Source organism: Phaseolus vulgaris, chromosome 1, assembly GCF_051622355.1.
Source record: "Phaseolus vulgaris cultivar YP4 chromosome 1, ASM5162235v1, whole genome shotgun sequence".
In the NCBI taxonomy this organism is placed as follows: Eukaryota; Viridiplantae; Streptophyta; class Magnoliopsida; order Fabales; family Fabaceae; genus Phaseolus; species Phaseolus vulgaris.
The window spans coordinates 1183915-1406649 of record NC_143498.1 but is presented as its reverse complement, the minus strand read 5'-3'; the positions used below and the strand labels follow the sequence as shown (position 1 = coordinate 1406649).

The 222735-nt window shown below is 37.6% G+C and overlaps 15 protein-coding genes and 1 long non-coding RNA gene across 48 annotated transcripts; 5 read left to right on the top strand and 11 right to left on the bottom strand.

Annotated features, from left to right (window-relative positions):
• Positions 1-5093: 5093 nt before the first annotated feature.
• On the top strand, positions 5094-7743 carry LOC137816287 (uncharacterized). The gene is made up of 2 exons (XR_016523015.1): positions 5094-5519; positions 7201-7743. It is a non-coding gene; the product is annotated as an uncharacterized LOC137816287 (long non-coding RNA).
• Positions 7744-10974: 3231 nt separating this feature from the next.
• On the top strand, positions 10975-15067 carry LOC137816289 (uncharacterized). Its single transcript, XM_068619375.2, has 11 exons — positions 10975-11266; positions 11341-11761; positions 11858-11928; positions 12102-12264; positions 12653-13246; positions 13389-13769; positions 13897-13972; positions 14042-14105; positions 14228-14363; positions 14521-14634; positions 14728-15067. The coding sequence occupies exons 1-11, from the start codon at positions 11010-11012 to the stop codon at positions 14791-14793; spliced, it is 2343 nt and encodes a 780-aa protein (XP_068475476.1). The 5' UTR covers positions 10975-11009; the 3' UTR covers positions 14794-15067.
• Positions 15068-15224: 157 nt separating this feature from the next.
• On the bottom strand, positions 15225-19784 carry LOC137816291 (Pseudouridine synthase family protein). 2 transcript variants are annotated; one of them, XR_016523189.1, is made up of 15 exons: positions 19568-19784; positions 19213-19496; positions 18945-19065; positions 18739-18856; positions 18407-18492; positions 18091-18162; positions 17562-17630; positions 17430-17466; positions 17190-17309; positions 17029-17103; positions 16824-16904; positions 16391-16464; positions 16224-16284; positions 15652-15707; positions 15225-15542 (listed from the first exon to the last, which is right to left on the bottom strand). XR_016523189.1 is itself a non-coding variant. In XM_068619379.1 (15 exons), the coding sequence occupies exons 1-15, from the start codon at positions 19697-19699 to the stop codon at positions 15461-15463; spliced, it is 1512 nt and encodes a 503-aa protein (XP_068475480.1). In that variant the 5' UTR covers positions 19700-19784; the 3' UTR covers positions 15225-15460. The 2 variants fall into 2 exon arrangements, 1 of the variants encoding a protein (XP_068475480.1); XM_068619379.1 differs by having other exon boundaries at positions 17386-17466.
• A 605-nt stretch (positions 19785-20389) lies between these two features.
• Positions 20390-24709, bottom strand: LOC137816290 (L-ascorbate oxidase homolog). The gene is made up of 8 exons (XM_068619376.2): positions 24315-24709; positions 24094-24203; positions 22529-22799; positions 22105-22207; positions 21537-21882; positions 21092-21457; positions 20930-21008; positions 20390-20846 (listed from the first exon to the last, which is right to left on the bottom strand). Exons 1-8 carry the CDS (start codon positions 24444-24446, stop codon positions 20634-20636), a joined length of 1620 nt encoding a protein of 539 aa, XP_068475477.1. The 5' UTR covers positions 24447-24709; the 3' UTR covers positions 20390-20633.
• A 9187-nt stretch (positions 24710-33896) lies between these two features.
• LOC137816286 (Ubiquitin-like superfamily protein) lies at positions 33897-45147 on the bottom strand. 6 transcript variants are annotated; one of them, XM_068619369.2, is made up of 18 exons: positions 44830-45147; positions 43790-43993; positions 43563-43680; positions 43147-43251; positions 42911-43029; positions 42686-42766; positions 41879-42046; positions 41713-41782; positions 41480-41631; positions 40382-40546; positions 40225-40296; positions 39517-39637; positions 39131-39448; positions 38895-39046; positions 38586-38810; positions 35810-36403; positions 34589-34744; positions 33897-34458 (listed from the first exon to the last, which is right to left on the bottom strand). In XM_068619369.2, exons 2-18 carry the CDS (start codon positions 43916-43918, stop codon positions 34387-34389), a joined length of 2817 nt encoding a protein of 938 aa, XP_068475470.1. In that variant the 5' UTR covers positions 43919-43993; positions 44830-45147; the 3' UTR covers positions 33897-34386. The 6 variants fall into 6 exon arrangements, with proteins under 6 accessions (XP_068475470.1, XP_090160331.1, XP_068475473.1 ...); XM_090304205.1 differs by having other exon boundaries at positions 43790-43963; positions 44830-45083; XM_068619372.2 differs by having other exon boundaries at positions 43790-43930; positions 44830-45083.
• Positions 45148-46788: 1641 nt separating this feature from the next.
• LOC137816285 (putative CoA ligase CCL5) lies at positions 46789-49811 on the bottom strand. Its single transcript, XM_068619367.2, has 5 exons — positions 48173-49811; positions 47519-47664; positions 47369-47436; positions 47186-47288; positions 46789-47111 (listed from the first exon to the last, which is right to left on the bottom strand). Exons 1-5 carry the CDS (start codon positions 49383-49385, stop codon positions 46998-47000), a joined length of 1644 nt encoding a protein of 547 aa, XP_068475468.1. The 5' UTR covers positions 49386-49811; the 3' UTR covers positions 46789-46997.
• Positions 49812-52123: 2312 nt separating this feature from the next.
• On the bottom strand, positions 52124-60173 carry LOC137816284 (Tetratricopeptide repeat (TPR)-like superfamily protein). Of its 6 annotated transcripts, none has more exons than XM_068619364.1 (13): positions 59551-60173; positions 59425-59467; positions 59040-59241; positions 58511-58618; positions 58007-58189; positions 57240-57683; positions 56648-56743; positions 56206-56379; positions 55449-55676; positions 54483-54626; positions 54192-54380; positions 53244-53363; positions 52124-52869 (listed from the first exon to the last, which is right to left on the bottom strand). In XM_068619364.1, the coding sequence occupies exons 3-13, from the start codon at positions 59211-59213 to the stop codon at positions 52483-52485; spliced, it is 2247 nt and encodes a 748-aa protein (XP_068475465.1). In that variant the 5' UTR covers positions 59214-59241; positions 59425-59467; positions 59551-60173; the 3' UTR covers positions 52124-52482. The 6 variants fall into 6 exon arrangements, with proteins under 6 accessions (XP_068475465.1, XP_068475464.1, XP_090160445.1 ...); XM_068619363.1 differs by having other exon boundaries at positions 59040-59224; positions 59551-59758; XM_090304319.1 differs by having other exon boundaries at positions 56648-56760; positions 59040-59224; positions 59551-59701.
• A 1577-nt stretch (positions 60174-61750) lies between these two features.
• Positions 61751-68365, bottom strand: LOC137816280 (BTB/POZ domain-containing protein). Of its 6 annotated transcripts, none has more exons than XR_011081787.2 (13): positions 68187-68365; positions 66891-67781; positions 66328-66648; positions 65491-65718; positions 64997-65158; positions 64400-64612; positions 64255-64302; positions 64098-64156; positions 63237-63369; positions 62762-62842; positions 62600-62680; positions 62343-62448; positions 61751-62248 (listed from the first exon to the last, which is right to left on the bottom strand). XR_011081787.2 is itself a non-coding variant. In XM_068619360.2 (13 exons), the coding sequence occupies exons 2-13, from the start codon at positions 67680-67682 to the stop codon at positions 62030-62032; spliced, it is 2406 nt and encodes an 801-aa protein (XP_068475461.2). In that variant the 5' UTR covers positions 67683-67781; positions 68187-68365; the 3' UTR covers positions 61751-62029. The 6 variants fall into 6 exon arrangements, 5 of the variants coding, with proteins under 5 accessions (XP_068475461.2, XP_068475460.2, XP_090160324.1 ...); XM_068619360.2 differs by having other exon boundaries at positions 62343-62411; XM_068619359.2 differs by lacking the exon at positions 68187-68365 and having other exon boundaries at positions 62343-62411; positions 66891-67971.
• Positions 68366-70274: 1909 nt separating this feature from the next.
• Positions 70275-73058, top strand: LOC137816281 (catalase-3). The gene is made up of 7 exons (XM_068619361.1): positions 70275-70574; positions 70647-70743; positions 70820-71874; positions 71960-72049; positions 72216-72283; positions 72374-72467; positions 72778-73058. The coding sequence occupies exons 1-7, from the start codon at positions 70560-70562 to the stop codon at positions 72835-72837; spliced, it is 1479 nt and encodes a 492-aa protein (XP_068475462.1). The 5' UTR covers positions 70275-70559; the 3' UTR covers positions 72838-73058.
• Positions 73059-74285: 1227 nt separating this feature from the next.
• Positions 74286-75503, bottom strand: LOC137816283 (putative serine/threonine-protein kinase PBL21). The gene is made up of 2 exons (XM_068619362.2): positions 74659-75503; positions 74286-74567 (listed from the first exon to the last, which is right to left on the bottom strand). The coding sequence occupies exons 1-2, from the start codon at positions 75439-75441 to the stop codon at positions 74295-74297; spliced, it is 1056 nt and encodes a 351-aa protein (XP_068475463.1). The 5' UTR covers positions 75442-75503; the 3' UTR covers positions 74286-74294.
• Positions 75504-84029: 8526 nt separating this feature from the next.
• LOC137816279 (putative 12-oxophytodienoate reductase 11) lies at positions 84030-88278 on the bottom strand. 2 transcript variants are annotated; one of them, XM_068619358.2, is made up of 7 exons: positions 88169-88278; positions 86453-86526; positions 85989-86109; positions 85772-85912; positions 85501-85631; positions 85052-85228; positions 84030-84726 (listed from the first exon to the last, which is right to left on the bottom strand). In XM_068619358.2, exons 2-7 carry the CDS (start codon positions 86472-86474, stop codon positions 84137-84139), a joined length of 1182 nt encoding a protein of 393 aa, XP_068475459.1. In that variant the 5' UTR covers positions 86475-86526; positions 88169-88278; the 3' UTR covers positions 84030-84136. The 2 variants fall into 2 exon arrangements, with proteins under 2 accessions (XP_068475459.1, XP_090160784.1); XM_090304658.1 differs by lacking the exons at positions 86453-86526; positions 88169-88278 and having other exon boundaries at positions 85052-85247; positions 85989-86142.
• On the top strand, positions 88258-90557 carry LOC137816278 (NAD(P)-binding Rossmann-fold superfamily protein). The gene is made up of 5 exons (XM_068619357.2): positions 88258-88685; positions 88772-89114; positions 89193-89464; positions 89566-89762; positions 89905-90557. The coding sequence occupies exons 1-5, from the start codon at positions 88496-88498 to the stop codon at positions 90337-90339; spliced, it is 1437 nt and encodes a 478-aa protein (XP_068475458.1). The 5' UTR covers positions 88258-88495; the 3' UTR covers positions 90340-90557.
• A 2392-nt stretch (positions 90558-92949) lies between these two features.
• On the bottom strand, positions 92950-105779 carry LOC137816277 (RAD3-like DNA-binding helicase protein). Of its 6 annotated transcripts, none has more exons than XM_090304085.1 (29): positions 105383-105778; positions 105224-105302; positions 104923-104998; positions 104404-104468; positions 104270-104314; positions 104077-104177; positions 103838-103979; positions 103543-103604; positions 103362-103435; positions 103200-103270; positions 102458-102545; positions 102312-102384; positions 102116-102211; positions 101500-101608; positions 100365-100458; positions 100199-100282; positions 99958-100114; positions 99210-99406; positions 98138-98182; positions 97717-97745; positions 97505-97626; positions 97380-97427; positions 96726-96854; positions 96350-96633; positions 94723-95614; positions 94502-94573; positions 94102-94221; positions 93887-94017; positions 92950-93366 (listed from the first exon to the last, which is right to left on the bottom strand). In XM_090304085.1, exons 1-23 carry the CDS (start codon positions 105717-105719, stop codon positions 96847-96849), a joined length of 2202 nt encoding a protein of 733 aa, XP_090160211.1. In that variant the 5' UTR covers positions 105720-105778; the 3' UTR covers positions 92950-93366; positions 93887-94017; positions 94102-94221; positions 94502-94573; positions 94723-95614; positions 96350-96633; positions 96726-96846. The 6 variants fall into 6 exon arrangements, with proteins under 6 accessions (XP_090160211.1, XP_090160165.1, XP_090160151.1 ...); XM_090304039.1 differs by having other exon boundaries at positions 93855-94017; positions 96726-96850; positions 105383-105772; XM_090304025.1 differs by having other exon boundaries at positions 96726-96850; positions 105383-105772.
• A 3711-nt stretch (positions 105780-109490) lies between these two features.
• LOC137816276 (cyclin-dependent kinase B2-2) lies at positions 109491-111503 on the bottom strand. The gene is made up of 8 exons (XM_068619354.1): positions 111065-111503; positions 110817-110958; positions 110664-110725; positions 110445-110556; positions 110253-110346; positions 110106-110175; positions 109872-110010; positions 109491-109791 (listed from the first exon to the last, which is right to left on the bottom strand). Exons 1-8 carry the CDS (start codon positions 111289-111291, stop codon positions 109699-109701), a joined length of 939 nt encoding a protein of 312 aa, XP_068475455.1. The 5' UTR covers positions 111292-111503; the 3' UTR covers positions 109491-109698.
• Positions 111504-115102: 3599 nt separating this feature from the next.
• Positions 115103-121110, top strand: LOC137816275 (Chlorophyll A-B binding family protein). Of its 10 annotated transcripts, none has more exons than XM_090303928.1 (7): positions 115126-115287; positions 115407-115558; positions 116850-116926; positions 117355-117501; positions 117820-117952; positions 118401-118493; positions 120542-121110. In XM_090303928.1, the coding sequence occupies exons 5-7, from the start codon at positions 117848-117850 to the stop codon at positions 120854-120856; spliced, it is 513 nt and encodes a 170-aa protein (XP_090160054.1). In that variant the 5' UTR covers positions 115126-115287; positions 115407-115558; positions 116850-116926; positions 117355-117501; positions 117820-117847; the 3' UTR covers positions 120857-121110. The 10 variants fall into 10 exon arrangements, with proteins under 10 accessions (XP_068475453.1, XP_068475454.1, XP_090159977.1 ...); XM_090303898.1 differs by having other exon boundaries at positions 115130-115287; positions 115382-115558; XM_068619352.1 differs by lacking the exon at positions 116850-116926 and having other exon boundaries at positions 115103-115287; positions 115382-115548.
• Positions 121111-123372: 2262 nt separating this feature from the next.
• LOC137817748 (hydroxyproline-rich glycoprotein family protein) lies at positions 123373-130214 on the bottom strand. 2 transcript variants are annotated; one of them, XM_090303737.1, is made up of 4 exons: positions 129829-130132; positions 128851-128941; positions 124161-125343; positions 123373-123776 (listed from the first exon to the last, which is right to left on the bottom strand). In XM_090303737.1, exons 3-4 carry the CDS (start codon positions 125050-125052, stop codon positions 123577-123579), a joined length of 1092 nt encoding a protein of 363 aa, XP_090159863.1. In that variant the 5' UTR covers positions 125053-125343; positions 128851-128941; positions 129829-130132; the 3' UTR covers positions 123373-123576. The 2 variants fall into 2 exon arrangements, with proteins under 2 accessions (XP_090159863.1, XP_090159847.1); XM_090303721.1 differs by lacking the exon at positions 128851-128941 and having other exon boundaries at positions 129829-130214.
• Positions 130215-222735: the final 92521 nt, after the last annotated feature.

Below are 222735 nucleotides of genomic sequence, written 5' to 3'. Positions count from 1 at the left end.
TATTGTAACTAATTATTTTGGTCTCTAAAAATTAGTTTCTATTTCATGATTTTCTGGTAGTGTAAATAAATAAAGTAGAAAAAACAATTTATTAAATAGTAGAAAAATCAAAGAAAACAATATTTGAATAAGAATATTGAATTTGTTGGGATGTTTATTTTCTCTCTTTGGACCCAAAGATAGTGTTATATTGATAGAGTTTTTGAAAAGGTAAAGGGCAGAAAAATGTAGACAGTGATTTAAGGGTTGGATGGGTAGCCATAAATGAAGGAAGGAAAATGAGTTGGTCTCATAAATGGTAGACATATATAGAAAACCCAGCACTCGTATCCAATTGTTGTCTGTCGTTTTTTCATCTTTGTTGTTGAATTCATAAAAAGGGTGGACCACTATACTATTTTGGTTCTCAGCTTAAGTAAACATATTTGTAAACCTTTTCACCATTTTATACACCTCAATAATGCCTGCATCTGTTTCCAAATTAAAAAACAAACACTTATTTCGATTTATATAAATAAATGTTATTACTTGTTAATATATACGTTAGTTTTTGTTGCTGAAAGATTCCCACTTCACCACCTATTTCTTCTTCCTTCTCTTTCCATGGTATTTGGCCTCTACATTCAACTTCCATATCCATTTAGCTACATCACACTATTCAATAACTTAATATCTTTTATCTCTATTGAATAACTTAATATCTTTAATCTCTGAGTCCCTCTTTATTTTTATCTTTACATAGCATCTCCCTCCCAACCCCATCCCCATAAATTTTCTTTCAATTCTCATTATTTCATGACATACATAATCCAACGCTTTAAAGATTGACATGTAGTACAGTGGTATAGTCGTAAGCACTAACATAAGTAGACATATTCTCCATGTAATGATAATACTTTCCCTCTCCACCTACATAACCTTTTCTTTATTTTATTCACTATTTGGAAGCATAGGATTTGTACAGTATTTAACTAAGCAAAAGTGGATGTGGTTGAAATATTTTTCTTGGTCCAGATGCATTTGTGGGCATGTTTTTCATTTTTAGATTGGGTCCAATGCTTGAGTACATGTATTAATATGACACTAAAATTATGGGTTTCTCTAACAAAGGGGGCTTCATCTCTTGGTTTTTTTTTTTACACTTTACTTGGTCTTGTGAATGTTATGCTCAGGTTTGCAGGTTGGAGTTGTTATAGGGAAGGGAAACTTCGATTATATTGGGAACCACGTGATTTGTAGATGATCGGAAGCAAATGAATTATGAGATTCTTCTTCATTGTTGTTGGCACAAACTTGACACTACAACTGAACAAGAAAATGCAGATGTCTTCATGTTCAAGGAGAAAAAATCACTCATTGTAACTTTAAATCTTTTGTACTTGTTTGCTGCGAAATGATTTAGTTTGCTCTTCTTTAGAGTGTCTTAGTGTCATTGTTGTAATTATGGGCTATTTTTTTCCTCTATTTTCTATGTTTTTTAGGAGCTGGATGTGATCTATTTATTGAAGTTTTGTGTGCTTTGATTGCTTTTATCTTTGGTAAGGGATTGGTGCAAACTGGTCCCATATTATAAGCACTTTATGCTTTTGTAGGGCGATATAGAGTATGATAAGCTACTCTACCTTATATAAGGGTTAAGATACCCCTTACGAATTCTTCTTTATTTATTTTATTTATTGTTTGTCAAGTAAAAAAAAAAAAATCACTATCAGTTGCCATAAACTATTTTTTCTTGAATTTCTTCTCATACGTATACCTAGATATTTGAATGGTATGTTCATTACTTAATAGTTCAACATTAAACAAAAATCTTTTTAAGTCATGCTCCCTTACCCTCACCTATCTTACTTTTATGAAAGTCCACTCTCATTCTCAAGACTAGTTCAAAGCATCTGAATACGGTTTTGATCACCGATATGTTATTGATTTATGACTTACACATAAACATTATATTATTTGCAAAATGCAATGGATCTTAACCTCTCTTCCCACCACTATTTCTTTTAACATTTGTTTCTTAATAACATGTTTGACCATTTCAAACAACCCTTCTACAATTATCAAAAACAAGAATGAGGCCATTGAGTCCTCTTATCTTAGTCCTTTAGTTAGCCTAAATTTTTAGTTGAGCTTAATATTGAAATTGTGGATTCAACGTCGACTATACCCAACTAATCCACTTATGAAAAACTTTAACTTGCTCATCATATAATATATAAACTCCCAATTTGTGGAGTTATATGCCTTATCAAAATTCATTTTGATTTGACTATCATACATCTATCTTTTTTTCATATTACTTTCGCTATGACTTCATTTGCAACTAGCATAATTTCAAATAAAGTATTATTCTTAATGAAAATCAACTAAATGTTAAATACTATTTAAATTTTATTATCCTAAGTAAAATTTCTACAATTTTAAATACATTTAAGTAGTATGATTATGTTCTCACAATATACATTTAACATATAAACACAACAATTAAACTATAACTAATGTGATTTGATTCATTCTTTGACAACTTTAAATTACATATGAACATGTACGAATTTTATTTTCTTTTTTTAGTTATGAAGCAGAGAATGCAATACAATAACCATCCATGCGAATTGAGAAATTATAAAAAAATTATCCACTAAGTGCTTAAATAATTCATTGGGCGAATATTTTTAATTAACTAGGTATGTTTGAATTAAAAGAAGAGTGAAAAAAGAAAGAAAAGAAAAAAGAGTAAAAATTATGATTGTTTAGATTGAAGGAAAAAATAAAGAAAAATAAGTGAAAAATTACAGTTGATTTGGTTGATATAATAAAATAATTTATTTTTATACTACTTTTATAGATTCTCTTATCTACATAAACAAATATATCAAAACTTCAGTAATTTACGTGTTAACTCTGTTTAACGTAAAATATTTTAATAAAATCAGGAACTTTTACATTCCTTTTTTAACTTCAGAAAATAATTGTCTTAATAGTAATATTAACAAAGTAAAATTGACATTTATCAATAGCTAATATTTAGAAAAAAAATTCTAAACAAATATAGTATTTTATAATTACTTATAATTTGAGTAATTTTGTAATCAGTTAAAAATAATTTTAATTTAGAAAAACTCCTTTTACAATTGTAACCAAACACAAAACAGTTTTTACTTTTACGAAATTCACTTATAAATATAAATCACTTTTTTTTATAAAAAAGTTACGGCTAACATTAACAATCACATCCAATATTCATTTCTCTCATTAAATATAAATTACAACGAGTTTACATAACATTAAACCTTAATAAATATAATAAAGGAGAAGTGTTGATATATGGTGGATGGCCAAAAAGTAATCACCTAATTATTTTTAAAAAAATAGGTTTTTAGAATACTTTTATATATTATCTTATTATTCTTTTCCGACTAGGGATAACAAATATATATTTATTTTTTTAATATTATTTAAACTAGTTTTGATTTTGATACAGAATTCTTATACTAATTAGACATTGGTACGTAATATTCGATGTTTTTATTCTTTTATATTACTAACTAAAACACACACATTTCCTTTACGCGAATTTATATTTTTATATTAAAATATATATAATTTTATTATTTTTATGAGAAGTTAATTAAAAATAGAAAAATAATACAATCTAAAGTATATTTTTGTAAAAATAATATTAAAAAACTATGTTTGTTGTTATCTTTTCATTATTATTTTCTTTCATACTATTTTAAATATATTTTAATAAAATAATTTTAAATATAAAATTCATATATTTTTTAAATATATATTTTTCAAGTCCATTCTAATTAATTGAATATAGATGGAATATATATTAGATATATTTTTATATTTTAATGCTCTAAAATGAAGATGAGATTAAGTCAATTTTCTTAATTCATAAGAACTTTTTAGAGCATCGGACTTGTGCTTATAAAATCAATTCTAATAATGTTAAAATAATGTTTGGTGAAAAATAATTACGTTACAAATTTCTAATTACTAATAAAAAGGTCAATATTTTTTAAGTATATGTTGAATCTATATCAGATATACTATAGTTTTTTTTCCCTTTTATTAGTAAGAGATATAAAAAAAGGTTGACCATAAACAGGATCGGGATAGTGTTATACTACCCCACATTGCTATATATAATCTAAAGCTTATTCACTGGAAGAGTAGTATGACAAAATAAGAATATAAAATATGATACATAATGCTATGTTTAGACATTGGGTAAAAGTTACAACGAACTTCAAACAAATTCATCCATTTTTTGAGTTTCAGCTTTTAAAACCTATTAAAAATGATACATTCAGTAATTAGTTGGAATGATAATGTCAAAATTAATAAAAAAAGTTATAAGGTTATTTTCCCTCATCATCAAAATCAAAATCAAAATCTTGAGAAAAACTATATATGAAGACTTATATATATTCTTGTTTTGGGTAGGCCACACAAATCTGGTTAGTTAGAAATGGATTATTTGAATTGTGTATTAGTTTAGATAGATCATTTTAATTTAATTTATATTAGATAATTAAAAGATACTTTTATTTTAGTTTTAAATAAACAAAATAAATATACTGAACTTTTAATAAAAATAATTACACAAAATGAATTTTAAGTCTAACTCAACTTCATAAAACCGGTTGATGAGATTAAAAATTATACCCACTTTTATACAATGAAAAACTCTAATATCTAATTAATGTGAAATCTTCCAAAGATTTAAATAATTGTTTTTTTATTGGAATATACTGAATAAAGTTTGCTACCACATTTTAAAAATAAAATATTATAAAAAAATTAAAAATATAGTCAAGAAATATTATTTTAAAATGAAGTTAAATTTCTAGGAAATTGTAATTGTTTCCTAATTAAATGATTATTGAGTTAAACCTAACCCATGGTGGGAAGTAAGTAGGTGTATGGTATTGGTATGGTGGGCAAGGGCAAAGAAAGAGTAACAATTATGAGAGACAGAAGTGTGTTTTTGTAGGTGAAATGTCATCAGAATCGAGGGTAAGATGGAATAACTATCATCATCTTTCTTCCTTCTAAATATGCCCTTCTGCTCATTCTTTTGCTCCAGCAACTACGTCTTCTCCACACTATAAACTATTATTATTATTATTATAATCACACTATTAAATAATTAATTAAGAAATTGATTAATCTCTCTCTCACATGCTCCATCACTTCTTAAATACCTCTCTCACCCAACTCTCAAACCATCACAATTCACATCTTCTCCTTCTTCTTCTTCTTCATCTTCTTCTTCTGCACAGCTTTCATGGTGTTCTCTTCATGTGGGATTATCAAAGGGTTTCTATCAGAGTTTATTGGCATTCTGTCCACCTCCACTTTCTTCTCTTCTCTTCTCTCTCAAAGAGACACGTCAACCATCCATCCATGGAGGTGGGCATACTGCCAACTCAGTTCTGTTAGCTACTCTTTGTAAATCCTTCATGATATTCATTTCGCACTTTATCATCATTTCTTCACTTCACAAGGTAAAAACATCCACCCTTGTTAATTTTCTCTCCTTTCTATGTTCTTTACATAGATAGATACTAGCTTCATGGATCTGTTATAATCTAACCCTTCTCCTCTCCCGTGTCGTTTCTTTCCTTTCTCCTTTTCATATTTGTGTTTGGGGAGGACCCTAGCTATTGTTTACTTTCATCAGGTTCATGGAAATTGAATCAAATATAAAGGGAGGTAGGTAGGTATATAGTGCTAACACGCCCTAATTTGCTTCTTTGGGTGGGAGATGGAAACCCTAATCTCTTCCTTGTTATATTTGTTCTGCTAATGCTCAAAGTTTTAATTTTTTTGTACAGTGGATGGATCTTAATGACATGTTCTTAGGTTTGGTGCAGAAACTGTTTTACATGTAATTTCAGGGGATATTTGATCTGGCAAGGTCATAATTATATATATTTATATGTTTTGTTGATTTGGTTGTGTTATTTATGAGTAAGTGGATATTAAAGAGATTGTATATAAATCAGTGTCCGTGTGTGGTTGGAGTTCCATGCATCCCTGTCTTGTTGCCATTTTGACTGAGAAAATTCAAGGTGCTTTGGGTTATTCGTGTTGCTTATTTGTAAATAATACACAGCATATGCAGTAAGCAGCATCAGACGAAGCAGATGGGTGTCAGCATTAAAAATGATGCCAAACCCTTCCCTTCCCTAGTGTCTGTCTAATTCAGTGTTCAGTAAGTTTATTTCTTTGTAGGCTCCACGAGCTCTCTGAACGTTAAGTTAGGCTCATGATTGCATATTGACATTAAAACCCTCTTGCTCTTGTTTCAATGCAAAGCTCATTCTTCCATGGCGCGTGACCTCCCTCCAAAGTCAGTAACTCTTGTCTGTTTCCTCTCAAAACAATCTGTATTCTTGTACTACACTACACTATGTATTCTTGTTTAAATTTAGTATCAAAGTTTACTGTAAAACTATGAACAACAAAAGCTCATTAGACTTAATATGGTATTTCATCTCTTTCTCTCTTTCCATGCATACTTGGGTTGGTTTCTGAGAGATTAATTATTGTATTCTGAACAACATCATTGAAACATCAAATGAAATGACAGTAGAATATAAACATAGAGGTGGAGCATGAAGAAGAGGGAAGTTAGTTTGGAGAAGTTATTGATGGTGGATACCCAGGAAAATAATTGCTTCTGATTTGTTTCCATGTAATATATACTGAGCAGCAGGTTGGCATTTTCAGGTAAGGTTCTCTAAGGATTGAAATTACTTGAAGTATTGAAATTACTTGAAGTGTAAGGACACCTCTGTATAAGGGTTGAAACACTCACTAAGGATTGAAACATTCTGAAGTATTGAAACATTCTGAAGTGTATGTATAAGGTTGGAAACATAAGAATTAAGTATGTATAAGGGTGGAAACATAAGAATTAAAACATTCTGTAGTGTATGTATAAGGTTGGAAACATAAGAATTAAGTATGTATAAGGGTGGAAACATAAGAATTAAAACATTCTGAAGTGTATGTATAAGGGTTGAAACATTCCGTAAGGATTGAAACGTGTATGTATAAGGGTTGAAACACTCTGTAAGGATCTGTAAGGATTAAAACGTGTATTAAAACGTGTATGTATAAGGATTCAAACGTGTATGTATATAAAGTTGGAGGATTAAAAATGTGTGTGATTAATTGTAGGTGGTGTAGTGTAGTGGAAAGACGGGACAAGAGGGAGGAGGGAGGGTGGCCCCCCAGAGTTGGGAGGTGTAGAATGCATCTCACATCTCACAGCTAAGGAAAAATGGATCTTGAAAATGGGTTCAACTGTGTACGATTGCACAGTGTGCTAGGAATTTATCTTAATTATGGGACCATTTCATTATTATGGCATGGATGATGGACCTTCCCTTTCCACTCCTCTCACAGCTATACTATAATGAGGGGTAACAGTGGCACAACATAACACCCCAAAGGGTTTTGTTCTTGTTCATTTTTCTTGTGTTATTCTGAAATCTGAACCTAATACCTCTCTACTGGTTTTGAGTTGGTGGACCATGGATTCAGAAAGTTGCCTGCATTACCTTTTTCTTCAGGATTGGCTTTGCATTGCAGCCAATCATGAACCCTAAAGATCACACCATACCTTTACTTAAACAACCTTTTCACACACTTTTATAAGCTATGAAATCAAATCATCATGGCTTTCGCATGCAACTCTATAAACGCGTGCTTTTTCGATCATTATGCCAAAACAACGCTCCTCTTTTGGCTCCTCTTCAACTATAACTCCATGTAATTCTAACTATATTAATTACTCATCCCATTTTTTATAATTAAATAATAATAACAATAAAGTAGTTATAATAAAATAAATTATGATTTGGTATATTTGAAAGGTATATGTCTTATTTATATAATGAGATATTAAATAACTTTTTATTATACATTCACTTAGATGATATCATAGTATGTGAAAAAGGATTTTAAATATTGAATTATCTAACATTTATCAGAAATTGCATTATTATTGTATATTTAGTGATTACATGTAATGTTTTGCCTTAAATAGCGTAATTTTCGTCGAGATTTATTGTCACCCAATTCTTATAAACTTAATCTTTTACAAGAGGTTGTGTATGGGTAAATTTTTTATTATCATTCCTTTCTACAAAATTAAGTATAGTTATGTAAATCTCATAAGTGACTCAGAGATACATTATATCAACATAATTAATAATAAAAATGACTCAAAACTGTTGATTGCCTATAAAGCCGATTCTTTAATTAAACTTGTTTTCAAAGTTTTAAAAATAAAATCGGTTTCAAACTAGTTTAGAATCAAACTGATGAAGTTGTTTTAAAACTAAATTTTTCAACTGAAATATGAATAAAATGGATTTTTTAATAAGCGAATAGAATGGAATTTAAATGAGTTCGTTAACTATTTAAATGACCCAATAAAGTTGAAATAATATATAGATCTAATATCCTTGGTGGGAGCATTTTAAAAAAGGTAATAACAAAATTTTATCTACTAGGATTAAAAAAAGTGCTCTCTAATATCATATTATATATCTATTTCATGTATATGACATATTTTAAAACTAGTTTTTTTTTTCTTTTTTACACAATAAAAAGCAAGACAAAAAATTGTATTAGTTAGAATTGAACTTTTAAGAAATTTTCATCCACCCAAAACCTCTTCTCAGTAAATTAAACTAGATTGCACACAACAAATTATAGAAATATAAGATTACCTTTAAATATATTAATTGATGATTGATATTTTTTCCAAAACAAATAACCAACGCTAATAATAAGGACACTCATAAAAAAAATATAAGAGCACTAATTAAAATTTTCAAATAAAAAAATTAACTAAAATTTCTTTTATTGTGATTTTAAATACATTTCTAATGTGAATTTCAATATAAAAATATATTCTGATTTTAACTAATATAGTTAGAGTACATTTTTTTTGCAGTGTAGTTTATAGTTAAGTCTATTAATGAGTGTCATTACCACTATCTAAAATATTTAATTGTATATATATATATATATATATATTTTAAATAAAATTTAAATTTATTACATTATTAATTATAATGAACTAATTTAACAAATGTTCTTAAGAGAGTAGTGTAAATAGTTACTAAAGGAAGTATTTTGAATTTATTTAGATATTTTTTGGAACATAGAAAGGAGCAGTAATGATAATGCATCGGTGTAAGGCACTATATGATTATCGCGTTTGGCAGTGACAAGAGGAGTAATTGCTTCTGCATTAATGCGTTTGCCAAATCACTTATTGTCTTCATTCAATCATTACTTCTTTTTTCATGCCAACCCTTTCTGGGAACTTACATCATCAGATTCTCACCATCATTAGTATTAAGACTTGTTTGTTTTTCTTAATTAATAACTTTCTTCTCTGCAAATAAGTTTTTATTTTCAAAATCAATTTACTAAATAAATTAACTCAAACCATTTTTTCAGAGAAACACAGCCTTACCTTTTTGAGGTGTGAATAGTAATATTTTATATGGACTTGTTAATGAAACTAAAAAACCTCTTCCAACATGAAGTAAGACTAAGTAATAAAAATATATTTTATTGATAATAAATATTTGATTCCCAATTTTCAATTCTTAATTTATCACTAAACGATTTGAATCAATAAATAATAACATTGTTCTTATATGTTAATCCACATCTCTAATTATCATTCACTTATTTCTCTTTCCAATCTTATAATCCTCATTCTCTTCCACTCTCATTTGGTAATCTATTTCTACTTCATTGTTTCTTTTTGTTTTCATATTTTTTTTATAACTAATAAAAATGGATGCTAAAGTTTTTTTTGTATTTAGAAAAGAATCTCTCCAATTTGTTTAATTCCTTTCAGGGATATGGTAACAATAGGAGCATGTTTTTTATTTTTATAAACAAAAATATATTTTCATTATGTATCAGGATATATAAATAAAATTTATTCAAGGAAACTTGTTTTTTCCAAAAATATATTTGTCCATTTGTATTTCTTTTGAAAATATTGGATGTGAACTTATTAAAAAAGGAGGTGAGAATAAAGACTATCAGTGTTTGTATGCGTTTGTAGTGAACAAAACCAACAGCCCATCCGGCCCAACGTTCAATTTCACCCATTAATTTACAAATCGAAGAAGCAATTTTTTTCTTCTCTATGTATCAATATCAATGTTTCCTTAACTAATGAAATATTTAGATTTTGTTTTGATAAATTTAGAATAAAACTTATAAGATAAGGAAAAAAAAGTATAAAATAAAATTATCTTGTAAGTTAAAATAAATCCAATAAAAAATATGAAATTGAACAATTTTTTTGTTGGATTAAATTTTTAAATTTGATTAAAAATAATCCAATCTTAACTATATCAAACTGAAAAGAAGCACGAAGTTCATATATGAAATTATTACATCACTCGTACTTATATAAATGGATATTTATAAAATTACCATGCTATTTTTGTTTTCTTCCTAATACCATCTCTAATTTCTGTTCAGTTATTTCAAGGATTTGTATGTTTATTAATTCAAAATAAATTTGAAAATCATTATTGGGACTATATTTTATATTTACGTTGGAAAATGTTTTCTATAATAAAGTATAAACATGAAAAAGTATGATGAAGTATATTCTCTGGGAATTAAAAAGCAAATGAGAAGAATAAGTTAACTTTTATTTTAAAAAGTTGACCATAATAGTGAGTTAGGAGAAGAGACATTTGATAATTTAAAATATATTTATTTATGTTATAATATATTGGGAAATTTGAGAATATGGATTATGTCATAGACAAAATGGCGTCATCCATGGAAAGGAACCAATGACCTCTCCACAAATTTTGAAGGAAGGAGTTATTTTATTATTTATTTATTTAAAATAAGAAAAAAAAGAATGGGATAAAATGAGAAGAAGGAGAATATAAGGAGAGTGTGTTGGGTGTAAAAAGTGACATAACGAAACAATGTTGTCATTAAGTCGGCATATTCTAAATCCTTGTACCAGACATTCAAATCTCGCCTCCTTAAATTCCACCACAACAACCTTAATCTTCTTCAAATCGCATTCTCCTTCTCTTCTTCGGTTTTCTTCAATACCTAAGACCAAAACAATGGTTTCCCTTTCCGCTCGGCACCAACCAATCCAATATCCCACTGCTCGCAGAGACCACTCCGTCGTTGACCACTTCCACGGCGTCAACATCACCGATCCTTACCGATGGTATGGAAATGCAGCCAACTTCACCATTGTATTGCATCTTCATTTTCATTTTCGTTTTCATTTGGTTTTGTTAGGCTGGAGAATCCGGAGGCGGAGGAAGTGCAAGAGTTCGTGCAGAAACAGGTGGCGTTGACGGATTCGGTGCTGCAGAGTTGCGAGTGCAGGGGCAAGCTGGCGGATAAGATAACGAAGCTCTTTGATAATCCTCGTTACAACGCTCCCTTCCGGCGAGGGAATAAGTACTTTTACTTCCACAACACGGGTCTTCAGGCGCAGAGCGTGCTTTACTTGCAGGACAGTTTGGAGGCTGAGGCTCAGGTTTTGCTCGATCCCAATGCGTTCAGTGAAGATGGAACTGTCTCCCTCAACACGCTGTCCGTGAGCAAAAATGCCGAGTTCTTGGCGTATGGACTTAGTTCCAGTGGTAGCGACTGGGTCACAATAAAACTCATGCGTATTCAGGACAAGAGTGTTCAGTCTGATACTTTATCTTGGGTTAGTATCCATATCTGATTCGCAGAACAATGTTGAGTTGAATCTCTTGACCGAAAAGAATTCAAATCAAGATCATGCCAATGATTAATGTTTCAGGTCAAGTTTTCCTCCATTAGTTGGACGCATGATAGCAAAGGTTTCTTTTACAGTCGCTATCCAGCTCCAAAGTATGTCATCTCCATTCTCGTGTTCTTTCTGGGATTGAAATTTCAAATTGATATTTGGTGTTATTTATTGTAAATAACTTAATCGTAGACATTCTCAGGGATATCATGATGGGGTTAGTTTCATATCTTCTTGATTCGTAATTTTGAATTGATTACATTGCTTTGCTGAGTAGGAATGGAGAAGTGGCAGATGCTGGGACTGAAACTAATGCGAACCTTCATCATGAACTCTATTATCATTTTTTGGGTACTGATCAATCGGAAGACATTCTGTGTTGGAGAGATCCTGAAAATCCTAAACATATGTTTGGAGGAAGTGTTACCGAGGACGGGAAGGTACTTTTTTTGTCATTGCTTTGAAGCTGAGTAATATTATGTGTACATATAAGATACGAAAATGTGCTCCCTACGTTATGTTCTTATTTACCTCAAGGCTTTTAGTATTATTAATACCAATGATGTTTCTTTGTTTATGCCAAGTCTATCACGTTACCTGGATCCTTTACGCAATGTTCTAATTATTGTAAAAAAAAACGATTGAGCAATCCACTGTCGTGTAATATCTACCCTCGGTAGAATGAACTATGGTTGTTTTTTCTTACATTTTTTTTAGGAGCTAATGTTAAATTTATATGATTTTCCTTTATCAAGGAGCTTTACTGTGATAATGCATGCATACGATATCAAATTTCTTAAAAAACTGTCTCTTTTGTTGATTGCGCAGTATCTTCTTCTGTATATTGAAGAAGGGTGTGATCCAGTTAACAAGCTTTACTACTATGACTTGTCTGAACTTCCAAACGGGCTGGAAAGTTTTCGAAATGAAAATTCCCTCCTTCCATTTGTCAAGCTTGTTGATAAATTCGATGGACAATATCATGCCATTGCAAATGATGACACCTTGTTTACATTTTTAACTAACAAAGATGCTCCAAAATATAAAATAGTTCGAGTAGATTTGAAAGAACCAAATGCTTGGACTGATGTTATCCAAGAGTCTGAAAAAGATGTGCTTGAGTCAGCACGTGCTGTAAATGGTAACAAACTTATTGTGAGCTACTTGAGTGATGTGAAATATGTTCTGCAAGTCAGAGACTTGGAAACAGGTTCCTTGCAACATCAATTACCAATTGACATTGGCACAGTCAGTGAAATTTCTGGGCGGCGTGAAGATTCCGAGGTTTTCATTGGTTTTACAAGCTTTTTGACTCCTGGAATCATATATCAGTGCGACCTGAGAACACAAATTCCTGATATGAAGATATTTCGTGAGATTGTCGTCCCTGGGTTTGACCGCTCTGAGTTTCAAGTCAATCAGGTAAGGGAAAAATGAAAAAGAGAAAGATTCACTGATGCTTAGATGAGTTCTCCTATTTTAAAGTTCACATTATTTGTTTGTCTATTTCAGAACCTGTGTTGTTTATTATGTTCTATTCTTTAATATACCTTACAAATTTCAGGTTTTTGTGCCTAGTAAAGACGGCACCAAGATTCCAATGTTTATTGTTGCCAAAAAGGATATTGTTTTGGATGGTTCACACCCTTGTCTGCTATATGGATATGGCGGCTTTAACATCAGTCTTACACCATATTTCAACATCAGTCGTACTGTACTGGCGAGACATTTAGGTGTTGTTTTCTGCATAGCAAATATTCGTGGTGGTGGAGAATATGGGGAGGATTGGCACAAAGCTGGCTCCCTTGCAAACAAGCAAAACTGTTTTGATGACTTCATTTCAGCAGCTGAATATCTTGTATCTGCTGGTTATACCAAACCAAAGAAGTTATGCATCGAGGGTGGAAGCAATGGTGGACTTCTTGTTGGTGCTTGCATAAATCAAGTATGATTCATTTGCCATTTATTTGGGAGTTGCACCTGGGCTTCTTTGGTGTTTGGTCCTCTGAAATTTTGTTAGTGCACTTTTATTGAGTTAGCTGTATTTCTAACCTCCCCAAATTTGTGAACAGAGACCTGACCTTTTCGGTTGTGCACTGGCTCATGTTGGTGTTATGGACATGCTACGGTTCCACAAATTTACGATAGGTTTGTTTTGTCCTGTTTTCTCGACTATATTGTTGTTTTGTATCATATTGATTTGTTTTTGTTATTCAGGTCATGCTTGGACCACAGATTATGGTTGTTCAGACAAGGAGGAAGAATTTCATTGGCTAATCAAGTGAGTATGATTATATCTATCATGAAATATAACAATATTTTTTATATTTTATAAGTTGAAATATGATATTCCTGTTACTATTTTATTTAGTGTAGTGATGGTTTTCTATTACCTTGTCTTAGGTACTCTCCATTGCATAACGTCCAGAGACCTTGGGAAAAGCATCCCAATCAGTCAATTCAATACCCATCGACAATGCTGTTGACTGCTGATCATGATGATCGTGTTGTGCCATTGCATTCATTAAAGCTATTGGCGGTAAGTCTGTTGGAGAAACTTTCCAACTTTGATTTATTGAATTATTTTTGCTAACTAAAAAATATGTTGCAGACTTGAGTTATCAAATCACTACTTGCATTGTGAAGATTCTGGGTGGTGCTGCCCTCTTTGACTGGTATTTTGATTTTTTTTTCAGACCTTGCAGTATGTCCTCGTTAATAGTCTTGATGAAAGTCCCCAGACGAACCCTATAATTGGTCGCATTGAATGCAAGGCTGGGCATGGTGCAGGGCGTCCAACAAAGAAAATGGTAATAGATTTAGGATCTGGTTCCTTTTTAGCTTCTACTCCCATTGTTGATTGTTGTATTTGGTTTTTAAGTTAAATTAGTTGTTTACTGCAGATAGATGAAGCTGCTGACCGGTACAGTTTCATGGCCAAAATGTTAGATGCGCATTGGATTGAGTAGATAGATAGACTGTAGTGAAACAACTGCATTGGTGGACAACAGGACAAGCCCCTTGAGATTTGAATTTTTGGGGGAGGCCAACAACCCACGTAAGGGATCATAGCCATACAAAAATGTGATTGATGTTTTATATGATCCTGTTTAATTTGAATGGAGCTAGCTTTCTCCCTTGAACACATAGGAACATACCTTCCTCTGTTTGATTGTCAAGACAACTGAATTTTTAAACATTAACATCATTGAAAAACATGTCCATTGAACACGTTTCCATTCACTAGTGGTTCAATTGTATTTCATAATATTATTATTTAAGTGATTCCAGCGAATAAACCAAACATGACCAACACAATCTAATCCTGATATTATGCAACATCTTCGGCCATGTTCCTTTACGGATGTTAGCCACCAGAAAAATTAAATTGCACAACAAGTTATTTAAAATGTTAAGAACTTGTATTCGAAGTAATTTACAGTCTACATAAAATCAATTCTTTAACCTAAACATAAGTTCTTTTCAAAAGATCAATTCTACACAAATTCAAACTAAATAGAACCTAAACCTCAATCATAAAGCTATAATTAGAAGAAAAGTAGCTCTACTTGAAGATGCACATGTGTCTATCTCTCGTCATAGTACTGTCCACTCTAGAGTCTAGCAACAATGATGTTATGTCAGGAAACATTCCATTTTGATGTCTGTGACATCAAGTTGCAAAATTTCAGCCCTGCATCCCAAAATTGATCCAATGCTGCAAAACCATAATAAATAAGGCACTTACCAATATGGTAACGTATTCAAGGCAGTTTCGAAGGAAGTAATACATTTATCACTTCCCATAAATTGAAAGTATGTCGTACCTAGGATGGGTGCGTCCAAGATCCCCATGAACAAATTCCTTGATATAGGTCCCAGCCTGTACAAGTATAAACATATTAGATCTTTCAGACTTTCAAGTAATTACTGATTACAGATTCCATTGTACATAATGAATAAGGGATGTTTAACATAATGTTAACTCGGATGTATCTCTAATTTAATTCAGTCACAAATTTTAAAACGGAAAGCCCATAACGGAGAGAAATACGGATTTTATATGTTTAACAAACGTGCACTAACAATTATTGGGAGTGAAACCTGAGGAGAATAGATCATGGTATGTCCTTCGCTTGTTTTATTGCACTCAAAAGACAGAAATGGTAGTTACATGGCCTATGTAATAAATCCTTTTACTTTCACCCATAAATAGTACTTATATTAGATTTTCTTGACAAATATTATTCATCATATTTTCACCATTAATTGCCAATAAAATGTAAAAAGTCTATGAAGCATGGAGCTGTAAAGTCAGAGGTGCTTAAACATAAAACCGTAACTTAAGTTCTGCTTAAAAAGTAGTTCAGCCACTTAAAAAGAGATAATATAAAATTACCTGAGTACATAGGTGCAAAAGAAAATATTGGGAACTTCCAGCAATTGCCTCTATTTTCATCCTAAGATTTGAGAAACAGTAAGGGATGGTGAAATTTCAGTTACGTGTCTGAATGCAGCATTTATATAGTAAACGTGGGATATAATCATTATATGGGAGAATCCTACCAATGAATAATCTTTTCCCGGTCTAAAGGACTGCGACGATGTAGCACCCTTATTGGGGTCCTCTGCAAAAGTTTCTGCTCAAATAAGAAAAAAAATTGTGATTACCACATTCATAAATTAAAACAAAAAGCATGATTTATAATTGATAGATTGACCTAACAGGGGATGAATGACAGATCAATATTCGCACTACACATGGATTCAATTGACATGGCTATAGAAGTACGAAATGGATAAATCAAAGGCTTAAAATGACAGATATACAATCAGGATGCGTTACAAAAATAGACGGACATGTCTTTGAGCTAGTCAGCCAAAGTCAAATGATGCAGATACTGAAAACAACACAGTTGATGCTTTTGTATGTATAAGTTAAACTTTTTTATACAAAATACATGTTTGATAGGAAGTAATACGCAACATAGAAGCTTACCAAATCCTTGTGTGAAGAAATACATTGAAAATCTTCATCCTTTAGAGGACGAGAAATCCACACTAAAGCAGCATATTGTTTCTACACAGTTTTAAGATTGTAATAGTTAGGATGCATATTTAGATAAAACAGTAGATGAATCAAAGCTACAAGACATCAACAAAGAAATAAAAGTAACTAGTTATTAAGAATAAAAATGAAAGACCTGCTTCTCTGCTTCACCTTCACGCATAAGGTCCCAGCCATCACTACCCACAAGTTTCAGATTTTTCACCCTAACCTACACAAACACATGATAAAATGAATTTAGTAATCATGAAATAAATAAAAGATAGAGATACACCACCAGTTCAGCTACAACATTACCAATTTCTTCTCCATGTTATTTATCTTTTTCTCTACATCTTTTACGAACAGTTCAGATGGGATATGTCGTGCATTTTGCACTTCAACAAGAAAGGGCCTGCCTGGACCCAACATTCGGACCTAGAACAGTTCCGTATCAGACAAGTTCATTCATCAATAAACTTTTTAAAAGGACAAAACTACAAATTTTTAGTACATCGATATCTTCTCTGCCTGCAGCATGAAACTTAAAACTATCACCTTGGCAGGATTGGAGGATGTTTCCACCAATTATTTCCTACAATGATTGTAAACATTGTTGTCACTTTTCACAATCAACATTAAAAGGAAACATAAAAGACAACAACTATTGCCAGGCAAAATAGACAGTACCTCAACCGATGCTTCTCCCATTCTTTCATCATCAATGATCCAGCATGTTTGACTCACATTCCGTGAATACTGCCATGAAAGTAAACACATAAATTTGAATTTGCACAAGAAATATTCACTCTTTGTCTATCATTACTTTGCAAATTACAGTTATATGATTACATCTAGAACAAACAAAGTAAATTATATTCCATTACATAAAGAATCTATTTTTTTGTGAGTTGATCAATTACAATACATAATTTATTTCAACTATATTTGAAAGTGCATAAAGTAAACTAACAGTTTAGATTAAGTATCACATAATTACCTCCACATGTTCAATATGTCTATCATGCCACATGACATATCAGAACATGTAAATTATAAGAGTGGCATTTGGATAAAAAAATGCAACGTTTATGATGTTTTAAAACATTGCTGGAGGAAGAAACATGTATGCTAAAGAACATTGATTCATGTAATGACTTCAGAAAGTTAGTCCAAATGTCCAACTAGAAAGATTGGGGGAGGATAACAAATTCATTACCTTCAGATATCTTCCACCAAAATATAAAGGCGTCCTGTAGCAAAAGAAAGCAAAATGGCAAGGCTCATTTGGCTTAAAAGAAAGGAAAGCCAAGTTAGCAATAGAGTCATATATAATCTCAATAGAGAAATAGACAATGAAGGCAAAGTAAGCAACCTTTTTTCTACTATAAAGCAAAACAAAAAATAATTCTCATTGTGAACCCACCATGAAAATCAACAAGGATTTATGATACACACACATAAATTTAAGAGACTGCATTCTGACAAATCTGCAATATATTTAGTCATAAAAAAGGAGGGTGATCGCAAATTACCTTTTCTAGCAGGAATTCACCGCAGTCAGAGAAATCATTTTCAAGTGAATTGCTAAAAGGTCTTTCTCCATCAATATTGGACTCACCTATAAAATATTAAAATAAAAATCAAATGGTATACCAGTGCAAGAGAAGACCATTTTATTAACATATAAGAATACTCATGAATTCATTGGTTTGTACTTTGTTCTGAATACTGAAACAGTCACACTGAAAAGCACAATACTGTATGCAATCAGAGAAAATAACAGCTCAATTTAATGATCACAGTTTCTTCATAAAAAGACCAATGAAAATACAAGACACAGGATCATTAATAAACTTGGGCATGCCTATTTTTCTTCTCTTGCAAGTCTGGGCACTATCTGACCCTTTCTGATCCCCCTTTGATGCTTTAGGGTGAGTGTAAGTCAAACGAATGCGGAAATCGCCCATACTCGATTTACATTCCTGCAAAAATAAATTTCTGTAAAGAGTCACTAGAAAACAAAATGGACCAAAACATAAACATCTTGACTGATACGAAAAAATGACTGACCAGAAGATTTTCAAGAGGATATATTAGAGAAAACTTTAAGGCATCCTTTGTAGATATGCATCCAGTATGCAAGTTTTCCTGGAACCAAGGTTGGGACCCGAATTTGGTTTTCATATATGAGCTACAAAAATTAAACAAATAGAAGACACTCCTATGAATATTAAACGCATAAGATATACATAAACCTAACAAAATAACGGTAATAAGGAGGAATAGAGAAACACAAATACAAAATAAAAAGAAGTAAAATGTAAAGAAGCTTTGTTACCGAAGAGAGTTATCATTGTGGAGAATGATTGGTGGGATGGAAACTTCAAGGGAGAAGGTATTGAACTGATAGGCGTGTCGTTTAACCGTGTCAGCAATGAGAAGTGGGAGGTTGTGATTTTGAAGGAGCGTTTGGGTGTCGTCTGAATAACACGTGAACTGCAGAATCCCGAAGCAAAGTGTGCAAAGTTGATGTGTGGTGGGGGAGAGAGAAGAGAGGGAAGGAGGAGAAGCATAGACGCGGCCATGGAGGCCGAAGAGGCGAAAGATGCAACGCGCACATACCTGTGATGTGATGTGAAATAGCATTCAGCAGAAGAGAAACAAGAGAATGAAGATGAATTAGAAAAACTGACCCCTTCCGACAACAACTCCTTCACAGCGTCGGAGGGCAAAGCCTGCACCGATTCCGATTCCGATTCCAATTTGTGTTCTTCTTCTTCACCACTCAAACGCTTTACGGTTTCCTCCTGCTTCTGCTCCTCCATTGCTGATAACCTACTCACCTCACTCTACACGCACTGCGCGGGTTTCCCTATTTTTCGATTTTATTTCTTCAGATTTTTAAATTAACTTCCTTTTCTTATTTTGCTTCCTTTTATTTATATTTTGTTCCCAACACATTCTTCCTATCTTTTTATATTTTGTTTTCAAATAAACAGTTAATTAATTTTATTTATATTTATATTCAGATTCAAAAATCTTTTTCGAATGTTCAGTTTATGAAGCGAATTAAACAAGCCTAGTAATCAACAAATTAAAGGTTAAAATTTAAAAGGAATAAACCACCAGATTGATAAAAGCTAAATTATACATTTTTTTTTCTCATTTTAATTCTTATATGTAATTTTTTTGGTCTTTCTGTTTTTTTTTTGCGCTTTTAATCTCCAAATTTTTTAAAAATATATATAATTTTTTTCTAATCCTCAATTATTTATATATATATATATATCTTTTTATTTTTTACATTTAAATTAATTAATTGATTTCTTGATGGAGTGTAATTTCTGCCAGTATGAATATTGCCTTTGTAATCAGTGGCTACTAATGCTAATTTAGTTTGAGAAAATGCTTATTTTCACGATCATGAATATATCAGTCTCTTCCAATGGTATCGATAGGTAATATCTTGGTTTGAACACTTAATATTGAAGTTCTGTGTTTGGAGAGGTAAAATCTAAAGGAACTACCAATGATGAATGAATTACACTTGCCAAGAGCTAAATGCCAACATTCATATGCAATACAAACAGTAAAAATAGAATATTGTTTCTTTTTTTTTTCTGGAAAAGAATTAACATGACCTCGAGCTGGGGTCACTTTTGGCTTAAATCATACCATGAATTACGGAAACTAATAAATACAAAAATCAGAAGCAGAAAAGTAAACTGCTTTTGATATTGATTGAAAGGATTTGGCAGCTCAAAGGGGTCGAGTGTGTCTGCCACTTGCTCTGCCACAAAGCAGAGCATTCTTTGGAACAGGATATTCATCTCTGATTGAGGTTGATGTTGTGTAAACGCGCATATAAAACTGTTGGCCGAGGTATTGGCGTGCCCAAAATTCAGATCTCAAGTTCCACATTCCCACGTTGTCAAGCGGAATATAGATAGCGGTCCATGACTTGGGATATACCTGCATTGCACCAACAACCACATTATCAATCATTTTGATTACCAAATACTGCATTGTTAAGACGGAATGCGTGTCATTCGCACCTGAGTGGTGCACCGCGAAACTGCATCTCGAAGATTGTACTGGTTCTTGCTAGCAGCCGTCCACTGTCCTCCATCCATACTACGCATACACACAATACAAACGTTTCACAAAGTAAGAATTTGACCAAGCACATGAATAATGGATGACGAGCGATGACTCACCCAACCACAAAGAAAGAGTAGCCATCGAGATGGTAGCTCTGAATTACGTCTTCGTCGTTTTGGAAGACAATCTCCACAAATGTTCTGTAGTCGGTTTGCATAACGGATGTGTCAAGGTAAATGCCGCCACCGGTGGGCCTGTCGGAAATGGTTCCAACACGGAAAACACCAGGGATTTTGAAGTAGTCGGCGAGCTTAAGAGGAGTGTCGGGAGCAACGTAAGACACACTGTTGATTCCGTATCTCTGCTTGCCATTTATTATACCTGCTGAACTCGACAGTATGATGGTCCTCGTGGTGTTTATCAGACCGTAGTGGTAGGATCCTTGCGGGTTCGGCCTAGGTCCACTTGCTGTCAGGTTGGTCCTGAAACAACCATTTAAGTTTCATGGTTCAGTTCAGAGCGCATACACAAAAGCAATGAATTTGATAGAAAAAAAGGTACCTGATGGAGCGGGCCTGGTTCAGAGACCAATCAATCTGGATGGTGGGTCCACCGGGGGGTGGGCCTGAGACCGGGCCAGCGGAGTTGGCGTAGCGAAGAATGGCGGTGGAGGTGAGGACTGTGGAGGTAAATCGAGAGGAGACGACGATGTAATAGTCCTGACCAGGTTGATCCGCAGTGACCAGAACAGAGTAAGACTGACCCACATGCACGTCAAGAGATGAGTACGTTGTTTGAACCGTGTGGGTTCCTTCCACTTCTACCAGCTTCAATTTGTGGTTTTGTATGCGGAAATTCAGGGAATTTTCCAACCCCACATTCGATATTCTCAGCCTGTACGTCTTTCCTGCGTGTGCCCCCAACATACAAAATCATTTATTTCCCTCGTTACTCACTCTCACTTAGGTTATGTTATGTACAACTTTGTTTTTCCTTCAACGATGATCTTAATCATGAATAAGACAAAAGTGCTCATGCAATGCAGATATGAGATGAGCAAAGCTAATTGGGTCATCAGCATTTTACTTGGCAAATAATTAAGGAGAAAGAAGAGAAGGTTCATTGATACCTTGTTCCACATTGAAAGATGCTCCGTTAGAGCCACGACCATTGATGAGGATTCCATCAGGGAAAGGCAACTTACTACCTCTATCAAGAATAGCCTGCAAATCCTGTTAAAATAATATAAACAGAAGGGTCACCATTTATCCAATTCCTCGTTCATATCATATTTCAAACAACAACAGAAAAGTTGCATATAATAAGGTAAGGAATTTAACATTTTTTTTTTAATTTAACCAAGATGGTGATTTGTTTAAGAGACAGTTAGTTGCATGTGTGAATAATGCATGGAGAAAATTAGTTGGGGTTTGACTTGAAGGCAGAAAGGCAGCTGCGTGAGAATTGACAGGCATGTGTTGGTTGTGGAATATTATTGGAAGAACGTGGAAGGAAGAGAGAGGAGAGAAAAGTGATGTTTTTTGTGATATTACCGTGTGGTTGAACTTGTACCAATCTCCGATGAGAACAGTGTAATCACCGGCGGGATCGTCGAAAGGGACAGGAATTCTGGGTCTGCTCAGAATCCTGAGACCTCCAAATCCACCGGCAGCTTTGTGGAATGCCAGAGACGGGAAGTAGTAGAAGCTTCCAATTTGATCCTTCACCTGAAGTATGTATGTGAAGTTCCCTCCTGGTGGAATGGGACATGTTGTTCCCCACACCCCGTCTTCGAACGAGTTCCTTCTCTGCTGCACCCCGTTCCTGTGTTTTCCAACATTACTTTATTTTACTACATCAAAGTACATTAAAAAAACATCCAAATAATAATGGGAGACGTTGGAACAGAGATTTCTTTTTTGATGCAGTTGATGTTAAAAAAGTAAAGTTCTCTGTTTTCGGTGGCAGAAAGTGATGATCCATTCCATCACAATCTCCAGCAGAGAACAGCAAAGCATGAATAAAGTAGATGGGCCCACACTATAATTATTGGCTTCTTGGCTAAGCAATTACAGAAAATCAAACTCAGAATCATACACTATTTCGTCTTCTTCATTTCCCCGATTTGGAAAACCAAACGCACTTATATGGAATAATCACTTCATATTTGCCATATAATCACGTATATATTTTGCCCTTTCGGTGCCAACATAAAAAAAAATCCTATTTCTATCCCACCGATCATTTTCTTTTAACTCAAATCAACTTACTCTGAAAATAATGATCCACGGAGTTCTTTTTTTCAATGGATTTAATTTTTATAACTTAATTATTTGACGCCATCTTAGCAATTATACATATCAAATTTAATGCTCCAGTCAAGTACTTGTATAGGTCATGTTTACTTATATTATAAAGAACATACAGTATATGTTAAATTAAATAAATTTAATTTCTAAAACGTTTATATAGACTTGATTTAATTAAATGGAATTTCTAATTGCACAATCTAGATGATTGAAATTGAATATACATCGGAAATCAATTTCACAAGTATTAATTCGTAGACTTAATATATTTAATAAAAAACAAATTTAATAGTTAGATCATTGAGATTTAAGATATATAACAAAAATAAATCTCGTGCGTATCTGAAATCATTCATCTTGGTAACGTTATGTATGATAAACTAGTAAGCTAATCTGAATTAAAAGTAGTTGTGTAGTAGTTAAGTCTATAAATATTTACAAAGTCTTCATATGTAATAAAAAAACTTGAAATATTTTAAATTAAATGAGTTCAATTCAACATGTATTATGAATTTAAAAAAAAATATATACAGGTAAATGTTAGTTGTGACATCATATAAGTATGTGTATGTCTAGTTCATCGAAAAACCAAAATGTAGTGTTAAAGCATGGAAGAGTTAGCTTAATGGAATTTAATATATATATATATATATATATATAGAAAAGGAGAAATGAATAAAAAATAATAATAAATAGAAATAGAGGAGATGTGGATGCATGCACCCGTGAAGAGAGAAGGGTAGAAGTTTTTGAGTTGGTGTGAGAGTGAAGAAACATAAAAATGGGAAGATAATAAGTTTTGAGAGTACCAGGATAGGAGAAAGGGTTGGTCTAAGCTGTTGAAGACATTGATGATGAGGTTGTCGTTTGTAACAGAATGAATGTCTGGACCTGGGAATTGACCGTTGATAAGTATTCCCTGTATGTGTGGGTGATATATATATATATGAATGAGATCCTCAAACACGAACACGAACACACGAACACGAACACGACAGAAGTATATGTATGAAGAGAGAAGAAGAAGAACCTGTTGGCGAACACCAAGTGGATAAATGTCTCCGTATGTAACATTCCAGTTGAAGAACCTGTAGGGATCTTCAGCGACAGCAGCGACGGCGAAGAGAGAAAGACAAAGGAGAGCCGCCACGGTGAGCGACATCTTCGCTCTATGCCTCCTCTGCTGTATGAATGAACACAGAGAGAGATTTGAGAGAGATTGAGGGAGGGAGAGAGAGAGATAAGAAAGTAAAGAGGAGTGGAGAGAGTGGCATACAAAAATTACATTTAAACTCAAGTGAGAGAGAGAAGAAGCGTGGCGTCTCTCAAATCAGTGTAGCCGTAAAGGGTAAAATCAAAAAAAGAGGAAAAGTTGGTAGCACACGCTAATATTATTCTTTCTTTCTTTTCTCTACCACCATCAACACCTACTTGTAAAACTTCACTTTTTTTTTATATGAGACACAAGAGTTTAAAAAATTGAAAAGTGTGAAGAAAAATGAAAAAAGATTGCTGAAAGGCATAAAGTGTGTTCTAAAAATGGTGATAGATAATTAAATTAGTTAAATTGGATAGGTGTCGGTGGCGGGTCCTAGGATGCGCAGAACATTTGAATGATGTGTTGTTCTGTAGTGTACCCCAACCCACATGGGGCTTAGTAATTGCTTTTATTTTCACCTCCAACACACCTTCACGTGACAACTAATTTTATAACCAATGTGATTCCATTCTCCTTCTTCAACTCCTTAACCACTCTCAATTTTTCAATCACCAAAACACAACATGTACTTTTCACATTAGCTACATCTAAAAACATGCATAACTAAAACCTTCTTTCATCAATCAACCTTGTTACACTATTTTGTTTTTTAAATTTCCTTGCCCACAAATAAAATATGCGCACCCTTCAAAGTCAAATACACACACTGTTTCCTCGATTGTTGTGTTCTTCGAATCTTCTTTAGACACCTAATGTGTTGCCAGATGTGCAACTAACTTAAATTACTAGCCACTGCTCACTACACATTTTCCTTCCCCTTTCCACTTCCACACCACTTCCAATTTTGAAGGGTAGTTTGCTGGACTCAAAATAATGGAACAATGTAGTTACAAATATGCTTCTATTATGTTAAGTAAAAGAATGAGCCTAAACAAAACCATGGGAAATTCTGCATGAATTTTAGTGGCTGCTTATTAGCCGTTTAAAACCACTACAAACATATTTTCACCTGTAACAAACAACTTTTTTTTTACCAAAATCGATTAACAATGATTTTATTTTTCTAATTCTCTCTTGTTTTTTTTCCTGTATTCATTTTAAAACACATACACACCATTTTCTTTATCTTATTTTCTTCCATGTGGAAGGTGGCAAAGACAGATATAAAGAAGAAGGATGAGATTGAAAAGGGGAAGAGAGAACATTTTGATTTAAACAAATATCGTTTACTTCTTATCCTTTCTCCGCTACAGTGTGTGTGTCTGTGGGTTGAGATTTGAATGCACATGTCTGGTTTGTGTGAGCCAAGTATATTATGAGAAATTAAGAATAGCTCAATCTGTCTTTTAGTGAGTAGGTCATGTACTGCAAAATAAGGTACTGTACACTGCAGAGAAGGTATCACATGCCAACTATAGCACCACCAAAATTAAAATATTATTTTTCCATAGAATTTTATTTTCACCAAAACAACCCTTTTGTAACCTATTCAAATATTTTAAAATAAATAACACTAGTTGAGAAAAAAATGCAGTTACAAGTGCTAAGTGTCTATGGAGGTGATGGAGAAAGTTCTACATTTTGCTTGTCTTTGCTTTCTTCGGTGTGTGTCATTATCCAGCAATGTTCTCTTCCATTCTCTATGTGATTCTGTGAAGTCGGAACACAGATTGTTGCTAAAACATCATCTTGTGATTTGGGATATTAGTCCTTTTAAATGCCTTTTTGAGACATAAAAGTTAATATATTCTTACTTTTATTTATTTTTCCTATGACGATAGTCCGGTGAAAATATTAGTTACAAAGATTTGCAATAAATTTTTTATTCATCACCATTAAAGCTGAAAGCAAGGTTCGTTTGTGTGTAAAATTGTTTGATTTTTTTCCTAGGTGATTACTCATCCGTTTGACATGAAATTTGTCGCGTTTTGTCCCAAATTCAGTAGAGATTCTTACCTGCAATTTCATGAAAAAACTATTTCGGAAGATTTTTTCAGGAATTTTGTGCAAACCAAGACTATTATTCTCTAACGAACCTTGTGAAATTTTGCCCTGCTTTCTGCAATTTTATTCCGAATCTGTATTGCGTTTAAAAAATTCACACAAGTACTTTCATATGTTGTTTGCACACAGGTAAGGCCGCAGGTCCATAGACAAATCACAAAAAGAAGATATGGGGAGGAAAAGCCAGGACGTTTTGTTTTTGGAAAACCAGTTTCGTTCACTCTCGGTCTGGGACTAACTGCACCTTAGTCCTTGGGTATTTTGGTCTGAAATTTTTACATTGTATCTACTGAATTTTGGCTGAGATTTGAGCCCCAACTTCGTCCCACAAGATATGCAATAAATTTTTTATTCGTCACTCGCAGGACGGAAAGGAAGGTTCGTTTGTGTGTGAAACTGTTTGATTTCTTTCCTAGGTGAATACTCATCCGTTTGACCTGAAATTTGTCGCGTTTTGTCCCAAATTCAGTGGAGATTCTTACCTGGAATTTCGGGAAAAAACTATTTCGGGTGAATTTTTCAGAAATTTTGTAAAAACCAAGGCTATCCTCTACCGAAACTTGTGAAATTTCGTCCTACTTTGTGCAATTTTAATCTGGGTCCGTATTGCGTTGAAAACATTAACACAAGTACTTTCATATGTTGTTTGCACCCAGGTAAGGAGGCAGGTCCATAGACAAATCACAAAAAGAAGATACGGGGAGGAAAAGCCAGGACGTTTTGTTTTCGGAAAACCAGTTTCGTTCACCTTCAGTCTGGGACTTACTGCGCCTTACGCCTTGGGTATTTTGGTCTGAAATTTTTACCGGACATTCGTCATTGTGTCTACTGAGTTTTTGCTGAGATTTGGGCCCCAAATTTGTCCCACAAGATTCGCAACAATTTTTTTATTCATCACTGCTAGGGCTGGAAAGAAGGTTCGTTTGTGTGTGAAACTGTTTGATTTCTTTCCTAGGTGAATACTCATCCGTTTGACCTGAAATTGTCGCGTTTTGTCCCAAATTCAGTGGAGGTTCTAATATGCAATTTAGGGAAAAAACTATTTCGGGTGAATTTTTCAGAAATTTTTTAAAAACCAAGGCTATATCCTCTACCGAAACTTGTGAAATTTCGCCCTACTTTCTGCAATTTTATTCTAGGTCTGTATTGCGTTGAAAAAAATTCACACATGTACTTTCATATGTTGTTTTCAACCAGGTAAGTAGGCAGGTCCATAGACAAATCACAAAAAGAAGATACGGGGAGGAAAAGCCAGGACGTTTTGTTTTCGGAAAACCAGTTTCGTTCACTCTCAGTCTGGGACTTACTGCGCCTTACTCCTTGGGTATTTTGGTCTGAAATTTTTACCGGACATTCGTCATTGTGTCTACTGCGTTTTGGCTGAGATTTGAGCCCCAAATTCGTCCCACAAGATTCGCAATAAATTTTTTATTCATCACTGCCAGGGCTGAAAGGAAGGTTCGTTTGTGTGTGAAACTGTTTGATTTCTTTCCTAGGTGAATACTCATCCGTTTGACCTGAAATTTGTCGCGTTTTGTCCCAAATTCAGTGGAGATTCTTACCTGGAATTTCGGGAAAAAACTATTTCGGGTGAATTTTTCAGAAATTTTGTAAAAACCGAGGCTATCATCTACCGAAACTTGTGAAATTTCGTCATACTTTCTGCAAGTTTATTCTGGGTCCGTATTGCGTTCAAAAATTAACACAAGTACTTTCATATGTTGTTTGCACCCAGGTAAGGAGGCAGGTCCATAGACAAATCACAAAAAGAAGATACGGGGAGGAAAAGCCAGGACGTTTTGTTTTCGGAAAACCAGATTCGTTCACCCTCGGTCTGGGACTTACTGCGCCTTACTCCTTGGGTATTTTGGTCTGAAATTTATACCGGACATTCGTCATTGTGTCTACTAAGTTTTAGCATATATTTGAGCCCCAAATTCGTCCCACAAGTTTCGCAATAAATTTTTTATTGATCAGTGCCAGGGCTGAAAGGAAGGTTCGTTTGTGTGTGAAACTGTTTGATTTCTTTCCTAGCTGAATACTCATCCGTTTGACCTGAAATTTGTCGCGTTTTGTCCCAAATTCAGTGGAGATTCTTACCTGGAATTTCGGGAAAAAACTATTTCGGGTGAATTTTTCAGAAATTTTGTAAAAACCAAGGCTATCCTCTACCGAAACTTTTGAAATTTCGCCCTACTTTCTGCAATTTTAATCTGGGTCCGTATTGCGTTGAAAAACTTAACACAAGGACTTTCATATGTTGTTTGCACCCAGGTAAGGAGGCAGGTCCATAGACAAATCACAAAAAGAAGATACGGGGAGGAAAAGCCAGGACGTTTTGTTTTCAGAAAACCAGTTTCGTTCACCTTCGGTCTGGGACTTACTGCGCCTTACTCCTTGGGTATTTTGGTTTGAAATTTTTACCGGACATTCCTCATTGTGTCTACTCACTTTTAGCTGAGATTTGAGCCCCAAAATCGTCCCACAAGATTCGCAATAAATTTTTTATTCATCACTGCCAGGACTGAAAGGAAGGTTCGTTTGTGTGTGAAACTGTTTGATTTCTTTCCTAGGTGAATACTCAACCGTTTGACCTGAAATTTGTCTCGTTTTGTCCCAAATTCAATGGTGATTCTTACCTGGAATTTCGGGAAAAAACTATTTCAGGTGAATTTTTCAGAAATTTTGTAAAAACCAAGGCTATCCTCTACCGAAACTTGTGAAATTTCGTCCTACTTTCTGCAATTTTATTCTGGGTCCGTATTGCGTTGAAAAAATTCACACAAGTACTTTCATATGTTGTTTGCACCCAGGTAAGGAGGCAGGTCCATAGACAAATCACAAAAAGAAGATACGGGGAGGAAAAGCCAGGACGTTTTGTTTTCGGAAAACCAGTTTCGTTCACCCTCGGTCTGGGACTTACTGCGCCTTACTCTTAGGGTATTTTGGTCTGAAATTTTTACCGGACATTCGTCATTGTGTCTACTGATTTTTGGCTGAGACTTGAGCCCCAAATTCGTCCCACAAGATTCGCAATAAATTTTTTATTGATCAGTGCCAGGGCTGAAAGGAAGGTTCGTTTGTGTGTGAAACTGTTTGATTTCTTTCCTAGCTGAATACTCATCCGTTTGACCTGAAATTTGTCACGTTTTGTCCCAAATTCAATGGTGATTCTTACCTGGAATTTTGGGAAAAAACTATTTCGGGTGAATTTTTCAGAAATTTTGTGAAAACCAAGGCTATCCTCTACCGAAACTTGTGAAATTTCGTCCTACTTTCTGCATTTTTATTCTGGGTCCGTACTGCGTTGAAAAATTCCCACAAGTACTTTTATATGTTGTTTGCACCCAGGTAAGGAGGCAGGTCCATAGACAAATCACAAAAAGAAGATACGGGGAGGAAAAGCCAGGACGTTTTGTTTTCGGAAAACCAGTTTCGTTCACGCTCGGTCTGGGACTTACTGCGCCTTACTCCTTGGGTATTTTGGTCTGAAATTTTTACCGAACATTCGTCATTGTGTCTACTCAATTTTGGCTGAGATTTGAGCCCCAAATTCCTCCCACAAGATTCGCAATAAATTTTTTATTCATCACTGCCAGGGCTGAAAGGAAGGTTCGTTTGTGTGTGAAACTGTTTGACTTCTTTCCTAGGTGAATACTCATCCGTTTGACCTGAAATTTGTCGCGTTTTGTCCCAAATTCAGTGGAGATTCTTACCTGGAATTTCGGGAAAAAACTATTTCGGGTGAATTTTTCAGAAATTTTGTAAAAACCAAGGCTATCCTCTACAGAAACTTGTGAAATTTCGCCCTACTTTCTGCAATTTTATTCTCGGTCCGTATTGCGTTGAAAAAATACAACAAGTACTTTCATATGTTGTTTGCACCTAGGTAAGGAGGCACGTCCAGAGACAAATCACAAAAAGAAGATATGGGGAGGAAAAGCAAGGACGTTTTGTTTTCGAAAAACCAGTTTCGTTCACTCTCGGTCTTGGACTTTCTGCGCCTTACTCCTTGGGTATTTTGGTCTGAAATTTTTACCGGACATTCTTCATTGTGTCTACTGAGTTTTGGCTGAAATTTGAGCTCGAAATTTGTCCCACAAGATTCGCAATAAATTTTTTATCCATCACTGCCAGGGCTGAAAGGAAGGTTTGTTTGTGTGTGAAACTGTTTGATTTCTTTCCTAGCTGAATACTCATCCGTTTGACCTGAAATTTGTCGCGTTTTGTCCCAAATTCAGTGGAGATTCTTACCTGGAATTTCGGGAAAAAACTATTTCGGGTGAATTTTTCAGAAATTTTGTAAAAACCAAGGCTATCCTATCCTCTAAGAAACTTTTGAAATTTTGCCCTACTTTCTGCAATTTTATTATGGGTCCGTATTGCGTTGAAAAAATTCACACAAGTACTTTCATATGTTGTTTGCACCCAGGTAAGGAGGCAGGTCCATAGAGAAATCTCAAAAAGAAGATACGGGGAGGAAAAGCCAGGACGTTATATTTTCGGAAAACCAGTTTCGTTCACCCTCGGTCTGGGACTTACTGCGTCTTAATCCTTGGGTATTTTGGTATGAAATTTTTACCGGACATTCGTCATTGTGTCTACTCAGTTTTGGATGAGATTTGAGCTCCAAATTCGTCCCACAAGATTCGCAATAAATTTTTTATTTATCATTGCGAGGGCTGAAAGGAAGGTTCGTTTGTGTGTGAAACTGTTTGATTTCTTTCCTAGGTGAATACTCATCCGTTTGACCTGAAATTTGTCGCGTTTTGTCCCAAATTCAGTGGAGATTCTTACCTGGAATTTCGGGAAAAAACTATTTCGGGTGAATTTTTCAGAAATTTTGTAAAAACCAGGGCTTATCCTCTACCGAAACTTTTGAAATTTCGCCCTACTTTCTGCAATTTTAATCTGGGTCCGTATTGCGTTGAAAAAATTCACACAAGTACTTTCATATGTTGTTTGCACCCAGGTAAGGAGGCAGGTCCATAGACAAATCACAAAAAGAAGATACGGGTAGGAAAAGCCAGGACGTTTTGTTTTCGGAAAACCAGTTTCGTTCACCTTCGGTCTGGGTCTTACTGCGCCTTACTCCTTGGGTATTTTGGTCTGAAATTTTTACCGGACATTCGTCATTGTGTCTACTCAGTTTTAGCTGAGATTTGAGCCCCAAAATCGTCCCACAAGATTCGCAATAAATTTTTTATTCATCACTGCCAGGGCTGAAAGGAAGGTTCGTTTGTGTGTGAAACTGTTTGATTTCTTTCCTAGGTGAATACTCATCCGTTTGACCTGAAATTTGTCGCGTTTTGTCCCAAATTCAGTGGTGATTCTTACCTGGAATTCCGGGAAAAAACTATTTCAGGTGAATTTTTCTGAAATTTTGTAAAAACCAAGACTATCCTTTACCGAAACTTGTGAAATTTCGTCCTACTTTCTACAATTTTATTCTGGGTCCGTATTGCGTTGAAAAAATTCACACAAGTACTTTCATATGTTGTTTGCACCCAGGTAAGGAGGCAGGTCCATAGACAAATCACAAAAAGAAGATACGGGGAGGAAAAGTCAGGACGTTTTGTTTTCGGAAAACCAGTTTCGTTCACCCTCGGTCTGGGACTTACTGCGCCTTACTCTTAGGGTATTTTGGTCTGAAATTTTTACCGGACATTCGTCATTGTGTCTACTGAGTTTTGGCTGAGACTTGAGCCCCAAATTCGTCCCACAAGATTCGGAATAAATTTTTTATTGATCAGTGCCAGGACTGAAAGGAAGGTTTGTTTGTGTGTGAAACTGTTTGATTTCTTTCCTAGGTGAATACTCATCAGGTTGACCTGAAATTTGTCGCGTTTTGTCCCAAATTCAGTGGAGATTCTTACCTGGAATTTTGGGAAAAAACTATTTCGGGTGGATTTTTCAGAAATTTTGTAAAAACCAAGGCTATCTATCCTCTACCGAAACTTGTGAAATTTCGTCCTACTTTATGCAATTTTATTCTGGATCTGTATTGTGTTGAAGAAATTCACAAGTACTTTCATATGTTGTTTTCATCCAGGTAAGGAGGGACGTCGATAAACAAATCACAAAAAGGAGATATTAGGAAGAAAGTCAGAACGTTTTATTTTCAAAAAAATCGATTTTGTTCAGTCTGTGACTTACTTTATCATTTGAAAATAGAACTTTGGTACCTTTTTGGTATTTTATTTTTGAACATGCCTCCTTAGTTGGATTCAAAGTATGAAAGAACTGTGATTTTTTTTTTATTTTTCAACGTAATATAAACTCTGGAAAAAATTGCAGAAACTATGACCAAATTTCAAAAATCTGAAAATAGAATAAACTTAGATTGGCCAAAATTTCTGAAAAGATTTTCTAAAAGGACTTTTTGTTAAAATTTTGTGAGACTCAACAGAATTTTGTACAATCCATAATATAATTTTAAAATATATTTTAATTTGTACCACTGCTAAAAACACATTAAAACATATTATAATCCAACAACGTTTTTTAATCACCACAAGCAACCATCTTCACTTGAAAAAGAAGATATTATTAAAAATTGCAACACCTAATCATTCTACGAGTCAAAAAGAATGAAAACGACGTCTAATTAACAATAGTGTTTTAGCCTAATCTTTCTATATTTTCTTTTTATATTTATTTTTTTATTATTAAATTTTTTATATGTGATAGATGATTGTTATTACTTGAAGTGTCAGTTTTCCTAAAATGCAAAATGTTAAGTTGGCTAGTGATGTCTAACATAAAAGTTTATATAAAAAATATTAAATAAGTTTGAAAATAAAGCAAGTGGAAGGAGATTAGGAACGAGAGAAAGTTTATCTAATATAATATGCATTCGTAGTTTAAAATTCTTCGTTCATACTCCACAGTGCAAATATTTTTAGTATCGACTCTGAAACAAGTAAATTCGAAGTATGCCATTTGGGGTCAAGGAAATTGCAACACACGAAATACAAGACTGCACTATTATAAAAGTATAAACTTCAATAGAAAATGTAATAGTATGCAAAGATAAACATTTCTTTATTGATTTATCTAACTTATTTCCCTTCACTATTTAACTTGATCAAATAAATGAACAATAAAGGCTACATTTTAGAATGAAGGAAGTTTAGAATGAAGTGAAATGAAAAGTGAGAGAAAAAACTAGTTCAAGATGAATTGACCAAAGAAAAATATATCATATTTGACGCGTAAGGAGAGTAAATGTGTTTAACATTGATATATAATTTTTTTTAAATGATAATAAATAATCTTACATACCAAAACTCACGAGATTAATGAGAAGTACATGGTACAGAGGTGCTGAATTTTTTTCAAAAATAGTCCTCGGTCTTTAAAATATACTTCAATCCTGGGTAAACACAGTAGCAATGCAACCAGATTCAGTCATTTATGGAAGAAGTACAAGACTATTTGATGAAACATCCACTGTCAGAATTAAGCCCAAAAGAGGGTAAGTCAGAGCAGACAATGCGGCAGTGGAAGGCCATTAAACAGGTTCCAACTTCCTCCATCTCCCTAATTTTTTTTTCTCATTCCCATTCATATAAAACAAGCTTTTCGAATTCTTACATTCCAGATTGTTAATGAACAAGAGGCGGGAGAAGAAAATAGTGAGGTCTACGAAAAAATAGTCATCGCCTCAATGCTACATTTGAAACATCCGTCTGGCATGTGGTGTAAGTTAATTTTCACACTTGATCTGGAAGTACGTCAAAATGTTCCAGATCAATTAATGATCAATCAATTATTTAGAACACTACACGCCATAACCCATTTTCTAGAAGTTTCGGGAAGGTCAAGAGTTGTGACAATAGAAGCAATGGAGCAGAAAATGTGTACTAATACACTACAACTAGAATTTGTCCGGCTCAGAATGTCCCTCGAGCAGCTTACTTACATCACATCGCAACATATCTACATATTCCTGCACAACCAAGAAAATATTTTTTTTTACAAGGCTGGGCATCGAGAATTTAGAAGTTGCTTGTATATTAAGGCAGTGCACCAAACAACTTTCAGCTAGCAAGGAACAAATAACATAAAGGACTACTTACCCTGGCAAGACTCTCATTGTGGCATAACTCATCCAGAAGATCATTAGAAGCAATTCCAGAGCCTGATAGCTGGACAGCATTTTCAGCTACTGCACGGAAAATATCTACAGAAGGACTCAAATGTCCAATCCTCTCAGCCAGTGGTTGAAGGTCGAGCTGGAGAACACAAGGAAAATGTCACAATAGGACTACTATTACAGCTTAGAAAACAAATTAGCAATATTGCTAGGCATTGCCAAAAGTGTTTATTCTAAGAAGCAATCTATGCTCACTCACAAAGTTAAGGGGTAGGTGGCACAGCCCATTTAACTACTTAATAATAAAGAAAGTTATTAAAAACATAAAAGGGCTTGATTTACAGGCAACACGGACTAGCCTAAGTTTATCACCCTCTCATATAGATTATTGGGTCATCCCGGCTGGCCCGGCTGCCAGAGTCCTTTTGTTCCATCTTTTCAACAGGAGCAAACACTACAGGTTTAATAAAACAAAGATGATACCTTTTACTCATGGATTGTTAAGGTTCTTTGCCCGGGGGCTGGGGTAGGCTTAGAACCAGTTCATTAGAACATAAAACACCATATCTCACAAATATATAACTAAGTTTTATAAGGAAGGCTATAAACAGCAGTTACAGTGAAATTTTCATGAAATAATAGCTACTTTTTTAAAAGACTGTAGACAAAAATCTCTTTTGCGGATGTTGAAAGGGATGAGTAAGGTACAACATCCCCATAATTCCCTTATTTAGCAGCTTCATTGTTAATAACTACATTTTAAGACACTGCAGCCAAAAGTCTCTTTTGGGGATGTCCGAAGGGATGAGTAAGGTCCAACAGTCCTAGTAGGACCTGGAACTACCATTCATGAAGACAAGCAAGTCCCACTATAAGAAAAAGTAAACTACTAAATAATGCTGAGAGCACAAATCATAAGAGAACAAATTAAAAAATACAGCATCAACTAGTCACAAAGACGGACATGTTGATGATACTCCATGTATTCTCATTTTAAAATTCTCCAAAAGAAGAAACTCGCCTCATAAATGGAGAAAAAAAGTAATATTACACCCTCCACTAAACCAATAATAGTAGAAGAGGACTTCCATCTACTGCCAAAATATGTAAGAAAATTTATGGTTCTAAAAAATTCACAGAAATTACTAAACATTGACTTCCAGTAATACAGCCAGACAAATTCTGTTACCAAATGGATACAAACCTGTGAAGTTTGATTATCAGAATATTCATCTCTGTTAACTGTTCCATCTTGGTAGGATGCACCAGGTTCAGCTTCTTCAACAGAGAACAGTGAAGAAGGATTTGCCCCACCAAGAGCTTGAGATACAATGGGCATCATCTGTTGAAACATCCTTGAAATGTCAATACCGCCACCCTGCCCTCTTTCTGCTCCAGCAAACATATTCCCCACATCCTGACTGCCAACCTGTTGGACAATTTGGTTGACTGTATTCATCAGCTGTGGACTCTGTGTGAACTGCTGCAACATATTCCTCAAACCATCAGGTGAGTCAACTCCGGTTTGCTGCGAAACCCCTTCTAACAAACCATTCAAAGCAGGACTTTGTAAGGCCTGAGACATTAAACCAGCCACATCAATTGAGGGATTACTGGAGGGCAAGGGCCGCTGGGGTGGCCCATTAGCATTTCTTGAATTCAAAGCAGATCCATGACTTGCAAGACTTTGCAATATATGTTGACCATCTGTTCTGGTTTGCTGATTTTGATTGACAGAAGAACTGGATGATCCATCATCAGCAACTTTACTCACAGGAGGTTGAGGTCTGGTTCTTTTCTGTTTTGGCATGCAAATTTCCAACAGTTAAGTCAAGAATGTAGTTATACAATGCAATAATCATCAGGAAGACCAGAGATATATAGAATTCCAAAATCATCACAACCAAGGATCTGTGCTAATGCACAAATGTGTTATTGTGAAAAATACATTGCTAACAATGGATTGAAGTGCTATTTTGGTCGCTGAAAGATTTGGGATCAGTAACAATAGTCATTAAAGGATGAAAATAACCTTTTCATCAAAAGGTTGACCGAATAAGTCTTTTACTAACACCAATATGATCACTGAAATTGTCAAAACTGGCCAACATTTTCATTTCAGGGACTAATGTGACTGTCCTTAAATCTTTCAGGGACTAAACTGGTCTTTTACGAGGTAATAATGTGCCATTTTACGTAATACTCCACAGTTCAAATTCTTTACAATATTTTGCTGCCACCGAATGACTTGTTTTTGAGTTTTCATCCATTGAAATACATGTTCCCGTATTACAATTTATAAGTATACTAATATTCTCATTCCACACCCCTGGAAGTAAATTAGTTAAATATAAATGTTTCCAGAACAACACATGAAAGCCCTACACAAACATTGGAGAAGGAAAGGAATGGGTATACTTTCACTACCATCATGTGGATGGTGCCAGGAAAGGGATGCTTCAACTTTGTTGGAAGAGTAGAATGGCAAACCTGCTCCTATCATGGTAAACTTTTGGTTTGAAAGAATATGCAATTTTTTTCACTGTTTCCTAATTTCAAAAAATTTAGAAGAAACGTGAAACAACTTTGCTATCATTGTTTCCTAATAGAAATCTTTGAAAACAAAACAAAGGAGAACAAGTTGACATTTTTTTTTTTAAAAGAAAACGAAAATAGAAAATAATTTCTCAAACCAATGGCTCCAATAATTTCTACAAAGTTTTATATAACATCCCCAAACATCACATTAATTACATCCTTGCATCTATATCAAAATTAGCTTCTGAAAAGAATGTTCTAAAATTGCTTCATCTTAACAGCCAATTACGAAATCCAATGAAAAAAAATCACTTTTAAGAAGCTATCATGCTACATCAACACCTACTGTTTGCCTCAAAAATGGGATTCATAGCAAAATGTCAGTGACACATTAAAGTGAATATATATATATATATATATATACCTAGAAACGCTTATTCTTCAATTTGCCTCGTGTCCATGTTGGATACACCAATATTCTAGGATACTTCACCTATATGTGTGTGTGAATAAAGTATCCAAACCTATGAAGTACAAGTACTTCTATTTGTTTCACATATCAGATACCAATACTTTTGGATACTTCACAGATACGCATTGGAGAAGTTAAAGCATTTATATCCAATAAAACTACAAGAAACATACATGTGTAACATAGAACCATATAAACATTGTTTCTTCATAGACCAAAGAGGGAAATTGTTCTCTATGAATTATTTTAAGAAAGTAATGAGATAGATAATGTTATTCCTACATGTAAATAATAGAAAGTAATGTATGATGGCAATAATTTATAAATTTTTATTTTGACAATGTCTAAGAAATGTGATTTTAATTGGTATTTGTACAATTGCAGTGATATATATAAATAGTGTTTTATGAAATTTTATACATTTTTAAATATATATCTTGCATGTATCATATCATGTTATTTCAAGAATAACCAGACTCTATTAGATTCGTATCATATCCCACGTGCACCATAGATATATACTAACATTAAATGAGGCATCTTATGAACAAGCAACACAAAACAACCAAAACCTAAATCTAAATTATTTTCAGTTTCTAACTAGTACATAACATAAAAAAATTCTCCAATTGCTTAGACACAATATCCAAAGCCCTATACACCACCTATGCTAATTTTAAAAAGATTTTCAAATAGATTGCTTTGGAGCAATACATACTGGATAATGTGTTCACATTGAAAAAATATAGAGGAATGGTGTATGCTGAAAAATCATTAAGAGAATATAACTTCAAAAGGCAAATATATGACTTTTAAGACAATAAAAAGACTCATTCAGCAGCCTGTCAAATATTATGAAAATACTATTCCAAGTTCTAACATTATAGAAAACAAGTCAATTTGCGTAGCATAGCACAACAATTGGGAAATTCAGGCTTCTTACGCACGAAACCATAACCAATAATCTTACCTTACGCTCTAAGCCACCCACACCCAATCCTAGTGGAGCAGCTTTGGCAGGTTCAGTTACATCTTGTCTGTCACTAACAGCTGGAACATCGATGTCATTTTCTGGTTTTACTATTGCTTCTCCACTAGAACAACTTTGTAAATCTTGTTTTGAAGAAGAAACAAATTTGTCAACCAAAACATCTCTCTCATCATTACTAGAGGTTTGGCCTGCCTCAGTTTGGAGCTGGAGGTGATTGAGAGGTAAATATCAGTCAACAAAAAGCTATGCATGTAGGAGACGAATAATCAGGGATGTGAAAAGTATTACCTTCTGTGCCTCACTTTCAGAAGTACAGCCAACTAAGGAAGCACTGGCAGCCCCAACACCATTCATTTCCGTTGTATCTTGCTGTGCATTTAGTGCAGAAGGTCTTGATTCAGATCCAGAAGACAAGTCCCTGCTGATTGATTCCATTTCCCCTGAAAGGATGCAAATAAGTGTTTTGAAATTAAATGCTAATCTATCAAAAGACTACATATAACGAAACCATAAATGGTAATCACCTGATCGAACTGTGTTATCCCCTTGCATACTACCAACAACATTCCTAAGGCGAGAATCAATTTCAGCTAAAACAGATGACAATGAGGCTGAATCAGGTGGCTGTGAAGTAGAAACACCAAACCCAGTTTGTGAGCTACTACAGACTCCAACACCAGAAGGGTGTGATGGGATAGCTGTGGCTATGACATTTCTAACAGGTAGTACCCGTGATGAACCTGAACCACCAGAACCAGGCTCATTATGCAGTTCACTTCTTGTCCCTTCTCCATTATTTGTCCTAGAACCAATTGCTGAAACAATTGGTGCAAGAGAGGTACCTGATATGAAGAAAAATTAATAAGAGTTGAATATTTCACGGGTTGAAGTACAATTAGTTTTTATTTACCAGCATGTATATGAATGTTTACGTTCCTAGGAGCACTTCCAATACCAATGGTACCCAAAGTAGCAGGAGTTGAGGAGGGAACTGGACCACCAAAGAGGGAGCTTGTCTGAAGTGGAAAAGGCTGAAAATAACAGAAGATAATTAGGACCAAATAGCAAATTTAAACAATCAAAACCCACACAGATAGAAACGTGATCACCAAATAAGAGGTGAGTTTTGGTAATTTGAACTGCTGAGTACACATAATTACCCACCCCTAGTGAACCACAACTGGATTGCACATGGTTTAAATTCAGATAACTGAAATTCCAACATCAACGAGTTACGGAGACACAAAATGCTCTGTAGTTGTGTCTAGCAGTCTGAACCCACATGGTTGTGTTGGTATCTGATTAATCAAACTTGGTAGCTAAAGTAGTGCCTTTTAATTATGTTTGTCAAACTTGGAGGAACCATTTGCTAAGGATGTAATATAAAAAAAACTTTCAATTAAAATCATCCTCATATACAGCCAGAACAGGATCATCACTGATAGGGCTTCTGGTTTTTGGACTAAAATTAAGGCAACTAAAATTAAGTATCAACAAGGTATAGTTTATTAAGGAACAATCAACTTAACCAAAACATCAGCCAGTACTTAAATAATTAAACTTGGCATGAGGCATCACCATAAATGAACTTCAAATATATCAAAAATAGCTGACAAACCTGCGCCATTATAGGATTTGGCCCTGATGAAGAAATGTAAACAGCTGGTCCAGCGTTAACAACCGATTCTGCCTGAAATTTGAAAGTAGTCATTAATGAACGATATTTTCACACAATAAAGTAAACCAAATCACTTTAGAAAATAACCAAAACATACAGAAGATTGTCCCATTCGCAATGTCAACATTGTCCGGCCAAGTTCAAGTAAAAGTGCACCCAAATGCTGCATAGCAAGTCCTATTTGCACTGACTCTGACTGTATTTGACCTCTTATACGAGGATCAGCAGAAGCTCTTTCTCTTTCCAAGCGTCCTGCAATATGCTAGAGTCGCACATTACAAGTAAAACATAATCAGATAAGATAAATGCTGAAGATAGTAAGATTGGTTCACAAACAAATCCTACAATGAAATATGCACTTCATAATAACAACATTTCAGGGTTAACAGAAGTAAGATCTACGTATCATTACATCTTGTTATATGGTTATGGTCAAAGATGGACAGCAATATACCAGTGGAATTGAGGTTTTATAACAAGAGTATGCAATAAATACATGTCTCAAAATATGAGTGCATGATTCGCTAACTGTTGTAAAGAGCAAACCTTCTAAAAGTATGTTCAGACTAAAAGATACCAAGGATATCCTTCTTTGACCAACAATAACCCAAACACAGCTCGACTTGTCTTAAAATTAAATCTCAAATGGATTTGAGTTTGACTAAGTATCCCAGATATATTAACCAGGTTTAAATGACATTGCAGAATGAGATCTGTGTGCACATCCCTGAACTGGTTAACTGACAAGATAGATAAAATTGCATGTCTTGTCACAGTTCACCAATACCAACCCTGCTAAGATTAGTAAATACCCCAACATCAAAGTAAAGGTTTATTTAAATTCAAGAAGTTTATTACACTAGACCCTAGACTAGGAAGAGTCCCCAATTATTTTCAGTCCACATAAATAAATAAAAAATCTCCATCGGCCTCTAAAATGAGCATACTCAACATGCCAGTCATTTTAACAACACTTAATAATCTCTCCAAAGACAAATACATGGTGCATTCATGCTTTCAGGGTATTAATAAAAGAATTATGCCATTTTATTTTACCCAAAATTTAAACTTATGTAGCAAATCTATAACGTACAAGTCTTGCACTTTCAGTAAACATCTAATACTTGCAGATTATAGAAAAGTGTATTTATTATTAGGGGAAAAATAATATTTGTAAATAGGATGTGTTAATTACAGATAGTGCAGCAACAGCTTGACCACCAAGTAACCGTTCTGCATGACGTAAGACAATACTTAATGCTTCTAGATTTGGCAACCCTTGCGAATTAGAAGGCAATTCCACTCGCTGATCTCCAGGGTTAGCTAGTGAAAAATTTGACTGATAACCTGCATAAGCATTAAGCAACTATAAACATTTAATTTCCTTTTAAATTAAAAATAAAGGAGCAGCAATCACAAAATCATCACCATTTTGTGTCAGTGTGTGTTCCATTTGATTCATAAACTCAATCAGAGTGTTCAATGAATCAGGAATTGGCTGAAATGAAGGGGAAAGAAAGAAAGTTAAACATCATGAAGAATGTGTTAAATTTCCACAACAAATTGAGTGCCAAAAGAGAGGTCATGTTCCTACTGCATTGAGAGATGGGAGGGCTATGGATCCAGCTGCTGCAGGAATCTGAACAACATGAGACACAGATTGGAATGTCGGACCATGAAATGTTTGTCCAGATGGCGCCTGGTTTCCTGCTGGGTTTTGATTTCCAGCATGCATTCCTTCAGTTTCATTGCCTGGATGAGCCTGATATAAACACCAACCTAGTTCAAAAGGATATATATTGCATAATGCATGTAGGAAAAACAACATTTACTGACTTCAAAGTGTACCAGTACAAGTCTGTGTTCTGTATCGATTTTATTCACAAATTAAACTGATAATAACAAATAAGAGGGCTTAACAAAGTGAAACAGAATTCCTTCAATGTGTATCAGTACAAGTCTGTGTTAGTATTGCAAGGAAAAGTACATATATATTCATTGAACCAGAAAAAAAAAGATTACAAAATTAAGATAAATAATCATTCACAGGGTACTTTTTTTATCAGGCATTCATGAGGTACTTGAGATTTGACACTGTAAGGACAATAGGTAAATATTTTTATGCTATGAAACACAAGCCACCTGAAATAAATACCACAACATGATATTGCTTCATGATTTAAGTAGATGAAATTGAAAAAGGCAAGCAAAATTAAATATGCAAGGTTGCAAGGAGAACTCAAATATGAAGGAGAAATCAGACAATAAAATGGATGTAAACTAACTCAGTCACTCATGGTTAAGAAAATTAATCATATCAATACAATACCCCAGGAAATCATACAAATGATAGAAAACAAAACAATGCATGATCATGTATTCAAGCGAAAGCAGTACTAACTGAAGAAGTTTGCGCAGCATTAGGACCATTAACTGTACTCTGGCCACCGTTTCCAATAGAATTTAAAACATGCCCAATAACCTGAAAAAAAAAAAAATAAAGCGGTATGTAATGTCTCTCAGGCAATATCAAAGCAAATCATTATTGCCAATACCTACCTGAAAACTGAATAGAATGCATGAACACGAACTACATAAGATAGATGTAAAGAATATGATAACGAACCCGAGTGAGGTCATGAACAATTCCTTCGCCCTGTTCCCCCACGTTAAATGTCCCAAGAACAACACTGTGTGAAATTTGCCCAACACGGTTACGAGGAGGACCTGAGCCCACATCATTTCCTTCCAAACGATGAATTTATCAATAGCATAGTACAATACAACAGATGTCGGATAATGTCTAAAAAGCTGAAAAGAAAAAAAAATAAAAAGGACCGTCCTTGCAGCCTGAAGTTATACCTCGGTTACTACTCGTACCAGTGGGCTCATCAGCACTTGTACCAGAAGCCTGCGGCTGATTTGGTTGTCTTTCAACTAAATGCAATGTATGTCCATTCTCAACATCTTAAATGGTTAAGGATTTGGTTATAAAACAAAGAGATTAATATCACAGTATGATTTCAAAATAAAATACTAACTCATTTCACCATATATGAAAAAATTCTGTGATGGGTCACAGCATTTCCTTCTGCCAAGCAATCCCAATTTCCAAAAGCCAACTAATAAGGATATTGAAAAGAAAAGAAAAAAAAAAAAAAAGACACTGCACATAAATAATGCACTCACTTCATGATGAAACAAATTATTTAAAACAGAGAAAAATCTAGGTCCATTAAGCATGAAGCTGTCAGGAAAAAAAACAATTTGAAGGATACGATACTCAGAAAGAACATGTTCATCCTTCAAGACTTTTCCTCTAAATATCAGTCGTTGCTGACTAACTGGAACACCAATTTCATTTGCAATTTTCTCTTTGAACAACGAAACAGGCATCTGAAACGATTTTGAAGACCAGTTTGAGGGTTATACACTAAGCTATTGATATTTACCTCAATAGGACTCAAAAAACACAAGAATGACAGGATCGGATATTATAGCTTACATTTTTGTTCACTTGAAAACTGTAGATTCGGGAATCCAGAGTCTTGATATTGAGCTGAACAGTTGAATCTGAACACTCTGCTGAAATATTTCCAGTACTGGAGCCTTCATTGGAGCACTGACCCGCCATGTGTCGGTTCAGCTGCAAAGTGTTGAACCAAGGAATTCGACAGAACTAACCCAGACAAAAAAGATACCAAAGTAGCTGCAACTCAACACAATGCAGATGAAGGGCATATTAATCACCCAAAGAGTGAAAGAGATTCATTGACGCATCAGTAGAACCAACAGGACATTGAAGCAAAAACCGCACGAACACACTATGTATGGTCGGCAACGCTAAACCACATCAGTGTGCAAAAGATATGTAATATAAAACCCAGTAAACCTCCATATTCAGTCATTAAATCAAACTATTAATAACAAAGTAGATAACAAGTTATCCTAGAAATTTCAATATAAATGTGATTATACTATGCAGTGCCTCTTTACTCATCAACCATTGGACACATCAATTAGGTTTTCGGGAACTAACAGATGTTGGTGATACATTTATCCAAAGATAAAAACATCTAGCAACAATCAAAATAATGTTGTCTGATGCCCATGCAATGACACGTGACCATGGCTATGTTCACATCCAATCAAAATAAACACAAAGCAACACAGATACAAAATATATTCGGGATTCGCTAAAGCAATTAGGTATATAAAAGATTGGTCAGATTCTGATAGCCCATTTCAGTCGGGAAAAAATCAAATATGAAAAGGAATTGGACAGAGGAATCGGGAAATTCTGGAAAAAAAAATCAAAAAGAAAAAGTAGAATCCATAATTAAATTAGGAATAGCATATAAAAGTGCGATTGAGGATTGCAAAAGATTTTAGCAGATGAAGGTGATACCTAGGTTGAGTAGAGGAAGTTGGCGTGGGTAGAGTAAAGAGGCGAGCAGGAGTGAGAGAGGAAGAAAGATAAGAGATCTGAGTTTGGAAGATTCTAGATAGCTTAGGAGGAAAACAAAAGGAAGAATAAGTGCTCACCGGAGATGGATTGCAGGCTTATGATCTTTCCAGAAGGCAATGATGATGATGATGATGACGACGACGATGATGATGATGACGACGACGATGATGATGATGACGACGACGACGATGATGATGACGACGACGATGATGATACTGCTATGTGCTTCTGCTTCTCAATCTCCTATATAAATATTATTCTGTTATATGCGTATGCACATTACCTCACACTCACACATGCCTTCCTTCCAAACTTTTTCATTTCTCTGCATAGACTTCACGAATACCAACTGGTCGTCTGCAAGTCCTTCTGGACTGGGCTCGCTCCCTCCCAACAAGCCCATTCTGGCCCAATTGCTTGCCTTTCATCTATGCCCAGAGAACTCTTTCTTCCTACACCTCCATACCTTCTTCTGCCACCCCCATACTAAATGTAAAAATACCGTTTTTTCCTTTTTTGTGTCACCTCCATACATAATCCGGAAGCTATTTTTGGATCCGGAATTGTTCTTGAGACTTATAAAATCCAGAACTCTTTTTTGCATTTGAAATAAGCCAATGGAATATGTAATCCAAATATATACCGGATTACATAATTCGGAAGTCAATCTCATATTTAGAAAAGACTTTCGGATTATGTAATTCGGATGCTAATCACAAAAGGCTTCCAGATTACATAATTCAGAAGCTAATTCTGAATCTAGAAAAAGACTTTCGGATTATGTAATCCGAAATATTAAAAAAAGGTATTTTGAGCTTATAAAGAATTAAATAAATAAAAACTATTACAAAATAATATTTTACGTAATTTTAAAATTACATGTTCAATATACATAATATCATTTTAAATCAATACTTAATACTAAACGAATTCGAGTTAATAAAACTATAGTTGAAATAATATCAGTTTAAGAAAGATTGAATGTAATGAAAATATAAAATATAGTTTACCTGTTAAGTAAGCACGTGTGACAACAACGATAAACATGTTGCTACCTCGTTCATTTTACTAAAGCTTAGTTTAGTTGCATATCATCCGTTTAACTTTAGCAATAAGGTAAAATTAGTGATGTGTTATTTAACCAAAATTATCACAAAGAAAGTGCAATAACAATGATGAACATATTACTCGGAATCAAAGTGTGCGTCAGTATTAAGATTAGATAAAGTTAAAGGACAAAGAAAATTAACAAACAATGTTGGATCTTAATTTGATATTGATATTATATATTGATAATTATATATTAAAGATATTAAGTAGATTCTTAAGTTAAAGTATTAAAGTATTTTGACAATTACGAAATTTTTTAATGTGTGGTTGCTAAAAGGTGACTTCATTCTTCATCTTGCAATGACTAAATAAAAAATATCAAAAGATAATCCATCTATCACTAGTGCGAAATAGGAATTTTACAACAATATATTTAGTGTCAACAAAAACCGATGTAATATAGTGGTTTTTAAATTTTAACCTACACATTTTTTACTCTTTCGACGTTGGTTTCTACCCTTCGTCTACTTGGTTTGTCCTTCATTTGCGTAGTTTATTTTCACTCTCGCAAGTCTATTTTCTATGTTCATTCACTCTCGCAGATTGAGTTTGGAGCCATGGTTGAAGGGTTGCCGCTTGTGATCCTTGCTTCGGTGGTTGCTGCCAGCACTGTCACAGTTGGGGTAGCTGCTTGTGCTTAAGTCACTACAAACTTTCGGATTTGAGTTATTATTAAAAAATATATCAATTATTACATGATATTATTAATCATTATATAATTTAATTAGTTACTAAAAAAATTATATATATATATATACACACACTAAACTACATGCTCTTGTTCTTGAGAGATACACTTTTGATTATCTGGCAATATCACTCTCATTTTGTAATTGACCATAATTTTATTCCTAAAATAATCACAGAAATAATATTTTACAACTTTTCTTAAAAAAACTACTAACAATGTCATTATGTAAAGATTGTGGCAGGGCGAAATGTATTAAAATTGTATTAATATTGGCAAAGTTTTGATGACAGAAAATATTATTTCCATTAGCAAGACAATTTGATTCCCTCTAAGAATAATGTATGGAGACTTGGTGCTCTTTAAAAATGACAACAGAGTGTTGAAGAAAGAACAGATACTCCAGCACGAAAAGAGCCATGCATGTGCATGCATGCGTCTATCTCCTCAAAGTTTAGAAGTTGCGAGCTTGATGAGATCCTTGCGAAGAATTTTGCCAGATGGATTTTTGGGTACGGAGGAGATAAACGCAACTTTTCGAATCCGTTTGTAAGGAGCCACCTACAGAATGTTGAATTAATACTATGAGTTGAGCAGTCACAAATCCAATTCAAAGAAACAGTAAAACTACTAACCTGTCCTGCTACAAAATCCATAACTTGGCTTTCTGATAAGCTACTTCCATCCTTCCTCACCACATATGCCATTGGAAACTGCCCAACCTCCTTATCTGGATACCTGATCATTACCAAACTACATTCATTCACTACTCTTTTTACAAATATATGTTCATGGATGGATGAAATTCCAACACTTACGGGATAACAGCTGCATCTGATATAGCAGGATGAGTCAGTAACAAGGCCTCCAGTTCTGCTGGAGGCACCTGCAGCAAACATCAACAACACCTTTTCTCAATAATAATCCTTCCTTTAACTAACTTAGCCACAATTCATAATATAACTTACCTGATATCCCTTGTATTTGATAAGCTCTTTTAATCGATCCACAATGAATATAAATCCATCATTGTCAATGTAACAAACATCCCCTGTTCTTAACCATCCTTTTGAATCAAGTGTTGATGTTGTGGCCTCTTCGTTATTGAAATAACCTGCCATCCCCACCTTTTCAATGTTAATTACATATCTAATCACACAAACAACTAAATGACAAAGATCTACAGCTAAAAAGTCCCAAGTAACTGAAGATTGAACAGTATTGAATAGAAATAATGATCTAAGGCTCAGCTAGTGAACTCTTAATTGATTGTTTATACATCAACCTAAACCAATCATTCACATTGTGTAGGACACTTGAGCCATCTAAATAAGTAGGAATATAATAGAATAGAATAGAGAATAAAACCAAACACATGAAGTTGTTTGATGCACATTCTGACACTGGAACATGTGTATAGTATTTGTAATAGGAGGAGTCTTTGTCCTTATTAGTTTTCAACAACAGCGCACTATTAATTAAAAAAACTTTATAAATAAAAAATTTCACCGAGAAAGAAAAGCAGAGAGTGACGCAGCAAATCCACTTGCATGACTATGAATAATGCTTGAAAAGAAAAAGTAGAAGAAAAAGAAAAGTTGAATACTTGAATGATTCCTCACCTTTCATAATAGTGGGACCCCTGAGCCAGAGCTCACCGGTGCTGTTAACCGGAAGCGAGCGGCCGGAGTCAGGGTCGACGATCATGGCTTGGGTGGCCGGCGACAAGAGGCCCGCAGTGCCGTACCTGCGACTCTCCTCCAAGGAGTCGGTGGAGGCACCAACGCCGGTGGATTCCGTCAAACCATAACCCTGAAGGATGGTGACGTTGGGGTACTTGTCGACAAACCCCTCTATAACCTCCTTACTCAAGGGAGCCCCACCGGAGAGGACCGAATGCAGGGACCGGATATCGTACTTTCCCTTGATGGCGTCTGCGTTGTTGAGCATGGCAACCAGAATGGGTGGAACCAGGGGAAGGTAGGTGGCGCGGAACCTCTGTATGGACGAGAGCATGTCGTGCATCTCGAACTTGGAGAGGACGACGATGGTGGAGCCGGAGGCGAGGAGGCCGGTGGCGAAGGCGACGAGACCGTATATGTGAAACATGGGGACCGTGCAGATGAAGGTTTCGTTGTCTTCGACGTGGAAGCGACCGAGAACGATTTGAACCATGGCTATGAGGTTCCGGTGGGAGGAAAGCACGCCCTTGCTGGGTCCCGTGGTGCCGGAGGAGTAGAGCAGCGTGGCCGTGTCGTCCTGCTCCACGCGCTCCCTCACGCGCTCAGCCCGGGGTTCCTTCTTGGCCATTTCATGGAGCGTGGCTACAATTTTGGGGTGAGGAAGGGGTGGGTGAGCGGTGGTGTCCATGAGAATGATTGGTAGAGAGGGTGCTGCCTTGGTGAGTTTGGGGAGCAAGAGAGGGGTGGTGAAGGCGAGGAGGGGCTTGGAATCGGCGATCTGCTTGGCGATTTCCTGCGTGGTGTTGAGGGGATTGGTGGTGGTGATGACGGCGCCCAGGGACATGATGGCCAGGCACACCACCGGGAAGTCGATGGAGTTGGGAGAGAGGAGCAGGACCACGTTGCCCTTTCGGATCCCCATGTCCCAGAGAGAGCCCGCCACGCCCTCCACCGCTCGCCATAGCTGGCTGTAGCTGAGGTGGCGGCCTGTGGCGGCGTCGATGAAGGCGGTGGTTCCGCGGTGGGCTCGGGAGGAGATGAAGGTGGTGACGTCGAGGGCGTTGTTGGGAGAGAGTGGGAGTGGCTTCCGCTTGCTGTAGAAAACTGAGTTGGAGGGGCAGAAGCCACTCCTTGGGTCTATTTGCTCCTCCATCTCTTTTCCCTCTCCTTCAAAATCACTTTTTTCTTCTTCTTCAAAATCACTTTTTTCTTCTTCTTCTTCAAAATCACTTTTTTCTTCTTCTTCAAAATCACTTTTTTCTTCTTCTTCTTCAAAATCACTTTTTTCTTCTTCTTCTTACTTTTCCAACTCTCAAAATTTATACACCAATAATAGAGCATCCTACTCTTTTCATTTCTTTGTCTGTTTCTTTCCGTCCAACACTTCACAACAAACATCGTATTATTCTTCTTCTTTTTACTACACGTTTTGCTTATGATCGGAGTGTCTTCATTTTTTAATGAAATTGCACCTCATTCGTTCATGCCATCACAAATATCCCACGTGCCATATTCACACTCTTTTTTCCCTTCCCACGTGCCAGGGCTTTCTCTATGTCTATGGCAACTCCATGCATTCAAGGGAGTGAACGTTAGATAAATTAGTTATATAATTATGAGTTTAATAAGATAAAAATAGATATCGATTAATATGAGAAGTTATCTTTTAAAAAATCAATGATAACCAATTTTGATCGGGGTTGGAGAAAACTAAAAAATAGAGATTTTGTTTCTACAATAAAATATTGCTCACCATTAACAATTAAATGAGTGTAGTAAGAATTTTTTTTACAAAGAAACATATTAAGAAGTGATATTAAAGAAATTATTTATATTAAGTTTCTCATGTATCAAGCTAATTGTTTTTTCGGTATTATAATATATGTGAGAATTATCAATGGTAAGATTCACAAAACAAAAAAACTTTAAAATTACTTAAGAGATAAATTCAGTATTATATATTACATATTATTTAAAGCATTACATATAGATTACACTATATACTAAATTTAACATTATATATATAATGAATTATTATACCTTCATTAATAATAATAATAATATTAATTTAAATATTAATAATGTTATTAATATTATTAATGATATTAACATTATTAATAATATCATTATTATTAATTTAATAATAATATCAATAAATATTAATATTTTTATCAATATTATTAATATAATAATTAATATTATCAATATTCTTACTAATATCATTTTTAATATTATAAATATTATTATTTCTACCGACCAGTCCTTATTAATATTTATAACATTATCTACATATATGTATGTATGACCTACAGATCTAATACCTAAATATCTATATTCATAGACAAAATCAGGGAACAATTCCATTTATTTTCTCTAACTTTCAAATTAGCTATGAAAACTAATCATTACTTGACAAAGCAAATATCTTAAACTTTTTGATTGACCATAAGGACGGTGAATGAATTAATCAAAATGCTATGATATAAAAGTGATTAACGTACGATGAAAAGCAGCATAATGGAAACAAATCTATTACATACATCAAGTCACTCTTCTCTCTAAAGAAGATTTGGTGGAATTCCAACTCACTGAACTCTGTTTGCATGTCCATTATTTATCTGATACTATTTCTTCTTATTATGATATGATGATATAGGTCTATTCATCCATGGTAATCATCATCACCGTTGAATTTATTGTTTTCTTAAACCCTCCAAAAAGGTAAGGATAATTGGATCTGACAGATCATTGGAGGTTATTCTGTAAACTCAGACCTTACTGTGCAAGTGTTATAAGCCAGCAAACTGAGGTTGATCCACATGTACTCGTAATACTTTTAATTTTGAAACCTCATGGAACCATTCTTGATGCAAAACAGTATCTAAGCAAGCGGTTATGAAGTTGATGAAAGAAGAGAAGAACAAACATGATATCCAAGCACTAGGGAGTATTGGGAGACATTTTATCTTTTGGTGGGTCGATGATAACAACATAAAGTTACTAAACTTTATTTCCTTCATCTCTGCATTTATCATGATGTTTCTAAAGACAACGATTGCACCCAAATGTCATAATTTCCTCTCTTTAAAATAAAAGCGCACCTCTAAATCTAATCCACTAACAGCCACTCCTATTCCTTTTGACTTTTCCTCACACCAATTGTTTCTTTACTTCAAAATTAAACAGTTTCAAAACAAAATGCCCCATTTGGTTGCTTCTGCAACAATCACAACTTAATATTTTCTGATTATTTAAAGTCGTTATAAAGTAATTATAAGACCTATTTATACAAGTTGTAAAAAAATAGGGTTTGCTGTTACACTTGTTCTTTAAAAAGCTTTTTGAAGTTTCTTAGAAGTCCAGGAACCTACTTCTGTACGAAACTTGTTCAAACCATTAAACCATAATATACTCAGCTGAGAACTAAAACCTCTCCTGAAAGTACTAAAGTAGTCTTAACAGTAATCTTATCCAACATAAACATAATTGTCTCAGATAATACATAGACTTTGTAACATAGATAAATATCACGAGGGTCTCAATTTTAAAAGGCGTGGAAGTTTTTAATTCAGAGCTATCTCCAAATTTTAGTTGCATTATTTTTTTGAGCCGAATATAACATTCAAAGTAAATGCCAATAGTTCTAGAAGATAAATGTTAGCAACGAAAAATATGTACCAGTATAAACATTCAATCCCAAATGCGTGCATTCTTGCATGTTGACTTGTGGAAGGGGTTTAGGAAGTTCGTTAAGTTACTATAAAATCCTAAATCTTCATACTATTTTCATATACCAGACCAGCAAGAGGTGGCAAAGCAATCAGCGAGAAGAGAATTTAAAAGCCATTTCATGTTTAGGTACAATACATGATTCTGAATTATGGTAAAGTATTTCAATGTCAAATCGAATGTTAAACTAATTTTTATTTATCACGAAAAGACCGATAGTTTACTATAACTTATTGTTAAAAAGTATTGAGCACCAAACGTCAACAAGATTCAAATTTGGTGCAACTCAGAAAAGTTAAGTTCCAAAATGATCGGAACTTGTATCCTTATGATTAAAAAATTTAATTCCTGCGCAGAGCCGGAGCAATGACGACGGCCACGGTTGACAACATACATGTATGATACAGCCTCAGCCCGCGTCTCTCCACTACTGAACTGAGAACCTTTTTATGGAGGCTTCCCCAAAGACAGTGGTGTCCCTTTTAAAACTATCTAACCGGGTGTCTTCGTAACACTCGGGCTCACAATCGTTTTCCTTCCAGTCTTCTAGCCCACAGACTTTGATCAGCTGACTCGCAGATTGGGAATCCAGCTATGGCACACCATCTTAAATTCAACAACCCAACAGCAAATTCATCTTCAGAATCTTCAAATAACTTGAGTATCCGTGACTCAGAAGCCAAATCTTCAGACAGGATGAATTCATTCACAATTTTTTTCTTCTCTCCAAGTAGGTTGCCATCTTCAGACATCATACGCAAACTTAAAACCTGCAATGCTTCAATTGCTGTATTGTGGAAACCAGAATCTACATATGCAGAGAACACATAGCCGCATGTTCTTGGATCGGGGGGAACTTTTTCTCTGCGCATGCCCTCCACAATTAACTCAATTACATCAATCCTTCCCTAATTCATGGAAGAAATTAAATGACATTAGGTCACATTCTAAATTTTCCATAAAAAATGGATAAAATACACATCAGACTTTTAATAAGGATAGAATTTTTCTTTTCCTGAGCAAGCTAAGTGTGCAGAAATGAACTTGAGTTATAGTTAGTATTGAAAGGATTGTTTGTAATTGCGAGCTGTGGACACATGAATATTCTTTGATGTAATCAAATCACTCCATATTATCTTTAACTCACCTCCTCTAGTTGAACCATAAATATCATGAGTCAATCATGTAGCATTACAAATCCCTTAACCGAGGATTTTGGAACAGATTTCTTTTCTTTCACCCTTTATCCCCCTTATTGATTTTAATATGAAAGATGAAGTACCTTGTAACATGCTTGTTTAAGAACCGTATTGTACAGCAGTATATCAGGTTGGATGCCATCCAATATGACTTGTTTCAAAAGATTCAGGGCTTCATCAAAGTTCTCATCTTCCAACAAAATCTGAAGCAAACAAACTCCGTATCAAGTTGGGATACACAGTTCTAAAATAAATTTACAGGTTGAATAAGACTGATGTCGTGGCAACTCATGAACAAAAGAGTAAATATATCAGCACATGCACAATGAATGACAGGTGATACAACCATTAGTTTTTCTTTTTACAGTAATACAGCCATTAATTATAACCCAAATTTCATGATGACCAGCAGTCAGATGCATGATGTCAGTAAGTAAATTAGTGTCCTCTCAAGACAAAGTAAAATTAGTTATAGGATCAAATTGAACCAAAGCTTGATGATCTAGAAGAAATCCATGCTTTCCTTAGGTAGTTACTACATATTATTCTTAATCCCAATGCCTTAGCCATTACATATCTGAGAAGTGATTTAGTGTATTTTGTACTTTCAAACTCCATCCAGCCTAAGATGTTCATTGTCTGATGGTATAGTATAAAAAAGACAATGCATCCTGCACTTTGAACATAAAGAATGTAACTTAGGAGAGATCTGCATAAAGGCTCCTGAAGCACCATTTCAACAAAATGTCATCGCTTTATTAAGTAAATGCTACTAATTCTGCATGAATGACGTAAATAACATGCAAATTATGAACTAGTAGAAACATTTAACACCAAATGCACGCCTTTGTCAATTGTCACTTGCAGGTTAACTAAACTTGTTGGTTGAAGGGATTAGGAAGTGCATCAAGACTACTATAAAATCATAAATCTGCGCATTTCACTCTTTTGACATAAAATCAAGTACAATGCAAAATCTTTGACAAAATAATAATATGGGCCAGACTATCAGAGATTAAAATGAAAAGAACCTTAATGATAGCGGTATATGTACATATCACTGGGCAAAACCCTTTCCGTATCATCGTTGAAATCAGCAAACAAGCAGATCTGTAACTTTTTAGGATGGTACAACAGTTAATCATTATATTGTATGTTTCAGAGTCAGGGTCGCAGCCACATAACTTCATCTTCTTGAAAATTGCAATCGCCAAATCACTCTGTATCATGTGGAAAACCTCATATTCCAGCCAGGGATGCATAATAACTCACTTCACAAAGTAGGTGTCGAAATTCAAAGTAATGATGTATGAGTCACTCACTTCTTTGGCTTTGACAAGATAATGTAACACTGTGTTGTAAATATGTGTTCCCAATGAAGGATTTCTATAAATGAAAAGATTCTCTGCCACGTGTAAATACTGGATCATCTCTCTTATCATCCCTTCTTCTCCAAGGGCTCTAACCTGAAAAGACAGAATGAACATGGCCAAGACATAAGCAATGTAAATGAACAAGATACCACTCATATCTTACCCTAATCAAAGTGATCTTTTGCATCTCTTAAACTTTATGGCTTTACTCATAATATCAACATTATAGTTGGATCACTTATAAGAGTACTGTCACCAAAAAAATCATTTCCCTATTAAATGAGGTTGGATTCATGGATTGGGTGACACCATCACTTTTACCAAAAACACTTCTTTTAAAAGTTCATCTGCATATAGGTCTTAATGATTTCACTAAAAGATTCATCCTTTAATTTCCTACACATCTGTTTAAAGGGTAGTGTAATCACAGGAACTCTTTTTATTTCTTTGATACACCATTTAAGGCAAAAATTCTGTTGTTTTTTCCTCGAGGTATTCTAGTAATACTAAGTTCAAATCTTCCATATCTAGTATTCTCGTATTTGCTGGCCATTAATCAGCACTACAAAGCATGTGGCATTTCAGTATTTGCTGCCCTTCTGATCACAAATAACACCTAAAACATTTCTTCATTTCATTCAGACAGCTTGAATCCTGTGATTTTCAACTTTCTTAATTACTAAATAGAACAGGTAAAACGGATTGGCATGGTTATGATACACAGAGGGACTAACAAATCCATATTCTAGTACAAAACCTTTTTAATTTTAACATTAATTGCACCCCAGAACATGTTACTGACCACTGAGTTGAATCCCTCCTCATTTTCTCAATCACATATACAAGTTATTCATAGATTTGAACAGAAGAAAAACCCTCCAGATATGTGAAAAAGGAGATATCAATGAAACTTACTATGTTTTTTATTGAAAGATGACTGTGCTGAATGCCATTTGTGGCCATATATTTTTCTATAGCATTTATTCTTTTAGCAGCATCCACCTGTGACAGTATATTACTGTCTTCATAAGGGGCATTTACAACACCAAATAACGAAAATAGAAGCTCACAAGTCCTGATATTAGGCAAAACTTTTTTCTGCTTCATCTTGGCAAACACTTGCACAGCACGTTCAGGTTGATTCTGCAAATTTATCAGATAAACAAAATGTGCATGTATAAATTCAGTTGCTCATCTTAATTGGTGCTCAACAGCCCATTGATGAAATAAATAACTTCACATCACATTGCCACAAGTCCAAACCAAACAGTAACAAAGCTCATAATGGTAAAAATAAAACACCCATTGTTTGAAGGATCTTGTTTTATTAACTGTGTTAGAAAAAAAATTTGTTCAGGATTATGAAGTTTCCTCATTTCATTTTTATGTACATTTAATAATTACGGTACTATCGTACATCACCTCCTATTTTACAAGCAAATTATTCAAAACTTTAAATAGGATATGAAAGTACATGTATTGGACTGACTCAGTCACATATTTTAGGGTTTTACCGACCCTTCCTCTCACTCAACATATAACACCCGAATTAGCTATTTTTGAAAAGTCTTATTAAAGAATATAGTTAGGACTTTAGGTAAACTAATTACAGTCTTACAGACAATAAAATGGTATATGGGAATTCTGTTTGAAATTTCATATTTGTGCTCACCAATTCATTGCATGATGCTAGTAAAGCATTATAAGGATGTGGATATAGACATTCGGAAATCTGATTCAGAAAAGCCTCAGCTAAATCTAACTGTTGTGTTTTGCTGCATGTGATTGAAAGTGTTGCTAAAGTTGAATCATTTGGCTTCAAATTCTTCTGCTGCATTTTTTTCAACTGCATATTAAACGAAAATAATATAAGGCCAAGAAAAATTTTCAGTAATTAACTTGAGTATCCGCAATCACGAGACCATATAACTGACAAACTAGATCTCGCATCAGATTCCAATTGGACATGATTTGAGGTTCTATTTGACCTAAACTTAAGTGATCAAAATTTCTGGACAGAACTCCCACAGATAGCAGTCTGCTCAAAGAATAAATTAAGAAAAAATATAATAAAAACAAGTGATTCTGGACATAATGATTGTCGCTGAACTCACCACTTCTATGGCATCCCCAAGACTTCCATGGGAAGCAACTGCTTTAATAATGCCATTATATGAATGGCAGGATGGCTGCAAACCGAGATTTTCCATCTGAACAGAGAAGCGCCCTTCAAGATGTTAAAATACATTAATATAAACGTTGTCAATGGATAAAATTCAAAAAATTCCCTTAAACTTTCATAACCCAAGAAATTTATTTATACTAAAAAATTGTGAAAGGAGGATATATAAGGAGATGGTAATATTGATATTCATATGTTATTGAGAATCAACTAACAGAAGCTTTCAATAATTGAAATCTTAGGGGATCTGAAGTCTTAGAATTTAAAATTTAACATTCTCTGACTATGTAGAGAACCTTTCACCTATGAAGCACAAACTGATAAATACAAAACTGCACATGTTTAACAGGTGTCAGGAAGGTTTTAGGGTCCATGTCGGAAACATGAGACATTTCAAAGAGGAGAGGTGTCATTGCTTCATAACCTTTTTCAATTACAAAATCTAGGAGAAAAATATTTTAATCTACATGACCTGTGTTAGATGGAGCATTACGGAACATGTAAAAGCTCAGTGAAATATATACCTGTAAGATAAGCTTCCTTGCAAGTATATAATTCTTTTGGTTTGCACACCCGTGTATTATGTCATTAAAGGACCACCTCAACGCCTTCACAAGTAGTGAGTGTTCTTCTCCATTCAGCCCATCTAATTCAGCACTCATACAAGAGTCCAATTTTTTTATCTCCTTAAAGTCTGATATGGTTAAGCCTAGCCCCTTATTTGAAGGCACAGGGATGTCCATTCTAGTAGAATACAACTTCCCATAAACTGTTTTAGCAATAGAAATGTTTCCCCTGACCGCTAATGACACCATTTGTTGTAGAGTTTTACAAGCAGATTCTAAATCTCCTAACCTTGTAAATGACCAAATGAATCTACGCAGAGCAATGATACTCATGCTATAGTTTTTCACATACTCCTGCCAAACAAGATGGGCTGCTGGCAAGTCTTTCAGCAAAACTGCAAGCTGAGAAACAGGGTAAGTTCAGTGATAGATGTCCTATGAAAAAAAGAGAAAACATTCAAGCACATTAAACCAGAGAAGAACAGGTCCTGGTGCAAACTAGCACGTTTTGTAACTAATACTATCAAATCAAGAAGATTCTCTTTAGTCCAGATCAAGTGGTTCACCTTGAATCACATATCTACATATAAATGCTTTCGGACTCAATAATCTGTCAAATAAAACAACTTTAACAGCTAAACAGACAATACTTTTCTCAAAAAGAGTAAATTTCTTTTCTATTCACAACTATAATAGAATGATGCTAGCACTTTATGTTTGCGCACCTTGAGAAGCTCAGTGTATGTAACTTCACTCTTCCCTACCATCTTCTTTTCCATTAAGTCCAAACATTTGTTTGCTAGAATTAGACTCTGCATTTTCGAGCAGGATCCTAAGAGACTATTGTAAAGTGGGAGAACTGGATAGAGACATTGACTTCCTCCAAGAAAATCCATGATATCAAAGGCCTGAACATAATACAACAGGTAGACATGAGAAAAAAATAAAACTCTCGCAGCTAAGATGAAGCTGATTTACTAATAACTGCCTCATATACATCATTTGACATACAATTTAATGTCATGATAAAGCATCCATATATCATATGGAATTGTATTTTCAGAAAGAAAGAAAAACTTTTTTTTTCTAAAAAAACCCTGAAAATGTAGTGGGTTAATCCAAAATCAATGCCCTTAGCATAACCCCTTTACACAATACGACACCCAAGAAGAAAAGGAGCATGAAGGGAAATTTTACTAAATATATTTCATGAATAAAACTAATATTACCTCCTCCAAGTAACCCCCTTTACAAAGGGCCTGCATCATAAGAGATGAGCATGTATCGTTCATTCTAACACCTTTTAACTCCATGAATCTCCAAATCTCCATTACAAACTGCAAAATATAAAAAAGTGAAGGAATAAATTTGACATTCACAAAAGGTTCTACCATAACTCATGGTCAGAGACTTTCAAGGAAAGTGTGCATCCAACTCACACAGGAGAACACATACATTTGTTATTAGCTAATTTCACATGACAGAGACTTTCAGTAATAGTGCAGGTAGAAGCTAATGATACATTGACGAGAATCGGGATTGGATCAAGTTGTGGAAGTGTTAAGGATATATATAAATACTAGAACTCTAGTTAGAATCATATTTGGTCTCATACATTTATAAAGAAATGCTTAAAGCAAACTTTAACATGTTGATTTTGCAAAAAGATAAAATAAAAAGCGGCAGGGGAATAAAAAAATGAAATTTTAGTATTAGGAATCCAGAAATAAAGAATTGGTTATTTAGGAAATAGCATACCACTGGATCAGGAGAGCGTGCACAAAACTTAAAAATATGAAGAAAATCGTCAGCTGTTAATGACTGGGTTCTGGAACCAAAATCCAAAAGTAAGTCCGAAGCCTTCTTTCTCTGACCCGAGCAGAGTGCCTTAAGAACTTGCAACTGCATAGATGGTTCTGCTGCAAATTCCATAAATTTTGGACCTGCATTTTGTTATATACTACGATACCACGTGTTAGGCGAATGAAATTTATCGAGTGACAAATTATGAAGATATACAAGTGCAACATTTATGAAAAGATACGTAAAAAAAAGTGATTGAGCTGCAATTGAACTGCTATGTGAACAGAAAAGCTATGTATCTTAAATAAATGAAGATAGTGGTGAAATGGAGAATACATACCTGTTGTGGAGGTGCGATTTTGAGAGAAGAGAAATTGAGCACCCTACAATTGAATAAGCGGAAAGAAGCGTTTGGTTAGGTTAGAATTGGAAAGAGAAAAAATAAAAATGGCGGAAAAAGATGTACATGATGTTGATGCCACTTAGATTTACAAAGTGAAATTGAGCGCAGAAAAACCCTTGCTCTGAATCTATGCATATGCATGCTTCGCTTTCGCTTTCACTTGTTAAGCAGCAGAGTGAGGAAATCCCTCTGCTTCATAACTTCCACTGCGTCTGGGTTTCATGCTTTGATCTCCACCAGTAAAGGTAGCTCTGGGCCCGCTCTGGGCCCGCTGCCGGCCCACAGATGTGTTCTCTCGGACTCTTTCTTCCTACCCTCCATACCTTCATGTGCCACCCGATACTAAATATGAAAATACCATTTTATCCTTTTTTTTCACCCCCTTGAATTTGAAATAATAAGTCTATGGATTATGTAATCTGGATAAATTCCGGATTACATAATTCGGAAGTCAAATTCATATTTAGAAAAAACTTCCAGATTACATAATTCGGAAGCTAATCTTATGTATGGAAAAGACTTCCAGATTATGTAATCCGGAAGCTAATCATAAAAGACTTCCGGATTACATAATCTGAAAGCTAATTTTGAATCTAAAAAAAGACTTCTGGATTATGTAATCCGAAATATTGAAAAGGGTATTTTTGGAATAAGAAAAGTTTATGGGCGTGTTGTTCTCTCGTTCTAGTCCGAAAAGCATTTTTTTAAGGATAAAATGATTTTTTCCAATTTATGGGGTGCTAGGAAGAGCTAGGGAGGTGCAAAAACAAATAGTTTGTTACTTGTTATGTCACACTTACACTCATCCATTTCCTTCCTATTGGGCTCGGACCTTTAGACATTTTTTGGGATGTTTCTTCCTGCACCCCATCAAAAACATGAAATAAAGAAAATGATCTTGGGATGGTTTTTACTCTTCCAGAATGTCTATTATGGGAAACAACTTTGAATTATGGAGCATATGGAATGGATTTTTTCGCTTCTGGAAACCCCATTCCCAGAAGACAACTTTCCCTTTTGGAGCATCACATTCCAAAATGCATTTTTTCGCTTATGAATTTCCAATTCCATAAAATTACATCATGAAAAGTAAAATGAAGTGAAGTTACATTGTTGTCAGATGTCGGTTCTAGAAGCGATATGTACCAAATAGTATGATCAATGTAACATTGTCTTTATGTTGTTGTGTCACACAAATGACCATTACCAATAAATTAAATACTTTCAGTGAGACATTGTGTTGATCAGTCCACATTACTATCCACCTTTGATGGAATTCTGGTCAATATTTGTTTGTTTTACTTTTCATATTCTTTATACAGCTAATATAAGTTTAATGGATCGTACCTTATTGAAACCCAAATTGTCGCATTACCCAATCAACTTGATGAAATTCATTGGTGGCAAAATAGATAAGATGAATTACTACCTTAATAATAGGAGAAGCTTCAACAATGATTAAGGGAGCAATGTCGTTTCTACTAGAAAGAGACCACTAAAACCGCAAAAATTGTCATTAGTATAAGATAAAAAATGTTGTTAAGATTGGATGTAAGTTTGATTTCATTAAGAACATGTTTGGACTATTGTTGATCAAAGGTCTTCCTTATTAAACTCATTATACTCAATAAGTGGATGTTGCATTTTTTACCATTTACAAGACCACCTTATATAAACAACATATATATTATAAAACCGTATGTATTAATATTAACATTAATAATCTCGTATAAAAGTCGTGTAAACATATCACAACTTTAGTTTAATATAAAAACAAAAGTTATACCAACATAACACAATCTCATATAAAAGCAAACAAATATCGATTAACATCTACGATATCATTCCATTTTATCGAATTAATAAAAAAAGTCATGTGGATCAAACACGACTTCTCCTTCCATACTAAATCTCCTTCCACACTAAAGTCATGTCAAAGCATGACTTAACTTCCAGAAATCCAAACTTCCAAAAATCCAAACTTGTTTCATGCATGTACAACTTCTTTACCGTAAAGTAAAGTCATATCATGCTGACACAACTTATCCATTTGCATAATCTTTTCAAAATCCACCGATTTCAATTTTCTTATAAAATTGAACCAATTCAATTAAAAAATCACTATTTATCCTTATTTTCGATATCAATAAGAGAGAATACAATTGACTCAGTGCAGTTAACATTAACTCATATATAAGGTAAGTTATCGAAACTTTAAAATAAATATTTCAATTTACATATTTGCGTGATTTATTGCTATCAATTGAATATAAAATTTATCAATTTAATTTACCTTCATTGTTATTGAAAATCGAAGTTTCTTCTCCAGCTATTTTCTTAAAAGACGCGGCGAAGAAGGGCAACTTCTATAACTAATTCTCTTGTAATCAAATTTAAATGATGAAATAAAAAAAAAAAACTACAATTAAATTGTGAAACTTGATTTCTCTTCCATGACTTAAGCAAACCATAATGTACACGAGGAGGTGAATCGTATGTATTTTGGGGAAGTATGGTGTGTTTTGGCATAACCAAAAGCGTTTCAGAGGAAGTAGCCATAGAGCTCCAAGTAACAAATGCAGAAATTCCAGGGATTGGTTGCATCGGTGGTGGGTCCAGTGAGAACTACCCGGAAATACCTGAAGGGAAGCAGAGCGTTGGGGCCAACTATCGGCCAAGAGGCAAACTGACCAGGTTTACATACACTCCGATCGTTTTCATGGACCCACAAATTCGTCCAGCTCTTCCCCTCCTGTGAGCCCTGAATTTTTTACACACCATAACTATTTAATCTTTCCCTTCAACAGATAACAATAATGAGACAGAAACCCTCCACAGAGCAAGAGACTGTTTACCTGAATGTTCCAAAATCTGGGGAAGGCCTTGGAACCGTCCTGCCTTAGAGTATAGTAGTTGCACATAAGCTGCATCCATCGATTTTATTCAGAATGTTCATTACATCTAAGAAGTAACGATCCATTCATATTGATAAATGAGGTTGGAGAGTGGTAGTAAAATCTTCAAGCATCCACTTGCTCAAAGTGCATGACCAAATGCGAGTACTATTATTGAATAGTAGTAAACATACATACATAATCAGTATATTGCATACCTGATGATCTTGGCCAAGATCAACCATCCACCAGGTACAATTCTGCCCATTTTCCAAGCGGGGCCCAGCAAAACATGTTCCCTGCCATAGCCACATGAAGTTAGATGCCATACAACAAAATAAGAGTTCAATAGTCAATTGTAGTTAAAATTTTTAGCATACCTGGTAGGTTCTAGAGACCAAAACCTTGGGATCAGTGTATCTTGAGTGGGGGCTGCTGGCTGTTATGGTAATTTTTCTTTGCTGCCACACAAGGGAAAGGGAATGCATAAACAGTTCATTCGTAAGACCTTAGCATAAAGACTCCTAGAGAAAAGAAGACTTAATTTCTCATTTGGTTCCTCTAACTATACAATCTCTAGGTTTTTATGTCCTTGTACCTAAAAGGTACTCCTTTTGAGTTCCTACACACAAACCTTTTTAACATGTTTTATTATGCACATACGTCTTTTAATCTGCTTTAGTCCCTACAATTTTGGACAAGAGGACTTAAAAGGAACTAAAAAGTGTATTCATTGTAGAGACGAAAATAAGTAGTTTTTAGGAATGAAAACTAAAACATAAAGATTGTATATGATATAATAAGTTATTTAACCAAATAAAAATTGAGGGGGGAAAAGATAAACTAGAATTCTACCTCTGCCAAGAGAGGATTAACCCAAGGGTGTTCACCATAGGACGTGCCAGCAAAGTACAGAACTCCGTGGTCATCCCCATCGCAAATATACTGGAGTTCCTTGTAACTGGACCGTCTATGTTGGAATCGAACACTAAAATGAAATGTAGTGTAAGTTAACTATTGTTAGACGTGTTCTTCTCTAGGAAAAGAAAAATCTGAGAATAATTCATAACGTAAATAGAAAAGTGATTAGTCACAACTAAAAAGTTCAAAAACTTATAAAGCAAGCTAACAACTCCAAATACTCCCAAGTTGTTATCCAAGTAATCCCATTTCGGATAAGAACGCCAATTTAGTTTAGAAATACTTAGAAAGCCCTAAGTGGCCAACAAACTAATAAGTACCTTATAATACCATCCTCATATCATAAACTTATATCATATATTTATTTTCAGTTTTCCATAGTCCACTCTTCTAATATTTCTTTCCCATATCCATTATTGTCCCTACTCCAAACTCACCAGCAAGGGCCCTAGAACGGCTATCTGGAGGAGGAAAACAAGGATAGAAGAAGAGGAAGGATAGAGTATGAAGCTTGAGAGAGAGAGAGAGTGTCATCCAATAGACTGTCATCAAAATTCTTGTATGAATCTTGAATAGAAATCCCCTCTATAATCGAAATGGACCAATAAGTTTGTTTAAAAAAAATGAGAATAACTCAGAATTAATGAATCCAAATTCATACTACAATACTTAATAGAGTAAAGATGATTTTCACAACCAAATAAGCTATTGTTATTTTCTAGAAAGGTTACAATCTAGATGTTAAAAGGTCCCCAATGAAGAAGCTGAGGAAGCAAACTAAGGTGAAGAACTTACTTCTCTTCATTCTCTAGCCCTGCCAGCCCACATTTAACAAAATTGATTGCCTCATTAACCTGTAACAAATAACATAACAGAATAGTTATTCAAACTAAGATTTACACAAATCACATTACACATACAGCCTGAATTGATTCGAAGACAGCAAGCTTACAAGAGTTTGGAAAACAGGGATATGCTGACCAATGTTGCTATTCTGCAACTGCACATTAATTACAACAATATAACATTATAGTTAGAACAAGCAAATACTATTTATTTAAGGTGTTCATAGATGTCTCGATGCAAAGATTACCAACCTTCTCAAGTAAGGAATATTGTAGTAGTGGAAATCGCACAAACGGCAACAAGTCATGGACTAACTGAAGCCTCTCATCAAAAAGGAGTTCAGATTTTGAATTTACTATTAACTGATCCACCACTTCCCACCCAAATAATTCTTTAGAATTCATGCCAAACATTAGAATTGCATTAAGGACTTTCTCTTCAGATGTTACTGTCAGATCTGGATGCTGCAAAATCCAAATATGGATCAAGAAATTATCAGTCAAATGACCTAATATTACAAAATTAGACCCCTGGGATAGACATTTTGCTGATGTATAAATTATATCTAATCTAGTATTCAGGGGATTTGAAGAGAAATTATATCTAAAATTCTCAGATAAAATGGCTTAGGCCTCCTCAAAATTTCATATGCTGGAAGTCAATAAAATCATGTTTTTAACTTCAATGGCATGTATAGATAAGTAGATCTTCAATCCTTTATTCTGTATGCCACGCTACTGACAATAATTTTCTGCTTTAGATTAAGCCAATGTAGATGCATGGCCTCTAGAATATTATGTGTATTCCTTGAATTTAACAAAAAATGAGCAACTTGACAAGAAACACACCTTAATGATATTGATTAAAGTTGTCTCATCTAACAAAACAAAGTCAGTACTCGCACTGATATAATAGTCAAAGTTCATGGAAATTCTCCTCTGCAATGATTCTTTAATAATTCGGCATGATGGGATTGAAGAAACCACTTGGAGGAGTGGACATACAGAGTCCTGCAACAAAGTTCAACGGTTAGGTTCAAAGGCCACGGTATTATTAGTTGCCAAATTTGTCTGCTTCCTCCATTCAATTTGTGTGTAACAGAAAAACTTTGTTGTATGACCTTCACCCAATAGAAGAACTTCATCCCTGCATATTATATGTTGACGAGAAGTATCAATATCTTAGAATTGATTACTATAAAATGTATCTCTTCTTTCGTTTTCACAACTCTGAAACCGCAACTCTCTTCTCCAAACAGTTATTTCAAGTGGCATCCACAGGATAAATGATTCTAACTTCCAAATAAGTACTGATTTCCGTTGAGTGAAGATTACCAAACTACCTCTGAGAGACATTCTAAAAGCATTTTGCAGCATTCTTGTTGAAGAAAAGTCACTCCAAATTGATCAGCTAATAAAAGGAGTTGGAGCAACAAAGCACCAGAATCTATAACATTGTCATGCAATTGCCCATCGTATAAACAGTCAAGCATAGCCCTGAAAGCTTCTGGTGGCACATCCCTTAAAGTAACCTCCGATGACATGCTTTCACTCATTCCATTTGTGAACATCTGATAAAGTAACAGGATCTTTAACTAATAGCTCACATTGACAGTTGCAAAAATACATAACCACTACGTAAAACATAGCATAGATGTTACTTACATAGAGAGAAATTTATGATGCATAAAGATAAGACAAATACTTGTTTAAATTGCATTGCAAAGACACACGTAGAACACACTGGACAATGAATAAATTTACAACAGTATTGAGGTGTACATTAATTAACCTCACAGAATTAAATTTGTAACAGGGCATGTTGAATAACTTGATTCAGTGCTAAAAATTGAAAATCGTTTTATTAACCAGATTGTATTTGTTAGTCATTCCTTCGACCTCAGAAAGTCAAGTTGTTACCAGAAGATATACCTCCACTGTAGAAAAAAAATTAGGAGACTTGGAATTTGGAAACACTCTTTCAAGGTTTCGCTGAGTATATAGTTCTTCACTTACAAACTTAACTCTCTTATAATTAAGTTTAACTAAGTTAATACTTCCTCCATAAAAGTAGAAACTTAATCCCTAGGTAAAATCTTACTTCTGAGAATCTTAAAAAAACACCCCCACCAGAGGGTGCATCTAACATTAAATCTGACAAGATTGTGAAATTGGCTCACCCGAGCAAAGGGGATACTCCATAAGCTCAGAACAATTTTATGTGCTCGTGCAATGAGCCCATAACTCTCAATGTAGATGCTTACATCACTGAACTGGCCTGTTAATTTCAATTGTCTCAGTTGATGAATGCTGATAGGAAGTGAGGGCAAAGTTGAATGAGGTCGGATAGATGGATACGTCAGCTCCACATTCTTGTCCGTGCCCAACAACGTCTTATCTAGCTTGAACCGTTCCATAGTCTCTTCACACTGCTTCACCAGTGGCATCACTTCAAACTGTATACTTAAAGCCCTCAAAGAACCAAGTTGTTCCTGTGGAATCTACATGATACAAAGACACAACTACCTTAAGAATATAAATATGAACAGCAATTTGACGGGTACAACATATCAAATTAAATTAAAATCACCAAGAAAGAAGTGAGATAACCAGTTTGACAGTCAAAAACTTACCATGGTGATAAAAAAATAAATATGAATGTACACAGAAAACTGATGATCTCAATTTCCACGTTTAACATCAACAATAGCAAATACAAAACTAATAAGGTGTGAACCTCTACCTGGGTCCAGCCAACGTAGATGTAGTGAAGCAGTGCATGGAAAAGCGGATACGGTACTGTGGGTATGTTGATGACAAATGAGGAGGAGCATACAGGAAAGTTTCCAGATGCAGCTAAAATTGCCTTGTGAGAAGGAACAGGCTTCTCCTCTTCACCAACTATGAATAACACATCAGACAAGTCCCAACTCTCAAGAAAATTTTTGAGCCCCCATTTGTCATAATCCATGTGTTTGTAATTGTAAGAGTCTGCGGCATCAAGCTCATCCTCCACTTGATAATCACCAAAAACAACATGCTTCGAAAGGGGCATATGAGTATGTGTTAAAGACAAGACATTAACATTTCTATACTTAACATGTTTGTCCCAGCTGCTGAGGCCAATATACTGAACATTACAATTGGGACAAGAATCCAGCCACTGGAAAACAACATCCTGGAAAGGGTATTTGCCATGGCCTATGCTAATCAAGCCATCGTAGATGCTTATCCAGTAACTCTGAAAGGAGGAGGAGCAGCAAAGGCCAACCCCTGCGATGTCGACAACAGCTTTTCCATTGACCTCAATTCTGAGTCGGCGATTCCTGTGACTCCCCAATATGATTGTGTAGTGAGGACTGCTATCTCTTTTATAATGGTAGCCCTGGCTTCCCACATTCTCCCGGAAAACCAGTGTAACATCATTGCAGGCGAATGCTTCAAAGGCTACACAACCCCGACCCGCTTCCCGAAATTTCAAATCCTCTCTCCAGGCGCACTCAAATGGCGGCACGGTGAGAAACTTAGCCGACATGTTTATTCTTCGACACAGCAAAGTAGCAACCAATATGCAAAATTTGGGAATGGATGGGTAATGTAATGTTGGAGTGTGAGAAGGAACGAGAACAGTTAACTACAAAACAAACATCACTGTCTGAATAAAAGATAAATTGCCAGAAACAGGCTACTAGAAGTTTTCAGACTTGACCCCAAACAAATAATAAAGGCATAAGAAACAAGGAAAATAGAAATAGAAGGAGTTGTTGGGTGGATGAATGGATCCCATTCTCAATCCTACGCCACATCCTTATCCAAACAAATACAAACTAAAAGCATGAAATATCTATGCTGACTAAGATCCTCGTAAGGAAAATGAACATAAATGATTTCGTAAACAACACTGATTGTCATGTTGTGCGTATCTTTGCCTGATTGGAAATGAGTAGGACCATCCTCGTCAGCTAATTGCTCGGTCTCAGCCTCACCATTCATATTTCACATCAAAACTTTAATTGTTAGTTTGTTAAAACAAAATTACCTTCCGTACTGCTCAATCGCCATGGATTTTTGTTATGGAGCTATGGCACCGTCGCGCAATCACCCTGCCTCTGGCTGTGGCTCTGTCACTGCGTTGTCGATCATTCCCTCACACCCCCACTTTTGATGCCCTGTCAGATCTCGATCATTTCATCTTTTCCTAAATTAAACTATTAACACATTTTTATTACTATTACTAAATCAAATTTATTAAAATTACACTATTATAAAATATAATTTAAATTTTCTTATAAATTTAAGTTATATTAAACTTTTAATCCATTAACTGTCTTATTGGTATGATATATACTATTAAAAGAAAAGGACACTGCTCATCTAGAAAGTGGTTAGTACACAAAGCTTTTTATATTCTCTTTGTTTATTTGTTTTTTAATTATTTTATATAAGTTCTGCCATTGTATTTTCATTAGTTTGATTATGGATTATGATTTACTTTATTTTTTTAACTCTTCATTTTAACAAGTTTTATTATTCCTATGTTTTAAATAAATACAAAAAATTATTTTCTCGTATTCTAATATTTTGTTTAATGTTATAAGTTGGAAAATTAATAAAATTAATCCAAATTATTTATAAAAAAATAATATATTATAACAGTTATTATGACAGATATTATAGTGGTTAACCAGTGTAATATTTTTATTTGGACACATATTATAAACAAGTATAATATCTCTATTCTGACACATATAATAGTAATGGTTCTATAGAACCAGTGTAATATCTTTATGTAAAAACTTCACTTTTTGTAACATAATTTTTATTTTATTTTACAGCGATTACTATTTAAACCGGTATAATATTTGTATATTTTACCCGATTAAAAAACCAATGTAAAATATGATCTATTTTTTATATCGTTGGTATTTACAGGTGTAATAAGTCTGAAATAATGTAAAATGTGTTTTTTTTACTAGTGTATATTACTTTATTTAGGAATGTGTAATGACAATTATAATAATTAACAAAAAGTTGTCAGTTTAACTAATAGATTAAGTTGAAAATGAAAACTTCGACTTATAATATTTGGTTCATAATAAATTTTGTGTCTGATTATTTTTTATTTCTTTGTTCGTTTATCCTCAACCAATCAATTTTAGTGTCTTTCTCTATTGTCTAATTTGTGTTTGTGTTGGTAGTTAATATTATAATAAACTTATTATTAAGTATTTTTCTTTAATGGAGCATATGATGGATGGAAAATTCAATCATCACAACTTATGTAAGTATGGGAATTCACTAGTACAAGTGAATTGAGATTGTGAAAATTGAATAAATGATTTCAGATTGTGAAAATTAGATATGTGTGTGTATCTAATTTAACAAAGTCTCTGAAATATTAAATGGTGAATTCAAGTTTCACATAATCATGACAAAAATGGATAAAAATGTTGGAAAAAACTCAAAACACAATTGTTCTTATCTACTATGACAAATATTTAAGCAAGAAGGGAGAAACCAAAACAAAATTATAGACAAATTTCAAGAGATTGTATATATCTAAATATATAATTAATTGTCAACATCTAAATCAAAACATTGTAATTGTACAATATAAGTATCGAAAGTATATTCTCTAAACAAATTTACACTAAATAAATATATTTTTTAAACAAATGTTGTTAAATATATATTTTTTCTTTAAATTTTGTAAATAATATGTTAAATAAGAGAAACATCATTCATTATATTTTTTTATAATGAGAAATTATGATTTATTGTTTTTTTCAAGTAATAATAGCAGATGAAATATATTAATTAAAAAAATAAAAAAATGATATATAGTTATCTAAAATATTTATCTGTATCATGATTCTAACTGTGTTAACATGTACTTGATTTTTATTGATTATAATTAATAATTTTAATTATTCCTTCCATAAAACATATAGGTCTTAAATTTCTTATTTACAAGATTATCGTTTATACTTATGATATGTTCAGTGTAATTATTTTCTACAAAAACGAGTTATCATCATGATGATAACAGTGATAATAATAACCATACATATTAATGTTATTATTTTTTATGAATATTATAAATCCTTGTAATGCGGAGACAATAGATAGAAAAGAAAAGTGGGTGAAGTGGAAAGAGGGAAAAGCGGGTGGGCGTATAAAATTGTGCCCATAGACTCGTAAAATGTAATTATTATTTTTATTAACATTTATTTTATGATTTATCCATCTTATGCGGAGACCATTAATTAATGATGATTTAGTACTGGAGCTGGAAACAAGGAAAATAAAATAGAGTCCCAACCAATAAGCCATGGCTAGTGCCACACACACATGCTCCTGGTTTACCACTCTCATCTTCATCTTCATCTGATCCTTTTTCCTCTCGGCAGCCATGGATCCCTACAAGGTTTTCCTTTCTTTCATTTTACATTTTATTCTCATTCAAATCTGAACTTTTTTATTTTCCTATTCCATGCAGAATCGCCCATCAACCGCCTTCAATTCTCCCTTCTGGACCACTAATTCCGGTGCCCCAATCTGGAACAATAACTCGTCTCTCACGGTTGGATCAAGAGGTATATACACTTTTCATCCAATTCAGTTCAGTTGAATTGTGTTGAGTGAATTAATAATCGAAAATTGTTTGCCAAGGTCCAATTCTTCTGGAGGATTATCATCTGGTGGAGAAGCTTGCAAACTTCGACAGGGAAAGGATCCCGGAGCGAGTGGTGCATGCGAGGGGAGCCAGTGCAAAGGGTTTTTTTGAAGTCACACATGACATCTCTCACCTCACCTGTGCTGACTTCCTTCGCGCCCCTGGAGTTCAGACTCCCCTCATCGTCCGCTTCTCCACCGTCATCCACGAGCGTGGCAGCCCTGAAACCTTGAGGGACCCCAGAGGATTTGCCGTCAAATTTTACACCAGAGAGGGTAACTTTGACCTCGTCGGAAACAACTTCCCCGTCTTCTTCGTCCGTGATGGCCTCAAGTTCCCCGACATGGTCCACGCCCTCAAACCCAATCCCAAGTCCCACATCCAGGAGAATTGGAGGATCCTCGATTTCTTCTCCCACCACCCCGAAAGCCTTCACATGTTCTCCTTCTTGTTCGATGACGTGGGTATCCCCCAGGATTACAGGCACATGGATGGTTTTGGTGTCAACACATACACCCTCATCAGCAAAGCTGGCAAGCCTCATTATGTCAAATTCCATTGGAAAGCCACCTGTGGTGAAAAGTGTCTCTTGGACGAGGAGGCCGTGAGGGTTGGAGGATCCAACCACAGTCATGCCACCCAAGACCTTCACGATTCAATTGCTGCTGGAAACTATCCTGAGTGGAAACTTTATATCCAAACATTGGATCCTGAACAAGAAGACAAATTTGACTTTGATCCACTTGATGTAACTAAGATCTGGCCTGAGGATGTTTTGCCCCTCCAGCCCGTTGGCCGCATGGTCTTGAATAAGAACATAGATAACTTCTTTGCCGAGAACGAACAACTTGCATTTTGCCCTGCCATTATTGTACCTGGTGTATACTATTCCGATGATAAATTGCTTCAGACTCGGATATTCTCCTATGCCGATAGTCAGAGACACAGGCTTGGTCCCAATTATCTGCAGATTCCTGCTAATGCACCCAAATGTGCCCATCACAACAATCACCATGAAGGTTTCATGAATTTCATGCACAGAGATGAAGAGGTAAATTATTCCACCGTGATATTTAAACTTATTCTTTTCTTGCTTGCATTTCCCTCCATAACAATTGACCGCTACTGGTTTATAGGTCAATTACTTCCCTTCAAGGTATGATCCTGTTCGGCATGCAGAAAGGATCCCCGTTCCTCCGCGTATCCTAGATGGGAAGCGTGAAAAGGTTAGTTTTTCTTAAGTATAAAGGTTAGGATTTTTGTATTACATAGCTTGTGCCTAGAAGGGTTTAATGATTACGTTTCTATTCAACAAATTATAAGATTTAGAATTAAACTGTTAAAACTCGCTTTAATTAGTGAATAACTGTCTTAACATCTTGCTTTTTCCAGTGTATGATTGAGAAGGAGAACAACTTTAAGCAACCTGGAGAGAGATACCGATCCTGGGCCTCTGACAGGTTCCTTTCATAAATTACTGGTATGATCAATATGAGGTACTTTTGGCTTTGTCTACTGATGGGCTTTTCTTTGCTATTTTCTGATTTCAGGCAAGAAAGATTTCTCCGCCGATGGGTTGATGCTTTGTCTGAACCACGTGTCACCCATGAAATCCGCAGCATCTGGATATCATACTGGTCTCAGGTGAGTTTCTCACACACCCTTATTGCCACTCTGAACAATGTGCCCAATTTCTCCCTTATTGGCACATTTCATGTGACATTTAGTCATGCGATTGGGCATTAAAGAGAGTGTAATTGGTTTGATCCTACACTTTCTTGTGCCCTTCCCAGTAATCATACCCCTCCCTCTTCTTCCTTGGCCCATTCCCATTCCATTGTGGACACTAACCCGTAGGGACCACATTATATGTGATGTGCCCCTTGAACTGAAAAGAGTCTAAATCCGCCTTTGGTTGCTCACGTGATATTTCATGGATGGTATTGCTGCGCAGGCTGATCGTTCTCTTGGACAAAAGATAGCATCTCACCTGAATTTGAAGCCAAGCATCTAAGATTGGTGGTGACGACCAGAGCTTCTAAGAGTTGCAAATGCAGGAACAATTAAGAAGTTTGTGGCAGTGTAATAGTTTGAGAGGACTAGTTATTACAGTATTATATTGTATATTGCTTGTTTCAAGAACTCGACTTCTTGACTTGTTTCAACTTAATAATACAAAGTCCATTGTGATCAGGTGGAACCACCCACTATTTCACAAGACTTCTTGGCTTCTAATCTCTTTGAAAAACTTGTATGACTTGCTTTTGTTGATTTTGTAAAATCGTTCATTGATCTTCTCGTTATATAAAGTTTTTAACTCACGTGTCTATTTCACTTCTTTATAACTAGTTCCTTATTATTATATTTGGCTTGTAAAATCATACGAGTTCATACGAGTGAAGTTAAATGGTAAGAGATAAAATTAATGTCATTATCAAGGAAAAAAATCAAATTAAATTAAAATACAAGAGATTAAAATATAATTTTAGTATCTCTCTATATATGAAATAAAAATATCACCATCAATAAAAAATAAAGAAAAAATTATAGTAAGAAACAATTTTATAAAAGAATATAATTTCGCTATATATATTAAAAACATATTATCAACCAAAAAAAGTATGATGTCCAAATTTTTATGATAATTTTAATAAAAAATTAATAAACTTATACATAATATTTTTATTGAATAAATATAAAAACTTTTTCCAGTTCGGGCGTAGATTATATTCCCCATATCAAGAATGAATGATTTATTTTCTTATGTAAAAATAGATTGAAGAAATACGTTATTAATTAGATATTTTGGGTTAAACTTGACTTTTATAAATTATAAATTTATAGATATAAAACCTTACGATATCAGCAACTAAATAAATTAGGATTGAATAAGAATATGAAAAAGAGTATTGAGAGAGAAAAATTGACCATATATTTAATGCATTAGAGTGAAGAACGAGACTGAGAAAATAGCATATTAATCAAGAATAAAAGACTCCGATTTAATATATAAAAATAATGTTATCACATAAATTTATATATATATATATATATATATATGAATGTTTAGTTCAAAATATATTTTCCTGGAGGGGTTTGGTCTACTGTTCCTTCCGTGTTTGGAAATTAATTAGTTTAAAATCACGTGGACAAAAATTAGTTCCCAGGTTTAAATGTTTTAATTTTCGTAATATATATATTTTTGGTAATTTATTAAATGATGTTGGTAAAATTTATTTTTTATTTTATTTTAGTCCATGAAATACCTTTTATTTTTAATAATAGTTATTTGATTTTGGATTAGTCATTTTAGAGTGAAGTGTTAGAAATTAAAAGCAAATAATTGACATGGTACAAGTAGAAGAAGAAGAAGAAAATATGGACAGGGACTAAAATAAAAAAGAAAGTTAATAAAAATATTTAGAAAAAAAAAAAGATGAATATATTACAGAGATGAAAAGATATTGAATTCTAGTTAGTTGAGTCGGATTGGGTGTCGGAGTGTGAGTGTGATTGGCGTGGTGGGGTGCGAGCACGGTGCCTGACGACTTCAGAGCTTTCAGAGGCGAGGTACTCCAATGCAACAACAATGTCAGTTATGGAAGGACGAAGATTGGGTTGCTCCTGGAGGCACATTGCAGTGATAGCAACTGCATTCTGCAAACAACGTAAGGGGTACCTTCCTTCCAAAAGAGGGTCAACAATCTGCGAAACCTTTCTCCGGTCGCTCAAATATGGCCGAGCCTGGAATCAAAAACACCACCATATGTCATATGTGAGGATGATGAATAATAGATATAATAATGATGATATTATGTTATATATATTTATTTACCCATGCAACCAAGCTTTGCTCCCGTTGTTTTCTAGTGACATCCATTGCCTTGCGTCCGGTGATCAACTCGAGCAAGACGACACCAAAGCAGTATATATCAGATTTAAGAGTTAGTTTTCCACTCATGGCATACTCGGGGGCACAGTACCCATATGTTCCCATGACTCTGGTGGAAACATGGGTATTGTCTCCGACAGGTCCTAGCTTTGCCAGCCCAAAGTCAGAGAGTTTAGGGTGCAAATTGTTGTCTAACAAGATGTTGGCTGATTTCAAGTCCCGATAGATAACAGGAGGATTCGCTACACAGTGTAGATACTGGAGCCCCCTTGCAGCCCCCACTCCAATCTTCAGTCGATTCCTCCAACCCAGTGGGTTTTTCTGTGAGAGATACTGTTCCAGGCTTCCCATGGCCATGTATTCATAAACCAAAAGCCTCTGATCCCCATGGGTGCAGTAGCCAAACAATTTAACTAGATTTGAATGGTGAAGGAGGCTCAACATAAGAACCTCCGTCACAAATTCCCTATTACCCTGATGACTTTCACCATCTAGACGTAACTGTTTTATGGCAACAAGTTGGCTTGTTGAGATACGAGCCTTGTAGACCTTTCCGAAACCTCCTTCCCCGATCAAGTTCTCTTCCTTAAAACCCCTCGCCGCCGTTGCAAGCTCGCGAAAACTGTAACTCGTTGCAGACGCTTTCTTCGGCTTTGTCTTTGAGTTTGACCCTAAACTCTCAATGCCCACATCCTTCCCCCGAGTCCCAGAACAAAAGCAGCTCATCCCTCTCTCCCTTGAATCACATCAACTTCATCCCTCCCTCTCTTTCAATCTTAAATCACATCAATCTCTCTCTCTGCCTCCTTCATTCATAACTCATCAAATACAAAATTCTATATATGCTTCCCTTCACACCAATTTTGGAACACTAATTTTGCCCCATGCCAACTGCAACACCCTAACTATTTCCATATTAACTCCTAAATAACCATTTTCTCCTTTCTTTAGCAAAATAACCACGCCTACCTTTCTCTCTCTCTCTAAATATATATATATAATATTAACTGATTAAATTTTCCATATAATTTGATATTTTATCAATAACTTTAATTATTTTAACAGATGATGTATTTTTCAAAATATAATGAAATATCCTCTAAAAGTTGTACCTTGATAATTGTATCTAAAGGTTGACATATATAATTATTAATAGGTAATGTAATTTAACTATTAAATTAATATATTACTAAACCAGTATCTTTTAAGGACTTGTTACAATAATGTTTGTTTCTTACTATTAATAACTGTTTTCTGTTTTTAAAAACAAGATAAAAGACATTTTGTTAATGAGTTGTCCAAGTTTGTAACTGGAACTAATGGCAAGTGTACCGGTCGGCACCGGACGACCGCAGTATACTCATGGTAAAATCATCACAAAACCCTGCGTCTTATACGACTCTTCGTCCTTCCATGACCTCTAGCCGGACGACCGAATGGTTTATGTCGATTAAATCTAATTTAATCCAGAACGTGGTTACACGTGTAGAAAAGAGCAGTTATGACAACCATTGACGAAGTAAAAACACGTTCTCTAGACCACTCCCCTGGTTTTCAGGAAACCACCAGGCACGACCCAAAGACCACTAAGCATGTCTCTAACCATCAACTGATTGGCCCACATGGCCAAGGCCCAGGTCAACCTACTAAAGGGACTTCTGAAAAGGGGGAAAGGTACGTTTTCCATACTATCAGAGAATTCACACTTGAGCACCATCGCTGACTTGAGCGTCGGAGTGCAATCGCAGGTACCCCCGCCGGCCGACCGAAGCACGCGAAGAGAAAGAAGACTTGAAGAATAGGACAACCAAGAGTAAAGAAGACACCTTGTATCGACGTGGATCAACATTACTCAGTCCCCAATATCCATACAGGTACAATTGGCGCCCACCGTGGGGCCCGAGTAATCATTATTCCCAGACCCAAGGATCCCAACGCTTGAAGATGGACTCAACGGCAAACAACAACAATGATATCTCCGAAGAGCATAGGACCATACTCCAAACCCTCCAGATTCAGATGCAGGAGTTACTCCAAAAAGGAGTCATCGATCAACTTCGCCAGGATGAAGAAAGGAAAAGACGAGAAGAAGAGCGTCAACAACACGCAGAGGAGATAGCATAATTGAAAGAACAGAACAAGAGATTGTTGGATAGACTTGAGCAATCTGAACGCGAAGGGCATTCACGTGCACCTTCTCCATCACCGTTCCAATCAGGAACAAGAACAATAGCCCAGGCTATACCTCACACGTCACTCGTTCAACACACCCGTCAGAGTGCAAAGCCAGTAACCCCAAACGAGGTAGCAAACCCGAAAGGCCATCCGTTCACTGATGACATCATAGCCACTCCTCTCCCTGACAAGTGGAGGGGCCTAACGATAAACCTTTATGACGGTTCCACAGACCCAGACGAACATCTGAATATATTTAGAACTCAAATGACCCTTTACACAACCGACCGAACGGTATGGTGTAAAGTCTTCCCCACCTCTCTCAGGGAAGGCCCCCTTGGATGGTTTTCGGACCTTCCACCCAATTCCATTGCAAGCTTCGACGCTTTGGAATTGAAGTTCACCACGCAATACGCCACAAGTAGACCTCATCGGACATCCTCCATGTCTCTTCTAAATGTCAAACAAGAAAGGGGAGAATCATTGAGAACATTCATGAACAGATTTAGCAAAGTGTGTATGAACATTCGTAATCTTAATCCAGAAATAGCCATGCATCATTTGGTCTCGGCCATACTACCAGGAAGGTTCACTGAAAGCCTTATCAAACGACCTCCGTGCAATATGGATGAATTAAGAACAAGAGCAACAAAGTTCATGCAGATAGAAGAACATATTGACTACCATCGAAAAACTTATGCTGAGAACACGGACAATAGCAAAGGAATTCGTCCCCCCACAATACCGACCGACCGAGAACGACATCGCCCCAATAGGGGACCCCGTTTCCACAACTACACTCCCTTGATTGTACCAAGGGGTAAGGTTCTCGACGAAGCACTGCAGATTGAATTGATTCTGACATTGAGGCCATCACAAACCCCTCCCAATGCCGACACCAGTAAACGTTGCCAATACCATCGTAACTATGGCCACACGACCGAAGGATGCCAAGCACTGAAAGATAAAATTGAAGAGCTCGTCCAGGCCGGTCATCTGCGCAAGTTCGTGAAAACCACCATCACTGCACCCAGGTCACCCCAGCGTGATCATGATCCCCGCGAACGTTCGGGACGAAGAGACGACCGGACCCGTGACAACCACTATCGTTCAAGCAGAAGAAAAAGAAGCGAAAGTCCGTTCGGGGATGATTACCTCAGCAAGACCATCAACATACGATATCTACTCGTTAATGCCAATACATCGTACAATATTTTGCTCGGTCGACCATCTATCAACAGATTGAAAGCCATTGTCTCAACTCCTCATTTAGCTATGAAGTTCCCCTCGGTCAATGGAGACATAGCAACCGTACATATAGACCAGAAGACAGCACGAGAGTGTTATGTAGCTAGCCTGAAGGTGGAGCCGACCCGAAGGCTTTATACCACGTCTGCCGAACGGACCACAGAGCGAAGAGGTCGGTCAACAGAAAGACGCTCCAGAGGAAGAGAATCTAGAAGACACTTGGTCGCTTTAGTCGATCTAGATCCTCGACTGGATGATCCCCGAATGGAAGCAGGAGAAGATCTTCAACCCATATTCCTTCGGGACAAAGACCGGAAAACATACATGGGAACATCCCTCAAACCAGACGACCGAGAGACGATCGGTAAAACATTAACAAAGAACACTGATCTTTTCGCCTGGACGGCTGCAGACATGCCAGGGGTAAAATCAGATGTGATTACCCATCGATTGTCTGTTTATACGGAGGCCAGGCCGATCGCTCAAAAGAAAAGGAAACTAGGTGAAGAACGGCGGAAAGCCGCACGAGAAGAAACCGACAAGCTAATTCAAGCTGGTTTTATTCAAAAGGCCCACTATACGACATGGCTAGCCAATGTAGTGATGGTAAAAAAGACGAATGGAAAATGGAGAATGTGCGTAGACTACACAGACCTTAACAAAGCGTGCCCAAAGGACTCGTATCCTCTACCTACTATCGACCGGCTGGTCGACGGTGCAGCCGGTCATCAAATCCTAAGTTTCCTTGATGCTTATTCAGGTTACAATCAAATACAAATGTACCACCGTGATCGAGAAAAAACCGCGTTTAGAACAGATTCTGATAATTTCTTCTATGAAGTCATGCCGTTCGGCCTCAAGAATGCAGGAGCCACATACCAACGACTCATGGATCACGTATTCCACGACATGATCGGTCGGAATGTAGAAGTATACGTTGACGACATCGTCGTCAAATCAGACTCTTGCGAACAACATGTTTCTGACTTAAAAGAGGTTTTTCAAGCCTTGCGTCAATACCGCATACGTTTAAACCCGGAGAAGTGCGCGTTCGGCGTAGAAGGGGGGAAGTTTTTAGGCTTCATGCTCACACATCGGGGTATAGAGGCTAATCCAGAAAAATGCAAGGCAATCACCGAAATGCGAAGTCCCAACGGACTCAAAGAGATCCAGAGACTAGTCGGCCGTCTCACTTCGTTGTCTCGATTCGTACCTAAGCTTGCCGAACGAACGAGACCCATCATAAAACTTCTGAAGAAGACAAGTAAATTTGAATGGACAGATGAATGTGAACAAAATTTCCAACAGTTAAAAGCATTTCTGGCATCTCCACCGGTCATCCAGAAACCGAACGCACGGGAACCCATTGTGGTCTACCTCGCCGTCTCCAATGAAGCGGTGAGTTCCGCTCTGGTACAAGAAATTAAAGCGGAAGAACGACCGGTATATTTTGTAAGTCGAGTCTTACATGACGCAGAAACCCGGTACCAAATGGTCGAAAAAGTTGCCTTCGCTTTGGTCATCACCGCACGACGGATGCGGATGTATTTCCAAAATCACAAGGTCATTGTTAGGACTAACTATCCCATTATGAAGATTCTCACCAAACCTGACATCGCCGGACGAATGATAGGTTGGGCAGTCGAACTGTCAGAATTCCACATCGAATACCAACCCAGGGGAGCCATCAAGTCCCAAGCCCTCGCCGACTTCACAGCAGAACTCACTCCCTATCTGACCGAACGGACTCCCCGATGGACACTACGTAGATGGGTCATCTAACAGTCGTTCGTCCGGAGCAGGAGTTGTACTTGAAGGACCAGGGGAGATTGTTGTCGAACAAGCCATGAAATTTGAATTTAAAACTTCCAATAATCAAGCCGAATACGAAGCTATAATCGCAGGTTTGCATCTGGCGATTGAATTGGAGGTAACAAATATAACTTGTAAAAGCGACTCCCGTCTAGTCGTCGGACAGCTTACAGGGGAGTATGAGGTAAGAGAAACATTACTCCAACAGTATTTTCATTTCGTAAAAAATCTTCTAAACAGGTTCAAAGAAATCTCCTTCCAACACGTACGGAGGGAAAATAATACTAGGGCGGACGCTCTATCGAGATTGGCTACCCTAAAAAAGAAAGGCGCCCACCGGTCGGCCATACACGTGACCCTGGCTAAACCAAGTGTTGGTACCGAAGAATGCATGGCGACTGACACCCAACCTAACTGGATGACTCCCATAAAACAATATCTTACCGATGGTGTATGCGATCCACATTTGGAGAAAACGATGAAGTTACAAGCCGCCCGATACATACTGATTGGCGAAGATCTTTACAGGAGAGGGTATTCCCGTCCCCTCCTAAAATGCCTTGGTCCAGAACAAGTCACTTATGTAATGACCGAGTTACACGAAGGGATATGCGGAACCCATTCAGGAGCGCGGACTATGTCCGCCAAAATTCTGAGAGCAGGATACTACTGGCCGACCTTACAAGGAGACTGCACTGAATACGTTCAAAAGTGCGTGAAATGTCAAGAGTTCGGCACCCTATTGCACCAAAAACCAGAGCATTTGCACTACATCCTATCCCCTTGGCCGTTCGTGAAATGGGGAATGGATATTATCGGACCTTTCACACCCGGAAAAGGGCAATGCAAGTTCCTACTGGTGGGTACAGATTACTTTACCAAATGGATTGAGGCTGAACCACTAACAGCCATCACCGCCCGGAACGTACAAAGCTTTGTGTGGAAAAACATTGTCTGCAGGTTCGGCCTACCTCAGATCATTATCACAGACAACGGTCGACAGTTCACCGACCGTGGGCTAGCTGAATTCTATGAGAAACTTCACATCAAACATATAACGAGTTCGGTCGAACACCCTCAAACCAACGGTCAGGCGGAAGCCGCCAACAAAGTTATTCTCAATGAGTTAAAGAAGAGACTTGGCCCGTCCAAGGGAAATTGGACTGAAGAATTGTTAGAGGTTCTGTGGGCTTATCGTTGTACTCCCCAGTCAACAACTCAAGAAACACCTTATAGCCTGACGTACGGCACAGAAGCCATGATTCCGGTCGAAATCGGCGAGCCTTCACTACGCCGACAGACGTTAGACCTAGACTTAAACAAGGAAAGTCTACTAGTCGGCCTCGACCTCATCAATGAATTAAGGGACAAATGCAAGATAAGGGAAGAAGCATGCAAGATACGAGCAGCACGAAGGTACAACTCCAAAGTGAAGCCACGAAGCTATCAGAAAGGAGATCTAGTTTGGCGCATGCGCAGCGACGCCCGGAAGGACGGAGGAAAGTTTTCAAGCAATTGGGAAGGTCCGTTCCGCATCTCCGACACAGCAACAGGAGGAGCTTATTACTTAGAATATTTGTCAGGAAAATCTGCACCGAGAACGTGGAATGCCACGCATCTCAAATTCTATTACAGTTGATGAATAAACTTAGTGCACTCTTTCCTCGCTCGGTAGTTTTATCCCTAAGGAGGGTTTTCTACCGAGAAGGTTTTAACGAGGCACTTTAAATCACCAATCTTGGTCAGAAATTCAGTTAATTCACCGTTCATTCGGTCGGAATACATAACGAAAGTTATCCGAATTATAACTTAAACGTTATTCACCAATCTTGGTCAGAAATTCAATTAATTCACCGTTCATTCGGTCGGAATACATAACGAAAGTTATCCGAATTATAACTTGAACGTTATTCACCAACCTTGGTCAGAAATCAAAATTATTTATGCCTCGTTCGGCATCAGAATTATTCAGAATTATTTATGCCCCGTCCGGCATCAGAATTATCTTATTACTTTAATGTAATCAGAATTATTTATGCCTCGTCCGGCATCAGAATTATCTTATTACTTTAAGGTAATCCGAATTATTTATGCCTCGTCCGGCATCAGAATTATCTTATTACTTTAAGGTAATCCGAATTATTTATGCCTCGTCCGGCATCAGAATTATATCATTACAATTATTCACCAACCTTGGTCAGAAATTCAATCAATTTATTAATTAACCGTTCATTCGGTCGAGATTATATAACTACGGCTCTCCGAATCATATACTTCTTCAAACCCGGATCTATGCTCACAACAATCTCTGTAACATAAACACGAAAGTAAGAAACAGATACGCTATTAGCCGAACGACCGCAAGAAGAAGGTGCTCACCTTTTAGTTCCGCCTACTGCTTGGACGACCCATAAAGAGCTATCAGTTCCCGCGTAGGGAGCCTACACGGTAGTTGATTCACGACCATCAAAATTTCTTGGTCGATGGGAGACAAAGATTCCCAAAGCCGATGGTCAAGAGAGGTGGGATTCTCCGTCCAATAGAATGGAAATTTTGTGCTTCCAGCGGCATTATAGAATAGATTTTGTGCACCGGACGACCCCAGGGTACTCATGGTTAAATTATCACAAAAACCCCTGCGTCTCATACGACTCTTCGTCCTTCCATGACCTCGAGCCTGGGGGGCAAGTGTACCGGTCGGCACTGGACGACCCCAGGGTACTCATGGTAAAATTATCACAAAAACCCCTGCGTCTCATACGACTCTTCGTCCTTCCATGACCTCGAGCCTGGGGGGCAAGTGTACCGGTCGGCACTGGACGACCCCAGGGTACTCATGGTAAAATTATCACAAAAACCCCTGCGTCTCATACGACTCTTCGTCCTTCCATGACCTCGAGCCTGGGGGGCAAGTGTACCGGTCGGCACTGGACGACCCCAGGGTACTCATGGTAAAATTATCACAAAAACTCCTGCGTCTCATACGACTCTTCGTCCTTCCATGACCTCGAGCCTGGGGGGCAAGTGTACCGGTCGGCACCGGACGACCGCAATATACTCATGGTAAAATCATCACAAAACCCTGCGTCTTATACGACTCTTCGTCCTTCCGTGACCTCTAGCCGGACGACCGAATGACAACCATTGACGAAGTAAAAACACGTGTAGAAAAGAGCAGTTATGACAACCATTGACGAAGTAAAAACACGTTCTCTAGACCACTCCCCTGGTTTTCAGGAAACCACCAGGCACGACCCAAAGACCACTAAGCATGTCTCTAACCATCAACTGATTGGCCCACATGGCCAAGGCCCAGGTCAACCTACTAAAGGGACTTCTGAAAAGGGGGAAAGGTACGTTTTCCATACTATCAGAGAATTCACACTTGAGCACCATCGCTGACTTGAGCGTCGGAGTGCAATCGCAGGTACCCCCGCCGGCCGACCGAAGCACGCGAAGAGAAAGAAGACTTGAAGAATAGGACAACCAAGAGTAAAGAAGACACCTTGTATCGACGTGGATCAACATTACTCAGTCCCCAATATCCATACAGGTACATCTCAGTTTCTTTAAATTTTGAAAAGTCTTCTCGTACTTAAGATTGGGGTAAAATGATATATAAGGAAAGCACTCGATGGACGTATCCCGGAGAATAGTAAAAGCGGAGTCATCATAATTATAAATATCTTCAATGATATTACGTGTTAATGAAGAATTATCACGTTACACTTTATAATTTGAATTGATCTATATGCATTGATCGGTATCAATGAATGATTCTTTTCATATCAATAAATTATTTTTATCAGTTAATAATTCTTTCGACAATTAAAATTAATGATCAATAATAAAAAAATATATTCACATTATAACAATCACCTTTATAAATAAGATGGTTAATAATATAAAAAAGATACAAAATTATTCCATATAAAAATATGTGGAGGAGGACGAAAAATAAGAGGATTAAAATGATGATGCAAATGGGAATAGTAATAAACTGGGACGGTTTTGGAGAAATGGGATAGAGAGAGTGAAGAGAAAAGAGAATGATGGTAATGAGAGAAAAAGAAAAGCAGTAGAACAGTAAACTTAGAACTTTCAATAAAACACACCTAACCCTTAAGTAATTGTATGTAAAGGGATGATTATAGTGGAAGACAAATAACAGTAAACAATATATAGGTTATATATGATGAAGAAAAGGATAATCGGTATATCCAAGAACAGGATGATGCGTGTAAAAGGTGGTGGCATCGGGTTGGTTCAACTCAGCATCGACTTCAAATCTTGTGAGGAGATCTGGATTGGCCAGAAAGAGGCGTCCATAAGCGACCAAATCGGCGGCAGCGGTAGATATAGCCTGATTTCCCTCACTCCTATCGTAACCACCAGCCACAATAAAAGTCCCCTTGAAGGCCTCCCTCATTGGTGTTAGGGACCAATTGGTGTCAAACTTCTGGAATTGTGTTACCATCCTAGGCTCAATCAAGTGAATATACAGAATGTCCATTTCATTCAGTGATTCAGCCATGTATCGCCCCAATGCCTGAGGCTCAGAGTCTCCACAATCGTTATAATCAGCGAATGGCGAGAGCCTAATCCCAACCTTGTCAGCTCCAATCTCATCAGCCACTGCCTTCACCACTAGCAGTGGGAAGCGGCAACGATTTTCTAAGCTACCTCCGTATTCGTCATCTCTGTCGTTCACCTCATCCTTCAGGAACTGATCCAGTAAGTACCCGTTCGCTCCGTGAATCTCCACTCCATCAAAACCTGTACGTATATGCACCACCATCACCCTCAACAATATCAAAAAGAGAACACAAGAAACCATTAAGAGTATTAAGACAATGATCCCTGGAAGAAACATAAGCTAGATAGTCTAATGATAAAAAAAAATCATAAACTATAATACTTCATAATCATTGATCAGTATACAATAAGCGATCATCTAAGCCAATCCAACTACACGTATCTTAGCGTATGATTTTTTGTGCTATTCATAAGATGATTATGCTCAAGAGTCAAATATTACAATTCTTCAAATTGTGAAAAAGCCCTGCAACAACATCCTTCACCCTCACACGATCACAATTACCTGCTTCGATGGCATTTTTAGCAGCAATTACGAAGTCATTGACAAGGTTGGGGACTTCATCGGTTCTCACCCGACGAGGAGTTGCGTATCTATCAGCTGTTGCTTTATTGTTGGCAATATCCTTACGAAGTCGCTTATCTGTGCTTGATATCGGGGCTTCGCCATCTGGTTGGTATTCTACAGTTGTATACATACACTTACAAATAAACTCATAATCAACGTCACATAGACTTACAGTTATGCTTGTAAAGGTAGATTTGGGAATAATATTTTTTAGCAAAAATTTTCTCATTTAACTTTTAGTAAAAAAATTAGCATGTTATAATCATCAATATATACATAGTGTTTGAAATTAAGTATTTCGTGTGCGTGATTTTTACTAAATATTTAGGTCTCGTGATTAATTTAATGAAAGTTTTAACTGATGTGTAGAAGAGTGGAAGGTATACCGCAGCTAGAGACTCTTCCAGCATGCCAAAGTTGACAAAAGAAAATAGCTCCCTTTTCATGAACAGCGCTCACAATGGGTTTCCAAGCTTCCACCTGTTCTCTTGTCCAAATCCCAGGTGTGTTAGGGTACCTTTGGTTTTGGTCAAATCCAATCCAACCACGCATATGTGTCAGAACAAGTACCGTAGAATACAAGATAAAGTTTGTATGGTTCAGAACCATCACTGTAGAAAACATGGGAAAAGAAATTAGGTAGTGAAGAATATGTACCCCTGAGCTGTAATAGACACCCCGGAGGCCTCCCCAATTAAGAAGCCACCCTTAGTTGCTCTCTGAGAATAATAGAGAACAGCATGCGGCTGAGGGACGAAGTTGTAAGACCTGGATCGTGATAACGGTGCCAACACAATCCTACACACACAGGAGCAAAGTTATGATTAACATGCTTATGCACGCACATCACTACAGAAAAGAAGGTGAAGGGTACCTGTGGGAGAGATTAAAATTTCCCATCTTGTATGGGGTGAGCAGCGGTATAACCTCTCTTTCATCCACTTTTTTGCTTTCTTCTTTCATGCTCATCATCTCCGCAATCCTCCCACTCACACCTATGTGATTTTAAAATTTACAAGATTTTCAATAAGAACTTCATTCGTTCACTACCTTATAAATTTTTTATTCCACTCTACAATTTTTTTATTAATTTTATATTAAATAATTTAATTTGTGTTTTAGTTCAATAATTTAATTTAATATATTATTATTATTATTATTATAGTTTTAAGATTCTCCATCCCGTCGCATTCATTTGACAAGGTTTGGACACCTAGCGCTAAGGTTTCAACACCTTGTTGCTTGCACTAATGTTTTGACACCTTGCCTTTTGAATGCCGTATTTGTATAAAATAAAATATAAATACAAATATATATCACAAAAGAAAAAAAAAATACCTTCCATGAGAGTCTTGCGCATTCATGCATCTACATCTCTCATACCCAAAAGCTAGCTTCAACATGGTGTTCATCTGCATTATCATGCTCAACTTTGGTCATCAACCCCAATAATTATATCTTATCTTTTGGATAAATGCCTCTTTGGAGGAATGAACAGAATCCACAACAAGGTTTTAACACTTTACTCAAAGGTTTTAACACCTTGGTTCTGTTGGCCAAGGTTTTAACACCTTGGTTCTGTTGATCAAGGTTTTAACAGCTTAAACTTATTGTATATTTTGGAGGCTTCTCGGCAAGAATGGTTAGAATCCATAGCAAGATTTACCACCAAGGTTTTGACACCTTACACCATGGTTTTGATATCATGGTTCTGATGGTCAAGGTTTCGACACCTTGAACCTATTATATCTTTTAAATAGAGACTCTTTTCGCATGAATGGTTAAAATTTGTAGTAAGGTTTCGACACCTTAACCAAGGTTTTAACAACTTGGTTCCACAATAAAATTTTGACACTTTGGATCTGTTTCTCAAGGTTCTAACATCTTGAACCGGGATTTTGACATCTCACTTCTTCATGCGTAAGTCTTCACCACCTTCACTTCTTTTGTTTTTGAGACCCGAACAAAATCAGTATTTCTATCTTTACTTAATTTTTAATACGATAATACGAAAACAACATTTTCACATTATCTAATAAAACCTAAGTAAAGGGTCAACTGTCAACACCCCGATTTGGATAAATAAAATTTTGCATTAAATTAATTTGTGAAAAAAATGAAAAAAGAGAGAAGAAAAATCTTATAAATTAAAGTAAATAAATAAATAAATAAAATAACAAATAATAAAATTTTCCGTACATCTAATAATAAAAGAGGTACAAAAAGAAATTAAAAAAACACAAAAGAAAAAAAACCCATCTCATGCTTCCTCTCCACGACCTGATTCACTTTTTACACCCCACAACCTATTTAGCTTTTCCACTTAGACACCCCACTATTACCTCGTACCCCCTCATTCTCATTTTTTCCCTTTCTCATTTTGCCACCTCACTCACCCACCATTCACGTACACAGAGATTTACTCAAATTTTTTAAATAATATGTTACTTAAATAAAATTTTGAAATAAATAAAATTTTAAATTATTCAAAATCTTAATAAATATAAATTTAAATTATTTAATATTTTATTTAAACAAAATTATGAAATAAATAAAATTTCTAAATCATTCAAATTAAATATAAATTCTAAATTATTTTATGTCTTATTTAAATAAAATAAAATAAAATAAAAAATTTAATTTTTTTAAAAAATTTAAAAATCTTAGATAAATATAAATCTTAAATGATTTTATTTTCTACTTACATAAAAATCTAAAATAATTAAAATTCTTATCATATAAGTTGGTTGTTGATTAGTATGTCATCAGCAATGTTTTAAAACTAACATATAATTAATATGCTTCACAAACAAAAAGAAAAGCTTATTATGAAATATTAAAAAGTTATTAGAAAAAAAACAAAGGAAATTAAAAATGCTTCAGTCTGGAGAAATGCTGAATAATAACATTGTTCAGAATGATGTCAAAAGATATGATATTTTGCATTAGCCCCATTAATACAAGTTAAAAACGCAAAACAAAAGGTGAATTACTTAGGAGAAAACGAGTTAAGATAAATAAATAACAGCTAAATAATAAATGGATTGAACCTACCAACACAGCCATTGGTGTACCCTGTATGCAGTTTTACGCAATTCGTGAAGCACTTAAGATATCTGTGAGTGCGTTCTCCTTGTACAGTAGAACAAACTCTGGAATGGAACCATCCAATCTAATCTCAACATGTCTGAAGTATATAGCAATGCTGGTTGAGTGAAACTAAGATAATAATTAAATAAATAATAATAATTTGATAATTTGGTAATTAGGGTTTATTAATTAAGAAAGAAGTGAGCTTCACCTGTGTATAGAATAGATGTGATAAATTGGGGGAAGGGGAATCTAAAGAATCTAGAATCTGAGAAAGAGAAGAAGAGAAGAATGCACTTGAGCGAGAACGAAGGGATAGAGGGGAAGACCTTCGTGGTGACGGGTGGACTCGGATTCGTGGGGTCTGCTCTCTGCTTGGAGATCATTCGAAGAGGTGCAAGAGAGGTGCGAGCCTTTGACCTCCGCTCCTCTTCTCCCTTTTCCCCTGCTCTCCGTGACAAGGGAGTCCGCTTCATCCAAGGTTAGCTTAGCTTCAATTTCAATTTCAATTTCAATTTCAAGTTTAGCTTAGCTAAACCTAATTCTTCAATTCTCTATTTCTCCAAGGTGATGTTGGCCGCAAAGAAGACGTGGAAAGGGCCCTCCGCGGTGCCGATTGTGTTTTCCACCTTGCGGCCTTTGGAATGTCGGGTAAAGAGATGCTCCAGTTTGGTCGTGTTGATGAAGTCAACATAAATGGGACCTGCCATGTTCTCGACGCTTGTATCGACCTCGGCATCACAAGGCTTGTCTACTGTAGCACTTACAATGTTGTCTTCGGTGGTCAACAGATCATCAATGGAAATGAGGCATTACCTTATTTCCCAATTGATCACCATGCCGATCCATATGGCCGTAGTAAATCAATTGCTGAGCAGTTCGTTCTAAAGAACAATGCCCGCGCTCTCAAGTATGTATGTAATTCTTTTGAGCTCGTTCCTACACGTATTTATGCTTACTAATTAGTAACTACTTTTTCCTCCTCCAGGAACCACTCGGGAAATCGTCTTTACACTTGTGCTATTCGTCCAGCTGCAATCTATGGACCTGCAGAAGACGGGCACCTTCCAAGGATCGTAACCATGGCAAAGTTGGGTCTCCTTTTGTTCAGAATTGGCGACCAAACTGTAAAATCAGATTGGCTTTTTGTGGACAACCTTGTCCTTGCTCTTATATTGGCCAGCATGGGACTTTTGGATGACAATCGTAGCCAGGCAAAACGCCCTGTAGCTGCTGGCCAGGCCTACTTTATATCTGATGGTAATCCATGATTCTTTTCTTTCTTTCTTTCTTAGTTTTTCTCCTAACAGATATATATATAACTATTCTGATTGTTGGCTGAGTGAGTCTTCTTTTTTCAGGTTCACCGGTCAATTCTTTTGAATTCCTACAGCCTCTACTTAGGAGTTTGGATTATGAACTACCAAAGACTTCCCTACCGGTGGATCGGGCTCTTGTTCTTGGGAGGATTTGCTGGGCTGTTTATACAATCCTATATCCATGGCTCAATCGGTGGTGGCTTCCACAACCATTCATCCTTCCCTCTGAAGTACACAAGGTCTGTCAGTTAGTCTGTCCTTTTCTCTAATTCTAGCTAGCTTAATAGTTGGAACCTCCTCAGGTTGCATAGATCAACTTTGTATGTGATGATTTGGGAATGTTGTATGTATTATCTACTTCCGTGTTTGTTTTTTCGACAGGTGGGCGTCACTCATTATTTCTCTTATCTTAAAGCCAGAGAGGAGATTGGCTATGTTCCCATGGTGACCTCGCGTGAGGGGATGGCTTTGACCATATCTTACTGGCAACAGAGGAAAAGAGCGACTTTGGATGGACCAACGATCTACGCGTGGTTGTTTTGTGTCATTGGAATGATCTCACTCTTTTGCGGTGCTTTCTTACCTGACAAAGGAATCGTGTTTCTTCTCAGAGCTATATGTCTATTTGTCTTTCGATCAATGTGGGTGACAAGGCTGGTGTTTCTTCTGGCTACAACTGCACATATTGCTGAGGCCATTTATGCATGGTACCTGGCTCAAAGGGTGGATCCTGCCAATGCAAGAGGATGGTTTTGGCAAACTTTTGCTCTTGGGATGTTTTCGTTGCGCCTCCTTTTGAAAAGAGCGAGGACATAAGTATTGAGTCTCATCCCTTTTGCAGATTACTTGTACGATTACAGTACATGTTAGGAAATCAATTCTCTTTCTGTCTGACTGCATGTCAAAATGGAACTACAATTACCAATAAATTCAACTATCTAAGTGCTAGGAAATTTTCTAGACGCTAGAGAATCACTCAGGATTTTCTTTGTTCGTTTTGGAATGTACTTGCCATTGGGCTTTAATTTCTTTAACTTCTCTATCATTGGGTTAAACTTTTTGGAAAGAAACCATTAACATTCTTCCACTTGATTTTTGGATAAGGTAAAGATTAAGGCAGAGGCCTAAAACTAATCTAAATATGTTCTGCACAGTAAAATAAACTAATTTAAATAACACTTTAAGGACAAAACAAAATAAAAATTTATCTGGGAGAAAAAAGATAGTTATTTATTAGAGACCAAAAATATATTTAAGAAAAAAATCAGCATAAAAAGACTTACTCAAATGACCACAACATGTAAAAGAATAGAAGTATGGAAGAAAGAAAGAAAGATTACAAATGTTGTGGATCTTAAATTGGTCTAAATTTTGGAAATGAAGGACAAAATGACAATAACAATGTAACGTAAATATTTTTATCCGTTGAAATATAACTAATTTTGATTTTAGTTTCTTATCAAATTTGTAAGCAGATTTAGTTATTTTTATTACTTTGTTTTCAACATGGTAAGTGTGTGTAGAATATTTTGTCACTTTTAGACCAAAATTTTCAAATTACACTCTTGTCAAATCGAAATACATTAGTAAAGAGAACAGATAAACAACTGATTGGAAACTCTTGATGTTTATCTTCACAACTTAAAATTTCAAGTTTGGAGTATATATAATATAATTCGTTACACTAAAAATAATGGTTTTACACTGATTGGAAACTTTGATGTTTTTCTTCACAACTTAAATTTAGAGTTTGGAGTATATATATAATATAATTCGTTACAGTAAGAATAATGCTTTTACAATATCACTTTACATTTATTACAATCAATAGTTCTTTTAGGTTACATTTGGTAGAAACATTTTATATTTGTACAATTCTAAAGATTGTAACAATCTGGAGTTGGGTATAAATTAAAACCTGTACCATATTATGGAATATTTGGAGTTTTATAATTAATTAAGTAAATTATGGACGGTCACTAATGAAGTTTAAGTCCATCAATAAGTATAATATATTTATAATTTTGAAGGATCTAAAATATTAAAAAATTTAGAGACAAAAAGTTTGTAACTTAAAAGGATAAAAAAAAATTATCTAAAAGTCATTAATATACTTCAACTCTGTCAATAATGTATTTAGAAAAGCTACAAAATCTTAAAAATTTAAAAGATTTTATTAGTTTGAAAAACATATTTTACCCATTTTTCTTTTGTCTTGTATGAAAGCTAAGACAAAGTATTTACAATTTCTATGAAAGCTAAGACAAAGTATATACAATTTCTATGAAAGCTAAGACAAAGTATATACAAAATGTCGAATCATTTTGCATTTTCATTGCTTAAATTTAGGAAGAACGCAAAATTATTACCTAATCAAAAGTGTAACCCTTCTCTCTAATTTAGTCATATATGAAGTGGTAAAACCAATTTAGTTAAATAGTGTCCAATATATAAAAAATGTTGTTCTATAAAAATCAGCACAAACATACTCAAATGCAACACGATCGTGCTCATTCTAATACCATAAATTTGTTTCACTGAATACTTTATATTTACTCTTACATTTATATTTTGAATAACTGAATGAGAACCTCAAAATTATAAGACATTCAAATTAATGACTATTATTTAATTGTTATGGTTAATCATTTTTTAATCAATACTCAGGAAAAAAATAATTTTAAAGTTAGAAGAATGGTTATAATATAGCCTCTTTACATCCTAGCATCCTTGTAGTATCATTTAGGTACTTCAGCATATTAGAACAGTCATTAATTACCTACTTTACTTTGGAGCTTGGAGTTCACTTGAAACTAGTCTAAATGCTCCTCATCGAATTGATGTTGATTTTCCCGATCTTGGATTGTTGGCAAATTCTTCCTTATTGCACTCGATAACCTTTTAAATTTATAAAATTATCCTTCATTCCAAAATCGAAATTTGGAATTCAAAAAGTACGTTCTAAAAATAATAAATTATAAAATAAAAATATATTTTAAAAAAAATCCAAAAAAAAAAAAATCGATAATTTCGATAATTCAAATCTAAAAATATGTTCCAAAAAAACCAAAATATATTTTGATCTAACACTCGTTTTATTTGAGAACGAATTTATCATTTTATATAAATTTGATCAAAAAGTAATTACCTTACCCATTATCCTTAAAGTTCATTATTCCTTTAGGACCTGAACTGAAACTACTTGTCCAACACGGTTATCTTTTGAATGTAGGTATGGCCTGATGTAAGTATAGAGGACCATTACTCTGGTAATTATATCTAGATGATTATGTTGTCCTGGCAAAATATTTTTTGGTTTTATTAAGAATTTGAATTATGTTGGTTCTTAGTTTGTAAAACCAAGAGGAGGAAGCCTTGGTGATATTGAACTTGCATTTAAAGGGTATTATGATTCAATTCATCATGGCAAGGAAGAGAATTATTCCGAATTTATCTAAATCATGTTCATATAGATTCTCTACATAATTCTAAGAAAAGATGAGCATCTCTTGGTGTTGTAGATGCTAAAACATACACACTGCAATTAAATATTCGAACATAGTTCCACGTACAGACAGGATGGTATTGTTGGAAATGCTTTACAGAAGAACTCAACATACGTAACTTGAAATCATCTTCCAGAATTTACAAAAGGGAAAGCAATTTTTTGTAACTTGCTGTACAGAAGCACCACACTACAATTCGGGTCATTGTTATCGTGGCGGCAACTCTGAGATATTCCGATACTACCAACACACTAGTTCCTACTTAGTGTCATTGTAATTTGCGGGTAGTGAGCGATGGCGGCAGACTTTGAAGACCGGAAAATATTACCAATTAATCCTGGAAGTAATGAAACCACCATCAATAAAAGTATTTCGTGCTAAAAACAATACAGAGATAGAAAATTAGCTCAATCAGCACCTACCTATAGCAAAAGAACTACTTATATAAATTGTAGATACTTCAACATGCTGAAGAAAAAAATTGAAAAAACTACTGATTGGGATCAATTAAGTATTTGATTCTAAAATGTTAGTGGGGGAGAAATGAAAGGTCCAGAATGACTGGTTTCCCAACTTTTGGTATCTACTCATTTAAATGCAAAAGAATGATGATATAAGAAAAAAATTTGGTTTCAGCTATGCTTTTGACAGTAATCATTCTGTGTATGCGGTGCATGTTTTCAGCACCGCTTAGATTGTCTATATAATCAATGTATTGACTGTTTTTGAGTAATAAGAATATACACTATTTCTCAATTATTTCTTCTGTGAATTCTATCAAATAAGAAACATATAAAAATATATTCACGTAGTAAATTTAATTACATTAAATGTGATTGATGTCAACCAAAACATACTCTTTGATTCAATTTTTGAAAAACCAGCGTACTCATGTCAAATTGTGTGCTTAACACGGTTACCAAAACTGCGTCACAGATCCAATCTTTCAGCTTTGGTTTGCTGCACAGCTCAAGCCTCTTAGACTTTGCTGCATTATTTTCAAACAAGACAGCTCTAAGACAAAAGTACACTTTTCAACAAAAAATGCTTGAAGCATTACTTGAATTCTTACCTTTGATTTTCTAGTCTTCCAGACTTCTGCATTCCCTGGCCGGGGAAGATAAGAATATTTTTCAATCAAATTTAACACGGTAATTTTATCCTCGTCAGAGTCATTAACTGGCGACAGATCCTGTAGCAATTTAGGAGATGTTTTAATAAATATAGCTTGTTTATAAATTTTAGTTCAACATGCATGAAGAACAATTTCAAAAGTACACACAAAAGATAGTGTTTGGGGAAGTTTTAAATTTCAGTTTTATATATTTTTCCCGTCATAAAACATTTGCTTTTGGTATTATGCTAGAAAACAGAGTGTCACTGTCACGAAAAAAGCAAAAATTTTAAAAAAAAATATTTAACAGGTGTTTGCTTCATGGAAAAGACTAACAAGCCATATGACTTAATCTTACCCCTTTTCCTGAAGCAATGTTCCCTGATTCCTCACTGCTCTTCACTTCCAATGAATCAAAGTAAAACAATATCTGGAGAAGAAATGTCAGAAAAAAATACAAAGAAAACTAGCAGAGAAAATTGACACAGCTGGAACTGGAACAGCATGTACAATGCAAATAAGGATGTTAATATTCATGCATAAATGAAACAAGGTTGCCTGACCCTGGTGGAAAGTTACCTTGTCAAGTAACTGAACATTTGATGAGTCGGTAGCCATGATTTGAACTCCGAGCAAATTGCTGACATTACTGCAAAAGGGACAGAAAATAGTGCTGAAAACACACCCATCTTCTGGACACCAAATACTGTGTTCCGGTGCGCTTTTGGGTATTCTATTGCAAATTCGTTGATCAACAAATGCAGAATCAGTCATGATAACTGGGATACTCTTTGAAGTATCAGTAGTGCAAGTTTTCAGCCGCTGTTTCAAAAGGGATCTTAAATGAACTTTTGATGATGAAATCAACGAGCACGTAAGATATAGGCGGTTCTCAGGTCGGCCCAATGGACTTTTGCAGAGTGAACAAAGTATCAATAATCTTTGGTCTAGTGGAGGGGCAATTGGTGAACATGAACCGGGTATATTGTTTGTCAGTAATGGTGGAGAATTTGACTTCAAATTCCTCTCCAAATCATATTCACTTCCATGAGTTATCTCTCTAACAACTACAGCGCTCTTTCTGTACCGCGTAAGAGGAGGACTGGCACAAGGTGCAATAAAGTTTTCTTCTTCAACAAGGTTTATATACGGTGTGGCCCTCATCCTTTTATGATGGTAAGAATTAACACTTTCCATTTCTGGAATATCATTTGTAATTACATTCTTTTTAGGAGTAATTGTAATTGAAGACTGGGCCCTTGAAGAATTGTTGCTTCCATTAGTTGAAGACATTGAAAGACTTGACAAGTGATCTGGAATTTGAGCTGGGGCCTCAATTATGAAGGAACCAGAGTTGTCATCCTTGGAGTAATGAGGGCTACCGGGATCATAGTCAACATCTATACAAGGGGTTTCCTTGACAATGGAAGTTTCCTCGTGCATTATTGCAGCAGATGATTCGATAGTGAACCTGCAAGAATTACATTTTTTTCAACAAGTAACTACACTGAGGTTGCTTCATAATGTAAAAATAATTGAAAATTATATTTATGTTTAGAGATTGCTATTTTATGGCAAGAAATGAATGCCCAGATGTATCTGACGCTGAAGATATTAAGGTGATCCTGTATTACAGAATTGAAAACCCTGAATGAACCCACCCAAAACAAAATAGAAAGATGTTCAAGCATAAGGGAAAGGCTTATTTAAATTATCTACTTTTAGATTGCTACATATGCAGGAAGATTAGCTGACATGACGAAAGGCAAATGTTATTTGTTAAATAAACAATCACAGAATCAGCTGTGTTCTGCATTTCCTTTTTTAAAAAAAAAAACTCATGCTAGACATCATTATGAATTTTGACATCTACTCAAAATGCACTCATTACATGAAAAATAACATAAAAAGAAAATAAAGGAATACTGAACCTGGGAACCAAACCAAAACATATCATAAAAGATAACATAAAAGAGAAAAGAAATGAAAACATGGGAGGCCAAACCAAAATATGTAAGAAAAAGAACACAACCTAAACACGGAATAAAGGAAATTAATATCCATGAAATTTGATTTTGGAGGTCAAAGAAGGATTTAACTGTCCCAATTCTTCAAAATCAGATGTGTTTATCGTTAAGTTTAGACGTTTAGTTACTAAAAAATAAAAATTATACAAATTACAACAAAATGATGGAAATAGAGATACCTTGGGTCTGTCTTAGTAAAGTACTGTGGGAGATATTTACAACTGTAAGTGTCACTATTGTTTTGAGCTGATGGCTGACACTTGACAAGATCTTGAGAGGTTAGGGCCGTAGAAGAAATGCTATTCTTGATCATTGTTGTTTCTTTCCCGCCTCCATTATCAGACCTTTTCAGCTTCTGATTTTTTTTTCTTGTAGAACCTGCATTCTGATCCTTCTTATGGACATCATCCCCATTTATATCCAAACTCTGTGTGGCATGCACTGTATTTATGCCATAATGTTCCTGCAGCAAGTTGACCATGCATTAGTAATCTTTTTTCCACTAAACCTCGAAGGAGATCGAGGTAGATTATAATAAACTAACATGCAATGTACCTTCACATTCTCAAAGAAAGATTTTAATCCCTTCAATGACAAATCAAAGCTGTCATATACTTTCAACGGTCTTCTTAGCCACTTTGAAATGAATGCCCTATTTCTTTCTTCTTGAAAACGTTCATCTAACTCCATAAGAATAATTGCACCAATTATGATAGAAAATCAGGTTGGAAGTGTAGAGTTGATAGTTATAAAAAGAACAATGTTAACATAAACCCTAATCCAATAATAAACTGCCTAGCAATCCAGAACACAATTGGAAAACACCAGATTATTATAGTCTAAAAAAATAGGTAGCTCATAATAAAACAGAACTGCCTGGTTTTATGGTTGCCAGATGGGAATAACTGTGATGACTCATGATAAGTTTTACATTCCATAGGAAAATCTTTTCCAATGCTAGCATCTACCAGCATTCAAAGCAAGCTTAAAGGATTAGTTCCAAACCAACTCATGAAAAAGACAATAGCTTTAAAGCTGTAAACTCTTGCACATCAACCATCAGTGTAATATTTTGCATACTCTGGAAAACCGAATAAACTCCACCCTCCCCCTTTCAAATATAAAACTCAGTTTTTTTAAATTCTAAATCTAAAAGGAGAAGAACAACGTATAAAGAGGAAGAGAACCAAAGTAGAACGCAGTTCATACCCAATAGGATAATTGCTCCATAATCAAATTTATGACGTATACAGCGCCCTACAGAAAATAAAAGGAAATCAGAATAAAAATTTGAAAAACAATCAGCTTTGGGTTTAAATGGACTTAAGCCTTACCAGATGCTTGATTTAAAGCTCGGAATGCTTGGTGGCAGTACCATTCATTTCCACTCAATAGATTTTTGACTGATTTGTAGGTGTCATTATATTTCTTCTTCAGTGCAACTTGAATATCATTTCTGATAGTTTAATAAATCAGGTAATCAGAAAATTTTATTCCCGTAGCATGATTCCTTCAAAACTAATAGGAGAAAAGAAAGGAGTCTTACATATTTGGAAATGGAATACCAACAATGATCTAGGATTGTGAAGGACGTACAATCTATAGTTAACATTTACATTGGTTATTAGACGTTGGAATGTCTGTGTGATCAAAGTCATTGTAACTAAAGGCTACCTTTTTTTTTTTTGGTAAGCAAAGAATGAAATAAAATTAAGGGGATACAAAGGGGTATCCCAACCCTTTTACACTTACCATAACATATTAAGAAAACCAAAGTAAAGAGCACCCAAACTAAAGGCTACCTTGAAGCTGTTAAATTTCACAATCATATTTTTTAATCTTTATCTTGATAATCTGAGAGCATACCTACTTTCAATTCTCACAAAATATATCATAGCCACATCGTAGATAAGATCTCCTCCCCACAGAATGATGAAACAGTCAATTATAATTAGAAATAAGGATACAACTACTCTAGCTTTATCATCGGAGAAATCAATTCCTTCAGAAACCTGCAACATAAGCTTATAATTATGAGGTCACATACACAAATAACTATGCTAAAGGAAAATTGAATTCTTGTATCTTAAGGCAGTTATCATCTACACAGATTAAAACATTTTAAATAACAGCAATGCTATAAAATATAAGAAATATCTAAAGATGTTATCTGTACATTTTACAGTATCTTAGACAATCTCTTGAGATGTATTCTACTTTTATATTTTTTATTTGCTTCCTTATTTAATTACGATCTTTATAATTACAGGAATGTCTTATTAGAATGATATTTAGTAGAATATGATTTATGGCCATATCATTTCATGTATTTATTGTCATCAACTTAGATAAAATGAACTTTGTTGTGTAGCCTGAATACACTATTTTCAGCATCCTTTCCATTCTTTTTCTCTTTCAACGTGGTATGGTAGAGCCTCTACCAATCTTGGTAAATCACCTATTCTAACAGGATAGCCTTTTCTGGTAGATATCTGTGGAGGGAGGTATTAAGAAGTCTCACATCACCTACTCAATTCTTAAGGTGCTACTCATATACATGTTGAACAACTTTACTTGAAGCCAATTGGTTTTATGATGAAATCTAACACAACTAATTGTTTATTTACACTCCCTAATTACTTATAATGTCATTTCCAAATTGAACTTAATGAAATGTAAACACACGAATTAAAATATAATCAATTAAATTACAAAAGAGACATAGAAGAACTATCATTGTAAGCTTGTTGGTGATGGGCAAGGATTGAATTGTAATATAGAAAGATTATAAATCCAAGGCAAACAAAGTTAGCTTATTACCACAAAATTTGGTTGGAGGAAAATTAACTCTTAGGAAGTTCTATAATGGTAAAACTGTAGTTCCTGGTAGTATTTTGTTGATGTTTTGAATGTAAGAGAACAAGGTACATATGGCTTAATAAACCATTTAATGAAATTTTGGAATATAAGAAAATGCCAAATGTTACCAGAAAAAAGCAGCATCTAAAATAATTAGATAATAGTAAAATTCTGACACACCTTTCCTCGGCAAACACCAAGTAAAGCTGCTCCTCCTTTCCTAGAATTCTGTAGGGAATCAACTGCGTGAACATGATTTAGATCTATTGTCTTAATCCTTCTTTTCCTTCCCCGCGCAGGTCTTTTTTCATGATGAATTGAATCATAATACCCCTTTAATGCAAGTTCAAAATCATCTTGGCTTCCTCCTCTTGGTTCTACAAATCAACCACAAACATAATTCAAATTCTTAATACAATCAAAAAAATTGCAAGGACAACAAAGTCATCTTTAGATAATGTTAGAGATATCATTTATTATTTGATTACAAACAAGGAGATAAGATCAAATATTTCCCATTATTATTAGATATATAAATAAGAGATCACACAATTACAAGTAATCAGATTTCTAATATTATATTACTTCAACGGTAGTGTTAGAAATATGATTTGATTACATTAAATACGAAGATATGATATGATTTGATAAGAAATTATCTTATCAAATATTTCTTATTATGTTAGGTATTGATTTTGTTCCTTATTACTTTATCTTTTCTTCATTATAAATAAGAGTACCCATGTATATTCATCACACATTTACAAGTAATGCTTTCCATAGATATAAATACAAGAGTAATGTCATCTCTACTTAAACATTTGCACTTAGCAGAAAAAAAAAGATAGCAAAAGGTAAAAGCAAACATATCAAGAGAAACTCATCTTGATCATGCACAATAGGCATTTGGAAAATAAGGATAACCCACCGACAAAAAGAGGCTTTTCTGCATTTAGTCTAGACCATTGACCTGTTTCAGACCAACGGTTGCGTAATTTGTCCATCAATTTATAACTTGGAAAGAACACAAGGCATCCACCTGGAACAATCTTGAAGATTTCCTCTAAAGATTTTCCAACTGCATCCTAAATCATAGCTTACTATAACCAGACGTATTCTAAATGCAGGAATAACACATGTGCTGAAAAATATGAGTAGGGAAAGCATACCTGGAATGCATATCCATCTGCAGTTTTATAACTTGCATTCAAAGGATAATTGCCAGGACCAGTGGAGATTACAGCCGGCCACACCTACACTCAAGAGGTTATAAGTTATAACTTGTTGAACAAACACTTATAGGGATAAAAGGACAAGTGGAGAAGTAGTCAAGACCTGTGAGTCAACATCAATTACATGAGGAGCTTCTAGACTAGTTTCAAAATGAACTCCAAGCTCAGAAGTAAAGGATGCCATTGGTGACAGTGTTCTGAAACACCAAAATAAGTATGTAAATAATACTACAAGGATGTGAGGAAGTTTAGATGCAATGAGAACAAAGCTCATTTCTCAACAATTCTTGGTCCCCACATGCAGAGTGTCATGGAAATTAAAAATAAGAACTGCAGACTCCCCCTCATTTTAGCAATAAAAACTTGTACGACATTGACACACATACATATAATTATGAATTATTAGGTGAAAGTTTATGATAAGTACCCAAGAACTTGGAACCCACACTCAAAAGCTAACTATTATGTAGAGAGAAGCAAATACCTAAATACTCCATCAAACATCCCACATTAATTAATGTGGAATTTAGGCACACCATTAAATTCAAGTCCTTATCAGTTACCTTTAATAAGAATGGTTATGGTAGCAATGCCTCTATTGAACTGTATTTCAACAAAAAAAAATTACAAAATATAACAGTGAAAAGGCTATTTCTATAACCCAGACATATATTTGGACATATCTACAGTACAGACATTATAATGAAATGTGAAGAACTGAATAGGAGGGAACTTGACAAAGCACAGAGTTTTTCAAATAAGATGCCAAGTTAATTTAGGAGATTTTAACATAACATTTGAGACATGAATACATCACTGGAATAAGGAACATGTATTCCAACAGAGATGCTTCTAAGAAAATTAGTCTGGAAATTCATGTTAATTCTGCCAAAAACTAAAAAAAAAAGGACTGGGTCACTGCGTCCCACCCATATCCAAAAGAATACAGGCCCGGTCATAACTATATGCTTATATGAAATCAGGCTTAAAAGACCCGCTTTTCCCTGCCTTAAATCATCAGTCTAGATGATGAGGTCAGACTATAAAATCCCAACCAGCCCACTTGCTCTTCCGTAGACCCCAGACTCTGGAAATTGCACTGATTAATAGGCACGCACTGTTCGGAAATACATTTTGAGATGCATTTTTTAATCAGGTGAAAAAAATACAAAAAAAAATCTGTCATGAACAAGTATAAACCAGGCCTTCGTTGGTCATTAGCTACACATTATGCTTACCCTGAAGTCAAGATGATTGATAAAGAAAGATCAGCAACATCTCTAAACACAACCGCTGGATTCAAACACCATAAACTAAAAGCGCACGTCCAGTTTCCAGTAGCTCTTCCTGGCAGAACAGTTGAAAGTTAATTGTAGTAATGCAGTGACAACTCCAGCATGAACATAAAATATATAGTTATATACTACCTATTGGAACCTTTTATAATGTCATTGATTAATTGACCTGTAATTGGTCGCCCAATCTTACAGGGAAAAGGATCCTCATTTATCTTCAGTTCACAAAATAAATACACACTATCTTGTATCTCATTTCATGTCTCCTTACTGAAAACAGTAACAATCTGTAGCACTCCAACACCAACCATTTATCCAAAAATTTAAAACAATTTAATCTTTCATGTTTAAGGTAAATTTTTAAATTGTTTTCTCCGCATAAACAATTTTAATTTGTTCATTTAGATTCTATAATATTTCAAATTAGAGACTCCAAAAAATTCAATTATATAACCAAAAGGTTTCCAAACCATTTCCCATTCGCTTGTGTATGGATAGCAACCATGCCATTCACAGTTCTACTGCATATTATTGTTACTGTAAAATGGGAACCACTTACCAGTATCTTTTCTAACACGTCGCTGAAGAGCAAGCTGGTAATCCAACATGTGAGATCCATTTCTTGAGAAGAAATAAGTTAGAGACGAGAATAAGCCTGAAATGAGATCAATATATATCATTGGTAGGCACGAATATTTTGAGCTAAGTCGATAACTGAATACAGTTCCACAAATATTAAAACCATAACTCCAAACCTTCCAATGTTATCACTGCCGTGCCACTTATATGCGGTTCATTTGTCTCCAAGTCTGTAGCAACTTTGATTGCCTTGAACAAATTATCAAGTTGATGAATAGCATGCAATCATAAGAATAAATACAAATGCCAACAAATTAGATACCTTGGTAGCACATTCTAGCAAGATAGGGAAACACTGCTTCGAAATATTTGCTTCTTCAAGCTCTCCTAAAGCATTATCACCAGTCCAACTATACAAATAGGAAGCTTATGTTATTAAATCCCAGATTAGTTCACAAGTTATGGGTTTTATTGAGGCTCTAGCCAACAAAGGACGCAACAGTTAAATAATTTTTAAAAATATCAATTCAATTCAACTGCAACATAGGAAAAATAATATAACCACAAAAAGTTCATAGAGCTTAAAGCAACACTTCAGCTCTCCACTAGTAGATGTCATACGTGAATGGAGGCAATCAACCAGAATTTTCAAAGTTGACGAGATAGAAGACCAATTCTTATTAACACGTGAAATGGGTTCAAAAGAATGAAAAAAAAAAATAATAGATAATCTCCTGATCAGAATAAAAAAATGAAGATTCACTATGGAAAAAAAAAGTTCATGTACCTTATTAAGAGTAGAAATTATGTAACATGCAACAAGATTACAGTTAACAGCATTATCCCAACCCAAGTAGAGTCTCCCTTTACCAATACCCGTTGATTCAGTGTGATTATTGAAATCCCAATCAACTACCAGTCGCATATCACTCTATAAAGCATGCTTATATCAAATCAAAAGCATAACAATTTTAGAACCTCGACAATCAAATTACAAAGCAAAAACTGTATTCACAAACTAATAATAAATAGGGGTATACAAAATGGCAAAATCCTTAACTTACCACGATACATAGTGGTGAAAATCACGTTTTTCAAGCTTATGTTTCTTCTGTTCCATCCAACTAGTAAGGCCCTACACAAATACAGCACACGTTGAAGATATACAGTCAGTGAGGATAAATTTATAAGTCAAACATTTCAAACCCAATATCTAATCCTATTACCTGTGTCATTTCATATAGCGGTTGGTAAATTGCAGCATTGATTGAGCAAAGTTGCTGGAGTTCCATTTGTAGTTCTTTCAAAGGTATGATCATTTAGTTAAGCATCATTAGTAGTGACCATCAAAGTAAGCCTCAATTATTAGTGACAATGAAAATAAAAGAGTAAGGTTTCATAGCATACTATCCAAAACATCCTCTTCAATATCCACACTTCCTGCATCACGAGCAATGTCCTCTATATTGCTGCAGAGTGCAAGTATGTGAGGACCATTTCATGGAGAAAAACAGGATTATATTACAACCAAATTATACAAATTTGTCTTTCAACTGTACATTTACAATACAACAGATGATAGACAACTAGAATCTATGTACTATCTTAAAAAATAAAATAAAGCCAGCTCAATTTAACTGGACTCGTAGAACTGTCTGATTGATCTGGCAACCAAATAGAAAGAAAGAGAACAGCAACTCACTGAGCTTCATCAAGAATCACTATGGCTCCTTTGATATCCACATCCATTGCTGCCCGGATGACTGGATTAATGATGTAGTTATATGGACAAAATACCAGCTGTGCATCATCTGACATAGAACGAGCAGCATAATAAGAGCACCCTGAAAGTGGAGACAGCAGAAGAGTTGTACATTACAAAGCTTGCCATAGACATGTAAAGAAATAAATAAAATACCAAAATAACAGAAAAAGTCAAACCTTTGACCAATTGTCCTACTTTTACAATATCTTCTATGTCATGCACTTCATTGCATCCTCCTTTCTGAAGGGATGGATGACCTTTGACTTTATGAGCATTTCTACATGGATTGTAAGTTTCTCATTTAAGTTACTTCAAGAAGAGCAACATAAAAGATAGAGAGGAAGCATGCCTGGATGAGCATACACTCACTTGAATTCTGGACACCCTGTTGCCTGATCTTTCAATAATAGTTTACTGACAAAATTTTATGAAAAACATCAGTGTGAAGATTGAATAGAGAAAAGAGACTCTCATAGAGTAAAAAATGTCAAGGTAAAAAGCACCATTCTTCATTGATATTCTCTTTGCCAATTATATTTTTATTTGTGCAGTAATGTTTCCGCGACGCCTGGCAAAATAAGTGAGGGAAAATATTCAAATCCACGTGCCTTCGCTGAATGTAACATCTTTTTGCATATCGTGAAAATGCATACTTTTTACTAAAACCTTTGCTAAATTGAAATCTTTATCATAGAAGTTGGGTATTGATTAGTATCTCATCAGCAATGTTTCAAAACAAACATAAGTATGCTTCACAAACAAAAAGAAAAGCTTATTATGAAATATTAAAAAATTATTAGAAAAATAACAAAGGAAATTAAAAATGCTTCAGTCTGGAGAAATGCTGAATAATAAAATTCTTCAGAATGATATCAAAAAGATATGATGTTTTGCGTTAGCTCCATTAATGTAGGTTAAAAACGCAAAACAAAAGGTGAATTACTTAGGAGAAAAGATGTCAACAAAATTGAACGAGTTAAGATAAATAAATAAAAGCTAAATAATAAATGGATTCAACCTACCAACACAGCCATTGGTACCCTGTATGCAGTTTTACGCAATTCGTGAACCACTTGAGAAATCTGTGAGTGCGTTCTCCTTGTACAATAGAACAAAAAATTAGCCAGTTAAGTGATGATACCTGTGTGACGTGGAAACTCTGGAATGGAACCATCCAATCTAATCTAAACATGTCTGAAATATATAGCAATGCTGGTTGATTGAAACTAAGATAATAATTAAAGAAAAAAATAATAATTTTATAAATGAGTTACTAATGCAACAAGCAAAAGGGGATCAAATGATAGAGTTAAAAAAACATACGAAGCATAATAAATAGTCGGTGCTTCCTTTTTCTTCTGCTTCTTATTGTTGGCCTCAGTTTGCGTACGGTCCGGGTTTTCTGGTGATAAGGAGAATTTGGTGAGGAGAACGAAAAATAAACAAAAGAAATACGGCCATTAGAATAGGTAATTGGCACACCAGAAGATGGTGAAATATCCTCGAGAACAAATCCGCCGCCATAAGCCAGAGGATCGGTGGTTGCCTCCGGCGCGGGCTTGAGGTGGTCTTGTTTAGATTTATAGTGGTGCTGCCAAGCGAGAGATGAACAAAGAAGCGAAAGGGACTTGCCGGTGCCGGTTGGAGACTCGAGCAACGCGTGACAGTGGCCTTCTCTCTGAGCTTGATTGAGGGTAGAGATTACTCTACCCATAAACGCAAACTGAGACCCATATGGTTGGTAAGGAAATTCTACTTCCAGACCTCCGATGTGGTAAACATTTTTAGATTTAGGGTTAGGGTTTGTTGCAGAGACCATTTTTTTTCTTTGTCATTCACTTCAGATTTCACGATATGAGACGAGATGTTTGTATTGCCTCTCTACTTCTGGACTGTTTAAGTTTAGGCGGGAAACAGGTTTCAGTCTTTGGCGGGAAATAGGTTCAGCATTAGGCAGCTAAGTTCATGGTTTAGAAAATATTAGTTCTTTTATTTTCTAGGCTTTGTTTCTATTAAGGAAAAGCGGAATAATTCAATGGAGATGAAAGTGAGATTATCTTGATTAAAGAAAAAAAAGTAAAAATAAAAAAAAAAAGTTTATGATAGATATGATTAATAATTTTTCTTAAGAAAATAATTTTGTTTTTGTAGTTAAAATAAATGTAATTTACTTATTTTTATATGAAAATCGTATGTGATTAAAATATATAATCTAAAAATTCAATTGAAAAAAAAATACAAAATATTTGACAATACATGTAAAATTGTTGAAAATATATTTGGAAAAAATTAAATAATATTAACATATTTATAATTATAAAAGATTTAAGTGAAATTTGTAAATATGGTCAAACTTTATAAAATAAACTGAAATTATAATTAAAATTATAACACAGTCAAATACAATAAAATGGACAAAAATAGTTAAATTACAATAATTAGACAGGGAAAAAAAATAATCATGCTTTCATAGCTATCATTCGAGAAAGTTATAAAAGTCATAAAGCATTTGTTATAGTGGTCAATTCTTTGATGAATCTTTTAAAAACTTTTTTTCACATTGATGTTTAAAATATTTAATTATTATTATTACTTCCAAATAACCTCCTAAATTTATGAAAACATTTGACTATAATGGGGGATTGGGGGTTGAAATGCAATGTCTTCAACATGGTCGTTCGGTACTTGGGAATCTTGCTCATCATTATAGTTCATCCTACATATTGTCAAACGTTGTTCACTTGAAAGATATTCAACTTGTTAAAGATTTTTTGTCCAAAATAGTGTGATCAGGTTAGTTCCAAAAGCATCGATGAATAAGTTCATGACATAGTGAGTAATGATCCGTGTAATTTTAATGTCTAATGGAAAATACATGTTGTTGTCTCTATATTTGATCATTTGTTGCATGATGTAATAAGATCAATTAATCACTATATTGTTTTTTATGGTTCGTAACATAAAAATGTCTTCATGCAATAATTGAACAAAATTGTTGGTTTGCGGACTCAATATGTGCACGAACGCACAATGTAATAGTTTGTCATTAATATTCAAACTACCTACGTTCCTTATATTTCGACCGCACATTTCTCATCTAATCATGAAACTCAATGTCATATCACGATCGTATATGAGCGTGTGATTTTAATCTTATTCTTATTAACCTTAGTACGTAGGTTACCAACTTTTGTAATCTTCATACTGGAATAAAACATTTTAATCACATCCCAATACGGAACTTTTAGCTTGAGAAATTGTTTTGAACCTTCAAAATGCAAATGATACATAAAGTAAAACCCAACTATTCAAACAAGGGAAAATTCATGATTTTAGGTGTCAAAACTATCTTAGTGTAAAACTTCTTCCCATACTCAATCATCTTATCACACTTGTCGAAAAAACGTGTTTGATTTAGAATGTCCTCAATAATCAGGAGTTGTATAGTAGGGACTCCATCATCAGCTGTTAGGGCATTTTCTTTACACAACTTCACACTTGTCTTTGTATTGTTACAAAACTTAAGATAAACATCAATCATTTCATATTTCACAATACTACATAACATTTTAAATAAAATTAGTAACAATGTAGACAATACAATATGCACTTTATAAAATAAAACAATGAACATTCATTTTCAACTACATGTCACGTGACACAATCATATATAATATTACATTGTCATAAAGTGAAAAAACTAACATTCAATACAAAATGTACAAATGAGGCACTCAACCACTATTAGTGACAATGTTAAGTAATTTCTCCAAATGATGTTGTGGGGGCATGCTTAAAAGATGTTGCGGAACTTCCTCTCATTCAACATCAAATGCAGGTTGCTCCATGATGTATTTCATGTTATCATCATTAAAATCCATATTGAAACTTTGTTTGTGGATGTGGCATCTGACTCGTCAGACTGTCTTTACTTTATGTCATATTACACGATCAACTCCTCGCAATTCCTCCATCAAGTTGTAGTGTTTTATGTAATTATCCCTTTATTTAGTGACCTAGGGTTTTGCCTGAAAATGAAGATGTTAAAGTACATAAAGATATACTTAAATGTGGATGATGAAAGTATTTACTAAAGGTGCATACATTACCTTAGTCAAGGCATCTCAAACATTTTATTGTTTTGTTTTGTAAATCCACAAAATAGACCATGGACCTTGTGTTTTATTGTTTCGTTTTGCCTTTATTTTACATTTTTTTAGAAATCCCCACTAACCCAAACTAACGAAGAATGTCAACAATATTAGTGTAGACTTGGATTGTTCAACTTCCATCAACCTTGTTCCCAAATTGTGCCTCATCCATCGTAGTTGTTAGAAATCGTAAATCCATCTTTGCGGTCCATTTCACGAACTCATGGATACATGCAAATGACTTTAGTACAACACTTTTTCCTCAATTCATGTTATACCTTTTGTAAACACAACTCATCAAATAGATAACACAATATATTTTTTTATCACATAATTTTTTTCTTTCAATTACATTTCTAATTTATGAATGATGATATGATTAAACTCTCAAACATTTCCTGAACCTCTTCTTAAGTACTATTTTAGGTGACATCTAAAGTTGCAATGCAATATTATTATTTGTGATTTTAACACAAGTTCGACATTCCCAAGGTAGTATTTTTTAACAATAATTATATTTATATGGAATAACCGTAAGTACTAAGTCACACGTTTTCTTTCCCAGTCGACTAGAAGATATGTGACTTCACAACACGAGGATACATTATGAGCAGCAGGATGCGTGTCAAATAAGCACGTGATGAAGAATCTGATGGAGAAACTTTTTAATACACCGATATTGTTGAGTAGTAATAGGAATATAACATTTTGTAGCGATGGTTAGTGAAAGTTGAATTTTTTTAAAAAGAGGTAACGGGAGGGATGCACGTCAGGAGATGAAAATGTTTGTGGGAGGTGATGATTCGATAGGGGAAGAAGTTTTGTACATGTTGGTGGGATGTGGAAAATGGAGACAGTGGGATGTGGGAAATGAAGACAAGATGGACTAATATTGTCACATTTGATGATAACTGAATAAAATTTGATAATTTTTTAATAGTAAAAATATACAGTAATTAATTAGCTGGGAGGGAGAAAAATTTCATAATTTTATTAATTAATATATTACCGTTATAAAAATAAGTATTAAAAAAAAGTAGTAAGTGATGCAGCAATGTTGTCAGCATTATTTTTTTTTCTCCTTTAGAAGAAACCTTAACAATCCAGTGGGGGCTAATATATATAATATTACGTTGTCCTTTTTTTAAAAAACAAGACTAAAAGCTAAATAAGAAAAATAAAATGTCTCTCGGTTACTTATTATTATTTTTATTAAGAAAAGAATAAAAGAATAAAAAAAAGTTAAGAGGTATAAATATTTCTTTAACTTTCCCTAAATTTTAACTTCCGATAGAAAATTGTTTATGGAAACTTTTCCAAAGAGGAGTTTTAGATGCCGATACGTCATTTTAAAATGTCAAGTTCTAAATGACCATCCTTATATGAGGATAATAGTGGCCTTCTCCAGATCAGGGATTTGGCATAAAAAAGACGGAGAATTTCATCATAATAAGATATCTTGATATTTTCATTAGAATGTCTAGAAAACATTAGAAGCAATACTACTACATATAAATCCCATTCCACGAGCAAAAAGTATTTGTCCGAAAACGCACCATGGGGTACAAACGCTCGAGAGAAGCATACAAGGAGCAAATTGTTGGTCCTAAATTTCTACCATCCAAATCTTCAAACAATTTGTTCTCCCTAAAGGTGCCTCTTGTCCAGGTCATCAAAGTAGGGGTGTTCCATTGCTTTCTTCGCAGAAATCCTCTTGGAAGGTTCATACTTCAACATTTGCTGAAAAGAAAAGGAGAAAAATACAATGAAATGAAATTCAACAGGAACTACTAAAAAAGAGTTAGCCAAAGATAACTAACAGATAGCAGATCGATTCCAAGCTCATCCAAACTCGGAACAGCCGTTGACAGACTTTGAGGATTCCATTGGGGGTATTCATGCCAGTTCATTAGTTTACTCACGTCTGGCCACACTTCTTCATTAGGAGTGCCCAACAGCCTGCATAAAAGGGTAGAATTAAATGCAAAATTAAGCAAACAGAGTAGACAAAGACACACAAAAACCGCCAGGTATATTATTGTCAAACGCTTCACCTGAATATATGAAGGAGTTGTTGAAGCTCGGAATCACCAGGAAAGAGTGCTTGCTTGGTGACAAGTTCGGCTACAATTGAGACACAAATAAGATTAGTAAACCCTCTACCTGACATACAAACAACAAGTTGAACAATATATCCTTACCAAAAATGCAGGCAACAGACCAGATATCCACAGCCATTGAGTAATGGGTGGCTCCCAAAAGAACTTCAGGGGCTCTATACCACAGGGTAAGTATCTGAAAACAGAGATATTGACATACAAATGATAAACGAAGCCATAGAGAAAAAAAAATATTATCTGTTAGAGAAGATGCTATTTTTCGTGTCTCTTTACCTCATGCGTATATTTCTTAATTGGTACAGTGAATGCTCGAGCGAGTCCAAGATCAGCTATTTTAAGCATCATTGTTTTCCGGTCCATCAAGAGATTGTGAGGCTTCAAGTCCCTTAATAAACATTGATTTACTTTCAACTTTTAATATACGTATATATATACTCACACATTTGCAAATGCGAGAAAAATGAAAGGAAACAAGGATAAGGGGTTAGCAACCTGTGCAAGATCCCATGGCCGTGGCAGTAAGCAACGCCCTTGCAAAGTTGGTACATCAAGCTCTGTGACCAAATTGACAATTCACAAAATTGATTAAAAAAAGAAAAGGGAATAATATCGAGGGAGATCTGAAAAATTAAAAATATGTATTACTTTGATGGTTGGAGGTGGAATTGATTCTCCAGTTTGACGGAAAGAGCGAATGAATTTCTTGAGATCGGTATCCATGTACTCAAATACCAAGTAGAGCACTGTCTTGCCTTCCTTGTTCAGACCTTGTTTGACATCCATTAACCTGTGTGTGTGTGTGGAATTAGGAATAAGCAAACAAAAGAAAGAAAGAAACAACAGAAAAATTGCAGAAGAGAAAGAAGAAGAAGAAGATGAAGATGAAAGGGTACCTGACAACATGGGGATCGCGCGAGAGCATCCGCAGAATGGAAACCTCGCGGAGGGTGGTGGGAGGAACACCTTCTTCGTCCTCATGGAGGCGAGTCTTCTTGAGGGCAACGATGTTCCCAGTGGCCTTTTCTCTTGCCCTGTACACCTTTCCGTACGTTCCTTCTCCAACCTTTTCAAGCTTCTCGAATGCCTCTTTCGCCGACAGTACTCCTCCTGCTTTCTCCATTTCTCTTCGTCTCCTCCTTAACTCAATTCAAATCAATTTCAATTCAAACAATACAAAACCCCTTCCCCCATTTTCGAATATATATAATGAATAACAATAAATTTCAAATCATAAATTTAGTCGTTGTGCAACGGACACTTGTTTTTTTGAAATTCAAATCCCGCTCCCCTTCCCCTTCTCCTCAACATCAAATTAGGAATATCAATATTTTTATATTTTTTCTTTTCTTTCCACAAAATATATCCATTCATATTCTAGGTTACTGCAAATGTCATATAAAAATGCTATATTAAATATTTTATGTATTAAATTACTATTTTAAATTTGATTAACATAATACAATTTTTAAGATAAAATGAAAATTATTTACTGAATATATTTGAATTTAAAAAGTTCAAAAACTCCTCAATACGACTTAGTTTTTTAAATCCAACTTTGAAAATTAAAATGTAAACGCTTTTTTAATAGTGTAATTACGATCCGAACCTTAGTTAAGAGATACAAGTAGCTACAACTTATACTAACCAATATTAATAAATTAAAAGGCAAACATGAACAATAATATAATAAAAATTATGATTTAATTAATATTTACATGTTGTAAAAACTTCTATGTTATCAACCAGTATGAAATTGTCTTTTATACAACATTTAAAGTGGTTATTGTAAAAACTAACAACCTTATACTAGAATGTGATTTTTGATTAAATTATAGTGTGAACATAGTTCAAATAAACTATTTTTATCTAAAAGTATACATGAAAAACAATTTCTTAATCTTTTATTTATCATAATTATTTTTTTCTTTTTTCCTTTTAACTTCTTAATAAGCATTCTAGAAGAACAAAAAAATAAATAGAGATTTAGTTGTCCAATACTTATAATGAGATCCCTTAATAATAAAATTGTACAATCTTAAAAAGAGAAAATTAACTATTATAAATAACACTTTATGCTAATTAATTTTGAATTTTCTATATCTATTTTACAATTGACATAAATTCAAAGAAGTTATACATCATTTGTTAAATAATTAAATCTAGGATGATTTATTTCTAGTTTTTAGTAGTCCTTTCATCATAATGATGTGTTTAGTGTTTGCATATAAGATTTTAGTCTTATGTCTTGTTCTAAATCTTTAATAAATTTAGTTATTGTGAAAATATGTTGCCTTGGACATGACTTTAAAATTAACATTTATGTCCTATAAAATACAAAATTGTCCCTGCCTTAAAAGTATATATGTTCTTCTATTATGACAAATACTAATAGTTTTATGTAAATCCATAATATATAATGGTTTTTTTTAGAATTTTTTACTAAAAGTTTGAACATTTTGAAATTTGAATAATTTTTCAAAGTGAAAATTCTCTTTTAGTTATTCTTTATAAATTTTAATTCTTATATTAAAATTTTTAATTTAAAGTGGTGGATCTTCCTCTACTTATCAATTTCTCTCTAGTGTGATGTTAATCAATGTTTTTTCATATCTGATCCCTTCTATATTTTCAGTTTTATCAATCATTTGGTGGAAATTGTCGAAAGCTATCTTGCATAAGGTTAATCTACCATCACACCAGCAATGAAAATAAATTATATATATGTTCAAAACTTTAAAAAATCACAAATCAAGTTCACAAAAATTATATCTCATGAAGGTTACATAATAACAATTATATATCTAAATATCTATATAAAGACAAATTTGTTAGATGGTCATACAAACACAACATATATACATTTTGATAACACTTTTTTTTCTTCTTCTAAATTTTGTATAAATTTATTGTTTATGAGAGTGTGTGAAACCGTTGTATTTTTCATTGAAATGATCCATCGATGAGGAAGCTATCTACAAATTTTCTTTTCAAGAATTATTTTTATTAAAATAATGTCTTTTATTTTGTAGTAAAAAATGAGAATAAAATACTTTAATTTTTAATCTCGTGGATTAAAAAAAGACTAATTATAGTGTTTTTATATGTAATCAAAGTTTTGATTAATAAGATCTTATAAATATTTAATAACTATACAATTAAGAATTATGAGTGAATTAATATTAATATGTTATGTTGTTTATTTTTTTTTAGATGATAAAATAATAGCCTATTTTTACTAAAATATAAAAATGTATAATTTAAATATAAAAAATCGATATGAGCCGTTTTATAGGATTGAGTTAGACTTAAAATTTATTTCGTAATGGTAATATTATTCTTCGTAACACAACGAATAAACAAATGATGCCTTTTATAAAATAAAGGATTTTTATAATACATCTACCTAATCTACCTAATGTATGTAAAAGATTTGACTTGTATTTTATGCTATCTTCTTTGATAAAACATCTACCTAATGAAAGTATTACAATTTTCCAATTAAAACCAAATAATACATCCTCTCTATATAAAGATGATATAAATAATTATTAAAATAAAACTATTAATAAATTATAAAAAAATCACAAAAAGTAATTATAAAAATAAATATAAATAATTTTTATAATTTTATTACATGTAGTCTTTTTTTTAGGTAGTTATTAAAAAAAATTCACTTAAAGAGTGAAATAACATTAGAATTTAATACACAAATAAAATTCCCCTATTAATGTCTTAGATTATTGTAAGTAGTTTTTTTTTATTATAAATAGTTATTTTAATCTAAAAAATATTAATTATAAAATAAAATAATAAAATTTGTATATACCATCTCCTTTATTAATGTTATAAATTATGTAGGTTCATATCTTAAAAAAATGACTAGTACCTATATAGAGGCTTAAAAATATATTACATTTGCGACATTTTTTTTTATCTAATATTAATATTAATGTAACTAGATAATAAATATATGTTAATATTTGAAATTTTATATTTGATTTTTTTTATTCAAGTAGTACTAATTAATTTTTTCATGAATATTTGACATTCTGATATTTTATTGGGTATTTTATTAAAATTGTTAAATGAAATTAATGAGTGTTTTATTTTTAATTTTGTAAATGTTTAACCTATTAGATTATTTGAATTATAGAAAAGTAAAAGAAACTTACAAGAAAATTGGCATATTGGATCATTGACTTTGAATAGATAAAATAATTTTTGAATGTGTGTAATGAGAATCAAAAGAAAGTGTTGTGTTATAAATAGAGAGATTTCAAGTTTATAATAAATAATGTTGTTATTTAAGAATGTGGTTTTTTTTATTTAATTAAGAACAAGTTTTATTAAAAAATGGCACTAAAAATAGTTTATTTAAAAGTGCATTTCTTTCAGAATAATATTTTTTAATTCTATTTTTTAATAATTTTTAAAATAAAAGCAGATTAATAACTCGTGTTATTACTAGATTTGTTTAATAAATTTGAATGTATTGAAAAGGTGAATTAAAAACCATACTAACTTAAATTAATGCATCCTTCGTTTTTTTTAAAATTATATCAAAATTTTAGTTTTTTAAAATTTCAAATAACTACTTAATTTGTTTTAAAATATTGCATTTTCATTATTACTAGACTAGATTTGTTTAATAAATTTGAATGTATTGAAAAGGTGAATTAAAAACCATACTAACTGAAATTAATGCATCCTTCAGTTTTTTTAAAATTATATCAAAATTTTAGTTTTTTAAAATTTCAAATAACTACTTAATTTGTTTTAAAATATTGCATTTTCATTGTTTATAATTTTAAAGTATAGTTTAAAATAATCTTAATATTTATGTAATTACTCCAAAATCTATATTGGTATAATATTATTTACAACTGTTATTTTTCTGTGTAAGACATGAGTGAGAGAGGAGAGGATATTAGTACTAAGGTGTGAGGATATAGAAGGGTAAGGGCATTTGAAGTGAGGGGTCATGGTTTCGCTTCATCCTTTGTCAGTTTCCTCTTCTTCCTCTGACTTTTTCAGATCAGTAAGTTTTGCCCCGAAACGAAGAAACAGCTCCAAAACAGAGCAGCCTTCTTTCTCCTGCAATGCTTCGTGGCAAGAGGTCCGTGCTATTCCATTTCGTACTTTCTATTTTCCACTGTTACTGCTTTCATTCTTTCTTCCTATGATTCATTCGAGAATATGTTCCGTTTAAGCTTGCCGGAGTTTTACTATTCTCAGCTATTCCTTTCACTGCCGTGAAAGCCATAGCTAATAGTCCGCTAGGAGAGTTGCTTCAGAGGAAAATGGAGGAGAAAAAGAAATTTGCTGTAGAAAACTCGTCTAAATTCAAGGAATTAGCCAACAAAGCTCGAAAGGAGAGGTAATCCCCGGTAAGCAACACTATCCATCGTATGCGTTTCAACTGTGACCACAACTCAAAATGAAAATTTTGTATTATGTAAAGAAAATTCCGGAGACTGCGGACTCAGGACTAGAGGTTGAAACATTTGGCTAAGTTAAAACAATTCCCACCATGTGATCCTAACCCTTGGTGGTGTTTTTTTGTTTTAAAACATTTGTTTTAGAGACAAATTTCAAAAACTTAATAGATTTGGAATGAGAAACTGATTGATGAATAACATAGAATTGTATTAGGAAACAATTTTTAAACAAAAAAGTGAGAACTAAATCAATCATGCCGAAATGGAACTCTATCCTGATCCAGTTCTATCAACCAACATATATAGAGCTGTCTTGATCTAGAGGGAGCAGTACATATTTCAGCAAAGAAATGAGGCCAGAGAGAAGATTATAACCATGGAAAAGAGAAGACATGAGAATAGTAGAAAGGGAGTGGTAGTTTTGACAATCTTGTAGTGTGATGTCAGAAGCGAGAATGATAAAGACTGGAGACCTTCTTGAAAATCTCACCCGATCCTCGACAAATGTACAGTTGGAAGGAGTGCATTAGACAAGTCGGAGAATGGAGGATAGGAGATGAGGGTACAGTTGTTCACTGGAATTGATGCCAATTAACCATGTTGAGAAATATCATGGTTTAAGTGGTGGGATTCTTGAGTTCCGAATTCGACTTGGATAAATGTTTAGGAACATTATAATTAGTCATTTTTAGTCATCCATAATCCTTAGAATATGTTGTTGGATCTTAAGTAAGAAGGTACAGTGCAAGAATATAGGGTGCTTGAAAAGGCTAAAGGAGGAGGTGAGAGTGGAACTGAACATGTGAGCAGTTGGGTCCTTGTCCGAGTACTAAGAGACAAACTGCTCCTTTCCTAACAATTATGTTGGGTTCTTCCAGGGGAGAAATCGGAGAGATTTGGCACCAAATGATTAAAAAACTATGACATCACCTTCAATAAAAAAACCTTAAGACAATAAGTTTGCTTGTCTTTTCTCCTTATATGCGACTCTTCTTGTCCATTGCTATCGAATTTGAGATTCAAACTCACCTTGACTCCAACAATTTAAAGGTCAGAATTAGCAAAAGATAGTGAAGGACTTTGATGATCACATTTTGCCATTTACAATAGTTAAATTCTCAATGGAGCCTCAGGTTCTCGTTAGACATGGCAGTGATGCTTTGCTATGGGGTTAATAACATAATAAACAATAGAGCACTTGAAGAGATTGGAAGCACTTACTTGTTTGTGTTTGATCCAGGATGGGTAGAGCTATTTTGGGCTGCAAGGTGGGGATTGACTTGATCATCAAGCTTCAACCAGGACCTCAAGGACAAGGTGAATATTTAGGGGAATGGAGGAGTACTTAGGTCATCCCCATCAGTAGCTGGTTACAATAGGCTAGTCATTTACCCATTTTTAGTTATATCTTATATTAGTGAGTTAGTTATGTAGATAGTTTGAAGAAGGCATGTTGCATATAAATAAGAAAAAGGGATTGTGAAGAGGGGGATCTTATCTTATGGGAAAGGTTTGTACTCAGAGAATAGAGAATGGGGAGAGGTCAGGATCTCTTGAATACCTTGAGCACTAGTTTAACTAATCTCTGACTTTGTTATTTAAGAGTTGTACTAGAAAATACATAAGAGAAAAGAGAGTTTCAAATTATCATTTCATTGTATGATTATTATTCCAACTAACACTTGTGTGTCCAATTTTAATCTAATTTCGTTAAACATTCATTAATATGTTTAACTATTTTTCAGCTCTTGGTATGGAGAGGATCGGCCTCGTTGGCTTGGTCCTATATTGTATGAATACCCATCATATCTTACTGGGGACTTGCCTGGGGATTATGGCTTCGACATTGCGGGGCTAGGCAAGGATCCTGTGGCTCTGCAGAAATACTTCAAGTATGTTATATATTTTTAATATTTTAATGGAAGCCATTATGCATGTGTTTTTGCTTTTTGTCATGTCTGGTATTTTTTCATATGATAAAATGTTTGATTTTTTTATTTACTTATGTATAAAATAAAAATTGTTAATTATTACGGTATAGTTTGGACAATAATTTATTGTTTCTTTTAAATAGTTCATCTATAATTTGAAGTGACTGTTTTCAAATTAACAGAAAAAACATATTGTATAACACAAAATTATTTATTCATGATATTTCTATATTGTGTGAAGCTTTATATATGATCATCTTAACCTCTTTCATCATTAAGTTTTGAGATATTGCATGCTCGGTGGGCTATGCTTGCGTCTATTGGAGCTCTGATTCCAGAAATATTAGACCTATTGGGAGCCTTTCACTTTGTAGAACCTGTATGGTGGCGTGTTGGTTATTCAAAGCTCAAGGTTCGGATGTCCTGTCTCTTGAACCGTCTTCTGTACAATTATGCTTGTTAATTTGTTGGGCTTTATCATTTAGAAGTTTGTGTTATTAATTAATTGAAAATGTTGATACAATTTGTTCTCTCTCAAATATTAGGGTAGAATAGAATGATTTTATTGCTAAGAATACATTAGACATACAATATGATAAATTTCATTGAAGTTAAAAGATGTTGATTATAGCTTTTAGCATATTTTGTATCTTGTAATAGGTTTTTTGATCATGTTTTTCTCCCTTACCACATTGACAATGTGTTTTGCTATTGATGATGATGACAGTGATAGTGGTGGTGGTAGTAGTAGTAGTATAAGTGGAGGCTCTCATATATGACTGTGTTATTACTATGCCCAAGATAATTGTAATAAAGGTCATGGACACTTCCTTGCTTATGAATATTTTAATTTTCAATAGGGAGATACTCTGGATTACCTTGGCATCCAAGGCCTCCACTTTGCTGGAAGTCAGGGAGTGGTCGTCATTGCTATTTGCCAAGCACTCCTTATGGTAATGCTTGTATCCCCTATCTACTTTTGTGAGCTATGTTAACAATTATGTCTCAGCTCTTATATTTTTTTTCTTGTGATATTTTTCATCTGGTGGTTTTTGAACTACATACAGAGTATTAAGCGGTGAAGTAGTGTAACATATATGATTTCAGATTGTCAACTAGGTAGTATTGGATGAGCCTTCTCATTTTAATTCTACAAAATATGGCCTGGAATCCTTCATATGTCAAGAGACATAACGTAATGAAATGTTAGAAAAGCTCTTGTGATATTTGTCATAAAGTTGTTTTTCGTTGTCTATTTTCTATATTTATCTCTCTTGAGTAGGTTGTAGGTGTCCTAGGTTGTAACCTTGTTCTATCTCTGTAAATCATATCTAGACTATTGTTATACACACACACACAATTAGTTTAGCTGAGTGAAAAGTTGTTCATCTTAATCTTAGTCTTTAACTTGATATTGGAATGGGTTCAAGTCCACTATCTTTCTTCCTCTTCTGGTCACGTCCATTGTTGTCTATCGTCATTGGCCACCATTTTCTTTGGCAAATCCCAAATCCAGTGCACCTTATTGAGTGAGACCCAATCTTAAGAGTTTTGGAGGCAAGAACTCTTTCATGTGCATGTACGCACTACCTCTTTGTGCAGTTTTGTCACATGTGTGTAGTTAGTGCGTTGTCTTTTTGTCATCCAAATTTATATGCAACACCACCAATACTCTTGTTGGTGCTTCATGGTCCCGTTTCTATCCCTATCTTGTCACCGTAATCTTCTTTGGATATTGGATCTGAGATCTGTGATCCTTTACTTAGTTTTTATTTCTTTGGTTATGGAAATGCCATTTATAGGTCTTGTTCTTCCTTTTTTTGAAGCTCCTACTATCACTATTGTGAAACTCAATGGAAACATTACATGTTGTGGTTTTCTTTTGTTTAGATTTGGTTCCTTGATCAAGGATACCATGATCATCAATAAAAAGGAAAGTATTACCCAAAAATCAGTGCTTAATGGTAGAAGCATGATTTTCAGTTGTGTTGTAGTAATATGTAGAACCAAATATCTTAGGGACTCTAAAAATATGGGCTAAGCCCATTACATAGATAGAAATATCTAACAATATCTATAATATATCATAATATCAAATAATATCTAATAATATCTATGTATTCTCAAAAAATTGCCTCATTACCTTAGGAAATGAGTTTAAAGTTGCTTTCAAAGGAGTTGCCAAGTCTCTCTTTCCCTTCATTAAACTTGAAGATTGTCCTCTTCATTCTTATTTGTCTCTTGAATGTAATTTCTTTAAGTCGACTAGCCTTATCATTAAATTGTTTGGTAACATTTGATGTTGACTCTTTTATTATATAGGAATGTGGTATGGTCGACTGAATGACATAAGATATGAATCCAATGGCCTACTATATATAAACAAGTCCTTTTGTGTCCTATGTTGCAACTCCATCTCCAAAGCCTTTTCATGATCTCTCGTGTCACCAAAATTGTCAAAGTCGAAGAAAATGGTCCTTGGTCTAACTGAGTAGACTACAAATGTTAAACTGTGACTACAAACATGTTGGGTCTTTTCCACGGAAAACTGTAATGTAACAAGATGTAGCTCTATTTTTTCTACTTTCATTCTAACATTTTGGTCCAAGTTGTGTTACATCTTATGGGTTCATATATTATCACATTATTGATGAACTTATATTTAACAAGATCAATATGAACTTTTATCTATTTTCGTTTCCTTCAATGAGATCAACAATCAATTTGAAAGGAGTGACATTGTCAAAGAATATTTTTCTTCCGGTTTCTTCTTGTGTTTCCAAATGAACTGTTATGTTGTGTTTCTCTCCCTGTTTTTGGTTGTACCTATTTTGTCATATTTGTCCAAGTTTAGACAAGTTTTTTGTTAGGTTATCAAGTTTGTTTTTCTTGGATACACTTATCTTAGAAATGGATTGTGGTGTTACTCTCCAGACACTAGATGATACTACATGTATGCTAATGTTAATGGAGATTTATAATAATTAGAGATTCTAAACAGGTTGGACCGGAATACGCTAGATATTGTGGGACTGAGGCATTGGAGCCTCTAGGGATATACCTGCCCGGTGATATAAATTATCCTGGAGGAGCTTTGTTTGATCCCTTGAATCTGTCCAACGATCCCGAAGCCTTTGAAGAGCTGAAGGTAAAAGAAATTAAAAATGGACGCTTGGCAATGGTTGCCTGGTTAGGCTTTTACGTGCAAGCAGCACTGACGGGTAAAGGTCCTGTTCAGAACCTCATTGATCACATCTCCGATCCTTTCCACAACAACTTTCTGGACTCCCTCAACATGATGAAATTCGTCATGTAATGTCCGTAAGGAATTTGCATTCGTTTGGATGCTCTTTGTTCGTTTTTCTGATGGAAATTCTTGTCAGAATGGTTTAGCCATCAGCCATGTACCCTTCGCAATCAATAGTCAAATCTCTGTACAAAAGAAACTATTTTTACTTTTTTGCTTGTTACTATTTAGTTGTGGACAAATTCATATAATCATGGAGTTTTTTTTTTTTTTAAATGTATTAGTTTTTTTTTTTATAAAATAAAGCCAAAGTATTGCTTGTACAACATGATTTGAATGGGAGAAGTTGCACTTGCACCTTTCCTTCGCAACTACGTAAAGATGATATTCCTTGCATTAACATTTGAAGACTTTTAGGTACTGATTGTGTTACATTGGTGTAAGTTGATTATCAGCATGCTTGTAAAAAACTCTGGTTGCGCCAAAACATAATGATAGATTGTGATAATTTCTCCATCAACCCATGACACCTTTCCTAAACCAAAACATTCCATTGAGATTTGGCTCATCGCCACCAGCATACCCTCCTTAATCTGTGTATTAGTCTGTAGACCAAGATGCCACTAAACAATAGGAAAAGTATATCTAAGGCATCAGCTTTTCAAAATACAAGTAATTAACAACCTTTTTATTAATATAATAATCATAATCATAAATATAAATAAACAATAGGATAGATGTAGTTGTATTAATAAAAGGAATTGTTAACCACTTTTATTAATATAATAATAAATATAAATAAACAATAAGATAACATGTAGTTGTATTGATAAAAAAAATTGTTAAGTAGTTACATTTTGGAAAGAGTGGTGTCAATATATCACTAATCCTAAACAAGATAAAGATGGTAAACTTTTATATAATAGTAAGAATTTCTTTACCTTAAGTTTGAATAAGGAAGTTATAAGACATTCAAATATTTGAGTTTGAATTCGGAAGTTATAAGACATTAAAATATATATTTGAGTTTGAATTCATTTCATTTCATTTCAAATTGTTTGTTTTATTAAACGTGTTTATTGAATAAAACATTTTGAATTTATTGAATTTTAACTTTTGTATTATTTAAATAAATTATTTTAATTAACATCAGATACAAATAATTATTTAAATATCAAACAATTGTTAATAATTAAAATAAATTAATATTAATAATTTTTGTAGTAAATTTCGATTGATGTTATTTTCGATTAAAGTTCGATTAGATTATTTCAATTGATATTAATGAAACCTTTTATTATTATTTTGGGTAAAAAATGTTTAGTTGATATTAATTATAATTATTTAGGTAGACATCGATATGGAAGTTAATTTTAATTATTAGTTAAAGTATTTCTTTATGAAATTTTCAATATTTTATGATATTAGTTAAAGTTTTTCTTTATCAACTTTTCAATCGACATCAACGGAAAAATTACTCCAGTTAATATTGACGAAAAAAAAACTTATCCTAATATTTTTGGCTAAAATTTTTTCAATTGCATTTGATTTTTTTTATGACAAACTCTTGATAAAAAATAACAGCAGTGTTGTTCATAATTAATATTCTCATATATTTTGAGAAACAAGTTATTTACTCATAATTAATGGTATGGAGTTCAACCACAATTAATTGTGTTTTCATTTAACTGATATTTTTTACATTTTGCTTTTTCTGTTAAATTTTGCTTACGTTATTAATACTTAAGCAATGTTTAAAGGAAAAATTATGAATACAAAATTATATTATAAGTGTTTCTACTCATGTCACATTAAAGAATATAATAACTAAGTTTTTTCAAAATAGTAAAATCAAATTATACAATATAATAAATAAAAACACCAAAAATAACTATTAAATCTATATTTTTAACGTTATTTAACAAATTCTTATTGTCAACTGGTACATCATTACATTGTCAAGTTATTATACTACATCATTACTCTCTTAATCCCATCACCAATCAGACAAAAAAATACATTGACTACTTTCAAACAAAATTAAAATTAAATTAAGACCTTTCAAAATTGTAAAATCAAATTAAGAAAAATGAATAAAAAGGCCAAAATAGCTACTAAACCTATATTTTTAATTTGTTGTTTAACAAATTCTCAAATTAGTCTATGTTTTGTGCATTACCAAATTAAACACACTATAAACATAGGAATCAAATTAAGACAAAAAGAGACAACAATGACACAAATAGAATCAGTAACATTTACACGTAAAGACCAATCTAGCATGAAAAGATCAAATTAAGAATTCATTACACCTAAAGAGTAGCTAAAATATGTTTAACCAAAATTTCATCACGAATGTTGGATGAGTAATTACAGCCTCTAACTCATTCCCGCTTTTACGAATAAAGAAAAATCCAAATCCAGTAGACAGATTTTTTAATTACCATGCCAACACCAATGCGCTAAAAAGAGTAGAGATTTGTGCGAAGTTTGTAAGCCCTATATAGACGAACAAATGCAGATTGATACACTGCTCGTTGTTTAAAACCAAACTTCATTCACTTCAAACATTAATCTGAACTCGCTTGAAGAAAGAGACTACATTCATTGATCAGTAAGATCTGGTCAAACACGATGGACAGAATCGGTTAGATCTAAGTTAGGTCATTCCATCTATTAGACAACCCCAAGTAAAGAATTTCTTTTTCTTTTTTTAAAACAAAGCTACAAACTAATACACAGATAACAGATAATCTGTTCTCAACTGATTAACTTTTAGTCATGCCAAATCACATTCCCTTTCCTTCTCGTAAGCTTCTTCCTCTCCTGTAGTCAATCTCAGCATCGGAGCACGATAACCCCATCTTATATTTCCTGCTAATTCTGGAAGATTCCATTTTTGAAAATATATCCTCATCATCTACAAGATTCGGGTTCTCTGGTGTGCTGAATCCAGAGCTGTTGCTACAATGCCTTTGTGATTTATGATCTGACATGAAAGAAAAGACATATTTGCTTACAGGTATAAAGAAAAGGGTATGAAAAAGTAGAAGACAGGAAATCCCAATTGTTAAAATGCATACAATCAATCACCCTAACACAAAATTACCCTCCATATTTTCCAGATAATATACGAAGATGACCAATGTCTTACATTCTTACCGGACAAAAAAACTAAAACCTTTATCCATCAAAAGTCAGTACAACACAGCACAGAGCACCAAGGCTATAGTTATAGAAACGATATTATATATAATGTTGAAACCAAATTGCAAGTAATTTAGAAGTGCTAATCTATTTTACTTTTCATTACCATGGTTTCGCAAGATGCAAGGAAACAAATTAATATTTAAAGCTGGAATTTACAACATACCTTCATATCCTTGATATATAGTGGCCTGATTGTGTGCTTCCTTGCCTACTGGACCGGGATCTGAGCCAAGACTTCTAAGACTCTGCAATGCCACCTGAGTCTCCTGAGCTTTAAATCCTTTCATTAATGAAGGCTCTATATTTTCTTCCACTGTTGACTTGCCAGAAGCAAAGGGCATCATAGCAAATGAGTCCTCCATTACATCAGAAATTTCAACATACTGAGAGGTAGTTATAATCTCATCTGCACTGAAACCAAATGATGCTCGGTAAGCTTCTATTTCTTCCACATCTTGCTTAGGACTTCTAGCATGTCTACTCTGATGTCCATTTCCACCAGTAGACTGAACATCTGAATCTTTTGAAACACTTAATCTCCCACCATTATGAGGAAATGGAGGATTTTGGTCTAAATAGAATTGTGCATAGGTAGCAGGGCAAAAGAAATTTGTATCTTGGGATGCACTAGTGACACCATTTGTGTCATGCCCAGATACCCTCCCGGACCCTGTTCTCTGATATTTTCCATTCTCAGGATACAGTGATGAATCCCACTGCGGACGGAACTCCCGTTCAGGAAAGGAGGATGATAAACAGTCACCTGAGTTTCTTGATATTGGAGATATAAGGCTACTGGCAGGACTTCCAGGGTAGAGTGAATATGTAGCTTGAAGATCATTTGCAGTGATGTAGTTACCCTTGTCACTGTTTTTGAGATCCACTGAAGATGAGAGAAAATGAGCAAAAGGTACATCCGGGGAAGAGGGGGTTGTTAAATGAGCCAACTCAGGTGGAGGAGTGAGAGGGGCAGTAGATGGTTCAGTAGTGAAATTTGAGAAGACTGGAGGAGACACCAGCTGTGTTTCATGAGCATATGGTCCCGTGGCATACATTGTAGATGAAGGACCACCAGGTGAGTTAGCAGACAAGGATAAGAAACAACTAGGTGATTGTGCAGTGGAAGGAAGGGCAGAATGAGTGAAGGATGCTGGTGAAGAAGGTGGGGCTAAGAGAGAAGGAGCTAGCCCTGTAGCTTGATTCGTCAACCCAACCACTTGAGGTCCATTTGGCTGAGAGGCTGGCCCGCTGCTCTCAGGGATGCGAGATGCAGGTACAATGCGCTTCCCACCTTTCTGTGAACCGAAACAAGAAAATGCACCCCAGCATCCTCCCCATCTCTTTCGCTGTCAATGCAAGGGAACAAAATAGATTTACACAAAGTTTAAAGGAGATCAATAACAAGTATATCTGAAATGAAACAATAACTATTGAAAGTTCTTTTTGAAATCCTAAATTAACAAGAATTCAACCTCTTTATATCTTTTCACTGTTCCACACAAACATCAACAAATATTTCGCCATATTATCACTTAACCTTTACGCATGCCAAAATAAAAGCTTACAGTTAGCAATCACAACATATATTTTAGGATCTAAGTTTATATCTATGATCTAAATTTTATGAAAACTGTTGAGGAATTTCTACAAGTGACCGGTGTCCGGTGTCCTTTTTGCAATTTGATTCTAGCAATCTCACTGTTAATTAATAGACAACAATTTGGCCCTTATATTTTCCTGGTGTTTTTAATGTAATTCTCCTTCAATATTTAATCTACTATCCTAGTAACCAGTAGTTTCTCCTTGATAGACTCGTTCATAAATCTAAAACGCTCTGAGGTTAACTCCTTCACTTGAAAATTATAGTGTTTTCTAATGACATGCTCCACTTCTAAGATTTTTAGACTTTACACTATGCTTTCTCCTAATGTGCAAGCATTAAGTGCCACAATTGTTAGGCAGCAACCCAAGAGTAATTTCTCATAATACATTTAAAAGGTTTTGGCAGGAAAAAGGAGGCTATGCTCAATTATACGGCAATAGAAGTTTATACAGTTCTTCAGTGCATTTGGTCAAGAAACAAATGCCATATTTTCGAAGGTCTCTCTACCTTGACTTTTGAAATGGTATAAGATTTTGCTTTTGACTTCTTTTACATACAACATAAACAGAGGGATGGGAAAGCTTTTTGGTTTTTATAGCCATTTTCATTTTTCCTTGATACTTTGATGTTTCCTTTTTCTCATTTCAGGATAATGCTTTTGTGCCCTCTCATAGATGCATACTGTCTTTGTTTCAATTAATAAGCAGAAGAGAGCACGAGATCAACAGAATCTATCCTCCATTCATCTTGAAAACTTGAAGGTCACTGAAATTCTAGCAATTAAAATGCTTATCAATGAAGAAATGAGATCATAAAATTTTGAAAAAAAAGGAAAACTGAAAGTTGCAGACCTGTATTAAGAAATTTAAGAAAATCTACAATAATCTTACTGCCCAAATTTAGCAAAATTAAGCTTAGATTTGGAAGATAATGGGAGGGGTAGCTGCTATTCTAGATATTTTTATGACTATCATTATTTAATTTATTATATTAGATGTTATGTTTTATTGGGTCTTTCAATCATTATTGTTACATAATTTACTATACTGTTTTGTTTACTGTTGTTACTCTTTCCTTTATTATATTACATATTATGCATGCTTTATTTAGTTTATTATTCTATTATTTTTTCGTTTATTATATTATATGTTATGATTTTAAAAAAAAATATGAAAGTTAAACTTGACTCAAACGGAAGCCCAAAAAACCAAAAACAAAGGGAGAAAAGAAACACTGAAAAACGTGTAGCCTATATGGCCCAATTCCACCGAAACCCTAATTCAGTAGTCAGCTCTCAGCTAGCCAAGTGTCACCACCTGTGTCTGAAACTGAAACCCAATGGGCACAGATCAAAGATAGAAGACTGGAAGGTTTGGGTAAATAGCGACAAAAGCAAGGTACCAGAGCTATCCAGCAATGGGGCATGCAGCAAACACTGTCCAACAACAGACCCAGGTTAAGAAACCTGTCTGGCTTTGGATTTTCAGCACTGCTTCAGAAATTGCAAACATAAACATGCAAGAATTCCATGTTTCCTTCACAAATAACAACTGCTTTTCCTAAATGAAAGAGCCTATTGTGTTGCCCAGGCTCAGGTTTTGCAAATGTGTGCCCCCCGATTCACCATGATAGTGACATTATTGACTGCATAGCATACTACATTTAGAGCACTGAAAGAAAACTATGAATTTTTTGAGTTATTTTCATCCCACAGGTTGATTGACACGAAAAGAAAAAGAGGCATAGTAGAGGAGAAGAATGGTTGACCCCTTTTTAAGAGATATATGTGATAGTTGGATTACTTCATTTAGGACAAATGACTGACAAAGATGTGACAAGCTCAGGATAGGGAACTGAAAAGAAAACACATTATAAGGATACATAATTTGGTTTTTCTCTTTTTTTGGCTTCCAGTATTATTAATGAGAAGGAAGAAAGATTTCAGAATAGTGGAGAATAAGCTCTACTCCTAAACAGAGGTGCAAGGAAAAATCAAGAAGAATCAGGCACTAAAAAATCTTTATGATAGAAGGCTCCTTAATGGAGACCACAGGCCAATCAATAAAGGGCCCAAATAAACAATGTTGTCAATTCTCAAATGTGATCAAGATCCTGAAAATAATTCTTGAAATATGCAAGCAGTTTATTCAAGCCAAATAAATTAAAAGAAGTACAGTAAGCACAACCCCAGCTAATAAAAAGAAACTCTATGAAACTGGGAACCAGAACCCAGTATTAGCCAAAAATACCAAATAACTTATTTGAAATAGTGGCTTTTAGGAAATGTAAGGAAAACTGGGCAATCCTTCAGGAAGTTACAGACTTATTCCTTTAATCTTATAACTGCCCTAGTCCCACTCTTTTCTTAGTTATCAAATTATCAAATTCCAGTCAATATGTAGAATGATCTCAGACATGCAAGTCAAAAGTCAAGACAAAATCACAAAAGCAGTACAAGTTTTTAATCTGATTTTGTTTACCAATTTGCACAACTATTTGAAATTATAAAGCTTTTATAGGACAAATCTCAAAAAATTTGAGATAAAATGTGCCATTTACAAATAAAGTTATGCTGCTTAGAGCAAATTTAGACTCATAAAACTAATACAGGACTCTTCATCTTCTCACCTCATTCGTTCTTAAGTAATTATCCCAATAGCCATAATTTACAGTGGCTCACAAATTTACAGTCATTTAAGACTCATTCAACAAACATCAATTTAATTTTAATAAAATTTTTCCTTGTGTGAATGAGAATATGGAACTTACATTAAAATTGTATACAAGTAGTAATTTTTTATTATTTTAAGCACAGATTCTTCTAGCTTCAAGCTACATCATATACTTGCTAATTATGAACAAATATATATAAGAACCATATAACAGAACCCTCAGAGGTTACCTAATATTAAATTTTTTATAATGACATATATGCATAAGAAAATACTCTTTAACACAACAATAATTCAACATTACAACTTCATAGTAAAGCAAAGTATCAAGCCACAGTAATAAAGTCTGATAGTACGAACTAAAAGATCAAACTACACCCATAACAAAATCATTTTTAAAAAATTGAAACATAAGTTACCAAAGTGAATTTTTTTTAAAAAGGGAGTTAATTTCTTCAAATCATTTGAGCCTTGATAGACAGTCACTTTGGGGTAAAAAATTGTATTTGATTTCAAGCTAGCTTCTTCACTCAAAAGTTTACGGGAGTTCATCTAGAAAGTTAGCTTGTTTACCCTACCTTGTAAAATTGTAACAGTTTATGAGTTACTGAGAGAATTTGACAACCTTATCCACGTGGGTAGTCCAGGCTATTAGGATATGACACAAACCTACACACATAAAGGGGAAAAAAAAAAGAAAGAGAAAGAAAGAATCTACTGGTTGTTAAAAGAAAGAAGATAAAGCAAAAATTCTATTTATTATTATAAGCGACAGGTATTCTTTCAACACCTACCAAAACATAAAAACAAAACAATCTCAAATGATTATTGGTCGTAGGGGTTTATTTTCTCATCTCTATTGCATACAAAAACATGAGAATCCTTCGGCATATAGAATTCTCAGTAGTTTTTCAAAATCAAGGTTTACATAAGACAACATAATAAAATATGGATCTAGATTCTGACTGAAAAATTGAAATAAAATATAAAAAAGAAAAAGGGCAATTGCACCAAAAGAAGTAAAGTAGGCCGCCCTTCACACTAGTTTATGGTGAAATATTTCTCTACAAAGCTTCTACTAAATGATAAAAAGGGGCAGCTTTGAAAAACTAATAATTCAGCCATCAGATCGGTTCAAGTTCAGTTCGGGCGGGTTTGAAATGATCGACCAGGTTTCTGGGCGTGGGAATTGTTTGTCGTCCATAATGTTCTCGAAGGCTAACAGATGCAAGTATAACCAGAAGGCGATACAGAAAAGCAATGGCACCCAATATGTAAACTAAGTTACTAATGCAATTATCATGGTTTGACGTGAGATCTGAGGAGGATATGTGCTTAATAGAATGAAAACAGCAATGAAAAAACATGAGAAGCGATCCCAAATAGAAAATATACAAGTTTGGAGTTAGGTTATGTAGTTGGGACCTCAGATCTAACCCCAAAAACCCTTCTAACAGTGGCAGATAATCTATAAAGCATAAGTGTAGGTGGTTCAGAAATGAAATTGGTGAAGAGTAATAGAATGAGGCGTGAGATTGAGGGAGTGAGAAAGATACTCTTTCGTGCTGAGGAAATCGATTCTGCTCCGACCCCATTAGACAGTAGTAGCTGGGCTGTTTTTGTTGCCCTCTACTAGGACTGTCGGGTGTTGTTTGTTGTTGGTTGCTTTGCGGGCACTAGCTTAAACCAAGATCCTTCTCACATTTCTTCTTCACAAGCTGAAACCCCATGGACTTCTAGCTTCTCTATGTGAAGTGAGGGATGGCGAATATTAATTAATTTATGCCAACAATCAAAGGACAAGGAAAGACAAAAGCGAAAAAGATTGAAATGTGTGTGATGAAGATAGAGAAAAAGTATGGAGGCCGGGCCAAGGGCTATACTTTATATTATTAACATTATCACTGCAAAAACACGCATACATTACTGTCCAGATGGAATTAAGAGTTTGCTTATGCAAATAATTTCATTTTATACCGATAAATAACTAAAAATAAATTAATCTTCAATTACATTACTTAGTTGATAATCTTTTATGGTAAGATCTTAAAATGGCAATTGGAGAATGAAAATGATAAAAGTTGAAAAGTTATAAATGAAACGCGAAAGAATATAGGAATTTATCAATTTTTTTGTGTGTATTTAAATTCTATTCAAATATCCATGTCTCGCATATACAATTTAACTAAAAACTTGCCATTCTCTTCAGAACTTTCTCACAATCTTTCAATATAAAATTAAATACAATTAAATTTGCATTTATTTATATATTAAGAAATATCTTAATTTCTAGTTGATGTAGGATTTCTAACACACTGAGTCTGATAGCGAGGGACATGATAAATTCAAAAACTTTCATTAGAATAAACTTTATAAATGATTCTGATACTACGTTAAGAAATAAATTTTAAACCGGTTTTATGAGGTTGAATTAGACTTATATTCCACTTCTAACGAACTTCAAATAAATTCTATCAAAACTCTTTTGCAAATACCGTATACCGCAAATCCTTTTCCAACTTAGAGAATTATCATTTTATAGAAATAATATCATGTGAACTCCCTCAACCAAATTATCTTAATTTTTAATCTCAAATGTATGTATCACTGGATTTATTGATAATGATTATTTTATAGTTTTTATAGCTTAATTTTAGAAAAAAATTAATTGATAGTTTAATATATATTTTAAATGCTTAAGTTTGACGATCCATTTTATTTATTTTGCAGTGTTAGAAAATAAATTTAATTTCAATTCAACTTTATAGATTGGAATTCCGAGATTTATATCCATATACATATTTTATTTTATTACATTTTAAAAGATATAAAATCTCCAACAATTATTTTAAAATATTATAGGTGTTTAGAAGGTTTCTAATCAATCTACATACTTAGCCGGAGTTGAATTAACTTCATACTTAAGGTCTTTAGAGAAAGAGATTTTCAAAATAATAGAGATAATTTAACAAAACTAACGGGGCATAAACCCTCGGTATTATCAAAAGTTGTTCACTAAACACATAAAGGTGCTGGTTCATACTTTATTGGTAACACTTTTTTTCTCTTTTATCACATCTTATATAGAATTATAAACGTCCAGGATTGAAGTGAGGAGAGAAAGCAGATAAAAACAAGAAAAATAAATTTTGAACAAAATAATAATAATACAATAATAGGAGAAAAAAAGAAAACAATAAAAAAGAAAACAATAAAAAAAGAAAAGGAAATATGTCTATTTCCTACTAATGTTCATCACTTCATTTTAAGCTCACTTGATTATTCATCACTTCCAAGGTCCAAACTCCAAGGCTGAAAAGAAGGTTCATTTGTGTGCGAAATTATTTGAATTTTTAGTATGGGTGAATACTCATCCGTTTAACCTGAAAATTGTCACGTTTCGTCCCAAATTCAGTGAAGATTCTTACGGGGAATTTCAGGAAAAAACTATTTCGAGAGAAATTTTCAGAAATTTTGTGCAAACCAATGCTATCCTCTACAAAAACTTGTAAAATTTCGCTATACTTTCTGCAATTTTATTCTCGGTCCGTATTGCACTGAAAAACCTCACACAACTACTTTTACTTATGTTGCTTGCACCCAGATAAGGAGGCACGTCCATAAACAAATCACAAAAAGAAGATACGGGGAAGAAAAGTCAGGACGTTTTGTTTTCTGAAAAACAGTTTTGTTCACTATCGGTCTGTAACTTACTACACCTTACTCCTTGGGTATTTTGGTCTGAAATTTTTACCAGACATTTGTCACTGTGTCTATTGAGTTTTGGCTATGGTTTGAGCACCAGATTCGTCCCACAAGACTGGCCATAAATTTTTTATTCGTCACTGCCAGGGCTGAAAGGAAGGTTCGTTTGTGTGTGAAACTGTTTGATTTTTTACGGGGGCGAATACTCATCCGTTTGACCTAAAAATTGTCGCGTTTTGTCCCAAATTTAGTGGAGATTCTTGGGTGGAATTTCAGGAAAAAACTATTCCGAGAGAATTTTTCAGAAATTTTGGCAAACCAAGGCTATCTTCTACCGAAACTTGTGAAATTCCGGCCTAATTTATGCAATTTCATTCTGGGTCCGTATTGCGTTGAAAAAAATTCACACAAGCACTTTCGTATGTTGTTTGCACCCAGGCAAGGAGGCACGTCCATAAACGAATCACAAAAAGAAGATACGGGGAAGAAAAGCCAGGACGTTTTGTTTTCGGAAAACCGGTTTTGTTCACTCTCGGTCTGGGACTTACTGCGCCTTACTCCTTGGGTATTTTGGTCTGAAATTTTTACCAGACACTCGTCACTGTGTCTATTGAGTTTTGGCTGAGGTTTGAGCCCCAGATTCGTTCCACAAGATTGACAATAAATTTTTTATTCGCCACTGCCAGGGCTGAAAGGAAGGTTCGTCTGTGTGTGAAACTGTTTGATTTTTTTCATGGGTGAATACTCATCCGTTTGACCTGAAATTTGTCCCGTTTTGTCCCAAATTCAGTGGAGATTCTTGGGTGGAATTTCAGGAAAAAACTATTCCGGGAGAATTTTTCAGAAATTTTGTGCAAAACCAAGGCTATCCTCTACCGAAACTTGTGAAATTCGGGCCTAATTTATGCAATTTCATTCTGGGTCCGTATTGCGCTGAAAAAAATTCACAAAAGCACTTTCGTATGTTGTTTGCACCCAAGAAAGGAGGCACGTCCAGAAACGAATCACAAAAGGAAGATACGGGGAAGAGAAGCCAGGACGTTTTGTTTTCGGAAAATCGGTTTTGTTCACTCCCTATCTGGGACTTACTACGCCTTACTCCTTGGGTATTTTGGTCTGAAATTTTTACCAGGCATTCGTCACTGTGTCTATTGAGTTTTGGCTGAGGTTTGAGCCCCAGATTCGTCCAAAAAGATTGGCAATAAATAATTTATTCGTCACTGCCAGGGCTGAGAGGAAGGTTCGTTTGTGTGTGAAGCTGTTTAATTTTTTTCGTGGGTGAATACTCATCCGTTTGACCTGAAATTTGTCGCGTTTTGTCCCAAATTCAGTGGAGATTCTTGGGTGGAATTCCAGGAAAAAACTATTCTGGGAGAATTTTTCAGAAATTTTGTGCAAAACCAAGGCTATCCTCTACCGAAACTTGTGAAATTCGGGCCTAATTTATGCAATTTCATTCTGGGTCCGTATTGCGCTGAAAAAAATTCACAAAAGCACTTTCGTATGTTGTTTGCACCCAAGAAAGGAGGCACGTCCATAAACGAATCACAAAAGGAAGATACGGGGAAGAGAAGCCAGGACGTTTTGTTTTCGAAAACCGATTTTGTTAACTCCCGGTCTGGGACTTAGTATGCCTTACTCCTTGGGTATTTTGGTCTGAAATTTTTACCAGGCATTCGTCACTGTATCTATTGAGTTTTGGCTGAGGTTTGAGCCACAGATTCGTCCAACAGGATTGGCAATAAATAATTTATTCGTCACTGCCAGGGCTGAGAGGAAGGTTCGTTTGTGTGTGAAACTGTTTGATTTTTTTCGTGGGTGAATACTCATCCGTTTGACCTGAAATTTGTCGCGTTTTGTCCCAAATTCAGTGGAGATTCTTGGGTGGAATTTCAGGAAAAAACTATCCCGGGAGAATTTATCAGAAATTTTGAGCAAAACCAACGCTATCCTCTACCGAAACTTTTGAAATTCCGGCCTAATTTATGCAATTTCATTCTGGGTCCGTATTGCGCTGAAAAAAATTCACACAAGCACTTTCGTATGTTGTTTGCACCCAGGCAAGGAGGCACCTCCATAAACGAATCAAAAAAGGAAGATACGGGGAAGAGAAGCCAGGACATTTTGTTTTCGGAAAACCGGTTTTGTTAACTCCCGGTCTGGGACTTACTACGCCTTACTCCTTGGGTATTTTGGTTTGAAATATTTACCAGACATTGGTCACTGTGTCTATTGAGTTTTGGCTGAGGTTTGAGCCCCAGATTCGTCCCACAGCATTGACAATAAATAATTTATTCGTCACTGCCAGGGCTGAGAGGAAGGTTCGTTTGTGTGTGAAACTGTTTGATTTTTTTCGTGGGTGAATACTCATCCGTTTGACCTGAAAATTGTCGCGTTTTGTCCCAAATTCAGTGGAGATTCTTGGGTGGAATTTCAGGAAAAAACTATTCCGGGAGAATTTTTCAGAAATTTTGTACAAAACCAAGGCTATCCTCTACCGAAACTTGTAAAATTCTGGCCTAATTTATGCAATTTCATTATGGGTCCGTCTTGCACTGAAAAAAATTCACAAAAGCACTTTCGTATGTTGTTTGCACCCAATAAAGGAGGCACGTCCAGAAACGAATTACAAAAGGAAGATACGGGGAAGAGAAGCCAGGACGTTTTGTTTTCGGAAAACCGGTTTTGTTCACTCCCGGTCTGGGACTTACTACGCCTTACTCCTTGGGTATTTTGGTCTGAAATTTTTACCAGGCATTCGTCATTGTGTCTATTGAGTTTTGGCTGAGGTTTGAGCCCCAGATTCGTCCAAAAGGATTGGCAATAAATAATTTATTCGTCACTGCCAGGGCTGAGAGGAAGGTTCGTTTGTGTGTGAAACTGTTTCATTTTTTTCGTGGGTGAATACTCATCCGTTTGACCTGAAATTTGTCGCGTTTTGTCCCAAATTCAGTGGAGATTCTTGGGTGGAATTTCAAGAAAAAACTATTCCCGGAGAATTTTTCAGAAATTTTGTGCAAAACAAAGGCTATCCTCTACCGGAACTTGTGAAATTCCGGCCTAATTTCTGCAATTACACTCTGGGTCCGTATTGTGCTGAAAAAAAATTCACACAAGCACTTTCGTATGTTGTGTGCACCCAGACAAGGAGGCACGTCCATAAACGAATCACAAAAGGAAGATACGGGGAAGAAAAGCCAGGACGTTTTGTTTTTGGAAAACCGGTTTTGTTCACTCTCGGTCTGGGACTTACTACGCCTTACCCCTTGGGTATTTTGGTCTGAAATTTTTACCAGACATTCGTCACTGTGTCTATTGAGTTTTGGCTGAGGTTTGAGCCCCAGATTCATCCCACAGAATTGGCAATAAATATTTTATTCGTCACTGCCGGGGCTGAGAGGAAGGTTCGTTTGTGTATGAAACTGTTTGATTTTTTTCGTGGGTGAATACTCATCCGTTTGACCTGAAATTTGTCGCATTTTGTTCCAAATTCAGTGGAGATACTTGGGTGGAGTTTCAGGAAAAATCTATTCCGGGAGAATTTTTCAGAATTTTTGTGCAACACCAAGGCTATCCTTTACCGAAACTTCTGAAATTCCGGCCTAATTTCAGCAATTTCACTCTGGGTCCGTAATTCGCTGAAAAAAATTCACACAAGCACTTTCGTATGTTGTTTGCACCCAGGAAAGAAGGCACCTCCAGAAACGAATCAAAAAAGGAAGATACGGGGAAGAGAAGTCAGGACGTTTTGTTTTCGGAAAACCAGTTCTGTTAACTCCAGGTCTGGGACTTACTACGCCTTACTCCTTGGGTATTTTGGTCTGAAATATTTACCAGACATCCGTCACTGTGTCTATTGAGTTTTGGCTGACGTTTGAGCACCAGATTCGTCCCACAGGATTGGCAACAAATATTTTATTCGTCACTGCCGGAGCTGAGAGGAAGGTTCGTTTGTGTGTGAAACTGTTTGATTTTTTTCGTGGGTGAATACTCATCCGTTTGACCTGAAATTTGTCGCATTTTGTTCCAAATTCAGTGGAGATACTTGGGTGGAGTTTCAGGAAAAATCTATTCCGGGAGAATTTTTCAGAAATTTTGTGCAAAACCAAGGCTATCCTCTACCGAAACTTGTGAAATTCCGGTCTAATTTCAGAAATTTCATTCTGGGTCCGTATTGCGCTGAAAAAAATTCACACAGGCACTTTCGCATGTTGTTTGCACCCAGGCACGGAGGCACCTCCATAAACGAATCAAAAAAGGAAGATACGGGGAAGAGAAGCCAGGACGTTTTGTTTTCGGAAAACCGGTTTTGTTAACTCCTGGTCTGGGACGTACTACGCCTTACTCCTTGGGTATATTGGTCTGAAATATTTACCAGACATCCGTCACTGTGTCTATTGAGTTTTGGCTGAGGTTTGAGCACCAGATTCGTCCCACAGGATTGCCAATAAAAAATTTATTCGTCACTGCCAGGGCTGAGAGGAAGGTTCGTTTGTGTGTGAAACTGTTTGACTTTTTTCGTGGGTGAATACTCATCCGTTTGACCTGAAATTTGTCGCGTTTTGTCCCAAATTCAGTGGAGATTCTTGGGTGGAATTTCAGGAAAAAACTATTTCGGGAGAATTTATCAGAAATTTTGAGCAAAACCAAGGCTATCCTCTATCGAAACTTTTGAAATTCCGGCCTAATTTATGCAATTTCATTCTGGGTCCGTATTGCGCTGAAAAAAATTCACACAAGCACTTTCGTATGTTGTTTGCACCCAAGAAAGGAGGCACGTCCATAAACGAATCACAAAAGGAAGATACGGGGAAGAGAAGCCAGGATGTTTTGTTTTCGGAAAACCGGTTTTGTTCACTCCCGGTCTGGGACTTACTAAGCCTTACTCCTTGGGTATTTTGGTCTGAAATTTTTACCAGGCATTCGTTACTGTGTCTATTGAGTTTTGGGTGAGGTTTGAGCCCTAGATTCGGCCCACAGCATTGGCAATAAATATTTTATTCGTCACTGCCAGGGCTGAGAGGAAGGTTCGTTTGTGTGTGAAACTGTTTGATTTTTTTCGTGCGTGAATACTCATCCGTTTGACCTGAGATTTGTCGTGTTTCTTCCAAGATTCAGTGGAGATTCTGGGGTGGAATTTTAGGAAAAAACTATTATGGGAGAATTTTTCAAAAATTCTGTGCAAAACCAAGGCTATCCTCTACCGAAACTTGTGAAATTACGGCCTAATTTATGCAATTTCATTCTGGGTCCGTATTGCGCTTAAAAAAATTCACACAAGCACTTTCGTATGTTGTTTGCACCCAAGAAAGGAGGCACGTCCATAAACGAATCACAAAAGGAAGATACGGGGAAGAGAAGCCAGGACGTTTTGTTTTCGGAAAACCGGTTTTGTTCACTCCCGGTCTGGGACTTACTACGCCTTACTCCTTAAGTATTTTGGTCTGAAATTTTTACTAGGCTTTCGTCGCTGTGTCTATTGAGTTTTGGCTGAGGTTTGAGCCCCAAATTCGTTCCACAGCATTGACAATAAATATTTGATTCGTCACTGCCAGGGCTGAGAGGAAGGTTCGTTTGTGTGTAAAACTGTTTGATTTTTTTCGTGGGTGAATACTCATCCGTTTGACCTGAGATTTGTCGCGTTTCTTCCCAGATTCAGTGGAGATTCTTGGGTGGAATTTCAGGGAAAAACTATTCTGGTAGAATTTTTTCAGAAATTTTGTGCAAAACCAAGGCCATCCTCTACCGAAACTTGTGAAATTCGGGCCTAATTTATGCAATTTCATTCTGGGTCCGTATTGCGCTTAAAGAAATTCACACAAGCACTTTCGTATGTTGTGTGCACCTAGGCAAGGAGGCACGTCCATAAACGAATCACAAAAGGAAGATACGGGGAAGAGAAGCCAGGACGTTTTGTTTTCGGAAAACCGGTTTTGTTCACTCTCCGTCTGGGACTTACAACGCCTTACTCCTTTGATATTTTGGTCTGAAATTTTTACCAGGCATTCGTCACGGTGTCTATTGAGTTTTGGTTGAGTTTTGAGCCCCAGATTCGTCCCAAAGGATTGGCAATAAATTTTTTATTCGTCACTGCCAGGACTGAGAGGAAGGTTTGTTTGTGTTTGAAACTGTTTGATTTTTTTCGTGGGTGAATACTCATCCGTTTGACCTGAGATTTGTCGCGTTTTGTCCCAAATTCAGTGTAGATTCTTGGGTGGAATTTCAGGAAAAAACTATTCCTGGAGAATTTTTCAGAAATTTTGTGCAAAACAAAGGCTATATCCTCTACCGAAACTTGTGAAATTCTGGCCTAATTTATGCAATTTCATTATGGGTCCGTATTGCGCTGAAAAAAATTCACAAAAGCACTTTCGTATGTTGTTTGCACCCAATAAAGGAGGCACGTCCATAAACGAATCACAAAAGGAAGATACGGGGAAGAGAAGCCAGGATGTTTTGTTTTCGGAAAACCGGTTTTGTTCACTCCCGGTCTGGGACTTACTACGCCTTAGTCCTTGGGTATTTTGGCCGAAAATTTTTACCAGACATTCGTCATTGTGTCTATTGAGTTTTGGCTGAGGTTTGAGCCCCAGATTCGTCCCACAGGATTGGCAATAAATATTTTATTCGTCACTGCCAGGGCTGAGAGGAAGGTTCTTTGTGTGTGAAACTGTTTGATTTTTTTCGTGGGTGAATACTCATCCCTTTGACCTGAGATTTGTCGCGTTTTGTCCCAAATTCAGTGGAGATTTTTAGGTGGAATTTCAGGAAAAAACTATTCCGGGAGAATTTTTCAGAAATTTTGTGCAAAACCAAGGCTATATCCTCTACCGAAACTTGTGAAATTCCGGCCTAATTTATGCAATTTCATTCTGGGTCCGTATTGCGCTGACAAAAATTCACAAAAGCACTTTCGTATGTTGTTTGCACCCAATAAAGGAGGCACGTCCATAAACGAATCACAAAAGGAAGATACGGGAAGAGAAGCCAGGATGTTTTGTTTTCGGAAAACCGGTTTTGTTCACTCCCGGTCTGGGACTTACTAAGCCTTACTCCTTGGGTATTTTGGTCTGAAATTTTTACCAGGCATTCGTCACTGTGTCTATTGAGTTTTGGGTGAGGTTTGAGCCCTAGATTCGGCCCACAGCATTGGCAATAAATATTTTATTCGTCACTGCCAGGGCTGAGAGGAAGGTTCGTTTGTGTGTGAAACTGTTTGATTTTTTTCGTGCGTGAATACTCATCCGTTTGACCTGAGATTTGTCGTGTTTCTTCCAAGATTCAGTGGAGATTCTGGGGTGGAATTTTAGGAAAAAACTATTATGGGAGAATTTTTCAAAAATTCTGTGCAAAACCAAGGCTATCCTCTACCGAAACTTGTGAAATTACGGCCTAATTTATGCAATTTCATTCTGGGTCCGTATTGCGCTGAAAAAAATTCACACAAGCACTTTCGTATGTTGTTTGCACCCAAGAAAGGAGGCACGTCCATAAACGAATCACAAAAGGAAGATACGGGGAAGAGAAGCCAGGACGTTTTGTTTTCGGAAAACCGGTTTTGTTCACTCCCGGTCTGGGACTTACTACGCCTTACTCCTTGGGTATTTTGGCCGAAAATTTTTACCAGACATTCGTCATTGTGTCTATTGAGTTTTGGCTGAGGTTTGAGCCCCAGATTCGTCCCACAGGATTGACAATAAATATTTTATTCGTCACTGCCAGGGCTGAGAGGAAGGTTCTTTGTGTGTGAAACTGTTTGATTTTTTTCGTGGGTGAATACTCATCCCTTTGACCTGAGATTTGTCGCGTTTTGTCCCAAATTCAGTGGAGATTTTTAGGTGGAATTTCAGGAAAAAACTATTCCGGGAGAATTTTTCAGAAATTTTGTGCAAAACACAGGCTATCCTCTATCGGAACTTGTGAAATTCGGGCCTAATTTATGCAATTTCATTCTGGGCTTGTATTGCGCTGAAAAAAAATTCACAAAAGCACTTTCGAATGTTGTTTGCACCCAAGAAAGGAGGCACGTCCATAAACGAATCACAAAAGGAAGATACGGGGAAGAGAAGCCAGGACGTTTTGTTTTCGGAAAACCGGTTTTGTTCACTCCCGGTCTGGGACTTACTACGCCTTACTCCTTGGGTATTTTGGTCTGAAATTTGTACGAGGCATTCGTCGCTGTGTCTATTGAGTTTTGGCTGAGTTTTGAGCCCCAAATTCGTCCCACAGCATTGACAATAAATATTTTATTCGTCACTGCCAGGGCTGAGAGGAAGGATCTTTGTGTGTGAAACTGTTTGATTTTTTTCGTAGGTGAATACTCATCCGTTTGACCTGAGAGTTGTCGCGTTTTGTCCCAAATTCAGTGGAGATTTTTGGGTGGAATTTCAGGAAAAAACTATTCCCGGAGAATTTTTCAGAAATTTTGTGCAAAACTAAGGCTATCATCTACTGGAACTTGTGAAATTCGGGCCTAATTTATGCAATTTCATTCTGGGCTTGTATTGCGCTAAAAAAAATTCACAAAAGTACTTTCGAATGTTGTTTGCACCCAAGAAAGGAGGCACGTCCATAAACGAATCACAAAAGGAAGATACGGGGAAGAGAAGGCAGGACGTTTTGTTTTCGGAAAACTAGTTTTGTTTACTCTCGGTCTGGAACTTACTACGCCTTACTCCTTGGGTATTTTGGTCTGAAATTTTTACCATGCATTCGTCACTGTGTCTATTGAGTTTTGGCTGAGGTTTGAGCCCCAGACTCGTCGCACAGGATTTGCAATAAATATTTTATTCGTCACTGCCCGGGCTGAGAGGAAGGTTCGTTTGTGTGTGAAACTGTTTGATTTTTTCGTGGGTGAATACTCATCCGTTTGACCTGAAATTTGTTGTGTTTTGTCCAAATTTAGTGGAGATTCTTGGGTGGAATTTCAGGAAAAAACTATTCCCGGAGAATGTTTTAGAAATTTTGTGCAAAACACAGGCTATCCTCTACCGGAACTTGTGAAATTCGGGCCTAATTTATGCAATTTCATTCTGGGCTTGTATTGCGCTGAAAAAAAATTCAAAAAAGCACTTTCGAATGTTGTTTGCACCCACGAAAGGAGGCACGTCCATAAAAGAATCACAAAAGGAAGATACGGGGAAGAGAAGCCAGGATGTTTTGTTTTCGGAAAACCGGTTTTGTTAACTCCCGGTCTGGGACTTACTACGCCTTACTCCTTGGGTATTTTGGTCTGAAATTTTTACCAGACATTCGTCACTGTGTCTATTGAGTTTTGGCTGAGGTTTGAGCCCCAGATTCGTCCCACAGGATTGGCAATAAATATTTTATTCGTCACTGCCAGGGCTGAGAGGAAGGTTCATTTGTGTGTGAAACTGTTTGATTTTTTTCGTGGGTGAATACTCATCCGTTTGACCTGAGATTTGTCGTGTTTTGTCCCAAATTCAGTGGAGATTTTTGGGTGGAATTTCAGGAAAAAACTATTCCCGGAGAATTTTTCAGAAATTTTGTGCAAAACCAAGGCTATCCTCTACCGGAACTTGTGAAATTCCGGTCAAATTTCTGCAATTTCACTCTGGGTCCGTAATTCGCTGAAAAAAATTCTCACAAGCACTTTCGTATGTTGTTTGCACCCACGCAATGATGCACGGTCATAAACGAATCACAAAAGGAAGATACGGGGAAGAAAAGCCAGGATGTTTTGTTTTCGGAAAACCGGTTTTGGTCACTCTCGGTCTGGGACTTACTGCGCCTTACTCCATGGGTATTTTGGACTGAAATTTTTACCAGACATTGGTCACTGTGTCTATTGAGTTTTGGCTGAGGTTTGAGCCCCAGATTCGTCCCACAGGATTGGCAATAAATATTTTATTCGTCACTGCCAGGGCTTAGAGGAAGGTTCTTTGTGTGTGAAACTGTTTGATTTTTTTTCGTGGGTGAATACTCATCTGTTTGAACTGAGATTTGTCGCGTTGTGTCCCAAATTCAGTGGAGTTTTATTGGTGGAATTTCAGGAAAAAACTATTCCGGGAGAATTTTTCAGAAATTTTGTGCAAAACACAGGCTATCCTCTACCGGAACTTGTGAAATTCGGGCCTAATTTATGCAATTTCATTCTGGGTCCGTATTGCGCTGACAAAAATTCACAAAAGCACTTTCGTATGTTGTTTGCACCCAATAAAGGAGGCACGTCCATAAACGAATCACAAAAGGAAGATACGGGAAGAGAAGCCAGGATGTTTTGTTTTCGGAAAACCGGTTTTGTTCACTCCCGGTCTGGGACTTACTAAGCCTTACTCCTTGGGTATTTTGGTCTGAAATTTTTACCAGGCATTCGTCACTGTGTCTATTGAGTTTTGGGTGAGGTTTGAGCCCTAGATTCGGCCCACAGCATTGGCAATAAATATTTTATTCGTCACTGCCAGGGCTGAGAGGAAGGTTCGTTTGTGTGTGAAACTGTTTGATTTTTTTCGTGCGTGAATACTCATCCGTTTGACCTGAGATTTGTCGTGTTTCTTCCAAGATTCAGTGGAGATTCTGGGGTGGAATTTTAGGAAAAAACTATTATGGGAGAATTTTTCAAAAATTCTGTGCAAAACCAAGGCTATCCTCTACCGAAACTTGTGAAATTACGGCCTAATTTATGCAATTTCATTATGGGTCCGTATTGCGCTGAAAAAAATTCACACAAGCACTTTCGTATGTTGTTTGCACCCAAGAAAGGAGGCACGTCCATAAACGAATCACAAAAGGAAGATACGGGGAAGAGAAGCCAGGACGTTTTGTTTTCGGAAAACCGGTTTTGTTCACTCCCGGTCTGGGACTTACTACGCCTTACTCCTTGGGTATTTTGGCCGAAAATTTTTACCAGACATTCGTCATTGTGTCTATTGAGTTTTGGCTGAGGTTTGAGCCCCAGATTCGTCCCACAGGATTGACAATAAATATTTTATTCGTCACTGCCAGGGCTGAGAGGAAGGTTCTTTGTGTGTGAAACTGTTTGATTTTTTTCGTGGGTGAATACTCATCCCTTTGACCTGAGATTTGTCGCGTTTTGTCCCAAATTCAGTGGAGATTTTTAGGTGGAATTTCAGGAAAAAACTATTCCGGGAGAATTTTTCAGAAATTTTGTGCAAAACACAGGCTATCCTCTATCGGAACTTGTGAAATTCGGGCCTAATTTATGCAATTTCATTCTGGGCTTGTATTGCGCTGAAAAAAAATTCACAAAAGCACTTTCGAATGTTGTTTGCACCCAAGAAAGGAGGCACGTCCATAAACGAATCACAAAAGGAAGATACGGGGAAGAGAAGCCAGGACGTTTTGTTTTCGGAAAACCGGTTTTGTTCACTCCCGGTCTGGGACTTACTACGCCTTACTCCTTGGGTATTTTGGTCTGAAATTTGTACGAGGCATTCGTCGCTGTGTCTATTGAGTTTTGGCTGAGTTTTGAGCCCCAAATTCGTCCCACAGCATTGACAATAAATATTTTATTCGTCACTGCCAGGGCTGAGAGGAAGGATCTTTGTGTGTGAAACTGTTTGATTTTTTTCGTAGGTGAATACTCATCCGTTTGACCTGAGAGTTGTCGCGTTTTGTCCCAAATTCAGTGGAGATTTTTGGGTGGAATTTCAGGAAAAAACTATTCCCGGAGAATTTTTCAGAAATTTTGTGCAAAACTAAGGCTATCCTCTACTGGAACTTGTGAAATTCGGGCCTAATTTATGCAATTTCATTCTGGGCTTGTATTGCGCTAAAAAAAATTCACAAAAGTACTTTCGAATGTTGTTTGCACCCAAGAAAGGAGGCACGTCCATAAACGAATCACAAAAGGAAGATACGGGGAAGAGAAGCCAGGACGTTTTGTTTTCGGAAAACTAGTTTTGTTTACTCTCGGTCTGGAACTTACTACGCCTTACTCCTTGGGTATTTTGGTCTGAAATTTTTACCATGCATTCGTCACTGTGTCTATTGAGTTTTGGCTGAGGTTTGAGCCCCAGACTCGTCGCACAGGATTTGCAATAAATATTTTATTCGTCACTGCCCGGGCTGAGAGGAAGGTTCGTTTGTGTGTGAAACTGTTTGATTTTTTCGTGGGTGAATACTCATCCGTTTGACCTGAAATTTGTTGTGTTTTGTCCAAATTTAGTGGAGATTCTTGGGTGGAATTTCAGGAAAAAACTATTCCCGGAGAATGTTTTAGAAATTTTGTGCAAAACACAGGCTATCCTCTACCGGAACTTGTGAAATTCGGGCCTAATTTATGCAATTTCATTCTGGGCTTGTATTGCGCTGAAAAAAAATTCAAAAAAGCACTTTCGAATGTTGTTTGCACCCACGAAAGGAGGCACGTCCATAAAAGAATCACAAAAGGAAGATACGGGGAAGAGAAGCCAGGATGTTTTGTTTTCGGAAAACCGGTTTTGTTAACTCCCGGTCTGGGACTTACTACGCCTTACTCCTTGGGTATTTTGGTCTGAAATTTTTACCAGACATTCGTCACTGTGTCTATTGAGTTTTGGCTGAGGTTTGAGCCCCAGATTCGTCCCACAGGATTGGCAATAAATATTTTATTCGTCACTGCCAGGGCTGAGAGGAAGGTTCATTTGTGTGTGAAACTGTTTGATTTTTTTCGTGGGTGAATACTCATCCGTTTGACCTGAGATTTGTCGTGTTTTGTCCCAAATTCAGTGGAGATTTTTGGGTGGAATTTCAGGAAAAAACTATTCCCGGAGAATTTTTCAGAAATTTTGTGCAAAACCAAGGCTATCCTCTACCGGAACTTGTGAAATTCCGGTCAAATTTCTGCAATTTCACTCTGGGTCCGTAATTCGCTGAAAAAAATTCTCACAAGCACTTTCGTATGTTGTTTGCACCCACGCAATGATGCACGGTCATAAACGAATCACAAAAGGAAGATACGGGGAAGAAAAGCCAGGATGTTTTGTTTTCGGAAAACCGGTTTTGGTCACTCTCGGTCTGGGACTTACTGCGCCTTACTCCATGGGTATTTTGGACTGAAATTTTTACCAGACATTGGTCACTGTGTCTATTGAGTTTTGGCTGAGGTTTGAGCCCCAGATTCGTCCCACAGGATTGGCAATAAATATTTTATTCGTCACTGCCAGGGCTTAGAGGAAGGTTCTTTGTGTGTGAAACTGTTTGATTTTTTTTCGTGGGTGAATACTCATCTGTTTGAACTGAGATTTGTCGCGTTGTGTCCCAAATTCAGTGGAGTTTTATTGGTGGAATTTCAGGAAAAAACTATTCCGGGAGAATTTTTCAGAAATTTTGTGCAAAACACAGGCTATCCTCTACCGGAACTTGTGAAATTCGGGCCTAATTTATGCAATTTCATTCTGGGTCCGTATTGCGCTGACAAAAATTCACAAAAGCACTTTCGTATGTTGTTTGCACCCAATAAAGGAGGCACGTCCATAAACGAATCACAAAAGGAAGATACGGGAAGAGAAGCCAGGATGTTTTGTTTTCGGAAAACCGGTTTTGTTCACTCCCGGTCTGGGACTTACTAAGCCTTACTCCTTGGGTATTTTGGTCTGAAATTTTTACCAGGCATTCGTCACTGTGTCTATTGAGTTTTGGGTGAGGTTTGAGCCCTAGATTCGGCCCACAGCATTGGCAATAAATATTTTATTCGTCACTGCCAGGGCTGAGAGGAAGGTTCGTTTGTGTGTGAAACTGTTTGATTTTTTTCGTGCGTGAATACTCATCCGTTTGACCTGAGATTTGTCGTGTTTCTTCCAAGATTCAGTGGAGATTCTGGGGTGGAATTTTAGGAAAAAACTATTATGGGAGAATTTTTCAAAAATTCTGTGCAAAACCAAGGCTATCCTCTACCGAAACTTGTGAAATTACGGCCTAATTTATGCAATTTCATTCTGGGTCCGTATTGCGCTGAAAAAAATTCACACAAGCACTTTCGTATGTTGTTTGCACCCAAGAAAGGAGGCACGTCCATAAACGAATCACAAAAGGAAGATACGGGGAAGAGAAGCCAGGACGTTTTGTTTTCGGAAAACCGGTTTTGTTCACTCCCGGTCTGGGACTTACTACGCCTTACTCCTTGGGTATTTTGGCCGAAAATTTTTACCAGACATTCGTCATTGTGTCTATTGAGTTTTGGCTGAGGTTTGAGCCCCAGATTCGTCCCACAGGATTGACAATAAATATTTTATTCGTCACTGCCAGGGCTGAGAGGAAGGTTCTTTGTGTGTGAAACTGTTTGATTTTTTTCGTGGGTGAATACTCATCCCTTTGACCTGAGATTTGTCGCGTTTTGTCCCAAATTCAGTGGAGATTTTTAGGTGGAATTTCAGGAAAAAACTATTCCGGGAGAATTTTTCAGAAATTTTGTGCAAAACACAGGCTATCCTCTATCGGAACTTGTGAAATTCGGGCCTAATTTATGCAATTTCATTCTGGGCTTGTATTGCGCTGAAAAAAAATTCACAAAAGCACTTTCGAATGTTGTTTGCACCCAAGAAAGGAGGCACGTCCATAAACGAATCACAAAAGGAAGATACGGGGAAGAGAAGCCAGGACGTTTTGTTTTCGGAAAACCGGTTTTGTTCACTCCCGGTCTGGGACTTACTACGCCTTACTCCTTGGGTATTTTGGTCTGAAATTTGTACGAGGCATTCGTCGCTGTGTCTATTGAGTTTTGGCTGAGTTTTGAGCCCCAAATTCGTCCCACAGCATTGACAATAAATATTTTATTCGTCACTGCCAGGGCTGAGAGGAAGGATCTTTGTGTGTGAAACTGTTTGATTTTTTTCGTAGGTGAATACTCATCCGTTTGACCTGAGAGTTGTCGCGTTTTGTCCCAAATTCAGTGGAGATTTTTGGGTGGAATTTCAGGAAAAAACTATTCCCGGAGAATTTTTCAGAAATTTTGTGCAAAACTAAGGCTATCCTCTACTGGAACTTGTGAAATTCGGGCCTAATTTATGCAATTTCATTCTGGGCTTGTATTGCGCTAAAAAAAATTCACAAAAGTACTTTCGAATGTTGTTTGCACCCAAGAAAGGAGGCACGTCCATAAACGAATCACAAAAGGAAGATACGGGGAAGAGAAGCCAGGACGTTTTGTTTTCGGAAAACTAGTTTTGTTTACTCTCGGTCTGGAACTTACTACGCCTTACTCCTTGGGTATTTTGGTCTGAAATTTTTACCATGCATTCGTCACTGTGTCTATTGAGTTTTGGCTGAGGTTTGAGCCCCAGACTCGTCGCACAGGATTTGCAATAAATATTTTATTCGTCACTGCCCGGGCTGAGAGGAAGGTTCGTTTGTGTGTGAAACTGTTTGATTTTTTCGTGGGTGAATACTCATCCGTTTGACCTGAAATTTGTTGTGTTTTGTCCAAATTTAGTGGAGATTCTTGGGTGGAATTTCAGGAAAAAACTATTCCCGGAGAATGTTTTAGAAATTTTGTGCAAAACACAGGCTATCCTCTACCGGAACTTGTGAAATTCGGGCCTAATTTATGCAATTTCATTCTGGGCTTGTATTGCGCTGAAAAAAAATTCAAAAAAGCACTTTCGAATGTTGTTTGCACCCACGAAAGGAGGCACGTCCATAAAAGAATCACAAAAGGAAGATACGGGGAAGAGAAGCCAGGATGTTTTGTTTTCGGAAAACCGGTTTTGTTAACTCCCGGTCTGGGACTTACTACGCCTTACTCCTTGGGTATTTTGGTCTGAAATTTTTACCAGACATTCGTCACTGTGTCTATTGAGTTTTGGCTGAGGTTTGAGCCCCAGATTCGTCCCACAGGATTGGGAATAAATATTTTATTCGTCACTGCCAGGGCTGAGAGGAAGGTTCATTTGTGTGTGAAACTGTTTGATTTTTTTCGTGGGTGAATACTCATCCGTTTGACCTGAGATTTGTCGTGTTTTGTCCCAAATTCAGTGGAGATTTTTGGGTGGAATTTCAGGAAAAAACTATTCCCGGAGAATTTTTCAGAAATTTTGTGCAAAACCAAGGCTATCCTCTACCGGAACTTGTGAAATTCCGGTCAAATTTCTGCAATTTCACTCTGGGTCCGTAATTCGCTGAAAAAAATTCTCACAAGCACTTTCGTATGTTGTTTGCACCCACGCAATGATGCACGGTCATAAACGAATCACAAAAGGAAGATACGGGGAAGAAAAGCCAGGATGTTTTGTTTTCGGAAAACCGGTTTTGGTCACTCTCGGTCTGGGACTTACTGCGCCTTACTCCATGGGTATTTTGGACTGAAATTTTTACAGACATTGGTCACTGTGTCTATTGAGTTTTGGCTGAGGTTTGAGCCCCAGATTCGTCCCACAGGATTGGCAATAAATATTTTATTCGTCACTGCCAGGGCTTAGAGGAAGGTTCTTTGTGTGTGAAACTGTTTGATTTTTTTTCGTGGGTGAATACTCATCTGTTTGAACTGAGATTTGTCGCGTTGTGTCCCAAATTCAGTGGAGTTTTATTGGTGGAATTTCAGGAAAAAACTATTCCGGGAGAATTTTTCAGAAATTTTGTGCAAAACACAGGCTATCCTCTACCGGAACTTGTGAAATTCGGGCCTAATTTATGCAATTTCATTCTGGGCTTGTATTGCGCTGAAAAAAAATTCACAAAAGCACTTTCGAATGTTGTTTGCACCCACGAAAGGAGGCACGTCCATAAACGAATCACAACAGGAAGATACGGGGAAGAGAAGCCAGGACGTTTTGTTCTCGGAAAACCGGTTTTCTTAACTCCCGGTCTGGGACTTACTACGCCTTACTCCTTGGGTATTTTGGACTGAAATTTTTACCAGAAATTCGTCACTGTGTCTATTGAGTTTATGCTGAGGTTTGAGCCCCAGATTCGTCCCACAGGATTGGCAATAAATATTTTATTCGTCACTGCCAGGGCTGAGAGGAAGGTTCGTTTGTGTGTGAAACTGTTTGATTTTTTTCGTGGGTGAATACTCATCCGTTTGACCTGAAATTTGTCTCGTTCTGTCCCAAATTCAGTGGAGATTCTTGGGTGGAATTTCAGGAAAAAACTATTCCCGGAGAATTTTTCTGAAATTTTGTGCAAAAGAAAGGCTATCCTCTACCGGAACTTGTGAAATTCCGGCCTAATTTCTGCAATTACACTCTGGGTCCGTATTGCGCTGAAAAAAATTCACACAAGCACTTTCGTATGTTTTGTGCACTCAGGCAAGGAGGCACGTCCATAAACGAATCACAAAAGGAAGATACGGGGAAGAAAAGCCAGGACGTTTTGTTTTTGGAAAACCGGTTTTGTTCATTCTCGGTCTGGGACTTACTACGCCTTACTCCTTGGGTATTTTGGTCTGAAATTTTTACCAGACATTCGTCACTGTGTCTATTGAGTTTTGGCTGAGGTTTGAGCCCCAGATTCGTCCCACAGGATTGGCAATAAATATTTTATTCGTCACTGTGAGGGTTGAGAGGAAGGTTCGTTTGTGTGTGAAACTGTTTGATTTTTTTCGTGGGTGAAAACTCATCCGTTTGACCTGAAATTTGTCGCGTTTTGTTCCAAATTAAGTGGAGATACTTGGGTGGAGTTTAAGAAAAAACTATTCTGGGAGAATTTTTCAGAAATTTTGTGCAAAACCAAGGCCTCCTCTACCGAAACTTGTGAAATTCCGGCCTAATTTCAGCAATTTCATTCTGGGTCCGTATTGCGCTGAAAAAAATTCACACAGGCACATTCGTATGTTGTTTGCATCTAGGCAAGGAGGCACCTCCATAAACGAATCACAAAAGAAAGATACGGGGAAGAGAAGCCAGGACGTTTTCTTTTCGGAAAACCGGTTTTGTTCACTCCCGGTCTGGGACTTAATACGCCTTACTCCTTGGGTATTTTGGTCTGAAATTTTTACCAGACATTTGTCACTGTGTCTATTGAGTTTTGGATAAGGTTTGAGCCCCAGATTCGTCCAACAGGATTGGCAATAAATAAATTATTCGTCACTGCCAGGGCTGAGAGGAAGGTTCGTTTGTGTGTGAAACTGTTTGATTTTTTTCGTGGGTGAATACTCATACGTTTGACCTGAAATTTGTCGCGTTTTGTCCCAAATTCAATGGAGATTCTTGGGTGGAATTTCAGGAAAAAACTATTCCGGGAGAATTTTTCAGAAATTTTGTGCAAAAGAAAGGCTATCCTCTACCGGAACTTGTGAAATTCCGGCCTAATTTCTGCAATTACACTCTGGATCCGTATTGCGCTGAAAAAAATTCACACAAGCACTTTCGTATGTTTTGTGCACTCAGGCAAGGAGGCACGTCCATAAACGAATCACAAAAGGAAGATACGGGGAAGAAAAGCGAGGACGTTTTGTTTTTGGAAAACCTGTTTTGTTCATTCTCGGTCTGGGACTTACTACGCCTTACTCCTTGGGTATTTTGGTCTGAAATTTTTACCAGACAGTCGTCACTGTGTCTATTGAGTTTTGGTTGAGGTTTGAGCCCCAGATTCGTCCCACAGGATTGGCAATAAATATTTTATTCGTCACTACGAGGGTTGAGAGGAAGGTTCGTTTGTGTGTGAAACTGTTTGATTTTTTTCGTGGGTGAAAACTCATCCGTTTGACCTGAAATTTGTCGCGTTTTGTTCCAAATTCAGTGGAGATACTTGGGTGGAGTTGAAGAAAAACTATTCTGGGAGAATTTTTCAGAAATTTTGTGCAAAACCAAGGCCTCCTCTACCGAAACTTGTGAAATTCCGGCCTAATTTCAACAATTTCATTCTGGGTCCGTATTGCGCTGAAAAAAATTCACACAGGCACTTTCGTATGTTGTTTGCATCCAGGCAAGGAGGCACCTCCATAAACGAATCACAAAAGGAAGATACGGGGAAGAGAAGCCAGGACGTTTTGTTTTCGGAAAACCGGTTTGGTTCACTCCAGGTCTGGGACTTACTACGCCTTACTCCTTGGGTATTTTGGTCTGAAATTTTTACCAGACATTTGTCACTGTGTCTATTGAGTTTTGGATAAGGTTTGAGCCCCAGATTCGTCCCACAGAATTGGCAATAATATTTTATTCGTCACTGCCAGGGCTGAAAGGAAGGTTCGTTTGTGTGTGAAACTGTTTGATTTTTTTCGTGGGTGAATACTCATCCGTTTGACCTGAAATTTGTTGCGTTTTGTCCCAAATTCAGTGGAGATTCATGGGTGGAATTTCAGGAAAAAACTATTCTGGGATAATTTTTCAGAAATTGTGCAAAACCAAGGCTATCCTCTACCGAAACTTGTGAAATTCCGGCCTAATTTCTGCAATTTCATTCTGGGTCAGTGTTGCGCTGAAAAAAATTCACGCAGGCACTTTCGTTTGTTGTTTGCACCAAGGCAAGGAAGCACCTCCATAAACGAATAAAAAAAGAAGGATACAGGAAAGAGAAGCCAGGACGTTTTGTTTTCGGAAAACCGGTTTTCTTCACTCTCGGTCTGGGACTTACTACGCCTTACTTCTTGGGTATTTTGGTCTGAAGTTTTTACCAGACACTCGTCACTGTGTCTATTGAGTTTTGGCTGAGGTTTGAGCCCCAGATTCGTCCAACAGGATTGGCAATAAATAATTTATTCGTCACTGCCAGGGCTGAGAGGAAGGTTCGTTTGTGTGTGAAACTGTTTGATTTTTTTCGTGGGTGAATACTCATACGTTTGACCTGAAATTTGTCGTGTTTTGTCCCAAATTCAATGGAGATTCTTGGGTGGAATTTCAGGAAAAAACTATTCCGGGAGAATTTTTCAGAAATTTTGTGCAAAAGAAAGGCTATCCTCTACCAGAACTTGTGAAATTCCGGCCTAATTTCTGCAATTACACTCTGGGTCCGTATTGCGCTGAAACAAATTCACACAAACACTTTCGTATGTTGTGTGCACCCAGGCAAAGAGGCACGTCCATAAACGGATCACAAAAAGAAGATACGGGGAAGAAAAGCCAGGACATTTCGTTTTCGGAAAACCGGTTTTGTTCACTCTCGGTCTGGGACTTACTGCGCCTTACTCCTTGGGTATTTTGGTCTGAAATTTTTACCAGACACTCGTCACTTTGTCTTTTGAGTTTTGGCTGAGGTTTGAGCCCCAGATTCGTCCCACAAGATTGGCAATAAATTTTTTGTTCGTCACTGCCAGGGCTGAAAGGAAGGTTCGTTTGTGTGTGAAACTGTTTCATTTTTGTCGTGGGTGAATACTCATCCGTTTGACCTGAAGTTTGTCCCATTGTGTCCCAAATTCAGTGGAGATTCTTGGGTGGAATTTCAGGAACAAACCATTCTGGAAGAATTGTTCAGAGATTTTGTAAAAACCAAGGCTATCCTCTACCGAAACTTGTGAAATTCCGGCCTAATTTCTGCAATTTCATTCTGGGTCCGTACTGCGCTGAAAAAAATTCACACAAGCACTTTCGTATGTTGTTTGCACCCAGGCATGGAGGAACGTCCATAAACGGTTCACAAAAAGAAGATACGGGGAAGAAAAGCCAGGACGTTTCGTTTTTGGAAAACCGGTTTTGTCCACTCTCGGTCTGGGACTTACTGCGCCTTACTCCTTGGGTATTTTGGTCTGAAATTTTTACCAGACACTCGTCACTTTGTCTTTTGAGTTTTTGGCTGAGGTTTGAGCCCCAGATTCGTCCCACAAGATTGGCAATAAATTTTTTGTTCGTCACTGCCAGGGCTGAAAGGAAGGTTCGTTTGTGTGTGAAACTGTTTCATTTTTTTCGTGGGTGAATACTCATCCGTTAGACCTGAAATTTATCCCGTTCTGTCCCAAATTCAGTGGAGATTCGTGGGTGGAATTTCAGGAAAAAACCATTTCGGAAGAATTTTTCAGAAATTTTGTAAAAACCAAGGCTATCCTCTACCGAAACTTGTGAAATTCCGGCCTAATTTATGCAATTTAATTCTGGGTCCGTACTGCGCTGAAAAAAATTCACACAAGCACTTTCGTATGTTGTTTGCACCCAGGCAAGGAGGAACGTCCATAAACGGATCACAAAAAGAAGATACGGGGAAGAAAAGCCAGGACGTTTCGTTTTCGGAAAACCGGTTTTGTTCACTCTCGGTCTGGGACTTACTGCGCCTTACTCCTTGGGTATTTTGGTCTGAAATTTTTACCAGACACTCGTCACTGTGTCTATTGAGTTTTGGCTGAGGTTTGAGCCCCAGATTCGTCCCACAAGATTGGCAATAAATTTTTTGTTCGTCACTGCCAGGGCTGAAAGGAAGGTTCGTTTGTGTGTGAAACTGTTTGATTTTTTTCGTGGGTGAATACTCATCCATTTGACCAGAAATTTATCCCGTTCTGTCCCAAATTCAGTGGAGATTCGTGGGTGGAATTTCAGGAAAAAACCATTTCGGAAGAATTTTTCAGAAATTTTGTAAAAACCAAGGCTATCCTCTACCGAAACTTGTGAAATTCCGGCCTAATTTATGCAATTTAATTCTGGGTCCGTACTGCGCTGAAAAAAATTCACACAAGCACTTTCGTATGTTGTTTGCACCCAGGCATGGAGGAACGTCCATAAACGGTTCACAAAAAGAAGATACGGGGAAGAAAAGCCAGGACGTTTCGTTTTTGGAAAACCGGTTTTGTCCACTCTCGGTCTGGGACTTACTGCGCCTTACTCCTTGGGTATTTTGGTCTGAAATTTTTACCAGACACTCGTCACTTTGTCTTTTGAGTTTTGGCTGAGGTTTGAGCCCCAGATTCGTCCCACAAGATTGGCAATAAATTTTTTGTTCGTCACTGCCAGGGCTGAAAGGAAGGTTCGTTTGTGTGTGAAACTGTTTCATTTTTTTCGTGGGTGAATACTCATCCGTTAGACCTGAAATTTATCCCGTTCTGTCCCAAATTCAGTGGAGATTCGTGGGTGCAATTTCAGGAAAAAACCATTTCGGAAGAATTTTTCAGAAATTTTGTAAAAACCAAGGCTATCCTCTACCGAAACTTGTGAAATTCCGGCCTAATTTATGCAATTTAATTCTGGGTCCGTACTGCGCTGAAAAAAATTCACACAAGCACTTTCGTATGTTGTTTGCACCCAGGCAAGGAGGAACGTCCATAAACGGATCACAAAAAGAAGATACGGGGAAGAAAAGCCAGGACGTTTCGTTTTCGGAAAACCGGTTTTGTTCACTCTCGGTCTGGGACTTACTGCGCCTTACTCATTGGGTATTTTGGTCTGAAATTTTTACCAGACACTCGTCACTGTGTCTATTGAGTTTTGGCTGAGGTTTGAGCCCCAGATTCGTTCCACAAGATTGGCAATAAATTTTTTGTTCGTCACTGCCAGGGCTGAAAGGAAGGTTCGTTTGTGTGTGAAACTGTTTGATTTTTTTCGTGGGTGAATACTCATCCGTTTGACCTGAAATTTATCCCGTTCTGTCCCAAATTCAGTGGAGATTCGTGGGTGGAATTTCAGGAAAAAACCATTTCGGAAGAATTTTTCAGAAATTTTGTAAAAACCAAGGCTATCCTCTACCGAAACTTGTGAAATTCCGGCCTAATTTATGCAATTTAATTCTGGGTCCGTACTGCGCTGAAAAAAATTCACACAAGCACTTTCGTATGTTGTTTGCACCCAGGCAAGGAGGAACGACCATAAACAGATCACAAAAAGAAGATACGGGGAAGAAAAGCCAGGACGTTTCGTTTTCGGAAAACCGGTTTTGTTCACTCTCGGTCTGGGACTTACTGCGCCTTACTCCTTGGGTATTTTGGTCTGAAATTTTTACCAGACACTCGTCACTGTGTCTATTGAGTTTTGGCTGAGGTTTGAGCCCCAGATTCGTCCCACAAGATTGGCAATAAATTTTTTGTTCGTCACTGCCAGGGCTGAAAGGAAGGTTCGTTTGTGTGTGAAACTGTTTGATTTTTTTCGTGGGTGAATACTCATCCGTTTGACCTGAAATTTATCCCGTTCTGTCCCAAATTCAGTGGAGATTCGTGGGTGGAATTTCAGGAAAAAACCATTTCGGAAGAATTTTTCAGAAATTTTGTAAAAACCAAGGCTATCCTCTACCGAAACTTGTGAAATTCCGGCCTAATTTATGCAATTTAATTCTGGGTCCGTACTGCGCTGAAAAAAATTCACACAAGCACTTTCGTATGTTGTTTGCACCCAGGCAAGGAGGAACGACCATAAACAGATCACAAAAAGAAGATACGGGGAAGAAAAGCCAGGACGTTTCGTTTTTGGAAAACCGGTTTTGTTCACTCTCGGTCTGGGACTTACTGCGCCTTACTCCTTGGGTATTTTGGTCTGAAATTTTTACCAGACACTCGTCACTGTGTCTATTGAGTTTTGGCTGAGGTTTGAGCCCCAGATTCGTCCCACAAGATTGGCAATAAATTTTTTGTTCGTCACTGCCAGGGCTGAAAGGAAGGTTCGTTTGTGTGTGAAACTGTTTGATTTTTTTCGTGGGTGAATAATCATCCGTTTGACCTGAAATTTATCCCGTTCTGTCCCAAATTCAGTGGAGATTCGTGGGTGGAATTTCAGGAAAAAACCATTTCGGAAGAATTTTTCAGATATTTTGTAAAAACCAAGGCTATCCTCTACCGAAACTTGTGAAATTCCGGCCTAATTTCTGCAATTTAATTCTGGGTCCGTACTGCGCTGAAAAAAATTCACACAAGCACTTTCGTATGTTGTTTGCACCCAGGCAAGGAGGAACGTCCATAAACGGATCACAAAAAGAAGATACGGGGAAGAAAAGCCAGGACGTTTTGTTTTCGGAAAACCGGTTTTGTTCACTCTCGGTCCGGGACATACTGCGCCTTACTCCTTTGGTAGTTTGGTCTGAAATTTTTACCAGACACTCGTCACTGTGTCTATTGAGTTTTGGCTGAGGTTTGAGCCCCAGATTCGTCCTACAAGATTGGCAATAAATTTTTTGTTCGTCACTGCCAGGGCTGAAAGGAAGGTTCGTTTGAGTGTGTAACTGTTTGATTTTTTTCGTGGGTGAATACTCATCCGCTCGACCTGAAATTTGTCCCTTTTTGTCCCAAATTCAGTGGAGATTCGTGGGTGGAATTTCAGGAAAAAACCATTTCGGAAGAATTTTTCTGAAATTTTGTAAAAACCAAGGCTATCCTCTACCGAAACTTGTGAAATTCCGGCCTAATTTCTGCAATTTCATTCTGGGTCCGTACTGCGCTGAAAAATATTCACACAAGCACTTTCGTATGTTGTTTGCACCCAGGCAAGGAGGAACGTCCATAAACGGTTCACAAAAAGAAGATACGGCGAAGAAAAGCCAGGATGTTTCGTTTTCGGAAAACCGGTTTTGTTCACTCTCGGTCTGGGACTTACTGCGCCTTACTCCTTGAATATTTTGGTCTGAAATTTTTACCAGACATTTGTCACTGTGTCTATTCGGTTTTGGCTGAGGTTTGAGCTCCAGATTCGTCCCACAAGATTGGCAATAAATTTTTTGTTCGTCACTACCAGGGCTGAAAGGAAGGTTCGTCTGTGTGTGAAACTGTTTGATTTTTTTCGTGGGTGAATACTGATCCGTTTGACCTGAAATTTGTCCCGTTTTGTCCCAAATTCAGTGGAGATTCTTGGGTGGAATTTCAGGAAAAAACCATTCCGGAAGAATTTTTCAGAAATTTTGTAAAAAACCAAGGCTATCCTTTATCGAAACTTGTGAAATTCCGGCCTAATTTCTGCAACTTCATTCTGGGTCCGTACTGCGCTGAAAAAAATTCACACAAGCACTTTCGTGTGTTGATTGCACCCAGGCTAGGAGGAACGTCCATAAACGAATCACAAAAAGAAGATACGGGGAAGAAAAGCGAGGACGTTTTGTTTTCGGAAAACCGGTTTTGTTCACTCTCGGTCTGGGACTTACTGCGCCTTACTCCTTGGGTATTTTGGTCTGAAATTTTTACCAGACACTCGTCACTGTGTCTATTGAGTTTTGGCTGAGGTTTGAGCCCCAGATTCGTCCCACAAGATTGGCAATAAATTTTTTATTCGCCACTGCCAGGGCTGAAAGGAAGGTTCGTCTGTGTGTGAAACTGTTTGATTTTTTTCGTGGGTGAATACTCATCCGTTTGACCTGAAATTTGTCCCGTTTGGTCCCAAATTCTGTGGTGATTCTTGGGTGTAATTTCAGGAAAAAACCATTCAGGAAGAATTTTTCAGAAATTTTGTAAAAACCAAGGCTATCCTTTACCGAAAATTGCGAAATTCCGGCGTAATTTCTGCAACTTCATTCTGGGTCCGTACTGCGCTGAAAAAAATTCACACAAGCACTTTCGTGTGTTGTTTGCACCCAGGCAAGGAGGAACGTCCATAAACGAATCACAAAAAGAAGATACGGGGAGGAAAAGCCAGGACGTTTTGTTTTCGGAAAACCGGTTTTGTTCACTCTCGGTCTGGGACTTACTGCGCCTTACTCCTTGGGTATTTTGGTCTGAAATTTTTACCAGACACCCGTCTCTGTGTCTATTGAGTTTTGGCTGAGGTTTGAGCCCCAGATTCGTCACACAAGATTGGCAATAAATTTTTTATTCGCCACTGCCAGGGCTGAAAGGAAGGTTCGTCTGTGTGTGAAACTGTTTGATTTTTTTCGTGGGTGAAAACTCATCCGTTTGACCTGAAATTTGTCCCATTTTGTCCCAAATTCAGGAGAGATTCTTGGGTGAAATTTCAGGAAAAAACCATTCCGGAAGAATTTTTCAGAAATTTTTTAAAAACCAAGGCTATCCTCTACCGAAACATGTGAAATTCCAGCGTAATTTCTGCAACTTCATTCTGGGTCCGTACTGCGCTGAAAAAAATTCACACAAGCACTTTCGTGTGTTGTTTGCACCCAGGCAAGGAGGAACGTCCATAAACGAATCACAAAAAGAAGATACGGGGAAGAAAAGCCAGGACGTTTTGTTTTCGGAAAACCGGTTTTGTTCACTCTCGGTCTGGGACTTACTGCGCCTTACTCCTTGGGTATTTTGGTCTGAAATTTTTACCAGACACCCGTCTCTGTGTCTATTGAGTTTTGGCTGAGGTTTGAGCCCCAGATTCGTCACACAAGATTGGCAATAAATTCTTTATTCGCCACTGCCAGGGCTGAAAGGAAGGTTCGTCTGTGTGTGAAACTGTTTGATTTTTTTCGTGGGTTAAAACTCATCCGTTTGACCTGAAATTTGTCCTGTTTTGTCCAAAATTCAGGGGAGATTCTTGGGTGGAATTTCAGGAAAAAACCATTCCGGAAGAATTTTTCAGAAATTTTTTAAAAACCAAGGCTATCCTCTACCGAAACTTGTGAAATCCCGGCGTAATTTCTGCAACTTCATTCTGGGTCCGTACTGCGCTGCAAAAAATTCACACAAGCACTTTAGTGTGTTGTTTGCACCCAGGCAAGGAGGAACGTCCATAAACGAATCACAAAAAGAAGATACGGGGAGGAAAAGCCAGGACGTTTTGTTTCGGAAAACCGGTTTTGTTCACTCTCGGTCTGGGACTTACTGCACCTTACTCCTTGGGTATTTTGGTCTGAAATTTTTACCAGACACTCGTCACTGTGTCTATTGAGTTTTGGCTGAGGTTTGAGCCCCAGATTCGTCACACAAGATTGTCAATAAATTTTTTATTCGCAATTGCCAGGGCTGAAAAGAAAGTTCGTCTGTGTGTGAAACTGTTTGATTTTTTTCGTGGGTGAATACTCATCCGTTTGACCTGAAATTTGTCCCGTTTGGTCCCAAATTCAGTGGAGATTCTTGGGTGGAATTTCAGGAAAAAACCATTCCGAAAGAATTTTTCAGAAATTTTGTAAAAACCAAGGCTATCCTCTATCGAAACTTGTGAAATTCCGGCCTAATTTCTGCAACTTCATTCTGGGTCCGTACTGCGCTGAAAAAAATTCACACAAGCACTTTCGTGTGTTGTTTGCACCCAGGCTAGGAGGAACGTCCATAAACGAATCACAAAAAGAAGATACGGGGAAGAAAAGCCAGGACGTTTTGTTTTCGGAAAACCGGTTTTGTTCACTCTCGGTCTGGGACTTACTGCGCTTTACTCCTTGGGTATTTTGGTCTGAAATTTTTACCAGACACCCGTCTCTGTGTCTATTGAGTTTTGGCTGAGGTTTGAGCCCCAGATTCGTCACACAAGATTGGCAATAAATTCTTTATTCGCCACTGCCAGGGCTGAAAGGAAGGTTCGTCTGTGTGTGAAACTGTTTGATTTTTTTCGTGGGTGAAAACTCATCCGTTTGACCTGAAATTTGTCCCATTTTGTCCCAAATTCAGGGGAGATTCTTGGGTGGAATTTCAGGAAAAAACCATTCCGGAAGAATTTTTCAGAAATTTTGGAAAAACCAAGGCTATCCTCTACCGAAACTTGTGAAATTCCGGCCTAATTTCTGCAACTTCATTCTGGGTCCGTACTGCGCTGAAAAAAATTCACACAAACACTTTCGTGTGTTGTTTGCACCCAGGCAAGGAGGAACGTCCATAAACGAATCACAAAAAGAAGATACGGGGAAGAACAGTCAGGACGTTTTGTTTTCGGAAAACCGGTTTTGTTCACTCTCGGTCTGGGACTTACTGCGCCTTACTCCTTGGGTATTTTTGTCTGAAATTTTTACCAGACACCCGTCTCTGTGTCTATTGAGTTTTGGCTGAGGTTTGAGCCCCAGATTCGTCCCACAAGATTGGCAATAAATTTTTTATTCGCCACTGCCAGGGCTGAAAGGATGGTTCGTCTGTGTGTGAAACTGTTTGATTTTTTTCGTGGGTGAATACTCATCCGTTTGACCTGAAATTTGTCTCGTTGTGTCCCAAATTCAGTGGAGAATCTTGGGTGGAATTTCAGGAAAAAACCATTCCGGAAGAATTTTTCTGAAATTTTTTAAAAACCAAGGCTATCCTCTACCGAAACTTGTGAAATTCCAGCGTAATTTCTGCAACTTCATTCTGGGTCTGTACTGCGCTGAAAAAAATTCACACAAGCACTTTCGTGTGTTGTTTGCACCCAGGCAAGGAGGAACGTCCATAAACGAATCACAAAAAGAAGATACGGGGAGGAAAAGCCATGACGTTTTGTTTTCGGAAAACCGGTTTTGTTCACTCTCGGTCTGGGACTTACTGCGCCTTACTCCTTGGGTATTTTGGTCTGAAATTTTTACCAGACACTCGTCACTGTGTCTATTGAGTTTTGGCTGAGGTTTGAGCCCCAGATTCGTCCCACAAGATTGGCAATAAATTTTTTATTCGCCACTGCCAGGGCTGAAAGGAAGGTTCGTCTGTGTGTGAAACTGTTTGATTTTTTTCGTGGGTGAATACTCATCCGTTTGACCTGAAATTTGTCCCGTTTGGTCCCAAATTCAGTGGAGATTCTTGGGTGGAATTTCAGGAAAAAACCATTCCGGAAGAATTTTTCAGAAATTTTGTCAAAACCAAGTCTATCCTCTACCGAAACTTGTGAAATTCCGGCCTAATTTCTGCAACTTCATTCTGGGTCCGTACTGCGCTGAAAAATATTCACACAAGCACTTTCGTGTGTTGTTTGCACCCAGGCAAGGAGGAACGTCCATAAACGAATCACAAAAAGAAGATAAGGGGAGGAAAAGCCAGGACGTTTTGTTTTCGGAAAACCGGTTTTGTTCACTCTCGGTCTGGGACTTACTGCGCCTTACTCCTTGGGTATTTTGGTCTGAAATTTTTACCAGACACCCGTCTCTGTGTCTATTGAGTTTTGGCTGAGGTTTGAGCCCCAGATTCGTCACACAAGATTGGCAATAAATTTTTTATTCGCCACTGCCAGGGCTGAAAGGAAGGTTCGTCTGTGTGTGAAACTGTTTGATTTTTTTCGTGGGTGAATACTCATCCGTTTGACCTGAAATTCGTCCCGTTTTTTCCCAAATTCAGTGGAGATTCTTGGGTGGAATTTCAGGAAAAAACCATTCCGGAAAAATTTTTCAGAAATTTTGTAAAAACCAAGGCTATCCTCTATCGAAACTTGTGAAATTCCGGCCTAATTTCTGCAACTTCATTCTGGGTCCGTACTGCGCTGAAAAAAATTCACACAAGCACTTTCGTGTGTTGTTTGCACCCAGGCAAGGAGGAACGTCCATAAACGAATCACAAAAAGAAGATACGGGGAAGAAAAGCCAGGACGTTTTGTTTTCGGAAAACCGGTTTTGTTCACTCTCGGTCTGGGACTTACTGCGCCTTACTCCTTGGGTATTTTGGTCTGAAATTTTTACCAGACACTCGTCACTGTGTCTATTGATTTTTGGCTGAGGTTTGAGCCCCAGATTCGTCCCACAAGATTGGCAATAAATTTTTTATTCGCCACTGCCAGGGCTGAAAGGAAGGTTCGTCTGTGTGTGAAACTGTTTGATTTTTTTCGTGGGTGAATACTCATCCGTTTGACCTGAAATTTGTCCCGTTTTGTCCCAAATTCAGTGGAGATTCTTGGGTGGAATTTCAGGAAAAAACCATTCCGGAAGAATTTTTCAGAAATTTTGTAAAAACCAAGGCTATCCTCTACCGAAACTTGTGAAATTCCGGCCTAATTTCTGCAACTTCATTCTGGGTCCGTACTGCGCTGAAAAAAATTCACACAAGCACTTTCGTATGTTGTTTGCACCCAGGCAAGGAGGAACGTCCATAAACGAATCACAAAAAGAAGATACGGGGAAGAAAAGCCAGGACGTTTTGTTTTCGGAAAACCGGTTTTGTTCACTCTCGGTCTGGGACTTACTGCGTCTTACTCCTTGGGTATTTTGGTCTGAAATTTTTACCAGACACTCGTCACTGTGTCTATTGAGTTTTGGCTGAGGTTTGAGCCCCAGATTCGTCCCACAAGATTGGCAATAAATTTTTTATTCGCCACTGCCAGGGCTGAAAGGAAGGTTCGTCTGTGTGGGAAACTGTTTGATTTTTTTCGTGGGTGAATACTCATCCGTTTGACCTGAAATTTGTCCCGTTTTGTCCCAAATTCAGTGGAGATTCTTGGGTGGAATTTCAGGAAAAAACCATTCCGGAAGAATTTTTCAGAAATTTTTTAAAAACCAAGGCTATCCTCTACCGAAACTTGTGAAATTCCGGCCTAATTTCTGCAACTTCATTCTGGGTCCGTACTGCGCTGAAAAAAATTCACACAAGCACTTTCGTGTGTTGTTTGCACCCAGGCAAGGAGGAACGTCCATAAACGAATCACAAAAAGAAGATACGCGGAGGAAAAGGCAGGACGTTTTGTTTTCGGAAAACCGGTTTTGTTCACTCTCGGTCTGGGACTTACTGCGCCTTACTCCTTGGGTATTTTGGTCTGAAAATTTTACCAGACACTCGTCACTGTGTGTATTGAGTTTTGGCTGAGGTTTGAGCCCCAGATTCGTCCCGCAAGATTGGCAATAAATTTTTTATTCGCCACTGCCAGGGCTGAAAGGAAGGTTCGTCTGTGTGCGAAACTGTTTGATTTTTTTCGTGGGTGAAAACTCATCCGTTTGACCTGAAATTTGTCCCGTTTTGTCCCAAATTCAAGGGAGATTCTTGGGTGGAATCTCAGGAAAAAACCATTCAGGAAGAATTTCTCAGAAATTTTGTAAAAACCAAGGCTATCCTCTACCGAAACTTGTGAAATTCCGGCCTAATTTCTGCAACTTCATTCTGGGTCCGTACTGCGCTGAAAAAAATTCACACAAGCACTTTCGTGTGTTGTTTGCACCCAGGCAAGGATGAACGTCCATAAACGAATCACAAAAAGAAGATACGGGGAAGAAAAGCCAGGACGTGTTGTTTTCAGAAAACCGGTTTTGTTCACTCTCGGTCTGCGACTTACTGCGCCTTACTCCTTGGGTATTTTGGTCTGAAAGTTTTACCAGACACTCGTCACTGTGTCTATTGAGTTTTGGTTGAGGTTTGAGCCCCAGATTCGTCCCACAAGATTGGCAATAAATTTTTTATTCGCCACTGCCAGGGTTGAAAGGAAGGTTCGTCTGTGTGTGAAACTGTTTGATTTTTTTCGTGGGTGAAAACTCATCCGTTTGACCTGAAATTTGTCCCGTTTTGTCGCAAATTCAGGGGAGATTCTTGGGTGGAATTTCTGGAAAAAACCATTCAGGAAGAGTTTCTCAGAAATTTTTTAAAATCCAAGGCTATCCTCTACCGAAACTTGTGAAATTCCGGCCTAATTTCTGCAACTTCATTCTGGGTCCGTACTGCGCTGAAAAAAATTCACACAAGCACTTTCGTGTGTTGTTTGGACCCAGGCAAGGAGGAACGTCCATAAACGAATCACAAAAAGAAGATACGGGGAGGAAAAGGCAGGACGTTTTGTTTCGGAAAACCGGTTTTGTTCACTTTCGGTCTGGGACTTACTGCGCCTTACTCCTTGGGTATTTTGGTCTGAAATTTTTACCAGACACCCGTCTCTGTGTCTATTGAGTTTTGGCTGAGGTTTGAGCCCCAGATTCGTCCCACAAGATTGGCAATAAATTTTTTATTCGCCACTGCCAGGGCTGAAAGGAAGGTTCGTCTGTGTGTGAAACTGTTTGATTTTTTTCGTGGGCGAATACTCATCCGTTTGAGCTGAAATTTGTCCCGTTTTGTCCCAAATTCAGTGGAGATTCTTCGGTGGAATTTCAGTAAAAAACCATTCCGGAAGAATTTTTCTGAAATTTTTTAAAAACCAAGGCTATCCTCTACCGAAACTTGTGAAATTCCGGCCTAATTTCTGCAACTTCATTCTGGGTCCGTACTGTGCTGAAAAAAATTCACACAAGCACTTTCGTATGTTGTTTGCACCCAGGCAAGGAGGAACGTCCATAAACGAATCACAAAAAGAAGATACGGGGAAGAATAGCCAGGACGTTTTGTTTTCGGAAAACCGGTTTTGTTCACTCTCGGTCTGGGACTTACTGCGCCTTACTCCTTGGGTATTTTGGTCTGAAAATTTTACCAGACACTCGTCACTGTGTCTATTGAGTTTTGGCTGAGGTTTGAGCCCCAGATTCGTCCCACAAGATTGGCAATAAATTTTTTAATCGCCACTGCCAGGGCTGAAAGGAAGGTTCGTCTGTGTGTGAAACTGTTTGATTTTTTTCGTGGGTGAATACTCATCCGTTTGACCTTAAATTTGTCCCGTTTTGTCCCAAATTCAGTGGAGATTCTTGGATGGAATCCAGGAAAAAACCATTCCAGAAGAATTTTTGGAAAAACCAAGGCTATCCTCTACCGAAACTTGTGAAATTTCGGCCTAATTTCTGCAACTTCATTCTGGGTCCGTACTGCGCTTAAAAAAATTCACAAAAGCACTTTCGTGTGTTGTTTGCACCCAGGCAAGGAGGAACGTCCATAAACGAATCACAAAAAGAAGATACGGGGAAGAAAAGCCAGGATGTGTTGTTTTCGGAAAAGCGGTTTTGTTCACTCTCGGTCTGCGACTTACTGCGCCTTACTCCTTGGGTATTTTTGTCTGAAAGTTTTACCAGACACTCGTCACTGTGTCTATTGAGTTTTGGCTGAGGTTTGAGCCCCAGATTCGTCCCGCAAGATTTGCAATAAATTTTTTATTCGCCACTGCCAGGGCTGAAAGGAAGGTTCGTCTGTGTGTGAAACTGTTTGATTTTTTTCGTGGGTGAAAACTCATTCGTTTGACCTGAAATTTGTCCCGTTTTGTCCCAAATTCAGGGGAGATTCTTGGGTGGAATTTCATGAAAAAACCATTCAGGAAGAATTTCTCAGAAATTTTGTAAAAACCAAGGCTATCCTCTACCGAAACTTGTGAAATTCCGGCCTAATTTCTGCAACTTCATTCTGGGTTCGTACTGCGCTGAAAAAAATTCACACAAGCACTTTCGTGTGTTGTTTGCACCTAGGCAAGGAGGAACGTCCATAAACGAATCACAAAAAGAAGATACGCGGAGGAAAAGGCAGGACGTTTTGTTTTCGGAAAACCGGTTTTGTTCACTCTCGGTCTGGGACTTACTGCGCCTTACTCCTTGGGTATTTTGGTCTGAAATTTTTACCAGACACCCGTCTCTGTGTCTATTGAGTTTTGGCTGAGGTTTGAGCCCCAGATTCGTCCCACAAGATTGGCAATAAATTTTTTATTCGCCACTGCCAGGGCTGAAAGGAAGGTTCGTCTGTGTGTGAAACTGTTTGATTTTTTTCGTGGGTGAATACTCATCCGTTTGACCTGAAATTTGTCCCGTTTTGTCCCAAATTCAGTGGAGATTCTTCGGTGGAATTTCAGTAAAAAACCATTCCGGAAGAATTTTTCTGAAATTTTTTAAAACAAAAGCTATCCTCTACCGAAACTTGTGAAATTCCGGCCTAATTTCTGCAACTTCATTCTGGGTCCGTACTGCGCTGAAAAAAATTCACACAAGCACTTTCGTATGTTGTTTGCACCCAGGCAAGGAGGAACGTCCATAAACGAATCACAAAAGGAAGATACGGGGAAGAAAAGCCAGGACGTTTTGTTTTCGGAAAACCGGTTTTGTTCACTCTCGGTCTGGGACTTACTGCGCCTTACTCCTTGGGTATTTTGGTCTGAAAATTTTACCAGACACTCGTCACTGTGTGTATTGAGTTTTGGCTGAGGTTTGAGCCCCAGATTCGTCCCGCAAGATTGGCAATAAATTTTTTATTCGCCACTGCCAGGGCTGAAAGGAAGGTTCGTCTGTGTGCGAAACTGTTTGATTTTTTTCGTGGGTGAAAACTCATCCGTTTGACCTGAAATTTGTCCCGTTTTGTCAGAAATTCAGGGGAGATTCTTGGGTGGAATCTCAGGAAAAAACCATTCAGGAAGAATTTCTCAGAAATTTTGTAAAAACCAAGGCTATCCTCTACCGAAACTTGTGAAATTCCGGCCTAATTTCTGCAACTTCATTCTGGGTCTGTACTGCGCTGAAAAAAATTCACACAAGCACTTTCGTGTGTTGTTTGCACCCAGGCAAGGATGAACGTCCATAAACGAATCACAAAAAGAAGATACGGGGAAGAAAAGCCAGGACGTGTTGTTTTCAGAAAACCGGTTTTGTTCACTCTCGGTCTGCGACTTACTGCGCCTTACTCCTTGGGTATTTTGGTCTGAAAGTTTTACCAGACACTCGTCACTGTGTCTATTGAGTTTTGGTTGAGGTTTGAGCCCCAGATTCGTCCCGCAAGATTGGCAATAAATTTTTTATTCGCCACTGCCAGGGTTGAAAGGAAGGTTCGTCTGTGTGTGAAACTGTTTGATTTTTTTCGTGGGTGAAAACTCATCCGTTTGACCTGAAATTTGTCCCGTTTTGTCGCAAATTCAGGGGAGATTCTTGGGTGGAATTTCTGGAAAAAACCATTCAGGAAGAGTTTCTCAGAAATTTTTTAAAAACCAAGGCTATCCTCTACCGAAACTTGTGAAATTCCGGCCTAATTTCTGCAACTTCATTCTGGGTCCGTACTGCGCTGAAAAAAATTCACACAAGCACTTTCGTGTGTTGTTTGCACCCAGGCAAGGAGGAACGTCCATAAACGAATCACAAAAAGAAGATACGGGGAGGAAAAGGCAGGACGTTTTGTTTTCGGAAAACCGGTTTTGTTCACTTTCGGTCTGGGACTTACTGCGCCTTACTCCTTGGGTATTTTGGTCTGAAATTTTTACCAGACACCCGTCTCTGTGTCTATTGAGTTTTGGCTGAGGTTTGAGCCCCAGATTCGTCCCACAAGATTGGCAATAAATTTTTTATTCGCCACTGCCAGGGCTGAAAGGAAGGTTCGTCTGTGTGTGAAACTGTTTGATTTTTTTCGTGGGCGAATACTCATCCGTTTGACCTGAAATTTGTCCCGTTTTGTCCCAAATTCAGTGGAGATTCTTCGGTGGAATTTCAGTAAAAAACCATTCCGGAAGAATTTTTCTGAAATTTTTTAAAAACCAAGGCTATCCTCTACCGAAACTTGTGAAATTCCGGCCTAATTTCTGCAACTTCATTCTGGGTCCGTACTGTGCTGAAAAAAATTCACACAAGCACTTTCGTATGTTGTTTGCACCCAGGCAAGGAGGAACTTCCATAAACGAATTACAAAAAGAAGATACGGGGAAGAATAGCCAGGACGTTTTGTTTTCGGAAAACCGGTTTTGTTCACTCTCGGTCTGGGACTTACTGCGCCTTACTCCTTGGGTATTTTGGTCTGAAAATTTTACCAGACACTCGTCACTGTGTCTATTGAGTTTTGGCTGAGGTTTGAGCCCCAGATTCGTCCCACAAGATTGGCAATAAATTTTTTAATCGCCACTGCCAGGGCTGAAAGGAAGGTTCGTCTGTGTGTGAAACTGTTTGATTTTTTTCGTGGGTGAATACTCATCCGTTTGACCTGAAATTTGTCCCGTTTTGTCCCAAATTCAGTGGAGATTCTTGGATGGAATTTCAGGAAAAAACCATTCCGGAAGAATTTTTGGAAAAACCAAGGCTATCCTCTACCGAAACTTGTGAAATTTCGGCCTAATTTCTGCAACTTCATTCTGGGTCCGTACTGCGCTGAAAAAAATTCACAAAAGCACTTTCGTGTGTTGTTTGCACCCAGGCAAGGAGGAACGTCCATAAACGAATCACAAAAAGAAGATACGGGGAAGAAAACCCAGGATGTGTTGTTTTCGGAAAAGCGGTTTTTTTCACTCTCGGTCTGCGACTTACTGCGCCTTACTCCTTGGGTATTTTTGTCTGAAAGTTTTACCAGACACTCGTCACTGTGTCTATTGAGTTTTGGCTGAGGTTTGAGCCCCAGATTCGTCCCGCAAGATTTGCAATAAATTTTTTATTCGCCACTGCCAGGGCTGAAAGGAAGGTTCGTCTGTGTGTGAAACTGTTTGATTTTTTTCGTGGGCGAATACTCATCCGTTTGACCTGAAATTTGTCCCGTTTTGTCCCAAATTCAGTGGAGATTCTTCGGTGGAATTTCAGTAAAAAACCATTCCGGAAGAATTTTTCTGAAATTTTTTAAAAACCAAGGCTATCCTCTACCGAAACTTGTGAAATTCCGGCCTAATTTCTGCAACTTCATTCTGGGTCCGTACTGTGCTTAAAAAAATTCACACAAGCACTTTCGTATGTTGTTTGCACCCAGGCAAGGAGGAACGTCCATAAACGAATCACAAAAAGAAGATACGGGGAAGAATAGCCAGGACGTTTTGTTTTCGGAAAACCGGTTTTGTTCACTCTCGGTCTGGGACTTACTGCGCCTTACTCCTTGGGTATTTTGGTCTGAAAATTTTACCAGACACTCGTCACTGTGTCTATTGAGTTTTGGCTGAGGTTTGAGCCCCAGATTCGTCCCACAAGATTGGCAATAAATTTTTTAATCGCCACTGCCAGGGCTGAAAGGAAGGTTCGTCTGTGTGTGAAACTGTTTGATTTTTTTCGTGGGTGAATACTCATCCGTTTGACCTGAAATTTGTCCCGTTTTGTCCCAAATTCAGTGGAGATTCTTGGATGGAATTTCAGGAAAAAACCATTCCGGAAGAATTTTTGGAAAAACCAAGGCTATCCTCTACCGAAACTTGTGAAATTTCGGCCTAATTTCTGCAACTTCATTCTGGGTCCGTACTGCGCTGAAAAAAATTCACAAAAGCACTTTCGTGTGTTGTTTGCACCCAGGCAAGGAGGAACGTCCATAAACGAATCACAAAAAGAAGATACGGGGAAGAAAAGCCAGGATGTGTTGTTTTCGGAAAAGCGGTTTTGTTCACTCTCGGTCTGCGACTTACTGCGCCTTACTCCTTGGGTATTTTTGTCTGAAAGTTTTACCAGACACTCGTCACTGTGTCTATTGAGTTTTGGCTGAGGTTTGAGCCCCAGATTCGTCCCGCAAGATTTGCAATAAATTTTTTATTCGCCACTGCCAGGGCTGAAAGGAAGGTTCGTCTGTGTGTGAAACTGTTTGATTTTTTTCGTGGGTGAAAACTCATCCGTTTGACCTAAAATTTGTCCCGTTTTGTCCCAAATTCAGGGGAGATTCTTGGGTGGAATCTCAGGAAAAAACCATTCAGGAAGAATTTCTCAGAAATTTTGTAAAAACCAAGGCTATCCTCTACCGAAACTTGTGAAATTCCGGCCTAATTTCTGCAACTTCATTCTGGGTCCGTACTGCGCTGAAAAAAATTCACACAAGCACTTTCGTGTGTTGTTTGCACCCAGGCAAGGATGAACGTCCATAAACGAATCACAAAAAGAAGATACGGGGAAGAAAAGCCAGGACGTGTTGTTTTCAGAAAACCGGTTTTGTTCACTCCCGGTCTGCGACTTACTGCGCCTTACTCCTTGGGTATTTTGGTCTGAAAGTTTTACCAGACACTCGTCACTGTGTCTATTGAGTTTTGGCTGAGGTTTGAGCCCCAGATTCGTCCCGCAAGATTGGCAATAAATTTTTTATTCGCCACTGCCAGGGCTGAAAGGAAGGTTCGTCTGTGTGCGAAACTGTTTGATTTTTTTCGTGGGTGAAAACTCATCCGTTTGACCTGAAATTTGTCCCGTTTTGTCCCAAATTCAGGGGAGATTCTTGGGTGGAATCTCAGGAAAAAACCATTCAGGAAGAATTTCTCAGAAATTTTGTAAAAACCAAGGCTATCCTCTACCGAAACTTGTGAAATTCCGGCCTAATTTCTGCAACTTCATTCTGGGTCCGTACTGCGCTGAAAAAAATTCACACAAGCACTTTCGTGTGTTGTTTGCACCCAGGCAAGGATGAACGTCCATAAACGAATCACAAAAAGAAGATACGGGGAAGAAAAGCCAGGACGTGTTGTTTTCAGAAAACCGGTTTTGTTCACTTTCGGTCTGGGACTTACTGCGCCTTACTCCTTGGGTATTTTGGTCTGAAATTTTTACCAGACACCCGTCTCTGTGTCTATTGAGTTTTGGCTGAGGTTTGAGCCCCAGATTCGTCCCACAAGATTGGCAATAAATTTTTTATTCGCCACTGCCAGGGCTGAAAGGAAGGTTCGTCTGTGTGTGAAACTGTTTGATTTTTTTCGTGGGCGAATACTCATCCGTTTGACCTGAAATTTGTCCCGTTTTGTCCCAAATTCAGTGGAGATTCTTCGGTGGAATTTCAGTAAAAAACCATTCCGGAAGAATTTTTCTGAAATTTTTTAAAAACCAAGGCTATCCTCTACCGAAACTTGTGAAATTCCGGCCTAATTTCTGCAACTTCATTCTGGGTCCGTACTGTGCTGAAAAAAATTCACACAAGCACTTTCGTATGTTGTTTGCACCCAGGCAAGGAGGAACTTCCATAAACGAATCACAAAAAGAAGATACGGGGAAGAATAGCCAGGACGTTTTGTTTTCGGAAAACCGGTTTTGTTCACTCTCGGTCTGGGACTTACTGCGCCTTACTCCTTGGGTATTTTGGTCTGAAAATTTTACCAGACACTCGTCACTGTGTCTATTGAGTTTTGGCTGAGGTTTGAGCCCCAGATTCGTCCCACAAGATTGGCAATAAATTTTTTAATCGCCACTGCCAGGGCTGAAAGGAAGGTTCGTCTGTGTGTGAAACTGTTTGATTTTTTTCGTGGGTGAATACTCATCCGTTTGACCTGAAATTTGTCCCGTTTTGTCCCAAATTCAGTGGAGATTCTTGGATGGAATTTCAGGAAAAAACCATTCCGGAAGAATTTTTGGAAAAACCAAGGCTATCCTCTACCGAAACTTGTGAAATTTCGGCCTAATTTCTGCAACTTCATTCTGGGTCCGTACTGCGCTGAAAAAAATTCACAAAAGCACTTTCGTGTGTTGTTTGCACCCAGGCAAGGAGGAACGTCCATAAACGAATCACAAAAAGAAGATACGGGGAAGAAAACCCAGGACGTGTTGTTTTCGGAAAAGCGGTTTTGTTCACTCTCGGTCTGCGACTTACTGCGCCTTACTCCTTGGGTATTTTTGTCTGAAAGTTTTACCAGACACTCGTCACTGTGTCTATTGAGTTTTGGCTGAGGTTTGAGCCCCAGATTCGTCCCGCAAGATTTGCAATAAATTTTTTATTCGCCACTGCCAGGGCTGAAAGGAAGGTTCGTCTGTGTGTGAAACTGTTTGATTTTTTTCGTGGGCGAATACTCATCCGTTTGACCTGAAATTTGTCCCGTTTTGTCCCAAATTCAGTGGAGATTCTTCGGTGGAATTTCAGTAAAAAACCATTCCGGAAGAATTTTTCTGAAATTTTTTAAAAACCAAGGCTATCCTCTACCGAAACTTGTGAAATTCCGGCCTAATTTCTGCAACTTCATTCTGGGTCCGTACTGTGCTTAAAAAAATTCACACAAGCACTTTCGTATGTTGTTTGCACCCAGGCAAGGAGGAACGTCCATAAACGAATCACAAAAAGAAGATACGGGGAAGAATAGCCAGGACGTTTTGTTTTCGGAAAACCGGTTTTGTTCACTCTCGGTCTGGGACTTACTGCGCCTTACTCCTTGGGTATTTTGGTCTGAAAATTTTACCAGACACTCGTCACTGTGTCTATTGAGTTTTGGCTGAGGTTTGAGCCCCAGATTCGTCCCACAAGATTGGCAATAAATTTTTTAATCGCCACTGCCAGGGCTGAAAGGAAGGTTCGTCTGTGTGTGAAACTGTTTGATTTTTTTCGTGGGTGAATACTCATCCGTTTGACCTGAAATTTGTCCCGTTTTGTCCCAAATTCAGTGGAGATTCTTGGATGGAATTTCAGGAAAAAACCATTCCGGAAGAATTTTTGGAAAAACCAAGGCTATCCTCTACCGAAACTTGTGAAATTTCGGCCTAATTTCTGCAACTTCATTCTGGGTCCGTACTGCGCTGAAAAAAATTCACAAAAGCACTTTAGTGTGTTGTTTGCACCCAGGCAAGGAGGAACGTCCATAAACGAATCACAAAAAGAAGATACGGGGAAGAAAAGCCAGGATGTGTTGTTTTCGGAAAAGCGGTTTTGTTCACTCTCGGTCTGCGACTTACTGCGCCTTACTCCTTGGGTATTTTTGTCTGAAAGTTTTACCAGACACTCGTCACTGTGTCTATTGAGTTTTGGCTGAGGTTTGAGCCCCAGATTCGTCCCGCAAGATTTGCAATAAATTTTTTATTCGCCACTGCCAGGGCTGAAAGGAAGGTTCGTCTGTGTGCGAAACTGTTTGATTTTTTTCGTGGGTGAAAACTCATCCGTTTGACCTGAAATTTGTCCCGTTTTGTCCCAAATTCAGGGGAGATTCTTGGTTGGAATCTCAGGAAAAAACCATTCAGGAAGAATTTCTCAGAAATTTTGTAAAAACCAAGGCTATCCTCTACCGAAACTTGTGAAATTCCGGCCTAATTTCTGCAACTTCATTCTGGGTCCGTACTGCGCTGAAAAAAATTCACACAAGCACTTTCGTGTGTTGTTTGCACCCAGGCAAGGATGAACGTCCATAAACGAATCACAAAAAGAAGATACGGGGAAGAAAAGCCAGGACGTGTTGTTTTCAGAAAACCGGTTTTGTTCACTCTCGGTCTGCGACTTACTGCGCCTTACTCCTTGGGTATTTTGGTCTGAAATTTTTACCAGACACCCGTCTCTGTGTCTATTGAGTTTTGGCTGAGGTTTGAGCCCCAGATTCGTCCCACAAGATTGGCAATAAATTTTTTATTCGCCACTGCCAGGGCTGAAAGGAAGGTTCGTCTGTGTGTGAAACTGTTTGATTTTTTTCGTGGGTGAATACTCATCCGTTTGACCTGAAATTTGTCCCGTTTTGTCCCAAATTCAGTGGAATTTCAGTAAAAAACCATTCCGGAAGAATTTTTCTGAAATTTTTTAAAAACCAAGGCTATCCTCTACCGAAACTTGTGAAATTCCGGCCTAATTTCTGCAACTTCATTCTGGGTCCGTACTGCGCTGAAAAAAATTCACACAAGCACTTTCGTATGTTGTTTGCACCCAGGCAAGGAGGAACGTCCATAAACGAATCACAAAAAGAAGATACGGGGAAGAAAAGCCAGGACGTTTTGTTTTCGGAAAACCGGTTTTGTTTACTCTCGGTTTGGGACTTACGGTGCCTTGATCCTTGGGTATTTTGGTCTTAAAATTTTACCAGACACTCGTCACTGTTTCTATTGAGTTTTGGCAGAGGTTTGAGCCCCAGATTCGTCCTGCAAGATTGGCAATAAATTTTTTATTCGCCACTGCCAGGGCTTAAAGGAAGGTTCGTCTGTGTGCGAAACTGTTTGATTTTTTTCGTGGGTGAAAACTCATCCGTTTGACCTGAAATTTGTCCCGTTTTGTCCCAAATTCAGGGGAGATTCTTGGATGGAATTTCAGGAAAAAACCATTCCGGAAGAATTTTTCAGAAATTTTGGAAAAACCAAGGCTATCCTCTACCGAAACTTGTGAAATTCCGGCCTAATTTCTGCAACTTCATTTTGGGTCCGTACTGCGCTGAAAAAAATTCACACAAGCACTTTCGTGTGTTGTTTGCACCCAGGCAAGGAGGAACGTCCATAAACGAATCACAAAAAGAAGATACAGGGAGGAAAAGGCAGGACGTTTTGTTTTCGGAAAACCGGTTTTGTTCACTCTCGGTCTGCGACTTACTGCGCCTTACTCCTTGGGTATTTTTGTCTGAAATATTTACCAGACACCCGTCTCTGTGTCTATTGAGTTTTGGCTGAGGTTTGAGCCCCAGATTCGTCCCACAAGATTGGCAATAAATTTTTTATTCGCCACTGCCAGGGCTGAAAGGAAGGTTCGTCTGTGTGTGAAACTGTTTGATTTTTTTCGTGGGTGAATACTCATCCGTTTGACCTGAAATTTGTCCCGTTTTGTCCCAAATTCAGTGGAGATTCTTGGGTGGAATTTCAGTAAAAAACCATTCCGGAAGAATTTTTCAGAAATTTTGTAAAAACCAAGGCTATCCTCTACCGAAACTTGTGAAATTCCGGCCTAATTTCTGCAACTTCATTCTGGGTCCGTACTGCGCTGAAAAAAATTCACACAAGCACTTTCGTGTGTTGTTTGCACCCAGGCAAGGAGGAACGTCTATAAACGAATCACAAAAAGAAGATACGGGGAGGAATAGCCAGGACGTGTTGTTTTCGGAAAACCGGTTTGGTTCACTCTCGGTCTGTGACTTACTGCGCCTTACTCCTTGGGTATTTTGGTCTGAAATTTTTACCAGACACTCGTCACTGTGTCTATTGAGTTTTGGCTGAGGTTTGAGCCCCAGATTCGTCCAACAAGATTGGCACTAAATTTTTTATTCGCCACTGCCAGGGCTGAAAGGAAGGTTCGTCTGTGTGTGAAACTGTTTGATTTTTTTCGTGGGTGAAAACTCATCCGTTTGACCTGAAATTTGTCCCGTTTTGTCCCAAATTAAGTGGAGATTCTTGGGTGGAATTTCAGTAAAAAACCATTCCGGAAGAATATTTCTGAAATTTTTTAAAAACCAAGGGTATCCTCTACCGAAACTTGTGAAATTCCGGCCTAATTTCTGCAACTTCATTCTGGGTCCGTACTGCGCAGAAAAAAATTCACACAAGCACTTTCGTGTGTTGTTTGCACCCAGGCAAGGAGGAACGTCTATAAACGAATCACAAAAAGAAGATACGGGGAGGAAAAGCCAGGACGTGTTGTTTTCGGAAAACCGGTTTGGTTCGCTCTCGGTCTGTGACTTACTGCGCCTTACTCCTTGGGTATTTTGGTCTGAAATTTTTACCAGACACTCGTCACTGTGTCTATTGAGTTTTGGCTGAGGTTTGAGCCCCAGATTCGTCCCACAAGATTGGCAATAAATTTTTTATTCGCCACTGCCAGGGCTGAAAGGAAGGTTCGTCTGTGTGTGAAACTGTTTGATTTTTTTCGTGGGTGAATACTCATCCGTTTGACCTGAAATTTGTCCTGTTTGGTCCCAAATTCAGTGGAGATTCTTGGGTGGAATTTCAGGAAAAAACCATTCTGGAAGAATTTTTCAGAAATTTTGTAAAAACCAAGGCTATCCTCTACCGAAACTTGTGAAATTCCGGCCTAATTTCTGCAACTTCATTCTGGGTCCGTACTGCGCTGAAAAAAATTCACACAAGCTCTTTCGTGTGTTGTTTGCACCCAGGCAAGGAGGAACGTCCGTAAACAAATCACAAAAAGAAGATACGGGGAAGAAAAGCCAGGACGTTTTGTTTTCGGAAAATCGGTTTTGTTCACTCTCGGTCTGGGACTTACTGCGACTTACTGCGCCTGACTCCTTGGGTATTTTGGTCTGAAAGTTTTACCAGACACTCGTCACTGTATCGATTGTATTTTGGCTGAGGTTTGAGCCCCAGATTCGTCCCACAAGATTGGCAATAAATTTTTTATTCGCCAATGTCAGGGCTGAAAGGAAGGTTCGTCTTTGTGTGAATACTCATCCGTTTGACCTGAAATTTGTCCCGTTTTGTCCCAAATTCAGTTGAGATTCTTGGGTGGAATTTCAGTAAAAAACCATTCCGGAAGAATTTTTCGGAAATTTTGTAAAAACCAAGGCTATCCTCTACCGAAACTTGTCAAATTCCGGCCTAATTTCTGCAACTTCATTCTGGGTCCGTACTGCGCTGAATAAAATTCACACAAGCACTTTCGTATGTTCTTTGCACCCACGTAAGGAGGAACGTCCATAAACGAATCACAAAAAGAAGATACGGGGAAGAAAAGCCAGGACGTTTTGTTTTCGGAAAACCGGTTTTGTTCACTCTCGGTCTGGGACTTACTGCGCCTTACTCCTTGGGTATTTTGGTCTGAAAGTTTTACCAGACACTCGTCACTGTGTCTATTGAGTTTTGGCTGAGGTTTGAGCCCCAGATTTAGTCCCACAAGAATGGCAATAAATTTTTTATTCGCCACTGCCAGGGCTGAAAGGAAGGTTCGTCTGTGTGTGAAACTGTTTGATTTTTTTCGTTGGTGAATACTCATCCGTTTGACCTGAAATTTGTCCCGTTTTGTCCCAAATTCAGTGGAGATTCTTGGGTGGAATTTCAGGAAAAAACCATTCCGGAAGAATTTTTCAGAAATTTTGTAAAAACCAAGGCTATCCTCTAGCGAAACTTGTGAAATTCCGTCCTAATTTCTGCAACTTCATTCTGGGTCCGTACTGCGTTGAAAAAAATTCACACAAGCACTTTCGTGTGTTGTTTGCACCCAGGCAAGGGGGAACGTCCATAAACGAATCACAAAAAGAAGATACGGGGAAGAAAAGCCAGGAAGTTTTGTTTTCGGAAAACCGGTTTTGTTCACTCTCGGTCTGGGACTTACTGCGCCTTACTCCTTGGGTATTTTGGTCTGAAAGTTTTACCAGACACTCGTCACTGTGTCTATTGTGTTTTGGCTGATGTTTGAGCCCCAGATTCGTCCCACAAGATTGGCAATAAATTTTTTATTCGGCACTGCCAGGGCTGAAAGGAAGGTTCGTCTGTGTGTGAAACTGTTTGATTTTTTTCGTGGGTGAATATTCATCCGTTTGACCTGAAATTTTTCCCGTTTTCTCCCAAATTCAGTGGAGATTCTTGGGTTGAATTTCAAGAAAAAACCATTCCGGGAGAATTTTTCAGAAATTTTTTAAAAACCAAGGCTATCCTCTACCGAAACTTGTGAAATTCCGGCCTAATTTCTGCAACTTCATTCTGGGTCCGTACTGCGCTAAAAAAATTCACACAAGCACTTTCGTATGTTGTTTGCACCCACACAAGGAGGAACGTCCATAAACGAATCACAAAAAGAAGATACGGGGAAGAAAAGCCAGGACGTTTTGTTTTCGGAAAACCGGTTTTGTTCACTCTCGGTCTGGGACTTAGTGCGCCTTACTCCTTTGGTATTTTGGTCTGAAAGTTTTACCAGACACTCGTCACTGTGTCTATTGAGTTTTGGCTGAGGTTTGAGCCCCAGATTCGTCCCACAAGATTGGCAATAAATTTTTTATTCGCCACAGCCAGGGCTGAAAGGAAGGTTCGTCTGTGTGTGAAACTGTTTGATTTTTTTCGTGGGTGAAAACTGATCCGTTTGACCTGAAATATGTCCCGTTTTCTCCAAAATTCAGTGGAGATTCTTGGGTTCAATTTCAGGAAAAAACCATTCCGGAAGAATTTTTCAGAAATTTTGTAAAAACCAAGGCTATCCTCTTCCGAAACTTGTGAAATTCCGTCCTAATTTCTGCAACTTCATTCTGGGTCCGTACTGCGCTGAAAAAAATTCACACAAGCACTTTCGTATGTTCTTTGCACCCACGTAAGGAGGAACGTCCATAAACGAATCACAAAAAGAAGATACGGGGAAGAAAAGCCAGGACGTTTTGTTTTCGGAAAACCGGTTTTGTTCACTCTCGGTCTGGGACTTACTGCGCCTTACTCCTTTGGTATTTTGGTCTGAAAGTTTTACCAGTGTCTATTGAGTTTTGGCTGAGGTTTGAGCTCCAGATTCGTCCCACAAGATTGGCAATAAATTTTTTATTCGTCACTGCCAGGGCTGAAAGGAAGGTTCGTCTGTGTGTGAAACTGTTTAATTTTTTTCGTGGGTAAATACTCATCCGTTTGACCTGAAATTTGTCCCGTTTTGTCCCAAATTCAGTGGAGATTCTTGGGTGGAATTTCAGGAAAAAACCATTCCGGAAGAATTTTTCAGAAATTTTGTAAAAACCAAGGCTATCCTCTACCGAAACTTGTGAAATTCCGGCCTAATTTCTGCAACTTCATTCTGGGTCCGTACTGCGCTGAAAAAAATTCACACAAGCACTTTCGTATGTTGTTTGCATTTACGCAAGGAGGAACGTCCATAAACGAATCACAAAAAGAAGATACGGGGAAGAAAAGCCAGGACGTTTTGTTTTCGGACAACCGGTTTTGTTCACTCTCGGTCTGGGACTTACTGCGCCTTACTCCTTGGGTATTTTGGTCTGAAAGTTTTACCAGACACTCGTCACTGTGTCTATTGAGTTTTGGCTAAGGTTTGAGCCCCAGATTCGTCCCACAAGATTGGCAATAAATTTTTTATTCGCCACTGCCAGGGCTGAAAGGAAGGTTCGTCTGTGTGTGAAACTGTTTGATTTTTTTCGTGGGTGAATACTCATCCGTTTGACCTGAAATTTGTCCCGTTTTCTCCCAAATTCAGTGGAGATTCTTGGGTGCAATTTCAGGAAAAAACCATTCCGGAAGAATTTTTCAGAAATTTTGTAAAAACCAAGGCTATCCTCTACCGAAACTTGTGAAATTCCGGCCTAATTTCTGCAACTTCATTCTGGGTCCGTACTGCGCTGAAAAAAATTCACACAAGCACTTTCGTATGTTCTTTGCACCCACGTAAGGAGGAACGTCCATAAACGAATCACAAAAAGAAGATACGGGGAAGAAAAGCCAGGACGTTTTGTTTTCGGAAAACCGGTTTTGTTCACTCTCGGTCTGGGACTTAGTGCGCCTTACTCCTTTGGTTTTTTGGTCTGAAAGTTTTACCAGTGTCTATTGAGTTTTGGCTGAGGTTTGAGCTCCAGATTCGTCCCACATGATTGACAATAAATTTTTTATTCGCCACTGCCAGGGCTGAAAGGAAGGTTCGTCTGTGTGTGAAACTGTTTGATTTTTTTCGTGGGTGAATACTCATCCGTTTGACCTGAAATTTGTCCCGTTTTGTCTCAAATTCAGTGGAGATTCTTGGGTGGAATTTCAGGAAAAAACCATTCCGGAAGAATTTTTCATAAATTTTGTAAAAACCAAGGCTATCCTCTACCGAAACTTGTGAAATTCCGGCCTAATTTCTGCAACTTCATTCTGGGTCCGTACTGCGCTGAAAAAAATTCACACAAGCACTTTCGTATGTTGTTTGCACTCACGCAAGGAGGAACGTCCATAAACGAATCACAAAAAGAAGATACGGGGAAGAAAAGCCAGGACGTTTTGTTTTCGGAAAACCGGTTTTGTTCACTCTCGGTCTGGGACTTACTGCGCCTTACTCCTTGGGTATTTTGGTCTGAAAGTTTTACCAGACACTCGTCACTGTGTCTATTGAGTTTTGGCTGAGGTTTGAGCCCCAGATTCGTCCCACAAATTGGCAATAAATTTTTTATTCTCCACTGCCAGGGCTGAAAGGAAGGTTCGTCTGTGTGTGAAACTGTTTGATTTTTTTCGTGGGTGAATACTCATCCGTTTGACTGAAATTTGTCTCGTTTTCTCCCAAATTCAGTGGAGGTTCTTGGGTGGAATTTCAGGAAAAAACCATTCCGGAAGAATTTTTCAGAAATTTTGTAAAAACCAAGGCTATCCTCCACCGAAACTTGTGAAATTCCGGCCTAATTTCTGCAACTTCATTCTGGGTCCGTACTGCGCTGAAAAAAATTCACACAAGCACTTTCGTATGTTGTTTGCACCCATGCAAGGAGGAACGTCCATAAACGAATCACAAAAAGAAGATACGGGGAAGAAAAGCCAGGACGTTTTGTTTTCGGAAAACCGGTTTTGTTCACTCTCGGTCTGGGACTTACTGCGCCTTACTCCTTGGGTATTTTGGTCTGAAAGTTTTACCAGTGTCTATGGAGTTTTGGCTGAGGTTTGAGCCCCAGATTCGTCCCACAAGATTGGCAATAAATTTTTTATTCGCCACTGCCAGGGGTGAAAGGAAGGTTCGTCTGTGTGTGAAACTGTTTGATTTTTTTCGTGGGTGAATCCTCATCAGTTTGACCTGAAAGTTGTCCCGTTTTGTCCCAAATTCATTGGAGATTCTTGGGTGGAATTTCAGGAAAAAACCATTCCAGAAGAATTTTTCATAAATTTTGTAAAAACCAAGGCTATCCTCTACCGAAACTTGTGAAATTCCGGCCTAATTTCTGCAACTTCATTCTGGGTCCGTACTGCGCTGAAAAAAATTCACACAAGCACTTTCATATGTTGTTTGCACCCACGCAAGGAGGAACGTCCATAAACGAATCACAAAAAGAAGATACGGGGAAGAAAAGCCAGGACGTTTTGTTTTCGGAAAACCGGTTTTGTTCACTCTCGGTCTGGGACTTACTGCGTCTTACTGCTTGGGTATTTTGGTCTGAAAGTTTTACCAGTGTCTATTGAGTTTTGGCTGAGGTTTGAGCCCCAGATTCGTCCCACAAGATTGGCAATAAATTTTTTATTCGTCACTGCCAGGGCTGAAAGGAAGGTTCGTCTGTGTGTGAAACTGTTTGATTTTTTTCGTGGGTGAATACTCATCCGTTTGACTTGAAATTTGTCCCGTTTTGTCCCAAATTCAGTGGAGATTCTTGGGTGGAATTTCAGGAAAAAACCATTCTGGAAGAATTTTTCAGAAATTTTTTAAAATCCAACGCTATCCTCTACCGAAACTTGTGAAATTCCCGCCTAATTTCTGCAACTTCATTCTGGGTCCGTACTGCGCTGAAAAAAATTCACAGAAGCACTTTCGTATGTTGTTTGCACCCACTCAAGGAGGAACGTCCATAAACGAATCTCAAAAAGAAGATACGGGGAAGAAAAGCCAGGACGTTTTTTTTTCGGAAAATCGGTTTTCTTCACTCTCGGTCTGGGACTTACTGCGCTTTACTCCTTGGGTATTTTGGTCTGAAAGTTTTACCAGACACTCGTCACTGTGTCTATTGAGTTTTGGCTGAGGTTTGAGCCCCAGATTCGTCCCACAAGATTGGCAATAAATTTTTTATTCGCCACTGCCAGGGGTGAAAGGAAGGTTCGTGTGTGTGTGAAACTGTTTGATTTTTTTCGTGGGTGAATACTCATCTGTTTGACCTGAAATTTGTCCCGTTTTGTCCCAAATTCAGTGGAGATTCTTGGGTGGAATTTCAGGAAAAAACCATTCTGGAAGAATTTTTCAGAAATTTTGTAAAAACCAAGTCTATCCTCTACCGAAACTTGTGAAATTCCGGCCTAATTTCTACAACTTCATTCTGGGTCCGTACTGCGCTGAAAAAAATTCACACAAGCACTTTCGTATGTTGTTTGCACCCAGGCAAGGAGGAACGCCCATAAACGAATCACAAAAAGAAGGTACGGGGAAGAAAAGCCAGGACGTTTTGTTTTCGGAACACCGGTTTTGTTCACTCTCGGTCTGTGACTTACTGCGCCTTACTCCTTGGGTATTTTGGTCTGAAAGCCAGGGCTGAAAGGAAGGTTCGTCTGTGTGTGAAACTGTTTGTTTTTTTTTGTGGGTGAATACTCATCTGTTTGACCTGAAATTTGTCCCGTTGTGTCCCAAATTCAGTGGAGTTTCTTGGGTGGAATTTCAGGAAAAAACCATTCCGGAAGAATTTTTCAGAAATTTTGTAAAAACCAAGTCTATCCTCTACCGAAACTTGTGAAATTCCGGCCTAATTTCTACAACTTCATTCTGGGTCCGTACTGCGCTGAAAAAAATTAACACAAGCATTTTCGTATGTTGTTTGCACCAAGGCAAGGAGGAACGCCCATAAACGAATCACAAAAAGAAGATACAGGGAAGAAAAGCCAGGACGTTTTGTTTTCGGAAAACCGGTTTTGTTCACTCTCGGTCTGTGACATACTGCGCCTTACTCCTTGGGTATTTTGGTCTGAAAGCCAGGGCTGAAAGGAAGGTTCGTCTGTGTGTGAAACTGTTTGATTTTTTTCGTGGGTGAATACTCATCCGTTTGACCTGAAATTTGTCCCGTTTTGTCCCAAATTCAGTGGAGATTCTTGGGTGGAATTTCAGGAAAAAACCATTCCGGAAGAATTTTTCAGAAATTTTGTAAAAACCAAGGCTATCCTCTACCGAAACTTGTGAAATTCCGGCCTAATTTCTGCAACTTCATTCTGGGTCCGTACTGCTCTGAAAAAAATTCACACAAGCACTTTCGTATGTTGTTTGCACCCACGCAAGGAGGAACGTCCATAAACGAATCACAAAAAGAAGATACGGGGAAGAAAAGCCAGGACGTTTTGTTTTCGGAAAACCGGTTTTGTTCACTCTCGGTCTGGGACTTACTGCGCCTTACTCCTTGGGTATTTTGGTCTGAAAGTTTTACCAGACACTCGTCACTGTGTCTATTGTGTTTTGGCTGAGGTTTGATCCCAAGATTCGTCCCACAAGATTGGCAATAAATTTTTTATTCGCCACTGCCAGGGCTGAAAGGAAGGTTCGTCTGTGTGTGAAACTGTTTGATTTTTTTCGTGGGTGAATACTCATCCGTTTGACCTGAAATTTGTCCCGTTTTGTCCCAAATTCAGTGGAGATTCTTGGGTGGAATTTCAGGAAAAAACCATTCCGGAAGAATTTTTTAGAAATTTTGTAAAAACCAAGGCTATCCTCTACCGAAACTTGTGAACTTTCGTCCTAATTTCTGCAACTTCATTCTGGGTCCGTACTGCGCTGAAAAAAATTCACACAAGCACTTTCGTATGTTTTTTGCACCCAGGCAAGGAGGAACGTCCATAAACGAATCACAAAAAGAAGATACGGGGAAGAAAAGCCAGGACGTTTTGTTTTGGGAAAACCGGTTTTGTTCACTCTCGGTCTGGGACTTACTGCACCTTACTCCTTGGGTATTTTGGTCTGAAATTTTTACCAGACACTCGTCACTGTGTCTATTGAGTTTTGGCTGAGGTTTGAGCCCCAGATTCGTCTCACAAGATTGGCAATAAATTTTTTATTCGCCACTGCCAGGGCTGAAAGAAAGGTTCGTCTGTGTGTGAAACTGTTTGATTTTTTTCGTGGGTGAATACTCATCCGTTTGACCTGAAATTTGTCCCGTTTTGTCCCAAATTCAATGGAGATTCTTAAGTGGAATTTCAGGAAAAAACCATTCCGGAAGAATTTTTCAGAAATTTTGTAAAAGCCAAGGCTATCCTCTACCGAAACTTGTGAACTTCCGTCCTAATTTCTGCAACATCATTCTGGGTCCGTACTGCGCTAAAAAAAATCACACAAGCACTTTCGTATGTTTTTTGCATCCAGGCAAGGAGGAACGTCCATAAACTAATCACAAAAAGAAGATACGGGGAAGAAAAGCCAGGACGTTTTGTTTTGGGAAAACCGGTTTTGTTCACTCTCGGTCTGAGACTTACTGCGCCTTACTTCTTGGGTATTTTGGTCTGAAATTTTTACCAGACACTCGTCACTGTGTCTATTGAGTTATGGCTGAGGTTTGAGCCCCAGATTCGTCTCACATGATTGGCAATAAATTTTTTATTCGCCACTGCCATGGTTGAAACGAAGGTTCGTCTGTGTGTGAAGCTGTTTGATTTTTGTCGTGGGTGAATACTCATCCGTTTGACCTGAAATTTCTCCCGTTTTTTCCCAAATTCAGTGGAGATTCTTGGGTGGAATTTCAGGAAAAAACCATTCCGGAAGAATTTTTCAGAAATTTTGTAAAAACCAAGACTATCCTCTTCTGCAACTTCATTCTGGGTCCGTACTGCGCTGAAAAAAATTCACACAAGCACTTTCAAGTGTTTTTTGCACCCAGGCAAGGAGGAACGTCCATAAACTAATCACAAAAAGAAGATACGGGGAAGAAACGCCAGGACGATTTGTTTTAAAAAACCGGTTTTGTTCACTCTCGGTCTGGGACTTACTACGCCTTACTCCTTGGGTATTTTGGTCTGAAATTTTTACCAGACTCTCGTCACTGTGTCTATTGAGTTTTGGCTAAGGTTTGAGCCCCAGATTCGTCCCACAAGATTGGCAATAAATTTTTATTCGCCACTGCCAGGGCTGAAACGAAGGTTCGTCTGTGTGTGAAACTGTTTGATTTTTTTCGTGGGTGAATACTCATCCGTTTGACCTGAAATTTGTCCCGTTTTCTCCCAAATTCAGTGGAGATTCTTGGGTGGAATTTCAGGAAAAAACCATTCCGGAAGAATTTTTCAGAAATTTTGTAAAAACCAAGGCTATCCTATACCGAAACTTGTGAAATTCCGGCCTAATTTCTGCAACTTCATTCTGGGTCCGTACTGGGCTGAAAAAAATTCACACAAGCACTTTCGTGTGTTGTTTGCACCCAGACAAGGCGGAACGTCCATAAACGAATCACAAAAAGAAGATACGGGGAAGAAAAGCCAGGACGTTTTGTTTTCGGAAAACCGGTTTTGTTCACTCTCGGTCTGGGACTTACTGCGCCTTACTCCTTGTGTATTTTGGTCTGAAATTTTTACCAGACACTCGTCACTGTGTCTATTGAGTTTTGGCTGAGGTTTGAGCCCCAGATTCGTCCCACAAGATTGGCAATAAATTTTTTATTCGCCACTGCCAGGGCTGAAAGGAAGGTTCGTCTGTGTGTGAAACTGTTTGATTTTTTCGTGGGTGAATAGTCATCCGTTTGACCTGAAATTTGTCCCGTTTTGTCCCAAATTCAGTGGAGATTCTTGGGTGGAATTTCAGGAAAAAACCATTCCTGAAGAATTTTTCAGAAATTTTGTAAACACCAAGGCTATCCTCTACCGAAACTTGTGAAATTCCGGCCTAATTTCTGCAACTTCATTCTGGGTCCGTACTACGCTGAAAAAAATTCACACAAGCACTTTCGTGTCTTGTTTGCACCCAGGCAAGGAGGAACGTCCATAAACGAATCACAAAAAGAAGATACGGGGAAGAAAAGCCAGGACGTTTTGTTTTGGGAAAACCGGTTTTGTTCACTCTCGGTCTGGGACTTACTGCGCCTTACTCCTTGGGTATTTTGGTCTGAAATTTTTACCAAACACTCGTCACTCTGTCTATTGAGTTTTGGCTGAGGTTTGAGCCCCAGAATCGTCCCACAAGATTGGCAATAAATTTTTTATTCGCCACTGCCAGGGCTGAAAGGAAGGCTCGTCTGTGTGTGAAACGGTTTCATTTTTTTCGTGGGTGAATACTCATCCGTTTGACCTGAAATTTGTCCCGTTTTGTCCCAAATTCAGTGGAGATTCTTGGGTGGAATTTCAGGAAAAAACCATTCCTGAGGAATTTTTCAGAAATTTTGTAAAAACCATGGCTATCCTCTACCGAAACTTGTGAAATTCCGGCCTAATTTCTGCAACTTCATTCTGGGTCCGTACTACGCTGAAAAAAATTCACAGAAGCACTTTCGTATGTTGTTTGCACCCAGGCAAGGAGGAACGTCCATAAACGAATCACAAAAAGAAGATACGGGGAAGAAAAGCCAGGACGTTTTGTTTTGGGAAAACCGGTTTTGTTCACTCTCGGTCTGGGACTTACTGCGCCTTACTCCTTGGGTATTTTGGTCTGAAATTTTTACCAAACACTCGTCACTGTGTCTATTGAGTTTTGGCTGAGGTTTGAGCCCCAGAATCGTCCCACAAGATTGGCAATAAATTTTTTATTCGCCACTGCCAGGGCTGAAAGGAAGGTTCGTCTGTGTGTGAAACTGTTTGATTTTTTCGTGGGTGAATAGATATCCGTTTGACCTGAAATTTGTCCCGTTTTGTCCCAAATTCAGTGGAGATTCTTGGGTGGAATTTCAGGAAAAAACCATTCCTGAAGAATTTTTCAGAAATTTTGTAATCACCAAGGCTATCCTCTACCGAAACTTGTGAAATTCCGGCCTAATTTCTGCAACTTCATTCTGGGTCCGTACTACGCTGAAAAAAATTCACACAAGCACTTTCGTGTCTTGTTTGCACCCAGGCAAGGTGGAACGTCCATAAACTAATCACAAAAAGAAGATACGGGGAAGAAAAGCCAGGACGTTTTGTTTTGGGAAAACCGGTTTTGTTCACTCTCGGTCTGGGACTTACTGCGCCTTACTCCTTTGGTATTTTGGTCCGAAATTTTTACCAGACACTCGTCACTGTGTCTATTGAGTTTTGGCTGAGGTTTGAGCCCCAGATTCGTCCCACAAGATTGGCAATAAATTTTTTATTTGCCACTGCCAGGGATGAAAGGAAGGTTCGTCTGTGTGTGAAACTGTTTGATTTTTTTCGTGGGTGAATACTCATTCATTTGACCTGAAATTTGTCCCGTTTGGTCACAAATTCGGTGGAGATTCTTGGGTGGAATTTTAGGAAAAAAACATTCCGGAAGAATTTTTCAGAAATTTTGTAAAAACCAAGGGTATCCATCCTCTACCGAAACTTGTGAAATTCCGGCCTAATTTCTGCAACTTCATTCTGGGTCCGTACTGCGCTGAAAAAAATTCACACAAGCACTTTCGTGTGTTGTTTGCACCCAGGCAAGGCGGAACGTCCATAAACGAATCACAAAAAGAAGATACGGGGAAGAAAAGCCAGGACGTTTTGTTTTCAGAAAACCGGTTTTGTTCACTCTCGGTCTGGGACTTACTGCGCCTTACTCCTTGTGTATTTTGGTCTGAAATTTTTACCAGAAACTCGTCACTGTGTCTATTGAGTTTTGGCTGAGGTTTGAGCCCTAGATTCGTCCCACAAGATTGGCAATAAATTTTTAATTCGCCACTGCCAGGGCTGAAAGGAAGGTTCGTCTGTGTGTGAAACTGTTTGATTTTTTTCGTGGGTGAATACTCATCCGTTTGACCTGAAATTTGTCCCGTTTTGTCCCAAATTCAGTGGAGATTCATGGGTGGAATTTCAGGAAAAAACCATTCCGGAAGAATTTTTCAGAAATTTTGTAAAAACCAAGGCTTTCCTCTACCGAAACTTGTGAAATTCCGGCCTAAATTCTGCAACTTCATTCTGGGTCCGTACTGCGATGAAAAAAATTCACACAAGTACTTTCGTGTGTTGTTTGCACCCAGGCAAGGAGGAACGTCCGTAAACGAATCACAAAAAGAAGATACGGGGAAAAAAAGCCAGGACGTTTTGTTTTCGGAAAACCTGTTTTGTTCACTCTCGGTCTGGGACTTGCTGCGCCTTACTACTTGGGTATTTTGGTCTAAAATTTTACCAGACACTCGTCACTGTGTCTATTGAGTTTTGGCTGAGGTGTGAGCCCCAGATTCGTCCCACAAGAATGGCAATAAATTTTTTATTCGCCACTGCTAGGGCTGAAAGGAAGGTTCGTCATTGTGTGAAACTGTTTGATTTTTTTCGTGGGTGAATATTCATCCGTTTGACCTGAAAATTGTCCTGTTTTGTCCCAAATTCAGTGGCGATTCTTGGGTAGAATTTCAGGAAAAAACCATTCCGGAAGAATTTTTCAGAAATTTTGTAGAGACCAAGGCTATCCTCTAACGAAACTTGTGAAATTCCAGCCTAATTTCTGCAACTTCATTCTGGGTCCGTACTGCGCTGAAAAAAAATCACACAAGCACTTTCGTGTGTTGTTTGCACCCAGGCAAGGAGGAACGTCCATAAACTAATCACAAAAAGAAGATACGGGGAAGAAAAGCCAGGACGTTTTGTTTTGGGAAAACCGGTTTTGTTCACTCTCGGTGTGGGACATACTGCGCCTTACTCCTTGGGTATTTTGGTCCGAAATTTTTACCAGACACTCGTCACTGTGTCTATTGAGTTTTGGCTGAGGTTTGAGCCCCAGATTCGTCCCACGAGAATGGCAATAAATTTTTTATTCGCCACTGCCAGGGCTGAAAGGAAGGTTTGTCTGTGTGTGAAACTGTTTGATTTTTTTCCCGGGTGAATACTCATCCGTTTGACCTAAAATTTGTCCCGTTTTGTCCCAAATTCAATGGAGATTCTTGGGTGGAATTTCAGGAAAAAACCATTCCGGAAGAATTTTTCAGAAATTTTGTAAAAACCAAGGCTATCCTCTACCGAAACTTGTGAAATTTCGGCCTAATTTCTGAACTTCATTCTGGGTCCGTACTGCGATGAAAAAAATTCACACAAGCACTTTCGTGTGTTGTTTGCACCCAGGCAAGGAGGAACGTCCATAAACGATTCACAAAAAGAAGATACAGGGAGGAAAAGCCAGGACGTTTTGTTTTTGGAAAACCGGTTTTGTTCACTCTCGGTCTGTGACTTACTGCGCCTTACTCCTTGGGTATTTTGGTCTGAAATTTTTACCAGACACTCATCACTATGTCTATTAAGTTTTGGCTGAGGTTTGAGCCCCAGATTCGTCCCACAAGATTGGCAATAGATTTTTTATTCGCCACTGCCAAGGCTGAAAGGAAGGTACGTTTGTGTGTGAAACTGTTTGGTTCTTTTCGTGGGTGAATACTCATCCGTTTGACCTGAAATTTGTCCCGTTTTGTCCCAAATTCAGTGGAGATTCTTGGGTGGAATTTCAGGAAAAAACCATTCCGGAAGAATTTTTCAGAAATTTTGTAAAAACCAAGGCTATCCTCTACCGAAACTTGTGAAATTTCGGCCTAATTTCTGAACTTCATTCTGGGTCCGTACTGCGCTGAAAAAAATTCACACAAGCACTTTCGTATGTTGTTTACACCCACGCAAGGAGGAACGTCCATAAACGAATCACAAAAAGAAGATACGGGGAAGAAAAGCCAGGACGTTTTGTTTTGGGAAAACCGGTTTTGTTCACTCTCGGTCTGGGACTTACTGCGCCTTACTCCATGGGTATTTTGGTCTGAAATTTTTACCAGACACTCGTTACTGTGTCTATTGAGTTTTGGCTGAGGTTTGAGCCCCAGATTCGTCCCACAAGATGGGCAATAAATTTTTTATTCGTCACTGCCAGGGTTGAAAGGAAGGTTCGTCTGTGTGTGAAACTGTTTGATTTTTTTCGTGGGTGAATACTCATCCGTTTGACCTGAAATTTGTCCCGTTTTGTCCCAAATTCAGTGGAGATTCTTGGGTGGAATTTCAGGAAAAAACCATTCCAGAAGAATTTTTCAGAAATTTTGTAAAAACCAAGGCTATCCTCTACCGAAACTTGTGAAATTCCGACCTAATTTCTGCAACTTCATTCTGGGTCCGTACTGCGTTGAAAAAAATTCACACAAGCACTTTCGTGTGTTGTTTGCACCCAGGCAAGGAGGAACGTCCATAAACGAATCACAAAAAGAAGATACGGGGAAGAAAAGCCAGGACGTTTTGTTTTCGGAAAACCGGTTTTGTTCACTCTCGGTCTGGGACTTACTGCGCCTTACTCCTTGGGTATTTTGGTCTAAAAGTTTTACCAGACACTCGTCACTGTGTCTATTGAGTTTTGGCTGAGGTTTGAGCCCCAGATTCGTCCCACAAGATTGGCAATAAATTTTTTATTCGCCACTGCCAGGGCTGAAAAGAAGGTTCGTCTGTGTGTTATACTGTTTGATTTTTTTCGCGGGTGAATACTCATCCGTTTGATATGAAATTTGTCCCGTTTTGTCCCAAATTCAGTGGAGATTCTTGGGTGGAATTTCAGGAAAAAACCATTCCGGAAAATTTTTTCAGAAATTTTGTAAAAACCAAGGCTATTCTCCACCGAAACTTGTGAAATTCCGGCCTAATTTCTGCAACTTCATTCTGGGTCCGTACTGCGCTGAAAAAAATTCACACAAGCACTTTCGTATGTTGTTTGCACCCACGCAAGGAGGAACGTCCATAAACGAATCACAAAAAGAAGATACAGGGAAGAAAAGCCAGGACGTTTTGTTTTGGGAAAACCGGTTTTGTTCACTCTCGGTCTGGGACTTACTGCGCCTTACTCCATGGGTATTTTGGTCTGAAATTTTTACCAGACACTCGTCACTGTGTCTATTGAGTTTTGGCTGAGGTTTGAGCCCCAGATTCGTCCCACAAGATGGGAAATAAATTTTTTATTCGCCACTGCCAGGGTTGAAAGGAAGGTTCGTCTGTGTGTGAAACTGTTTGATTTTTTTCGTGGGTGAATACTCATCCGTTTGACCTGAAATTTGTCCCGTTTTGTCCCAAATTCAGTGGAGATTCTTGGGTGGAATTTCAGGAAAAAACCATTCCAGAAGAATTTTTCAGAAATTTTGTAAAAACCAAGGCTATCCTCTACAGAAACTTGTGAAATTCCGGCCTAATTTCTGCAACTTCATTCTGGGTCCGTACTGCGCTGAAAAAAATTCACACAAGCACTTTCGTGTGTTGTTTGCACCCAGGCAAGGAGGAACGTCCATAAACGAATCACAAAAAGAAGATACGGGGAAGAAAAGCCAGGACGTTTTGTTTTCGGAAAATCGGTTTTGTTCACTCTCGGTCTGGGACTTACTGCACCTTACTGCGCCTTACTCCTTGGATATTTTGGTCTGAATGTTTTACCAGACCCTCGTCACTGTGTCTATTGAGTTTTGGCTGAGGTTTGAGCACCAGATTCGCCCCACAAGATTGGCAATAAATTTTTTATTCGCCAATGCCAGGGCTGAAAGGAAGGTTCGTCTGTGTGTGAAACTGTTTGATTTTTTTCGTGGGTGAATACTCATCCGTTTGACCTGAAATTTGTCCCGTTTTGTCTCAAATTCAGTGGAGATTCTTGGGTGGAATTTCAGGAAAAAACCATTCTGGAAGAATTTTTCAGAAATTTTGTAAAAACCAAGGCTATCCTCTACCGAAACTTGTGAAATTCCGGCCTAATTTCTGCAACTTCATTCTGGGTCCGTACTGCGCTGAAAAAAATTCACACAAGTACTTTCGTATGTTGTTTGCACCCACGCAAGGAGGAACGTCCATAAACAAATCACAAAATGAAGATACGGGGAAGAAAAGCCAGGACGTTTTGTTTTCGGAAAACCGGTTTTGTTCACTCTCGGTCTGGGACTTAGTGCGCCTTACTCCTTGGGTATTTTGGTCTGAAAGTTTTACCAGTGTCTATTGAGTTTTGGCTGAGGTTTGAGCCCCAGATTCGTCCCACAAGATTGGCAATAAATTTTTTATTCGCCACTGCCAGGGCTGAAAGGAAGGTTCGTCTGTGTGTGAAACTGTTTGATTTTTTTCGTAGGTGAATACTCATCCGTTTGACCTGAAATTTGTCCCGTTTTGTTCCAAATTCAGTGGAGATTCTTGGGTGGAATTTCAGGAAAAAACCATTCCGGAAGAATTTTTCAGAAATTTTGTAAAAACCAAGGCTATCCTCTACCGAAACTTGTGAAATTCCGGCCTAATTTCTGCAACTTCATTCTGGGTCCGTACTGCGTTGAAAAAAATTCACACAAGCACTTTCGTGTGTTGTTTGCACCCAGGCAAGGAGGAACGTCCATAAACGAATCACAAAAAGAAGATACGGGGAAGAAAAGCCAGGACGTTTTGTTTTCGGAAAACCGGTTTTGTTCACTCTCGGTCTGGGACTTACTGCGCCTTACTCCTTGGGTATTTTGGTCTAAAAGTTTTACCAGACACTCGTCACTGTGTCTATTGAGTTTTGGCTGAGGTTTGAGCCCCAGAATCGTCCCACAAGATTGGCAATAAATTTTTATTCGCCACTGCCAGGGCTGAAAAGAAGGTTCGTCTGTGTGTGAAACTGTTTGATTTTTTTCGCGGGTGAATACTCATCCGTTTGACATGAAATTTGTCCCGTTTTGTCCCAAATTCAGTGGAGATTCTTGGGTGGAATTTCAGGAAAAAACCATTCCGGAAGAATTTTTCAGAAATTTTGTAAAAACCAAGGCTATCCTCTACCGAAACTTGTGAAATTCCGGCCTAATTTCTGCAACTTCATTCTGGGTCCGTACTGCGCTGAAAAAAATTCACACAAGCACTTTCGTATGTTGTTTGCACCCACGCAAGGAGGAACGTCCATAAACGAATCACAAAAAGAAGATACGGGGAAGAAAAGCCAGGACGTTTTGTTTTGGGAAAACCGGTTTTGTTCACTCTCGGTCTGGGACTTACTGCGCCTTACTCCTTGGGTATTTTGGTCTGAAATTTTTACCAGACACTCGTCACTGTGTCTATTGAGTTTTGGCTGAGGTTTGAGCACCAGATTCGCCCCACAAGATTGGCAATAAATTTTTTATTCGCCAATGCCAGGGCTGAAAGGAAGGTTCGTCTGTGTGTGAAACTGTTTGATTTTTTTCGTGGGTGAATACTCATCCGTTTGACCTGAAATTTGTTCCGTTTTGTCTCAAATTCAGTGGAGATTCTTGGGTGGAATTTCAGGAAAAAACCATTCCGGAAGAATTTTTCAGAAATTTTGTAAAAACCAAGGCTATCCTCTACCGAAACTTGTGAAATTCCGGCCTAATTTCTGCAACTTCATTCTGGGTCCGTACTGCGCTGAAAAAAATTCACACAAGTACTTTCGTATGTTGTTTGCACCCACGCAAGGAGGAACGTCCATAAACAAATCACAAAATGAAGATACGGGGAAGAAAAGCCAGGACGTTTTGTTTTCGGAAAACCGGTTTTGTTCACTCTCGATCTGGGACTTACTGCGCCTTACTCCTTGGGTATTTTGGTCTGAAAGTTTTACCAGACACTCGTCACTGTGTCTATCGAGTTTTGGCTGAGGTTTGAGCCCCAGATTCGTCCCACAAGATTGGCAATAAATTTTTTGTTCGTCACTGCCAGAGCTGAAAGGAAGGTTCTTCTGTGTGTGAAACTGTTTGATTTTTTTCGTGGGTGAATACTCATCCGTTTGACCTAAAATTTGTCCCTTTTTGTCCCAAATTCAGTGGAGATTCCTGGGTGGAATTTCAGGAAAAAACCATTCCGGAAGAATTTTTCAGAAATTTTGTACAAACCAATGCTATCCTCTATCGAGTTTTGGCTGAGGTTTGAGCCCCAGATTCGTCCCACAAGATTGGCAATAAATTTTTTGTTCGTCACTGCCAGGGCTGAAAGGAAGGTTCGTCTGTGTGTGAAACTGTTTTATTTTTTTCGTGGGTGAATACTCATCCGTTTGACCTGAAATTTGTCCCGTTTTGACCCAAATTCAGTGGAGATTCTTGGGTGGAATTTCAGGAAAAAACCATTCCGGAAGAATTTTTCAGATATTTTGTAAAAACCAAGGCTATCCTCTACCGAAACTTGTGAAATTCCGGCCTAATTTCTGCAATTTCATTCTGGGTCCGTACTGCGCTGAAAAAAATTCACACAAGCACTTTCGTATGTTGTTTGCACCCAGGCAAGGAGGAACGTCCTTAAACGAATCACAAAAAGAAGATACGGGGAAGAAAAGCCAGGACGCTTTGTTTTCGGAAAACCGGTTTTGTTCACTCTCGGTCTGGGACTTACTGCGCCTTACTCCTTGGGTATTTTGGTCTGAAAGTTTTACCAGACCCTCGTCACGGTGTCTATCGAGTTTTGGCTGAGGTTTGAGCCCCAGATTCGTCCCACAAGATTGGCAATAAATTTTTTGTTCGTCACTGCCAGGGCTGAAAGGAAGGTTCGTCTGTGTGTGAAACTGTTTCATTTTTTTCGTGGGTGAATACTCATCCGTTTGACCTGAAATTTGTCCCGTTTTGCCCCAAATTCAGTGGAGATTCTTGGGTGGAATTGCAGGAAAAAACCATTCCGGAAGAATTTTTCAGATATTTTGTAAAAACCAAGGCTATCCTCTACCGAAACTTGTGAAATTCCGGCCTAATTTCTGCAATTTCATTCTGGGTCCGCTACTGCGCTGAAAAAAATACGCACAAGCACTTTCGTATGTTGTTTGCACCCAGGCAAGGAGGAACGTCCATTAACGAATCACAAAAAGAAGATACGGGGAACAAAAGCCAGGACGTTTTGTTTTCGGAAAACCGGTTTTGTTCACTCTCGGACTGGGACTTACTGCGCCTTACTCCTTGGGTATTTTGGTCTGAAATTTTTACCAGACATTCGTCACTGTGTCTGCTGAGTTTTGGCTGAGGTTTGAGCACCAGATTCGTCCCGCAGGATTGGCAATAAATTTTTTATTCGTCACTGCCAGGGCTGAAAGGAAGGTTCGTTTGTGTGTGAAACTGTTTGATTCTTTTCGTGGGTGAATACTCATCCGTTTGACCTGAAATTTGTCCCGTTTTGCCCCAAATTCAGTGGAGATTCTTGGGTGGAATTGCAGGAAAAAACCATTCCGGAAGAATTTGTCAGATATTTTGTAAAAACCAAGGCTATCGTCTACCGAAACTTGTGAAATTCCGGCCTAATTTCTGCAATTTCATTCTGGGTCCGTACTGCGCTGAAAAAAATTCACACAAGCACTTTCGTATGTTGTTTGCACCCAGGCAAGGAGGAACGTCCTTAAACGAATCACAAAAAGAAGATACGGGGTAGAAAAGCCAGGACGCTTTGTTTTCGAAAACCGGTTTTGTTCACTCTCGGTCCGGGACTTACTGCGCCTTACTCCTTGGGTATTTTAGTCTGAAATTTTTACCAGACACTCGTCACTGTGTCTATTGAGTTTTGCCTGAGGTTTGATCCCCAGATTGGTCCCACAAGATTGGCAAAAAAAATTTTATTCGCCACTGCCAGGGCTGAAACTGTTTGATTTTTTTCGTGGGTGAATACTCATCCGTTTCACCTGAAATTTGTCCCGTTTTGTCCCAAATTCAGTGGTGATTCTTGGGTGGAATTTCAGGAAAAAACCATTCCGTAAGAATTTTTCAGAAATTTTGTAAAAACCAAGACTATCCTCTACCGAAACTTGTGAAATTCCGGCCTAATTTCTGCAACTTCATTATGGGTCCGTACTGCGCTGAAAAAATTCACACAAGCACTTTCGTATGTTTTTTTCACCCACGCAAGGAGGAACGTCCATAAACGAATCACAAAAAGAAGATACGGGGAAGAAAAGTCAGGACGTTTTGTTTTGGGAAAACCGGTTTTGTTCACTCTCGGTCTGGGACTTACTGCGCCTTACTCATTGGGTATTTTGGTCTGAAATTTCTACCAGACACTCGTCACTGTGTCTATTGAGTTTTGGCTGAGGTTTGAGCCCCAAATTCGTCCCACAAGATTGGCAAAAAAAATTTTATTCGCCACTGCCACGGCTGAAACTGTTTGATTTTTTCCGTGGGTGAATACTCATCCGTTTCACCTGAAATTTGTCCCGTTTTGTCCCAAATTCAGTGGTGATTCTTGGGTGGAATTTCAGGAAAAAACCATTCCGTAAGAATTTTTCAGAAATTTTGTAAAAACCAAGACTATCCTCTACCGAAACTTGTGAAATTCCGGCCTAATTTCTGCAACTTCATTATGGGTCCGTACTGCGCTGAAAAAATTCACACAAGCACTTTCGTATGTTTTTTTCACCCACGCAAGGAGGAACGTCCATAAACGAATCACAAAAAGAAGATACGGGGAAGAAAAGTCAGGACGTTTTGTTTTGGGAAAACCGGTTTTGTTCACTCTCGGTCTGGGACTTACTGCGCCTTACTCCTTGGGTATTTTGGTCTGGAATTTTTACCAGACACTCGTCACTGTGTCTATTGAGTTTTGGCTAAGGTTTGAGCCCCAGATTCGTCCCACAAGATTGGCAAAAAAAATTTTATTCGCCACTGCCAGGGCTGAAAGGAAGGTTCGTCTGTGTGTGAAACTGTTTGATTTTTTTCGTGGGTGAATACTCATCCGTTTGACCTGAAATTTGTCCCGTTTGTCCCAAATTCAGTGGAGATTCTTGGGTGGAATTTCAGGAAAAAACCATTCCGGAAGAATTTTTCAGAAATTTTGTAAAAACCAAGGCTATCCTCTACCGAAACTTGTGAAATTCCGGCCTAATTTCTGCAACTTCATTCTGGGTCCGTACTGCGCTGAAAAAAATTCACACAAGCACTTTCGTGTGTTGTTTGCACCCAGGCAAGGAGGAAAGTCCATAAACGAATCATAAAAAGAAGATACGGGGAAGAAAAGCCAGGACGTTTTGTTTTCGGAAAACCAGTTTTGTTCACTCTCGGTGTGGGACTTACTGCGCCTTTCTCCTTGGGTATTTTGGTCTGAAATTTTTACCAGACACTCGTCATTGTGTCTATTGAGTTTTGGCTGAGGTTTGAGCCCCAGATTCGTCCCACAAGATTGGCAAAAACTTTTTTATTCGCCACTGCAAGGGCTGAAAGGAAGGTTCGTCTGTGTGTGAAACTGTTTGATTTTTTTCGTGGGTGAATACTCATCCATTTGACCTGAAATTTGTTCCGTTTTGTCCAAAATTCAGTGTAGATTCTTGGGTGGAATTTCAGGAAAAAACCATTCCGGAAGAATTTTTCAGAAATTTTGTAAAAACCAAGGCTTATCCTCTACCGAAACTTGTGAAATTCCGGCCTAATTTCTGCAACTTCATTCTGGGTCCGTACTGCGCTGAAAAAATTTCACACAAGCACTTTCGTATGTTGTTTGCACCCACGCAAGGAGGAACGTCCATAAACGAATCACAAAAAGAAGATACGGGGAAGAAAAGCCAGGACGTTTTGTTTTCGGAAAACCGGTTTTGTTCACTCTCGGTCTGGGACTTACTGCGCCTTACTCCTTGGGTATTTTGGTCTGAAAGTTTTACCAGACACTCGTCACTGTGTCTATTGAGTTTTGGCTGAGGTTTGAGCCCCAGATTCGTCCCACAAGATTGGCAATAAATTTTTTATTCGCCACTGCCAGGGCTGAAAGGAAGGTTCGTATGTGTGTGAAACTGTTTGATTTTTTTCGTGGGTGAATACTCATCCGTTGGACCTGAAATTTGTCCCGTTTTGTCCCAAATTCAGTGGAGATTCTTGGGTGGAATTTCAGGAAAAAACCATTCCGAAAGAATTTTTCAGAAATTTTGTAAAAACCAAGGCTATCCTCTACCGAAACTTGTGAAATTCCGGCCTAATTTCTGCAACTTCATTCTGGGTCCGTACTGCGCTGAAAAAAATTCACACAATTACTTTCGTGTGTTGTTTGCACCCACGCAAGGAGGAACGTCCATAAACGAATCACAAAAAGAAGATACGGGGAAGAAAAGCCAGGACGTTTTGTTTTCGGAAAACCGGTTTTGTTCACTCTCGGTCTGGGACTTACTGCGCCTTACTCCATGGGTATTTTGTCTGAAAGTTTTACCAGACACTCGTCACTGTGTCTATTGAGTTTTGGCTGAGGTTTGAGCCCCAGATTCGTCCCACAAGATTGGCAATAAATTTTTTATTCGCCACTGCCAGGGCTGAAAGGAAGGTTCGTATGTGTGTGAAACTGTTTGATTTTTTTCGTGGGTGAATACTCATCCGTTTGACCTGAAATTTGTCCCGTTTTGTCCCAAATTCAGTGGAGATTCTTGGGTGGAATTTCAGGAAAAAACCATTCTGGAAGAATTTTTCAGAAATTTTGTAAAAACCAAGACTATCCTCTACCGAAACTTGTGAAATTCCAGCCTAATTTCTGCAATTTCATTCTGGGTTCGTACTGCGCTGAAAAAAATTCACACAAGCACTTTGGTATGTTGTTTGCACCCAGGCAAGGAGGAACGTCCATAAACGAATCACAAAAAGAAGATACGGGGAAGAAAAGCCAGGACGTTTTGTTTTTGGAAAACCGGTTTTGTTCACTCTCGGTCTGGGACTTACTGCGCGTTACTCCTTGGGTATTTAGGTCTGAAATTTTTACCAGACACTCGTCACTGTGTCTATTGAGTTTTGGCTGAGGTTTGAGCCCCAGATTCGTCCCACAAGATTGGCAATAAATTTTTTATTCGCCACTGCCAGGGCTGAAAGGAAGGTTCGTCTGTGTGTGAAACAGTTTGATTTTTTTCGTGGGTGAATACTCATCCGTTTGACCTTAAATTTGTCCCGTTTTCTCCCAAATTCAGTGGAGATTCTTGGGTGGAATTTCAGGAAAAAACCATTCTGGAAGAATTTTTCAGAAATTTTGTAAAAACCAAGGCTATCCTCTACCGAAACTTGTGAAATTCCGACCTAATTTCTGCAATTTCATTCTGGGTTCGTACTGCGCTGAAAAACATTCACACAAGCACTTTCGTATGTTGTTTGCACCCACGCAAGGAGGAACGTGCATAAACGAATCACAAAAAGAAGATACGGGGAAGAAAAGCCAGGACGTTTTGTTTTCGGAAAACCGGTTTTGTTCACTCTCGGTCTGGGACTTACTGCGCCTTACTCCTTGGGTATTTTGGTCTGAAAGGTCTGGGACTTACTGCGCCTTACTCCTTGGGTATTTTGGTCTGAAACTTTTACCAGACACTCGTCACTGTGTCTATTTAGTTTTGGCTAAGGTTTGAGCCCAGATTCGTCCCACAAGATTGGCAATAAATTTTTTATTCGCCACTGCAAGGGCTGAAAGGAAGGTTCGTCTGTGTGAAACTGTTTGATTTTTTTCGTGGGTGAATACTCATCCGTTTGACCTGAAATTTGTCCCGTTTTGTCCCAAATTCAGTGGAGATTCTTGGGTGGAATTTCAGGAAAAAACCATTCCGGAAGAATTTTTCAGATATTTTGTAAAAACAAAGGCTATCCTCTACCGAAACTTGTGAAATTCCGGCCTAATTTCTGCAACTTCATTCTGGGTCCGTACTGCTCTGAAAAAAATTCACACAAGCACTTTCGTGTGTTGTTTGCACGCAGGCAAGGAGGAACATCCATAAACGAATCACAAAAAGAAGATACGGGGAAGAAAAGCCAGGACGTTTTGTTTTCGGAAAACCGGTTTTGTTCACTCTCGGTCTGGGACTTACTGCGCCTTACTCCTTGGGTATTTTGGTCTGAAATTTTTACCAGACACTCGTCACTGTGTCTATTGAGTTTTGCCTGAGGTTTGATCCCCAGATTCGTCCCACAAGATTGGCAATAAATTTTTTGTTCGTCACTGCCAGGGCTGAAAGGAAGATTCGTCTGTGTGTGAAACTGTTTCATTTTTTTCGTGGGTGAATACTCATCCGTTTGACCTGAAATTTGTCCCGTTTTGCCCCAAATTGAGTGGAGATTCCTGGGTGGAATTTCAGGAAAAAACCATTCTGGAAGAATTTTTCAGATATTCTGTAAAAACCAAGGCTATCTTCTACCGAAACTTGTGAAATTCCGGCCTAATTTCTACAATTTCATTCTGGGTCCGTACTGCGCTGAAAAAAATTCACACAAGCACTTTCGTATGTTGTTTGCACCCAGGCAAGGAGGAACGTCCATAAACGAATCACAACAACAAGATACGGGGAAGAAAACCAAGGACGTTTTGTTTTCGGATAACCGGTTTTGTTCACTCTCGGTCTGGGACTTACTGCGCCTTACTCATTGGGTATTTTGGTCTGAAATTTCTACCAGACACTCGTCACTGTGTCTATTGAGTTTTGGCTGAGGTTTGAGCCCCAGATTCGTCCCACAAGATTGGCAAAAAAAATTTTATTCGCCACTGCCAGGGCTGAAACTGTTTGATTTTTTTCGTGGGTGAATACTCATCCGTTTCACCTGAAATTTGTCCCGTTTTGTCCCAAATTCAGTGGTGATTCTTGGGTGGAATTTCAGGAAAAAACCATTCCGTAAGAATTTTTCAGAAATTTTGTAAAAACCAAGACTATCCTCTACCGAAACTTGTGAAATTCCGGCCTAATTTCTGCAACTTCATTATGGGTCCGTACTGCGCTGAAAAAATTCAAACAAGCACTTTCGTATGTTTTTTTCACCCACGCAAGGAGGAACGTCCATAAACGAATCACAAAAAGAAGATACGGGGAAGAAAAGTCAGGACGTTTTGTTTTGGGAAAACCGGTTTTGTTCACTCTCGGTCTGGGACTTACTGCGCCTTACTCCTTGGGTATTTTGGTCTGAAATTTTTACCAGACACTCGTCACTGTGTCTATTGAGTTTTGGCTAAGGTTTGAGCCCCAGATTCGTCCCACAAGATTGGCAAAAAAAATTTTATTCGCCACTGCCAGGGCTGAAAGGAAGGTTCGTCTGTGTGTGAAACTGTTTGATTTTTTTCGTGGGTGAATACTCATCCGTTTGACCTGAAATTTGTCCCGTTTGTCCCAAATTTAGTGGAGATTCTTGGGTGGAATTTCAGGAAAAAACCATTCCGGAAGAATTTTTCAGAAATTTTGTAAAAACCAAGGCTATCCTCTACCGAAACTTGTGAAATTCCGGCCTAATTTCTGCAACTTCATTCTGGGTCCGTACTGCGCTGAAAAAAATTCACACAAGCACTTTCGTGTGTTGTTTGCACCCAGGCAAGGAGGAAAGTCCATAAACGAATCACAAAAAGAAGATACGGGGAAGAAAAGCCAGGACGTTTTGTTTTCGGAAAACCAGTTTTGTTCACTCTCGGTGTGGGACTTACTGCGCCTTTCTCCTTGGGTATTTTGGTCTGAAATTTTTACCAGACACTCGTCACTGTGTCTATTGAGTTTTGGCTGAGGTTTGAGCCCCAGATTCGTCCCACAAGATTGGCAAAAACTTTTTTATTCGCCACTGCAAGGGCTGAAAGGAAGGTTCGTCTGTGTGTGAAACTGTTTGATTTTTTTCGTGGGTGAATACTCATCCATTTGACCTGAAATTTGTTCCGTTTTGTCCAAAATTCAGTGTAGATTCTTGGGTGGAATTTCAGGAAAAAACCATTCCGGAAGAATTTTTCAAAAATTTTGTAAAAACCAAGGCTTATCCTCTACCGAAACTTGTGAAATTCCGGCCTAATTTCTGCAACTTCATTCTGGGTCCGTACTGCGCTGAAAAAATTTCACACAAGCACTTTCGTATGTTGTTTGCACCCACGCAAGGAGGAACGTCCATAAACGAATCACAAAAAGAAGATACGGGGAAGAAAAGCCAGGACGTTTTGTTTTCGGAAAACCGGTTTTGTTCACTCTCGGTCTGGGACTTACTGCGCCTTACTCCTTGGGTATTTTGGTCTGAAAGTTTTACCAGACACTCGTCACTGTGTCTATTGAGTTTTGGCTGAGGTTTGAGCCCCAGATTCGTCCCACAAGATTGGCAATAAATTTTTTATTCGCCACTGCCAGGGCTGAAAGGAAGGTTCGTATGTGTGTGAAACTGTTTGATTTTTTTCGTGGGTGAATACTCATCCGTTTGACCTGAAATTTGTCCCGTTTTGTCCCAAATTCAGTGGAGATTCTTGGGTGGAATTTCAGGAAAAAACCATTCCGAAAGAATTTTTTAGAAATTTTGTAAAAACCAAGGCTATCCTCTACCGAAACTTGTGAAATTCCGGCCTAATTTCTGCAACTTCATTCTGGGTCCGTACTGCGCTGAAAAAAATTCACACAATTACTTTCGTGTGTTGTTTGCACCTACGCAAGGAGGAACGTCCATAAACGAATCACAAAAAGAAGATACGGGGAAGAAAAGCCAGGACGTTTTGTTTTCGGAAAACCGGTTTTGTTCACTCTCGGTCTGGGACTTACTGCGCCTTACTCCATGGGTATTTTGGTCTGAAAGTTTTACTAGACACTCGTCACTGTGTCTATTGAGTTTTGGCTGAGGTTTGAGCCCCAGATTCGTCCCACAAGATTGGCAATAAATTTTTTATTCGCCACTGCCAGGGCTGAAAGGAAGGTTCGTATGTGTGTGAAACTGTTTGATTTTTTTCGTGGGTGAATACTCATCCGTTTGACCTGAAATTTGTCCCGTTTTGTCCCAAATTCAGTGGAGATTCTTGGGTGGAATTTCAGGAAAAAACCATTCTGGAAGAATTTTTCAGAAATTTTGTAAAAACCAAGACTATCCTCTACCGAAACTTGTGAAATTCCAGCCTAATTTCTGCAATTTCATTCTGGGTTCGTACTGCGCTGAAAAAAATTCACACAAGCACTTTGGTATGTTGTTTGCACCCAGGCAAGGAGGAACGTCCATAAACGAATCACAAAAAGAAGATACGGGGAAGAAAAGCCAGGACGTTTTGTTTTGGGAAAACCGGTTTTGTTCACTCTCGGTCTGGGACTTACTGCGCCTTACTCCTTGGGTATTTTGGTCTGAAAGGTCTGGGACTTACTGCGCCTTACTCCTTGGGTATTTTGGTCTGAAACTTTTACCAGACACTCGTCACTGTGTCTATTTAGTTTTGGCTGAGGTTTGAGCCCCAGATTCGTCCCACAAGATTGGCAATAAATTTTTTATTCGCCACTGCCAGGGCTGAAAGGAAGGTTCGTCTGTGTGAAACTGTTTGATTTTTTTCGTGGGTGAATACTCATCCGTTTGACCTGAAATTTGTCCCGTTTTGTCCCAAATTCAGTGGAGATTCTTGGGTGGAATTTCAGGAAAAAACCATTCCGGAAGAATTTTTCAGAAATTTTGTAAAAACAAAGGCTATCCTCTACCGAAACTTGTGAAATTCCGGCCTAATTTCTGCAACTTCATTCTGGGTCCGTACTGCTCTGAAAAAAATTCACACAAGCACTTTCGTGTGTTGTTTGCACCCAGGCAAGGAGGAACGTCCATAAACGAATCACAAAAAGAAGATACGGGGAAGAAAAGCCAGGACGTTTTGTTTTCGGAAAACCGGTTTTGTTCACTCTCGGTCTGGGACTTACTGCGCCTTACTCGTTGGGTATTTTGGTCTGAAATTTTTACCAGACACTCGTCACTGTGTCTATTGAGTTTTGGCTGAGGTTTGAGCCCCAGATTCGTCCCACAAGATTGGCAATAAATTTTTTATTCGCCACTGCCAGGGCTAAAAGGAAGGTTCAGATGTTTGTGAAACTGTTTGATTTTTTTCGTGGGTGAATACTCATCCGTTTGACCTGAAATTTGTCCCGTTTTGTCCCAAATTCAGTGGAGATTCTTGGGTGGAATTTCAGGAAAAAACCATTCCGGAAGAATTTTTCAGAAATTTTGTAAAAACCAAGGCTATCCTTTACCGAAAGTTGTGAAATTTCGGCCTACTTTCTGCAACTTCATTCTAGGTCTGTACTGCGCTAAAAAAAATTCACACAAGCACTTTCGTCTGCTGTTTGCCCCCAAGCAAGGAGGAACGTCCATAAACGAATCACAAAAAGAACATACGGGGAAGAATAGCCAGGATGTTTTGTTTTCGGAAAACCGGTTTTGTTCACTCTCGGTCTGGGACTTACTGTGCGTTACTCCTTTGGTATTTTGGTCTGAAATTTTTACCAGACACTAGTCATTGTGTCTATTGAGTTTTGGCTGAGGTTTGAGCCCCAGATTCGTCCCACAAGATTGGCAATAAATTTTTTATTCGCCACTGCCAGGGATGAAAGGAAGGTTCGTCTGTGTGTGAAACTGTTTGATTTTTTTCGTGGGTGAATACTCATCCGTTTGACCTTAAATTTGTCCCGTTTTGTCCCAAATTCAGTGGAGATTCTTGGGTGGAATTTCAGGAAAAAACCATTCCGGAAGAATTTTTCAGAAATTTTGTAAAAACCAAGGCTATCCTCTACTGAAACTTGTGAAATTCCGGCCTAATTTCTGCAACTTCATTCTGGGTCCGTACTGCGCTGAAAAAAATTCACACAAGCACTTTCGTGTGTTGTTTGCACCCAGGCAAGGAGGAACGTCCATAAACGAATCACAAAAAGAAGATACGGTGAAGAAAAGCCAGGACGTTTTGTTTTGGGAAAACCGGTTTTGTTCACTCTCGGTCTGGGACTTACTGCGCCTTACTCCTTGGGTATTTTGGTCTGACATTTTTACCTGACGCTCGTCACTGTGTCTATTGAGTTTTGGCTGAGGTTTGAGCCCCAGATTCGTCCCACAAGATTGGCAATAAATTTTTTATTCGCCACTGCAAGGGTTGAAAGCAAGGTTCGTCTGTGTGTGAAACTGTTTGATTTTTTTCGTGGGTGAATACTCATCCGTTTGACCTGAAATTTGTCCCGTTGTGTCCCAAATTCAGTGGAGATTCTTGGGTGGAATTTCAGGAAAAAACCATTCTGGAAGAATTTTTCAGAAATTTTGTAAAAACCAAGGCTATCCTCTACCGAAACTTGTGAAATTCCGGCCTAATTTCTGCAACTTTATTCTGGGTCCGTACTGCGCTGAAAAAAATTCACACAAGCACTTTCGTGTGTTCTTTGCACCCAGGCAAGGAGGAACGTCCATAAACGAATCACAAAAAGAAGATACGGGGAAGAAAAGCCAGGACGTTTTGTTTTCGAAAAACTGGTTTTGTTCACTCTCGGTCTGGGACATACTGCGCCTTACTCCTTGGGTATTTTGGTCTGAAAGTTTTACCAGACACTCGTCACTGTGTCTATTGAGTTTTGGCTGAGGTTTGAGCCCCAGATTCGTCCCACAAGATTGGCAATAAATTTTTTATTCGCCACTGCCAGGGCTGAAAGGAAGGTTCGTCTTTGTGTGAAACTGTTTGATTTTTTTCGTGGGTGAATACTCATCCGTTTGACCTGAAATTTGTCCCGTTTTGTCCCAAATTCAGTGGAGATTCTTGGGTGGAATTTCAGGAAAAAACCATTCCGAAAGAATTTTTCAGAAATTTTGTAAAAACCAAGGCTATCCTCTACCGAAACTTGTGAAATTCCGGCCTAATTTCTGCAACTTCATTCTGGGTCCGTACTGCGCTGAAAAAAATTCACACAAGCACTTTCGTGTGTTGTTTGCACCCAGGCAAGGAGGAACGTCCATAAACGAATCACAAAAAGAAGATACGGGGAAGAAAAGCCAGGACGTTTTGTTTTCGGAAAACCGGTTTTGTTCACTCTCGGTCTGGGACTTACTGCGCCTTACTCCTTGGATATTTTGGTCTGAAAGTTTTACCAGACACTCGTCACTGTGTCTATTGAGTTTTGGCTGAGGTTTGAGCCCCAGATTCGTCCCACAAGAATGGCAATAAATTTTTTATTCGCCACTGCCAGGGCTGAAAGGAAGGTTCGTCTGTGTGTGAAACTGTTTGATTTTTTTCTTGGGTGAATACTCATCCGTTTGACCTGAAATTTGTCCCGTTTTGTCCCAAATTCAGTGGAGATTCTTGGGTGGAATTTCAGGAAAAAACCATTCCGGAAGAATTTTTCAGAAATTTTGTAAAAACCAAGGCTATCCTCTACCGAAACTTGTGAAATTCCGGCCTAATTTCTGCAACTTCATTCTGGGTCCGTACTGCGCTGAAAAAAATTCACACAAGCACTTTCGTGTGTTGTTTGCACCCACGCAAGGAGGAACGTCCATAAACGAATCACAAAAAGAAGATACGGGGAAGAAAAGCCAGGACGTTTTGTTTTCGGAAAACCAGTTTTGTTCACTCTCGGTCAGGGACTTACTGCGCCTTACTCCTTGGGTATTTTGGTCTGAAAGTTTTACCAGACACTCGTCACTGTGTCTATTGAGTTTTGGCTGACGTTTGAGCCCCAGATTCGTCCCACAAGATTGGCAATAAATTTTTTATTCGCCACTGCCAGGGCTGAAAGGAAGGTTCGTCTGTGTGTGAAACTGTTTGATTTTTTTCGTGGGTGAATACTAATCCGTTTGACCTGAAATTTGTCCCGTTTTTTCCCAAATTCAGTGGAGATTCTTGGGTGGAATTTCAGGAAAAAACCATTCCGGAAGAATTTTTCAGAAATTTTGTAAAAACCAAGGCTATCCTCTACCGAAACTTGTGAAATTCCGGCCTAATTTCTGCAACTTCATTCTGGGTCCGTACTGCGCTGAAAAAAATTCACACAAGCACTTTCGTGTGTTGTTTGCACCCAGGCAAGGAGGAACGTCCATAAACGAATCACAAAAAGAAGATACGGGGAATAAATAACCAGGACGTTTCGTTTTCGGAAAACCGGTTTTGTTCACTCTCGGTCTGGGACTTACTGCGCCTTACTCCTTGGGTATTTTGGTCTGAAAGTTTTACCAGACACTCGTCACTGTGTCTATTGAGTTTTGGCTGAGGTTTGAGCCCCAGATTCGTCCCACAAGATTGGCAATAAATTTTTTATTCGCCACTGCCAGGGCTGAAAGGAAGGTTCGTCTGTGTGTGAAACTGTTTGATTTTTTTCGTGGGTGAATACTCATCCGTTTGCCCTGAAATTTGTCCCATTGTGTCCCAAATTCCGTGAAGATTCTTGGGTGGAATTTCAGGAAAAAACCATTCCGGAAGAATTTTTCAGAAATTTTGTAAAAACCAAGGCTATCCTCTACCGAAACTTGTGAAATTCCGGCCTAATTTCTGCAACTTCATTCTGGGTCCGTACTGCGCTGAAAAAAATTCACACAAGCACTTTCGTGTGTTGTTTGCACCCAGGCAAGGAGGAACGTCCATAAACGAATCACAAAAAGAAGATACGGGGAATAAAAGCCAGGACGTTTCGTTTTCGGAAAACCGGTTTTGTTCACTCTCGGTCTTGGACTTACTGCGCCTTACTCCTTGGGTATTTTGGTCTGAAATTTTTACCAGACACTCGTCATTGTGTCTATTGAGTTTTGGCTGAGGTTTGAGCCCCAGATTCGTCCCACAAGATTGGCAATAAATTTTTTATTCGCCACTGCCAGGGCTGAAAGGAAGGTTCGTCTGTGTGTGAAACTGTTTGATTTTTTTCGTGGGTGAATACTCATCCGTTTGCCCTGAAATTTGTCCCGTTGTGTCCCAAATTCCGTGAAGATTCTTGGGTGGAATTTCAGGAAAAAACCATTCCGGAAGAATTTTTCAGAAATTTTGTAAAAACCAAGGCTATCCTCTACCGAAACTTGTGAAATTCCGGCCTAATTTCTGCAACTTCATTCTGGGTCCGTACTGCGCTGAAAAAAATTCACACAAGCACTTTCGTGTGTTGTTTGCACCCAGGCAAGGAGGAACGTCCATAAACGAATCACAAAAAGAAGATACGGGGAATAAAAACCAGGACGTTTTTTTTTCGGAAAACCGGTTTTGTTCACTCTCGGTCTTGGACTTACTGCGCCTTACTCCTTGGGTATTTTGGTCTGAAATTTTTACCAGACACTCGTCACTGTGTCTATTGAGTTTTGGCTGAGGTTTGAGCCCCAGATTCGTCCCACAAGATTGGCAATAAATTTTTTATTCGCCACTGCCAGGGCTGAAAGGAAGGTTCGTCTGTGTGTGAAACGGTTTGATTTTTTTCGTGGGTGAATACTCATCCGTTTGCCCTGAAATTTGTCCCGTTTTGTCCCAAATTCAGTGGAGATTCTTGGGTGGAATTTCAGGAAAAAACCATTCCGGAAGAATTTTTCAGAAATATTGTAAAAACTAAGGCTATCCTCTACCGAAACTTGTGAAATTCCGGCCTAATTTCTGCAACTTCATTCTCGGTCCGTACTGCGCTGAAAAAAATTCACACAAGCACTTTCGTGTGTTGTTTGCACCAAGGCAAGGAGGAACGTCCATAAACGAATCACAAAAAGAAGATACGGGGAAGAAAAGCCAGGACGTTTCGTTTTCGGAAAACCGGTTTTGTTCACTCTCGGTCTTGGACTTACTGCGCCTTACTCCTTGGGTATTTTGGTCCGAAAGTTTTACCAGACACTCGTCACTGTGTCTATTGAGTTTTGGCTGAGGTTTGAGCCCCAGATTCGTCCCACAAGATTGGCAATAAATTTTTTATTCGCCACTGCCAGGGCTGAAAGGAAGGTTCGTCTGTGTGTGAAACGGTTTGATTTTTTTCGTGGGTGAATACTCATCCGTTTGACCTGAAATTTGTCCCGTTTTGTCCCAAATTCAGTGGAGATTCTTGGGTGGAATTTCAGGAAAAAACCATTCCGGAAGAATTTTTCAGAAATTTTGTAAAAACCAAGGCTATCCTCTACCGAAACTTGTGAAATTCCGGCCTAATTTCTGCAACTTCATTCTGGGTCCGTACTGCGCTGAAAAAAATTCACACAAGCACTTTCGTGTGTTGTTTGCACCCAGGCAAGGAGGAACGTCCATAAACGAATCACAAAAAGAAGATACGGGGAATAAAAACCAGGACGTTTCGTTTTCGGAAAACCGGTTTTGTTCACTCTCGGTCTTGGACTTACTGCGCCTTACTCCTTGGGTATTTTGGTCTGAAATTTTTACCAGACACTCGTCACTGTGTCTATTGAGTTTTGGCTGAGGTTTGAGCCCCAGATTCGTCCCACAAAATTGGCAATAAATTTTTTATTCGCCACTGCCAGGGCTGAAAGGAAGGTTCGTCTGTGTGTGAAACGGTTTGATTTTTTTCGTGGGTGAATACTCATCCGTTTGACCTGAAATTTGTCCCGTTTTGTCCCAAATTCAGTGGAGATTCTTGGGTGGAATTTCAGGAAAAAACCATTCCGGAAGAATTTTTCAGAAATATTGTAAAAACTAAGGCTATCCTCTACTGAAACTTGTGAAATTCCGGCCTAATTTCTGCAACTTCATTCTCGGTCCGTACTGCGCTGAAAAAAATTCACACAAGCACTTTCGTGTGTTGTTTGCACCAAGGCAAGGAGGAACGTCCATAAACGAATCACAAAAAGAAGATACGGGGAAGAAAAGCCAGGACGTTTCGTTTTCGGAAAACCGGTTTTGTTCACTCTCGGTCTGGGACTTACTGCGCCTTACTCCTTGGGTATTTTGGTATGAAATTCTTACCAGACACTCGTCACTGTGTCTATTGAGTTTTGGCTGAGGTTTGAGCCCCAGATTCGTCCCACAAGATTGGCAATAAATTTTATATTCGCCACTGCCAGGGCTGAAAGGAAGGTTCGTCTGTGTGTGAAACTGTTTGATTTTTTTCGTGGGTGAATACTCATCCGTTTGACCTGAAATTTGTCCCGTTTTGTCTCAAATTCAGTGGAGATTCTTGGGTGGAATTTCAGGAAAAAAACCATTCCGGAAGAATTTTTCAGAAATACTGTAAAAACCAAGGCTATCCTCTACCGACACTTGTGAAATTCCGGCCTAATTTCTGCAACTTCATTCTGGGTCCGTACTGCGCTGAAAAAAATTCACACAAGCACTTTCGTGTGTTGTTTGCACCCAGGCAAGGAGGAACGTCTAAACGAATCACAAAAAGAAGATACGGGGAAGAAAAGCCAGGAGGTTTTGTTTTCGGAAAACCGATTTTGTTCACTCTCGGTCTGGGACTTACTGCGCCTTACTCCTTGGGTATTTTGGTCTGAAAGTTTTAACAGACACTCGTCACTGTGTCTATTGAGTTTTGGCTGAGGTTTGAGCCCCAGATTCGTCCCACAAGATTGGCAATAAATTTTTTATTCGCCACTGCCAGGGCTGAAAGGAAGGTTCGTCTGTGTGTGAAACTGTTTGATTTTTTTCGGGGTGAATACTCATCCGTTTGACCTGAAATTTCTCCCGTTTTGTCCCAAATTCAGTGTAGATTCTTGGGTGGAATTTCAGGAAAAAACCATTCCGGAAGAATTTTTCAGAAATTTTGTAAAAACCAAGGCTATCCTCTACCGAAACTTGTGAAATTCCGGCCTAATTTCTGCAACTTCATTCTGGGTCCGTACTGCGCTGAAAAAAATTCACACAAGCACTTTCGTGTGTTGTTTGCACCCAGGCAAGGAGGAACGTCCATAAACGAATCACAAAAAGAAGATACGGGGAAGAAAAGCCAGGACGTTTTTTTTTCGAAAAACCGGTTTTGTTCACTCTCGGTCTGGGACTTACTGCGCCTTACTCCTTGTGTATTTTGGTCTGAAAGTTTTACCAGACACTCGTCACTGTGTCTATTGAGTTTTGGCTGAGGTTTGAGCCCCAGATTCGTCCCACAAGATTGGCAATAAATTTTTTATTCGCCACTGCCGGGGCTGAAAGGAAGGTTCGTCTGTGTGTGAAACTGTTTGATTTTTTTCGTGGGTGAATACTCATCCGTTTGCCCTGAAATTTGTCCCGTTGTGTCCCAAATTCCGTGAAGATTCTTGGGTGGAATTTCAGGAAAAAACCATTCCGGAAGAATTTTCCAGAAATTTTGTAAAAACCAAGGCTATCCTCTACCGAAACTTGTGAAATTCCGGCCTAATTTCTGCAACTTCATTCTGGGTCCGTACTGCGCTGAAAAAAATTCACACAAGCACTTTCGTGTGTTGTTTGCACCCAGGCAAGGAGGAACGTCCATAAACGAATCACAAAAAGAAGATACGGGGAAGAAAAGCCAGGACGTTTTTTTTTCGAAAAACCGGTTTTGTTCACTCTCGGTCTGGGACTTACTGCGCCTTACTCCTTGGGTATTTTGGTCTGAAAGTTTTACCAGACACTCGTCACTGTGTCTATTGAGTTTTGGCTGAGGTTTGAGCCCCAGATTCGTCCCACAAGATTGGCAATAAATTTTTTATTCGCCACTGCCAGGGCTGAAAGGAAGGTTCGTCTGTGTGTGAAACTGTTTGATTTTTTTCGTGGGTGAATACTCATCCGTTTGCCCTGAAATTTGTCCCGTTGTGTCCCAAATTCCGTGAAGATTCTTGGGTGGAATCTCAGGAAAAAACCATTCCGGAAGAATTTTTCAGAAATTTTGTAAAAACCAAGGCTATCCTCTACCGAAACTTGTGAAATTCCGGCCTAATTTCTGCAACTTCATTCTGGGTCCGTACTGCGCTGAAAAAAATTCACACAAGCACTTTCGTGTGTTGTTTGCACCCAGGCAAGGAGGAACGTCCATAAACGAATCACAAAAAGAAGATACGGGGAAGAAAAGCCAGGACGTTTTTTTTTCGAAAAACCGGTTTTGTTCACTCTCGGTCTGGGACTTACTGCGCCTTACTCCTTGGGTATTTTGGTCTGAAAGTTTTACCAGACACTCGTCACTGTGTCTATTGAGTTTGGCTGAGGTTTGAGCCCCAGATTCGTCCCACAAGATTGGCAATAAATTTTTTATTCGCCACTGCCAGGGCTGAAAGGAAGGTTCGTCTGTGTGTGAAACTGTTTGATTTTTTTCGTGGGTGAATACTCATCCGTTTGCCCTGAAATTTGTCCCGTTGTGTCCCAAATTCCGTGAAGATTCTTGGGTGGAATTTCAGGAAAAAACCATTCCGGAAGAATTTTTCAGAAATTTTGTAAAAACCAAGGCTATCCTCTACCGAAACTTGTGAAATTCCGGCCTAATTTCTGCAACTTCATTCTGGGTCCGTACTGCGCTGAAAAAAATTCACACAAGCACTTTCGTGTGTTGTTTGCACCCAGGCAAGGAGGAACGTCCATAAACGAATCACAAAAAGAAGATACGGGGAAGAAAAGCCAGGACGTTTTTTTTTCGAAAAACCGGTTTTGTTCACTCTCGGTCTGGGACTTACTGCGCCTTACTCCTTGGGTATTTTGGTATGAAATTCTTACCAGACACTCGTCACTGTGTCTATTGAGTTTTGGCTGAGGTTTGAGCCCCAGATTCGTCCCACAAGATTGGCAATAAATTTTTTATTCGCCACTGCCAGGGCTGAAAGGAAGGTTCGTCTGTGTGTGAAACTGTTTGATTTTTTTCGTGGGTGAATACTCATCCGTTTGACCTGAAATTTGTCCCGTTTTGTCTCAAATTCAGTGGAGATTATTGGGTGGAATTTCAGGAAAAAAACCATTCCGGAAGAATTTTTCAGAAATACTGTAAAAACCAAGGCTATCCTCTACCGACACTTGTGAAATTCCGGCCTAATTTCTGCAACTTCATTCTGGGTCCGTACTGCGCTGAAAAAAATTCACACAAGCACTTTCGTGTGTTGTTTGCACCCAGGCAAGGAGGAACGTCTAAACGAATCACAAAAAGAAGATACGGGGAAGAAAAGCCAGGAGGTTTTGTTTTCGGAAAACCGATTTTGTTCACTCTCGGTCTGGGACTTACTGCGCCTTACTCCTTGGGTATTTTGGTCTGAAAGTTTTAACAGACACTCGTCACTGTGTCTATTGAGTTTTGGCTGAGGTTTGAGCCCCAGATTCGTCCCACAAGATTGGCAATAAATTTTTTATTCGCCACTGCCAGGGCTGAAAGGAAGGTTCGTCTGTGTGTGAAACTGTTTGATTTTTTTCGGGGTGAATACTCATCCGTTTGACCTGAAATTTGTCCCTTTTTGACCCAAATTCAGTGTAGATTCTTGGGTGGAATTGCAGGAAAAAACCATTCCGGAAGAATTTTTCAGAAATTTTGTAAAAACCAAGGCAATCCTCTACCGGAACTTGTGAAATTCCGGCCTAATTTCTGCAACTTCATTCGGGGTCCGTACTGCGCTGAAAAAAATTCACACAAGCACTTTCGTTTGTTGTTTGCACCCAGGCAAGGAGGAACGTCCATAAACGAATCACAAAAAAAAGATACGGGGAACAAAAGCCAGGACGTTTCGTTTTCGGAAAACCGGTTTTGTTCACTCTCGGTCTGGGACTTACTGCGCCTTACTCCTTGGGTATTTTGGTCTGAAATTTTTACCAGACACTCGTCACTGTGTCTATTGAGTTTAGGCTTAGGTTTGAGCCCCAGATTCGTCCCACAAGATTGGCAATAAATTTTTTATTCGCCACTGCCAGGGCTGAAAGGAAGGTTCGTCTGTGTGTGAAACGGTTTGATTTTTTTCGTGGGTGAATACTCATCCGTTTGACCTGAAATTTGTCCCGTTTTGTCCCAAATTCAGTGGAGATTCTTGGGTGGAATTTCAGGAAAAAAACCATTCCGGAATAATTTTTCAGAAATACTGTAAAAACCAAGGCTATCCTCTACCGAAACTTGTGAAATTCCGGCCTAATTTCTGCAACTTCATTCTGGGTCCGTACTGCGCTGAAAAAAATTCACACAAGCACTTTCGTGTGTTGTTTGCACCCAGGCAAGGAGGAACGTCCATAAACGAATCACAAAAAGAAGATACGGGGAAGAAAAGCCAGGACGTTTTGTTTTCGGAAAACCGGTTTTGTTCACTCTCGGTCTGGGACTTACTGCGCATTACTCCTTGGGTATTTTGGTCTGAAATTTTTACCAGACACTCGTCACTGTGTCTATTGAGTTTTGGCTGAGGTTTGAGCTCCAGATTCGTCCCACAAGATTGGTAATAAATTTTTTATTCGCCACTGCCAGGGCTGAAAGGAAGGTTCGTCTGTGTGTGAAACGGTTTGATTTTTTTCGTGGGTGAATACTCATCCGTTTGACCTAAAATTTGTCCCGTTTTGTTCCAAATTCAGTGAAGATTCTTGGGTGGAATTTTAGGAAAAAACCATTCCGGAAGAATTTTTCAGAAATTTTGTAAAAACCAAGGCTATCATCCTCTACCGAAACTTGTGAAATTCCGGCCTAATTTCTGCAACTTCATTCTGGGTCCGTACTGCGCTGAAAAAAATTCACAAAAGCACTTTCGTGTGTTGTTTGCACCCAGGCAAGGAGGAACGTCCATAAACGAATCACAAAAAGAAGATACGGGGAACAAAAGCCAGGACGTTTCGTTTTCGGAAAACCGGTTTTGTTTACTCTCGGTCTGGGACTTACTGCGCCTTACTCCTTGGGTATTTTGGTCTGAAAGTTTTACCAGACACTCGTCACTGTGTCTATTGAGTTTTGGCTGAGGTTTGAGCCCCAGATTCGTCCCACAAGATTGGCAATAAATTTTTTATTCGCCACTGCCAGGACTGAAAGGAAGGTTCGTCTGTGTGTGAAACGGTTTGATTTTTTTCGTGGGTGAATACTCATCCGTTTGACCTGAAATTTGTCCCGTTTTGTCCCAAATTCAGTGGAGATTCTTGGGTGGAATTTCAGGAAAAAACCATTCCGGAAGAATTTTTCAGAAATTTTGTAAAAACCAAGGCTATCCTCTACCGAAACTTGTGAAATTCCGGACTAATTTCTGCAAGTTCATTCTGGGTCCGTACTGCGCTGTAAAAAATTCACACAAGCACTTTCGTATGTTGTTTGCATCCAGGCAAGGAGGAACGTCCATAAACGAATCCCAAATAGAAGATACGGGGAAGAAAAGCCAGGACGTTTTGTTTTTGGAAAACCGGTTTTGTTCACTCTCGGTCTGGAACTTACTGCGCCTTACTCCTTGGGTATTTTGGTATGAAATTCTTACCAGACACTCGTCACTGTGTCTATTGAGTTTTGGCTGAGGTTTGAGCCCCAGATTCGTCCCACAAGATTGGCAATAAATTTTATATTCGCCACTGCCAGGGCTGAAAGGAAGGTTCGTCTGTGTGTGAAACTGTTTGATTTTTTTCGTGGGTGAATACTCATCCGTTTGACCTGAAATTTGTCCCGTTTTGTCTCAAATTCAGTGGAGATTCTTGGGTGGAATTTCAGGAAAAAAACCATTCCGGAAGAATTTTTCAGAAATACTGTAAAAACCAAGGCTATCCTCTACCAACACTTGTGAAATTCCGGCCTAATTTCTGCAACTTCATTCTGGGTCCGTACTGCGCTGAAAAAAATTCACACAAGCACTTTCGTGTGTTGTTTGCACCCAGGCAAGGAGGAACGTCTAAACGAATCACAAAAAGAAGATACGGGAAGAAAAGCCAGGAGGTTTTGTTTTCGGAAAACCGATTTTGTTCACTCTCGGTCTGGGACTTACTGCGCCTTACTCCTTGGGTATTTTGGTCTGAAAGTTTTAACAGACACTCGTCACTGTGTCTATTGAGTTTTGGCTGAGGTTTGAGCCCCAGATTTGTCCCACAAGATTGGCAATAAATTTTTTATTCGCCACTGCCAGGGCTGAAAGGAAGGTTCGTCTGTGTGTGAAACTGTTTGATTTTTTTCGGGGTGAATACTCATCCGTTTGACCTGAAATTTGTCCCGTTTTGTCCCAAATTCAGTGTAGATTCTTGGGTGGAATTTCAGGAAAAAACCATTCCGGAAGAATTTTTCAGAAATTTTGTAAAAACCAAGGCTATCCTCTACCGAAACTTGTGAAATTCCGGCCTAATTTCTGCAACTGCATTCTGGGTCCGTACTGCGCTGAAAAAAATTCACACAAGCACTTTCGTGTGTTGTTTGCACCCAGGCAAGGAGGAACGTCCATAAACGAATCACAAAAAGAAGATACGGGGAAGAAAAGGCAGGACGTTTTTTTTTCGAAAAACCGGTTTTGTTCACTCTCGGTCTGGGACTTACTGCGCCTTACTCCTTGGGTATTTTGGTCTGAAAGTTTTACCAGACACTCGTCACTGTGTCTATTGAGTTTTGGCTGAGGTTTGAGCCCCAGATTCGTCCCACAAGATTGGCAATAAATTTTTTATTCGCCACTGCCAGGGCTGAAAGGAAGGTTCGTCTGTGTGTGAAACTGTTTGATTTTTTTCGTGGGTGAATACTCATCCGTTTGCCCTGAAATTTGTCCCGTTGTGTCCCAAATTCCGTGAAGATTCTTGGGTGGAATTTCAGGAAAAAACCATTCCGGAAGAATTTTTCAGAAATTTTGTAAAAACCAAGGCTATCCTCTACCGAAACTTGTGAAATTCCGGCCTAATTTCTGCAACTTCATTCTGGGTCCGTACTGCGCTGAAAAAAATTCACACAAGCACTTTCGTGTGTTGTTTGCACCCAGGCAAGGAGGAACGTCCATAAACGAATCACAAAAAGAAGATACGGGGAATAAAAACCAGGACGTTTCGTTTTCGGAAAACCGGTTTTGTTCACTCTCGGTCTGTGACTTACTGCGCCTTACTCCTTGGGTATTTTGGTCTGAAATTTTTACCAGACACTCGTCACTGTGTCTATTGAGTTTTGGCTGAGGTTTGAGCTCAGATTCGTCCCACAAGATTGGCAATAAATTTTTTATTCGCCACTGCCATGGCTGAAAGGAAGGTTCGTCTGTGTGTGAAACTGTTTGATTTTTTTCGTGGGTGAATACTCATCCGTTTGCCCTGAAATTTGTCCCGTTGTGTCCCAAATTCCGTGAAGATTCTTGGGTGGAATCTCAGGAAAAAACCATTCCGGAAGAATTTTTCAGAAATTTTGTAAAAACCAAGGCTATCCTCTACCGAAACTTGTGAAATTCCGGCCTAATTTCTGCAACTTCATTCTGGGTCCGTACTGCGCTGAAAAAAATTCACACAAGCACTTTCGTGTGTCGTTTGCACCCAGGCAAGGAGGAACGTCCATAAACGAATCACAAAAAGAAGATACGGGGAAGAAAAGCCAGGACGTTTTTTTTTCGAAAAACCGGTTTTGTTCACTCTCGGTCTGGGACTTACTGCGCCTTACTCCTTGGGTATTTTGGTCTGAAAGTTTTACCAGACACTCGTCACTGTGTCTATTGAGTTTTGGCTGAGGTTTGAGCCCCAGATTCGTCCCACAAGATTGGCAATAAATTTTTTATTCGCCACTGCCAGGGCTGAAAGGAAGGTTCGTCTGTGTGTGAAACTGTTTGATTTTTTTCGTGGGTGAATACTCATCCGTTTGCCCTGAAATTTGTCTCGTTGTGTCCCAAATTCCGTGAAGATTCTAGGGTGGAATCTCAGGAAAAAACCATTCCGGAAGAATTTTTCAGAAATTTTGTAAAAACCAAGGCTATCCTCTACCGAAACTTGTGAAATTCCGGCCTAATTTCTGCAACTTCATTCTGGGTCCGTACTGCGCTGAAAAAAATTCACACAAGCACTTTCGTGTGTTGTTTGCACCCAGGCAAGGAGGAACGTCCATAAACGAATCACAAAAAGAAGATACGGGGAAGAAAAGCCAGGACGTTTTTTTTTCGAAAAACCGGTTTTGTTCACTCTCGGTCTGGGACTTACTGCGCCTTACTCCTTGGGTATTTTGGTCTGAAAGTTTTACCAGACACTCGTCACTGTGTCTATTGAGTTTGGCTGAGGTTTGAGCCCCAGATTCGTCCCACAAGATTGGCAATAAATTTTTTATTCGCCACTGCCAGGGCTGAAAGGAAGGTTCGTCTGTGTGTGAAACTGTTTGATTTTTTTCGTGGGTGAATACTCATCCGTTTGCCCTGAAATTTGTCCCGTTGTGTCCCAAATTCCGTGAAGATTCTTGGGTGGAATTTCAGGAAAAAATCATTCCGGAAGAATTTTTCAGAAATTTTGTAAAAACCAAGGCTATCCTCTACCGAAACTTGTGAAATTCCGGCCTAATTTCTGCAACTTCATTCTGGGTCCGTACTGCGCTGAAAAAAATTCACACAAGCACTTTCGTGTGTTGTTTGCACCCAGGCAAGGAGGAACGTCCATAAACGAATCACAAAAAGAAGATACGGGGAAGAAAAGCCAGGACGTTTTTTTTTCGAAAAACCGGTTTTGTTCACTCTCGGTCTGGGACTTACTGCGCCTTACTCCTTGGGTATTTTGGTCTGAAAGTTTTACCAGACACTCGTCACTGTGTCTATTGAGTTTGGCTGAGGTTTGAGCCCCAGATTCGTCCCACAAGATTGGCAATAAATTTTTTATTCGCCACTGCCAGGACTGAAAGGAAGGTTCGTCTGTGTGTGAAACTGTTTGATTTTTTTCGTGGGTGAATACTCATCCGTTTGCCCTGAAATTTGTCCCGTTGTGTCCCAAATTCCGTGAAGATTCTTGGGTGGAATTTCAGGAAAAAACCATTCCGGAAGAATTTTTCAGAAATTTTGTAAAAACCAAGGCTATCCTCTACCGAAACTTGTGAAATTCCGGCCTAATTTCTGCAACTTCATTCTGGGTCCGTACTGCGCTGAAAAAAATTCACACAAGCACTTTCGTGTGTTGTTTGCACCCAGGCAAGGAGGAACGTCCATAAACGAATCACAAAAAGAAGATACGGGGAAGAAAAGCCAGGACGTTTTTTTTTCGAAAAACCGGTTTTGTTCACTCTCGGTCTGGGACTTACTGCGCCTTACTCCTTGGGTATTTTGGTATGAAATTCTTACCAGACACTCGTCACTGTGTCTATTGAGTTTTGGCTGAGGTTTGAGCCCCAGATTCGTCCCACAAGATTGGCAATAAATTTTTTATTCGCCACTGCCAGGGCTGAAAGGAAGGTTCGTCTGTGTGTGAAACTGTTTGATTTTTTTCGTGGGTGAATACTCATCCGTTTGACCTGAAATTTGTCCCGTTTTGTCTCAAATTCAGTGGAGATTCTTGGGTGGAATTTCAGGAAAAAACCATTCCGGAAGAATTTTTCAGAAATACTGTAAAAACCAAGGCTATCCTCTACCGAAACTTGTGAAATTCCGGCCTAATTTCTGCAACTTCATTCTGGGTCCGTACTGCGCTGAAAAAAATTCACACAATTACTTTCGTGTGTTGTTTGCACCCACGCAAGGAGGAACGTCCATAAACGAATCACAAAAAGAAGATACGGGGAAGAAAAGCCAGGACGTTTTGTTTTCGGAAAACCGATTTTGTTCACTCTCGGTCTGGAACTTACTGCGCCTTACTCCTTGGGTATTTTGGTCTGAAAGTTTTAACAGACACTCGTCACTGTGTCTATTGAGTTTTGGCTGAGGTTTGATCCCCAGATTCGTCCCACAAGATTGGCAATAAATTTTTTATTCGCCACTGCCAGGGCTGAAAGGATGGTTCGTCTGTGTGTGAAACTGTTTGATTTTTTTCGTGGGTGAATACTCATCCGTTTGACCTGAAATTTGTCCCGTTTTGTCCCAAATTCAGTGGAGATTCTTGGGTGGAATTTCAGGAAAAAACCATTCTGGAAGAATTTTTCAGAAATTTTGTAAAAACCAAGGCTATCCTCTACCGAAACTTGTGAAATTCCGGCCTAATTTCTGCAATTTCATTCTGGGTCCGTACTGCGCTGAAAAAAATTCACACAAGCACTTTCGTGTGTTGTTTGCACCCAAGCAAGGAGGAACGTCCATAAACGAATCACAAACAGAAGATAATGGGAAGAAAAGCCAGGACGTTTTGTTTTCGGAAAACCGGTTTTGTTCACTCTCGGTCTGGGACTTACTGCGCCTTACTCCTTGGGTATTTTGGTCTGAAATTTTTACCTGACACTCGTCACTGTGTCTATTGAGTTTTGGCTGAGGTTTGAGCCCCAGTTTCGTCCCACAAGATTGGCAATAAATTTTTTATTCGCCACTGCCAGGGCTGAAAGGAAGGTTCGTCTGTGTGTGAAACTGTTTGATTTTTTTCGGGGGTGAATACTCATCCGTTTGACCTGAAATTTGTCCCGTTTTGTCCCAAATTCAGTGGAGATTCTTGGGTGGAATTTCAGGAAAAAACCATTCCGGAAGAATTTTTCAGAAATTTTGTAAAAACCAAGGCTATCCTCTACCGGAACTTGTGAAATTCCGGCCTAATTTCTGCAACTTCATTTGGGGTCCGTACTGCGCTGAAAAAAATTCACAAAAGCACTTTCGTTTGTTGTTTGCACCCAGGCAAGGAGGAACGTCCATAAACGAATCACAAAAAGAAGATACGGGGAACAAAAGCCAGGACGTTTCGTTTTCGTAAAACCGGTTTTGTTCACTTTCGGTCTGGGACTTACTGCGCCTTACTCCTTGGGTATTTTGGTCTGAAATTTTTACCAGACACTCGTCACTGTGTCTATTGAGTTTTGGCTGAGGTTTGAGCCCCAGATTCGTCCCACAAGATTGGCAATAAATTTTTTATTCGCCACTGCCAGGGCTGAAAGGAAGGTTCGTCTGTGTGTGAAACGGTTTGATTTTTTTCGTGGGTGAATACTCATCCGTTTGACCTGAAATTTGTCCCGTTTTGTCTCAAATTCAGTGGAGATTCTTGGGTGGAATTTCAGGAAAAAAACCATTCCGGAAGAATTTTTCAGAAATACTGTAAAAACCAAGGCTATCCTCTACCGAAACTTGTGAAATTTCGGCCTAATTTCTGCAACTTCATTCTGGGTCCGTACTGCGCTGAAAAAAATTCACACAAGCACTTTCGTGTGTTGTTTGCACCCAGACAAGGAGGAACGTCCATAAACGAATCACAAAAAGAAGATACGGGGAAGAAAAGCCAGGACGTTTTGTTTTCGGAAAACCGGTTTTGTTCACTCTCGGTCTGGGACTTACTGCGCCTTACTCCTTGGGTATTTTGGTCTAAAATTTTTACCAGACACTCGTCACTGTGTCTATTGAGTTTTGGCTGAGGTTTGAGCTCCAGATTCGTCCCACAAGATTGGTAATAAATTTTTTATTCGCCACTGCCAGGGCTGAAAGGAAGGTTCGTCTGTGTGTGAAACGGTTTGATTTTTTTCGTGGGTGAATACTCATCCGTTTGACCTAAAATTTGTCCCGTTTTGTTCCAAATTCAGTGAAGATTCTTGGGTGGAATTTCAGGAAAAAACCATTCCGGAAGAATTTTTCAGAAATTTTGTAAAAACCAAGGCTATCATCCTCTACCGAAACTTGTGAAATTCCGGCCTAATTTCTGCAACTTCATTCTGGGTCCGTACTGCGCTGAAAAAAATTCACACAAGCACTTTCGTGTGTTGTTTGCACCCAGGCAAGGAGGAACGTCCATAAACGAATCACAAAAAGAAGATACGGGGAACAAAAGCCAGGACGTTTCGTTTTCGGAAAACCGGTTTTGTTTACTCTCGGTCTGGGACTTACTGCGCCTTACTCCTTGGGTATTTTGGTCTGAAATTTTTACCAGACACTCGTCACTGTGTCTATTGAGTTTTGGCTGAGGTTTGAGCCCCAGATTCGTCCCACGAGATTGGCAATAAATTTTTTATTCGCCACTGCCAGGGCTGAAAGGAAGGTTCGTCTGTGTGTGAAACGGTTTGATTTTTTTCGTGGGTGAATACTCATCCGTTTGACCTGAAATTTGTCCCGTTTTGTCCCAAATTCAGAGGAGATTCTTGGGTGGAATTTCAGGAAAAAACCATTCCGGAAGAATTTTTCAGAAATTTTGTAAAAACCAAGGCTATCCTCTACCGAAACTTGTCAAATTCCGGCCTAATTTCTGCAACTTCATTCTGGGTCCGTACTGCGCTGAAAAAAATTCACACAGGCACTTTCGTGTGTTGTTTGCACCCAGGCAAGGAGGAACGTCCATAAACGAATCACAAAAAGAATATACGGGGAAGAAAAGCCAGGACGTTTCTTTTTCGGAAAACCGGTTTTGTTCACTCTCGGTCTGGGACTTACTGCGCCTTACTCCTTGGGTATTTTGGTCTGAAATTTTTACCAGACACTCGTCACTGTGTCTATTGAGTTTTGGCTGAGGTTTGAGCCCCAGATTCGTCACACAAGATTGGCAATAAATTTTTTATTCGCCACTGCCAGGGCTGAAAGGAAGGTTCGTCTGTGTGTGAAACTGTTTGATTTTTTCGTGGGTGAATACTCATCCGTTTGACCTGAAATTTGTCCCGTTTTGTCCCAAATTCAGTGGAGATTCTTGGGTGGAATTTCAGGAAAAAACCATTCCAGAAGAATTTTTCAGAAATTTTGTAAAAACCAAGGCTATCCTCTACCGAAACTTGTGAAATTCCGGCCTAATTTCTGCAACTTTATTCTGGGTCCGTACTGCGCTGAAAAAAATTCACACACGCACTTTCGTGTGTTGTTTGCACCCAGGCAAGGAGGAACGTCCATAAACGAATCACAAAAAGAAGATACGGGGAAGAAAAGGCAGGACGTTTTGATTTCGGAAAACCGATTTTGTTCACTCTCGGTCTGGGACTTACTGCGCCTTACTCCTTGGGTATTTTGGTATGAAATTTTTACCAGACACTCGTCACTGTGTCTATTGAGTTTTGGCTGAGGTTTGAGCCCCAGATTCGTCCCACAAGATTGGAAATAAATTTTTTATTCGCCACTGCCAGGGCTGAAAGGAAGGTTCGTCTGTGTGTGAAACGGTTTGATTTTTTTCGTGGGTGAATACTCATCCGTTTGACCTGAAATTTGTCCCGTTTTGTCCCAAATTCAGTGGAGATTCTTGGGTGGAATTTCAGGAAAAAATCATTCCGGAAGAATTTTTCAGAAATTTTGTAAAAACCAAGGCTATCCTCTACCGAAACTTGTGAAATTCCTACCTAATTTCTGCAATTTCATTATGGGTCCGTATTGCGCTGAAAAAAATTCACACAAGCACTTTCGTATGTTATTTGCACCCAGGCAAGGAGGCACGTCCATAAACGAATCACAAAAGGAAGATACCGGGAAGAAGAGCCAGGACGTTTTGTTTTCGGAAAACCGGTTTTGTTCACTCTCGGTCTGGGACTTACTACACCTTACTCCTTGTGTATTTTGGTATGAAAATTTTACAAGACATTCGTCACTGTTTCTATTGAGTTTTGGCTGAGGTTTGAGCCTCAGATTCGTCCCACAAGATTGGCAATAAATTTTTTATTCGTCACTGCCAGGGCTGAAAGGAAGGTTCGTTTGTGTGTGAAACTGTTTGACTTTTTTCGTGGGTGAATACTCATCCGTTTGACCTGAAATCTGTCGCGTTTTGTCCCAAATTCAGTGGAGATTCTTGGGTGGAATTTCAGGAAAAAACTATTCCGGGAGAATTTTTCAGAACTTTTGTGCAAAACCAAGGCTATCCTCAACCGAAACTTGTGAAATTCCGGCCTAATTTCTGCAATTTCATTCTGGGTTCGTATTGCGCTGAAAAAAAATTCACACAAGCACTTTCGTATGTTGTTTGCACCGAGGCAAGGAGGCACGTCCATAAACGAATCACAAATGGAAGATACGGGGAAGAAGAGCCAGGACGTTTTGTTTTCGGAAAACCGGTTTTGTTCACTCTCGGTCTGGGACTTACTAAGCCTTACTCCTTTGGTATTTTGGTCTGAAAATTTTACCAGACATTCGTCACTGTGTCTATTGAGTGTTTGAAATTAACATGATTGCATCAATAATAATAAATATAAATACTAATTTATGTTTCAACTTTTATTGTTGTAGAGTTTAATTTTTTATTTTCTTCATTATTAAAATAAATAATTTTTAAACTAAACATTTTAAATTTATTACTTTTTTTTTATTTTGTAAAAAATCAATTCTTTATTCATTAATTATAAATCTAACTATTTTAAACATTCAAAATATTTAATTTTTAATGCATTCAAAATTAAAATTATCAAATTTTTTTTAATTTCTTATTTATTTATTTATTTTTGAAATGGTGCTAGATAGGGAAATAAAAAATAAAAGAGTGTTAGAAAGAAAAATAAAAACAAAAGGGTGCTAGATAGGAAAAGCAAAACAAAAGGGTGCTAGATGGGGAAATAAAAGTGTAAATGGTTCTAGATATGGAATTTACCCGAGTATTAACTTAGGAAAAAAATCAAATAGTTTCACACACAAACGAACCTTCCTTTCAACCCTGACAGTGATGAATAAAAACATTATTGAAAATCTTGTGGGACGAATCGGGAACTCAAATCTCAACCAAATCACAAT

Coding starts and splice junctions, on each gene's coding strand:
- LOC137816283 (XM_068619362.2), bottom strand. CDS start 75,441: ATGAGCTGCTTTTGTTCTGGGACTCGGGGGAAGGATGTGGGCATTGAG. Junction 74,568..74,658: donor AGCAAAGCTTGGTTGCATGG/GTAAATAAATAT, acceptor TTTTGATTCCAG/GCTCGGCCATATTTGAGCGA.
- LOC137816280 (XM_068619360.2), bottom strand. CDS start 67,682: ATGTCGGCTAAGTTTCTCACCGTGCCGCCATTTGAGTGCGCCTGGAGA. Junction 66,649..66,890: donor TCTACGTTGGCTGGACCCAG/GTAGAGGTTCAC, acceptor TGTATCATGTAG/ATTCCACAGGAACAACTTGG. Junction 64,303..64,399: donor AATATTCCTTACTTGAGAAG/GTTGGTAATCTT, acceptor ATTAATGTGCAG/TTGCAGAATAGCAACATTGG.
- LOC137816289 (XM_068619375.2), top strand. CDS start 11,010: ATGTTGTCATTAAGTCGGCATATTCTAAATCCTTGTACCAGACATTCA. Junction 11,762..11,857: donor AGTCTGATACTTTATCTTGG/GTTAGTATCCAT, acceptor TTAATGTTTCAG/GTCAAGTTTTCCTCCATTAG. Junction 13,973..14,041: donor GTTCCACAAATTTACGATAG/GTTTGTTTTGTC, acceptor TTTGTTATTCAG/GTCATGCTTGGACCACAGAT.
- LOC137816284 (XM_068619363.1), bottom strand. CDS start 59,628: ATGCATATGCATAGATTCAGAGCAAGGGTTTTTCTGCGCTCAATTTCA. Junction 59,225..59,424: donor AAATCGCACCTCCACAACAG/GTATGTATTCTC, acceptor AACAAAATGCAG/GTCCAAAATTTATGGAATTT. Junction 57,684..58,006: donor CATACACTGAGCTTCTCAAG/GTGCGCAAACAT, acceptor CCTGTTTCTCAG/CTTGCAGTTTTGCTGAAAGA.
- LOC137816291 (XM_068619379.1), bottom strand. CDS start 19,699: ATGGAGGAGCAGAAGCAGGAGGAAACCGTAAAGCGTTTGAGTGGTGAA. Junction 17,104..17,189: donor ATAACATGGAGAAGAAATTG/GTAATGTTGTAG, acceptor GTGTTTGTGTAG/GTTAGGGTGAAAAATCTGAA. Junction 16,285..16,390: donor CGGGAAAAGATTATTCATTG/GTAGGATTCTCC, acceptor CTCAAATCTTAG/GATGAAAATAGAGGCAATTG.
- LOC137816279 (XM_068619358.2), bottom strand. CDS start 86,474: ATGCGCAAGACTCTCATGGAAG. Junction 85,913..85,988: donor AATTTTAATCTCTCCCACAG/GTACCCTTCACC, acceptor CTGTGTGTGTAG/GATTGTGTTGGCACCGTTAT. Junction 85,229..85,500: donor TGGAAGAGTCTCTAGCTGCG/GTATACCTTCCA, acceptor ATACAACTGTAG/AATACCAACCAGATGGCGAA.
- LOC137816277 (XM_090304039.1), bottom strand. CDS start 105,719: ATGGTCTCTGCAACAAACCCTAACCCTAAATCTAAAAATGTTTACCAC. Junction 104,315..104,403: donor GAGAATATCAATGAAGAATG/GTGCTTTTTACC, acceptor AAATTTTGTCAG/TAAACTATTATTGAAAGATC. Junction 103,980..104,076: donor AGTAGGACAATTGGTCAAAG/GTTTGACTTTTT, acceptor CTCCACTTTCAG/GGTGCTCTTATTATGCTGCT.
- LOC137816290 (XM_068619376.2), bottom strand. CDS start 24,446: ATGTCGCTCACCGTGGCGGCTCTCCTTTGTCTTTCTCTCTTCGCCGTC. Junction 24,204..24,314: donor CACTTGGTGTTCGCCAACAG/GTTCTTCTTCTT, acceptor CCACACATACAG/GGAATACTTATCAACGGTCA. Junction 21,883..22,104: donor ATCTTTCAATGTGGAACAAG/GTATCAATGAAC, acceptor GGGCACACGCAG/GAAAGACGTACAGGCTGAGA.
- LOC137816286 (XM_068619369.2), bottom strand. CDS start 43,918: ATGGCGGGTCAGTGCTCCAATGAAGGCTCCAGTACTGGAAATATTTCA. Junction 42,767..42,910: donor TTGTTCATGACCTCACTCGG/GTTCGTTATCAT, acceptor TTTTTTTTTCAG/GTTATTGGGCATGTTTTAAA. Junction 39,449..39,516: donor AAACATTCATATACATGCTG/GTAAATAAAAAC, acceptor TCTTCATATCAG/GTACCTCTCTTGCACCAATT.
- LOC137817748 (XM_090303721.1), bottom strand. CDS start 129,867: ATGGGGTCGGAGCAGAATCGATTTCCTCAGCACGAAAGA. Junction 125,344..129,828: donor GATTTCCTCAGCACGAAAGA/GTATCTTTCTCA, acceptor TTGCATTGACAG/CGAAAGAGATGGGGAGGATG. Junction 123,777..124,160: donor TATATATCAAGGATATGAAG/GTATGTTGTAAA, acceptor CTTTCATGTCAG/ATCATAAATCACAAAGGCAT.
- LOC137816285 (XM_068619367.2), bottom strand. CDS start 49,385: ATGGAGGAGCAAATAGACCCAAGGAGTGGCTTCTGCCCCTCCAACTCA. Junction 47,665..48,172: donor GGGTCCCACTATTATGAAAG/GTGAGGAATCAT, acceptor TGGGGATGGCAG/GTTATTTCAATAACGAAGAG. Junction 47,112..47,185: donor TGGATTTTGTAGCAGGACAG/GTTAGTAGTTTT, acceptor AACATTCTGTAG/GTGGCTCCTTACAAACGGAT.
- LOC137816278 (XM_068619357.2), top strand. CDS start 88,496: ATGCACTTGAGCGAGAACGAAGGGATAGAGGGGAAGACCTTCGTGGTG. Junction 89,465..89,565: donor GGCCTACTTTATATCTGATG/GTAATCCATGAT, acceptor TTCTTTTTTCAG/GTTCACCGGTCAATTCTTTT. Junction 89,763..89,904: donor TTCCCTCTGAAGTACACAAG/GTCTGTCAGTTA, acceptor TTTTTTCGACAG/GTGGGCGTCACTCATTATTT.
- LOC137816281 (XM_068619361.1), top strand. Junction 72,284..72,373: donor CGATCCTGGGCCTCTGACAG/GTTCCTTTCATA, acceptor TTCTGATTTCAG/GCAAGAAAGATTTCTCCGCC. Junction 72,468..72,777: donor GGATATCATACTGGTCTCAG/GTGAGTTTCTCA, acceptor ATTGCTGCGCAG/GCTGATCGTTCTCTTGGACA.
- LOC137816276 (XM_068619354.1), bottom strand. CDS start 111,291: ATGGAGAAAGCAGGAGGAGTACTGTCGGCGAAAGAGGCATTCGAGAAG. Junction 110,726..110,816: donor TTCCACCTCCAACCATCAAA/GTAATACATATT, acceptor ATTTGGTCACAG/AGCTTGATGTACCAACTTTG. Junction 110,347..110,444: donor TTAAGAAATATACGCATGAG/GTAAAGAGACAC, acceptor CTCTGTTTTCAG/ATACTTACCCTGTGGTATAG.
- LOC137816275 (XM_068619352.1), top strand. CDS start 115,153: ATGGTTTCGCTTCATCCTTTGTCAGTTTCCTCTTCTTCCTCTGACTTT. Junction 115,549..117,354: donor AACAAAGCTCGAAAGGAGAG/GTAATCCCCGGT, acceptor ACTATTTTTCAG/CTCTTGGTATGGAGAGGATC. Junction 117,502..117,819: donor GCTCTGCAGAAATACTTCAA/GTATGTTATATA, acceptor TTCATCATTAAG/TTTTGAGATATTGCATGCTC.